Source organism: Peromyscus leucopus, chromosome 7 (assembly GCF_004664715.2).
Source record: "Peromyscus leucopus breed LL Stock chromosome 7, UCI_PerLeu_2.1, whole genome shotgun sequence".
In the NCBI taxonomy this organism is placed as follows: domain Eukaryota; kingdom Metazoa; phylum Chordata; class Mammalia; order Rodentia; family Cricetidae; genus Peromyscus; species Peromyscus leucopus.
The window spans coordinates 40,034,554-40,307,246 of NC_051069.1; the positions used below are offsets into that span (position 1 = coordinate 40,034,554).

General features: G+C 46.8%; 3 protein-coding genes and 3 long non-coding RNA genes across 10 annotated transcripts; 4 read left to right on the forward strand and 2 right to left on the reverse strand.

The window, feature by feature from the left end:
* The first annotated feature begins 395 nt into the window (after window positions 1–395).
* On the forward strand, window positions 396–122,671 carry Fli1 (Fli-1 proto-oncogene, ETS transcription factor). 3 transcript variants are annotated; one of them, XM_037207650.1, is made up of 10 exons: window positions 1,667–2,003; window positions 27,096–27,417; window positions 66,840–67,051; window positions 76,789–76,943; window positions 81,048–81,251; window positions 89,295–89,360; window positions 112,080–112,145; window positions 114,503–114,562; window positions 116,480–116,527; window positions 120,703–122,671. In XM_037207650.1, the coding sequence occupies exons 3-10, from the start codon at window positions 66,921–66,923 to the stop codon at window positions 121,230–121,232; spliced, it is 1,260 nt and encodes a 419-aa protein (XP_037063545.1). In that variant the 5' UTR covers window positions 1,667–2,003; window positions 27,096–27,417; window positions 66,840–66,920; the 3' UTR covers window positions 121,233–122,671. The 3 variants fall into 3 exon arrangements, with proteins under 3 accessions (XP_037063546.1, XP_028734906.1, XP_037063545.1); XM_037207651.1 differs by lacking the exons at window positions 1,667–2,003; window positions 27,096–27,417 and adding an exon at window positions 396–417; XM_028879073.2 differs by lacking the exon at window positions 27,096–27,417 and having other exon boundaries at window positions 1,666–2,003.
* An 11,115-nt stretch (window positions 122,672–133,786) lies between these two features.
* Window positions 133,787–152,663, forward strand: LOC119088337. Its single transcript, XR_005091985.1, has 3 exons — window positions 133,787–134,584; window positions 148,788–150,268; window positions 152,403–152,663. It is a non-coding gene; the product is annotated as an uncharacterized LOC119088337 (long non-coding RNA).
* On the reverse strand, window positions 147,343–170,497 carry Kcnj1 (potassium inwardly rectifying channel subfamily J member 1). 3 transcript variants are annotated; one of them, XM_037207653.1, is made up of 3 exons: window positions 170,294–170,497; window positions 160,108–160,237; window positions 147,343–150,325 (listed from the first exon to the last, which is right to left on the reverse strand). In XM_037207653.1, exon 3 carries the CDS (start codon window positions 150,302–150,304, stop codon window positions 149,186–149,188), a length of 1,119 nt encoding a protein of 372 aa, XP_037063548.1. In that variant the 5' UTR covers window positions 150,305–150,325; window positions 160,108–160,237; window positions 170,294–170,497; the 3' UTR covers window positions 147,343–149,185. The 3 variants fall into 3 exon arrangements, with proteins under 3 accessions (XP_037063548.1, XP_028734863.1, XP_037063547.1); XM_028879030.2 differs by lacking the exon at window positions 160,108–160,237; XM_037207652.1 differs by lacking the exons at window positions 160,108–160,237; window positions 170,294–170,497 and adding an exon at window positions 152,462–152,693.
* LOC119088338 lies at window positions 155,808–190,747 on the forward strand. The gene is made up of 3 exons (XR_005091986.1): window positions 155,808–156,020; window positions 189,251–189,518; window positions 190,160–190,747. It is a non-coding gene; the product is annotated as an uncharacterized LOC119088338 (long non-coding RNA).
* On the reverse strand, window positions 182,124–191,717 carry LOC114699782. Its single transcript, XR_003735581.1, has 2 exons — window positions 191,678–191,717; window positions 182,124–182,891 (listed from the first exon to the last, which is right to left on the reverse strand). It is a non-coding gene; the product is annotated as an uncharacterized LOC114699782 (long non-coding RNA).
* A 4,992-nt stretch (window positions 191,718–196,709) lies between these two features.
* Kcnj5 (potassium inwardly rectifying channel subfamily J member 5) lies at window positions 196,710–225,680 on the forward strand. Its single transcript, XM_028879074.2, has 3 exons — window positions 196,710–196,948; window positions 218,675–219,613; window positions 224,022–225,680. Exons 2-3 carry the CDS (start codon window positions 218,677–218,679, stop codon window positions 224,342–224,344), a joined length of 1,260 nt encoding a protein of 419 aa, XP_028734907.1. The 5' UTR covers window positions 196,710–196,948; window positions 218,675–218,676; the 3' UTR covers window positions 224,345–225,680.
* The last annotated feature ends 47,013 nt before the right edge of the window (window positions 225,681–272,693 follow it).

Here is a 272,693-nt window from a genome sequence, read left to right on the forward strand (position 1 = left end):
TCAGGGGAGCCCCGGAGCAGACCCCTGGATTGAGAAGCAGACAGGAGGAGGGGGAGTGGGCCCGGCCCCCACCCCACCCCCCACAGTAAACCGAGTCTCAATTGCTGGCAGGCTGCACCGCCACTCCAGGTCTGGTCACGTTCAGACCCATGTCTGTATTCGAACCCCAAATTGGAGCTGAATTGATGAGACTAATTTGGATAGGGGGAGGGGGAGGGAGGGAGACGAGCGAGAGCAATTGCTCCTGAAGAAATAAAGAATTAATAAGTCACCTTTTTTGCCGCCGTCGACACCCATTTGAATTTTTTTTTCCAATTTATTCGGATCTGCTCTGGATTTTTCCCCCTCTCTTTTCCCGGGAGGACTCTTAAATAAAAGTGAGAAAGTCCACAGCGTGGTCTGAAGAGCGTGGATAAGGTAACCTGTTTTGGAGTTCGGGGAGAAGGGAGTCAGGCCGCGCTGGTACCCGAGAGGCAGCCTTAACTAGAGCGCTCCTGGGTCCAGCAGGGGAGGCGGGAGATCTCCGAGAGGGCCGGGGCGGGGGGGGGGGGGGGGGGGTGTGTAAAACGGGCCACACCGCTGTGTGGGGATGACAGTCCCATCTCAGACCCTCGGACCCCCAGTCTCATCTGAGAAGATTGGGTCAGTGTTGAGCCGCGGGGTGCCGCGCTCCCTGGTCCCGCTGAGTAGTGTGGAGAGCATGCTTGCCCCAATGTCTGTTCCTTGGGGACTGCGATGGTATTGAAGGGCAGAACTGGATGCTGAGCTGAGGCTTAGCGGTGGGGTCTACACAAGTTAGAGGATTTAACACCAAAAGGCGTGGATAAGTGGTCTAGGGTGCGCCTGGTCCACCTCTTAGCAGGCATGGGGAGCCCGGAGTAGAGGCGCGCCAAAGCATGGGCGCCTCTCTCTCCTAACAATGCTTGAGGTGTTGAGTCACACCCTTGACAGGTCAGGTCCGCGGGACCCAGATTCAGGCGCGAGCCGCTCCGGAATCCAGTGCACGATGCTAAAAGTTCTTTCGGGTGCTTTTCCTTCCTTCCTTCCTTCCTTCCTTCCTTCCTTCCTTCCTTCCTTCCTTCCTTCCTTCCTTCCTTCCTTCCTTCCTTCCTTCTTTCCTTCCTTCCTTCTTTCTTTTTCTTTCTTTCTTTCTTCCTTTCAAAAATAGTCGGGTTGCCTTGATCTGTGTCCGAATCTCCTCTGGCGGTCGGCGCCAGGTTATCCCGTTTCCTAGCAAACTCTCCCGCCTTCTTCCTCCCGTCCCCGAAAAGTTTGAGTCCGGCTGGAAAAAGCATTAATGAATGTATCTGTGGGAAGAAACGGAAAGTGAGTGAGTCAGGAGGGCCACCTTCGGCCAAAGGCCCAGGGGAAAGGAAAGCGGCCAGAGGCGTTTGGCTTTGGATTTGGGGGGGAAGGTGGTGGGGGAGTTGCAGACTGCAGGAATCAGGGCGCGGACACTGGGCGTAGACCCCGTCATTGTTCCTGGCCCACTCTTATCTCCCAGGAGCAAGTATCCTGTGTGCGCAGTGCATGAATGTATCTGGGCATCACCGCGTATATTTATATAGCGAGTGATGCAAAAAGCAGGGCTAGGGGAGGAGAGGAAGAGGGGGTGTGGGGGAGGGAAGACAAGAGAGAGCAGAGAAGAGAGGAGAGGGCGAGGAGAGAGAGAGAGAGAGAGAGAGAGAGAGAGAGAGAGAGAGAGAGAGAGAGAGAGAGATAGGACTTCCTCCCCGATCGCAAAGTGAAGTCACTTCCCAAAATTAGCTGAAAAAAAGTTTCATCCGGTTAACTGTCTCTTTTTCGATCCGCTACAACAACAAACGTGCACAGGGGAGCGAGGGCAGGGCGCTCGCAGGGGGCACTCAGGGAGGGCCCAGGGCGCCGGAGAGGCCGCACCGTGCTAATCTGAAGGGGCTACGAGGTCAGGCTGTAACCGGGTCAATGTGTGGAATATTGGGGGGCTCGGCTGCAGACTTGGCCAAATGGACGGGACTATTAAGGTAAGCAGCGGGGCAGTGGGCTCGGGGCTAGGGCCAACCGGGGCTACGGGAGGGCTGGGCGCCGGGGTCCCGGAAGACGTGGCCGCTCACCCTTCCTTCCGTGCCCCGGCTTGCGCCGTCTCCTCCGGGTGGCTGGTCCCCCCTTTCCGAGGAGGCCAGCCAGCCTTCCCGCCGAGGGCGAGCTGCCCCTCACTCCTTGCTCTACAGAGGAGTCCCGCAGGCTCCTACCGCGCCGCGCACGCAGGCCTGCAAGACCCGGCAGCTGAAACCTGGGGGGCCGGGGCGCGGACCGGAGTTTAGGGCGGGAGAGCGCCCGGTCGCCTCACACCCGGCACCCGGGCGCCCTGGCCCCGGCGCCGGGCACTCGTCTGGCCGCCAGCTTCCTCTTGCCAGAGGCCGAGAGCAGCTCCGGCTGGGGCAGCGTTCCCCGCCGGCTGGGGTCTCCCGATCCTTGGGGCCAGTTAAGGATTCGCTGCGGGCGGGGAGGGGTGTAAGGGAGTGTGTCTGAGGAGCCCGCGGAGTCGGCGGGTCCCAATGGAAGCCCCTGTTTACATGTCAGCCAGACTGGTTTCTCTTCCCCTTACATTGCTGCTGCCCCGCGCTCTGCCGACGCCGGCTGCCCAGAGCTAACGGCCCGCCTAGCTGCTTCAAGGGCTGGGAATCTCCTGGCTCCGCCGCTCCCCTGCACCCCAGATCTCTCACGCTGTGCATGCGCCAGCTCCAGAGTAAGGGTTCCAGGAGCTGTCCTCTCAGTAAGAATTAAACTCCTTCACAGCCATCCGCCCGCGGTGGCTGGTTCTGAGCCCGTGGCCTGGGGCTGTCTTGCCGATTCCACCCCCAATCTGCGCTGCCCAGCCTGGGTCTAGGTTGCAAAGTGCAGCCCAGGAGACCCGTGAGTCTGGGTTCCCTGTCACGCTTCAGAACGGCTGACTGCTCCCTCTGAAAGGGGGAAGTAGGGCCAGGAGCAGAGAGGAGGGACACCCCCTTACGTGACTAGCCTTAGAGGACTTAGGAGAATGAATGAGACCAGACGTTTAGCTTCAAGGCTGCCATACAACACCAAGCAGGAGTTGGTCTGGAAAAACTATCAGGCTGGTGAGGCAGGGACTGGCAGAGCCCGCCATTCCCCAAAACCTGGAGGAATCGGAATCGACTTCATACCCGCGGCTTGACTAAGAGGAGGCTAAGGTGTTGGGCTTAGAGAATTCAACAGATTCTTATCTTCTGGGTGGGGTCAAAGTGTTTTTATTTTCTAAGTGTTCTCTCTCTCTCTCTCTCTCTCTCTCTCTCTCTCTCTCTCTCTCTCTCTCATGAAACATGCTGACTTAGGTAAAAGGCACCAACTGGAAGATCTTGAAAACAGAGATGAGATAACTAATTGTAATGGGTTTTTAAGACAAGCTAATAGTCGCGGGTTTATCAAGTTTGACTTGAGTGGGTGGGTGACAGGACAGCTCTAGAGACCTGAGAGTGGAGGTCACTGTTTTCAACCGTTCCCCTGTTTCCTGTTGGTGAGTTCATGCAAGTGCCTACATCCCCAGGTTCCATAGCCAGATGGTCCTCACAGAAGGTTCACATCCCCATCCAGCACGATTGCTGCTCTCCCCCCAAGACTCCCCTTGCATCCACAAGGGTGGCAACATGGCTCCAGAGGCTTGGTGTGGACACTCTGAAGAGAAGTGAAGCAATGTCTGTGCAGTGTTCAGACCTCTAAGCGCAGGCCCTGAGTCTTGGAGGAAGCTGTGGTCTTTGTACCCAAGATGTGTTAACCTGGCTTTATGCACACATTGGGATGGGCATGGCAGCACAGAGCAGCATTAGACCAGGAGCTTGGCACTTTGTACCAAAGATGGGAGTAAGGGCTCTTTTAGGATGAGTGACGGGAGCCCATGAGCCCCTCCAAAGCCTCCCAAGGAGCATCTTAGTCTCTCACCTGGGTGACTTGACTCCACAGCCACCACAGGTCAGTCTCGTTCCTTTCAAACTCTTCTGTATGTCAAGGTTCTGGAAGATTGGGTTTTTAGTGTAGCCTATGGCATTTAGCTATATAGATTCCGTGGGCTCCTGTTGACATGCAACCTTTGGATTTGGGGGATCGCAAGCTCAACTTACACAATGGTTTAATGCTAAGCTTGGTATAAATACTGAAAGAGATACTGAATTGAAAGAAAGGCCAACCAACTTGCTGTACAAATTCACAGCTATTTAACCTCTTTGAGCTTTATAAACTTCATAAAAATCCCATGGGACTGCCTTACACTAGTGTTTCCAACTACTGGTACACTAGACAACTATCCTGCCCTATACTGACAGAGATCAGAAGACACTAGAGATCTGATCTAATCTGTAGACACAAACTCAGGGCGTTGAGTTGCCAGTTTGAATAGCTTGGAAAAAATCAGCTTAGAGTGATTCTATGATGCGATTTGTACACCTGCATGCCACTTCCTCAGTCACAAAATTCGAAAATGCCTGTGGGTCTTGGTGGCCAGGATGTACATGGTTCAGGATACCAGGGAAACCTGGCTTTCTTTTCAGTAGGCCTCAGTTTTGTTCAGCACTCACAGAGCCCTTTGGGGCTAGAAACTCCCGCTCACATTGCCCTTCCAAATTATGTTCTCTACTTATCCAAGAATGGCTCTTGGGAGAGCTCATATGGAGAGCCTCATAATCTGGTTTGCTCTTCTTTAGCTATAGACAAGTTAACCTGCCACGCTAAACAACACCCTACCCCACCCCTACTCCCCACAGTGATATTATCAGTGTTGGAAAGCACGTGATACTGCTTGCTGCTTGAAGAAATGACCTGGTTTCAAAACCCCATCTTAGTTCTAGGCAGGCTTCCTTTGATCAGATTGATGCCATCTGTACAAGTATGAATGTAAAGTGCACCATCAAAGATTGGGAATCAACCAGAGAAGAGTTAGACATGTACATAAAATTGGGAAATAAGGAAAGGAAGGGAAGAAGGACTCAGAGAAAGCCTAGGTTCATCCTCATTTCTACTACTTACTGTGCGTGTTCTAGCCAAGTTCTTAGCTCCTGGGTCTCAGTTTTCTCATCTGCAAAGTAGGTCTACAGCAACTTCTTTAGATAAGTCGCAGTAAGGATGAGATAAAATCTGGTACTTTAGGTGGATGCACATTCATTGAACTTCATCTTGGGTTAGAACCTGTAGAGATTTGTTGGTCACAACAGTAGAACATAGGTCTGAATGTATCATTACCCATATTTCATGACTTCGATTTGTATTTGTAATGTACTTCTCATGTCGGAGGCTCTACTTTATGTCTTTGGATAAACAGCAATTGCATGTCTCTAGGGAAGGTGATAGACGCACGTAGAAACTGATGTGATTAGGGCTAGCCTGTGATGGTGCTGCACCAGGCAGGAGGGCCAGGGAGAACACTGCTAATAAAGAGCAGAGGTAGCCCTTCTACACAACCACTAAATGATGGTAGGGGAAAGAGTGAAGGTGGACTTACAGCTGTGGACCAGAGAAGAGCCATATGCCGCACAGAGGGCAGGCTGCTGCTCTCAGGGCAGAGAAACTCGGGAAGGAGCCCTAGGAAGAGGCAGTCAAGAGAGGAGCACATCAAAGAGGGACAACTTTGGCTTCTGCCCTCCATGTGGGCATCTCACTCTCCCACCACTCTGCCTCAGTGTCACCTAGATTCACAAGGATGCCAGGCAAACTAGATGGTCATGTTGTCTTTGCCCATGACCACATGATTGCTCTCTGAGGTGACTACCAAGTAAAGGATTGCCACTAAAAAACTTTCTTCTCTTACTGTGCAAATTCATAGGTTTGCAACTTGAAAGCTTTGGAGGACATTCATCCTGACACTCTCAGCTCTACCTTTAGGAAAACCAAGGTCTGGGACACTAAGAGAAAAGTCCACCATGACAGGGAACAAAGTGAGAACTCGGGGTTCCTAAGAAACAGGGCAGTGCTCTCACCACTGTACCATGACAATATCACTTGTTACATCAGTTAAAATGATACAACACTGCAGAAAGAGAGCTTTGAAAAGAGAAATCATGAAATACTGGCACCTTAAACTAATGACACTCCAGTAATTTAGTGACAGATACATTCCTCCTATCTTGAATTTCTATTTCATCTGCACACACACACACACACACACACACACACACACACACACACACACACACAGCACCACTACCACCACCACCAACAACAACAACAAAAAGCTACAATGTCCAAATTTTTCAATAGGTTTAGAAAACACAACTATTTTCCAAAATGAATCTGCTTTGACTATAGGCAACACAAACTAAGTTTCCATTATCAAGAAACTACCCAAAATCTACCATTACTTAAATAACCAACAGGTCCCTCTACTGATGGTGAGCAGGTATAAAAAATTAATTTTTGCCTCTTTAAATAAAACACTCTCAGATGTATTAAGACATACCTAATAGGTCTATTTTCTAAACAGTGAAGCAAACGGTCTTTAGTAACAACTCCATTAAATACAATTTAAATTTTCAGTGTCTTCTTTAGTTTGAGGTTGAACAGTTAAGTTCGTATTGGGTTTAAAAACTGTTTGGCTGAAATCACCACCCAGCCTAGAAATGTAGCATTAACCCAATTCCTTCCCAGTAAAAACAAAGGACAAAATCTTGGCAAAATGCTCACATTAATAAACTCCCCTTTATTCTACTTTAAACCTCAGAAAAATATTCATAAACTAAAGTTTCATTCACCTTAAAGGTTAATATGCCGGCTTTTAGTTTAGACCATTTATCTTTCTGGACTGCTTTATTTCATTTAGATGATTGGCTGAATAATGTTGGCACAGGATATTTTTGTTTTGAATAATATGAATTTTTGAAGACTGAATTTAAAACCCTGTCTATCTTTTCCCCCCCACTGTTGTTCTTGTGTGTGTGTGTGTGTGTGTGTGCGTGTGTGTGTGTGTGTACGTGTACATGTGTGTATGAGCATGGGCACTCACATGGAGACAATGGGATGACCCAGAGCATTGGTGCTCACCTCCCACCTTGTTTGAGATAGGGTCTCCTTGCTGTTAGCTGCTGTGTACAGCAGTCCAGCAGGCTCAGGGTCTTCCAAAGAAGCTCCTGTTCACATCTCTCGTCTCCCAATAGAGTCACTGGAAGTAGAGACGTGTTACTTCTGCCTGGCTTTATGTAACTCTGGGCATTCAAACTCAGGTCTTCAGAGTTGTGTGGCAAGCACTTTACCCACCAGCCCATCTCCCCAGCATGCTTTGGTTTGTTTGGGGAAGTCTGTGTATCCTTGGCTGACCTCAAACTCACCATGTACTTGAGGATGATGCTGAACTTCTGAGCCTTCTGCTTGCACCTCTGGGTGCTGGGATTCCAGGAATGCACCATCATGTCTGGCTCTAATACATTTTATTAGTCACCTCAAAGTTCCACAGGTGTTTTTCTCTGCAGATGACTACACCCTGTTTCATTTTCTGTTTCTTTCGTATCTGCCATGTTCATGCCATTCATATATCACTTCATTAGTGGATGGTATTACTAAATGATGCCACTTAGTAATGCATTTTGGTTGTTTCTCCAGAGGAAATAAAAGGAATCACCATCCATTCCTCTTTCCGTCACCCCCTTGGCCTAGCATCTTTGACATGAAGCAATCTCTAGAATAACAGTTTTCTGTGGGAAGTGGACACGGTATGCTGACCAACCATATCAATGCAACAACAGCAGGACTGGTGACCTGCCTGCGATCCTCAATTAGAAGATGAGCTGTGTGTGCCAATGGGATTGTCGGGTGTCATGGCAGCCTGTGCAAGGAAAGAACAACCCGAACTGCACACACACACACACACACACACACACACACACACACACACACGAAGATGCGATGAAAACGGTTACATGTGCAGTTAGTTTATTAGTCCTGGCAAAGCACTTTCACATGCTCCCTTGGCATCCATCCTCACTGCACCCCTGCGGGAGCTTATACCATCATAGCTACATTTCACACAGAACAAATGGAAGGCAGGTCAGAGAGGCGAAGCTACTTGCCCAAGATTACAGCTAATATGTGACAGAGCTGGGATTTTTCAAGCCCAGCCTTTCAGATTGCAGAATGCCTGCTTCTTCTGCACACACCAGCCATGCTACTTCTTGGCATAAATGAATGTGGAAGGTGGCCTTGAGGTATGACTAGACTTGTGTGTGGTAATATAGTCAAAGCCTTTGGAGAGGAAATACACTGGGTAGGAGGTGGAAAGATTAAATAAAAGTAGAATATGGAATGCTGTAAATATTGTGATAAAGAATTTGGGTCTTATAAAATATAAGAAACAATCATTTTTAAAAAACACTTTATGATAGTCTACACAGCTGTACAAATCCCTTAGTGACTGTGATCTTCCTGCTGTCATCCTTTTTCTGAGTGGATGGGGATGACAGTGGCTTGTTAGAAATTCTACTAGAAGCTTCTAGTAAGTCCTCAGGACTAGACTGCAAGTGATGAGTTTGAGGCAACAGGAAAGTCTGTGAGATGCTGCCGGCCAAGCAGGCACGGAAGGAGAGAGGGGAAGAGGGACAATTCCATTTCTTTGGGTCAGATAAACAAGAGTGAGGCATTACACATTCCTGCACTCTCAAAACTTAGAATGTAGAGACAGGAGCCCACCAAGTGCAAGGAGAGCCTAGCACACATAGTGATTTCACAGTCAGACTGAGCTACATGCCAAGACCCAATTTCAAAGAGCCAAGGGCTGTGAATTTGGTTCAGTGGTTAAGCATGTGCCAAGTATGCAAGTATGCACAGGATTCAAATGGATCCCCAAAACTATGAAAAAAATGTTTTAAAACATTGATTGTCGCATTTGCTCCCACAAATATGACTTTTTGCCCAGAGTTCTGGGGAATCTCGCCGTGAGCTATCTTTTTAATTGGGAGGTCTATCCTAGGTGACAACTTCAGCTCTTTTTAAGAATGAGTCAGCAGATGGTAACAGAGACCATGAAAGAGGGAAGGTTGTTTCCCTGAGACTTAAATCAAACTTCTGTGGAAATTCAGAGAAGTGTGACAATCTCTCATGAGGAGGTCTGGCCCATTGCCTCTGTTAGTAGCACTGACATTTCATCTAATCAAACTAAGATTCAAAGAGTTGTGTCCCTTATCCCAGTAGGATCTGAGACAGGAGGTAGAGTGTACTTTCAGTACTTCAGACCAACTTTATAAGAGCTTCAAAATTCCTCATGCCTGAAGTCTGTAAGATATTCCTATCTTCAGGGAACAACATACCTGCCATTTACTTTATGATCAAAATCTCATTGTATGAAAGTTTTCAAATCCTCAAGGAAGACACAGACTTGAGTCCTGTGGAATTATTTCCCAAGAGCAGACCCATTTACTCAGTCCGAGCTTTGCATCCAAGGTCATGAAAGACCTTATGCCACATTTCAGTGCACACATGCAAGAGGCCTGAATTATGGGTGCCAAGGGAGCTTTAACCTTGATTTTCTAGACATGTGTGGCTTTCACATCTACTAGAATCTATCACTCCAGATACAGATTTGTTCATTCTGAATATGCAAGTGTTCACTGATTTTATGTGGAAAGGAGCCCAGTCTGAAAGCGAACAATTGTACACTACCATTCTTGCAGCAAAAAGGTGAAAACAAATAGGTTAATATTAAAAATTATTCAGCTTCTAACTTGTCTTTATGTTGATTGTTATAATTCACACAGAATCATATATTTGGATTGAAATGTATATGTCTATAGAGCCATTTTGCATTTAGACATTTATCATTTAATTTGTACTCAATCATTTATTCATTCACCCAAGTTGAATTGTACTAGAAGCCTCAGTAGTCTAGAGATGATCTGCCTCCATCAGTGAAAACAAGAAGTCTCCACTACTTCAGATCTCTAGAGAGTAGAAGTTTCTCTATTTCCTTATTTTGAGTTCTGATAATCCATGATTCCAAAGAAGGCTATGCCCACTCGGGGGTACTATTTATGCATAGCTTAATGCTATGGGGACGTTAGGCACAGTGTCCCTAGGCAACAAGAGTGTAGAGCTCCACAGCTCCTCCATCCCAGTTGATACTAGTCCTTTATGTAGACACTTTTGGAAATCCAGAGCTTGAGCCAAAGAAATCCCTCCTCTCTTTTTCCAGGTCTCCAATCTATATATTAATATGGAGACAAACACAACAATTAAGTAAAAAGATAGGACTGCTTTGTGGCTCAGTGACAGAGCAGCATGGCCCACGTGCTGTTTGTTCACACATACCACCAAACAAACAAGCAAACTGAAAAGATAAACGAGAACTCTCAAAGACCGTTTCTCATACTTAATATCAGATGCAATGACTACTTACAGATCAATTTAAAAAAAAAAAGGACTACTTGATGGGAAATGGACAAAGACCCTAGAAGAAGAAACACAAATGAACAATTAACTTAGAATCTCAAGCCTGTGCCTTCATAAAGATCTTTACATGAAAAGAGTGGGATTCTTACGATTATGACCTAAGTGGACAATAAAGATAAAGAGAAAGTAATAATGTGCCATGTTATAAAGGGTGACTGCCTTGCCCTTATCTATATTCATTCAGATACAAAAGATGTATACACAAGATGTTTATAGCAGCATCTTTATAATGGCAAAAATGAAAACTTATTGGTTTATTATCAATAAAGTACTAGGTAAATAATTAGGGAAGATATATACAAGAGGATGTCATGCCAATATTAAATGAAATAAAATAATTCTTATAGACACTGATTTAGAAAGCTCTCAATGGAATGTTGTCACATATAAAAATAAAAATTATAAACTGCATGGCCCATTTATGAAAGAAATTTTAGCAAATGTATGTATGATCTTATTATGTCCAAATAATTTCTAGAAGTATATGCAAGTTACAACCAGGTACCTTTGAATATGGAAGAGTAGATGTCTGTCTTTCACATCATAAATTCAGGGAGCATCTTATTCTGTAATAATTAGTATAAATTATTTTTACAATTTAAAATAAGCAAAAATGAAAATGGTCTGTTAGAAATAGATTTATTGAAACCATTCTGACCAAAATGCATGGGTTCCGGAGACTGGAGACCACTTTTTGTGAAATAGTGTGGCTGAAGATTCGCACATAGCGTTTCTAGCCCTGGCTGTACCTCGAAGCGCCTATTGCATCTTGGGCAAGTTCCCCAGCTTCTGTTACTCACATGGCATTTCTTTCTCTGATCTTTTCACATGTAAACTGAGCTGCAGTGGCAGCATTCTCTTCCGATCCCAAGTCCATTCTGTCCAGGTTATGTACGCCTGTGTCTGATTTTGGAATGTAGGTGGCTGAACTCTTTGACCTTCTTTCTGGTCCAGTCTGGCTGCTCTAAAAATCTCAAGATTAAGTTGTGCTTGCTACCAGGTGACGCTCAAGACCAGCCACCGCTGAGCTATTACAAGATGCTTTGTGAGTTTCTGGGAGTCCAGTTGTCTTCACTGGCAATTCATGGTGCAATGGTGTTGAGCCTTGTGTGTTGACACCATCCAAGAATAGGGCCCCACTCTGCACTGGGTCTTAGACTACCAAAACTTCAGTCCTGTTTGAAACCCCAAAACATATTTGGTTCCAAAAGCCTTTACTCTAGACTTCTTTTAAAAAAAAAAAAAATCCTTTTTAATTGAAGGGAAATTGAATTTGTCTGGTTTTTATTCATTTACACTTAACTCTTAAAAAAACAATATTTTTGAGGACTTATTTGATGTCTAAGAAGAATGTTGAGCCTCTTAATGAGTTTTTTTGGAAGGCTTTTAGGTTTTTTTTCTGCTTCTTAAAACAGGAAGTGGTGCCGTGCTATGGGCAAACATAGTCTGCCCAGAAGGCCCCAATTTGGTGTGAAGTAGTATCACCGGCCATGTGTGTGGACCCAGTGTCCCAACTAAGGCCTCTTTTCTGCTAGTCCTTACCTCAGATTGGATTCATTATTTATTTATTTTCCATCAAAGAGTCATAAGAAAAAAATCTATTTATTAACCCGCCTTTAGGCACTAATTTCTGGCTTTTAAGATATACTTATGTTGGTCCTTGTACCAATCCCGTGATGCACATATAGTTTCCTTTTTGGAACAATTGAGTAGCTTATTCAAGGTCATCTATTCAGGTAGAAAGGGGGAGCAATTTTGTGCTCCCAATCCTGATTGCCTCCAAAGCTTCTGGAGCCTAGTCATTGTGAAAAATCACCGGACTGACAGATTCGCCTCCATGTAGTTTGGGATTCAAAGTCTGACTCTGCTTCCTTCTTTGTTTCGCCTCCTGGTATTGGAGGTTGAATCCCAGGCTCAGCACCTGCTCTAGGCAAATGCTTTGCCATTGAACTACAGTCAATGGTTTGTCGTTGTTTATTTACTATTTGTTTTTAGCCAGGGTTTTGCTAAATTGTTCAGGTTTAGAACTCGCTCGCTAGCCTAGATAAGCCTAGAATTTGCAATCCTCCTGCCTGCAGGTTCAGCTCTAACCTACCTTGTGAGGAATGCATAGGTTTTGCTCTTTCTATTCACCATGACTCCTGAGCACAGCCCACGCTAGTCGGAGTCATTAAATTGCTCATACTCCACCACCAATTATGCATGAAGACTTAAGCCCCATGTATCCAGGAAAAGGCCGGCCCAGCTTTGTGAGCAGGTGTACTGGCAGGCGGGCAAGAGACGGACTGTGAAATTGCTAGGCTCTATTTTCCCATAATGAGCAACAGAGGTGAATCAAGGTAGGTTCTCTACCTAGCAGAAAATAGGCAGGTGCTGGGACTTGACAAGGCTTCGTCTTCTGCCTCCCTGGTGGCTCTTTCGTCCTCCTCCTCCTCCCCTAACTCCCGCTCTCCTCTTCATCCTCCTTCACTCCCATGCTCACAAAACTACGCACAAACTTGAAATAAAAGGACGGATTTGGGCAGTTATGAGAAACACAAAGAGGGGAGTGTTCTGCGATGCTAAAGGAAACGGCCGAGCAAGGCCGACTTCAGGCTCCAGTTTCTCTTGAACAGCATTTCTTGTTATTTCAAGGCAGATTGACTTATAACTGCATCCAAAGCCGCTGCACATCAGTTCCTTTTATCAGCCCAAGTGAGACTTCCTGTGGACGGGCCCAGCTTCCTGATGTATTTCCTTTTTCCTTTGGCAGAACAAAGAAAACCATAGCTCTAAGGATCCTTGGGAGCAAACATAATTTAGCACTGAGGGCTCTATTATTTTAAAGTTTCATTCTCCATGCGTAAGGCTAAATGCCCACCTTTACATTTCCCCCCCCACAGCGTTCTGTTAGCATGTGAGGAGACCCGTGTGAGATTATCAGGACTCAGTGACCCACCTGAACATATCCTCCTCGTAGTTTTTGGTTTCGTTTTTTTAAAAAAGGGAAAATTAAGACAACGGTTTGTGTGCCTGTCGTGCCTCTCAAGGCAACTGTCACATAGAGTCCATTTAACATGCCTCTCTTCCGGACTCTTGCAGAGTAAGAGAGCATTGGATAGAAAAGACAGACTAGGTTTCAAGATTCAGTGCCCTGGAAGGTGAGAAGTGGGCAAGTATACCATCAGCATCGATGAAGGATCTGGATCCCTCAAAGGATGCATCCCATAATAAATGTGTTTCCCAGAGTGAAGGCACCAGGGCTTCACTGAACTCACGAGGACTTTGAGGCTCGATTCAGTTCCTTTCCTGCCCATTGTCATACTCCAGCTAGGGAACTGAGAAGGACGGATTCTGTAGGTGCCACTTGAGCAGCTAAACAATCACGTTACTGTGGTGGGCTCTTTGTTTGTGATGACCCCTGCGTTCTCTTATAAAACTCCCTTTAGCCCTGACACACCGATTTAGAATAGGAAAATAATAACACTGGCATCTACTCTTTGGCATGGGCATCTCTAAAAGAGCAATTCATTGTGGTTAAGTGATACTGAATTCTTTTAGCCCAGTTCTTTATGTTAGCAGCTCTAGAAAGAAATGGGTTAAAGAATGTTCTTCAAAGAACAAAATAATTCAGATACTACCTGGAAAGAGTATGGGCAAAGGTGTGCATCTGTGCTTGGGTAGCCAATGTTCGTGGTGCCAAGGGGAAGGAATAGACTAGAGTCATCAGTATGTATTATTGGTTTCCAGACACTGTAGTCTGCCTCCAGCTTTTCACCCAGGTCTGTTCCTGTCAGGCATTCTAGAAAAAAGACCCTTGCATTCTCTTACAAAATTCCCTTTATCCCTGACACACTGTCTGTCGATAAAGACCTACTTAGATATGGCTTTGTCTTCCTCCATAACAGGGACCACAGATTTCGTGATGAAGTCTCTTTCAAAGAGAATCTTTAGGACACCACTATAGAGTCCAAGGCTTTATGGACATCTGTGCTTCCTTTTTTTCCAGAAGAAAATATAAGAGGAGCAGCTGGCTCCTCTGCTTCAGGGAAAGGGCATGCAGAGCATCTTTCCCAGAGTGCTTTGGGAATGGACCCTGTGGTTTGGGTTTGCTGCTCTGGGCTGCTAAGCTGTTCCTTCTGGAGAGTAACAAATCTGTATAGATTTTCCAGGTCCGTACTGCAGTGAAGGAATCACCACAGCGTGTCCTGTCCCGCACCCAATCTCCCTGTCCTTGTCCCCAGGCATTCACAGGCAGTGAGGCCCGCTTGAGTTCTTTGCAATTAATCTCTTTCTTCCCATCAGTGTGGACTGGGTTTGACCCAGACTCTTCTCTTCCCAGAGCACCCTCTAAATTTTTTTTAAAACCCTATGTGTATTTCATGGGAAATTTCACACGCCTGTTTCTGATTCATTTTCAATTAAAGGCTCAAAATACTGGTTTTGTAAGAGTCCTTTGATGATTCTGATTTTTGTTGGCTCATTCTTTCTTTCCTCCTAAATGTCCATAGAAGTTTATTAAATGTTGCTCCCATATTTGCATGCTTAATTGTTACAAAATAATTGGAAACAGGAGAGGCTGTTTTATTACTGTGCGCAACACAAGAGCATTTATGGAGTGTGGAGAGAGAACTGTCTCAGAGATGAACTGGAAAAATAAGGGAAGGGCAGAGGTGGATGCCCAACAATAAGGTCTAGTGGAGTCTCAGAGCTCAGACTTTTCTGGAAGGGAGTGTTGGAAGACACATGAGTGTCTCCTACTTCATTGTGCTGGAGTCTATGAACACTCATTTAGGTAGGCAACCTCATCTGAGAGAGAGTAGGTAGACTGGCTATTTTGAGATATTAATTTTTAATTCATTTTTAAAATTCCTTCTGATTAGAGGGAATTAGAGGTCTATAATCACCACAAAGCCTCATTCTCTATCTCCTTCTTGGTCATTAGAAACATTGATGGCAAGCCTGTCTAGGTACACCTCTGTACTAGCTCTCTAGCTCCCATAGAAGTTTCCAGAGTTTATGTGTCTTTCCTTTAAAAAACTTAAGTGAGTCCAGGTTTGAGTCATCCGAGTTATATGCCTGGTCTTGCTTAGGCTGGCTGGGTGGCACTGGGCATGCTATTCTGTCTTTCTTAACCTCATCTTTTCTGTCCACACAAAAGAATTGAGACTAGCAGTACGTGCTTCTTACCCTGTAGATTTGGTAACAGTCTGGAGTACTGAGATGCTCTGGGTTTCTTGAAGAAAAGCATTAATTAATAACTCCAGTTTGAATTAACTACTGGGTCACTGATTTGGGGATTATTCATGTTACCCGTGGTAAGCCAGGAGACATTGGAGCCTCAGTTGAACTCAGAAAGAGAGAGAGAAAGAACCTGCCTACTTCTCATTATTGTGAGGAACTCCCTACGAATATTCTGTCAGTTGAAGTTTGAAAATGTAACTTCGTGTTCATACCACGCAATGCGAAAACAATGCTGTGTGCGGTTGAGTTACCTCTTGCCTAAGAAAGATGATGCAAATTCTTAGTGAAGTTGGTAGACTGTGGTGATACTGCATTCCCCAATATATTGTGCACCCTAATAAATTTATCTGGGGTCAGAGAACAGAACAGCCACTAGACAGACAAAGAGGCCAGAAAATGGTGGCACACACACCTTTAATCTGTCTGTATCTCTGTGAGTTCAAGGCTACACTGGAAACAGCCAGGGTGGTAACAAGAGCCTTTAATCCCAGGAAGTGATGGCAGAAAGGTATATAAAGCATGAAAACCAGGAACTAGAGCTGGTTAAGCTTTTAGGCTTTTAGCAGCAGTTCAGCTGAGATTCATTCAGATGAGGACACAGAGGCTTCCAGTTTGAGGAAACAGGATCAGCCGAGGAATTGTTAAGGTAGCTGTGGCTTGTTCTGCTTCTCTGATCTTCCAGCATTCACCCCAATACTTGGCTTCAGGTTTGATTTTATTAATAAGACCTATTAAGATTCGTGCTACAGTAGAGGGTTGTGGTAGTGTTTTACCAGATACCATGGTGGCGGCAAAAGGATTTTTTGAAAGTTTGAAGTCTGAGGCTGGGAGATGAGTCAGTGAATAAAGTGTTTGCCATCCAAACATGAGGACCGGAATTCAAATCCTCAGATTCCGTATAAAGCTGCCTGCAAGAGCACACGTCAGTAATCTCAGCATTCCTGTAGTGATGTGGGAGACTGAGACATGAGAGCAAGTCTCCAGAAGCTCAGAGCCAGCTAGTCTGTCACACACAGGAGCAAACAACAGGAGACCCTGTCTAAAGGAAGGTGGAAGGCAAGGACCAACATCTGAGCTTGTTCTCTGACCTACACAATCATTCCATGTCATGAACACATCTACACACACACACACACACACACACAGAAAGAGATTTTTTTTAAGTTTTGAACTTGAATACCTAAATTCAATTCCACTCATTTTTAGTTGTGTAATCACAGTCTGGATACTAACTTTTCTCTCTTCTCCTAGCTGCAAAATAAGAATGACAATGATAATGATAAATAATATCATAATAGTGCTTTCTACCTGCCTTATTACGTGTCAGACGCAAAAGAGACATGAAGTAAAGGTACTTTGTAATTGTTGATCATGGTAGTATACACCTTTAATCCCAGGACTGAGGAGACTGAGGCAGGAGAACTAACTATGTTCCAGGCCAGGATGAGCTACATAGCAAGCCCTTGTGTTCAATAAGATAAAATAAAATAAAACAACGAAAAAGCACTTTATAAATGTAAAGGATCATGCAAGGTATACCATTTTTGTTTATTCTCCTTCTGGTCAGTGTTTAAATGTAACAGATAACAAACGTTGCTTTTTTTTTTTTTTTCTTTCTGGCACTAAGATTTCCAAAAATGGTTGCATTTGCCAATTTGCTGCTTATTCATATCTCTTTGCTCACACAGACTCCATCTCTAGCCATGCACCCCACAGATCAAATGTCCCTTATTCCTCTTCTCCCTCCCTTGTATCCGGCTATTGTTTTGGTCGTGAAACTCCCAACTCCATCAATGGGGTTTTTACGTAAAAAGCATAAAGAGATGGCAGGATGTGACTGTGGTCTCAGGAATTCCAGGCTTGTGATGTTGATAAAGAGACTCATGTCAAACAAACAAAAGAGTGAAGACCATTAGAGAAACTGTCCGTCCGACCTGCACTAAGCAGGTCCATTGTTTCAGGTTTATGTCCGCCTTTATAGAGCCAGCACATCCTCACCTATAAAACTCATGACCTTTCCACAGCATTCTCTGGTCATAGTTGTTGAAATTCCCATGTGGCTGGCCAGATGCTTTCTGGGTGCCTCGCCTCATTCACCTAGGGTATCTCCTCTTCTGCTCTTTCTTCAGTGTTTCCCCAGCCCTATTTTTTTCTTTCTTTTTTTTTTTTTTGTCTTTTTCTATGGCCTGGGGCAGATGTTGGTCAATTTACGAGGAACCTAACCCGTCTGCTGTGGGCTTTGCCTTTCTCTTCTGGAGAGAAGAGTGTCTGCTGCAGCAGGGACTCCCTTGGGCAGAAGATGTGAACATGAACTAGGTTGACATGGTCTGTCTTCAACTCTGATGCTATCGATAGGCACAGTGAGGAAGGGAACACCGAACAAAAGAAGCAATCCACCATGAAAATGGCCGTCTGTTGGGGTTAATGTCGGGAATCGCGGTGGCTCTCGCCCAATGAGCCCAAGGAGGGCTTCTTTACTCTCACAGCCTTCTCAGTACTTTAAGAAGGTTGCATCTGTCTTGGGGTTGCTCTAAGCCACCAAATATGAGGATGTAATCAGAGTTGGTGTGAAGAAGGAGAAAATTTGCTCCTGTCCTACCTGCACTGTGCGTGTATTTAGGATTGAGATGAAGAACTCCTTGGGTCCTCTTTCTGGGTAGGTTCAATTAGGACATGCTTTGCTTTTATCCCTGACCAACTGAAATGGCATTGTAAAGTCCACGTAGCGGGATATTGCGTGGTTCAGACACTGTGCCCTTTAATTGTTAGAGACGACGAAGATTATAGCAAGATCAGGCCTGCTGCCTCTCTCCAGAAAACAAAAGTGATTCTCCAAATCTATGTGCTTCATTGAATGAGTATTCTTCATTTTCTCCTAAAACCTGAGAGCAAAGGGAAAGAGATTACTAAATATCACAATTCACACACACACACACACACCCATACACACACACATACATACACACAGCACACTCGCGTGCACACAGACACACACACACACACTTCAAATTGTAAAACTGTAAAAGTCACATCACCCAATGGAAGCAAAGGCAGACTTTCAGAATTCATCTGTTTCTTGGTATCAACTGTTCTGTAAGACTTGATTGTAGACAGTTTCTGGACAAACACAATGTCCTATTTCTTTACCATGGCCCATGTTGTGCCCAGACATTTATAAATGTTCAAATAGTTACATATTGCTTTCTGGTCTTTCAGGAACTCTGTTCTTGGGTTATATTTGTTAGTTCTTTGTTGTGGTGGTCAAATACTTGATAGAACAGACTTATAGGGGCAAAGAATTCTTTGGCTCACAGATTAAGAGAGTCTCATTCCATCCTGGGGGAGAAACATGGTAGAGTTCTTGTCATTGGAAATGTGTGGTGATACCTATTTGCTTCACAGTGGACCAGGAAACCAAGAGCATTCTACAGTCAGGAATGGGGCTTTGGCTTTTGAAGACCTGTCCCTGTGACCTACTTCCTTGAGCCATCATTCACCTTCCAAAATTTCCATATCTTCCCCAAACATCACAACCAGCTGGGGAAAAAGTGCACTCAAAACACATGTCCACAAGGACAGTCAGCAGTCAGCTTACAACAAAGAGCAATATTCTTTTGGAGGTGCTGTAGAAAAACCAAACACATTTCTATTTTAAGTTATTCATGGTTGAGAAATTTCCCTAGAGATATGGCTGCTGGATACATCTTTTGGGGAAGGGAAGGTGAATAGAGCTAAGGTCTTACTTGTTGCCCTGGATGACTTGGAACTTGCTATATAGACCAGGCTGTACCTCAAACTCACAGATATCCAACTACCTGCTGAGCTTGGGGATTAAAGGGACTAAATACATTTTAAAAGAAGAGATTTGAAAAACTTCATCAGTAATTCTGAGCCTTCTTGCCCTATCACAGAGGCCAAGGCAAGTGGAAGATTAAGACAATTGTCTTTATCATAGTTGTCCTTCTGCTAGAAAGAAAATGTTCTGTTCTTCACTGGTCAATATGACAGTGAGAGTGGCTATATTGAGATGTGAGATGTCCCTAGTGCAAAGAAGGATTTTTTTTTTGAGACAGAAGTAATTTTTTGCCACAGAGCCCGGGATAGCCTTGAACTGTTGGTTATCTCTTGCCTCAGCCTGTCCAGTGTTGAAATTGCAGGCGTATGCCACCACACTCAACTTGAGTAAGCACTTTTGAATCCAATTTAATTTAATTTTATATAATACCAATAAAACTATTGTCCAAACCAACATCTTAAACTCTGGGTTGAGTCGGAAGGATCTACTTACATGTGTTCTTTTTATGAGCAGTGGGTTTGTTGTGTACATGGAGACCAGGGCTTCCATTAATCCTTTAGTTACTGCTGTCTTTGTTTGGTTTGCTTTCTGAGACAGTCTCCTGTAGCCAGACTGGCCCCAACCACACTATGTAGTAACACTGACCTTGACATCTTGGTTCTTTCATCTGTCTCCCATTACAGTCATGAGCCACCATGCCCAACTATCTCCATTAATTACTCTATGGTGAATTTTAAAGTCAGGTGAAAGGCAGTTGATGTTCATTGTTGCCAAGTTACCATTCATGCTGACCTGACTTCAACAGCCAAATCTGTGCTGACCACTAAGATTGTAATACTTACATTTTTTCCCTTCTATGATAAGGGAGGCAATAGAAATTTACCAAAAGGATATTTACAAGCCATGATTGAATGTGTACCAGATTTGTTAAAGAACAATATGGGCCATGATATATATATATCCTCTGGTTGGAAAAATAAGGTTGACCAAAGAGGAGCCCTTATACAACATGGTGACTTAGGTTTCCACTTTTGGAAATACTGGCATGGACCCAAATTCTTCTTAAGGTTGTTTTCAGCTCAAATGCTTTCTGCTTTCTGCCACCATGAAAACATGATTTCCTATTAGGTAGGGCTCCGGATTCTTAGCAGATGGTTTGTTCCTTTAGTCCCCACATCTCTGTGACTCTTTGTAAGAGAGTGTCTCCTTAACTATAAATGTCAACAAAGTAACTTAATTTGGCAAATAACTAGCTGGATGGTCCAGGAAAGTCAATTTCCCTCCATAGCATGCTTTCTGAACCTGTTTTGTTTTGTGGTGCCTCAGTTCCACAGATGTGTATTCTTAGTATCCCAAGAGGTTAAGCAACTTATCTACTGCCTTCCTGTCCTGTCCTGTGGCTAATGGCATTATAGATGACATGCTGTACCAACCATAGCTTTGGAATCATTGTCAGAATAAGTATTCCATCCTTCTCCTGGGAACATCTGGCCTCATTATTAAATTCTCTCCCATGATGAGACCTATGGTAGCTTTTGGGTTGTACATCTTCAGGACCACGTCATTGTGGAGGTCAGTTCTGTGTCTGTCACTGAATCGCTAGCATGAACTTGTGATTTGGGTTGTTTAAAACGGAAATGGACAGACTCTTCCAAGAAAATGAGGTCGAGTTCCCCAGAGGTCTAACTACCTAACAGTTTTTAGGGTGGTAGACTGCTGTGGTCCTGATTCATACTAAAACCAACCTCCAGGAAGAATAAAACTCACACCTGCCCACAGGCCACAGTAAGTGCCCAGTGTTCAGTGGTCTCATCCTGGTTAACTGTAGAATTAATAGTGATCCTATAGCTGTGCATTTTCACAACAACATCTCCAGCCTTGAAATGCTTTCCCTCTGTCCTTTTCAGATCACACGTGACATAAGGTGAAGGCGCTGCCTTGTTTTCAGGGTCTGAATAGTGCTTTGTAAGACTTGCTCTGAGCTCTGTGAGGGCCTGGGCTTGGCCAGTTTTCCTTTGTGTCATAAGCACATGGCATATCTTTATGTATTAACTGAATAGTTTCCATGTGCCAGGGACCAAGGTACAGTAGTAAAAAAGATAGCTGTGTTTCCTGCTTTGGCAGAAATTATGCTCAAGCTGAGCAAGCAGGTATTTAGTCCAAAGGGTTCTGTGTGAAAGGGGAACTGTGGCGTGCCTCTGAGAGTCTGACATGGGGACCTAACCTAGTCTCAGAGGTCAAAGGCTTCCCTAAGGAAGTAACATTTGTGCTGAACCCTGAATGATAAGCGGGAATAAGTATGAAAGAGAACAGGCTTTTGATAAGTCTTTGCGAATGTGCGAATAGATGAAATGCCTGGTTCTCTCTATGGCTACTCCAAGTCCTGCTAAATTAGGCCTCAGAAGCTTAGTCATTCTACCCATGGTCCTTCTAGGCACTATCTGTGTGGCCACAAGTCATTCTCTTGGCTACTTTCATATTTGATAAAGGAAAGTAGAGAGTGATGAAGAATATTATGAAAAGACAATTATCCTTGAAGGTGTTATCATACTGGTGTTTTACGAAAGTAAATGTTTAGACCCTTCTAATTTGACCAGTTGATACCCCTCTAATATGCAGTCCATTGGGAAACTTCAAGTATAGGATGGCTCTGGAAAACTGACTTCTACCTTGGAAGATGCCAGTCGTGTTTTAAGCTTGCTGTAACTCGCCACTGGTAAAGTCAGGATTTTCCTGGGCGGTCAGAATTCTAGAACATTCACTCACTGGCTTTGACAAGAGCCACTCTGTGATGGGGCCTGGATCTCCCCTGCCTTAGGCTTCCTCAACTGCAGATCATGGAGATTCTGCCAATGATAATTTACCTCAAAGTGATGTTGTAATGCAGATGGCAGTAAAAGAATTTTGCAAGATCAAAAAAAGAAAAAAAAAAGCCTTCTAAGTAAGCATGAAGCATGCTATCTCTATATGGTATTTTCTAGAATTTCAGAGGAAGCTCTCTGACCTGAAATCTAAAGAAGCACAAGATGGCCTTGGCTTTCGAGATCTTTCTAGAATTTCTGTGCCCTTTACCTCAGTATTATTTAAAACAACATTGGCAGAAAGACTCAGCAATGCTGTGGCTGATGCTGCTGGTGATGGTGTGGTGCTGATGTTGTGTGGAACTGATGTTGGTGTGGTGCTGATGTTATGTGGAGCTGATGTTGATGTGGTACTGGTATTGGTGTGCAGCTGATGTTGTGTGGAGCTGATATTGGTGTGGTGCTGATGTTGTGTGGTGCTGATATTGGTGTGGTGCTGATATTGGTAGTGCTGATGTTGGTGTGGAGCTGATGTTGGTGTGGTGCTGATGGTAGAGTGGTGAGCACACAGAAGCCTTCTTGCACTACCTTCTCATCAAGGCCGTATGGATTCCATCTATGATATCCACTTTCCCAAGGAGAGGAGCTGAGGTTCACGAAACTCAAGTGACTGACCAAGGAGTTTGCAGCTAGTAGGGTCTATCCAATCCAAAAATCTTTGCTCACAACATGTGTGAAACAGTTTGAGCTTTTCAGAATAAGAGCTCAGAGTTGCTAAGTGGCGAAACATATACTATTAATTATTCCTGCCTTGGAATACATGACTGTTAACATTAGTGGGAGTTTATTTTTGCAATTCCTCTGGCCTTCTGGTGTTTCCACATTCCTTCACCCCTTTTCCTAACTGTATTGCTCTCCTGGTGTTTAAAGTAAGGAGGAAAAACTATTTTCATAACTGTTCAAGTAGAAAATGACTTACACTAAAAGTAGTGAACGCCACTGAGAAGGACTGGAGTTGAGTTGTGACATTTGCTGAAAGGTTGCTGTGGAAGCCTCATGAGTGCCAGGCCCCTGGTCATGTTTTATGAACAGTATCTTAAGCAACCTCGAGGGTCTCTTTACCTCCCCTCTCCCCCATCCCACCTCCTTCTGCTGCCTGGTCTAGTGAGCAAACAGCACTTCTGCCTCCTTGCTGGGGAAACAATAGGTTTGGCCGGTGCCACTTTCATTTCCCCACTAGGGAATCTGAGAGATGACCTGATTGAATTCCACCCGTAAAGGTCATGCTTTGACTTCAAGGCTGGGGGCACAAAGTGAAGAAAACATTTTGCACTGATATCCCATGTGTCCTGAGCACACCGGGGCCTCCCCTGGCTGCGCTGTGGTCTGCTGATAAGGACAGCGCGGATGGCAAGTGGCACATTTCCAGGACAAAGGAAACTCTCCAGTTTATTGTTAAAAAGAACCCACTGTCCACACGGGCGGGCGCAGGGCTGGGGAATAAGCTCTGGAGGAGAGACAAGGCAAGGTTGGCTGGGGGTAGAGTGGGACAAGAAAGGACCAGCAGACTGCTTGGGAATGCCATCTGGGGAGCATTTGCATGGTTGGAAGGTAGAAAAAGGTCACTGTAGTTGATGGTGTACGGAGGGCTTGAGAGGCAGTCTGTTAGAAATGGAGGCTCATACTTGGTCGACCAGCAAACCTGATTGGCACAATGCAGCCCATTTAGGACTCAGAGCAAAAGCTCCGGGAGGTTTAGAGAAGTTGATCTGGTTTTGACTTTAAATTCAGGACCTCTTCTCGCCCCGCCCCCTCCAAGCCAAAAATGTCAGAAAGGGCCTGGTTTCCCTTTATGGAGTGCAAAATAAACAGATCCTCAGCGGCAGGAGAGGGGCCCATTTCCCCAGCCCATCATGCCAGAGCTGGAGGTGGGGGGCATGAGGAGCAGCAGTTCATCTTCTGTCTGGTTAGGATTTGGCATTGATTTTCATTTTCTCCAACCTCTGTTTTCTAGAAGCCTGCCTGTGCGGAAGCACGGGAATAAGGGAGATCTTGGGCCTTTCTTGCCAGACTTCAAAGGGTGTGGAGTTTTCAGTCTTGAGGGTTTAGGAAGGCAATTCCAGGACTAAGCACTGAAGGGTGGGGGTTGAACCCACCCTCTGGGCCAGGATGGCAAACTCCAGCCTCCCAGCTCAGCTCTCCCAGCCCAGGAGGATGTCCAGCCCTGGGCATCTCTGGGTCAGCTGTGGTTAGCCTGGCCACAGGGCCCTGCATTCCTTCTGGTCTTAGTTGGGTTTGGGGTGGGTGTGACCAAGGGTTTACTCTGGAGAAAACGGAGACAAAGCGTCTAAATTGGGCAGGATCTTGAATCTAATGACTTGTTTACCATCGCGTGTGCTTTTTCCAGGGCAGGGAGGAGAAAGAGGACAGGGTGAGGGCTCGCTGTGGGCATGGGCTCACTGTGGGCACGGCCACACTGTTGTTTTTCATTCTGAGGGGGTAGGACAGGCAGCTCCAGTGCAGCAGCTAGGCACCCTTCTGGAAGGCATCGGCCAAGCAAAGAGGTGCACCGTGTAATTTTCCAAGGTGGGAAGAAGCATCGAGGCTTCTGCTTCTATCCATGGCTTGGCTTCCGGGAAGCAAACAGCTCCTCGAGGAAGGCCCAGGTCCACCACATGAAAGGCCCTGTTTCCTCCCACTTCAGCTTCGAGCCACCCAAGAGACTAGCCTCTTCACCCCTGCTCCAAGTGTACCCCAAACCCAAAGACCCAGTCAGGAATGAACACCTGTGATGTGGCTAAGGAACAGGTCCCTGGACCTGGAAATGGTCAGAAGAGGGTTTGGCAGATCAACGGTGGTCTGGTTCCCCCGACCCCAACCCCCAGTTACCAATTTTTTTTTTTTTCCTTAGTGTTTGCTTAGTGAAAAACAGTCTAAAAAAAAAGTGTACCTCACAGTTAGGGAACTTGTTCTTCCTAACTCTGGAAGTTCTCTTAGGTTTCTTAGGTATGTAACTTCCAGGACACTTAGATTAAAGCCACTGGAGTTTACCCCCAAGGGAAGAGCGAGGCAGGGGAGAGCAATGGGCTATGCTGGGCAGCTGAGGAAGATTCCTTTTGCTTCTTCAGCTGGTCTTTGAGGGGCTTCTTACCATGATTGCTTTCTGATGCTGAAGCTGGGGCTTGGAGAGGTTAAATGTTTGACTCAAGGCCTTTCGGCTGCTATCTGTGTCATGTCCCATCCCCTCTGCCCTCCATCTGAACAGGTTGACAAAGTGAGACAGAAGTAACCAATGTGGGCCTCACCTCCTCAAGCTGACAAGAGGGTGCCCTAGGATGCGGTCTATTGCCTCTCCTGAGTGGTTTCAACTGGGTGTGGCTGATTAGAAATTGAGCTTCAAAAGAATGAGGTCTAGCTCATGAGTAGAGGAGCCCAGCTAGCTGCACCTGCTTGTTGTCCAAAAGTCCTCCAGATGTTCCTATAGACTTCTAAAGTGGTGCTGGAGATTCAAGAGCAGTGTACATGGGAGCCTTGGGGTTTTCTTGCCTGGGAGACTTCTCAGACAAGGTCCCCAGAAAACTCTGTATTTGCAATGGAGAAAGATCCAGTTAAACATTGCACCAGCCACGGTGAAATACATAAACTCCAAATAGCTAATGTGTACTTTGAGAGTTCTTTCGTGTCTATGGATGCATCTAGATGCTGAGATGCTGTGACTGGACAAGGGAGGCCACCTGATGGGATGGACTTGCGTCGCTATTCTAGCTCCTGCCATGCATGGATTGTGCAGCCTAAGCAGATCCTTCACCTTCCACAGTTGCTCAAGCCGTGGGCAAGGAGGTGCAGAAATTATTCTCTAGACTATTCCGAGGCAGCCACAAAAGCTGACATCTCCAGCCCACTGGAATACCATGTCCTTCCCTTTCCCTCTGCTGCCAGAATATGACTAGCGGGAGACCAGGTCTGTGCGGGAAGAAGGGGGTGGCACGATTCCCACTCATTTCCTGCACCTGGAGGCAAGAACAGAGGCCATTCTTCTGATGACTTATTGTTTAGCGCTTTTGTTTGCTTTGTTTTGCCCTTCTGAAAAGAAACTTCCATATTTTTCAGATTTGCATTGTTTCTCTCTCGGTTGTTAGTCCAGCTTACTACCTTGCAACCGGCCACTAGCTGGGTGCATGTCAGTGAATGGCAACAGACCGTATTTATTTATCCATACCCAGCTCCTCCGTAGCGGCGACTCAGAGCGGAGCAGCTGAGGGTAGACTCAGTGGAAAATCCAGAAGCGCAGATGTGGATCCAAATCGGGCTGAAAAACCTCATGAGATCAGGCTTTCTTGAACTTCCTGCTTTTAGCTTAACCAGTGTGTTCAACATAAACGAACTTTCGGTATTTTGAAACTTCCGTTTCTGATCGCAGAACCTGGAAGTAGAGAGCTGTTGAGAACATTTCCACAAATTTTGTCATGGTTATTCTGGAAACCGAGTTGAACCCAGTAATTATGGCGCTTTTGAGCTCACTCCTACCACAGCAGCCTGCCTGCGTTGCTGGTGTAGGGGGAATGGTTCTCTGCTTTGAAGAGGCTGGGCTTGGAGACCTTCGGGACAGCGTTGAGATGCTGGTTCTGTCACTTCTAGCATGTGACTTAATATCTCAGAGTGTTGGTTCTTCATCAGTTAGGGGAAGAACATATCCTGGCTCATGGCATTATAAAGACCAAGTGTTGTGTGTGCTTTATTTTCTCGTGTATGTGCATATGTACATATGTGCAAGTATACACACATTTCTATACATGCTATTATATGTGCATATATTAAATATTTGTTAGTTTATCTGTAGCTTGAATATGTTCCCTTAGGAATCACTGGCTGCCAGTCTCTGATACTGTGGCCTTTAGAAGCTGCTGAAATCTAAACGGTGGTATGGCCTCCCTCTGTACTGAGTGACAATCAAGACTTACATAAACTTTGTTGAATCACATCTGCACTGGCCTTTGTTCCTGGGGAATAACGCTGGGCTGACAGGAGAGCTAGAAAGCCAGTTTGCTTTAACAGAGTCCCAACAGTCACCATCTGAAATGAGCAAGGCTTCGAGGAGCGAGGAAGAGGGAAGAGGCGAAGGCAGACCCAGGGAAAGAAGGTGAAATTTCCTCAGCTCAAGCTGCTCAGAACAGTCCTTAAGTAAGTTCACTCTGGGTATGCTGGGCCCAGAGTGTCTTGGCTTACTTAAAAACAAATAAACCAACCCATTAATTGTGTTGTTTATTTTAAAGAAGTTTTTAAAAAATAATTACTTCCAAAATACAATCTTGCTGATTGCATAAAATGTTGTCTACAATTTGAAAAGCAAACAAAACCACAGCAGAAAAATGTAAAAAAAAAAAAAAAACCAAAAAACAGATAACAATCTATTAATATTTTGGTATATTTCCTTCCTATCTCCTTAATGCAAATATATACATACATGTCTAATTTTAATATATTCAGAACCAACTACTTTGAAATCTCATGTTTTCTTATTATTAAATTATGGACATTTTTCCTGTATCACTGTATATTATACCATGTCACTACATCTGATAGTTTTACCCTTAAACTATTAAGTTAATAGATAAAAGTTCTGAGGTTTTGTTTTGTTTTTCTTTTGTATTGCCTGGGGAACCCAGACCTTTTGCATACTAGGCAATCACTCCATGAGAAGCTACATTTCAGTGGACTTTTGAGTGGCATGTGTTGTCTCGGCTATTCTGGCTTCTGGACCTAAGACAGTATGGTGCAACCAGGCTAGGCATCTCGACATTTTGTTTTAATATTCAGTGTAGGCTCTAAAAACCAGCCTGGTGAACTGCCGAAAAGGTAATGTTATAGAAGTCACAAAGTCCCCCTTGAGTCATAAAACCAGAAACCCTGGAAGAGGCAGACTGGGCCTTAGTTCACCTCCTTGTGCCTCTTAATGCAGCCCAGATGGAAGCTGGGCTGAGGGCAGATTGCAGGCCAGTCTGCTGGACTTGATCTGATAGCATAAAGACCCAGCATCTCTAAACCGCCTGCTACCAGGAGGCCTCTTCGCACAGGCTGCTTGATCAACACAAGCCTACAGAGAGCAACTCCTAACTGCAGAAGACTTGATCTTTGCTTGTCCTTGTCAGGCTCACAATCCGAGTACAGCGACTCCTGCAAAACTCTCAACTCAGGGCTGCTGTCTGCTGCTCTTCTGCCCCTCCCACCAACCGGGTCAGCAGGCTCCTTGTCAGAGAGAGGCCAGGCCTCTCCGCCTTCTCTGTGTGTGGCAAGGCTTGGAAGGTAGCTTTCTGAGGGCTCTTTGTCTGGTGAACCGGCCAGCAAGACCTCTGTGCAGCAGAAGCCCCCTCAGGTTCCCCAGCCCTTCCCCCTCCACCATGGAAGGCAGCCCCAAATTCTCTTCCAGCCTGGTCTAACCTGCAGTGCCCAATTGCCCCAGAGAGGCTGGAACAGCTCCTACCAACCCCTGCAGAATCTGGATTCCCAGTGAACCAGGTCCGAGGTTGGGCATAGAATTCTCTGAGAGTTCCTTAAGGCTGACAATGCTTTGTGCTTACCCTGCAGGAAGGCTGATGAGCCCGGGGGGGGGGGGGGGGCTCTGAAGCTGCCCTTGTTGCCATCCTCTACTCTACCCTTTAACTCTTCATCAGGGCTTCCATTCATTCCCCTGATTCTCACTCAGGGCTGCCTGTTCTTCACTCTGTACTAGAACATGAGGATGGAATGGAGGCTAAGACAGACACGGTTTACATTTCTGCTTCCGTGGGAGATAAAAAGAATGAAGAGAAAAGCAACTCAGAATGGAAGAATCTATAATGGTTCATAGGGGAAATGCCTGCCAAGTTATCAAAGACGCTTGACACCCTTTGCTTTATGTCTCAGATTACTACCAGAAAGGTTCAGGCTGGTGGTTCAGCTGCCAAGCTGGAGTGAGAGCCACTCCATATAACAAGATCAGTTATGGGCGGCCGAGCATGCCTAGCCCCAGTACTCAGCTCCCTAGACTCTTGTGGTCAGGGAGTTCCTAAAGGAACTCAAACCTTTTGGGGCTGGGATCTGTTTACTCTCAGCACACTGGGATTTCCTGTTTCTAAGAAAATGGGGTTAGATGCTCAGCTGCATTAACCAAACATGTTGATGGAAATGAATCTGAAACTCACAGGCCCCTGGCTCTCTGGAAGCTTGTGTTTGGGAAGAAGGGCATTTGGGTGACTTTCTTTTCAAATAAATGTGTGTGAGTGTGTGAGTGTGTGAGTGTGAGTGTGTGTGTGTGTGTGTGTGTGTCTGTCTGTCTGTCTGTCTGTCTGTGTCTGGGTGAGTGCTGGCAAGGCCAGAAGAGGGTGACAGATCCTCTGGATCTGGAGTTACAAACAGTTGTGACCACTTGATGTGGATGCTAGACTAGAACTTGGTCCTCTGGAAGATACGCACATGCTCTTAACTGATGAGCCATCTCTCTTACTCCCATTTGGGTGACTTTCTAAATGTTGAACTTTAAACCAGTTGTCTCAAGCCAAACATTACCCACTGAAGGGCCCATTATCTGTCTTTGCCTTCCTGTCTCAGGAATAGGTCCCCCGAAGTAATGAAAGCCCTACTAAGGGGGTCTAGAGTCAGAGTCCCTATCCTACTGTGTTTGATGTAAATATGCCAGGTAGAATAAGATGCCCTGAAAGACCCATTGCCCAGAGTCCATCACCAGCTCCCATCTGCCTGAAACCACACCATGGGCTCCTTCCTTTGAGCATGCAGGAGACTCAAGTTATCCCTGGCAGGACTGCATGATATTTGACAGACAGCATTATGACATTTAATATCTGCTCTTCACCTAGCAAGACTCTGTGGCACATGTTGGCATGGTATGGAAGAGCAGAGGAGGAAAACACGGAGGAAGATGCTGACCTGGTCAAAGAGTGTGCCTCTGAGACATCTGAGCCAGAGAAGGGAAGGAGCAGGAGAGAGGTGCTCAGGTGGGCAGCCAGACAGTACGGTGACCTCATACCAAAGACACCTCGCTCCCACAGCAGGGCTTATACAGCCAGCATGCCAGCAAACTCCAAGGGGAGCTGTTTGCTTAGATTCTAGGGAATATAGCTCTGCCTTCCAAAGAGAAATTGGTCATTTTTTTTTAACAGTTTTTGAGCCAAGAGATTTGCATGGCTTCCACAGGGAAGTGTAACTCTGTGGTCAAAAATGTGTAAATTATCAGAGATTTACTTCATAACAAGAATTGTAGGGGCTGGGAAACATCTCAGCAGTTAAGTGGGTTTGTTGCTCTTGCAGAGGACCTGGTTTCAGTTTGCAGCACCTTCATGGTGGCTTACATCCATCTGCAACTCCAGTTCCAGGAAGTCGAACACCCTCTTCTGACCTCCTCAGGCACCAGGCACATATGGGGTGTACATACCTACATGCAGACAAAACACGCATACACATAAAAATAAATAAACAGATCCGTAAAAGAATTTTTTAGAAAGCATTGTAATCTTTGAGATGGTAACTCGTATTGTTAGCAAAGGAGCTACATGTCAGCTGAGGGACAGGTCGCTAGGAAAAACCCATAGCTGGAAGATGAGGGCTGAATGGCTCCATGCAGAAAGGCAGTCATAGGGATGTCTAACACAATCACTGACTTTGTATTCTTCTTCCATACAAACCGCTAGAAACCATGGAGAGGAGAGATTTCTGAAGAATCAGGAGGAGAACTATCCATGTCTTAGTCTAGGTTGCTATAACAAAGCATCCTAGATCGAGTGGCTTAGAAACAACGAACATTGTTTCTCCCAGTTCTGGAGGCTGGGAGTCTACAATCAGGGTGCCAGCAGTGTCAGGTTCTGGTGAAACCCACCTCTCCCTGACTGTAGACTACTGGTGCCCCTGTACCTTCGCATAATGCAAATAAGGCACACTACCTAAGATTCCTTTTAGCCCTCATTCTGTTAATGAGGGTCTTCTTCCCACCAAATAATCCTTTCAAAATCTCCCCTCCTAATACCATAACATCAAGGGTTAGGATTTAGCATAAATTTGGAGGGGGACACAATCGTTTAGTCCAGACCACCAAGGCATCTGTCTACAAATCCAAAATCACAGTGGAACGGTGGGAAAGAACAGAGCAAGTGAGGTTCGGGAAGTGAAATCAGGGCCACTGAAAATAATTCAGAAGGAAAGGAAAATCCCCAAAGGCTTCGATTCGTGTGAGAGGGCTTTGTGGAGGAGGGCACAGGCGCCAGCCACATCTGCAGGTCATGAACTGAGGCCTTTGCCAACCTGGCTGCCCAGGAACAGGAATGTATGGAACACGGGGTAGAGACCTTTCAGAAATGGAAAAAATTTTAAATGCTTTCCTGGTGCCATAAATATGCTGTGCCATAGGAGGTGGCCATGTGGTCCAGAGTGGGAAAGAAAGTTCAGACATTCCCTTCTTGAGACCTGGAATAGGTAGCAGAGTGCATCCTTCAGTACTTTCGTCATTAAATGTTGATGGAAGCCCTGCTATTTCTAGGAAGTGGGCAACACTGGCAATGTCAGTTGAGTGTGAGTCTTTCTCCTGGCCTTTGACGGATTCGATTCTTGCAGAAAATGGGCAACAGTCACGCTGAGAACAGCAAGTGTGTTCATAATAGTGTGGGGAAGCATCACAAGAGGCCATCAAAGGAATGGACGCCTATCCAGGGAGGGGCCGGGGGTGAGGATCGTCTCCAGAAGAAGCACCCATGGAACTGGTGTTGTAAATGACCTAGGATGTGCGGGACAGTCGGCACGAAGGAGAGGAATCAGCAAACATGGAAGCAGGAACAAGGGAAGGGCAGTCCATGTCAGTGAGAGTGACCTAAGTATGGAACACTTGGTGGGGAGGTGGGGTAATAGGTTGTAGCCTGACCCGAAGAGCCTTTGGCATAGGCCATAGAGAATTTGCATCTCTGATGTGTGACAGGAAAATTAGTGCGTGTTTTGATAATAGGAAACCAACCTCATGTGTGTTTTGATAATAGGAAAGCAACCTCATGTTCAGTTCAGATAAATAAGCACCGAAGGGCACCTACTGTGTACAGAGCGTTCACTGTGTCAGGTAGCTATGAGGTTGGAGCACACAAAGAAAAACCTATCTCAAGCCCTCAGGGGCCTCCAGTAAACTTGGGAGAGATGGGTGGTGAGTAATGGGGAGGGGAAACACAAGCATGGATAGGTGACGGGGGATTGGAATGGGGGTGGTGATTCTAGGGGACACACAAGGGAAGTAGAGATGGTTTGGCTCCACCCACCCTCGCAGGCCCAATTGGAGGGCCCGCCTTCTCTGTTCTCCTTTCCTTTCCCTGGAAACATCACCAATCTCACCAACGGCAAAGTGCTGTTTCCAGGTACAGACAACTATTGGTTCAAGTCAGAATGCCAGAAAATAAATGCACACCAATGCCACCCTGCATATGCCTCCGGTGTGATACCAGGCTCGAGCTCTGAGTGTTCTCATGGCTCATATAAAAACTACAATGAATGGCCACAAATGTAGGCAACGTGGGAGGGGGAGGGGAGACCTGAATACGAATTGGGTCTTTTTTTCTGCATTCGGTTTGTTTCTGGTTTCTGTTCTTACCTCAAGTCTGTGTTCAGCTAACTACTCATGGTTGTATATGCAAATGACTCACTAGTCAGGCTCCAACAGGATCTCTGTGTCATGCGCAAAATCAGTCAGGGTCTTCCGGGGGCACCCCTTCCCTTCTCCTGTCCCATGAACACACACGTGGCTTATACCCTCCCATACACGCACATTCGATGGGACCTGGAAGCTGTGGGACACTTCAGACCAGAAAGGAAGGACCTGGCTTTTTATATATCACCTGTTACCTTCAGGCAGCTACTTAGGCAAGTGAAACTCCATTCATTGAAGACACTCTGATCTTAAGTGTGCTCAGGAGCCTCTCACCATCTGAGGCCTGGCAGAGAGGTAGGGCACCATCATCAAGTGTGGCATCTCACCTTCCCGAGCTAGGCTGCTGCAGAGACCTTCGGGATGGAAGAAATGCTGCTTAGAAAGACATCTTATCATCCCCATTATTCGTTCACTCTTTCTCTCTTCCCCTCCCTCCTTCTCTCTCTTTGACTGAATTGCCTCAGGGCTGGTGGTTTCAAAACTAGCAGCTGCAAACTTATGAAGGAAAAAAACCTGAAACCACAAACTCTGTCTTGTGAAAACCGTGTGCCAGTCTAAAAGTGGCAGTCCACAGGGCGGGGAGGGGTGCCTGCTAACGTTCAGGACATAGAAGGAGGCAACGTGGTCTCTAAGTTGGCTCTTTAGGTGGAGAGGAATTATTCCACAGTCTAGGCATGGGTAAGTAGGGTACCCAGGGCAAGGCTGGGAAGAGGAGGAGGAGGTCTGGCCAGGAGATTAGACTCTTAGTGGTGCCTCTGGCACAGGCTGAGCCCCTGAAACAGTTGGCTCCTCCGATGCAAAACAAAACAGCTGTAACTATCACATTGCTGCTGGCTTCACCCAGAAGATCCGAAGCCTGGCCTCCCCACCTAAATCACCTGGGGCTTCTGAACCATGCCCGATGGAGATAACTGCCACCTCACTCCTGGGTCAGACCTCTCCTCTCCCCCACCAATGCCCACTGTACTCACCTACACATTTATCCTTCTAAAACACCTTCAATTAGACTTAAAGGTGTCTCCCCAGACCCCATCCCAAACTGCCACCCCATCATGCATTTCAACTCACAAATCAGTCCGAGGGAGCAGGGAGCAGGAAATGCATTGGGGAAGACCCTCTTAGAAAGAACAGATCTTATGTGTACCCAAAGTGGACCAAAGAAGTCCTGGGGGTTTTCTTCTAATATGAAGGCTGGAGATGCCTGGGCCTGGGCCATTTTTCCTTCTGTTTACTCTTTGTGCTAGGAGCATCTTTAGCAAGAACAAAACAGATATTTGAGTCATCTAAGCAGGTCAAGAACTCCCCTGCTCTGAATAGGAAGCCTACAGACAGATACAGCCCTAGTCAGGTGACTTTGTACACAGATCTTGCAAGACTTTAGTAGGAGGTACAGATTAAGGAAGATCAAAATGCACTCCAACGGTAAAAACAAGATAAAAGCAATCTGGCGTGAATTTGTATTTAAGTATTAGGATAAAAGCAAAGTGAGTGAATTGATCAACCCTGGGTGGGGTTAATGAGAGAAAGCTTCAAGGAGGAAGTAAGTTTTGAGTAGAGGTTGAAGGAGGGGAGGGACCATGGCTAGGGCAGAGGGAAGAGGAAGTGTGTACTGTGGGGGAGGTGGGATGTCTTTGGGAAGGGTGCTGTGGCTACATGGTAGCCCTGGGAGTTGTGCCCCACTGGACAGTCCTGTTCAGCATTAGTATCAACGGGCTGGGGTAGATTTTCAAGGGAGAGTCTTGTTCCATATTGACAGAAGAAGGATGGTACGGGGGCAAGACCACAGGCTTTGGACAGAGCACACCCTAGAGTGAGTCAAGTCCAAGTTCATCTCTGAGCTGTGCCACTTATAATCTGGTCAACCTCACAGGCCTCACCTCCCTGAACTGTAAAATGAGGAAATTATTTCATAACACTCTGGTGAGGATGTAATTGGAGGAGATAACTGATGCAAAGCATTTAGTTCCTTGCCTGACGAAGAGCAGCTCTTGAATGTGTGGTGGCTGGGATGATAGATCTTATAGGTCAGGGACTAGACAGACAGCTTCAGGCCCTCAAAAGGAAGAGTGTGTGGCTCCGGCAAGCCTAGATATTGAGTTCAGCACATCAGTTCCCATCTCAATGTGTTCCTACGATGTAGTCCGCAAAGATCTGCACACAGCTCAAAGGCTGGGTCTAACTCATGTTCATCTCTAGAGGTAAATATCAGCCTCAGAGGCTAGCCAGCTCCCGACTGAGCCCATGCTACCTAGGTTCAGAGAATGGCCCCACACTGGGCGTAATTAACAAGAAGCAGGAATTTCCAGCCACAGGTGCTTATAAATGCTTACCGGCCCACTGTCTGGATTGGTGTAATGTTCACCTATTTCCATGGTGCAAATGGTTCCTCTGTGGCTGATGTCAGGCTACTGGTATGCTGTCCTTCGGTGTGGAGCTGGGAAGAGATGCTCTCTGGGTTCTCTTGGCTCACATGCACCCCTGCATCGCATCCCTGCGCCAAGTGGTTCCTATCCCTGAAGCTGGCTGCGACTCACCCCAGAGCAGGTTGGGCTCCTGCTCTCTCAGCCCAGGCTTCCTTGGCTTTGTTAGTGTAACAGGACAAGGAGGGGAAGGGGGAAGGGAGGTGAGGCATTCCTACTTTCTCCTCTGTCCTGTGCTGGGCAGAAGTAAAGCTTCCCTCCCAGGACCCACTTCCTCTCGGTCCAGTTCCAGACTGATGAGCAAGTTCATTTTCCTTATGAGCTAAAACAAAACAAGACAAAACAAAAAGTGGTACTCGAATAAGCCCTCCGCAGAGCTCAGTTTGAAGAAGAAGAAGAAGGGCAGGCCGGAATGAGTGCGATGGAGTCTTAGGGTTTACCAACACCCTTCTCCACATACATAGCGTTGCTCCTCTCCCACTTGCCCCTGCAAAGGAGGCAGCTATGACTCAGCCCCACCTGGGCACAGGTGAGATGTCCAGGCATCCCACTTCCTACTTCCCTTTACTGCTTTAGCAGAAAGAGTACGGCTTCAATTCAGTTCAATTCAATTACAACTCTTCATTCAGTTATGGAAGAGTAGAATGCCGGAGGTCTTAGCAGTTTTCTGTGCTCCCTTGCTGTACAGGTGAAGGTGTTGGGGCCAGAGGGCAAGATGAGATGACTCTCTCTGCGCTCTCTCTCTCTCTCTCTCTCTCTCTCTCTCTCTCTCTCTCTCTCTCCTGCTGCTGCTGTGCAGTGCTCTGGGTGTTCACACTGACATTTTGCTGCTGTGGCTTCTGTGGGAATAAAGGCCTCCCCACCCCCAGCATGTACTGCACCTCCTCTTTCTTGTTCAGAGTCCTGGGCACACTGGTGGACCAGCTGATGATCCAGTTCTGCTCCAGCTCAGCAGTAAAGGAAGTGATAGGAAAAGCAGAGTTGGGGTAAACACCCAGGCAGTTCTGTGCCGGGATATCTTCCTTCAAGCACAGGAGAGCACGAGTCCTCACTGACCCTTTACACCAACAGGCGTCACCAGCTTTACCAAGTTAGCCTGCATGGCCTACCTTATGACAGGGATATGACAAGCCACACAAACGGACCACCTTCTGTTAGTCTCCTAATAGTCACCCAGAGCTCGCCTGCTGGAGTAGCTGGCCACCAAGCCCCAGGGATAAAGGAAATGATAGGAACCTACAACTTCCCACAACCTCTTCTCCGACCACCAGAGAACACACCCTTCAGCATCATGGACTTCCCTTAGTGCTTGAGAGCCCCTGGGGGACCATGCATGAGGACATGGCTGCCTGTGAACCTCCGGGCTCATGGACAGTGGAAAGGAGCTCTGCTAAATCCTCCTAGACAGTAGAATGAGTCTCCTCCACAGGGAACCTTATCTGCCAGCACATTAGGACCCCGACCCAGCTCTGCCAAGACACGGTTGTGCTCTACAGTTCAAAGAAAGAAAAAAATAAAAAGGTAGGCGAGAGGTTGACTAGCCTAAGGACCGGAAAGGCGCTTGTTCTATGTATAAACAATGAGCCCATGTTCCTGGCAGGTCAGGTGTCCCGATCTGTCTCCCAGGTGGCAGGGACGAACTGCTGGCTGCGCTCCCCTCATAGCCCTGAGTTCAGGAACAGGATTTCCTCTGCACATTGTCAGAGAACAGATAAAATCTTAATCTCAGGCACACACAGCCACAGGCCTTGGGCCTTGCCACTGTGTGCTCAACTTTCAGAAATAAGACTGAACAATGACTTAGGAGTCAGTACATGAGTGGGAGGGGGGAGAAAAAGATCAGGGTGGAGGCCAATGCAAGGTGTGGGCTTCCCGTGGAAGATGCAAGGCCATCCAGAGTTCCAAAATGGGGCTCAGAAAAACCTGGGTCTCCATTTATTGCCTTTGGCTTTCTCGTACCAAGTATAAGGTGCACTGGATAGAAGTCTTTATCTAGTATCCCTTTTGTTTTCGTTTTCTTTGTACATGTGTATCTGTGTGGTGTTTGCACATGTGTGCAGGTGCTAACCAGAGGTTAGCATCTGGAATCTTACCTGTGTCATCCTCCACCTCAGTTTTTTAGACACGCTTTCTCACTGAACCTGGAGCTTGGCTATATTGTACCTGGCTACCCAGAGCCACAGATCTGCCTGATTCGACACAGGCAATCACTGCCACTCCTGGCTTTCACATGGGTACCAGGGTTTGAATTCAGTCCTCATATTTACAAAGGAAGCACTTTATCCTCTGAGCCATCTGCCTCCTACCACCACCCCACCCTGTTTCTTAAAGTGTTCAAACAGAGACATTCAGCTTTTCAAAATGGGTTCTTGGGAAGCGTTTGGCATTGGACGGCAGAACTTAGAAGGTAGGAAATGTTTCAATCTTGTTCTCCAGGATGTTTGTGCTAAGAGCTTGCCTGTTTTTCCAAAATGCATCCTATGTCTTTTCAGAGTAGGAAAAGGAAAGAATTTTAGAAGCCCCATTTATTAATTGGAGCACTATCAGAGAGTACTCTGCACAGAATTTCACCAACCCAACACCTAGCCAAAGGAGTCCGCCAACCAAGTTAGCATGAGAAATTTTAGGGTGTATACAAGTTGAAATCCAGACGCATTCTCCACAGGACCCCTTCATCTCTAACTCCAACACGATGAACACGCAGTGAGTACATGCTGTGTGAGCACTGCGCTGCCTAATGGTCTCTGCCCACAGTCTCTCACTTCATCCTCACAATCCCATAGTCCTGGGAAAAAGCAAATCTCAGAGGATTCTCAAATTGTCTGGTTGCCCAGTGTGCATGTAGTGCTGACCAAATCTTGGATGTCCACCTACATGGGCACCATTCCTAAGACTTGTTTCTGAGCTTATTGAGTAGAGTGGAGGGCTGGATAAAGAGCAAACCAGCTTAGCTGAAGCCATGTGCCAATATAGAGGACACGCATCAGATTGGAGGGTGCTGACGGAGTCATTGGCTTCCACAGCGGCAAAGAGGGGCTCTGCCCTTGAGACAGATCTGACTGAGAGGACACAGGTTTTCCTTTCCTTCTGGTGGTGCCCTTGAGAACGAAGGAAGTGTAAGGTTCTGGGCCACTGAGGTCTCAATTCCCATGGATTTTCTGTTACCTCTGTCTATGATAGGATCTTGGAGCAGCCAGACCAAGGGTTGTATAGCAGATACACCATGAAGGGGAGCATAAATAATTTGTCAGGGGAATGCAGCAGGGAAAAGTAAAAATCTAATTAATGCTTTGGGTGTGTGTGGGGGGGGGACTCAGTTTGTGGAATGAATGGTTTTTCCAGGTGTGCTGTGTTGAGAGGCTCATCCTGCCTTTTCGTATTGCTGTTCCCTTCCCCTGTGAACCTCTGCTGAGTGTATCCAGAAATCCCTTGCAGACGAAAGTTCACAAGTCCTGTCACATGAAAACAAAGAAGCCAAGGGGGTGCAGTGACCCTCTTCCTTCTTGAGGGGTGGAATTCATTTTACAAGTGTTTCTGGGGAACGAGGTCTTTGTGGGGGGTGGGAGGAGGATGCCATGTCCTTTCCAATGTAAGACGCGCATCATAATCTGTGCAAAACAGCACCTTTGGATAAACACAATGTGGCTATATATACCCCTGGCCATTTCCTGTTGCTCTTGCAGCTTGTGCAGGCTTGAAGGTAGGGTTAGACTGTGACCATAAGCCACATGGTGACATGCACATTAGCCCGTGCCCTCTGCTTCCTGTACTGCACACAACTGATGCTTGTGCTTCCCTGGAGGGGAGGGAGTCCTGAGAGCTAATTGTGAGGGTCGCAAGTGTGTCAACCCCTTCCCTGGGCACAAATTGCCTGACTGCAGATAGATATGGAAGGGGGCCAGCATGCGCGCCTCAACAGTCTGCTTGTGTAAAGTTTCCGCCACAAAACAAAAGGTCAAGTAGGAAAGTGTAGTTAACAAAGCGAACAGTTGTCTTTATTTTGTATTAAAAGGGCAGGCTCAAGAGACAGCTCCCACGGTGAAGTTATGTGAAAAATCGCTTGGCAAAACTGAAGTTCACAGACATGTGCTAGAAACCCATCATGCTAGAAATAGCAACTGTGTTTTTTTTTTTTTTTACTTCAGTATCTCCTCTCATCTTGGGATTTCAAAATGTTTCAGTAGACATCTCACAGTGTAATTTTGGAGCAGAAAAGGGTAGGTGGCAAGTGGGACTTCCACTTACTGAACATAGAGACACTAACTAATACAGGGGCCTGTCCAGAAGCCAAGCAATGAGATGAAGACAGTCAGCTCCAGGCCCTCCTTTCTCCTTCTCAGCCAGCCACGAGCACAGTATTCCTGACCTCCCCTCTTTCTCATTTAGAAGATCTGAGATGTCAGGTAGAAGAATACGGACATTTGTTTTTCTCCAACACTGAGTATAGAACTCAGGGCCTTGAGTAGCCTAGGCAAGCACTCTACCACTGAGCTTTATGCCCAACCAGAACCATGCATTCTGAACAAGCTTTTCAGGAAATCCTGATGCCCAAACAGAATCATTGTCTACATCATGTCAACTCATTTTTCAGTCAGGAAAGTGCTTGCCTCGCAAGCACAAGGACTTGGGATCCATATCCATAACTGTCACAAAGAAGTCAAGTATGTGAGTGTGATACAAGTATGGTGGCATGTGAGTGTCAGCGAGGCAGAGACAGATAAATGTCTGGGACCTACAAGATGAGAGACCCTGTCTCAAGAATGTGGACAGCACCTGAGGATTGACAACATAAACACTGTGTGATTCATCCATAGGATAAAGAGCTACAGAGTGCTGACTATTGGCTAGGTATGATCCCAGGAATGGTTCTGCCTTCATAGAGTTCAATCTAATGAGAGAGAGACACAGAAATACATATTTCTAAATGTGATATGCATTAGGAAGTCAAAGAAGGAGCAGCAGGCTGGGTGTAATTTAGGTTGGAGGTTTCAGAAAAGTCCCTCTGAAGACAAGACATTCACACATAGATGTTTTAGATGAAGGGAGGAGTATGCTTCATCGCTTCCAACACATAACCAAAGCAAGTTATGATTCTAAGAATCGATTAACCAGAAAAAAGGAAAATCCAGTGATCTCCTGGGTTTGTGATGTCGGTTTGGCAGACCACACTTCCTATTCCTAATAGTTAGAGAGATTTAGGACAAGCAAAGAGATTAAAAATGAGACCTGGGCAGGTAGAGTTCATTAATGACTTGTCACAACGGTTTCTGAGAAACTCTGGTGTTGCTTCCAAATGTGACTGAGGACATTTGAAAGACTTATATGAAAAGGGGGCTTCTGTGGATTCTATCGAAGAATAGCTCTCTTTACGTTGGCCTTTATAGAATGCATGACTAGGCTAATGCGTGTGTTGTTATTGCTCAAAGAGAAGACAGGTGACCACATGGTCAGCAGCATCTTCCGAATCGGTTTGATCGCTTTTCCACTGAGCTCTACCACTTACCCAGTAGCTCTGAAACTTCCACCTGCACAACTGATTTGGGAGCAAAAAGGTTTTGATTTCTTCTTCTCCTGGACCCAAGTGTCTAAGTCACTCAATCTGTAATAGTCCAGAATTTTGCATTGGAAGACAATACCTTAAGTGACTTCGATGCTGTCAGCCTAGGGAACAGGCTTTGGGATGCTGGTGGGACAATGGTGACACATGTTGTCTCAGTAGTTCTGCGTGGTTCTATCATTTGAGGGCTTTGTTGTTTTGGGGCTTTCTCTTGTTCCTTTAATTTTTCTTATCCTGACTGAACATGGCCAAGTTATTGATCCAGACTAGATGAAGAATCATGGTAATAATAATCAGTGATTCAGATCTGAATTTATTGGGTGTCACAAGGCAAACTACAAAGATAACCTTTGGATATAGCTGGCGGGAAGATGGTGGTGGTATAAGATGCTATGCACTGAAAATCCCCAGAGTTATGCAAATCCAAGATCAATAGGCTTTTTGTCTGATGCCCTTATCTATGTTTGTCTAAATTTCTTTTGTCCACCTCCTTTTCTTTCAAAGGGAAGGGAAGAAAGGTGCCCAGAAAAACATTCAAGATCTCTCCTCTCTCTCTGTGTGTGTGTGTGTGTGTGTGCGTGCGTGCGTGCGTGCGTGCGTGCGTGCTGTGTGTGTGTGTGTGTGTGTGTGTGTGTTCATATACCTCCCTGTCCCTCTCTTTCTCATCGTGATCTATCATCAGACTGAACAAAGGCTAAAAATGAAGTGGCTCTTTCCAGAGACTAGTCAGCTCCCACATGCTTCTTCTATCTGGCCTTCCATCAGCACACTGAGAAGGGTGACAGAGCACATGACAGTGACTGGGGTTGGCTGCTTGAGATGCAAGAAGCCTTTTCAAAGTACACCAAAACCACCTCTGCAGCCACACATGGAGAAAACTCTTAAAACCATGGCCAGAGATTTGACTTGGTTTAAAGACAGTCATACGGCCAGGCATGGCTGGGGTAGAAGAGAGACAGAACAAGATAACTGTGAGAAGAGCTGTGTTCTGCTGCACATTAAAGAGCCCTGCCTCAGAGGAAGAGCATCTAGCCAAGTGATTAGAATTGGTCCGGCTTGTGCAGATGCAAGGACCCTGGTTAGAGCAAAAGGCGTGGCTTCGGTTGAATATTGTGCACAATTAAATCTGCTTAAGAGTGCCGGAAGGTTTTGATGGAGCCAGGATGAGGAGCAGGGCTGGATCATTTCTTCAAAGATAGCTGCAAATGAGATGCGCTCTTCCTTGTGACCTAGGCTGCCGACACCATGTTTTGCTTGGTTTGCACCAATGCCCTGGCTTGTGGTCACTTGCTCTTGGTGGCCAGTTTCGTTTCCTGGTTTTGAGAAAATGGCAGTGAGGCCCATTGCTTTGGCACGCTGTCACTGAAGGAAGTGTGCAGTTTGAAAATGTCAAAGCCAGCAGGCTCATGTCCACTGCATGCCATCAATCAGCAAAAGTCTCTGGACCCCTAATGAGCCCGCTACAAGTTCAAACAGCAAGTAACGGGAAGATAAAGATCTTGCCTTAAAACTGCCTACCCTAACCAAAGTGGTAAGATCAAAAGAGAAAGAAAAGTAACAACCATGTGAAAGCTTTACTGTATTCATGGCCTCTGGTGGACCAAGAATGCATCGAATGTCTGGCCCTCATGGAAAAAGGCTGATATCTGGAGTCCAGAGAGCTATAGTTCTCCTATTCCATTACCAGCTCTTGACCTTGAATGAGATCCTTAGCCTGTCAAAACCTTTGTTTCTTCACTGGCAAGTAGGGGGGGGAATATACCTATCCACATCTCTGGTTTACTAGAGTGGTTATGTTTATAGGTGCAGGGAGGCTCCTATTAAGGTCAGTCTTGAAGACTGAAGTAGCTCACCGATTTCACTTGTTATTACTGCTATCAGAGCAGGGTAGAAAGAAGTAAATATAGAGACTACATCTTCTGCCGTTGCCATTAAAAGAGAGAGAGGCTGAGACCACAAGCAGGAGTCACACAGGCCAGACTCATTCTGGTTCCTCCCTGGGTAACTAACTTCCTCTACAGTGACACACAGGTAATGGTGACTAGCCTTAGCATTGAAAGATTCAAGGCGAACACATCAGTTTAAAGACGGGAGACATCTGAGAAAGCACTAGACTTCCTGGGATAGCATTCACCTCAAATTTTTAGAAAGCGGACTCTCAACTCAGAAGAACTTTGAGACTATGGAGTTTGTGGAATTTCTTAAAGGTTCATTCAGCTCAATGTTAGAGAAATAGTCATCACAATTAACTAGGTTGCCGGGCAGCTTGGCAAGGAGGCAAACACACAAGAAAACTTTAATACTCTTTGTGACCTGGACTCCTGGTCGCTAAATGACTAGGGTGAGCATTTAGAGAGGATGTGTAATTTTTGGTTTTGTTTTTTTTTTAATAAATCCCCCAGATCTTTTTGATGATTCTTTCACCTTAGACAGCAAGCCCTCTGGGATGTTCAAATTTCTGAGACAAAATTGTCTTAAGAATGAGAAGTTTTTCACATGACCCTTCAAGAGTCTCAGGCTCTGGGAAGTAGTTTCATTTGATTTTGAAGGAGGACGAGGGCAAACTTGAAGCATGCACCTGGAATTTGGAGTGGTTGGTCCTGTATCCTGATGCTCAACGCTCCTTGTGGGATCCAGATATCAAATGTGGCCAGAGGTTCCCTGAACATCATCACTGAGGCTGGCTGTCCAGGGTGGCAGTGAGTCTTTCCTGTTTAAACTTTTCACCTAACCCCACTAAACAGGAAATGCAAGCTACTAGAGCAGAACACACAACCACTCCCTGGGTCCCCAGCTCCCTGCCCCACATAGTCAGGCACATTGTATTTTGTTTTTCTTTCTGATGAGTTGTACATGCTCATTGAAAAATACACGTGGTAGTCAGAATTCATTAGAAATAGAGCCTGCAGTAATCCTTGCTCTGGAACCTTGCACAGCTTCTCCTGGATGGGAAATGTATACTAGTGAGCTACAGCTTTGAGTGCTAGTAGGAGCAATGTGGCTTTGGGATGCCTAGAGGTCATAAACAAAAAGTGTACAACAGTGGGCTTCTTACACCTGCAATTGTACCTGGGGACTTGATAGCCCAAGTCAGTGTTTGTCACTTGGGCAACACTGGTTGAGAATATAGGAACTTGGAAAGATTTCTGGACTCATACCCAGTGCAGACTTGCCAGACACATGCCAAGGATAGATAAAAATGTTCCCAATTGAAAAAAAAAAAAAAGAATCTCAAACCAGAAATAGCTACAGGATGCCGGTAAACTCTGTTGTTTATTAGCTTCCCAGGACAAGTACTCTGTACATGTTGTTTATGCGATAGATCAATGGGAAACTGGGTCTCAAATGCTAGAAGGGTAGATGGCTGTTGTCTTGTCTGTGTGCATACTTTCTGTTATAAGAACATTTGCATAAGTTGAATATTTATAGCACAGTTTTTGGTAGCTTTCAAAATACACTGTTATTTGTATCTGTGTTTGCAAGTGGGGACTCATAAACAAGAGGACTCCCCATCCCTCTACACTCCCCTGCAGCTGGTGCCCCAAAGGAAGCATACTTACCAAGCCCAGGACAAGGCTATCTTCCTATCTAGACAGTCTCTAAAAGTCTAGGTTTATGTAAGTAGAGGAGGCTGGTTACCTTTTGAAACTCAAGAGACATATTTTTGCATTAGATTTAATTCTTAAGGGGACTTGATCTCATAAAATCTCTTTCCAGACTGAGTTTGTTGTATCCACAAAGCTACTCAGAGATGGTGGTATGTGGGCTGGGTTGGGGTCTGGGGAAAGACAGCTAACACAGAATAGAGGGAGACAAGGGGCCTGAAGTTCTGCTCACATTGTGGATTGTTTGTCTAGCTGGCATGAAGCTTTGGGTTCCATTTCGGGCACTGCACAAAAACCAGCTGTGGTGGTTCAAGCCTGTAATTGCAGCACTCAGGAGGTAGAGGCAGAAGGCAAGGAGATCTGAAATTCAAGGTCATTCTTGACTATGTAGTGAGCCTGGGGCCAGTCTGGTCTACATGAGATCCTACAGAGCATGGTGGAGTTTGAGAGGTTGAGAGAAGAGGCCTGGGTGCCTGCTGGACTCCACCCTCTCCTCTGCGAAATGTTCACATTCTTTGCCCCCCTGAAAAAATGAACACAACCACCTTCACTGGCCGCTGATAAAGTATGGAGCCCAAAGGAAGGCTTTACGAAAGAACTGGTTTTGCCTTTCTCCATAGATGACCACCCCCAGACCAGAGTACACACTTTGGGCAGCATGATGTTTTTCTCTTCTGTCAAATTTTGAGAAGTTCAGTGAGCCAGATGTGGTAGCACACACCTGTAGCCCCAGTCAGTTGGGGGGCTTCAGTGGGAAGATGACTTGAGCATGTGAGTTGGATCAACCTGAGCAATACAGGGAGACCCTTCTTAAGAAAACAGAAACAAACAGGAAAGCAAGGAAACCGGCCAAAAGTACCTAAAGTAAAGCAAACACCAAGGGCTGAGGATGTAGCTCACTGGTGTAGTACAAATGAAGTTCCAGATTTGATGCCAAACACCGTTGGAAAGAAATACAGGAACTTAAATAATCCATTCGCGAGAACTTAATCCTTCTTCCCAAAGCAGGAACATATCAATGAGCATTCCTGTTATCCATCTTTTATTTATTTATTTTTTAATTTGTGTGTGTGCATGTGCGGGCACGCATATGTGCACACTCGCACATACATGCGTGTTGCGCCTGAGTGTGCGTATGCAGTGTTGGATGCATCTCACACATATGTGTGCATGGGGAGGCTGGAGGTCAATGTCCAGTGTCTTACTTACTTGATTGTACTATACCTTATCTTTTGAGAGAGTGTCTCTCACTGAATGTAGCACTCAGTGATTGGCCAGTGACCTCTGGGGACCCATCTGTCTCTGCCCCCTTGCCCCTGACCTAGGGTAACAGATGTACATGACCATGTCCAACTCATAATGACTTCTGTGGGTTTAAACTCAGAATCCTAAGCTTGAGTGACTGGGTGAGCCATCTCTTCACCCATAAAATTAATTTAAAAAAAATAGGGAACACATAAATATATTCCTGTAAAAGATTCAGAGAGAGTGAGGGAAAGCCTTGTTGACTCATCCTGAGTCCCATCTTTTCCGTGCTGCTACAGGCCTCTGCCAAGGGTATATCGAGGAGCTTAAGATGACTCCCTTGAACCATAAATCACATTCTTGCCTCCAGAAACTTTCTTTCAGGCCAGTCCCAGGCCCTTTTGGCTGCCATGCTGGTTGAAGTTTACCGTCTACTCTATCCAAATGCAATGGGCTCCTGAAGCTTATTTTATATACGATTGGGAACTCAGCCATTGGGATCTTTCTGCTTCATCAAAACTGGCCTGGAAATCACCTATCATCTTTATGGATCTATAGAGCCCACAGTGCTTCTTTGAGTCAGGCTCCCACATCAGCACCACTGGAGCTGGGAGGGATGGGCGAGGATACCCAAGCCCTACCACTGGGCTTCTCATCTTAGTCTTCAATCGTGCCCCTTTACATGAAGCTTAATGTTATCGTAGCTCAATTTTCAGAGGATTCATTCAGAAATTCTCTCACAGGGGATCAGACTCTCTTTCCCTTTCCTCCCTTTTCCAACCATTCTCCTGCCTAGATTACATAGCTCTCATTACAGAAAGAAAAACGTGAAATTCTGAGAAATGATGCTTGTTCAAGAACCCATCATTGATTGGAAGGCAAAGCTACAGACTCGGTGCTCTCTCCACCAGTACAGACCTCTTCAGCGTCTGCTTCTTACTAATAGCCACCCCCAAGAAATAACATGGAGCTAGTGCATTGAAATACAGGGCAGCTGAAGTTCATTACTGAAGGATGCAAAGCTCAGAGAGACTCCATCCACTGCCGCCGAGGCTTCCCAAGTGCTTCCAGGTGGTCCACTGAAGTTCAAGGCCACTCTCGCTTCTAGTAATCTGATTGCCGAGCCCCTGCCTGAGAGAGAATGAGCAGAACCCATCTTGATAGCAGGGAAAGGTCTGGTTTGTACTCCTGGCACCCCGCTTCAAGATGTAGAGCATTGAGGATGTTATACATCCTAACTCAGACGCTTGTAAACCATCTGTCCGGCCTGCATTAGAGAGTTGTCCTGAGGGTCAGATAATGCCAAGACTGGAAAAGCACTTTGAACAACAACATTGACATAATTGTTATCAATGTTTGGCTCTTTTATTCTTTTTTATGTCCAGGATTTAAAAGATTTCATCCACTGATGTCTATACCAAAACAAAAAAATTTACAAAACAAAACAACAACAATAAAAAAAAATAAGCAAAGCCTTGGCAGTAACCTGCTTTCAAGTCCTGTATGACAGCATCTGTGCTGGGCTCTGCAGTGTGCAAACTGAAACAAAACAAAAGAAAAAGGCAGCAGCCGGTGCCGCTGGGTTTTGTATTTTTCCTGATGTTTTCTGATTAGAGTCTCCCCTGCCTGCAAGTGCAGAGAGAACCTCAAAAGATTGTGTTTGTTGCGGATAAGCACCAACTCAACGCTTATCAGCGTTTATCTCCTGCAAACTCACTCTCTAGAGGCTTCAAAGGCGGGGGAGAGCTCACAGCCTGGCTCTGAGAGATGCACCAGCTCGTGCTGGGTTTCCAGCTACAGGTGTAGCCCAAGAGCCCTGGCCCCACTTCTCCCCAGCCAGGTTCCCAACTCGGGTCACGCGCTCCCTTCCAGGGAAAAGAAAGATGCGGAAGCTTGGCTTTATGTTTGGGGATGGGCGGAGGAAGCAAACTCCGAAAGGCTAAGAAAGGAGGTAAAGTAGGGGAGGGAAAGGCAAACTGCCTACCCACTCTGTGCCCCCACCCCTACTTCTTACATACCCCCACCACACACACACACACACACACACACACACACACACACACACACACACACACAGTCTCGCCCTTAGAAATCCTAGTCCTCAACCTGAAGTTCCCTCCACTCCCTGCTCACATTGCCCTGTCTCCCTGGCTCGCCCACTCCTCTCTAGTCCCAGGATTGCTGCCAGAGTGGGACAGGGGATGGGAGGGGGAAGGGGAGGATGGGGGAAGGGGAGCCAGCATTTTATTAGGCTGTTGAATTTGATTTATTAGGGGGGAAAAATCCTTCGCTTTCTTGCCACACAGGTTACTCTCCAAGTGAAAACTCTATTTTACTTTGAAAAAAAAATGGTGAAAGTGCCTCCAGTTATGAATGGAGCTCTTTGTTACCTTCCAGATCGACAAGACAGACTGTTTGGTTCCTGTCTGTGGGCCCGCAAAGGAGTGCAGGGGCCTGGGAGACAGATGTGGCCTTAATTGCATGGGAATATTAGAAGATCGTTAAGCCATTCTGACAGGATTTTCCTCTTGCTGCAGAACAGAGGGCCTTGGTTGAACCACAGCCAGCCACTCTGGCTGGGCCTCTCACCCCTACCTATAAGGGAACAGGAGTCTTGACTCTCTTGCCCTGATATTATAAAGGACCAGATGTCTCCTTGTCACCAACTTTGACTCCTGGTCTGTATCCTATACATGCAGGGACCAACCTTCCAAGACCTGTGTGTAGTAGAGAAGAAAAGCCAGCTCTCGTGTGGCTTTCTGGTAGCTATGGCTCCCTGCTGCTGTCAGCATCTTTAGAGAGGAGTGCACCCCAAACCCCTAGCCCTGGAAAAGATCAAAACTCAGAGTATGTTTTCCACTGAATGTGCGTGGATTTCATAATACCGGAAAGTAGAAAACCCAAGTGGGGAACCCTTCTGTTTAGGAATGTACACATGTGAATGAGTGGACAGAGAGTGATCACATTTTCTGGCTCCAGAATGCAAGGGGTATTCCATAGAGCTTGGGAGCACCCCGGTGGGACTGAGTGTGATTCTCCTACAGCACAGCAAACAGTGGCACCCAGAGACAGCATCTGAGCTAACTATGTGCTCTTCCTTTCATTTATTTGTTTGTTTGCTTTATTTTTAATTTCTTTCTTTTGTTTTTTTTTTTTTTTTTGTTTTGTTTTGTTTTTTGGTGATTGCAAAAGTCAGAGCCCGTGGAAATCCACACATTAGATCAGAGAAGTCCTTGGTCACTGTTGGTCCATTAAAGAGCATAAACATGCTCAGCCTCATCTTCTAGAACATCCTGCTCTAGTTTCCCTCACACTTTAAACCCTCTTCTTCTCTCACTTAACCCACATCATTCTCTACATGAATATCAAAGGCAGATACTTAAACATTCGCTTAAATTTAAAGCATTGAGCGTGGGCTAATCTGGCACTAGAGGGAGGGGGAAGCCCCCACCCCCCTCTAGTACCCGGGACTCTGGTCCAGTCATCCCTTTGAGTTCCAGGAGAAGATCGATTTTTTAGATCGATCTTTTCCCTGTTAAATCAGTGTTGATGGCTGGATCTTGGGGGTTAGTAGTACATAGTCTTCTTTCCAGAGGGTCAGGGCAGCCTGGAGCATCCTGCAGGTCGGAGGCACTTGCTAGAGCTGGGCACGTGTGGGGTGGTTACCTAGGTGATGTTTGGGCAACATCCAAAGATGGAGTCAGATGAGGTCACCGAAAAGGACAGCAGGTGAAGACGGAGGGGGAGAGGATGTGCAGCAGCACAGATCCTGTTTTCTAGCAAGCATTGTTAACCCAAAAGGAGAAAGGAAGTGCCACCAGACACGGCCTGCCAGTCCCCAAGCCGAACAAGTCAAAGCTGCTGCCTTGCTTAAGGCTTCACCTTTGAGAAGCACCAGTCATGTGTTACACTACCTACAGCCCCGAGCCACGGTCTCTAGTGTCAACTCTATTTATTCAGATGACTAAGACTCCAGCTTTAGGGCTCCAGTCTCCAGCCCATCAGAACCCAATGCCACATGATTGTAGGGCCTTACCTTCTAAAGCCCTTGATCCCAGAACCACAGCACTTTATTTCATAGAAGTGCCTTAGAGATAAGCCTTGGCCCGTCTTAGTCCATGGTCTGTTGCTATAACAAGAGGACACAGAAAATAATTTATAAAGAAGAAATGTTTGTCTCTTATAAATCTGTGGGTTGGTAAATCTAAGAGCCTTGCACTGACATCTGGGAAAAGCCACCTTGATGCATCACAGCATGGAGGAGGGCATCACATGGGGAGCCAGAAAGTGCGCTGAGGTGGGTCTCTCTCCTTTTTCTCGTAAAGTCACTGGTGCACTCATGGGTGCTCTGTTCTCCTGAACCCATCTTGATCACTCCGCAAAAGATTGTCCTCCAGATACCATCAGGTACGAATTGGGGTCGCAGGTTGTCAATACATGAACTTTGGGGAGAAATGGTCAAGCCATAATGATCCGACTCTCCCTGCCATGTGTGTTGTAGAGGGTGAGATGACCTCCTCACCCAAGGCCCTTGTTGGCTGTTTGTGACCAGGAAAGTCCCTTGATCGGTGAAGTGTTCACATTCACATTCCTGCTCGGCTTGTTGCTCTCTTGTCCTCTGGAATCCCCCTCCTTGGTAGTCCCTTTACCTCATACCTTGCCACCTTCTCCTGAGGCTAGGGGTCAACTATCGCATTGTGCTCTGAGATGCCATATCTGCTTGAACGGCTGGAGAAGTCTTGATAACATCTAAAACATGATACAGATTCTGGGAAAGATCAACAAATATAATCTCCAGAAAACCCAGAGCTAATAAACAGAGGTTTATTCAACCTTGCTTGGCTCAGAATTAGAGGGAACAAGAACACATAGTACCCCATGGGGAGTTTGCTCCCATCTTTGAGAAAATTGCTGCCATTGACTGGCCTTCTCTGAGAAATCAGCAAGAGCATCTGAAGTATGGGAGATGGCAAGCATGTAGAAACGAAGCAGCAGTGGCAATATGAGAATATGATAGCCTTTGACATCGGGAGCCAAATGTAATGGAAGTCTGAGCAGGACAAAAGACTAAGAAACTTTTAACGAGGTTTGGTCACCTCATCTTCATCTTGTAATTAATTTCCTGTTCGCTATAAAACTTTGGAATGTGAAGCGTTGAGAGCCTCACTGCTACCATAACACCTGTCCTTGAGACTGACAGACAGGTATGGCTTCTGCTGGGCAAGGCTGCTAACTCTAGAAGTTTCCAAGAGGAGAACACTCAGTGCCTTCTGTGGAGTAACTAGACCAGGCCCTAGTCCCTAGGACCCATCAGCGGGTTTCAACTGGAGTAGCCGTTCAAATAGCTTTATTGAAGCTGACAAAAATGGTCCCTCCACGAAATCCTACTTCGGTGTTTTCATTGGCGAGCCATGGCAGGGCCTGTTCACAAAATATCTGCTTTTCCTATAGATGGATGCCGAGAGACAGGCGGCCCTGGTGCCAGACTGAATAGGTTTGGCACTTGAGTAAAACAAGGACGAAGGCCAACTCAGTGGGTGACAGCTTTGAGGGTGGCTGCCAGCTGAGAGACCAGCTGTGCACCGGAGATGATGTCTGAGCCCCATGATGAGAGGACACTTGGCTTCTCTTGTACACACCAGGCTGTCCTCAGTTCCCCTTACCTTCCCTCTGGGGGAGAGAGCAAGCATGGCCGCTGATGCACCCACAGAGCCGACACACACAGAAATAACCACGGTTGCAAGCAGACTGGATGGCGATATACTGTGTCATCTCAATTGGTGTAATGTTGGGAGTTAAAGGGGGGCGATACGAAGCATTTTCGAGAGCAGCAGTCTTGAAGTGGAATGCTCCAAGCAAAATGGGTTGTAGGATCACGACACCAACAGACTTTAGGTTCAAAACCCCGGGAGTAAGTTTGAAAACCATCCACCTTGGTCCTTTAATGTTATAGGTCAAGAAGTGAACCCAGACAGATGAGGTGTTTTTCCCATAGCAGGACTCATAAATCATAGTAAGATTGTGTTAGGGAGTGCTTATAGTGTGACAGACAAGAGTTAGGAAACTATTATTAGATATTACTCTTTGGTAACATACTAAACAAATTTTACCAAAAAGGAAACCGAGGCACAGACAGATTAAAGAATTGCGTACGGTCACAGAATTTTCATCCAGTAGGTGCAGAATTCAGATTCTGACTGTCTGGCCCTGAGGGGAACATTTGAGATGACAATTGGGTTGTCTACTCTAGCAGCCAGGACAGCAAGGACCCTTTAGACACGTTAACTCAAGGCAGTCCTTTAGATGATCTCCTATCATTGTGCCCATTTTATGGATGAGAGAGCACGGCACCTAGGTAGTAAGTAGTAATGATGTTGATTAGAAAAGCGTAAACAAAATCTATCCCTGGAGCACTTTCGATCTAGATAGTGAGGTAGAATGGAAATGTGTATAAAATGACAATGAAAAACACAACTTGGAGATTAAAACAAAAAAAGAAAAAAGTGTGTCATGCAGGGATAAAGCACCAAATTGTTGGTGGAAGTCTAGCACGTGGCAGCCCTCAGGCCACGTGAGAGGTTAGTACAGTGGCATGTCATGGGCAGGGAAGCTTTTGAGAGGAGATGAGCAGTTTGTGAGGGGTGGACTCTGAGTAGGCAGAGGGGATGGAGAAGGCAACCGTACGAGGGGAAAGCTGGATCAACCTTGGTACTCACAAATACCCAAGAGCAAACAGCGTTTCAGACGTTCACCTAAAAGTGACAAGTGACAGCAAAGGGGCAGGGAGGTCTGGCCTGTGAGCAGAGAGAGTCTCAAACTGGACATCAGGATGCAAAAGAATCAGGAGAGGAGGAAGGGAGCACAGGGCAGGAGCGGAGGCAGATGGGAGAAGGCACAGAGGATGCTAACAAGGACCAGGACAAACAACACAGGAGACGAGCAGAGGCACTGAGCTGCTCAGCCAGTCCAGAAAATGGCCCTCCTCAGACACCACCTCCTTCCATTCCTCCCATCCGCAAGGTTTTGGCCACATGTTGCCGTAACAATATGGTAACCATATGCCCCGGGACCACAGAAAAACTAAACACCTTGGATAGAATGGTTCATCCAGATGTGCTAGCTAGAAATACTGCACCCTCAGGACTCAAGGCTGAGCTGCCTCCCCACTTGATGGGCATGAGGTCACCAAGCCTGCCTCCCAGCCGTGAATCATAGAAAGGAAACTGCCATGAAGACCTGGGAAGTGGATTCAGGGATCTCTCATCTCCACACCTCAGGAGGAAATGAAGTAACATGGAGTCTCTGGTGTTAGGCCTGCTCTGCCCATCAAGTTGAAATGGCAGTCTCCTAGAACAGTACCAGCTGAGCCTATTGGCTTGGACCTCCCTATAAGTTAATGTGAGCAGGAGGCCTTGCGTCATGGGGCTGCCTCTGCCTTTGTCCTCCTTCTAGATCAGTGGTTCTCAGCCTTCCTAACGTTGTGACCCTTTAATACAGTTATGCTACCCCTGAGGGGGTTGAGACCAACAGGTTGAGAATTGCTGTTGTAGGTGGTTCCTCAAGGGTTGGTGGAGGGATGGGAGCAGAGGGACCCCTTCTGTGTGTTTCTCCTCCAGGGCTTCTGGTGATTCTGCGGACTCTGTTTGCCATGGTAACTGTCACATGGGAAAACTGGAGGATCAGGTTGTGGCTTCTAAGAAAAAGACAAATTGTTGTTTGGCGAGAGCACTCAGTGGCTTTGCATTAGGAACAGCCACAGGATGTGGCTGGATTTGAAAGAGAGGACCAGGCAGGGATGGAGAGTCAAGGCTTCCTGAAACATGCTTAAAGCACAGAAGGCAAGACATCAGTCTATGAGAGAAGTGTTGGGTAAGCAAGAACGTGTCTCTGCCCTTCCCATCATGCTCTGTGGTTTTTATTCATCAGAATAATAGGTTGTATATCCACTAGATGCTGGGAAGTATTCAAGCAACTGAGGGAGGAGCAGAAGAGGGAGGCTGGCACTGCCCTTCTCTTCGGGGAGCTGATAGTATCAGAGTCAGTATATGAGAAAAAAAAAAAAAAAAAAAAAGCTCCCATAACTGACTTTTCCTCTCCCCAATGCTTAGGCAAACTGGCAGAAAGAACGTCACTTCCCTGAAGACAAGCATCTGACTGCCCCTGGGGAGGGAGCAGGCTTTCAGATTTTCATGGCCTTCTCATCTCCTTTCATTCAGGGTCTTCAGTTATCTCTTCAGGCCTTGATTGAGGTCCTGGTCCAGTTTCCAGGTAAAACTTTTACCAACTAAACCTCAGGGTGACTTCTTAGAGGCCTGACTCTCAAGGAAAAGGGCAGAAAAGCTCAGGACCTCTGTCCTGGCTCCAGGCTGCTCTGTCGTCTCTGAAGTCAGAGGCATTCAAATTCTATGATATGAGAAGTTCTGCAGTCTCTCTTCTGAGTTTCAGCTTTGTGTGGTCAGGGAAATTGGAGCATTTGACATCATGGAAATACATGAAGATAGCTCACAGTGTCCAGAAACCAAGAGAACAGGTAACCTGCCCAAAGCCCCTCAGCCAATACAGTTCTACACTGACCCAGCTGGTAGCTGGTACCTTTTGTTAGAATACATTTTAAAAACAACAGTCAACAAAACCAGGAGAGGAATATGGAACATTCTTCCTTGCTCCTTCTTCTTAACCTTGACGATAGCAACCATGGACAGGGCTGCTATGCAGGAGATAAGCTGCTCCTGGTTCACCTTCCCCATCCTCAGCCTATCTCTGGTGTCAGAAGACTGTTCTCCAGGTCAGGGACACATTCACATCTATGATGCCCACTTGACACAAGCACCAAAACACTGCACTTGGTTTTGGAGCAAGGTTCTAGAAGATTCTCAGTTCTCTGGCATGGCACTGAGAGAGGAGGGGCTCAACTGGGGGGAAAGTGTCTTAGTCTGTTTTCCACAGCTATGGACTAAAAACCGGGACTGGCTGGTATATAAATAATAGAGGTTTACTTTCCTCATGGTGCTGGAGGCTTTTATACCCAAGAGCATGCTATCAGCATCCACTGGAATCTGGCTAGAATCTTCTTGCTGGTGGGAATTCTGTTGGTGTGTGCATCCAATGAGACAGAGCAAGCTTCCTAACTTGAGTCTCTCTTCCTCTACGGATAAAAATCATTAACCCAATCACAACGGCCCCACCTCAAGACCTCATGTACTCCAGACTGTTCCTCAGAACCCTTGCCTCCAAAGACGATTCAAATACACCTCTGCGGTCAAGTTTCAACATGAGTTTGGATGGTGACAACCAGTACTCCAGTGTTTCATGTGACTGGTACTGCCACCTGCAGAAATCAGGCAGAATAGAGTCTCAGAGCAAAATAGAAACCATGGCTTCTGCTGTGTCTCAGTAGCCTCCCAAGGGCAGCTCACCTGAGCTAGACTGACCTGTGGCCCCTGGTTCTGCTCTTGACTGAGCATTCTCTTTTACCACCGGCTCCTCCTGTGGCACTCAGAGTTTTTTAACCCTATCAGATCGGGCAGAACAGGGAAGACCTTCAAAGCTCTTAACTGCACTCAGTCAACAGCCTACCTCCACTCTCCCCAGTCCTGTGGCAACATGGGGTTCACTTTAGGTCACCTCCACTTTGTTATCTCAAGAGACTGTCCCCAGATGGTCAGATGGGAGGCTATTAGCTCCACATCTTTACCAAGAACCCTGTCTCCACTGTCCTCGAGAAACAGCAGATTTCTATATGGTCAGAGTCATTGGGATGAAAGAGAAAGCAGGGTCTAGGAAGACAGCTTAGTCAATACCAGATTGCTTTGCCAGCAAGAGGACCCAAGTTCAGTTCGCCAGCACCCACATAAAAACCAGATGAGGAAGCACATGGTCTAGAGCCCTAAGTCTGGAGAGAAAGAGGAGGATTCCTGGAGCTCACTAGCTATCCAGTCTTTCCACATTGGTGAGTGCCAGATCAAAAAGCTGGGGGGAGAAGATGATTAAAATATTTTACATGAAATAAATATTTTAAAAAATGAAGATGAACAAGGATGACACCTGATAGCAACCTCTGACCTCCACATATGTACACACATCAACACATATACATACAACGGGGAGAGAGGGGGAGGGAGAGGGAGGGAGAGACAGAGAGACAGAGAGAGACAGACAGAGTGGAGGGGAACAGAAAGTAAAACCATAGTGTAAAATAGTCTCTTCTTGGAACACAGAAAAGCCTTGTCTCCCCCTTCCTGTGAGTTTCCACATTCAGCACTTTTTTCTTTTCAGCAATATTATCTCCTCTGTGGGAGGAAAGCTCAACTTTGATCTTTAGAAATGCCCTTTAAATGTGGTTACAGTCAAAAAAGTGACGGTGAAAAGGCAAAGTGAACAGGCAAAGGCACACACCCACCATGACAGACCTGGAGAAGCATCTAATGGGAGGCACAGTTAGTCGACGGCCTGGGCTCTGGATCCTATTGTGTGGCATGCTCTGAGAGGTCTCAGAGATCCTGTCCTCCTAACCCACTTAGGTTCATCTTTATTTGTTTGTTTGTTTGTTTGTTTGTTTGTTTAGTTGGTTTTTCAAGACAGGGTTTCTCTGTGTAGCTTTGCACCTTTCCTGGAACTCGCTTTGTAGACCAGGCTGGCCTCGAACTCACAGAGATCCGCCTGGCTCTGCCTCCGGAGTGCTGAGATTAAAGGCGTGTGCCACCACTGCCCAGCTTGGCCCATCTTAATCTATTAATCCCAATAATCCTTTCATCTACAAGGAATCTCACTGTCACTGGAGTCTCAGGGGACCAGCTTTCTCTGGGCCATCCACTGCAGAAGTAGCGATCTGAGACAGGGAGGGTGTCTTTTGTGTTTGTGCTGTTCTAGCATAACACCACAAGTTGGCGATTCTAATAAAAAGATCTTTATTTGGCTCATGGGTTCTGCAAATTGGAGGATATAATATATCACCTCATATCTGGCGAGGGCTTCTTGTACTGTTCTCACATGGTGAGAGACAGAAAGGAAAAAAAATGAGAGGGCAGAGAACAGGAGTAGAAGACAAAAAAGAGAGAGGCAGAGAAAGAAGTACTTGTGAGGAAGAGGGACCTGAACTGGGTGCCCTTGTGACGAATCTACTTCTGTGATAGTGACGATAGTGACGGTGATCCATTCCTGCCGGCAAGAACTACAGGAGACCCATTCAAACCATGGCAGAAGAGAGAGGTCTCAGAAGCAGGGGAGGGGGAGCAGGAAGGTCACTCAAGGCAAGCCAGGCTTCCTGAGGCTCTGAGAAGGGCCTGTGTGTGTGCAGCCTGGGATAAGAGAGGGCACACTGGAAATGGCTGAAGAGCCTATGATCCCTAGGGTCTGGCAACAAGAGCAGGAATTCCAGAGTTGAGGAACCTCAGACAAGTCTTGTGTCTCCTTAAGCCTTGATTTCCTTTTCCTTGGGTGCCTTGAGAATCCCAAGTCACATCTTAAATGGCCGTGGTTGCAAAAGTCTCTTGGAAACATAATCAAATAATACTTATTCTAGTTTTACTTTTTAAAGACAGATCTCACTAAGTAACCTAGGCTGGCTCCTCGAATTCTGGGTCCTACTAACCTTAGGGTCCAAGTGTCGAGATGCGGGTGCAAGCCACCACGCCTCGCTCTTTAACCTATCTAGTCTAAAGATGTGGTCCTTGTCTTTTTGGTGCTTTGCTTCACGGTATCGGAGATAAACCTAGGGCTGCACCACTTTATGTGAGCACTGGGCAACGGCCACCGCTGCTTCCTACCTGATGGAGAGCAGCTCTACACACAGTCATGGGGGAGCTTATCCCAACATAGATTCCCTTTCACTGTGTGAACCTGGAATGGTTATTCTCTGTGCCTCAGTTTCTCCATCCTGTCAGTCATGGTGCTGATTTCTGCTGTGTCAAAAGCCACAGTAAAAAGATACTCAATCACCCCCTATATTCTTTGAGTGTGGTTTATCTTGGCACCCATTAGCTGTAGAATATTTCCAATCAATACGGCTGCATAAAAAAATGAGTACCAAATCAGCTACAGTGCTCAGGAGCTCCACAGACTCGATTTAATGGCTCATTGTCACTTACAATCTGGAGGTCCTTTCTGGCTGGTGGCTGGTGGCCTCAACTCCTCCCTGTTTGGATATGCAGTCCTTTCCCTCGGATTCTTGAACTGCTTTGGCTGTCCTTGTAGCATGGTGATAACTCCTGAGGACTAATACAAAGGGGGTGGAAGTATTATTGCTGTTTATCATCTGGTGTCTGAGGTCAAGCAAGACCACTTCAATGACACCACAAAGTTCCTTCTATCTCCAAGGGTGTAATGGTTAATCTTCATTGTCGTGTCATTTGGTTGATTTGGAGTCTCCATGGAAACGTGTCTCTTGGTCTGTCCGTGAGGATGTTTCCAGAAAGGTTTAACTGATAAAGGAAGATCTACTTGAATACGGGTGGCACCATCCCATGGGCTGGGGTCCCAGAGGACCAAGCAACCTGAACATTAGCATTGGTCTTTCTCTGCATCCTGACCAGGAGTGCCGTGTGACCAGCCACCTCATTTTTCAGCCACCTTTTACTTCCCCACCATGACGAATGGGTTCACCTCAAACTCTAAGTCAGAATAAACCTTTTCCCTGTTAATTTGCTTCTTGTCAGCTATTTTGGTTACAGAAATGAGAAAAGTAGCTAATAGACTACTAATAGAAGAGGAAAAAGTAGACTCTGGCTCTTAATGGAAGAGACAAGGCTGTAAACACTGATATGGCCATTTTGGGGTAAAATACAGCTGAGGCACACTAGCATGGGTGTGGGTGACTGACAGGTGTTTCCCACTTCTTCCTTACTCCACCTCCCATTAAATTATCTTTTCATTCCCTCCCCTTTGGGCCTCTAGGGAGGGAAATAATGGGCAAGGAGTGGGCACGTGGCTGGTAACTAATGAGGAAAAGGAAACAGAAGGCTTGCCCTAGAACACAGCAGTCCCCCTCTTGGAACTTCATTGTGTTTTGGAGAGTTCCACTGCAGGCTGGTGTTTCTCCTGCTGCAGAACAGTTCCCAAAGCAAAGAAAGGCAGCTCTGCTCCTAAGAGAGTTGTCAGCATTTTGCATGCCCTCAGGTTGACAAGAGAAGGAAATTCATGTCATTATGCAAAGAATGCAATAAAATGCCAAACCTCCTGTGTTCCCCCACCATGACCCTGAGTATCGGATATGCCAGAGATTAGCTTTGCAGAGCACCAGTCGGGGATCAGCTCTGTGGACCCACTGAACAGGGGTAGCAACAGGGAATCTGACATTCCTTTTCCCCTTCACCTCCAGCAAAGTTCATCAGCCACTGAAATCTCCCTTACAAGATCCAAAGTGGGACACAGCGAAAGGAGAGGGATGAGTTGGTGGGAAATTGCTGCCTCTTTGCCCCATGTCTTGTGCCCCTTTCTCCGTTAGAAATGGAAACTCAGCTTAACGTAGTGAAAATGTGAAAGGCATCTGGAATTTTTCTTCTATCACGGTGACCCGTGAATCTTATTTTAATCCTCCTGTTCATAGGAGAATGTGTAATGAAAATTTCTTTGGAATGTTCCTGAATAGAGTGTGGAGACCTCCAGGCACTTTGGGTATCTTCCTTTGCCTCTGTAAAGCCTTTTCTGTGTCTTCTTTAAGTAAGCTGTTTGGGGATGGACTTGTTGGCTCATCATTCATCCTATGACAACATTCAGTCCATGACCTCCATCATTCAACTGACATAGAAAGCAACTGGTAACTTAACTAGGGAAAACAAAAGTTAGAAGGTATATTTGTGAATGTAAGAGGAATAAATGTGTGTATGTATACATAGTTGAGCACATGTATATGAATATATGAGACAAATTCCAAAATAAGTGAAATTTTATTAGTGAATTGAGTCCCTGCATGGCTTCTTCTGGTATTCAATGAGTCTGTGCTGTGTAAACTTGTGTGAGTGCAAGCATGTGCTAGCACTACCATCTCTGTTACTTTAGCCATGGATACCACCTCTCTTGGTTGTGAAGCTATTGAAAGAGCCTTGTCTCTGTCACCCAGAGGCCTGACCTCAAGCTGGAGAGATCGAGAACCTTCTCAGGAACAACACCCTTCACTTGGAAGGAGAAATGGAAATGCAGATTAGTGAAACAAACTCTTTAGAAGTGCAGCCTATGCTTGTTTCAGACTCAACAATTATCGCCAACCTGCCACATCTTTAACCTTTGAAACAGGACCTTTTGTTTTATGTCAGTTTAAAGACAAACAAACAAACAGGGTGCCAGTCCTTATTTCCAATGGCTCCAGAGCATGCAAGACTTAGTGAGAGTTCCGCAAACATCTGTGATGGGGTTCATAGGGTGCATTCTCCTTCTCCTTTGCCTCAGCCAGGGCCAAAGCAGAGTTTTCCAGGAGCTTCCTGGTCAGCATTGTGAGAGGTGGCGCATGAAAATGGGTGGGGCCGAGCCAGTCGGAAAGAGACAAGGGATAGAGACAGAGATAGAGACAGACAAATAGAAACAGACACACAGAGAGAGGGCACTATTCAGAGGGCAGGTGCTATTAGAGAAGCAAAAGACCACCATGGATAGAAGGAGAGAAAGATTTTTTTTTTAAAGTTTTATTTATTTATTATGTATACAGCATGTCTGTCTGCAGGCCAGAAGAGGGCACCAGATCTCATTACAGGTGGTTGTGAGCCACCATGTGGTTGCTGGGAATTGAACTCAGGACCTCTGGAAGAGCAGTCAGTGCTCTTAACCTCTGAACCATCTCTCCAGCCCCTCTGAACCATCTCTCCAGCCTGAGAAAGATTTTTTTAAAAGTAGACCTTTAGATGACCAAGTCCTTTACTCCAGAGAGTACCAATGAGGCAGGAAGAGGACAAACCAGAGGTCCACAACCCATCCCAAATGACCACCTGATTTCTTCATGTAAGTTTTCTTTTAAGGGATGTAAATGATAGCATAAGAATTGTGGATGGTACGTGGAAAATGGCCATTCATAGTCAAGGAGTTACATAAGGTTTGGATTTAGCTGCTTGCCTCACAAACAGGCTGCTGAGCTTTCCTCAAATACCTACTACTGAGTACACTCATCCAACAAGCATGCGTTGAATTTTTAACATGCTGGGCCCTGTCAGGATTCTGAGGCCACCCTGGTAACCAGACAAAATGTGCATGCTCTCGTGGCACTCCCATCCTAATTCCTATATGGAGTAGGAACAATTTAATAGGTGCAAAGTTAAATGAAAGTTGGTCAATAATAGTCAAATGATTTCTCCTTCATCCGTCCTCTCTCTCTCTGACTCATTCAGAGACATTTACTTAGTACCAGATGCCACTCTAGGCACAGAAGGGGAGATGTGAATGGGACATTGTCATGTCATCCACGGGTTTAAATGTAATAATCAGAAAATAAATAAGCTCATGAGCCCATGGGCTGTGATGGTTCATGACTGTAGCAGTCTGGTGTGAAGTGCCTATGGGGATGCAGGATGACAGCAGCTGCATAGGGGGACTGTTGTAATAGAGGAATCCTGGGAAGGAAATGGTTTGTTCCCCCTGAAAGTGTCAGAGAATGCTTCTCCCAGTGGGGACATAATGCCCAGTACTGAAGGATACATTGAGGGCTAACGTAGGTTTCAGACAGACTGTGGTCAAAGAAAAACAGAAGGGATTTTGAGGTTATATGGGGAGTATATCGGTGAATATATAAAATACCACCTATTTCCTGGAATAGGTGTCAGCATCTCCAAGGCCTGGCTCCAAGGTCTGCATTCTTTGGGGAGGAATTCTGCCTGGCACTCTGGGGCCAGCTGTCCAACTGAATTAGGATTTCCAGAGAAACAGGACCAATAGAAGAGATGAATTGAAGGGTAGATTACAGATAGGCTTATTGGGAGAATGATCTCACATGGTCATGGAGGCTTGGCACTTTCAAAATGCCCCATCTGCAAGCTGGAGAACCAGGGGAGCGAGTGCTGTGGCTGATCCTAGAAGCCCAGGTGCGGCTATTGCAAGCCCTGTGTCCCAAGGCCACATCCAGGACTCTGATGTTGAAGGTCAGAAAAAGAATGGTTGTCCAAGACTTAAAAAAAAAGAGAGACACCAAGCAAATTGGCCTCTCTCTTTGAGCTATCCCCCTTTTGAGAAAACACATAGGGGAGAAGGAGGCATTGCTCAGGCTCCATCTGCCTACCCTCATCTCCACTGCAAACATCCTCTGGCCATCTCTTGGTACCAGCTTTAAATCAAATGTGTAAGCATTTACTATGTTCCAAGAACATTGAAGAAACAATTAGGCAGTTTACTCAGATTATGTAATTTTGTTTTCATTTACAACCTACAGGGTTAGAGCTTGTTGACACCCCCAAGCTACCAGGTGAGAAAACAAGGTTCCTACAGTATAAAGACATGCCACTGAGAACTCAAGGAACAGCATTGGTGCTTGTATTGGTATTTAGACCTTCTCTGGCTTCAAAGACTGAAGTTATAAAGGTCACTTCAGAGGTCCAGTTGTCTAACTGGACAAACAAAGGTTCTCACCAAGGAACCAGGGAGTGGTAGTGCTTATGTGTCCAAGCAGAAGGCCTGGGTTGAAATCCCACATCATCCTCAGAAGTCACTTCACTTCTCTGAATATCCACTTTATCACCTGAAAAAAAAATGAGGTTAAAATAGCTACAGCTCTCATTATATTGCTGAGAGGGCTGAATTAGGTGTTTCATGTAAACATAATTTTGCAATTAGTAAGAGCTTCACTCATTGTCTTCTGTTTCTATTTATTTTTATAATTTAAGACTAGGTTTATTAGAAGTCATATAGGAACTTACCTTATCCATACTAGGTAAGGAAGGCAGTCTTCATCAGAGCATATGTATCAGTCATTGGTGGCACACATCTGCTGGCTCCCTGAACCAAGGCATTGGGGGAAGGGAGTTTCTCTGGGCAAAAGCAGGCTATCTGCTACTCCACTGCTTTGGCTCAGAGCTCAGCCCACTACCTCAAGTAGCTCCTCTGAGAGAACTCTAGGGGAAGGGGACACCACAAGGTTTCAATATTCTAGAGCACTTAGCAGCTTGGAGCAGGGAACAGATGCCACCTTCTGGGTCTACGGCTCTGGAGCTGAGGTACCAGCCCATCCTGACTATAGAACGCAAAATTGCGTCTAAGGAACCAACTCCTGAGCCTGTCCAGCTTCCTTCTACTGACCACTATTGGGGTGATAAGAAATCTTAGAGCTCAGCATCACACAAGGTAGAGAACCCATTTTTAAGTAACATGAACCCAACAAGTCTTTCCAAGAAAACATTCTTTTCTGAATGTAATCGTAATTGTCCGAAGTCCATAGGAGAAGCAAACTCATTAGAAACCAAGAATGATGGAGAACTCCTCCACTGATGCTCTTCTTATATCCAGTCTACTGCACTGAAGACAGGGGTTCCCAGCATCTCACCACAGCGTGATGCTTATTCCTATAAAGAGTTTGAAGTACACGTAAGAGTTTTGAGTTTAAACATTAAACGCTTTAAATTCAACTAAAGATCTTCCTAGAGCACACACACAGTAAGTAGCATCTGCTGATGAGGCAGGCCTACAAGGGAGAGGGCAAGTGCCCTGGCACCGTACTCTTACCTGCTTGCTGCAGCTGCACCTTGGTACCCGCTCCCACATCTCACTACCCATGGTGACTCCTGTCAGTCTCCAGTGGCAACACAAAGGTCTGCCACCGTCACCCAGCACCAGTTCCTTTCTTTGCACTCTCCCTGTCTCCCGTCTCCATCACTGATGCCCATTATCTCCAAAGCAGTAGAGGGCTCCTCACTGTCACTGTTCCTCACGGAAGTGGCGGGGCGCCACGGGCATGGTCTCTGGCTTGAGTGACAAAGGGATGCTGTTTCCTTGCAGACATGGCAAGCATGTCCTACACAACTGTAATTTTTCATGTGGGCCCTGAATCAGGTTGTTTGGCAATTCATCTTCCCAAATATTTTACTGTATTGCTGTTGGCAACTTTCAGATTTCCAGATTCAGTCCAAAAGCCAGGCAGGAAACAACCCTTTTTCCTTCGCTTCTCTCTTTCTAACCTCATTCATCTACAGAGTCTGTTCTCCATACTGCTATGGGGAGAAAACTCTTTGTCTGTCAATGACTGTAAATAGAATCAGTCCTCCAACTGTGTGTGTGCACATGGACATGTGGAGTGTCTGTGTGTCTGTGTTTCTGTGTGTCTGTCTGTGTGTTCGGTGTATGTTAAAAGCTCAGAGACTCAGGATATTTTCAGGAAGGTTTGCATTGAGTACAAAGGGCCCCAGTGAAAGCCGTTGGAACTACAGAGGCTGTAGTGAAAAATCACAAATGGTATGACAGACAGGGCAAGGCTGAGTTCTTGAAAAGTAAGAGACTGAGCATAGATTGTCCATGGTAGAAATACAGCGAGTTCTTGGAGGAAGACTGTCTGGGGACAAGCCCTATTCACAGCCTTTGGGAGGAACTGGATCTAGTCTGAGAATAGGTGCTAGGGACTGGGGGAGGGGAGAGGGTAAAAGCACTGTGAAAGAAGACAGATCTATGTGCATGTACCTGGCTGGGTACAAGGGTCAGAAGGATGGGACATTTGGGGGTGAATCAGGGCACTCACTCTCTTCCTGTGACATGGCCTCTTGACTAAAGTCACCTTTGATTGGAGCTGTAAACTTTTAAAGGAAAGTTTTATTCTAAAATGAATTCAAACTGGTTCTGTGCCGTTCTGCTCTTGCACCCTGCCTTCTGATGTGGGGATGTGTGTCTTCTTCCTGCATACCTCACTTTCTTAAGAAGTGTCTGAAAGTCTCGCCTACCAAGCCGTGGCTCCCCCATTGGTTCCCTGGTGCAACCTCTTGGCTATGTGTCCTGGTTGCACCATCTGTGCTTCCGTCCCCTTGGACTCAGCAATCCTGCCTTTTCCTGGTTTTGACCTCCCTGTTTTTATGGCAGTAATGACAGGGACCGTCTGCTCTTCACCTCAGCATCCCCATGTCAGCTCTTGCCTCCAAGATCTCCAGGATTCTGCTGGAACTCCCAAGACTAAGTAGTGATTGACCAAGGGGTGTAGACTGCTCTCCACAGCAGACACCTGCTTAGATGGCATCTCTCCCTACAACAAATCTGGGGCATAGTCTGCATTTTTGTTGTCAAAAGGAGACTGAGGCATCTTGGGTGCTACCCAAGTCATGTCAAAGATCCATGCTCAGCCCTCTGAAAGGCTATAACTTCACTATTTTTTTTTTCTTCAATTTGGAGCTATGCCCTAGGTGCCCAGGTTGAAGTTTAAATTTGTTTGGGACACGAAGCCAGAGCAGATCCTTAACTGAAGTGAAGAGAGGATCTAGTAACCAAAATACAAATGGTCTCCAGAGCCACAGCCTTCACCTGAACATTACAGAGGGGTGGCAGGTGGAACACAAGAGTCCCAGCATACATTAGGTCTGTACCAAGGACAACCAGACATACCAAGGGTATTTGTCTTAGAGAACACCTTCCAGGCAGAGATATGAATTATGTGGGGAAAGTGGGCAAATCTGAAGCCTTAAAAAGGTCTCATCATCTATTATTCTGTTCTTAAGTAAAGGGAGGGTTGCCATAGCAACCCACAGCAAGCTGAGTGGCTTGAACAACATAAATGTATTTGCTCACAGTTCTGAAAACTGGAAATTCAAGGTCAGAGTGGTAGCAGGGCTGGCTTCCTCTGAGGCTTCTCGCTCTGCTTTGCAGATGATCATTTCCCCTGCATCCCTTGTGTGGTCAGTCCTCGGCACACAACCTTCCCTGGGGTCTTCGTGTGTCCAAATTTCTTACCATGAGAGAGTCCATTGGGTTTAGAGCCCACCTTTACATTCTCTTTTTGACTTTATCATATCCTTAAGGGCCTTATGCCCAAGTAGAATTATAATCTAAGGGGGTTGGTTAGGGCTTTGACATGTGAACTTGAGAGGGAGAAGAATTTATCATGGAACAAGAATCCAACAGAACCTTTATCTGAATACTAATGGTCATCATTGCTGGTATCTCTGGAGTATTGCTCTGTGCTTGATGCTGCTATAACTATTTCCCATATATTATTCTATCTTTCTTTCACAACTGGATCGCATGTAAAAGTATGTATGGATGATGAGGCAATTATAGATGGCTACCATTTCTTCTGGAACATAATCAGCTTTTGTTTGTGCCTTACTTGGCTCTGGTGAATGTTGTACTCCAGACCATGGCCTTGCATCCCTGTGGCTAAACGTGATTTGGAGTAATGGGGGATCATATCCCCATGCTTTGATCAGCATGCAGTCTCTGGGAAGAGTGAGGTTGCCTCAACCCACTACCAAAAGCCTCACCTGAATCAGGAGATGGGACAGTGTGAACTGGAAGAGCATACTCTCTTACAGAGACCTCACACTGGCTGCCTCTTCTATATATCTGAGCTTCCTCCTGAGTTATTGGCTGAACCATCAACACTAAGATCCTGCGGGACATGCTCACACCTGATAGTCAGCCCTCAGCATACCACTGTGTTCTTTCAGGAAAAAAGCTATTCTCACTTATCTATGCAAACATTGAAATTGACCTAGCTGAAGCTTCCCTGATTCCTTTGTGTGGCACAGATCTAGACAACCTCTCTGGTGACGCTCCACGGCCTCATTCATGAAAAAAAAAAAAAAATGCTCATTTTCATCTCCACTAGCAGCTTGACTAACCCAACACAGCTAGTAAAATGTGCTGCTGTCTGTGTCTGGAATCAGAACCAACACTTGGGCCAAATGTTCCACCACTGTGTTCAGCCTCCCCATCTCCACCCTCCTTTAGGAGACTCCTAGTCTGCACACTCAGCAAGTGCACCCGTTTCTAGGGCTCTTCCATTGCACTGCTCAGACGCCTGTCTTCCCAGGGTCACCTAGGATGAATTCCTTAAATTTACACAAGGGTAAGCCTGCCCCTGACACTGTGAATCGATTAAACACGGACAATTGCAACTTCATGACCGGGCAGCCCCATATCACTGTGACATCTTAAAGTAGGGGTGCCCTTAGCCTGAGTGACAAGTGTCACTGAACTTTGTCTCTTCTCCATGCCCGCAGGAGGCTCTGTCGGTGGTGAGTGACGACCAATCCCTCTTCGATTCAGCATACGGAGCGGCAGCCCATCTCCCCAAGGCAGACATGACTGCTTCGGGGAGTCCTGACTACGGGCAGCCCCACAAAATCAACCCCCTGCCACCGCAGCAGGAGTGGATCAACCAGCCAGTGAGGGTCAACGTCAAGCGGGAGTATGACCACATGAATGGATCGAGGTAAGCCTGCCGGAGCTGATCTGTATGAGGCCGGGGAACCCCCACCCCCCCAACACAATTCTTCCCAGGGCTACCCTGGCAGACAGATCTCCACAAAGTGGCAGATGGCACTCTGGGCTGACCTGGGAGTGCATGTCAGTCCCTAGTCCGTTGTGGGAAGTGAGGTCTACAGAACGGAAGGCTGTGAGCAGAATAGGATGAGGAAGCCCACCTGGCGCTCGGGGTCCAAGCGTAGCCCACAGAAGCCAAGTTGGGGTCAGTCCCCAAGACCCCATTGCAGATACTCAGGAATGCGTGTTTGGTGTCAGACTCTGGCCCAGGTCCAGCCCCTCTGGAGAAATCACTGAGCAGTAAGGTGGCACCCTTCCTGTGCCACTGAGGATGCTTAACCTCCCTGAGTGGGACTCACCAGAGCAAAGATGACCCAACCATTCTTCAAGTAAAAGAGGAGACATGGTGAGAAAGACGGACAGTCCGCAGGAAGCGAGCCTCGTATGTGGGAAGTGTGTGGGAAGGGCCTTGGGAAAGGTGTTTGGGCCAGGCACAGCCTCACGTGTGGAACTGGGGAGGAGAATCTAGGGATAGAGAGAATTCTATAGTGAGACCCAAAACCATGCACATGGAGCCCAGGCTTCAGGGCCTGCCTCCACATTTTGGCTAAGTTATCTAAATCCATCTGAGTACCAGCTTCATCTCGTCTAAACAAGAGCCAGAACACCTACTTCTTAGCAGGTTCATTGAGTGTGCTGCCTTAGGGAAAGGACCCAGGACAGTGTCTGTGACTCCAAAGTGCCCAACCGTGTCAGTGACCTCTACACACAGAGACCCAAAAGGGAACACTTTAGCCTTGTTCATTACCTGATAATTCCCGATGGATTCCCAGGTAATCCGCTCAACCTGAAGCAAAAGGATGTGAAAATTAAAAAAAAAAAAAAAAAGATAGGACCTTGGTTGATAGGGTAAGAAAGGAGCCTATTCCATAGGCTGAGGCTGACCTTCAGCACTGACAGGACACCGAACAGCACCGGAGCCATGAGTCAAGGCTGATGAGGTGACAATCACTGTCTGCAAGGACTGGGCACAGGAGAGGCAGAAAGATAAGAGGCTACTAAAATAGGCCAGATTAGAAATCAAAGTTCTGGGGTAGGTGACAGCAATGATTATGGAAATCTAGGAGAGACGCATACAGGGCATATCACAGGGGCAATTACAAGAGCTGGGGCTTAATTAAAACCGAAGCAAAGCAGGCAAGAGAAAAGAACTAGGGGCTGCTCAGTCCAAACGTTTGAAAGGTGGATGTAGTTAGTAGCCACAGCAGGCGGGAGAGACACTGCCTTGGGGAGGGATGTCACTGTGTCCTTTAGAATCCTCTGTGAACGAGTGGTACTACCTCGAGATTAAAATGTCTCCTGGGTTTTGGAAGGCAAAGCCCAATAGGATTTGGGGCTGGAATTGGGGCTTAGGTATCATCTCCAGGAGGCTTAACTGTGAAAGTGAGTCATGGAGAAGGCTGGTTCTGAGAGGGAGGAGGGAGGGCCAGGGCTGGCGGGGCTGCTGGGAGGGAGTTCCTCCTTGCAGCTGCCTCTGAGTTGCCTTCCAGAACCCTCAATCCTGCCACACTTCCATCCCATTAACTAAAACCAGGAAGTGGAACCTTGGCCACCCGTCCAGGGTCTAGAGTTAAGGAAGCTCAGAGGTTCTGAACCTTGAGCCCCTCCATGGCGGTTCTCTTCTCAGGATGATGATCACACTGTGATTCTTGTAAGTCCAGTCTCAGTAGAGTTTATCAAATACCTTTATCCACAGTCTCTATCACTTGCTCTCTGCCACTCTCCTAGGTAGCCAATATTCTAACCTTGTTATTATGCAGAAAGGAAGCCAAGAGAGGCCACACTGGCACCAGCTGAGGCTTTGTAGTTCCTCAGGCATCTTCCTGTACCCCCTCTCTGCCTGTGCATTGTGGTTCTACACCATGATCTCATTCTGCCAGCACCCTTTGGTGATGAAGCCAGTTCAGAAATGTCTCCACAATTGCCTAGATCACAGGGCGCTCCTGCTCCTTATTGAAAATCCAGATCCTGATGTTGGAGAGTCTATGGTCTTGTTACCTATATCAAGCTATCAGTGCCTGCCAAGCCCATAGTGTCTCTCCAAGCTGCTGCAGAAGCACCCCATGCTTTGCCCTTACCTTCCCAAGGTCTATTCTTCTGATAGGCAACAGTGAGGGACAGCTTTTCACAAGAGGAATCTTCTTGCTCAAACTCTTTAGCATCTTATAACAGAACCTAAAGCCCTTAGCCGAGTCCCACTGCCCATCCCACATTCTCCCTGGCTCCCTTCCTCCCTTCCTCTATCCCATCAGGCAAGACTCTAGCTGCTCCTGGATACCCTAGCACATCACTACCTCAGCTTATCTTCCCCAAGTTCCTTCTTTCTAGAACATTCCTACTCCATTTATTCATATGGTTCTCTCAGGTCTTTGCCGGTATATCACCTCTTCAAAGTCTTTCCCTGACAGCCCCCCAATCTAAAACAGAACAGAGTTCTTGTCTCGGCCCTCACTAGCATGTGAGTGGAGCTTCTGCATAGAGGATGATTAGGACCACAAGCCTGAGTGCAGGTGTCTGAGATGGTCTGCACTTGGCTGTGCTGTGGGATGGTCTGTATGTCAAGTTGCTCTGATTGGTCAATAAATAAAACCTGATTGGCCAGTGGCTAGGCAGGAAGTATAGGTGGGACTAACATAGAGGAGAAATAAAAGAACAGGAAGGCAGAAGGAGTCACTGCCAGCTGCCACCCTGACAAGCAGCATGAAATAATGCCAGTAAGCCATGAGCCACATGGCAAGGTATAGATTTATGGAAATGGATTAATTTAAGATATTGGAACAGTTAGCAAGAAGCCTGCCATGGCCATACAGTTTGTAAGCAATATAAGTCTCTGTGTTTACTTGGTTGGGTCTGAGCAGCTGTGGGACTGGCAGGTGACAAAGATTTGTCCTGACTGTGGGCCAGGCAGGAAAACTCTAGCTACAGCTGATGTATGTTTGTGATTTTAATAGCTATGTTGTATCTGTGTGTGAGCATTTTACGGCACTCCTCCCCATCCCTCGGCTCTTCATCCCTTCTTCTCAGTGTTCTGTATGCTTGAGGGTGGGATATGTGACTGAGATGTCTCACTTAAAGCTGAGAGCTCAGCAGTAACTTATTCTCAGCATTTGATGAGGTATGAGTCTCTGCACTAACTGTCACTCTCTGTAAAAAGCTTTTCTGCTCTAGATTGAGAATAACACTAGTCTATGGAAACAAACATAAATGTTTAAATTTGACAACATGTCCATGTGGGGAAGCAGCAGTCTCATGTCCTTTTTTTTTTTTTTTTTTTTTTTTTTTTTTTTTTTTTGGTTTTTCAAGACAGAGTCTCTCTGTGTAGCTTTGTGCCTTTCCTGGAACTCACTCGGTAGCCCAGGCTGGCCTCAAACTCACAGAGATCTGCCTGGCTCTGCCTCCCGAGTGCTGGGATTAAAGGCGTGTGCCACCACTGCCCGACTACTCTTATGTTCTTATTGGCTTCATGATCCTAGCAGCCACAGGCTTTTGACCAGGTTTATGGTACCAGAAGGGATGCAGTAGGCTTCCAATCATAGAGTGGCTGGTTACCCACCATACAGTCATGCCACACTTGTATCAGTGGGTATATAGTGCCTGACAGGTCAGTATTTTATAGCAAGCATGACTTATAGCAGGAGAGCACTGATACATGTTCTCCCCCAAGAGCCTGCGTAGCGCCGCAAATACCAGCCAGTAGGGAAGAAATTCCCAATTCAGTTCTGGCTCTATTTCTTTGTGTCCTGTGACCAGAACATGTGGCATGTTTAGCATTGGGGTCATGCCTTCTATTTCTGGTGTGTACCAAGACTTGTATACAATTTGATAATTTTCACAAAGTCGGCTTATCGTAATACAAACCGCGGGGGAAGGCCAGTGGGATTGTTTAGTGGGTAAAAGTACCTGCCACCATGCCTGAAGACCTGAGTTCTACCTCCCAGAACATACATGGCAGAATGAGAGACCCAACTCCTTCCAGTTGTCCTCTGATTTCCGTACCCAGGCCATGGCACATATATGTCCACACATGTGTGTATACATGCACTGGCACACAAAGTAAGTTTTTAAATGTAGAGGAGGATGTAGAAATTCTTCTAAATTTCAAACAAGGAAACAAAGCAGGCCAGACTACTTGGGGGTTCTTGGCTTGTGTCCCCCAGTGCTCTCATGCAGTAGCCACTAACTAGCCCCCTGCTGCTGAGAGCTGGCACTGTGGCTAAACTGTGGCTGAGATGTGCTGTGACGTAATGACACACAAGGGATTTCAAAGTCTCAGTGTGATAAAATGCAGAGCATCTAGGTGACTATTGATTCCTCTGAAACAAACATCTGTGGCTATATTAATATAACAATGCATTTACTCTATTATTCCAATTCATTTAATCTTCTTAGATTCATTTATTTATTTATGTGTGTGGGTGTTTGCATTTGTGTATGTGCACCATGTGCATGCCTGGTGCCTGTGGAAGTCAGAAGAGGGCATCAGATCCCCTGGAACTGGAGGTATAGATGGTTGTGAGTCACCACATGGTCCTCTGCAAGAACAGGGGCTCTTAACGGCTGAGCCATCTCTCCAGCCTCTCACTTCTTTTCTTTTCTTTTAATTTTAAAAACTCAGCTACCTGTAAGGTGAAAATGATCCACGTGGCTCAAACATGCAACTCACAATCTACTTGGATTGAACTGCTGGGGCAGAATGTTTTGCCCAGTGATTCACAGGGCATCCCTACCATGGTCTTTGAGAAGTGTGGGTTTCTGGGTTACTTCTTCATGCTTATTGGAAGCTCTGTAGATGTTTGTGTCTTTGGGAGGAAGGGGGTACTCAGTGTCTCTCAAACTGCAATACCCTCTTGCCTTTCATCAGAGCTGCAAGCCGTCTGGACCAGGGTCAAATGGTCACGCAGAGGGGCTGAGATGTGAGGCATCAGAGATCGTCTGGGTTGCCTGAGTTGTGGGAGGCTTACCCTGTCTCCCTTCCCATCTTCCTGTTGTGGTTGAATCTGGTTCTCTGGTTGCCCTCCAAACAGCCCAGCCCATAGGTTCTGTGTTAGATATAAACTTCAGAAACTTGATCCAAGCTGTGGTCTGCAAATAACTCTCAGCTGTATCCCGTCTCAACCATGGGAATCGGAGAAAACAGTGCCTGAAGGAAACACTATCAGTTTGAAAGGGAGAAAAACCTAACAACTAGTTTTAAGTACCCGGCATTCAGGATCAGAACTCAGCATCACTTGCTCTGAGATATCCTGGACTGGCCAGCATCATCAGGAGGCACTGAACACCCCAAGAATCCTGTTTCACACCCCAAAAAATGAGCCTCCTCCTCTCTCTCACTTGCGTCTCCCTGACACCTTCCTACATTTCTAAATTCTAAACCTTGCATGGGGAAATAGGTAGGACCCACACACCACCTGTGTGCCGTGTTTCCTTTGTTTACTTCTCTTGAAATTACACTTCCTTACCAAAGGCAATGGATCACACATGGATCTCACAGAAACCCTAAAGGCAGGCCAGATTCCTCAGGTGTGCAATGTGCATGCTACATGAAAGACACAGGGAGAGACTCTAATGCAACCATGTGGCCAGGGAGCCCTGTGAGCCCTGTGGGCTTTGGATGCCCCTTGACTGTCAGCAGATCTGTGATCTGACGGATGCACCAGGTGTCCAGGAGCTCTGAGTGAAATGGCAAGTCCGTGATCCCTTCCCTCCTCTGAGGATTTCACACCTTGTTTTATACTGCTTAAGAGGCTGAAGGCGCTTTTGTGAACCACTGGCAGTCTTTTTAAAGCAGTGTTCAATAAACGCACAGGAATTGAAGCTTCTGCCTCGGATGGTTATGTCGTACTGCTGTGGCCTGCTGTCTGTGGCCCTCCCCAGGCCTGAGGTGGAGATGCTCAGAGTTACACTCTCAAGCCATCTCTTCCTCCCTGCTCTATTGTGGCAGCCTCGAGCCCTCTTGTCACCTGCTCCAGTACAGTCAGCTGCCCGTGGGCCCCAACCCCTAGCTTGCTCTAAGTACAGGTCTCAATACAAATTAGCAGCAGCCGTATGGGCAAAATGAATGGCCAGACCTCTTCCCCCGTCCGGGGCTCCCCGCCTCCCCTCTCTCTTGTTTTCCTCAAGCCCTCTTCACAGGCGCCAGCTGCCTCATTAAAGTGCAGCCTTTATGCTAGGCTTCACCTGGACAGGCAGTGGTCACCAAGCCCATGGCTGTGCCGTCCGGCTGAGGCACAGAGGATGGAGGCGAATCTGGCAGGCAAGTGCACAAGCCCGCGAGGTATGGTTCCCTTCTTTCTCACCCTGAACCAGTGTAGGACGGCCAGCTCTGCAGAGGGCAAAGGACTTGGGTGCGTGTCCGGCCTTTTTTCTAAGGAAGGCCTTTTGCAGGCCTTGATGGCAACTCTCTGGGACCAAGAAAGGGGCCTTTTTCCAAAGAAGGCAAGGGAGGGGCAGCCAGGCAGGTAACGGGCCCTAGGGTACAGCCGGAAGAAGGCTGGAGGAGGGGCGGCAGCTAGGATTTCTGTGAGCTAGCGAATGGAGTGCCACTCACTGGTCAGCTAGACTAGATGCTGCCGATCCCAGGGGAGCCCTGCTCTTCTGCACCTGCTTCCTGTCCATGCCCAGGGCACCCTCGTCATTGGTCACTCTCAGGCAAGCTTTGTTTTGTGTCTCATCTTTTTTTTTACTCTGCAGCGTGGGGACAACCTTGTCACCCATGCACCACTGTGCACAGCTCCAAACCATAAGGGCCACTAATGTGGACACTTCTGAGGTTCTAACCTCTGCCTGGCAAGAAGCCAGTTTTAAAAGCAGAAATCCCAAGGCTCGACTCCTGTGAAAAAGAACATTTTGAAATTCTTCCCCCCACACACACCCTCACCCCCCCCCCCCCCCACCCCACCCCCTACCCACCCCCACCCCCACCCCGTCATCATAAGATTGCTAAAGGAAGGCCTTGAAATAGGCATCTCTTCTGCTACCACTGAATCTGGCTGTCTGGCTCTGGGCGCCCTGCATAGGAGGTGCGTGCGTGTGTGTGTGTGTGTGTGTGTGTGTGTGTGTGTGCTGTCCCCCATCCCCAACCCTACCCCTGCCAGCCCATGAAAATCCCACTGTGTTGGTTACAGGCCAACTTAATTCTCCAAGCTTCTCTGGCATTTGGATGATTTTTCATCTGATAAGAATCTGGGGAAGACAACAAGATTGTGGTGGTGTGAGCTCCTGCGTGTGCTTGTGCTTGTGCGTGTGTGTGTGTGTGTGTGTGTGTGTGTGTGTGTGTGTATGTATGTATGTATATGTGTCAGCATATACCTACATATCTGTGATGAAGGGTGTTCACTTATCATAACCATATGTGTGTGATAACCTATGAGTGTGTGCATGTATATATTATATACATAATAGAGTATATACATGTGTTTTATATGACAGAATATGTATGGCTGTATGAATGTGTGTATGGAGTACATATGTATACATTTGTATTGTGTGTAGAGGTATATGATGGGCCATGGATATGGGTATATGTATGTGTGCATGTACTGTGTGAAGTAGCATGTGTGTGTACATATGTATGCACATGAATATATGTGGTGAAGTATGTGGATATATACACGTGTGTTAGCATTGTGTATGTGATGTATGTAGTAAAATGTGTAGAGTGTAGCAAATTGTTTGTGTGTGTACATATGTAGTAAAGTTAGAGTCTGAATATTTTCATTATGTATATGTGTGCTGTGTGTGATGAAATGGATGCGTGAGTGTGTATGCACACACATGCATAGTTTTCCTGGGGGGTGGGGCAGAGTGCTCGGGCCAGTGCAGCTCAGACACAGGCACCCGGGACTGACTGGGGCTGCTTCATCTCAAGCCAAGTCCTTCAACAGCAGAAGCCAAAGGGCCGAGCACTGGTGAAAAGTCCCGACATGCTACCGCCTCCCCTCCGACTGCCATGGGGACATTAAACCTTCAACAATCTGGGACTCTGACGGCTGGTTCTTGGTTCTCTGCCTGGAAAAACAGTAGGCAAATAGTAAAACCTTAAATTCTAACATGTGTAAGTTATACATCTTATTTTCATTTTCAGCCCATGTTCTCCTCGGTAAGACATCAGGAAAAAATTACCGTCTGACTTCTAATATCTCAGTGGAGCATTTATCTCCCGGCCATGATAAGTGATCTGCAATATTTTTTTCCTTTCAGATTAAGAAACAAATTCATTTAATTTTCTTTATTGAATGTGCTCAGGCCTCCCCACTCTGCCTGACTCTCAGGAGTCCTGGACTGTTCCCCCTCCTCCTGGGCTGGTGACTGCTCTCCTGGTTGTGGGAATGGGCGGCTCCCCAGCACTCCTTCAGGGCTCTCAATCTGTTCGTGCCCATTGCGGAAGACAGACAGCAGAGTGACTGGAGACAGCAGTTAGGCCAGGGAGCTAGGGAGAGGTTAGCATGCCGAGCTGGCAGACTGTAATCTAGACCTTGTCTGATCTCCTTGGTTTGAAGGCCGGGTTCCGCACTCTCATGAGAACTGGCCATCTCTCCCAGGCTGCCCGGATGATGCTTGCTGCCTGGCGTTACCATACCACAGCCCCCACTGCACCTTCTAGGAGTCTGCTCTGGTTCTGCTTCTTGGAAGGACTGAGTAAAAGCTGGGCGAGGCAGGATGGCACCTCTCCTGGCATGCTGAGAGCGCCATGATGTTATGCTGATGGTCACTGGGGATGGGTAGAGTATTCTGTGTGTAGTCAGCTGCCTCAGCTGACCACAGGGGGTGCGTCAGTCAACCTCCTCAGCCCAGTGCCCAGTGCCAGATGCTGCAAACATCAGATGCTAACTGGGCTGTGCTCTTTGAGTCCAAGATGGACGATGTGCTTTCTCCTTTGCACATGTCCATACTGTGAACTTCTGTGAGCTTACTGTTCAGGGCCACAAGAGTCATTGCAGATCAGGATGGCCATCCTGCGTGCTATTCCTCTTCCTTGCATCGCCCAGCTCTTCAGTATGTGAACTTTGAAAAGCTCAACGATGGGGAACTGAGTCCTGTATCCACCTTTACTAACTATGCGGTTCTGCCAGTCAGCACATCTTTCCATTCTGGTAACATAAAGGGGAGGTAGTAACTTACCCTTGCTCCACAGATCTGGAAGGGTTGCTGGGAAATTCAGATAAAGCAAACAGTGTATGAAAAATGCACTAACATGGTACGTGTGCGGTAGAAATAGCTGGACCAGCGAGTGATGACACTATCTCAAGAAACGTCAGTGACAGGCCACATCGCACGCTGTGATCAGACCTATAACAGAGGAAGACACAACGTGCTATAGGACTATGGCAAAGGCCTGTCTAAGAAAATGACTAGTAAACGTGGAAAGGGTTGGTCCCTGGCAATCTGGTTGAAATTGGACCCTGCAGACAGACTGGGAGGGCTGCAGGCCACTGAAATGCATTCAGCCAGGAGGCACAGTGCTTATGACAGAGTCAGGCTGGGTTCTTCATGGAAGGTGGCAGTAAGAGCCCATCATCACTGTCATCACTCTCCCCTGGGTGTCTAAGGGACTGGCCAGCCCTGCTGAAGCTGGAGTGAGATGTCCCCACAGCGATGATGTTTTATCTTTGTCTCCTCTCGCTCCAGGGAGTCTCCTGTGGACTGCAGTGTCAGCAAATGCAACAAGCTGGTGGGCGGAGGTGAAACCAACCCCATGAACTATAACAGCTACATGGACGAGAAGAATGGCCCCCCTCCTCCCAACATGACCACCAACGAACGGAGAGTCATTGTGCCTGCAGGTACCTTGGAAACCAGCTGCCTGGCCAGTGCCCACATTTCCATTATCCGGGGGGGTCTGTAGTGGAAGGGTAGGCCTGTCCCTTGGAACATGGAAACCCTACCCAGCTCCCTAGTCTTCAGGGAATGCAAACCAGGGAAAGTTGCACATCCTCCCCGACTCCCTAGCTACCATCCAAGGCAGGATCTCAAATGTCACCAGAACCCTGGCATGCAGATTCCAGAAGCCCCTCTCTCAAGCACAGGACAAGGCAGATTTTCCATGAGTGGCCTGGTACTCCAGGATGAAACCTGCTCAGAGAGCGGAGGCAAGGCTGCCTCACACCGCCATTCCTTCCTGTAAGAAGTGCAGCTCCCCGTGTCCACCCTTCCCTCAGGCATGTGCTTCCTGGCCTCCGCTAGGTTCCACCTTCCCAAAATTACAGCCAGCTCTTTCAGTTTTAAAATAGAAATAACTATATTTAACAAACGGAACGCCTCCACGTGTGTTGCCACGAGTTATGTCATTATGTAGAAATAGCCTCTCTTTGTCCTAGGTATTGGTGCTGTTGGTTACAGGGGCGGGGGTCCATTGTTAAGTCCGCCGGTCTGTTGGATGGATGCTACCTGGGCCAACCCCAGTATACTCTGTTGCCTGGACATGGAGGGAATCCGAAAACTGCCACTTTAGGGTGGGTGCCAGGTGGAAGGGGCAGAACGTCCAGAGCTTGAACAAACTGAATTACAAGGCAAGGGCTCAAACAAATCTAACCAAAATAACTTCACCAGCGAGGCTGGCTCCCTCCATCTGAAAACCTGTAGACACAATTGTATCTTAGAAGGATTAGCTGTTTCCAAGGGAGTTTGGAGGGATTTGTCTATTGGTCTGAAGGATGATTTTTGGGATAGGCATATCCTTCCTCTGCCTTGGGTGATTGTTTCTATAGGAAGCTGTGTCTATTCTCCTAGAGTGACAGCTACATTTCTGAGTTCTAGGCTAAATTCCACATAGCAGAGGGTTTAGACGATGCTGGAATAGAGGCAGAGGAGGAAGGGCACCTGGGTGGTGTTCTGCAGTTGACAGAATTAAAAGTGCTTGGGCAGAATCTTCTTCAAACATAGGGACTGTTTGCAAGGAGAGCGTCACCTGTTTTATTTGTTTGTTTGTTTGTTTGGGTTGCTGGAGACAGGAGTTCACTGTTGTAGCACAGGCTATCCTAGAACTCACTGTGTGAACCAGACAGGACCTTGCTGCAATCCTTCTCCTGCCTCCCGAGACCTGGGACTAACTACAGGTGTGTGCCACCTGTGCCTGGCCAGAAGTGCTTCAGTTAGCAGGGTACCACAGGTGCCAGTATAATGCCAATAGCTTTCTCTGCGGCATTATCATATCATCCAATTGCTTTGTCACCGCCCCCAGTGACAGCTGGTGATGGCTAGCCCAGGAGGTCTTCTCCCTACTTTCAGACCGTAAAATCATATTGAAACAGGCCTTTGCTATCAAAATCTCCTGCTCCAACCTCCTAACACAGGAAGGAACTCTTGAGAGAATGAACCATCAGGAGCTTGGCCATTACCTCAGAACCAGGCTATTGTAACCGTCTTGCTTTGGTTGTCATAAGGAAGGGCATTGTGGGAAGAGGGAAAAGGGGCCAGACTGCTTGGCTGACTCTCTTTAAATTGTGTTGAAACGCTTTCAAGGGGATTGGCAAAAGGTTGGTCTTCAGTGGACTGATTTAACCATGGCAGTAAAAAAAAGAAAAATGGCATAAATTCTTATCAAGCTGTTTCAAAGCATTTGGCATAATGAATTCATGAGCCCAGACCTGCTCAGTTCTCCCACTGGCTAGATCTGTAAGCATTACCCTTACACAGTCTGCCTTCCTCCAGGTCAGCATCCTGGACGCAAGGGAAAGTCTCCTCTGGGCAAGTCCACAAATCAAGGCAATAAAACATTAGTGGAAGAACCGATTGAATTTATGATGGGAATTTAAGACAAGTATAAATGAAGGCCCTAGTTAATCACCATTTCCACATCGAGAAGGGAAGGAGCAAGGGCTAAATCGTCCAGGAAATACATTTGGAAGAGTTTAGCGTGATTGTGAGTGGAAGATTTATAATTCATGGTGCTGGAGAAGGAGAGAATTAACATTGTGATAGAGCCCAAAGCAAAGAGAGGAAATAATAAAATAAATAAAATATGGAGCATAAAATTGAATATGCAGTCTCGGATTCTACAAGTAAGGAATTAGGAGAAGCTACGGATGAAATAATATGCTACATAATCCAACTCCCTCTGGGATAGCTTTCTTTAGAATTCTGAGATTTCCATTTGTCCACAGGCCTTGCTTGATTTGAAAAGTAAAGGGATAAAAACTAAACCAGAAGTTTATCTGAAGAAGGCAAATACACACACACCCAAGGAGGCTGGTGACAGAGAAATTCTGGGTTCTGGCCCAAGGTTTTGCAGTTCCAAATGAGTTAAGGCAGGACCCTGATGAAACAGGACTGAGGGGACCTCAGGGGACCTGCTTCTCCAACTATGTGACATCTTTTGAAGGCTTCTATAGGAACCCCAGCAGTAGTTCCTGAGGTAAAACCTCCATGACTCCCTATCCATCTATAAAATGGGTATAACAAAACTCATTTTGTAGATTCTCTTGATAGAAAAAATGGGACAGATAGAGAGTTGGCCTGTGGTGGGATCTCACAGTTGGGCCATCACTAGGTAGGTACATCCTGGATTCTTGGCATGACATGCAGGAACTGTGGCATGTGACTTCCCAGCTTTTTTCTGTGCTCCCTTTCAACCTCTCAAGGGTTTCTTTTATAACCCCTAGAGATCACAGCACCTGGCTTCCTCCCTACTGCCGTGCTGACCATTTGGATCCTGCTCCTCCTGTGCCTAGAGCTTTTGCAGGCTCTAGAAGGAGAGGAATGTGAGTTGGTTAGAAAGGAGCACAAGTTTCCCTGCTAAATAAGCATGCTAAATGAAACAGACCAAGCAGAAAAGCAGCAGTCGGGAGCGACCAGCTGCCCTGCAATAAAATACCATCTCTTCTCCAGCAAGCCTCTCAGGACTCTCCAAATCCACCCCAGCCCCTTGTTCAAGGAGTTCAAGGCTCCTTGAACTACCATCATGAACTCATTTCTTACTTATTGCTTTGATGCCTACATTTTCATAGTGATAGATCTGGGGGGAGGGGAGAGAGAGAGAGAGAGAGAGAGAGAGAGAGAGAGAGAGAGAGAGAGAGAGAGAGAGAGAGAACAGAGGCCTTGTTCCTGTGTTGTTCTCGCACACTCACAGTTAAAGAAGTTTCTGTCTATAGCACCATTTATCATCTTTAAGTATTTAAATTTCCCCAAAATATTTAGGGATGGCCTGCTAGAAATCTTCACACAGCTCTGCCCTGAAAGGAGGAAACTCAGATTAGGTTTATGTCAAATAGTAACATCACTGGGTTTTCCAGCTGTCCAGACAGAATTGCAGGAAAAGCACAAGTGTATATATTTCCTCTTCTATAGGCATCTGAAGAATCAGTGTGCCTGCCTCCTTGCACTCATTAATATTCTTAAAATACAAATGGCTCCCCTTTCAGAAACATTGCTCACTGGGCCTGTGGGATCGTTTATTCTCATTTTGATGCCACTGTTTCTCGGGCCAAGGTTTCAATTGCCCTCTCAAAACTTTAAATAGCATCCCATCAGGGTATATGTTGAGGCAGCTAAGAACCTTTCCCAGCGCTAAATGGTTCAGGCATTGCCAGATGCCATGGAGCCAGATGGGGTGTTCTGTGGGGGACCATCTGGAAGGGAGGCGAGGGAGGGGGAGAAAAGAGAGAGGTATAAGAAGAGAAGACAAGGGGAGAGATAAAGATACAGTGACTAGGGAGAGAGAGAGAAGGAAAAACAGACAAGGAAAAGGGAGGAAGAAGGCAAGAGGGGAGCTAGCAGAGAGAGAGAGAGAGAAGAGAAGGAGAGAGAGAGGAAGAGGAAAGAGAGGTCCAGGGAGAGAGAGAGGACATAGGAGGGAGGCAGACAGGAGATGATGGAGAAGGGAGGGTAAAGGGTAGCCTCGGCTGCTGGAGGCAGCATTTGTGCTGACCATTTGCATCTCTCCTCCGCAGACCCGACACTGTGGACAGAGGAGCACGTTCGACAGTGGCTGGAATGGGCCATAAAGGAGTACGGCTTGATGGAGATCGACACCTCCTTCTTCCAGCACATGGATGGCAAGGAGCTGTGTAAGATGAACAAGGAGGACTTCCTCCGAGCCACCTCCCTCTACAACACGGAAGTACTGCTGTCGCACCTCAGTTACCTCAGGGAAAGTAAGTGGACCATGTGCTCACAGGGCATGGGGGAGCTCCTGCCAGATCCCTAAGAGCCAACCCAGGGGCAGGAGGTGGGTACATTGTACCAGTCACAGGGACACGTGACAAGGAGCAGCATCCTTACGACTGGAACCTTGACAAGGTCACATGGGTTCCTACAAACCTCACAAGGAAAGACCCAATCCAGGAGTGTCAAGGGAAGCAAAGCAAAAACAGAAAAAAACCACAGTGAGCTTGGACTCGGGGAGGATAACACCAGAGACTAGGTAGGCTCTGGGAAGATCTCGCTTCCAGAACCTTTTGCTACTTAAAACTGCAGAGACAGAGGCTCTGGTTGGAGGTTTTCTAAGGAAATATTTGGAGTGCTTCCTGGAAATTCTGAACATAGATATGGAGTCTAAGATTGTGGGAGCTAACATATTACTCCTCCTACCCTATCAGTCATTCTGATACCCATCCCTACCCTACAGGGCTGTTTCCCCCACCGTCACAAAACAAGGAAGTAGCTGGTGGCAAGGGTTGGTTAGGAGACGCTGGAAGCTTTCCCAGAACCGCCTGGACAGTAAAGAGAACGTTGGGGAGGGAAATCTTAATAAGGAAAGAGTTACCCAATAGAAGGTCCCCTAGTGCCGAGCACCTGCCGGTTCCATGTGAATTTTGATGGAGATGGGGTGGAATTCCTTTGGACCTGCTAGTGACCTCAGCCCTAACTCTCCATCAGCAGTCCATGCCAGGTGCTATTCCCATGCTATCTTCAAGTGCTGACAGTATGCTCAGTGGTCTGCAAAGATGAGCTGAAGCCACAGGAAGGCACATTCTGCATGAAGGCATTCCTATGGAGAGCCATGTCCAAGAGAGGCTGCACAGACCAAGATGTACTGTCCTCTATGAACAGCCTAGTTTGCCAGGGGTATTGCAAGAGTTACGCTTTGGGAAGGTCTGGTGGTGTTGAGGCCCCTTTGAATGCTGAGACCCGGGACAAGACTGTGGGGCTGCTTTTCCTGGGCTCATAGGCTCTGGGCTGGTCTACCCTTTGTTGGTCTCCAATGCATGCTTAGCGGCTATCGTTGCAATCCATGGTCTCGGTGTAAGAGAGCACTGTGGAGAGCAGGGACAACACACGCTGCCTGGAAAACTCAAAATAAAAATAAATGCATTTGGAAGTTTCCACTGGTGCCTCTGCGCTATCCAGCCACCTCTCAAAGGCAGCTGGTAATGCTGAGAGGGGGTATGCTAGCTCCACAGCCATGACCTCATGTCTGAGTTGCTGCAACATGAGGTCAGTCCAAGAAACAACAATTTTAAAAGGGGGCCGTTCTCTACCTAGTCTTCTCTGACTTTTGGATGACTAGTTTAATAATGATCTGTATTCCTCAGCCTTTAAATGCTTGATGAAAGGGAACAAAAACAAAAACAAAGGCTCTTTGAACAGAGTTCTGCCATGATCCACACGGAGCAGGGGAGACGGGAGACAGAGCATGCGCACAGGAAGCAGAGGCCAGCAGCGCAGAGCACAGCCAATCCTGACTCCTAAGCTCCTCCAGCATCCACTGTGAAGGAGGTTGAGTGATCCTCAAGGAAGAAGACATGACAGAGGCCTCAGGGAGCGCCACACAGAAGACCCAATAATATTGGTTTTCATGGTGGAACATGCCTGTGAGGAACATGTTCAAAAACATTTGGACTCTGCGAGAGGGAAGCGCATTCAGACCATGTGACCTCCAGGCCTGGATTTCTGACCCACCCATAAACAGCCCACTTCTTCTTTCTGTCACCAAAGAAGCTGAGCCACAAATACTGACATGAGACAGATAACTGCTGCTCAGAAGGTCCAGGAATACAATGAATCAGTCAGTGCTCGCCATCACCCATGGGAGGCCGCTTACTGGACTCGAAGAGGTGAGCAGCTGGAGAGGAAGCAGGGAGCAGAGTCTGGTGTTTGGAGGAGAGGACATGGCAAGAAAAACTGCGGCTTCTCTCCTCCTAAGAATACATGTCAACGTCGTGGAAGACGCCATACAACAAGTTCTGGAGAGGGAACTGCTGTAAGAGGGTTTCAGGGTTGAGAAAAGGTGGAAAGCCTTTGAAAGCACAGGGCAAATTTCTTGGATCTAGAGGATGGTGATAAGAGTAGGAGGTCTACAGGGAGAGCTTTTCTAGTACTAAAATGGTTATTGTGGTAAAACATGAGATGTGCTTGTAACACAGAGTTCAGTGGGAAACCATGTCTGTGGACCAAAACAAAAATTATAATAGCTGTATTAAATTTAAATTTTCCTGAAACATAACAGCGATTGTAATAATCGTCTGAGGCATTTAGATGGAAAATGATCTACATGGAAATTTTCTGATGTGTTTTTCTTTTCTTTTTTTAAAATCTACCTTCTCCCTTGAGGTTCCAGCCTCTAGAACCCCCTGGTTATCGGCACTAGTTGTCTGCGTAGACCATGTAGGAGGCCATTTATCAGACACAGTCACCTCTCTGGTGGCTGAAAACTTTTTCCTGCTGGACAACATGCCTACAAACCTTTATGGTTTTCCCAGACTGATTTGCAAGGGCTGTTTCATGTATAAGAGAAGCCATGGCTTGGCCCACGGTTGGGGTAAGGAGAGTGTGTGCTGATTCTCAGCATCATCATGTCGGGGAGCAGTTGGGGCCCAAACATTTCCCCTTTCGGCAGGTGGAAGGAAAAGAGCTGAGACCCTCGCCACAAGTGGAGGACACAGAATAGAGGGATGTCAATACAGGGGAACCTGGGAGGAACCAAAGCACAGACTGGTGGAAGCCAGGCCAGTGAGATGGTTCAATGGGGAAAGACATGTTTGTAGGGTTAGACGGTGTGGCCTCAAATTCACTTTCACAAGAAACAGTTCACTATTCTTGATGTCTAGGAAGAAAGTTATACCTTAAGTTTTCAAAGCTTAGTTATAAATTAAAGAGGAGTTCCCCATGATAATGAAGAAATAATGGTATCCTGAGCCCCTCTGCACCTGCCGGATGGATGAGCTCTGCCTAAAACAGAACCACCTCTTCACTGGGCATTTCAGCTGATCCAGAGGGAGCCCCTGTGTGACATCAGGAGGAAGATGGAGGGCCTGGCACTGACTAGGGAACCCACAATTATTGGAGTCAAGCCGAAATGTCCGAGGGAACACTGGCTCAGACAGGCACCAGCTCAAGTGTCATTCACTACACATAGAAAGGACACCCCCTTGTGGACACCATGGACACACTATGATCCCTGTTTCATGGCCAAAGCAACTGAGGCAGGCCAGCTTCAGGAGTCCATCCAAAGGCATCTGGCTTATGCAAAGCCCCTATCCTGACCTCTGAGATTTTGACCGCCGAAGCTCTCAGCCTGAGCTAAGGTCACTGCTGTAGAGGACCTGCCAACTTTGGGGCAAGATGATTGACCACGTATGAATTAGGATGTGGACACAGGCAAACCTGCACTTCATTTGTCTCCCTTCTCATCTCCCAGGCTAATCTCATCTCTGGCCTCTGCCTTGAGGGCCAAACCAACGTCCCCACAAAGCTTTCCATTTGTCAATGTACCAACAGATATAGATGCTTTCCAAACCTCTGCGAAGCCTCCTGGAACGACGCCCATTAAACTAAACCCATCCTCTCTCACCCTGACCTCCTCTCTTCTCCAAACTCTGGGTGTGATGGACAGCTCCGCCAGAATCTTCCAGACATGCCCACTGGGCAGAGACACTGTTTAACAGCCAAGAATGTGGCCAGTGAGATCTGTCTCCTCCCAGGCCAAGAGCAATGAGACTGACCTTGGGGAAGGAGGGCCGGCTGTCCCCAACTGACAGTTCAGCCACAGGGCCACTGGGGGGAGTTTGGGGATGTCGAGGAGGCCAAAAGCTCTTGGGCTGAAGAGCCAGAAGCAGAAGAAAGGGGGTTTTGCGGTTGATCCTTTTCGTTCTCAAAAGAACTGGGTGGAATGACCATCTGGGTCTGACCTGGGAAACACACTAAGAAACCGCATTTTCAAACAGTGGCAGCCCCAGAGGATGAAATACATCAGGTGACAGGGACACCCCAGAAAAGGTATCAATCTTGATTCCCACTTTTAATTTAAACGTAATGGAAAACACATTTTTGCATTCTGTGGTATTCGCACCTGCAACCTCAGATGGCGAGCAAAGGTGACGGCCCAGTCATTAAGTTGAGGAAGTGTTAAGCCTTCCGGGCGGGGTCTGGCCAGGAAAGGAAGGCAGGACTCCAACAAGATAAAGGGCCAGTGGCCTCAGACTCACTAGTAGCTGGCCTGTTGTTCAATGTATAGAAGCCAACTCCCCTCCTCTGTCCTCCCAGTGTTCATTCAGGGCTGCTGCTGCCTGAGGTACAGAGAAAGGAAGCTAGGGATCTGCTGGATGGCTGGGCTTGGGGAGGTCGATGCTGCTGGGTCCGTGGTAACACTGAAGGAGGCAGAGACAAAGGACCTGCACCGGGTCCCTGGCCTCTACTGCTCCAGGTGTCCCGATGAAAAGCAAGTTAGAGAGGCCACAGAGCTGAAGGAAGCTCAGAGCCTCAGGCCTACAAAGCCCCTTCCCATCTTCCCCTACCTGCCTCCTTTCAGCTCTCAGAAGTCCAGTTTAGAATGGACTCGAATGGAAAACGCCCTTGTTGGGCTGAGGACGTGGCTTAGGTGGTACAGTGTTTACCTGGTGTGCAGGACACTCTGGGTTCAATCCTGTGCACCCTATAAACTGGGTGTGGCAGCCAGTGTCTGTCATCTCCAGCACTTGGGAGGTGGAAGCCAGAGGATCAGAAATTTAAGATTATTATGAGCTATATAACAAATGTCAAGCCAGCCTGGGATACATGAGAACCTGTATCAATAAAGAAAAAAGAGGAGGACGAAGAGGAGGAGAAAAAACAGTAGGAAAGGAGGGGGGAGGAAAGAAGAGGAAAAAACAAAATTAGTCTTGTCCTCAAGCTCTTGCCTTGGAAGGCCACTTCACTCCCAGCAGCTCTAGCTTCATGCAGTTTAGAACAAATGTGTCTCAAATCAACAGCTACATATATATGCATATGTGTGTGTCCTGTCACACAGACAGAAATACCTGAGTTTAAATGAAAGCATAGCATGCAGGGAGTTATGAAAATTGCAATGTACAACTAGCCCCAAGGCACCTGCATCTACCTTCCAGTACCGTTTCTCTCCCTCCTCCCTCCCTCCCTCCTTTCCCCTCTCTCTCCCTCCCTCCCTCCTTCCCTCCCTCCCTCCTTCCCTCCCTCCTTCCTTCTCTCCCTTCTTCCCTCCTTCCATCTTTACTACCTTCATTTCTCAATTTATTTTGTTGGTTGATTGACTGATTGATTGATATCTTTCTGAAACAGAGTCCCTCTCTATGAATCTCAGCTGCTGGCACTTTCAGTGATCCTCTTGTCTTAGCCTCTGGAGGGCTGGAATAAACACACATACTTTCTTGCCCATCTTAGCTGTGCTGATTCAACCTAAAGGCTGCTTCAGCTTCTGGACTGAGGGCCGGTCTTATAGGGCAGCCAGTCAGTTCATCCCATCTCCTGTGCCTCTGGTTGTGTGACCATAAGTGTCTAGCTTGACTTCTCCAGATGCTGATCCCAGCAGTGGAAGGAGACTATGCCTGGCTTTGCAAGGCTGCTACAGGGACTAAGTGGTGGTGTGTGGGAGAATGTGGAGATGGCTTGATGGAGACAGTGTCTGCCATGCTAGCCCAAAGACCTGATTGCGATCCCAGAACCCATGTAGAAAAGCCAGTGATGGCAGCATACCCTTGTTGGCCCAGCTCTGGAGAAATGGAGACAGGTGGATGTCTCCACCCTCCCCCCATGCCCTTGCTGGCCAGCCAGCCTGGCCTACCTAGTCAGCTGACCACAGGTCCCAGTGATACATTCTGTATCACAACACACACACACACACACACACACACACACACACACACACACACACAGTCTGGCAGTGCAGATGTGGTTCAGGAGTGCTGCCCTGTCTAGCCATTGACTAGGGCTCTTGGTACTGGGGAAAATCTGCAGGACTCAGCAGCATTAAGACTGCTTGCTCAGATCCTCAAAGCAGGAAGAAGAAACCCAAAGCCACCAAACTGGAGGCCAGACTCCAGGAAGGACTTTCCAGCAACTGGACAAATTGCCTTAAAAAAAAAAAAAAAAAAAAAAAAAGTATGCAGGGTGCCTCCTTGGTAGCCTGAGGACCTGGTAAAAATAAAAACCAGTGAAAAGAAAACTTGTACCCCTGGGGAGAGGCCAGCCCCTCCCCCATGGAGGTTTCCTCTCCTCCAGTGAAACTTGAACCAAGACAGTCTTGGGGCAAAATCTCTCCCCTAGGTTACCATGAAATATGTATTTCATGCAGGCTTTGTGGAGGTCAGGCAACCCTTTCTCTTGGCATTCTGGGAGTTTCCTGTGGCTTCACGTGTGCTCAGAGAGGAACTCTGACCGTGGGGAAATTTAATAAACGTGGTTTATCTGAGTCCCGTCTCTGGCCTAACTTCGCACTAATGACTCGCCGCTCAGAGACCATCATTTTTCTTTATTTGCCGTAGCAGCGAGTTTCTGCCCGAGGGAGAAAATGCCTGGGACAGAGGTACAGACATTCTTGGTCTTACCCCTGAGAGGTTTTGGGTATTCTCTTGGAACGTTTGGTTCCATTTCTGAAGCTCTGTCCAGTCACGGAGGATTATTTCTCATTGCGGCAGAACCCATTCCTAGCTGGAATTCCAGACGGCAAGGCCAGTGCCCGCAAGCTCTTGTGTAAAGGGTTTCCATTCTCTGTAACTAAAAGCAGTCATGATAACTGCTAGCTTCGACTGAACGCTGAAAACAAGTGAGGGTCTGTGCTGCACACCGTCCAGGCTTGGTTTTATAGAAGCCATCCCCATTCAGGAGGTGTAACTTTTCGCCCAGCACAGATGAGGACCACATGACCCAGAGGAGCTATGCTGATGGACCGATACTCAGATGAACTTGTCACTTTGAAGTATGATCGCTTAAACTAAAATGAATCTGTTGCTTGTTCACTGGTATTCTTGAAAACTGAATGTTGCATCTGCATTGGGGCAGATGTGTCACTTAGAAAAAAATGCTATCCATATAGCTGCACTTCAGCATATAGTAACCTCTAAATGTCACCCATCTATCTCCTTCTGATTTTCATCTGGGAACTACTACAGAGCTAGAAAGGATAGGTACCTAAGCCAGGAGTCTTATGTCCCAGGAGGAGTCCTTGGTTGCCCTGGTAGGACCCGTATTTTCTCTGGATGCTCAACCAGAACACTCATTCATAGCAGGGGGCCGGGGGGAGACACACACCACTCTATTTCTGAGCCCTTCCTTGACTGAAGACTAAGAAGAGACCGACTGACAAACCATCAAACCATTCCCAGCCCGGCCTCCCGTCAGTCCCCTTAGCCACATGCCCCAGGGACAAGAGTTGTTTTAGAAAGGCTTTCTTAGCCTCAAACACATGTGTTAAGCTCATGGTGTCCTTTGTAAAAGCAGATCCCAGCCCTAGTTTTGATGGCTTTTCAAAATGTCCCCAGGAGAATCATGAGAAGAATCCCAAAAATGCCTCCATTTTACAAAATAAAAACTCATGGGTTCACTTTAAACAAAGGGACAAATCTAGTTTTGGAAAAGAAGGGAGCATGTGTTTTACATGCAATGACAACCAAAAACCAATTATCCCTCCTGAATGGCTTCACTGGTGCCTGATGCAGAGATGTTTACACCAGAGCTTCATGTTAGAAGACCGTACATCAGCGCTCTAAGATGCCTGGAGAGTCAATGCGCCACTCTGTGTGCCTTGAGTTCTGCTTTCCTTGACACTGGGGGAAAGATCCTGTTACAGCATCACCACCTCAGAGGTGGGGTCCCACTCAAAGGATCAGTAGGCCTCCTACTATATCTCTAAAGTTTCCTCTACTTAATACCAACATGCTGGGAACCCTGGCTTTAACACACAGGCCTTTGGGGAACTTTCTAGATCTAAACTGAAGCATGACATTTAGTTTTTGCTTTTATTTCAGGTTCACTGCTGGCCTACAATACAACCTCCCACACAGACCAGTCCTCACGACTGAGTGTCAAGGAAGGTAAGTCCACCCCCTCATATGCCCAGACTCCCTCTACTACCAGACACAGTACAGCTTCATACTGTTCAGACAGGTGGGAAATGCCAGGTCTGGACACCAATTTCTTGCTCAGGAAACTATTTTTCTAGTACACAAAACTAAAAAAAAAAAAAATTCTAAAAGATGTTTTGCCTCCTTCTGCCACTAGTTTCAAAACTACAAGAGAAGCTTTGAAGTTTCTCATAAAAACACCACAAGGATATAATTTAAAGACATCACCCCTGGAAGAAAAGGGTGTTCCCTCTTGGGGGCTCTCCTGTTGAAGATAATAGATTTTTTGTTGTGTGTGTGTGTGTGTGTGTGTGTGTGTGTGTGTGTGTGTGTGTGTGTGTGTGTCTATCTCGTAAAGTTTCGTTTTGAGGGTTTTCTTCTGAAAAACTTTTAGCTTTGTCAATTCATGTTTAAAATGGTAGTTTGAAGATTTGGTCTAGTATAGGCTGGTCTGGTCTAGTTTGGGTTGGTTTCATCAAACTATTCATTTGATTTCATCTAGTTTTGGTCAGAAAGAAAGAAAACTGTCTTTAAAAAATGGTTTTAGTGAGCATTAAAGTAGCATTTCATAGTCAACAGGGGCTGGAGCTCATGCTAGTTGGTAAAATGCTTGTTCAGAATGTGTGAAGCCTTGGGTTTGATCCAGCATCACATACACGGGGGGGGGGGGGGGGGGCCGGGGGGCGCGACACTCATTTATTTATGACATTATAATATTGTAGAATTGGACCAGATACTGTCTGATTTTAGCATGTAAATGGATGAATAGGTCATGATATCTGCTTAATTAATGGAGAAAATAATTATTAGAAACCAAAGAAAGAGTGAAAACCAGTCTTCCCATGGCAGTGGAGGAGGAGGCAGTCCACAGATGAAATCTTTGGAGTAGGGTTGGCGGGACAATAGGAGTTTGACAGGCATCTCTCTTCCTGGACACTCTCCAGTCCTAGTCTTTCTTGACCTACTCCGTTACAAAATTGGACAGAGACAAAAGGGTTCAGCACCGCTGCAGGTTCTTCTCTGGAAAGACAACTTTCGGTTCCAAATTCTCATGGAGTATGAAGGGAACAGAGACCCAAACATCCCCACATGTCTCACTCCAGATCACACCTTCAGTCACACAGGACTGTTTCCTGCTAACAGTGTATGACTTGATAATGACCAGGACCTTTAATGGTAGGATTATACAACATAATGATTCTACTTTTAGGTGTTTTTCTTGTTCTTTCCTTCCTGCTCTATTACCCAACCTAGTCTTGTTTTGGCCACTGATTCTCCAAATCAGGTGCTTGGTTGTCCTGAGAGGTGACGCTCTGCCCACTCCGTCTACAAGCCTGGCGACCTCCTGTAACATCATTGTCACACATGTCTGTAGCAGAGAATATTTATTTTCATGACAAATCCACTGAGGTCCAGTCACTTGGCTTCATCACATCCAGGTCCTCAGAGTTCTAAGGAGGGTCAAGGGCTGACTCTGGAGCTCTCAGCTTCTGAGATGGCTGAGGATGGAGGCCCAGCTTGCAGGTTTGGAAAGAAAGAAGGGCAGGTAGCACTGAAGAGAGGGAGAAAGAGAAGGACAGCAAGGAGGAACGACCAAGGAGGGGGACTGAAGGAGAGGAGAGGAAGAAACGAGAGGGAAGAACGCGAGGGAAGGAGATGGAAGGGAAGGCCAGCTTTTGAACTGCTGAATTAGGATTTAGTGTACAGCCTGCTGGTACCATCAGAATAAACCAATGAGACTTTGGACTGGATAAAAACCAATGGGCTATTTGTTCATACTGAGTTAAAATACAGGTTTAGAGGGAAAAACTGGTTTAGTGACATTGAAATGTGTCGCTAACCAACTCCGTCCTGCTGAGAAGTCCTGCGCAGCCCCCAGCCCTGGCTCGCTCTCTACCTGCCAGCCGGAGCCCCTCCTCCGCTGGCCCTTTTGTGTGGAGAGTGCATTTGTCTCGCTGCTGCCTCATTCAGGCTGCTTGCAGGAGCCGCCAGCTCCCACTGGGTAGCAACCCTCTTCTGACATGAATTGACTGTAGCATCCAGGCAAACGCACCGGCTGCCCCATTCAGGTGGTGCGGGGCATTTATCTCCCAGCCTCCCTCCGCCCTGGCCTCTAGAGACGATTAAGCCTGTGCCTTGCAGGTGCGTCTTTTGTCCCCAGGAAAGCTCTCCACTTAAGCGGCTGCCTTCGCCTTTCGAGGTAGTCTGGCTGAACAACCCAGCCTGCCACAAAACAAAGTACATTAGCAATACAAAGCTAACAAACTCCCCCCCCCCCCCCGCCGCCCCTTTCACCCTCTTCCCACCTCCCTGCCCCTCTCCTTCCCTAATAGCTATCTTTATTTTTTAATATTAAATGGAAAAAGAAGTAGAAGACATCAATGCCACCTTGACTCCGTCTTTTTTTTTTTTTTTTTTTTTTTTGAATAAGAGGCACACACAGCATTCAATTCAGAGCTGGGCTTGTGCCCATGGGTGCCTCTGCTCCGCAAAGGGCAGGTGCTGGCTGGCATCAGGCACAAAGGAAAGAGGAGATGATGTCTATCAGTGTGTCTTCGTGGTACTTAGCAGCCATAACGCTGTTTTAGTTCAGAACGGCATGATCATCCTTTTAGCCCATCTCCTGGAAAACCTGACTGCAGATATCGAAGAGTTGTTTTATGCAGAAAGTAAGGTAACATTTCAAAAATTGATTTCCACAGATCTTTAGGTCTTGAAACCTGTTGAGAGTCTCGGTTGAACCCAGATGGAACTGTTGAGCGGTCTCTGCCTTTAGCTGCCAAATTTAATGTACTTAAAAAATAAACGAGGACAAAAAGTTATGGTGACCCACTTCCGCAGCGTCCATAGCTGTCCCTTGGCCAGGATTTTGGAGTGTACCAGGCACGTGCACATACTTTGCTTTTGAGCTCTGCACCTTTCTGTGAATCGGCTGTGATTGTTTCCACTCTGTAAAGAAAGGTGGGACACAAGGAAAGTGGCTCCCTCAATGGCTTGGTAGCTCCTTGGTGTATGCAAAGGAAAGTCCCTAAGTCTCTGTCACAGGAGAGAGATGTGGTTGTTCCTAGAGTCTGGGAAGGACGAGAGTGGAATGGTTGCAGGGAGGGAGTGGCCGGTGGAGACAGTGGTGTGGTCAGAACCCAGGGAAAGCTTCTAGAGCAGAGTAGGAAAACCATAGTTGACATCAACTGATTCACTATTTCCAAACAGCCAGTAGGAGGGTTTTGGATATCACCAATTAAAAACAATTGTATGCGTGTGACTGCATGTTTGAGGGCGTGTGCATGTGTGCGTGTGGATGCATGTACACATCTGTACACACGCATGTGGGGGCTAGAGGCTGACATCAGGTGTTTCCCTTGGTTGCTTCGCACTCTAATTTTTGGAGACAGAGTCTCTCACTGAACCGGGAACTCATCCATTGAGCTCTGCTGGCTGTCCAGTAAACTCCAGAATTCCCCCACCTCTACCTCCTCAGCTTTGGGATCACAGACCCACAGTGCAGCAGGCTAATAATGGGTGCCAGGGATCCAAATTTGGATTTCCATGCTTGATCCACAGGCACCTTACCAAGTGAGCCATCTCCCTAGCCCCAGGGATTAAATTTATGAAGTGAAGGATACGCCAGTGTGTTTGACTTGGTTGTCATACATTGCATATATCCTTGGTAATATCACTCTGAGTTCCCAGAGTATGTACATAAACATTATGTATTTGTAAAATATGTATAATTTAATGGCACTCATTGCCAAAGTTCCTCCTCAAAAATACAGTCTTTTCCTTCTGGCTATCTTTTCCAAAATGTAATTTGGTGCAGAAATTCGAATTTTTGCAACATTTCTCTCTGTCCCTGTAGGTTTTCACTACTGCCTCCAGCTACATCCCTCTTCCCTTTCCAGAAATGAGTTCATACACAACGTCCCCTTGGCCAGACCCCCTGGTCCTGCATGCACAGGCAGCCCCTTGTGGAGTCTGTAAAACACCGATGTCCTGGGCCAGGTCCTCTATGACTTGCCTCCCCTCTCTGGAGCCCTGGCACTCACTGGACGGAATGAGGACTGGCCCCCAGAGACTGCAGCCAGGGAGAAGGACTTGGGTTGACTGAAGGGAGAAAGAGCACTAGAGACAGAAGCTGGTGACAGCCTCACTGCCTTTGGGTGTGCAAAGTCCCCCTGAGTTACACACTTAGAAGTGGTTCAAGTGGCAATGTTTATTCAAAAAATGTAAGTGCAAAAATAAAAACAAACACTGATGCCCAGGCCCAAACACAGTGGACTCATTCTAAATCTCTACCGGGTGCCTAGAGGGCCCAAGAATTTTTTTTCCCTTAAGTTCTCCAGGCTTCTCTTAACCTGCTACCCAGTTTGACAAGCCCTGCTTCAGAGTACAGAAGGAGAGTAACCAGCACAACATCTCAGGGCCACTCCAGGTCTCTCTGGCTCCTTCTGACCTTGCCTGTCCCCAGGTCATCCCGGACAAAGACCTGTAGATATATTGATTGTAAGCATCGGTGAGTGAAAGGACTCTCGCCATTATTACTGTTGCTGACACCTGGGTGTGAGTACAGCATTTCACATCCCGGAAGCTCCCTGCTTCTGTGTCCTCATTCGGCCCTCTAAGGGAAGATCGGGTGTTGCTAACTTGAGTTTATGGGAGAACAATGAAGATTTAGAAGCTAAGCGGCCTTTCCACGCAAGCATCCTAGAGCCAAGCTTGTCTCCTCTCTCCTCTTCCCTGTCCTGCATGCTGCATTCCGGAGTGGGACTGCAGATCCTGGGTTGTAGGTCCAAGGTCCCGGCTCCTCTTTGTTTTTCTGGGCAGTTCCAGCTGGGCAGTTCCACACCCCCCCACCCCACCCCCCGTGTCCCCAGTGGCCTCACCACAGGCAAGAGTGAGCCACCATCTTCAAGCCCCTCAGCATGCCTAAGTCCTCATTTCCTTGACCCTTATCCTGCATCTGCCTAAATACCTCTAGTTCTCCAAAAGGCAGAGGATATTGAGCTCCTTGTTCCCTAACTCCTGAAACTCATAGCTGCCGAGGGCTGGTGAAGTGCTGAGCTTCTAGCCCCCACCTGGAACCTTTGAGACCTGATGCCCAATGTGTAAACTGAAAACCACCAACCACCCCGGCTGCCAAGGGTGGATGGTCTGCAGAAGGCTCCATCACTGGCAGTTACCTTGACTGATGGATTAAAAAGTCTGTCTTCTTACTTGCCAAGGATTGAGAAGAGAGGGACTAAATCACCTCTGTGTCCCATATGCAGAATGCTCAACTAATATTTATGGACCATGCTTAAGAGAGTGTCTCCTCTCAAGAATGTCAAGGACAAGGGCCCAGCATGGAAGAGCAATCCTTCTCTGTAGCCTTTTAGTGTTTACCAAACGTTTTCACATCCGTTGTCCATTTGTGCCTCACACCATTGCTATGAGACCGCAGGTCTGTTACCTTTTGTCCCCATTCTGCAGATAAGGGCAATAAGGCCAAGAGCTCACAGCTTTCCTTAGATGGCAGCCCTGTTTGGGGACAGAATGGGACTCAACCCAGCATAGGTTTTCTGTGCTGCCTTGGGGGCTGCTTTCCACATTTTAATCTCAGCATCTTAAACATTCGTTGAGGGATGTTTTCTGTTCACCTGAGGTAGACGCCCACCTCCTATCCAGGTGTCACACTGATGGGACTGCAGTGTGACCATCGGCAAGGGTTTGCTTTTTACTGTCTCACTGTGGTATTTGGGTTGTTGTCACAAAAACCCAGCAGAAGCAACTCCACAGGGAAACTTAGAAACGTTGTGGTTTGAGAGAGGCTTCCGTGCATCGCGGTGAAGAAAGTGTGGGCTGAGGCATGTGTGATGACGACGACGAGGAGAACATGTGGTAGCAGGCACTCACATGGTGGTGGACCAGGCGGCCGGGAGGCCAAGAGCTAGGCGGGGATGGAGTATGAAGCTATACCCTTCAGTGGTCTACCCCGAGGGATCCACTTCCTCCAGCCAGTATCTCTCTTAAAGATTTCCACGAAATCATACCACCCACTGGGGAGCAAGCATCCAAAACATGAGCCTGTGGGAGACATTTCCGATTAAACCACAACACTCCATTTCCTCATGTATAAAATGAGGATAATTGTCATGCCCTCGTAAGCCAACATGATGTCTGACGTGCCAAAAATGCTTGATAAAATTATATTAATAACAGTACATTATTATGATTTATGAGAAAAATTATAATAGTAATTAACATTATTGTTGGGGAAATATTCCAATATATTTGAGGGCTACCAGCTGCTAACGATGTGAAGACATTGTACTCTAGAGGGGTGTGCAGCACAGGACAAGCTTACCGTAGCCAAGACAGTCAAGTTGCTCAAAAACTTCCTAGGGAGGGACCCCTATGAAACGCCAAGAAATGTCATAAAACCACACCCACAAATGCAAAGTCACGTGTCACGTTCAAGATCTCTGAGGGTAAGAAAGGAATCAAAAGTTAAGAAGTACTACAACTGAGAATCCACTGGATACCTTTTATATGGCAAGAAACCAGAGGCCATAAAAAGGTGTGGGCCCAGCCAAAGTCACACACTGACCTAAAAAGTCCATGATCCGAAACACCTCTGACCACAGCATTTTGTATGAGAGATTCAACCTGTATAGGGTTATTTTTTTTTTAATTTTTAATGTTTTAATTATGTTAATTTACTTTGTGTATGGTAGGGTTGTTTACATGTGCTATAGCTTGAAGGTAGAGGTCAGAGACAACCCAATAGAGTTAGTTCCTTCTACCATGTAAGTTCTAGGATTTGAACTCAGATCTTCAGGCTTAGCAGCAAGTGCCTTTACCCAGCGAGCCATCTTGCTGACCCTGTATATTCATGCAAATGATGTAGATGGTCAGTACCTTAATGAGGAGTAGACTCAAATTCTGTGATTCCTTCTCTCCTCTCCCAGTCATTCATTGACCCCTTCACTTTTGGAGGGTTTGTTGCATACAGTATACCTTCCTGAATGCTGGGAATATGATAGCCAAGAGATGCCATTCAAACACCAACCAAATATGAGAGATAAGCAGTATGGCCTCAGAAAGTCTTCCTGCTGCCCCCTGCACACAGCCTGCCTACCCCATAGGAGTTCTGGATGCTATCATTTGAGAGGTTTTGGTGAAATATGGAGGCCTCTGGAAGAGCTGGAGCTGGCTATAGAAATGGTGGAGTTATGAGTCTAGTCTAGGGTATTTGTGTCAGCACTGTCCCATGGGGCCCTGGGTGTTCTAGGTGGTATTTTTTAAAAAGATAAATCCCTAAACCAATGAACAAAGTGTCAGTGGGTGACATGTGTGAAGGAGGAATCCTTGGGTGGATCTCTAGCAGTGGCTTCCACAGACCTGGGAGACAGTGCACTTAGGCATTTCATGGTGAGACCGGAAGGTCAGGTATGGAGTCAGAAGCAGGAGCCAGGAGTTTGCCTCACAATTCTCAGGCCCAGGGGTAGTGTGGTAGAGCTGAACTGAGATAGACCATGGATTCATAATTGTTCAGGTAGAGTAATTGGGGCAGGCTTCATTAGACTTTTCTCTTTTACATATCTTAGAAATTTTCCATGACTTTAAAGATGCAGATAAGTTTTGTAAGGATGGGGAAAATCTAAATGAGTAGTCTTTGTTTGCCACACACGTACAGTGGATGAGGGTGATATGCTATTAGACTCACACTCTGGGAGGCCCAGCATTCAAATTGTGAGTTTATGGGTAGGGAGGGTAAGTGAGCATAGAAACCATGGACATGAGCTCTGTGTGTGTGTGTGTGTGTGTGTGTGTGTGTGTGTGTGTGTGTGTGTGTGTGTGTGTGTGAGAGAGAGAGAGAGAGAGAGAGAGAGAGAGAGAGACATAGACAGAGACAGACAGACAGACAGAGACACAGAGAGACAGACAGACAGAGACAGAGGATTCATGGGGGAGGGTGCAGATGTGTATTTCCTAGCTATTTTTGTGGTCCAGAGGCAAGGTTTGTGATATGGATATTATGGATAAACAGTAGCTTTCTCTCTCCAGTTTTTTTTTTAACTGTTTTCTTTGAAATTCCAGAGTTGGTGTTTTGTCTGTTTCCTATCTGACCCTCTTTCAGAGATGCGTTGGCTTTTTTATTTTTGTTTTTATTTGTTTATTTTTGAGAGACGGAGAGGAGAGGAGAGGAGAGGAGAGGAGAGAGAGAGAGAGAGAGAGAGAGAGAGAGAGAGAGAGAGAGAGAGAGAGAGAGAGACTGGAAACAAAGAATCCTTGTCTCTAAGCCCTAGCAGGCAGGAAACCCCAATCTCAGGGGAGTTCAGCCAGCCAGCCCGGCCCTGGAGTCAGACTCCAACTCTCTGAATTCAGTTTGACAGCCTGTCTGGGACACTTTCTAAGTAACCATTATCCTTCCTTTCTCTAAGTAAAAGAACTGTTATTCCCTTCCATGGGCGTGCTGCGTGCTCTGTTATTGCACACGTGTGGCCATACAGTGAGGAGCACACAGCTTCTCAAAATTGCTGGAAATAGTTTGTATGTTTCCTAAGACAAGTGTAAATTTGTTCCAGGCTAATGAGCAAAAAAATCTAAAGTATCCACCCCCCCAAGAGAAGTAGGTTCACTTGGGCTGGTGAGGCAGGGGGTGGCTTTGTCCTGGAATTGAGTATGTACATATTATTCTTTTTTTTTTTTTTTTAGTTTTTATATGCATTGGTGTTTGACCTGCATGTCTTTGTAAGGGAGGCAGATCCACTAGAACTTGAATTACAGACAGCTGTGAGATGCCATGTGGTTGCTGGGAATTGAACCCAGGTCCTCTGGAAGAGCAGCCAGTGCTCTTACCTGCTGAACCATCTCTCCTGCCCCCCAATACACATTATTCTTACGCGGATTTCTTTGTAACACACGTACAACTCTCCCCCACTGACCCTGGTCCTCAGCATAAATTAGAGTGTCTCACTACTCTGCTCACTAAGGAAGGGACTCACATGCACATTCATGTCAACCTTGAGCCGCAGGCTGGCATGTGAGAGGTGACTGCTTAGAGTTCAGAGGAACTCTGCAGTCCCTGGAAGCAAGGCCACGCTGGGTCCTTCGGAATGCTGACATTTATTATGAGGAACTGCACAGCAGTCACCCACCCGTCCAGTGTGTTCGTATTTGAAATCCAGATTCATCACTGTGGGACCCATGCAGCTTTACATGCCAGCACCTCTGGACAGCTGTGGAGCTCAGAGGTGGAACACCTTTGCCACTGAGAACAGGTTTTCTCACTTGGGTCTGAATGGATTTCTACCTAGTATGTCTTTAATCAAGATTTGAATTGCTTTCCCAGCCTACTCCACCCGCACCCCACTTGTACCTTCAGAGGCTGGGCCCCACGACTTTACCTGGTTCTAGTCTCCTCTGCCCCCTTTTCCAGGTGTTTTATTTGTATCCACTGTTTTTCCAACTTAGTATTCGACAGATTCCAGAGGATGTTTTTCCTCTCTGGTGACTAAAGCATGCTAGAGATAGGAACCATTGGATAGGCAGGTGAAAAGTAGGCCTTCACCACTCCCCTAAGGATCATTGGCAGCCAGTTGTTTGGCTTTGTCTCCTGTGGAAACTGAAGGGTGTACCCTCTCCCCTCCTCTCCCCTCCTGTCCCTTCCTCTGTTCTCCCCTCCCCTCCTCTCCTCTCCTCCCTCCTCTCTCCTCCCCTCCTCTCTCCTCCCTCCCCTCCTCTCCTTTCCCCTCCCCTCTCCTCCCCCTCCCTTCCCTCTCCACTCCTCTCCTCTCCACCCCTCCTCTCCTCTCCTCTCCACCCCTCTCCTCTCTCCTCCCTTCCCTCTCCCCTTCCCTCCTCTCCTCTCCTCCCTCCTCTCTCCTCCCCTCCCTTCTCTCCTTTCCCCTCCCCTCTCCTCCCCTCCCCTTCCCTCTCCACTCCTCTCCTCTCCACCCCCTCCTCTCCTCTCCACCCCTTCTCTCCTCTCCCCTCCCCTCCCCTCTCCTCTCCCCTCCTCTCCTCTTCTCTCCTCTTCTCCCCTCCCCTCTCCTCACTTCTCACCCTCCCCTCCCTCCCCTCCCCTCCTCTCCTCTCCTGGGGAATGTGAGGACAGATCTGCCTCCCTTCAAATGAGCATGGTGATCTGGGCTTCTCATATATAAAATGGGAGCAATGATAGTACTAAGTTAATAAGGTTTTATGGCACAGATAGAAAAATTGCTGCACAGAAGGTATTTAATAAATCTATGTTACAATTGTTACAAAAGGGAGAGTGTAAAAAAATAGAAACAGGAAAGTTGAGGGGAAGAAGAAAAGCATTTCTCCTGGAGGCCTGCTCTTTTCTTGGCTCCCTTCTGAGGGGCTGTGCTTGGAGGGGGGTTAGCTGATCAAATAGCATGTGGCATCTGGGCCCAAAGGACCCACTAGTCCTTCAGCAGGACATTTGCACGTTGAGATTTCCTCCCTTTTTGCTGTGGAATGGGACTGATCACAGCTTCAGAGTGGACCACATGAAGTGAAGTCAAGGTTATGTGAGAGGAGAAGAGAGGAGGGGGGGGGAGGGGAGGGGAGGGGTGAGAAGTGAGGAGAGGGGAGGAGAGAAGAGGAGAGGAGAGGGAGAGGAGAGGGGAGGGGAGGGGAGAGGAGAGGAAGGGGAGAGGAGAGGGAGGAGAGAAGAGGAGAGGAGAGGGAGAGGAGAGGGGAGGGGAGGGGAGAGGAGAGGGGTGGAGAGGGAAGGGGAGGGGGGAGGAGAGGAGAGGAGGGAAAGAGGAGTGGGGAGGGGAAAGGAGAGAAGGGGAGGGGAGGGGAGGAGAGGAGAGGAGGAGAGGAGAGGAGAGGAGGGGAGGGAGAACAGAGGAAGGGACAGGAGGGGAGAGGAGGGGAGAGGGTACACCCTGCAGTTTCCACAGGAGACAAAGCCAAACAACTGGCTGCCAATGATCCTTAGGGGAGTGGTGAAGGCCTACTATATTAGTCCTGCCATCTCTACCTAATTTCTCTTTGACTTAGAGATCTGTCTCACTCCACACAATGAAGCTAAAAGTCAGCACGAAATTGATCTTAGTTGATCAACACCTTGACCATGTGGTCTGGTTTGTGATGGAAACCATTGGCTGTTTGAAGGAGAGAGGTCAAGAAAAGGAAGACTGTCCACAAATGGTTTTGATGCCCACTGGTGGCAGCCTCAACACAGAGGAGCCAGAGGCACTTGGGTCGTTCAATATACTGATTTAGATATTCCAGGACAGGGGATTTGTTTAGGGGCAGTGGCCACCAGAAAGTGCAGCTAGCCTTTCACATCCAGGGCTTTGACACTGGCAGCTTCAACCAACTGTTGATGGATCAAAGTGCAACCTACTGAACAAGCGAGCTTACCGACACTCCCTAAACAACACAGGATAGCAATGATTTACACTGGGTTAGATATTATAAGTGATCTTAGATACTCCTCCGGTGGTACAATGAGTTATTGCACTTTACTTATACAGCGGTTTGCATGAGTGGAGGTGGTACCCAAGTTGTGAGGCAGTGTAAGTGATCCAGGAACTGGCAATCTATGGGAGGAAAAGTGTGGGTTCTATTATAGTATTGCATCATTTTATAAAGAATTTGAGAGGTGGAGAGATGGATCAGTCATTAAAGGCTAGGCTCATAACCAAAATAAAGAATTTGAGCATCTGTGGGTCTTGGTGTTTGATAGAGACTCTGAAACCAGTCACCCTCAAGTACAAAGGAAAGACTATACTTACAAAAACTAATTGTTTGCATGATTCTTTCTGTCTAATATCTGTCTGTCTATTATCTATTTATCTATCTACACACAGAAAGGAATAGATCTGTCTTTTTCTCTATATGAAGAGGAAAAAGAGAAATAGAAACAGAGTCCTAGAAGGTCCTCTTGAGCAAGATGAAAAAAAAAATCCATCTTCTGGCTAACAAGCGCTCTAAGTAGCATAGTTTGTTATTTTCATATGAAAACCTTTCCTGAGCATGTTTATAGATGTAACAGCTTCCTCTCTTCAGAGAAGCCTCCATTTAAGAACACAAAGCTCATTTCTCCTGAAGGATCCCCATGGAAAAAGAAGATAAAGTCTCTGAGGAAGAAACTCTGGAGCTGGAATAGGAGTGTGAGGAGCTTTTCCTCTCTCTCGGGAATCAGTAGATCCCACGAGTGAAGACTGAGAGGCTTCTTCTGTCTCTTCAGTGCTGTTTGAATTCCTGTCAGGCATAAGCTAAAGAGAGAATAATAACATTAAGTAGGATAATTACTTATATGTCAAAATCCAACAAACCTTCAAAGCCCAAATCAATCATACCTGGCTCAGAGTGTGTTTACCTTACCTCTACAAACTGAGTCTGTTCCCTGAGCCCCATATCCACAAGCTATTTCTGGACCTAATTACAGATTACCTTGTCATCTTTAATTGTGAGTTTTGCCCAGTATTCTTTCCTCCCACCCTGTAGATTTTCAGTAAATAACATTGACAATTGATGGATTCACTGGGAAAGAAAAGCTAATCTTTTTCAATTGAGTTAAATATTTACTCAGTCTTCCTCCACTAAAGAAAGAACCAGAAGAAATTAGCTTGTTTAACACCTGAATTAGCTATGAATAACACCTGAAGGGGGGTGGGGATGGCTCCCTGGGTAACGTGCTGCACAAATATGAGGACCTGAGTTCAGGTCCCATTACTCACATTCAAAAAAAGAAACACAGGCAAAGTGGCAGGCTTCTGTCATCCCAGCCTGGGAATAAAGACAGCTGGGACTGGGGGCTCACTGGCCAGCCAGTCACCGGCCAAAACGGTGAACTTCAGATTCTGTGAACAGGCCTCCCATTCCGTGATAGAGTAGGACCATATTCTGCTACCAAAACTGGGACCATTTTCTCAAAAACTCAGAGGTAAGATTCCAGGTTTGACATGGCCTACTCACCTGCCAGGCCAGAGCAAAGCAATGTAGTTTCCTTTAGTTTGACCTCACCTGTCCATGTCCCCCATGATGACACCAAAGATGTCCTTCCCTGGAAACCACTTCAGCTCTTTAGCTGTCTGTCAAAAGGCCAGTGAAGGACCTTCTCTCAAAACAGTAACACTCATACTACTGACTGCTAATAGTAATGTGGAGAACAATAGAGGCACATACTCAAAGCCCACCTCTGGCCTCCACATGTACACACCAAGGTGAGCGAACTAGCACATACTCATGCGTATGTATGCATACATGAAAACACTAACTGGAACATAATGAACTAGAATTCGGTAGGACACTTTGGAGTGTATGTAGCCTTTTTGTATTTATGATCTCTTCTATTCTCCAAAGATCTTTGTGAGGATTAAATATACTGTTAGCTCTTAGGAAGCCTGAAATTTACAACTAATTGGTTGTTTTCCACAAGAATATACCTCTCATGAACTGAGGTCAGAGAGGTGAAGTCACTTGCCAAGGTTCACACAGCACATAACTGATGAGAAGGGAATTGGAATACAGAGTGGGAACCTTCAAACCATGAGTTCTTTCCTTTGCAGTCAATGGTTTCACTGTTTGGAAACAGTGAGATTGTTTCCCCAAAAATATCTTTAAAGCATTAAATGACACCCCAACACAGTCAAGTGCTTGGTAAGATTCCATTATCCAAAGATATTAGTTATTCCAAAGAGACAAAAAACTGTTCCTGGTATAATTTTGAAAAATCTGCAAACCTAAAAAGCTTTGGCTTGCTCACATCATTATTCACCGGTCCTGCCCAATAGCCTAGATCAGTTTAAAGAAAGTCAGTTCCGATACTCTGAGTCATATTTTCAATTTCTATTAAAATTCTTACGTGCTCACATATGCTGTCTCCCAGCTTTGAACCTTGAGTCCTATACTCATTTGCATGTCTGGCTTAGATCATGTCTGGGGTCCCTCGAAGTCTGAAACAGGGCCTCCCATTCTGTGATAGAATTGGGACCGTATTCTGGTACCAAAACTGGGACCATTTTCTCAGAAACTGAGAGGTAAGATTCCAGGTTCGACATGGCCTACTCACCTGCCAGGCCAGAGCAAAGCAATGTAGTTTCCTTTAGTCTGACCTCACCTGTCCACGTCCCCCATGATGACTCCAAAGATATGTCCTTCCCTGGAAATCACTTCAGCTTTTCAGCTGTCTGTCAAAAGGCCAGTCTCGGGAAATGTTGAATGGCCGGCCTGTCTTAAGTCACAGATTGGGGGATGGGCCCGAGTCTGAATAAGCAGAAATCAGCTGGCTGTTTAACTACTGGGCCTGCTCACCCTTTGCTGACCCTCATCCAAACAGTGGAAAGACCCTGTACAGCTTTTAGATCTTACTGTCCTCCAGCATCAAGCAGCTCCCACTAGATGTGAACCGACAAAAAGGAGCCGAAAGTCTTTGCTCTTAACCCAGGACAATCCAAGTGCTTGTCAGAGGGAGACGATGGTACCACAGAGAGCTCCATCTGAATCAGTTAGACGGTCCAAATCTTTGCTCAAACTATATGTTTCCAGGGAGGCCCTCGTACCCAGCCCTGCCTACTCCCTCTCCGGGCTTGCTTTGCTCCATCCCATTCAGCACCTTCTAATCTACTGCACAGTTTACTATTTGTTTTGAATTAACTTCCACAGAGGAAGGGTGTTTGCCTAGCCAATGTTGTATTCTAGGCACATAAATGTGTCTGGCAACAGAGCAGGCATTCAATAAAACTTCGTTGAATGAATGACTATGCCGTGGGATGTGTCCGCTCAACCCAACAAGCTAGTACAGGGGTGGGGCAGGCGGGGACAAAGGACTAAGATCCAGTCCCTCTGCTGCAGAGAAGATCACCTAGCCAGCAAGGTGTCATACTTAAGAATGACATTGGACAGCTGAGCACGCAAGAACAGTAAACATGAAACAAGTGACCAGTGAGTCGTGACCTGAAGGACTTGGAAGAAAGGTATGCGAAAGTTGAACTGTGAGGCAGATGGGCAGATGTAGGATTCAATGCCCATGGCAAAGGAGGGCATCTTGTGGGCAAAGTGGGCTCTCGTCTGCAGGGCCAGGGGGCCAAACATAAACAACGCTGCTTTACCTAAGTGAGCGTTATGTTTTCCTTTTTCCTAGCTGGAATGCTCTTAATCCTGAGGTCCATCGGACCAAAGTAGTATGAATTTAGTTGTGTCTCCACAACCCAGTGTGCAAGGGAATTTTGGCAAACACCCAATTCATCTAGTCAACCTGAATTCCTTTTCCACATGTGCCCCCAAACCCCACCTTGAGGCCTCATCAAAATAAATAGTCCATTCAGACATCTGTGCCATTTGGAGAGAAAGCCCACAGGGCAGACAGAGAGAAGGACCCAGACTCTGTAGGGTGCCTTGTGGGATGGTGGCAAGGCTGTGCCCAGACCCGGCTCACTCTTTGTCAAACTTTTCATATTTCAAAGCCACCCTTTTTTTTCCAGCATTTTCCTCATGTGTCTTCTTTTCCTTCTGCACAGAGACTACCTTAAACACTGTCTCCATTGTGCTAGGCAGTGGGGCTGGTCCTGAGGCTGAGGGGCTGTTTGGATTCCAGGACAATATCTTTGAGAAAAGGAAATGTGACCCAGGATGTTTTCTCTTGCATCTATGGGTTCCAAGCTAAAGCAAAGACTTCCCTTTTCAACTCCCCCCTCCTGCAGTTTTGGGGGGTGCCAAGATCCTCTGTAGCTCCGTGTAACAAAAATGCCACTGGAGGAAAGGCTGGGTGAGCCTTAGAGAATGTATTAAATGATGTGGGGACGCATCCTGAGCCTCAGGACCAGTTAAACAGGAACCTGAGCAGTCCACAGTCATGGAAGCAAAAAAAGCTGGCCATGCCTAGCCACTGCCCCTCTCTGTCTTCTGAGACCATGTTTCTTAAACCAGGGGTCCAGCTGATCCATCTCCTCCTTTGCAAGAAACTCACATCTTAGAATCACTGTCCAAGAGCACCAGAGTAGAACTGGCCCTTTGGGATTTTTGAGCTCCTGTTCCTTCTCAAGGTCTTCCTGGTTTTTTTGTTTGTTTGTTTGTTTGTTTTGTTTTGTTTTTCAAGACAGGGTTTCTCTGTGTAGCTTTGCGCCTTTCCTGGAACTCGTTTTGGAAACCAGACTGGCCTCAAACTCACAGAGATCTGCCTGCCTCTGCCTCCCGAGTGCTGGGACTAAAGGCATGCGCCACCCCTGCCCGGCATCTCAAGGTCTTACTGAATGAGTTTTGTAACCTCCTTTTACTGTAGAGGTAAAGGCAGGATGGAACAGACTATGTGTATATCATGTACATTTTAAAATTCCTGTTTATGGAAAACACAGTTGATCCTCATAGCAAGTTTGTAAGGCATTTGTTATCTTGATTCCCTGACCATCACCACTACCAGACAAGGGTTCTCTGTGTAGCCCTGGCTGTCCTAAAACTCATTCTATGGATCAGAGATTCCCCTGCCTCTGCCTCCTGAGTGCTCTAATCAAAGGTGTGTGCCACCATCGCCAGGCCAGTTATTCTGCTTTTTAGAGAAGCAAAAGTTGAAGTTCAAAAAGACAGAATAACATGACCAAAGGACTAAGAGGAACGAAGACAGAGTTGGGGTTAGACTCTACTTGATCCCAGGGTCATGTGTAGCCACTGAAATCACCATGAGACTCTAGCAAGAAAGGGCATCACCGGGACAAAGCCCCAAACTCTGCTTAGACTGCCCATTGTCTGGGTTAGTAACTTTTGCCCTGTATTTAAAGTAGGATTCAGGCCAGTAGGTCAGACAAGAGCAAGTCATGGCTGATGTAAACAGGGGCATCATAGAAATGACTGCAGATGAGATGCTGGTCCTGAGTTGTGAACTAGGGATTCAGGAAGCAGAGTTGGCTTTTGCAGAAGGGGTTCAGCCCAAAGGAGAGCCCAAAGCAGAGAAGCCCAGTCAGGTCAGTGGTCAGAAAAGCCACCTCTACAGAGATAGAACCTACTAGAAGCACAGGACCTCAAACAGAAAATCAGCTGAGAAAGTCACAAAGACACATGCCCTAATACACCTGACTGTCCCCAAACAAAGACCAAGCTTTACCTATTGGGTTCACTGAGTACCCTGAAAGATTGGCAAACAGACCTAGGTTTTCCAAGTACAAACAGCACAGAGACTGCCAGCCTGCCCAACAAAAAAATAACCCAGAAATTCAATGAGAAGTTTCAAGGAAAGTGCATCTTTTTCCACCAAGTCATGGCGAGCAGGGCCCAGGGTAGTAAGGGACCAAAAGAGAGACTTCTGTGTGCTGCTGACGGCTGAGGGATGATGTCACGACAAAGTCAAGAGCTGTGTAAAGGCTGATGCACCTGGGCCTCAGACAGTTGACTGAAGGCATCAGAGTAGAAAACAAGGTCTTTCCAGAGGTGAATGCCATATTTCCAGGACTGATTTAACACTGGTGTGTCTATGCCATGGTCACAGCCAGCAAAAGCCTTCCCCTTCCAGCAGGGCTCGCAGCTCATATTACTCTACCCTGGGAGGCTGTCTTGGAATCTAAGAGGCCATTTAGTGTCGCATTCAGCCACACTGAGCATTGCATAATGGAGAAACTGTTCAGGGCGCCATAGATGGGAAGCTAAATTATCCACAATGGCTGGCAAAGTCCAGAACCCCCGGCATGAGGCCCAGGTCTCTTTGCTTTGGCAAAAACTGACCTCAGGACTGCCTGAAACCAGAAACCGTAGGCAAAGCCCACTGGTGGTTGCTCAGCAAAGGGATCACAATAGGATTTGTCATCTTAGTACTCCTTAAAGCCAGGGGGTGTCAGCCTTCCCCGAAGTAGAAAGAGAGTTTGTCAGAATCAGGGCATAATTTTCTGCTGATAAAGCCATCTGCCACCACAGAGAAGGCCTGAGAGTGTCACCTTGGGCGCTGGCCTGAACTGTCACATTTTTGACACTGAGTTTTTGGCCACCCCAAACTTTTCTTCTCCAAAGCAAGCTGTCAAGAGGCAGACGCCATGCACCATGTGTGGGGTGTCTGTGTGTGTGCACCCAGCTGCTGGGAGTCACCACAGCCTGTAGGTCGAGCACGGGCTGACACTGGCTACCACCGGGCAGCATCAGGCTCTGGAGCCAGGGTGTTTGCAGGAATTTGTGCAGCAGGCTTGCCCCTGCTCCAGCTTTTTCACGTTGGTGGCAGATATGTCTGTCCATGTGTCTGGCACTAGAGCTGACCACATTGCCAAATTTTCACTTGGGGCACATTTAGTAGGAGAAAAAGCAATCCCTCATTTTAGTGATGACATTATCCTGTTGAACAATGGGACCAGTTCTGATAAATGCCATTTTGGGTTATTTTTATACCCATATAAACATCAGAATGTACTTTGGTGGTGATGGCATCACAAGATGATGTAACCTTATGGGACCACCATCCTATGTGCTATCTCCTAATGATCCAGGCACATAAATGAGTGGTACCCAGCTCCTGACCTTCCTGAAGGGTCATGCTTTCAGCTTCCACTTCAAAATAGGTGGACTGCTGCCCAGACAGTGTTAACATAGTGTATAATCCCACACCACAAGCCTAAAGTAGCTAGAGACCTAGTTCAGGAGGGTAAGAGTCTTGGATTCTTTTCTGCTAGTAGACGACAACAGGGATTGTGTGTATTTAACAAGGAGAAGACATTGTCTATTCAGTCGTGTGTTCCACATGTATTTTTTGTGTGCTCACCATATGCAAGCACTGTTCTCAGTGTTGCCACATACTCCAAACCATAAAAGCAGTCGCCTGTGAGGACCTGATGGTCCTGTGTGGATAACAAGCATGAATTAATGAATGATGAGGTGATAGGTAAGAAAATGGGAAAGGAGGATAAGAAGGATGGAGAGAAGCCGGGGGGGCGGGGGTGTGTGCAATTGACAAATTGGTTGGCATGTTTCTGCTCCGAGTACTTTTCATGTGTGGCAATGGTGCAGGTCTTAGGACTGGTGACATTTCTTTAATGTGGGTCATGCTGGTCCCTGTGCTGCTCCACAATCAGCCTGTGCAGTGTTCTCATTCTGAAGTTCACAGAGCAATAAATGGCCAATGCCATCAGCAGGCATCTTCAGCCAACGTGTGGCCCATTCAGTGGAATCAGACATGAAAAACACGGACTTCCCTCCTATCAGTCTTCTTGTTCCTCTCTACATATGTGGAAGACTTGAACGTTTCACTTCAGCTCCAAGGCTTTCTAGTCTTCAAACATCCAAGGCAGATCGACACTCTTGGCCTTGGCCTTTCCCGTCTTGGTACTTCATTCTCAATTATGGGTTTTAATTCAGTCTTATGTGACAAAGATGTCTTCTGCATCCCAGCCCCTTCGTGGTGCATTCACTAGATTGTACAGTAAATGAGCATTGGCTGGGCTTTACAGGCTTAGCGGCCAGAGAAAGGATTTCCACATATGTAGAGAGGAACAAGAAGACTGATAAGAGGGAAGTCCATGTTTTCCATGTCTGATTCCACTGAATGGGCCACATGTTGGCTGAAGATGCCTGCTGATGGTATTGGCCATTTATTGCTCTGTGAACTTGAGAATGAGAACACTGCACAGGCTGACTGTGGAGCAGCCTCTCTGTCTAAAACACTTCTGTTTTCACCCATGGGAGGGCTGAATGGTTGGCTGAACTGCTAGCCTTTGACACAAGATATGCTTGTGGGAGCATCTGCCTATGAAGCTCAGCATCCCCCGCCCCCGGGGTCTGCTGAATCTTAGAAAAGATGGACTATCACACTCTTCCTCAAGCTTCAACTTCAAAACATTTAGTTACCAAAGAATCTGGTGACTACCCAGGAAATTCATTCCTACCTTCTGGAACTTTCATACACCTGCTCTGTCCTGAGAGCCAGAATAAAATAATAGAAGAAAAGGCAACAAGAAGTCAAAGGTAACTGTAGTCATAGTCCTGAGTGGACTTAGAAGCAATTATTCAGAACAATTATAGAAGTGCTTTCTGAGACAAGTGTAGGTTGGGAAGTTTAAGACATCTTAGGGGTGCTTCAGACTTCAGATGTCATACACCAATTCCTGTAATTTAATGGGGTTCCCTCCTTTTTACTTACTGTACTGGCTAGTTTTATGTCAACTTGACACAAGCTAGAGTCATCTGAAAGAAGGCACTCTGGGTTGAGAAAATGCCTATGTAAGACCCAGCTGTAAGGTATTTTCTTAATTAGTGATCCATGAGGGAGGGTCCAGCCACTGTGGGTGATGCCACCCCTGGGCTGGTGGTCCTGGGTTCTATAAGAAAGCAGGCTGAGCAAGCCATGTTGAGCAAGCCAGTAAGCAGCACCCCTTCATAGCCTCTGCATCAGCTCCTGCCTCCAGGTTCCGCCCTGTCTGAGTTCCTGTCATGACTTCCCTCAGTGATGGACTGTTACCTGGAAGTGTAAGCTGAAACAAATCCTTTCCTCCCCAGGTTGTTTTGGTCATGGTGTTTCATTTGGTCATGGTGTTTCAGCAGTAGCAACCCTAAAACAGGCATTTGCATTCATCACTTTCAATTCTACTTTCTGTTCTGTCCCTCTAGAATGGCTTCTACCCCCTTAGGTCTTCTGTGCTTTCCCCACAGCACCTGGGATGCATGAGTCCTTCACACTTGGCCTTCTTGGAGTCACTACACACGGAACCTCCTTTGACCCTATTGTCTGAATCACGAAGGCCACAAAGATGCTAGCTTAGCTCCCACAAGGTCTTGAATGGCCACTCAACCCTCTCTTCCTGGTCCTTTTCTTCTCTCCCTCTACATCCCTATATGCCAGCATGGCCACAGCACCACACCACCCATCTCTGTTCCTGGCTGCATGGCTCACTCTCTACCCTCCAGTTAGGTCCCACTCAAGTCCCGCAGGCCCCCAATGCTACTTACCTTTTCCTCCTTAGTCTCCAGTAAGCCAGTGACATCTCAACCATGTCTTTGGCACACGACGACAATTCCTGACTATCTTGGGGATTGTGTCATGTCTAAATGTAAGGACCTTGTTTTGTACGGCACTTCATGTACACAGCCAGTAGAGAAAGTTGGTCCCAAATCAGTGACCCAGTGACAGGAGGACAAACTGGCAACCTGTTCCTGACCAAAGAAAAACTTAGCGGACTCTCCCCTTGCCTGTGGCTTATCTTAAAGCTACATGCACTCCTGTGGAGCTCCACAGAACCCTTCAGAAAGTGTCCATAAAGTCATCAGCCCCATTCCAAGCTCATAACCATTGCTTCTTGGCTTACCATTTGCTTGTTTTTAAGCAAGAAGAGTCTGTTTTCAGGAAACAAAGGGAAAATAGGTCAAAAATAAAAACACACAACTTAAAGTTGAGTTGTGACTCCTTGTCCTGTTCCCCATCTCCCTCTCCAGCCATGCCCCCTCCCGCCCCGTGCTCTGTTTTACTTTTTGTGCCAATTGCTAAAGACTATAATTTTAAAAACTGAACTGACTTTTCCAGAGCCATGAGGAATGTGCCTGTGCACATGGATTTTTCCACAAGGACACTTCCTGTCTTTTGGTTTATCTTAGCCAGTAATAGTGAAGCCAGGCAATCAGATGCACGCATACATGTATGCATCCATCCATCCGTTCAGCCCTCCATCCATCCATCCTCCCGGCCCTTATTCTAATTTGTTTGAGAGGCTCAGGACAGCCCAATGGGGATGGTTTCTGCTGCACCCCTAGAGACAGTTATTTGATGAGGTTTGTGTTCCGTCTATTGAGATGGTTTTTATGGTTCCTTTGTTGTTCAGGGAAAGACTTTGAGTCATAATTCTGTATCTTTACCGTTCTGGTGGGTCTGTACCATGTCTCAATGGGATTCGCACAATGCGAAAGGAAATGAGGACTGTTTTAGGCAGTTACTTAAGCAGTTTCTGAACATGATTGTAGAAACAGAAAAGTTGAGTACCACAAAGTTCAGAGTCCATATAGTACCAGCCTGCCTAGCTGGAACATCTCTGTCTGCTCATTCTTGCTCAGTCTTAGTTCCAACCATCCCTCTGGCCTTTCCTCTTCCTGTGTGGTTATCAGATTAAGCTCTTTCCTGCCTATAGAAATGTCTAAGAGGCCTTGGACAGCCTACAGTGTGGGCACACCTCTGACTGCCATTCCACAGCACTGGTACCATGAGCTGATGCTGGAGTTGGCCTTGCAGGAGTATCATAGAACTGGACTTTGAGATGCTCTGCCCAGGGGACCTTTCATCCAGACACCACTCCTCAGCTCTTCAGAGCTGACCAAGACCCTTGCTAGTCATCTTTGAATAGGTGTTTTCCCCTTACTTTATGGTCATTGGTACTTTTAGGAAACCTTACAAGGTAGCTCACAGGTATTCTCGCTTGATCATTAGCATAACCCCATAAAGTAGACAATGCATACAAAAATTTTATTCTATAAAGACAAGGATCAGGGAAGTAAGTCTTATGATCCAGCCCACATCTCACAACAAATAGTGACAGTGATAGATTTTGAGCCAATCCTCCAACTTCAAGTTCAGGATCCTTCCTATTGCTTCAGTTCCCAGATGAGACAATCCCAAAATTAGAGTTAATGTATTTCCATCACCCTACCCCACAGTCCTCAGGGAAGAGTAAACTTCAGAAATTTAGTGGTGCTTAGCTAACTATTGATGAAATAAATTTAACCTCCTCTGATCACCAAGAGAGCATCTTCATATTGCCAAACAAACCTAATGTGCCCCCATTTGTTATTTCTCAACAGACCCTTCTTATGACTCAGTCAGGAGAGGAGGATGGAGCAATAACATGAACTCTGGCCTCAACAAAAGTAAGTAAATAGCAAACCATTCTCTGGGACAGAAATATTTTCTGGGAGCCGGAAGTTGGGAGGTGGGAATAGGGTTGTGAGATACACACTAGGAACAAGCATTTGTCCCCATGCTGTCTGATGAGATATCAATATGAATTTGTAGGGGCTGCTCATACTTTTGAGGTTTGTTTTGCTGCACTTGGCTTGGTTTTAGAACTTACAAAGTTTGAAGGTTTCTTGGGACAAGTTGATTCATAAAAGAAAAATGACTGGTCCAGATTTTGTTATTTCAGACAGGAAAGCGAATCTCTAGGACTTGGATTCTCCACTTGACAGGGCTTAGTCATGCCAATGTCCCTAGTCCCAGTTAGAGAGACTGGCACGAAGGATAACATATGAGGAGATGGTGTGTGTCATAAACACTAATTTGTCCTACAGTGATGAGGTGATGGTTTGTTGAAACCCACCCAGTATCTTCCATCAAGGGGTGATGAGAGAGAATGATTCACTCCTCGACCAATGTGTCCATATTACTGTCTCCAAAAAGTAAAACTGCTGGGAAATGGAAGGGAGGTGAAGCAAGTTATTTTAAGAATGAGGCTGCAATTGTACAAGCGATAACCAGGGTCTATCTCAGTTATGAGTGTGTATTATTTGTTCATTCTGCATACAGCATTTCGATGAGCCAGGCACAGACTAGAGAGTTAGGCAGGAGAGAGAAATCGGGTACACAAGCAACATTTTAAATCTACACAAGGAATGCCTGTGCACCTGCTACCATTTGAGTTAGTGCTACAAGGACAGGCCAGGTTTAGGTCTAGGGAGCGAGAGAAGATAGGTGAGCCTGGAGAGGTGGAGGTCAGAGAAGACCATGGTGGCCATGTCTGCCAGTGAGAACTTCAGACTCCTGGAGTTTAGGATGTGTGCTGGACAAAAGGTAAGAAAGGGATTGTGAATGGTCCTGTGAAAATAGACCTTAAATCTTCATCGAAAGGAGTCACTGAAATGCTCAACAGAATAATGGGTCAGTGAGAAGAGAGAGCCGGGTGGGGAAGCCAGTCACACCCAGCCACACCCAGCCACAGACCACACAAAAAGCAGCAGACATTCAAAATGAGGAAGCCAGAAAGGAATGGAGAGGGCATGTGTGAGATACCATGAATGGGCCCTCACAAAACGCAGAATCATAGGAAACAGGTCATCTTTGCCCAAATGTCACTTCCTCAGGAGAGATGCCTATAAAGATCCTGTTGTTGTTTTTTTTTTTTTAACTTATCTGTTTGCATGGAGAGACACATGTGTGTGCATTGGGCAGGGGGAGCACATGTGTGGGCACATTCCCGTGCATGCACATGGAGACCAAAGGAAGGCATTGGTCCATCACTCTGTCTTGTCCCCTGACACAGCCTGGAGCTCCCTGTTTCTCAGCAATCCTCTTGTCTCTGCTAGCTCCACCCACTTCCTGGGACCCGAGTTACAGATGTGTGCAGCCACACCACACTTTTTTTACGTGGATGCTCAGGATCTGGACTCATGTCCCCATGCTTCTCCAGCAAACAATTTTACCCACTCTCCCAGTTGAGGTCCCACTTTTCAAATGAACTCTACAACCCTGTATCAGCAGGCATTGTTTCATGTTGTCTCTCCTGTTAAAACATATAAGTTCATTGCTCAATTTTCTGCCTGGAGACCAGTACCAGCATGGCAACATGGTAAGTATTCACAATAAAATGAACTCATGAGTCAATGAGAAACTGGGTAGACAGCAGTTATGTATGGTGATATTTTATTTGTACTGAAATGTGATTTTATTTGTATGTTAATAAAGTTGCCTGGGGAGTCAGAGCTAATAGCAAGCCATAGCAGAAGCTGGGCAGTGGTAGCACACACCTTTAATCCTAGCATTCCAGAGGCAGAAATCCATCTGGATCTCTGTGTGTTCAAGGATACAGCCAAGCATGGTGACTCACGCCTTTAATCCCAGAAAGTGAGCCTTTAATCCCAGGGAGTGATGACAGAAAGCAGAAACATATAAGGCGTGAAGACCAGAAACTAGAAGCATTTTGGCTGGTTAAGCTTTCAGGCTTTCGAGCAGCAGTTCAGCTGAGATTCATTCTGGATGAGAACTCAGAGGCATCCAGTCTGAGGAAACAGGATCAGCTGAGGAATTGGCAAGGCGAGGTAGCTGTGGCTTGTTCTGCTTCTCTGATCTTCCAGCATTCACCCCAATAACTGACCTCAGGTTTGATTTTATTAATAAGACCTTCTAAGATTCATGCAACAGTTATGTGCCCTCCTTCTGGGGGATATAAGACAAGAACATTTCCTGCCCATGAGGAACAGTCCACTCATCACCTTGGCTTTCTTCTCCACAGGTCCTCCCCTCGGAGGAGCACAGACTATGGGCAAGAATGCTGAGCAACGGCCCCAGCCAGGTACCTGCCTCCGATGTGTAGCCTCTCCCTTGTGTGGTATGCAACTGTGGATTCCACAGTCAAATGGAGGAGTGGGACAGTGGACCGTGGACCCTCCACATCTATGGGCTCTGTGTCTAGGAATCTAACCAACCGCAGACAGATTGATAACACTCAGGGAAGGATCTGCATCTGTACTGAATGGATACAGACTTGTGGTCTTTCATTATTCCTTCAACAATGCAATACAGCCCTTTGCATAGCATTTGTATCCTATAGGTAATCATGGGATGATTTAAAGAACATGGATGGATGTGCATAGATTATATCCAAATGCCCCGTTGTCTGTAAAGAACTTTACAGATTTTAACAGCCTCGTTGGGACTTAGGACCAATCCCCTATGTACACCAAGGGGCAACTCTGCTTCCCACATTGTCTCTTCTTTCTAAGAGAGTATCTGGAATGAAGTAGCAAGTACTGGACTCAGGAAACGATTAGTTAAATATCAGACAGAAAAGGGACTTCAAGCTGAAATGGCCCGATGCCTTATTTTGTAGAAGAAGGGAGCAGAGGCCCAGGTGGGCAAAAGGAATTCTTAAAAGACAAGTGCAGCTGGAGCTCCGGAGCCCTCTTCCCGTCCAAGCCTTTTACACGTCACTAAACCCTACTTTGGAGATGCCCTTGCCTAGGGATGGATCTTTTTAGCAGTTAAGGCAGAGGAATTCTGAAGCCATGAACCTAGAGACTCTTACTGCTGAGATGATGTAGAGAGTGCAATCTATAATACCCTCTCCAGCATGACCTCCTGTGACATGCCATCCCCACCCCTGTGCTTACAGCGAACAGGAAGTTGACAACCCTACCTTTGGCTCAATTCTTTTCTGAGCCAGCATCCTCTGTTCAGCTTCCCCTCTGGCCACTTTGTCTTCTTGGGAAAGGTCCACACGAAGGCCTTTCACAGATCTGAAGACAGCCGTGGTTCTCAGCACCACTGTCTTTCAGACATGATGGAGCTGAATTCAGAGCTGAACAAGCCATTAGCTTTGGGAGGGGAAAATATTCCACCCCAAATACAGAGAGTGAATAAAAGGTGAAATTCAAGTTAAAACCAAGTCAGGTGGAGCAAATTTTTAAAAAGTTCTGGGGGTGGGGGGCAGGAAATCTAATATCATCTGCCCAAACTATTTCAGTGTCGTTTAAATAAATATTAAAAGTTAATAAAAAAGAAGGGGAACTAAAAAACTTTAAGAACGTTTGAGTTAATTCAAAGTTTTAAGAAGAAGCTGCATTAACTTGTTAATAATTACAATTATAACTGGAAAAACAGTTATTTCAGAGATAAAATATGAATTCTGGTTAGGGCTGACATTTCCAAGCTTAAAATCCCAGTATTTTGGTGGAAGGGAAGTGTGGCCAGGATCCCAACCCACCCTTCTTAGCTGAGGAAACTGATACCCAGAGGTTGTCCAAACCATGATTCTGTTCATGACATAGCTGGGACTAGAACCCAGGCTGCCGGGTGGCTTTTATGGTCCATCAGAAAACTCAGATGTGTGTGATGTCTTCAGCATTAGGAAGAGTATTCCCGGCTCGTCATCACCTTGGGACTCCTTAAGCCCGTTTAATAAGCAATCCTTCAGTTTATTCACTCTGTGACAAAATGTTAGCCAGCTCCTTTGCAAATCTGTGGGAGATTTGGGGCCGGGGAGGGGTGGGGATAACAATGGCATAATCTAAAAGTTTAGAAACCAAATGTGAAGAGATGGTGCTGTTTCTATTTCGTGTTGACTGGGCCGGAACTGTGACCAAGGTCTTTGATCAAGCTTTCCTCTGACCCTGAGATAAAGTGGGAACCATTGAGGTTTCTTCACCATGATGCTGCTGTCAATTTGTTCAATGAGGAGTGAAGCAAACTTCTTCTCTTGTTGTTTCCTTAGATCCTTATCAGATCCTGGGCCCAACCAGCAGCCGCCTAGCCAACCCTGGTGAGTTAACCTTGGCTGGCAAGCCTTTCTTTCCAGAATGGTCTCTGTATCCGTAAGGTCACAGCAACCTTAGTCCTGAGTCCAAACCTGTCTGGGGAGCTGTCTGTGCTTCCTTAGTCAAACAAAGTTCAGTTATGCACAGCAGCAGTCCTGCACTGACTGCAGGTGCTTCTGGAGAACAAAGGTATTCACACTGCACCACTGCACAGATGTTTATGTTCGTGGTCAACGACCCAAGGAGATGTTGCACTGAGGGCAGATGCTCTCAGTTACTCTTCATACGGGGCTCATGAGTAAATGTCCCCAAGTGTTTTGGCTTGAGTATTATAGTTATCTGGTCTTTTCAAAAGAAATGTGTCCCTAACGAGTCGCATATCAAGTGAACTCGACATTGTGTTAAAGATTTGCTATTAAAAGTAACTCTCAAATGTGTTCTTCTAAACACATTGGGAGTTGGAGGCATCAACCTCCAGGCCTATATGCCTACTGCCCCTGCCACACTCCAGGAAACACAAGCTGTGGACAGGCCTCTTCCCTGTTCTTTAGAACCAGACCATTCTTGTCCAGAAGATAAAGACTGTACCCAGCATGCCCTCCTGTTATTTTTACCTCTGTCCACATTCTTCTGTGCAGAACTTAGCACTAAAAGCCACTCACTAGAACTCTGCTGAAGGACAGTCCACTTAGTGAACCCTTAAGTCCACGAGGTACCCTCTCCCTGCGACTCCCCACAGCCACATCTGTAGCTGGAGGGCTTCTCTCCAGGTTCCCCAAGCCCCGCAGTCCCACAATCCACTTATAAAATAATCACTCAGACGCTTATATCACTTATAAACTGTATGGCCGTGGCAGGCTTCTTGCTAACTGTTCTTTTATCTTAAATTAACCCATTTCTATAAATCTATACCTTGCCACGTGGCTGGTGGCTTACCAGAGTCTCTACATGCTGCTTCTCCTGGCGGTGGCTGCAGTGTCTCTCCCCCAGCCTTCCGCTTCCCAGAATTCTCCTCTCTCCTTGTCCCACCTACCTCCTGCCTGGTCATTGGCCATCAGTGTTTTATTTATATAGAGTGATATCCACAGCACTTCCCCTTTCTTCTTTTTTTAAAAAGGAAGGTTTTAACTTTAACATGGTAAAATTACATATAACAAAACAATTACCGAGCAAGAATTATAGTTACAATATTAAAGAAGATGTCTTATCTATCTTATATTTGTGAGTTTAAGGTTTTATAGCTAACTTATCTTTTATCATAACTGAGGAAATTACGACTATCTAGTCTTCAACCACATCAAAGACCTGAGAAGGAACATAATGGTACCTGAGAAATGGTAGATGGATGCAAGCAACTTTCGGGAATCTTGCAAGAGTAGACCAAGACAGCTGGCAGCCTGGACAGTCACCTAATGTTTCTCAGCATTGTTGGTGCATTCAAATTGGCTACAGGCCTAGAGTATCTGACAGACCATTTTTAGAAGCAGGAATTTTAAGAGACCATCTTACCCTGTCTTGGCAGAGTACAGTAGTCGCTTTTCTTGTGTCCCGCTTGTCCAGAAAGGACAGCATTGCATTTGTACTGTCAGCCATCAAGGCAAGGGCAATTCTTTGCCCAGTAGGCCATTTTGTGCCAAAAAGACAAACTTCCAAATGGAAATGTCTTAGAAGCCCAACATTCTCTCGGGATCAATTGGTGCAGCCAGGAGCAATTGTGTCTCACGTCAACAGAATTCTAAGTTATTTAAATGCCATATTCTCCAGGTCTATGAAGTGTTTGAAGATTACCTATCTATCTGAAATATATCTATGTATACCTAGAAGACTTAACTAACATGGCTACATATATGATTATCATAGATGACTAATTATTAATCTATTTTTTAATTATCCATTACAATTTTAAATGAGTTATATAAACACAATACCTCAAACAAGAATAGAAACATATATATATATATATATATATATATATATATATATATATATATATACAGTATAACAAAATCAACCTCAAGTCTGTATCAATGAACCAAAATCTATACCAATGTAAAACATTTTAAGCATAAACTAAAATCTATACCAATGTAAAACATTTTAAACAAGTTGTTCTTTAAAAGTAGGTTCATTAATCTACCCTTTTATCTTATCATCTCCATATCCTCCTATATATCATATCCCCTTTTCTTTTTCAGAAAGAGATCACATTTATAATCAACCTGTTTTAAATAAAAATATTGGTTTTTCTCTGTCCCACACCAGAGGGCTCTTCTGATTTGGGACACAAGAATCACTTAACCATTTTTTTTTTTTAAAGCAATATGTCTGGGTTTAGAGGGGGAGTGAGCCAATTCCACCTCTAAAGCCAGTTTGGTATATTTGGGAATTTGGGCGTAGCATCTCTTACTACTTCCTGCTGGAGGGGGGCGCTGTATCTTATGAGGACGCAAAGAAAATTTTAGACCTATGGGGTAGTCCGTGAGGCTGTATTGTGTGAACCAGTTGCCTTGAAACCGCTCTGGATGTTGGATCATCTGGGCCATGGTGTCATCGGAGTCCTTTCAGGGGGTCTTGGCTGGTGAAACCTGATGTATCTTAATCTGGAACAAGTCCACAGCCTCTGGCTTTCTGTGGAAACAAAAGCAGAACCTCTTTTCCAAAGTAACATATCCTTATATCCAAATTTTGAAGCCAAGGTACCTTTAAAATATAAATTTTGGCATAACTCAACAGCTTTTGTAATCAAATGTTTTTGTTTAGTTATGAATATCAAAGAGAACATAATCCAGATTCTCTGTGTGGTAGCCATCTTTATGTGCTTATGTTTTATATTACCTTGAGCCTTGAGCCTATTGCTTTAAACTGCACATTGTAAGCCTGAAACGGTGCTGTGGCTGCTGGCTCCGCCCACTTCAGCTTCCCAACATGGCAGTGGTACGTTTTCCGCCAGCTCTGGGAGTCATCAAGTCTCAGAAATAGTGGGTCTAAGCTTTTATCAAAGCAGCATGTAGCCCAGAAACCTTTTTTTAAAAAAATACTAGTAAAGACTAAATCTACTACACAGCATAATGTGCCTCTGCAGACCCTCATTCCCGCCATACTGCCGGTCAAACGCACTCGCCAGGAACCCGCCAGTGTTCAAACCTGCGTTTTGCGGCGTCTAGCTGCTCATATGAGACAAGAAGCAGGAACCTGGTTTTGGCTCTGTTTTAGAATTGGTTATTAAATATTCTCAGGTTTAAGGTGGAAACTCAAGCCGTTGGGCGCCATTTGTAGCTGAAGGGCTTCTCTCCAGGTTCCCCAAGCCCCGCAGTCCCACAATCCACTTATAAAATAATCACTCAGACGCTTATATCACTTATAAACTGTATGGCCGTGGCAGGCTTCTTGCTAACTGTTCTTTTATCTTAAATTAACCCATTTCTATAAATCTATACCTTGCCACGTGGCTGGTGGCTTACCAGAGTCTCTACATGCTGCTTCTCCTGGCGGTGGCTGCAGTGTCTCTCCCCCAGCCTTCCGCTTCCCAGAATTCTCCTCTCTCCTTGTCCCACCTACCTCCTGCCTGGTCATTGGCCATCAGTGTTTTATTTATATAGAGTGATATCCACAGCACACATCCAAGAGGTTCTGAGATGCTTGACACTCCTTAAGGCTGACAGGAAGTGGCTTGAGGGACTTCGGTACTAAGTAGATATTAGATAGTGACCCTGGGCTAGGTAGAAGGAAAGAGTCAAAAATCTTAACCAAAGGATGTGGGGACTTGGCTTCCCTGAGATCATAACAGCTTACTCAGACAGGCAAAGCCAACACTTCATTATCAACCTTTGCGCCCATTTGTCTTAAGATCTAACCTTGCTTAATAAGCTAATCCCAGTGGCAAGCAGTAGAGTTAACAGTATTTATTGTACCTTTCAAACTAGCTGGATAAGAGGATCTTTAATGATGATCCAGCATTTGAAGTGATGGGCATGCTAATTACCACACTTTGATCATCAGTCACCCTAGGCTCTGTAAAACGTACCGTTCTTATGTGTCTATTTCTGCTTTCTAAAGGACAGGGTTGTCCCCATGATTCTGACATAAGAGGAAATAAAAGGTTTCTTAGGAAGGATGAAAATTGCCATGTTTAAGCATCAGGACTGAGACCGTTCTCTTCTGTGTCCTCACTGCCTTGCAGGAAGTGGGCAGATCCAGCTGTGGCAGTTCCTCCTGGAGCTACTATCTGACAGTGCCAATGCCAGCTGTATCACCTGGGAGGGGACCAACGGAGAGTTCAAAATGACGGACCCCGATGAGGTGGCCCGGCGCTGGGGAGAGCGGAAGAGCAAGCCCAACATGAATTACGACAAGCTGAGCCGGGCGCTCCGATATTACTATGATAAAAACATTATGACCAAAGTGCATGGCAAAAGGTATGCCTACAAATTTGACTTCCATGGCATTGCCCAGGCCCTGCAGCCACATCCAACTGAGTCGTCCATGTACAAGTACCCTTCTGATATCTCCTACATGCCCTCCTACCACGCCCATCAACAGAAGGTGAACTTTGTCCCTCCCCACCCATCCTCCATGCCTGTCACCTCCTCCAGCTTCTTCGGAGCAGCGTCACAATACTGGACCTCCCCCACTGCCGGGATCTACCCCAACCCCAGTGTCCCCCGCCATCCTAACACCCATGTGCCTTCACACTTAGGCAGCTACTACTAGAACTTAACACCAGCAACCTTCTGGCTGCAGTTCAAGCCCTCACTTTTCCTGGATGCTCTGGACTCTAAAGGACATAAGTGGCCCTGAACAGACAAGAAAACTGGACATTCTTTCTTTTGGATGAAATTTTTGCATTTGTTCTTTTAAATGATTATTTTTATGTCAAAAACTTTTGCTTCCTCTACCTGAAAAAAAAAAAAAATGAATCATTCCATGGGCCAGTACACCAGTTTGGATTCTCAACCTCCTATCATCTAATGAGTTAAATATTTAGGTTACTGGAATGGTTATACCATGGTTCTGAGAAAGAAGTATAAATTTTCTTTATATTTTTTATGACCAAAGCATTTTCTTATGAACACACGGGTCTCATTGTAGGTTCCATAGGAATCATGGACTTGACCAGTAACGGTCTAGTTTGAGACTTAGTGAAAATCAAGTCAGGATGTTTATAATCTTATCTTAGGATGACTTAATTCAGCAGATGGCAACTGGAACACTGGCTTTGAGGCCAGTGAAGTTTTCGCCCAACTGGAATTTAAAAGAAAGATATGTGTGTATGTGTGTATTTAAGAAGCCATGGGTATCACAAAAATCCTTCTCAATGGGCAATATGCACTTGGCTAAACATTCTCTCCAGAAAGAGTCAGAATGTGAACTGAGAGCGTTTAACACAAACACAGACACTCCTGAAGGACAGAGGACTAAATAACTATTTTTTTTATGACAGTGGGTCCCAGAACTTTGAGAAGTCATAGGGATTTCTAAACTCAGACAGATTCGCAAGCGCTGTGCGTTTGTCAGACCACCAGACCACGGTCAACCAATCAGAAGGCAACTTACTGTATAAATTATGCAGAGTTATTTTCCTATATCTCACAGTATTAAAAATGAATAATTAAAAATTAAAAAGAGTAAATAAACGAGTTGACCTCGGTCACAAATGCAGTTTTACTATCAAATCAATCATTGTTATTTTTTTAAATATAATTTGTACATCTTTTGTCAATCTGTACATTTGGGCTATTTGTACGTTTTTATAGCTGGTTTTTTTTTTTTAAATAAGCATAATGTGACTATTAATGAACAGAAACAGGGCGTCTCAAGTCACCGTGTCCTTAGAAGAAAAGCCGTGGCACAGTTATTTAACAGGAGTGCCCGAGCTAAAGAAAAGATGGGTTTAGATCTGCAGTGCTTTAGAAATGTTTGTAAATAACAGAGACGCAATGACCCGAAAGGAACAAACTCTGCCTCGTGGACACGAGGGCTTCTCCTACTCCATATATGCAATATATTTTTAGATGAAAAAGTATATATAATTTTGCAAGTAATCGTGACTTTTTAAACTATATTAAGTGTTAAGCTGACAACTGTCCAATGAAGACTTTGTTGTAAAATAATTTGACTGAAATAAATTGTGCCTTCTTCTTCTCTCAGAACTGAAGACATTGTTTTCTTATTTACTGCCAGATCAAAGGTTTTCCCACAGGGAAATTATCTTTATTACTGGTGTGTGTGTGTGTGTGTGTGTGTGTGTGTGTGTGTGTGTGTGTGTGTGTGTGTATGCTATCACACAGGTGTAGAGGTCAGAGGACAACTTTCATGAGTTGAGTCTCTCCTTCCACCTTGTTTCTTTAAGGCAGAATGCTTCTTCATATTTGTACCACCCGTGGACTTCCTGTCAGCTGACCCACAAGCTTCCCCACAGCTATGTTAGGTGCACACCTCCATGTCAGGTTTTTTTCCATGCTTTCTAGGAATCAAACTCAGATCATTGGGCTTGCACATCGCACTTTTATCCACTGTGATACTTCATTGACCCCAAGGAAAAACTTCCTACTTGTTTCTTGTACCATCAATAAATTTCCAAACACACTGCAGTACAGTGGAAGGCACAGTATCAGCGAGGTTTGAAACTGTTACTGATGATGTTTTTAACATTTTCTAAAACATTTGTAAGCAAGAGACAAGGTCATGGGTAAACTGCATCCAAGGACCTACAGCCTCAGCCCTCTCCAGGACCTTGCCTGGTATACTTGGCTCTCTTCTACCCAAAGAAGGTGGCCTGATGCTGCAATGGAGAACAAGGGTCTGGCTTCATTCTAGCCCCACAGGATAGTTTTATGTAGACTTTCCAGCTCTATTTTTTGCCCGATAGAGAAGCTTGCTTCGGGTGGCTTCACTGTTAGAAAGCTTGTTCCTCTGTTTTATAATGAAGATGAATAAGACTAGAAAAAGCCTTTGTTATTGCAAGGACTCTCACAGAATTAGTAACTCTAGTACTCCTTAAAGGAGCTTGGCACCTATGGTCTTCACTGAGCTGAACAGAGTAACTTCTAGACCAGGTAGGTCTACCTGAAGAAAGCGAGATGAGTTCTGAACACTAATTTCCAACTTTTTATACTTGCATCATACATTATAAAATACATTAAGTATAGATTCTCAATATATAGATATATGTATATATATATATGCTGATTTGCATGCTGCATAGACAAACTGTTACACCATAGATATACATTTGTAGATTCCTCCAACCATAACTGAAAATATTCAGAAACTGTTTTAAATTGTAGGGTGGAGACACTGCCAGAGGTTAAGAGCAATTGCTGTTCCTGTAGAGGACCCAGGTTGGGTGCCCAGCACTCATTTTGGAGGACTCACAACTGCCTATAATTCCAGCTCCCAGGAATCTGATGCCCTTTTCTGACATCTTCAGACACCTGCACACACATAGAGCACACTTACACAGACACACACACACACATCCATACACATAAATAAAAATAAATAATTGTCTCTTTCCTCAACATAGATGGACACTTTTACTGTCATTTTTACCTAATAATGTAATATAACAACGAATTACATAGTGTTTACCCTTGCATTTGGTATTACATACTATCTAGATATGATTTAAAGGATATTAAGAGGATATGCACATAAATGCTGTGTTCTTTAAATAAGGGATTTGGGTGTCCATGGATTTTTAATGTCTTCAAATGGTCCTATAATCTGTCTCCCATGCTATCCAGGAAAAAATAAGAGTAATTATTTGTTATGAATAAAAAGACAAAATTTTAGAAGGTGATGTAAAAATTCATGAAAGCTGATGTTCTGTTTTCTTTTTTACTTTACATCACCCCTGCTATCAGCATTCAAAACAGAAACAGTGACCATTAGTGAAATAAGTACATATGTTTATATACATATATGAATTTCCTGGTGCCTTCTAACAGAAAAGAGTGAAGATTTGGCATTAATGGCCCAGGCATAGAAAAAGAAATGAGAAAAACTAGTTGTGTTTATAAATAATCAACTAGAAAGTTCTCACATCAGTTTGCAAATATACAAAGTACTATTAGGAAAAACAAGGAGGCATACATGCCTGCCCAACTTCTGTAAGAACGGGATGCTCACACTGTTCATTCACCCCTTTGGAAAAAAATTATTTTATGTGTATGTGTGTATATACTTATATGTATGTATATGTATCAAATGTGTGCTAATACCCAGAGATGTCAGAAGAGGGAATAGGTCCCCCTGAAACTCAAGTTAAAGGCAGTTATGAGCTGACTGCCGTGTGATCTGCCTGACATGTATGCACCTGTGTCTTCTGTGAGAGCAAGTGCTTTGAACTCCTAAGCCATTTCTCTAGCCCCTAGTTAGCCCTCTAAAGAGATTTGTTTCCCATACAAAGCTCCAACACTTTAGCTCAGTCTTGTGCCCTGAGTATCTCACACAGTAGTTCATTGCACATTCCAAAAGCTGGTCCAGAGCTCTTTTGTCCTTACAAGCATTCGCTGGAAGAGGACTGGCATTTAATTCCTGCAATGCCCAGATTTAAAGTTCTCAGCTAGCTCACAGACATTCAGCTAAGTTGTGACCCACAACAAACAGATACTTTTGTCATCCTGGCTGCTGATCCAGTGTGTCCACTGGTCTGCATCTGTGCCATGAGCAACTGTAACACTAACATCTGATCAGTGGTGCCAACAAAGCAGAGAGAGCACAGCAACCCTGTGAGGGGTTCTGATGGAAGCGGATCCTCCTCACTTCCCTCTCAGTTACCAACCTGTCCACAGCCCTTCAGAGCAGGTGGATGTCTTAGTCCACTTGAAAAGCTACAACAAATTGCAGGCTGGGTGACTTACAAACAGAAACACAGTATTCACAGTTCTAGAGGCCAGAAGTCCAATACCAAAGTGCATTAGATTTGGTGTCAGGGAGAACTCACTGTCCGTTCCTGATTCACAGGGGGGCACCTTCTCACTGTGCTCTCACACACATGGTTCCAGGCACCAAACAGATCTCTAGGGTCTTTTTTATATGGAGTATTACTTCTTTTCATGAGAGCTCCTCATTATGACTTAGTTACCTCCCAAAAGGCCCACTTCCAAATAGCCACACATTAGGGATTAAGGTTTCAACATACGAATTATAGGGCGAAGGTGGTCATAAATTTTCAATGTATAGCAGAAGTTTTAATGTTTTAGTCCCAAAATATTGTTGATACCAAAAGGAAATTGTATTTCTGATATCTGTTGCTGTGAAACATTTTCAGTGTTCGAAAACCACCAGAAATGTAAGAACATTTAAAGTGATCACTGCTGTATCTAAACTATATCTGCATGTAGTTAGGGAGTGTGTGTAACATGTTTGATTAGTTCATGGGTAATACATGAAGTGTCATTCCACAGACAGAATATTTGTAGTTCAAGTGAGAGAGAAGGATCCAGAATGCCAAGGAAGAAAGAAATATCCATTTATCCCAAGCAAAGTCACTGCCAGAGCAAGGTATCATTTGTGATGATTTTTTTTCCAGACAGAGTTTCTCTGTGTAGCTTTAGAGCCTGTCCTGGAACTTGCTCTGTAGCCCAGGTTGGCCTCGAACTCACAGAGATCCGCCTTCCTCTGCTTCCCGAGTGCTGGGATTAAATGCATGCACCAACACCGCCCGGCTTTTGTGATGATTTTTCAAACCACTGCAATCAAAAATAGGCTTTCAAAGCTACATCTGAACTCAACATGTACAGACATTTTCTTGTTGTTATTCCCTAAGCAACACACTATAACGATTGCTTGAACCATCTTTATATTGCGTTAAGCAGTAAAAGTAATCTAGAGGCAACTTAAATATATAGGAAGATATGCCTAAATTATATGCAATCACCACATATATAAGGGACTTGAGAATCCAGGGATTTGGGTATCTCTGGGTCGTTCTGAAACCATTACTCCTCAAATTCCAAGGTACAGCTGGCTTGTTCATCTGTTTTAATTGTTTTAGATTTATTTTTCTTTTTTGTTTTGTTTTATTTTGTTTTTCTAGACAAAGTTTCTCTGTGTAGTTTTGGTGCCTGTTTGGAGCTCGGTCTGTAGATCAGGCTGGCCTCGAACTCACAGAGATCTGCCTGGCTCTGCCTCTCGATTGCTGGGATTAAAGGTGTGCGCCACCACCACCCGGCCTAGATTTATTTATTTTATTTTATGTATGTGGGTGTTTTACATGCATATGTGTATGTGTACCACGTGACTCCCTGATGCCCATGGAGGTCGGAAGAGGGAAATTAGATCCCTGTTATTGGAGTTACAGCTGGTTATGAGTCATCATGTAGGTGCTGGGAACTGAACCCTGGTCCTCTGCAGGAGCAGGAAGTGCCCTTAACAGTTGAGCTGCCATCTCTCCAGCCTGTTTTCTATGAGAAGTTCTGGACTCTGAGGTCTTGCTGTCGCATACTACTTTCTTTCATGTTTGTTTATTAATAACCATGATGCGAACATGTTGCTTTGAAAACTGCTGGAAGAAGCACCCTTTGGAAGAATGTGCTTAGGGAGCCAGCCTGTGGGCACGGTCTCTCCTGTCCAGCCAGCATCCGTACCTTGTGTGGTCTGCCTCTTTACAGAGGTTCCTCTACCTTAGCAGCAGCGGGGGCGGGGCTTGTGTCTCTAACGCAGAGCAGCAAAGTGGAGTATCTGTGGAGACTAGGGGAGGGGAGGTGCGGGCCGGGGAGGGGAGGTGTGGAGGTGTGGACTGGGGAGGGGAGGTGCGGACAGGGGAGAGGAGGTGTGGACTCTGGGGAGAGGCTGGAGTAGGGTTCTGGTGAACACACAGAGGCTTTGCTTTTATTCAAGAAGGAATTTGTGATTTGTGCAAACACACACGGAGCATTTCATCACTGGAAAGCTCCTGAAACTGATACTGCATGCCTTCAGTCACAGTCCCTTTAAGGATTATGAAAGGTCAGCTGATTTGAAGACTACAAATCCCAGGCTCCCTCAGAGGATGGCCACTTCTGAGAGGAAGTGGTTCAGCCAGGCAAACCTCTAGGGCTTCAGCCAAATGAGAACGAGTATGAAGGGAAGCTTTTGAAAGGAATGTGGGCTCATGCCTGGGGTCTGTCTCCCTCTCTCACTCTTACTTGGCCTCCTGTCTAATTGTTTCAGTCTGTCTGAGCTGGTAAATTCCTAAGCACATAGTCAATGTACACTTAGCTTAAAAGCTCTAGGGGAAAACAAAGTTTCCAGTGAGAGCACTCACTTACCTACAATGGCTAGATTAACCTTCGGGATTTCAGCTGAGCTAATGCATGTGTTTTCTTAGTAGTAGGAGAGAGGTAATTTGGGGAGTTAAATGAGTGTGGCCCTTTTCCCTAGTAGGCAAATTATCGATATCTACTGATTAGGGAGCTGAGGAACATCTCCTGCCGTGACCCTGTGAGGCATCAGAAAACAACCTGGAAGTCCAGTACAAAGCGCTGAGAAGGAAGCGTGAGTGAGTGAGTGAGTGTGTGTGTGTGTGTGTGTGTGTGTGTGTGTGTGTGTTGTGTATGTGGTCAATGTCACCTGTTAGGCTTTTCAAGGGCAGTTATTAAGTAGCTGGAGGCCACTCCGTCTGGAAACTCAGTACAGTACAGATTTTTATTTTGCGGTCAGAAAAGACCTTTTCCAAATGACTGAAAAGTGGGAGTAGATTGGATTTTCCAGAAGGCATTTACATTTTCGCCATCCTCAGCCTCACGGTGCCCTACGTGGGTGCTCGTCCTTCCTTGGTTCTGTGTGTTCACCTCAAGTCAGCAGAGCATGCAAGAAGCTACAGACGCTGCAAAGAAAGGAGCTTGATCTAAAGGGATGCTAAAGCACACACTCTGTCAGAAATATCAGATGGGACTGTAAAATTGGCTAAAGTGGAAGTTGGTAGCTGGGATTTTATGCCTCGGTAAGTTGGGGCCCGACATTTTCACAGACCTAAAGCCCTCAGAGGCTTGATGGAAGGTGGAACATACATCTGTGTTGTCTGCCACCATGGTGGCAGTGGCTCACAGCAACTGGTCACTAAGCATATGGGGAGTGAAGCAAGAACAGGTCCACAGTCAGAAAGACCGAGTCATGGATCCCTTCCGTGCCGGCCTGTGTTATGATCCTGTCTATGAGATTGACTTCCTCCTCTGTAAAATGAGGACCGCTGCAGTACCATCCAAAGACATCAAAGAAGTAAGAACATGTAATAAAAACGTTCTCTGTTCAAAAGAACTACAGAAATGCTAAAATATCACACTGTGTCAAAACTTTAAACGTGGCTGGTTCTGGTCCCTCTAATATAATGAGCTAAATCAGGAGCTGAGATGTTGGTTCAGTGGGTAAAGTACTTTCTGGGCACATGGGAGGACGTGCGTTCTAATCCCTAGAACCCACCTACGCCAAGCTTGATAAATGTATCCATAACTTTAGCAATGGTAGAGCTGAGAGAGGCAGATCTCTGGAGCTCTCTGGCTAGTCAGTGAGCTTGTAGCTCAATGAAGAGACCCGGTCTCAAAAACTTATACAATAAGGGAGAAAGACATGACATCAACCTCCCCCTCTCTGAGTTAAACAGAACTATGCTATATTATTGCACATTGTAACTATCTTTAGATTTAAAAAATTAGGGGCAGGAGAGATGGTTTGGTAGGTAAGACCATGTGCCAGGGTGAGAGGACCTGAGTTGGGATCTCAGCTGTGTATACATCTGTAATCAACATTATGCGGTGGGGGAGCCAACAGGATCCCTGTGGCTTGCTGGCTGCAAGCCTAGCTCCAGATTCAATAGGAGACCTTGTCTTGAGATGGTGAGCAACAGAACAGGACACCTGCTAACCTTCTTTGTCCTTGAGAATATGTGCACTAGCCTGCTCCTGCATACACAAGTTTATGTACACCACCCTCACCAGGATATATAGCACTCATATACACAAAAGCAAAAATTATAAATCTTGCGGTCACCACAAACTTACAAAACAGTTACTACAATACAAATAAACATCTTTTCTTAAGCTGTTTGAAAGAACATTGCTGGGGCTGGAGAGGAAGTCCGGGGTTAAGAGCACTGGCTGTTCTTCCAGAGGACCTAAGTTCAGTTCCCAGCACCCACATGTTGGCTCACAACCATCTGTATTGAGATCTGGTGCCCTCTTCTGGCCTGCAGGGACATATGCAGGCAGAACACTATACATAATAAATAAATAAATAAATAAATAAATAAATAAATAAATAAATAAATAAATAAATAAATTCTAAAAAAAAGAAAGGAAGGAAGGAAGGAAGGAAGGAAGGAAGGAAGGAAGGAAGGAAGGAAGGAAGGACATTGCTGACTAATGCTCCATCAGCTCTGGATATCGGAGTGTGTATTTCTGCCAAGCGTCAGTCTCCACCTACAGAGTCTACTACAAGTCAGAGAACCAGAAAATTAACCTGGACAGGTTCCTTCCATGTCTCTCAGGCAGCGCTCACTTTTCTGTCTACCTCTGTTTTTGTTTTTGTTTTTTTTTTTTTCTTTTCTGAATCTTGGAACTGAAACGAAGCAACTATGTCTCATGCCCTCTAGGCAAGCTCTCTACTCTGGGCCATCTTCAAACCACTGCTTTACTTTCCCAGGCAAGGCTTCATCTAGTTGCCCAGGCGGGTCTTAAACTCACTTTGTAGCCAAGTTAGTCCTTATGATCCTCCTGCCTCAGTTTCCATAGTAACAGGAATTAGCAGACCTGTGGCACCAGGCCAGCCCATTATCATCTGTTGTCACAGAAGAAAGGACCACTCAGAATCATGGGTGGCATTTGGAATGCCCAGTCTTCCTCTGACTTTCAGACCTTGACAATTTTAGAATATCTTGAGCTGGTTATGTTGGAGAATGACCCCGGGGTTTGGTTTTCTGGTGTGTGCTCATGGTTTGATTTAGGCCTGGCTTCCCTGTGAGCCATATCACAGAAGTCATTACTAGGCTCTTCCCCTGGCAGCCTATTGGGACGCACACACTCTCAGTGTATTCACTATTGCTGGGGTTCACTTAATTGGTTTGTGAAGAGATGGTGTTTTCCAGGCTTTTCTGAAAATTTATACTTTTTCCTTTTGCAATTAGCGTTTTGTGCAGATATTCCCCATGGAATTATGGGAATATCTCTACACCATCAAATTCTAATGCATTCATTCATTCACGTGTGTGTATTTTAATGTGTTTCAAAAGATATGACTCTAAAGACTAATGTTTTCCAATTCTATTGTGAGACTGGGGTATGTTCTTTTCATTAGTTTGATGATCATTTTGTCCCAATAGGAAGCCACTCAGGTAGGTTTCAATTTTGACTGACACACACCCATCAGTCTTTGCTGACGTCCTTACTTCTTCCTTCAAAATACATTTAGGCTTCCAGTCCCTAAGCCCGAGATTCTTGGATCATTTTAGTGGGAAAGGATTTTTCAAAGCCAGTACCTGGGTACTAAGTGTGCCCACTGTTAAACAGTGACCCTATCTCCAGGCCTTCCCAGTGGACAGCACCAGGCATTATATGCACATGCATACATACTTACTCTCTGTGTATATATATTCCCATATGCTTATGAATGTACATTCATATACAAATATGTATACACTCCATAATTATCTCTGCCAATATTGAAAATCTTGAGTTCATTTAAATGCACACATTTCCAATGCAGCACCACAGGATTCCTCTAGGTTCTTCCTTCCCATATTTGTAATGAGAATGGTGATTTTCGATAAGCATATTGAGTATACTTCCTTACCAGTGCCCTGCCAATGACCAATCTTTCCTCTCTGGACCCTCCCTACCCACATGTGGCAGGTTCCTCTCCTGTTGAGGTCCACTTCACAAACCTCCTCTTGTCCTATCCCAGGGCATGGGTGCCATCTTCATCCAGTTCAAGTTTAGCACCCTATGCTGGATTACCTCTCCACAAGGACATGTTTTCACCCTGCCTTGATGGAACCCTGACTCCCATACACACCACAATATCACAGCTCTTCTCACTGTGCTGAGCACTAAAACTCACGCCAGCCCAGCTCTATGCCACTGCAAGCTGATACTTGTCCTGCTCAGCCACACCTACAGCTTCAGGAGGCAAAGGGATTGAAGAGGCAAGGTAAATAACAAGATGTATTTATCAGTGGCTTTTATCTGCCTCTATTTACACACATTTGGGTGCAATTTCTGAGCTAGGAAATACTGGGAATGGAGGAAACTAGGGGAAATAGTAATTATAAATTGGTTTTCTCCTAATGATCTTATATTCCATTATATTTTTTTTCTAGATGACAAATTTTTACATTTCTCTCTCCAGGAGTGAAAAGGGGGAAACAGGAGGAGGGGGTAGGGCTGGGGAATGTGGAAAAGCAATGTTCTGAGTTCTGACGCTGCTGTCTTGGATAGAGACTGGAGTAGGGGATACATGGCTTTTGAATCACTTTTGGTTGTTGAGCGATACAAGGACCGAGCACCGTGGAAGCCTGAGTTCTTTGTGTTGGAAAGCTTACGTCCTCCGCTGGACAATAAGGGGGGAAGGGGCAGGGACTTCGTCTGGCTGCGTGCCTGGCTTACGGAAGGCCCTATTCGTGTCTGTTGTTTATCAAATTGCACCTGCCAGGCAGAAAGGGTCCGAGGCCCAGCTGAGAGATGAAATGGAGTGTCGGTTCTGTTCCGTTCCTGCTAACACTAAAGATGTGCCGAGGAATAAAACAATACGGCCAAAGCATTAGACTAGACCACTGTTGTAATTTGTTACCAAACTCTTCCTTGGTGCTAACTGTTTTCCCCAGTAGATGCAGTATTTCTTTCCCCACTGATTATTATACTGCCCAGAGCCCCTGGTTTCTAGAAATGTTTAATCAAGCATCACATATATCCTCGCAATACATCCCAGACACCTCCGCTTCTCCTGACAGTTTCACCTTCCTCTGCTCTTCCTCTGTCTTTTTTTCCCCCACAACGTAAACTTATCACACTACTTTCTGCATAATGTAAAGGTTTGTCATTTAGAAGAATAGCATAATAGAACATACAGCCATCGGGAAACCAATTTATGTCATGCATTCCTCCGAGAACTCTGAGCTGTGGGGAATGCAGGATAGCCATAGGGATAGTGCACAGAGAAGCAATGTGGACTTGTCACTAGTTTCTGCATAGCTAGATTCATTGGACAGTAGCTTAAACCTGCCCCCCAAAGAGTATTTCTAGAAGATTCTCAGCCAGTTCTTTCACCAGATCTTTACAAAGTAATGATTCTCATCTAGAATTCAGGATGCCAAACTGAATCCAATTTTTCAGAGGCTCAGATGAGCAATTGCTGTAGTATCAATTGTGGCCAAAACCCTCATAGGTAAATGAAACAAATAAAGAAGAGAGTAAGCCAGGTGTTTGCATCCCCACAATGAGCTACATTGCCAAAGACACAGTGGTCCCCACAGGCTGCCCTATACAGATCTTCATTTCCTCAAGATCTAGTCCCCTTTCCTCTGTGGAAGAGAAGCCTGGTTAATTCCAGATAGGATCTATTGAGCATCTGTAGTTTCCCAAAAATTCTAGTATGCTGTAAAAATCCTATTTGCATACATGCATGTGTAGGTTAAATCTTGCTCTACAAAAAGTACCTAGTCTTCAAGAGATCAGTTACCCAGGCGATTGGTAGCTAATTATGAGTGGCATGGATCCAAACACAATGGAGAGAAAATGAATTAAAGCCACCACCTTGCAACATATGCAAGAGGTCCCTGGGGAGAAGGGGCTATTCCACTTTCAGCATTTTGTGTAATCAGAACAGATGGACAAGTGTCCTTTACACGTGAGGGTCTGTTCATTGTCCAGGGGAAATATATAGCCTAGAGATGAAGGAATTGAACTGAAGTCTCACTAAATCCTTACCACCCAGATCTCTGAGAAAAATAGAAAGATTGGCCTAACTGGAATTTCCTGGTCTTGGTAGATTTATAACCAAAGGATGACCCAAGTCATAACTGCTGGCTGCACAGCAAATTTAATTACCCCAAATTCCAACACACCATCCTGCTTCCTGTCTGTCCCCCTTTCTTATCGTGATCTTTTGGGGGCCATGAACCCCCACTGTGTCAGCTGCACCCATGTTTAATCTTCCTACTGATGCCGCGCTGAGAAGCAATCCTTCGGACATCTCACCAGAGGGAGAGCACTGCCTACTTGATGAAGCACGGTGACACAGAGTCAGCCCCAGCCTGGCCTAAGCCGCACAAACAGTAAGTAAATCAGCCCGTCCCCTTTCCGGCCATCTCGGAGGATACAGAGCAGCATGGAGGTGTGGATTACAGGATAAGGCGGGGGGCAGTCTAGAATTAGTTTTATCCGCTGAGTTCTTAACCACTGCTGTGCAAAGTCCATGCCTCTCGTTGACTATCTCCCACCCGGCCAACCTGACCACATAGGGACAAAGAACATCTGTTACCAGACATCTGTTACCAGACATCTCAGGCTTTGTGGAGAACTGAGAATGGGTTGGAAACCTTCCTTTGTATGGCGGGAGAGAGAGCTCGGTAGTAAAATGCTGGCTGTGCAAGCCTGAGGCGCTGACTTTGGTCCCCAGCACACACTCATAAAAGATGGGCATGATAGCTCACACTTGTAATCCAAAAACTGGGGAGAAGAAGAAGAAGAAGAAGAAGAAGAAGAAGAAGAAGAAGAAGAAGAAGAAGAAGAAGAAGAAGAAGAAGAAGAAGAAGACAGGACGATCTCTGGAGCTCAGTGGTTAGTTAGTCCTGCCCATGTGAGTACCAGACCAAATGGGAGAACCTACTTCAAGAAACAAGACGGCAGCTCCTAGGGAATGACGTCTGAGGTTGACCTCTGGCTTACACACACACACACACACACACACACACACACACACACACACACACACACACACCATCCTTGGTAGACAGGAACCTTGAAAGAATAGCCAGGGTTTCTCCCCAAATGGAGCTGTGGATATGGCAAGCATCCTGACCACCAGCCTGCACATTGGATGGAATGACCCAGTACAACATCTCTCATGAGTATCCCAGCTTCTGAAAGGTATTTGGTCTCTACGCTTCACTCCAAAATAGTAAATTAAGTTTTGGAAAGTCTACAGATGTCATCTTTTACAAAACAACTACACATCACCACCAGGTCTAGAGTACAATTGTGCCATTTGGAGGGTGGAGGAGAGCAATGTGCTGTTGATTTTCATTTAATCCTTAAAACAACCCGTAAGGTAGTGTTTTCATAGCTGAAGGCCCCAAAGCTCTGAGAGGACATGAGTGGGTGGACTTGGCCTGCAGCTGCACCCTCTGGGATATTTGAGCTGAGCGGCCCTTTCTGCCCCGCTCTACCTGGGAGCACCTCCTTTGCCGTCTGCTCTACAGAAAACAAGTACCCAGAAGGGAGCTGTTCTCACCCACAGTACTTCACAGTTTTCAAAGCAGGGTCACACACTAGGATTTTACCCCCTCAGTCTGAGCTCCACAGGAGCTGGGTGTTGTCTGTTCTCTTTCCTTCTGCAGCCCAATATGCTGGCCCACTGTAATTGTGGATAAGCATTCTTTGTTAACCTTGTTCTTGTTTTGAGAGAGGTCTTGCTAGTCTTGAACTCTGCCTTGAAAGTTTCCTTCAGTCTCAACCTCCAAATTAATGGCTCTATAATAGGGGAAGCCCCATAGCTCCTAGACGAGACTCCTGGGTAGCTCAGTTCTTCCTCGGGGAGCGCAGATGCTGTTTTGGAGAACAGAAATGGCTGCTTTGGATTTTTCTAGAAGCTACCTTTGCAGCAACATTTGGTCTGCCAAAACAAAGGCTTCCAGTTGTTTCTTTTGTAAAAGGTTCCTGGAAGGCCGCAGCCCCTCCATCAAGCAGCACCCCCTTGAGGTCGGAGCCGCCCCACCTGACGGTCCTGACCACCCAGGTCCCGACTCCCTGCCGCCCCTACCCGGGTCCCTGCTGCAGCCCTCTGTGAATCCAGCCCATTTAAAATGCCCTTTTAAAAGGGCTCTGTTTGGGTGAGTTCTTGGGCTCTCCTAGAGAGCAGCAGATTATCTGAAAATAGGTGTTATTGATTACAACCAGGTGGTCTTTGTGGAAAGGGGGCCACTCGAACCAAAATAAATATTTGCCAGCACAAAGAACAAGCCGGCCCCTGTTGCGGGCGGGGGCGGGGCTGCGGCCGTCGGCACTGCCCTGTCGGCCCGCGGGTCGGCGGCCGGGGATTGTGTTTCTTCAATTAGGAGTGAGGAGCGGGGGCAGGAGCACAAAGGCCCCCCAGCCTCCCACGCCCGGCCCCGAAGCCCGCGCCATTGTATTTGTTTTGGCTTCCTGGCGCACTCCTTAGTATTTATTTCTTTTCCCTCTGTTTTATTTTTATTTTCAAATTGCCGGCCGGGCTGGATGCCGTCCATTCACCCCGCTGCCTTGGAGCGCGGCGCGCAGACTGTCGGAGCCGGCTCGCTGGACCCAGCGGCCCGGCCGCCTCCTCTACCCCGGGTCAGGGCGCTGCCCGGGGCGCGGGGACTTCGGGGACGACGGCACAGGGACAGCTAGGGGGTGCAGCCCGGGGCTGCGGTGGGGGTGGGGCAAGGCCCGTGAAGGAGACCCGGGGGTGTGGGGTTGGCCGGCTTGGGCCACAGGAACCTTGCTTTGGAGTGAGTCCCACGCGAGCTGGCAGTGATGATGGAGTTTTCTCGAAAGGATGTTAATTCGGGGTGAGATTTGGAGGTCAGTTCAGGAGACAGCTGAAACCTCCCTGAGGTCCTATCTGCATTTCCCCTGCCTTCTGCCTAGGGCAGAGCCGACATCACTGTCTGAGGGCCGCTCCCCAAGCTCTGAGAACTCTTTTACCTGACTCCAAGAGCGCAGCCGGTGTCATTGGGGTCAGGACAGGGAAGTGGGAGGGGGGGCGGGGAGGCGGGTATGGGGCCATCATCAAGCTGCAGGAAAGGTTCTGGGAGCCCCCATCTGGCAGCCAGAGAGAGTTGTCTGGCCAAGGCTGCAAGGCTGAAGGCTGCAAGGGTGTGTGATAAAGAGAGCCAGAGGAGGTCTGATTCTGAGAGATTCTGGGAGTAGAGAGGCAACCCAAGAGATGGTGTGAACCACAGGTGTCGAGGTGAGGGGTGGGAGCAGAGGTGTTGGAAGTTGGAGAGGCAGGGTGAGAGGACTCCATAGCTTCTGTGGCTTTGTGTTACAGGCTTGGTGCCTCCTTGCTCTCTCGTCTACAAGTTACAAACCTCTTCTTCCCTCCAGGAATGCCATTGCTTGGCTGAAGAACACATTCCTGGCAGAGCAGTTCTTGGTAGCACCCCCACCTCTGACCTGAGTTGATCTCTGTCCCGTCACCCCTTGCAGTTTTCCTGATGGTTGTACCACTATTGGAAATCCTCAATAATAATGACAATTGAGAAACATACGATTGATAGCCTTCTGTGGTCATCTTCTAGGAAGTACGTCCCTGAACATGGGGCTTATGATTGCTTTCTTCATAGCTGTCTTCCTCTAGCTTTAGCTGTTCCCAGAACCAACGGCTCCCAAAACACAATGTGTGAATGAATGAGTGAGCAAGCAAATGAATGAGTTTGTTGCTACTTCAGAGTCATACTTCATACAAATACATTTATTTGTAGATATACATATCCATAAGCAAGCTATACTCCGTTATACTCCCCAAATATTCCAAATGTCATATAAAACAGAAGTAAAAGGTTTATAATTTTTAGTTTCTATTTCTTTCATTTGACATTTTGAAGACATCGTATAAAATCACTCCTTTTTGTATTTTTTTTTTTTTTTTTTTTTTTTTTTTTTTTTTTTTTTTTTGGTTTTTCGAGACAGGGTTTCTCTGTGTAGCTTTGCGCCTTTCCTGGAACTCACTTGGTAGCCCAGGCTGGCCTCGAACTCACAGAGATCCGCCTGCCTCTGCCTCCTGAGTGCTGGGATTAAAGGCGTGCGCCACCACCGCCGGCTCCTTTTTGTATTTTTAATGAAGGTCTTACTATAATGTCCAGGTTGGTCTTGAACACCTAGGTTCACGTGCTCCTCCTTTTTGGGCCTTCTAAGTGGCCAGGCCATCAGCTTTTTGTATCCACAAGGTTTTAAAACACGGCTTGTGGTACGCTGTAGTCTCACATTCTGGACTTTGCACGTGTCTTCTTTTCTGGAACACCTCGCTCTCTTGATCCTTGACTTCATCTCCTCCTGTTTCCCATCACTTACCCACCTCCCACCTGTATCTCAGGCTTCCTCGTCACATCTCCCCAGGAGGTTCTCTCTCCTCAGGGCAGCCACCCTCCAACTCACTCCACCTCTGAGAAGCATGTTGCCATCAGCTGGCCTGGTCTATGAATTCTCATTGTGTTTGTTTTCTGTGTCTCTAGAACTTTGCTCAGTATCCAAATATGTATGGAAAATGGGTAGCATTTCACCCTGTTTGGGTGTGTGCTGCATTCCTTGCATCCTGGCTGTGGTACAGTTGGGTCCTCATTGCTACAGGTACTGCTGCAAGAAACATCGTTATGTGAATGAAGTTGTTATGTGTCTGTGGTAATGATAATTCCACACCGCAGACTCTCACTGTATAATTAGCACTGTTTTCACAGATGTTTTTCCAATGTTCCCACAACTGTGTGTGGCTCTTTTTATTATCATCATCTTGCTGATGAAAGATCTCCAGCCTCAAGAAGATCAGTGACTCACCAAATTCATATGGAAGCCACTGGATGCCAGGGTTCGAATGCAAGCACCCAGGCAGTGGGGATTGCCTGCTGCCTAGGAAGGAAAGCCCTTGGGTTTTAACATAGGCTGCCTGTGCTCGTACCTGAGGGGTTGTTCTGTCTAATCTTACAGTTGTTACAAGGGATTAAATGAGAAAATATTTGCAAAACAGTATCTACCAATAATAAACCCCACATAAATGTTTCACACATAGACATACCTGCCTTGACATACCTGGATTGTGAATTTGTTGGTATTTTTACCCCTCTGAGCCTCCGTTTCCCACTTGTAAAATGGGTGGTAGTAATAGTAGTATTTTAGCCTTGTAAGGCAGCATGTGAAGCATACAGAATCTCTGATACCCTTAGTAGATTGCAGCATTTCTACATTTACACCACAAGCTAGTTTTGTGACATTTTTCATTTTGTTAGCCCAACCATGATAGGCCTCACATATGTGTGTCTCCCTATTAAATACTGTAATCGTTAAGATGGCTATGAAAGAGCTTTCTGGGTATGGCTGCAACTTCAACCAGGACAGGCTTACATTTGGGATCTGGAAGTACATAGCACCACCTGCTGGCCATTGAGCACACTTCACGGAGAGCGCCAACTTGCTTGTGCTTGCTTCCTGGTGGGCTCCCTTCCTTCCTTTTCCCTTCCCCTTCACTTGGCTCAATAATTTTCCTGTCCTTACTCCCCAGGCACCTGGGCAATGTCTGGAGCGCAGGGCCAGTCAGCAGAAAAGCTTTTACTGGGGTCCTTGGTTTCCCCATCTGTAAATTAACAGGGCAAGATGAGGGTGTGTTCTGCTCTCATTCACTGCTGAGCTTCTGGGTTTCCAGTGCCAAGAGCAGCGATGAAGCGGCCATGGGAGGGAGGTGAGCATTGGGAGCAGAGGAGATGAAATTTACGGCAGGGAAGAGGGCTCAGGTCGGGGGGTGGGGTCAGGAGCCTGGTGTGGGGTATGTGCTTTGGGGCGCTTCCTTCAAAGCTCCTGAGTTTCAGCAGGGCAGTGGTGGCGCATGCCTTTAATACCCGCACACACACACGCAGGCAGAGGCAGAGGCAGTCAGATCTCTGTGAGTTCAAGGCCAGTCTGAGTTACAGAGTGAGTTCCAGGAAAGGCGCCAAAGCTACACAGAGAAACTCTGTCTTGAAAAACAAAACAAAACAACAAAGCCCCCGAGTTCCACACACTATTTCCTGTCCCCTGTCCCCGTCCCCCGTCCACCTCCACCCCACCCCCCCACCCCCGATCCCATTACAGTATGTCCTTCAACACTATCACAGGTTCTGGAGGCACCTGGCTGATGATGTGGGCGTCAGAGAGCACACAGGAATAAATGTGTTTTCTTAGAGTACAACTTTCAGGTCATCTAAATACAGCTTTGCTGGTGGCCCCAGCCTTGCAGCCGTAGTAAATCCCTCCTGGCCCGCATCGAGGAAGACAGCACCTTAGCTATGCAGACCAGCGCCTCATGTGGGGTGAGATTCCAGGCTCCTTACATTCAATGATGTGAGCAGATGCCTCTTGCCTCTGGGACCCGAGGAACCAGTTCAAGGGTGTGATACATCTCCATTCCCCAGACTTGCTTTCCTCTCGTCTTCTTGATATCCCCTTCCAAGTGCGTTTCCCTTGAGAAGCAATGATCCCATGCATGAAATTTGTGAAGTAACCCCAAGAAAGTCAGGTATGTAAGTGCCTGGAACTCCAGAAGGCAGAAGCCCTAGGCTCCAACTCCAACTGCCTTCTCCGCAGCTTTGGCATCCAGGTGATAATAGCCTCCAAGCCTTACTTTTTCCCCCTGAAAACCTAGAATGGCAGAACTTGCCCTATCATGCAAACCTGTCCATCCTTTCCCGGAACCTCATGTCAGTTGTTAGTCCGAGGCATGTGCCCACCTGGTGATGCAACTCTACCCCTCATGCTATGGGATAATGCTTTTGTACACCGGTTTAATAAAATGTTGATTGGCCAGTAGCAGGGCAGGAAGTATAGGTGGGGTAAGCAGACAAGAAGAATTCTGGGAAGAGGAAGGCTGAGTCAGGAGATGCCAGCCTGCCGTCCAGGGAGCAGCATGTAATGGCACACAGGTAAAGCCATGGAAAACATGTGACATATAGATTAACAGAAATGAGTTGAGTTTAAGTATAAGAGCTAGTCAGTAGTAAGCCTGAGCTAATGACCAAGCAGTTTTAACTACTATAAGCTTCTGTATGTTTACTTGGGTCTGTGTGGCTGCAGACCAGGCAGGACATAGAAAAGCTTTCGACTACACCTCACTGTGGTGGTATTGTGTTCCGCAAAATATTGTGCACCCTAATAAACTTATCTGGGGTCAGAGACAGAACAGCCACTAGATACAGAGGCTAGAAAATGGTGGCACTCACACCTTTAATCCTAGCATTCCAGAGGTAGAAATCCCTCTAGATCTCTGTGAGTTCAAGGCCACATTGGAAACAGCCAGGCATGGTGATACATGCCTTTAATCCCAGAAAGCCAGCCTTTAATCCCAGGGAGTGGTGGTAGAAAGCAGACAGGTATACAAAGCATGAGGACCAGAAACTAGAAGCATTTGGCTGGTTAAGCATTTGGCTGGTTAAGCATTCAGGCTTTTGAGCAGTACAGTTCAGCTGAGAGCCATTCGGATATGAGGACACAGAGGCTTCCAGGCTGAGGAAACAAGATCAGCTGAGAAGTTGGCCAGGTGAGGTTAGCTGTGGCTGGTTCTGCTTCCCAGCATTCACCCCATAACTGGCCACAGGTTTGATCTTATTAATAAGAACTTTTAAGATGCATGCTACACCTCACCTTTCCTTATTTCAAGTTTTACCCCTCCTAGCAAGTCCAGATAAGCTGCCCAGAAGCCTGCATTTCCACCACCTCACTCAGCATTTTTGGGGGTGGGGGGACAGAGCAAAACAAGATACAATACAACAAGGCAAAAGCCCTCATCCTGAGGCCGGACACAGCAACCCAATAGGAGGAAGAATCTCAAGAGCAGGCCAAAGGGTCAGAGACATACCTGCTCCCACTGTTGGGAGCCTCACAAGAACACCAGGCTAACAGCCATAACATATGTGCAAAGAACCTGGTGCAGACCCATGAGGCCCCGAGCTTGCCCCCTCAGTCTCTCTGAGTCCACGTGTGCCCTGCTTAATTGATTCAGTGGGCCAGGTCCTCCTGGTGTCCTCCATCCCCTCTGACTCCTACAATCTCTCCTCCCTCTCTTCCTCAGGGTTTCCCATCTCCAAGAAGAGGAACCCAATGGAGACCTCCAATTTATACTCTCTCTGCATAATGTCTGGCCTGTGGGTCTCTGCACCCGCTCTCGTCTGCTGACAAGGCACTAGTCTATGAGTGTAGCAGAATAGCATTGGGAATCATTTCATTGTTTTTGGGGGTGTTTTCTTTAGTTTTCTTTTGTTTCCAGTTGTGTTTGGTTCTACCCTAGGTCTCTGGGCTATTCAGTCTCTGCTTCCTGGCCATCCAGGCAGTGTAGGGCATGGGCTCCTTCCCATGGCCTGGGCCTCCAATTAAACCAGACGTTGGTTGGCCCTCCCACAAGTTCTGGGCCACCATTGCCCCAGCACATCTTGCAGGCAGGACAGATTCTAGGTGGAGGGTTCTGTGGCAGGGTTGGTGTCCAGGTTTCTTTTTCCTTCTCTCACTGAAAAGACTACACTGTAGGGTGAAGGCTCAAGCCGGCCCCAGCTCAACCTCTCTACGTTCAGTGAGTTGCGTGGAAGTTGTTCTTAGCAATGGGGCCCTGCTGTCGGTTTTCAGAAAGTGACCTTCTGTCCTCGCATCAGCCTGAGTTGTTTAGGGATCTCCACAGGAGCTTCTTGGTCAACAACTCAATCGAGTATAACCCAGCACCGGAAGACTTGTCTGGCTACAAGAGATGGCCAGTTCAGACTCCATATCCTCCATTACTAGGAGTCCTCACTAGGGTCACCCTCATAGATTCCAGGAAGTTTCTACTGCGCTAGGTTTCCACACTGTGGTTACCCCCCAAATGGCCCCCAGTTCCAACGGTCTCTCATGCACTTTCTCCCTCCGTTCCCCCACCATCACCTGATCCCTTCCCCTCCTGTCTCTACCAGGTCCCAGTCCACCCTCAGAATCTATTCTATTTCCTCTTCCCAGGGAGAAATGCTCACTGAGCATTTTCTTATACTTCATTTTTAACATTTATTCATTTCACCAGTTTCATTGATTTTAATTGTAATGTACTCATGCATGAAATTTTACAGTAGTAGACGCCCTAAACACTTTATGGACCTAATCAAAAGGTAGTTACCAAAAGTACCTTGGAAATTGAATCCCCCTCTCCCAGGCCATGCCTGTACAGGAGTGTCCTAACTTTCCAACCAGTCCAGATTTGAACCTTGAAAGGCTGCTAGTCCCAGATAGATTATTTCACACTGGCGAACTCAGAACACCAATTCTAAGAGTCCAACTTCATCTTAGGGCGGGTGGGTAGAGTAAGCCTTGCAGCCACCCTGCAAAAGGAACAGGCTTTCAGAGACACAGGCAGCCACGTTCACAGTCTCTTAGGTCCACAACAGAAGGGCCAGGTCCTAGCAGCTACTGAAAAGTGGCATGAAGAAACATCAGAGGGAGGTCCCACAGATGTTGGTACTCTCAGCAAGTATTTCTATATAGTGACCTTAAGAAAGTACTGTTAAGTGACTGAAGGACGGGGTTCTTATAACGCTGCCCACTGTGAAAGAAGTGGCGGGTAAAAGCATATGTATTGCTTACATTTCCCAAAAGGAAACCACGTAGTGACCTGCTTCCCAGCATGGTGACTTCCAAGAATGGCACGCTTCACATTACAAGGTATTTAAAACAGAGAATTGGAAAGGTTCTCATCACAAATACATCGTACTACTGAGCTCGTTGTGATGGCAAATGCCTTAATCCCAGAACTCAGAGGCAGAAGCACACAGATCTCTGTGAATCCAAAGCCAGCCTGGTCTACATAGTAAGTTTCAGGATAGACAGGAATACATAGACTCTGTAAAAAAAAAAAAGGGGGGGGGAGGGTAGAAAAGAAAAAAAAAGAAAGAAATGATAAATATTGGAGATGATGGCTGTTCAGTGTGTAGCTTGATTTGATCATTCCACAGTATTCACAGGCATCAAAATATCACATTGTTTCCCCATAAATGTATACAATTATTGTTTATCAGTTACACATAAGACTTTCCAACAATGAAGGGCAGCAAGTTAAAAGTATTAGCAGTGGTTAGCTTTACAGAAGAAGGAGAGGACTGAGCACAGGGCAGGAGGGTGCAAATGTGTTTCTAAGTCCTGCTCCGTGACACCAGAATCATATGAATTCCTTAGATAATCATTCAAAGAAAAGAAAAGTCAGGGCTGGGATGTAGTTCAGTATTTGAGTCCCAGTACAGAAAAAAAAACAGACAAATGCAAACACCAATTATTGAATTCAACAAGAAAAGTAAGAAATTCAATAGGTCAAGCTGTTGAAGAATAACATTGAGGGAAAAATAAGTGACCTTAAGGCAACTTACTGACTTTGTATCCCTCGAAGGATGGAGGGTAGATAATATAGAAGATCTTTGGTCAGATTATTGTTAACACATGACCTGCATCATTTTTTTTAACTGTTGCATATTGAATGTGACAAAAGCAAAAAACATTTTAGCCAGTATTAGCAATTCTGCAATTCACCAGTGGCCCTCCAAGGCTGGCTAAGCCCTGGACCCTTGGTCAACATGAGCAAGATCCCAGCTTTCCCATTATGGCACCCCAGTTCCTGGCTCACAATGAGCTCCACCTAAACATCTGTAGGTTTAAAATAAAAAGTCAGGGCCCAGTGTCCTGATTCCCATTCCTGTGTAGTATCAGTGTGAGGGCTGAGCCATGCATGACCAGTGTCCCTTCCTATGGCCCTTGGAGTTCAACTCTATCATTCCTGCCCCATGTTGGCAGGTTAATCACTGTTCTTTCTACAAAGGAAATTTTCATCTATTATTTTCTTCAGCCCTTCCCCAACCCTATTTCAAAGAAGAAGAAGAAGAAGAAGAAGAAGAAGAAGAAGAAGAAGAAGAAGAAGAAGAAGAAGAAGAAGAACTAATGACCCTGAGGTTCATGAGTTAAGCTGTTTGTCAAGGCCCCTCCTCTAATAGATGGTATAGTTTGAACAAAAATTTGTTGATGACCAAATTCACTTAGCCATGCTAACCCTTAATTCATTAAAAAAAAAAAATTATTGGGGGTTGGGGATTTAGCACAGTGGTAGCACTGGGTTCAGTCCTCAGCTCTGGGAAAAAAATTATAGATGGTATACAGGACTATATTAGTGCTAGAAATACAGAACATAGACCCTGATCTCTAAACATAACCAAGACTTCTTCTCTCTATTGGTTAGAATGGGAATAGTATCTGTCTCTGCCTTGGAGAATGGAATAAAATGCTACATAGTTTTTAATTATATGTGTCTATAGCATAAGTGTAAGACCTAGCCCTTGCAGTGTGGTATGTATTCAGTGCACATAAGTGTTAAATATATGTGTGTGTGTGTGTGTGTGTGTGTGTGTGTGTATACATACATATATATATATATATATATACACACACACACACACACATATATATGCAATTGGTTGCACAATGTGCACTGGTAAGCTAGACCAATCTACAGGACACCTTCAGTAGTTCTGAAGTTCCACTCAGCATAGTACCCAGAGCCCCAGAAGAAAACAAACCATAAACTAGGAATACGTGTTAAGCCTGGTCAGTGGCTCTCTCATATGCTAACCTGGAGTCACTTCTCCCAAAGTGTGCAACCAGGCTAAGGTCACGCACCCACTGTGGGCCCCAGGTCCATACCTGATGGCCCTGTGAGTTTTCTCAGAGGGCAGTAGATCTATCTCAGAATTCAGAGGGGATGAATTAATAAACTTATGGGCTGTCCCGGTAGATGGACTGGGTCTGACTCTCACTTCTCTTTGTTAGCTATTGATACTGGGCAAGATCCTTATTTCAACTGCCTCACGTGAAATATAAGCATAATAATAGTCCTCACCTCACAGGGTTGTTGTGAAAGTTAAAAGGGGGAGATGTGTTTATTAACACTTAAAGCAGAACCTAAGGCACTTAAACACTTGGAAATTGTCCCTATGCTGGGTTTCTCCCTGCCTAAAGGGTGCTTGTGTCTAGAAGGTCCTGAGCTTTCAAAGGTAGGATGGTTGGAGGCACATGCTCGTTCCTAGCCCAGTGTGTGTACAAATCCCCTTGTGCAGGGCTCCTCTCCAAGAGTCCAGCTGTGTGCATCTGGCTGAAGAGATTAAATTATTTTTGAATTCCTAACCGAATGTTCTTTTAATGGAAACTTAATGACAGACATTGAAATAGATTTCCTCCCAGAGCCCTCCTCCTGAATGCCCCCCACATGACTCTGTGTTGCGCAGTTCCCGATAACCTTTATTCCTTACCCCTGGACTTTTATCTCCACAGTGACATGCAGCCCTTGCTGGACAGAAAGAGGAAATTCCAGTCATTGTTCTTAAACTTCTGGCTTCCAAAATAAAATGTTCTATCTCCCCTGTCAGGCTTTGATTGACACACACTTCCTGTAATGGCAGACAGCAACGGCCCAGGGGCGGGGCCTAGGGTTCATTTACATCCTTGCCTTTAGAACTTTTCCTATTGTTTGTTCTAGAAAGGGACTCCATACCAGTCACAGAAGCATTGTTGAAGACTCATGTTTGAGTTTAAGGAAAACCTCCGTAAAGGATGCAGCCCAAGCCTTCCTGCTGAGAACCCAGCAAGTTTATTCTTAATATCCTTAGTGGTGGAGATGACACTCTGATCATCTCATTATGACTGGAGGAGGGGGGAGCTTTTCTTTCTGCCCTTTAACCTCCCAAACTTTCACTCTAAATATTGACTAGGAAGGTTCATCTGGGATCCAACTCTCCATGTCGATATCCCTATAGCAACAGAGATTAAAGAAATATAGCACTTCTTTTGAAATGGATGAACAGTAAATATAGTAAGACCACATACTAATCAGCAATAGCAGTTCCACGGTGCTCAGGTAGGTCCTGTTGGGAAAGGGCTTTCTGTGCTGTGCTGGAACACAGAGCTGTCCTTTCATTCTGGCGTTCACCTACAACCAGGAGGCCTTCCAGTGCCTTCGGCTGCCCACTCTTTCTTTCCTCACTGATCTTTGTGCCCTTGTTACCACTCTTCCTCCAGTGCCCAAGGTTTTGAGTTCCAAGCACCCCTGAGAACTCTCAAGAGTTGCCTGCCCCAGGTCCCTACTTCCTAAGAGCTTTATGGGATGTATGTAAAGGGTCTAATGATTTTGTATTATTAAAAAGGAGACTCCAAGTGCAGAGTTTAGAAGCAGTGCAGAAACATACCAATCGGGAAGAGTCACATTGCTCAACTCCCTTCCCACTCAAAGGGATGGGCTTGCTCCTAAGCACTTTCAGCGGTCCCAAAGCACACTACCAGGGAGCGGAAGAGAGCAGCATGCTCTGAGTGTATGACCTTGATGAATACCATTCTTGCTGGTTTACATGGAGCTGCAGAGTGACAAGGTCTCCTGTCCATGGGCTAGCAGAGAATTCCGGCTCCCGTTGGGTTTGTGATATCTAATTTCTTTTAGTTTGGTCAGCAAATCATGTTGTGGATTCAAAGATTGACAAGCACAGGGCAGCCTTCAGTGTGGGCCAGATGTATTCCCCACTGTGGCCACTGACAAGGTATGCAACCTTAACCCCATCAGTTTCCACTGGTCAGGACCATGACAAGTATGTGTGTGTGGATCTGTACAAACTCAACCCCTAACCTAGAAAAACAAAGCTATCCCTATTGACAAGGGTTTGTTACTGTCTTTCTCTGTGCCAAGATTCATGCTGGAGAGACGTGCTGTAGCTGGACCAGGAGGGGTGTGTCTGCCGCCTAGCTCATTTCCTACTAGGAAGTCTAGACAACAAATGCTCGCAGTTTGCCTCCTGCCTGCCTGTCCCACCCACTCCAGGAGAAAGTCTACCTTGGCAAGAAGATTGTCCTCAATCATCCTATCCCAGTTAATGCATAGGTGACACTTTTTGCTCACGCAGTTTCAGAAATTTATTAATCACATACTGAAAAAATATTCTGATTTTTGAACAGCTTTGAATTCCACTTTCTTTTTCGAAGTGCATTCAAAATAATACAGGCAGGGAAATGGACAGACAAGACATTCACATTAGAACCTCCCTCCGATGTAAATTCTCCTGCTAAATTGTTCCCTTTGGCAGGTGTAGGGATGGCCCTCGGGGACAAGAGAGCATCCTGGCTGTGAGGTCATGTCTCAATCCCTCCTCCTTCGTACCTAGAGTTTCAGTTCAAGCACTGGGCAGAGAAACACAAGAACTGTTCAGTGTTAGCAATGCACCCCTTTCTGGACTGATTGCTTTCACAGTCCTCAGTACCATCTTGAAAAAGCAAGGAATAAAAACTCTTTAACAGACCTGTAGCCCCATAACCCATCCATTGAATATTAAAGGAGATATCACCACAGATCTCTCTCTCTCTCTCTCTCTCTCTCTCTCTCTCTCTCTCTCTCTCTCTCTCTCTGTGTGTGTGTGTGTGTGTGTGTGTGTGTGTGTGTGTGTGTGTGTAAATCAGTAGGTCAGAAGTTGATGTTGACATAATGTTTCCTTCCTCAGTCATTCTCCACCTCATTTTTAAAAATTGTATATGTGTAGTGTCTTGCTTACATGTTGGTCTGTGCACCCGGTGCTCATGGAGGCCAGAAAAGAGCATCTAGATGCCCTGAAATTAGAGTTGCAGACAGTTGTAAAACATGCTGGGTGCCAGGAATCAAGCCTGGGTTCTCAGGAAGAGCAGACATGGTCCTTTCGCCACTGAGCCTTCTCTCCAGCCCCCTCACATTCTTTGTTTAAACGGCCTCATTGAACCTGGACCTCACCCATTCAGCCGGCCCACAAGCTCCAGACATCCTCCTCCCATATCCACCTCCCCAGGACTATGGGGCCATGCTACCAAGTCGGGCTTTCTGTGTGGTCATTGGAGATCCAAACCTAGGTCTTCATGTGTGTACAGCAAGCATCTTACAAACTGAGTCATCTCTCCAGTCTCATAACCAACATGGTCAACTTCAATGTTCTCCTTCACAGGAGGACGTTCATTTAGCGTCCAGAGAATGGACTTGGCCATGGTTTAATGTACCACAGGAGATCATTCAGGCCAAATTCTACACGAGCCCCAGCATCTGGTTAAGTCACAAAGCTTGTTCCTCTTTACCTTGGGGTCAGAGAGGTGCAGGGTCACTGGATGACACTTCACCCTTCTGAAACATGTGACCCGGACTCAGATGAAGGCTTCAAACACAAGAGCTTAACAAGGTTAGAGTCTTAGTCATTCTTTGTATGACAATCTCATATTGTCAGTGATTGGTTGGCTCACTTCCCCCAACTCAGGGGACAGATTTTTCCATTAATAAAAGTCTATTTTAAGATGAAAGTGGCATCTTTCTAATCCACAGAATCAAATGGGAAGTATGGCTGGTTCCCGAAGCTATATAAAGCTCCTAACTTCTTCCAGGAGTCTTCTAGAAGTATCTCCATTGCTTGTCCATGTGACCTTGGATGATTTTGCTCCCATCAATACTTCATGAGTTCACACGGTTATAGTGAAGATTCCAAGTGAGTTCCTATGGCTTCCACATGCCAGCTTCTGACATATTTGTCCATCATATGTTTTCTACTGCAGCCTTGTAGAGCTATGAGTGTTGTAGAGTCATAGCCATGGGGTTCAGGGGTGACTATGCTGGCAGACTTTGCAGTTTCTCATGCTGCTTTTACACCCCCAACTGTTGCTTGCTTCAGAACACTGCTGGCCATTCGGTTCACGGAAGGCTTTTCTCAGGTGAAAAAGCCACTGCTACATTTGGGTGTCATCTGTTTCGTCGACTTCTGACAAGACAAAGTTAGGGTTATCATAGCCTCTCTTCATCCTGGCCCTGACATCCTTCTCATTATAAAGGCACATGGCACAGTGAGGGGTCTCCACTTCCACCGTCTTACCGAAGTTATGGAAATCCACACGGTACTTCCCTTCCTTGGTCTTGGATACTATGGGGACAAAACGGTAGCCCCAAAGCACCTCCTCTGGGACGTATGATGTGCGGACCTGACAGGTTGCACTGGTGGATTCCACCGTGCCATCTAAAAAGACAACTAATTCAAAGTCCTGCTGGGGAAGTGTTTCTGCTGCCATATGGAAGAAAGGACTGTTGTGGTCAATGACATGGTAGATTGTCAGCGGGGAGATAAAGAACAAATTCTCATTGCCAGCATCGACTACGAAGTTGATATTGGTCTGGTCCAAAATAATGGTTTCTCCTTCAGGAGTGATGGTAGTCTTCAGAAGCTTGCCGTATATGTGACTGCCAATCAGAAGGCTCTTCCTAAGATTAGCCACTCGGATGAGGAGGCAGAGCTTCCCACCACGCTTGCTGATCACCGCATTCTTGCTGAATGTAATGGTCTTAGCACGTTTCTTGGGTCTAGAGATCTTGGCTAAGATGGCACCGCACATGAATGAATTGATGATCACTCCAAGAATGGATTGGAAGATAAGCAGGAAAATGGCAGTGGCGCACTGTTCCGTCACAAACCTGAATCCATAGCCTATGGTCACTTGAGTCTCCAGAGAAAACAGAAAAGCTGAGGTCATGCCATTAATGTTCTCCACACAAGGAGTACGATTGTCAGGAGGGTAGAACTCTGGGAGGTCCTTATGAACATAGGCTACCACATACCACAGGAGACCAAATAGGAACCAGCTCCCCAAAAAAGCAGTGATGAACACAGTCATTTTGTACCTCCATTTGAGGTCAAGCACAGTTGTCCAGATGTCCACAAAGAATATAAACCGTGACTGCGCATCTACATTGCCAAACTCTATGTTACACCTTCCATCTTTGGAGACCAGCCTTGCTCGTTGCCGAGACCGCCCAAAAACGTGAGTGACAAACCATTTCCGAAGATGTTTGAACATCCTTTCAGTTAGTGCCCTGGTCTGAAAACACAGCAGAGGGGCAGGTAAGATTATAGTGTAGCAGTGGTAATCACGTATAGTCTAGGTGACTCACATACAGACTCAGCCATCTCTGAGAAAAACATATCATCAGGCTTGCTAACCATTTGCACAAACCCACTAGTTCGGGGTGCCATTGTAAACCATATACAGCCATTATGTCACATAGAATGTGGAGAAGACACCAAGTGGAAAGTTACTAATAACTAATACATTCAAGTATTTCCTGACCTCAGTCAGTCCCACAGGGCCTTAAAAACGGGGTGACCCATTATCATCTGCACTTTTACTTATTGGATATTATTGTGCAAATAATCATCTCCTCTGTGTTGAAATCTAACCTGTTGCTATACAATAATTTTTGCAAAATCATAAGCCCAGAGCACTATTCATATTTTTTGTGATATATAAAATAAGTAACTGAAGAAAGGAAAGTCATCAAAATATCAATATGTCCCCTAAATTGTCTTGTCTGCTCTACCAATACATCAAGAGACATCCTGACCCATTTCGGTTCCTTCCTTTATTAAATGAAGGAACTAAGATGGAAAAAATTTAGATGACTTCTCCAAAGTCATACTCCTAACCCATGGCCAGATAGAAGTGGCCCTCCAGCTCACTGCTTCCTTCTGGGACACCTCCAGTCATGCTTGGGCTCATTTGTCAAATACTCTATCCTAAAGTTGTGCTTCCCAGGAACCCTTGAAGACAGGACCGGTTAAATTCCTTTTGACTTTGTAGCAGTGCTCACAGCCCAGCAGGTGATCTCACAGGCTCTGCCATGGTTTCCCACAGAAATAGAGTGAGGGTGGCCATTGACATTCTGCTCCCCTCCACTGGGCTCATTCCTCTATCTCACCTGCCAGTTCATACTGAGTGCTTAGTACTCTCTCCATCAGCATAAATGGGGTAATACAGTAACTAGCTGAGGCCCTTCAGAACAATGTCTGCTCACTGGTTTCTTATCAAGGACAGGTGTTGGGGGGAGGATAGGAGAGAGAGAGAGAGAGAGAGAGAGAGAGAGAGAGAGAGAGAGAGAGAGGAGGGAGGGAGGGAGGGGGGAGGGAGGGGGGGGGGGAGGGGGGGGGAGGGAGGGAGGAGAGAGAGAGAGAGAGAGAGAGAGAGAGAGAGAGAGAGAGAGAGAGAGAGAGAGAGATTTCCAGCCAAACAGAGATGGGGATTTCCCTTAAACAGCCAACAGCAGTGAAACTCAAGGGTCTTAAGCCTAGAATACCTCTTCCTCTTCCCCCCACAAAAAAAATCAAGGTGTGCCCAATGTGGTTAGCACTGTCTTTGTGGTATTTTTTTATTAAATGCAAAATTTTTAAAAATAGATCTCAAAATCCCCCTTGAAAAATGTGTTTGCTCATCAGAACTAGGAAGCGAAACCAGCCTAAAGACAGATTTTAAACAAAAGCGATATTCCTCAGTGCCTTGTTCCCAGCCTTAACCCAGGTGGAATACAAGTTGCTGCTCAGTAGAAGCAGTGGGAAATACTACACAGCCATAGTGCTGTTTGGAAATACAAAGACCAGGCTCTAAAAATAAGAACAGTAAGAGTTACCAAGAGAGCCGCATAAGCTCTGCACACACTCAGAGAGCTCTATCCATCCCTCCTTGACCTCAAGTCCCCAAGAATCAGACTAGAGGATGGCCCCAGGTGGGGCACACACAGGGCAAAGGCTTCTTCTCTGGTTACTCCCTCCCAATGCCATTCACCTAGGTGTAGCCTGGCCCATACTTTCTGGTGACAGATGCTCCTGCTCAGGTTTGTGGAAGCTCATACTTCCTCACAGATTGGTTCTCAATTATTACCAGTTCTAAGACCAACATTACCCATGGAACCCACATATTCTTCGCCACACATTATCATTCATGATGACTTCTGAAAAATCACCTCCCAAGCTTTTCGTCCCCTCCACCACTCCCCAACCTTTATAAAATGTGCTTCACTTTGAAGGTGAAGGGTATCTCTATAAAGTGAAGACATATCCCCAATACATTTGGGTTTTCCATGACTGCGCCAGCCAAATAAAACATCCACTCTCTGGCCTTACAGGTGGTAAAACGGGAGCAGCCAGCGGCCCACGGTGCTTCCCCCAGACTGTCTGCACTTACCAGCACTCTGAACACACTCCGATCTGAAGCATCCATGGTGGGCAAAGCAAGGCAGTGGTGCTGTTGGGGGTTGTCCGGCTTCTTTTAGACCCACACTAATGATTCTTAAGCTTCTGACTGATGCATGTTTGGATTAACTTTCAACAGTTAATGAGTGGAGTCGTGTGGTTTAAACTAACACAAATAAATGGTTGTACTCAGACCAAGCCTGGAGCTAGGTGTATATATATATTTCAAACCTCACATGGCTTGAATACCGTCATGCTAAGACATGACAAACCAGCAGCTGAGGTCCTGGGCAGCAGACGTGGATTGGATATCAGCATGGCCCCCCTCTCCTTTGCTACGCTCTATGGCTCTCCTGCTGTTCTCCTAAGTCGTGCCAAATAACTTTTGGCCAGAAACAATTAGTTATCATCAATCTCCCAGTCAGTTTTCTGAAACATACCGAATACTAACCTTTCCAAGTGGTCAAAGATACAGGTGGAGGGAGAGACATAGAGGGGACATGTTGGCAAGACAAGAGTAAGATCATACCAGGAAGAAACAAGGCACCACATTAATCTCTATACAACAGCCATGGTTACGTAAGAAACTGAGATATTATTGTGGGGTTTCATCTGGAAAAACTGGACTTTACTGGAGGTGCGCTTTACACATACTGGATTAGTGATGATGTTGATTTGTTTGTTGAAAGAATGGAGGAGAACTAAGGAAGCAAGTAAATCCATCCACTAACCAAACCCATCAGTCACACGGTAGATCTGCTGTCATGCAGATCCCACTTTGCCATTTAATCTAACCACAGACAGAGCCGATGTGCATTTATGAGCCACTAGGCAATTAGAGATTAGCGCCGGTGTCTCAGGTTATATAATGCACCCCAGCTTTTAGGTTGCTTTCTATTGAAATCAGTAAATCTTAATAGCAAGCAAAGGGCTGCACATTAGCTAATATTTATCCAGGTATCCCTGGTGGCTGGCAAAACAAGTGGATTGCATTATTGCCACTTGCTCTTTATGCCCAAGCATTCTTGTTCCGTAAATAGGACGTTTGGAGAAAGCAAGACTTTCCCCAACACTTCCTGTTCATTGCCTGTCTGCTTATTCCTTAGGATCTGAAAGACAAACAGAACTCTTCCTGTTCTCAAGGGGCTCACAGTCAGATGGGTAGGTGGGCTGAGTATGTTGGAACTCAGTACGGTTTATGTAACCCTAGAAGTACATTTCTATAAGATTTTCCATTAACTATGGATTTACTCTCTGAGGATGCGTTTTGACCAACTGCAAACACCTTTCTGTATGTATTAAACGTATTCATCTATAGTCCATAGGGAGATGCTGACACTATGTATCAGCCACTGTGCTAGACATCACAGAAATAATGGCTGATGGTCCTTGTCAACATGCATCTCCCAGGTGGCCTAAGGGAGAGGACGGATGAGTCCATGAGCAAACAGACAGAGAGGGCTGTCACTGTGATATGAAACAGCAAGTACCCTCCAGGGAACGCCTATTGAGAACAGAACGGTGACACAGATACCAACCCCTTGAAGATGTGTTAGAGCCACAGGTAGCAAGAACTCCACAGACAACTGCTGAGTTGTGACAAATAAATAGGTGGATGTGTTTGTAAATGTTGAGAACCGATGGTTACCCATACTGCTCAGTCACCATCAGCTCCTCCTCCAGGAGAGCTTTTTTTTTAGTCCCTTGTAAGATGTGTAACAGTGACTACCCTGCATTTAATTTTTGGGGGTGGGGGCAGGCAGGAACAACAGAAGAAAAGCAAGGGCATGGGAGAAGAAAGAAGATCCAGGGTAACGCATACTAGCATGCTAAACGGGTTGCTGCAGCCTAGGGCTGGAAAGTCAGGCAGGCGCCAGTCACCCAGTGCTGGGTAGCCATTTCTGTCTTTGCTGCAGACCCACAGGGTGAGCTGGTTCTGAAATGACCACCCGTCCTATCGGAGCTACAGAGACAATCCACGCTTCTAAGTCAGCCTGAAACACCTCTGCCTAAGGGTCCTTGAAAGCAAATGCATCTTCCTCCAGAGCCAGCTTGTCATCACCGTAAAAGCATACTCATTTGCATGCAGCATCCGCTCCAGCGAAACTGGCTCTTCTTGCTCATAAGATCCTACACGCGGAGGTTGTTTTGGGGGCATCTGCCCAATAAGCCTCTGTGTTGGAGCGGGAGATTCTTAGAGCACTTATCACTCTGCCCCTTTCCCAGCCCTGGCTGGCTGCTCAGTGGCTGCTGTGTAAGAGAGACGAGGGTCAATGCTTGTATCCCCTGAGTTCAAGTTACAGGGGCTATTGCGCCTTTTAACTAGACTCTTCACAGCTCCTATACAAGCTCAGCTAACTCTAGGGTATTTCTGGAGTCAATTTTTTATCTTGGAGTAGGAAATGTGAACTAGGTGGTCCAAAAGCAGATGTCAAGTGATTTTCTCTAGTCCCCTGGTAACTCTAATGCAAAAGAACTTCAAGTTGCTACGAAATTGGTCGGCCTTGTCTCAGACCAAGAATCAATTGATGTCTACCAGTGTCTCCAGATCTTCCGCAGTAATGCATCCCTGGGACTCAGGCGTCCCCTTTGCTGTCTTAATCAATAAGCACGTGTTCCACCTATTGACCACCTACTAAGTACCAGGTGCCATGATAGGAACAAAGAAGGAAGGGCCCTTTGCAGCTGTTCCCAGAGAAGTCACTCAGTAATTGTCATGCATTGAACTAGAATGGTACCCATGAGGCTCTGTGTCAAGCATGGCCTCTTGAGCACATCTTTGCTAAAAAGAGCCAAAAAAACAAACATGTAATTGCTTCTGTAGAGGACTTCCTCTTTTCTGTGGAAATCATCTCAGGATGGCTGAGAACAGCCTCCCAGGTGGATCTGCAAACCTACAGAGCCCGTGGACCCTCAAATCACATGACTTTCTGGGCTGCCTCTCATCTGTCTAGAGCCCACGGAGTGGGAGGCCTTTGTTTGGGCATGTCAGAACTTAACCTCTGACATCCTTGGCATAAGTGAGCATCTAGTTAATTTAGGGTAGAACTCAGAGAGATCAGTTGGCCTCAGTCCTTCCCAGCCTTACATCCTAGGTGTGTGACTAGGCATCTGAGCCCCATGCTTTTGCCAGGCTAGACTAGGTAATGCATGGGAAAATATGTCACTGTTGAGGAGTAAGTGTGCTTTGTGATCTCTCCACCAGGAAACTGGAGTAGCCTGTCTGGTGTGTGAATGTAGCATTGGCCTTCCAGGGTCCCTCTCTCCTTCCAGAAGGGAGTTTGGGAACAAGTCAGAGGGAACCACATGGTCTAGTGGTATCAGTGCCTTCACAGGCATGCTCTGGGGGTGTCTCAGGGTCATGTAGTTGCAGTCCCATTATCTGAATGACTTGGTGTGTTTTGCCTGGGAAGTTATAGGAAGATAGGAGACTTGGGCCAAGAATGTTCCCAGAACAGGCAACGACCAGAAGCAGCTTGGCAAAGGAGAATTGTTCCAGCTTGTGTCCACAGGCCTGAACTTGAACTCCAGCTGTGCCACTCAGTGACCAGGTGAGCTGAGCAAGTCACCCTGCTTTTCTGAGCCTCAGTTTCCTCCTCTGTATGATGGCCCTGATACTATCCTTCCAAATGTCATGGAGCAGAATACACAATGTCCCTAGAGCTTATGACAAACAGTGGCAATATTTATTGATGGCTCCCAAGCGGAAACCAGCACAGCAGTTTAGCCACGTGTCACTGACTCTCACCACCACGGACTGCCACATGGTCAAACTGTAACTGCACCAAAGGAGGAAAGGCTCCTAAAAGGTAGGGAAAGGCTCTGGCCATGTGCTGCAGCTCTGGATGCTGCTGGCTTCAGAGCCCACTTCCCGATAGGAGGAGTAGGCCTAGGAAAAGCAACGGTGATTCATGAAGGATTTGTCAATAACAAAGGCAGAGCCTTTTCTTAGCAAGGCTGCTCAGAGGCCTGGTACCTAGGCACGATGCTGATCTTGCTGCCATAGCAACTAACTAGAGTGTGACCAGCATCACTGCTACATACACTTTTTCTCTGAAAAGGCAGTCTCCTTGCCTGGTATCCACAGTCAGGTTTGGGTGGGCAAACAGTGTCCCAGACATCATCGACAAAAGCGCTCTGTTCACCCTAGGTCTGAGGAGTAAGAGTGCTTGTTTATGCCAGTGTAAGGACCTGAGTTCAAATCCCTCCCACCCATGTAAAAAAGCCAGTTGAGTAACTCAACAACCAGAAGATTTTAGGGCAGAGACTGGCAGATACCTGGAGCTCAGTGACTAAACTGTGAGGTACAAATGGTGAAAACTGACACTATTGGCTGCGTGCTTGCAGAAAGTCACGTGTGCATACACCACTCTGCATGGCTCTGCTTTGCTATGAAGATGTGGAGAATCATGAAAGCTACTAAATGGTACACAAAAGGCCATTGCAACGATTTAAAGTCTGCAAGTTCAGGTTTCAGATGCTGTCTAGCTAACTTCTTGATGGGGTCACTGTGCATCCTGAGACAATCACCAAAGATCTCTGCTTCTGGCCCCACTGGGAGGCTCTAGGAACTCTGTCAATCCTTTTCATGAGCCAGGCTGGGAACAGACAAAGCTGCACTCGGGGAAGATGTCTGTGAGGTATTACCAGTCTTTGGTGTCAGGACGTGCTTGCTGTGGTAGATGGCAGTGGTTTGGATGCTGGGAACTTCTCCTGTGTGGCTTCCCAGCAGATTTCCTAGTGCAGCTGTGTCTTAATGTCCTTTGGACATGGTGGCATGCACAGCCTTGCGAAGAAGGACACTTGGTCTCCTCTTTGTCTAGAGTTTTTAAAAGGAGCACTTCCCCAGGGTCTATGAAGATGGCAGCAGAGAATAGACCTCCCCCACTAGGGGGGTTGGGGGACATGAAACTGGCAAGCACACAGTGGAAGCTCCCAGTTCTGCCAGGAATTTTCTTAGCAATCTTCACATCTAGGCCCAAGAGCACAGTGCTCTACGAAGGGAAAGCTTTGCCTTATTATTGTCTGTGAGCAGACTGAGCCTGAGTTGACAGGGGAAGAAAGTTAAAAATGGAGACTCTTGTCCTAAAATGCATGAAGATAAAACCCCCCAACCCCTCCCCCAGCCTTAAAAAGTGAGAATGTGGGAAGAGTGACCAAAAAAGCGCCCCCTCCCCCAGGAGGCTTCTCTATCCAGCAGATTGCTCCAGAAGACACTGCAGCATGCTGTGTGTACAGCACCCCCTGGAGCACAAGAGAGGTACTACTTAGTGACATCTTGGGACCCCAAAAGCCAAACACAGACACAGAAGTCGCTTACTTGTATCAGCTGCATTTGGACTTCATAATAGTTCATAGTAGAGCCTGAGAACTGAGGTCCAGAGATGTTATGCAAGTCGCTCAAGGTCACAAAGCAGAAGAACAAGCAAAAAGATTAGAAGGAGCTTTGTGTTTAAGCCCCATAACACACTCAGAACAGCCGTAAATAGCTAGAGAAGGCAAACACGCTTTCAACACCTGCTCACTCTGTGCAGGAAGGGCAGCTTGGTGCATGTTTCCTTGCTTTGTGTAAGAAATCACTCAAATGGTTGGAGCTAGTAAGAGAGCAAGACAAGAGATCTGATTTGTGGGGAGAGAATAAGTTTTGGGGTCGAGGAAGAGCCTATGCAAAGGCACCAAGAGGAGACTGGAAGGATATGAGGGGGTAGTCAATGGAGAGGGCACAGGGCACATTGGATTGAATCTGAGGGTCACTGGTGTGACTAGATGTGCCATTCAATGTCCTGGACAGCAGCTCAGAAATGGTCAAAATGCTGGTGGAACTAAGAGGTAACTGTGGGTGCAGGTAAAGATGTGATACCATCCAAAGCTCTGCTTTGCCCAGTGGTGGGTGGCACACCTCTTTAATCCCAGCACTCAGGAGGGAGAAGCAGGCAGGTCTCTGCGAGTCTGAGGTTAGCCAGCCTGGTCTACTACAGAGAGTTTCAGGACAGCCACGGCTACACAGAGAAACTCTTGTCTCTGAAAGAAAGAAAGGAAGAAAGAAAGAAAGAAAGAAAGAAAGAAAGAAAGAAAGAAAGAAAGAAAGAAAGAAAGAAAGAAAGAAAGAAAGGAAGGAAAGGAGGGAGGGAGGGAGGGAGGGAGAGAGAGAGAGAGAGAGAGAGAGAGAGAGAGAGAGAGAGAGAGAGAGAAGAAAAGCAAGCTCTGCTTCCTTCTACAGGTTAGATGGCTTAAGCCAGCATAGACAATGGCCTGCAGCTGGAGATGCCAGTAGATGTCTAAAGGCTTTCTGTGCCCTCTTCAGGCAGCAGTTTATTCTGATGGTGAGGAAGAGACCCAGGACTGCCCAACACACAAGGCCACTATCTAAAGAGATGGGACAGCTCCCTCCAGAATCCTGGGTACAATCCCAGGCAGATAGACCAGGCCAGACTCTTCCACATAGTGAGAGAGCCAGAAGGACCTGCTCTGCCTCTCATGAAATCAACTTTGACTCAAGTTATCAGACTTGGTCTCGGTCCAGGCCTTCCTGAGAGTACCTGTTCTACCAGTAAATTCTGGTTCCTAATAAATTTAGGATTGAAATTTCAATTAACACCATGATCCAGAGGCTTTCCTGGTCTCATGGCCTTTCGATTCTTATTTCTATGGTGCAGAGAACATCTACACCGGAGGTGTCTGGGTGTATAACCTTACACTGAAACCAGTATATGTTCTCAGCAGGCAGCGTAGGGGCAGAAACTGTGGCGAAGTCATATTACACACACAGGAGGATATTAGATATTTAATGGAATCCTAGAGTGGATTATTTTATAGAGTGAAGAACAATTTTTTGCAAATCAAATAATCACCAACCACTCGTGTATCTCGTAACAGTGCGTGTTTGGGTGGAGGCTGTTATTCTGGCAACTGGACACATCTAGAATGACACTATTCTTAAATTTCACATGTCAAGCCACCCACCTCAAATGGCAGGGCAATTTCATGAAAGAATTTAAATGTTTATAAAAACTCGTATTTATTATGTGCACACAAACCCTGTTATTAGCCTGACCCTTCTAGTTCTCTGTGGTTTGGGTTGCTATTACATCAACTCACTCCTTTCAGCCCAGAAATAAATGAATTCCATGTGAACGAGAGCCCCAAACACTGTCTGCAACAAGACCGTCTGCTCTGATTTAAAGAAGGTATACTCACTTCCCAGCCTTGGCATTACCGAGAATGATAGCACTCCACTAAGGCTTGAGAGGAGGAACATGGAAACCAGTTTCTATGTTCTACATCCACAGGCAATGGCTGTCTCAGCTCAGCTTGATGCACATATAAAGTTGGAGGCCTTCGGTGTCAGCCCCTGTGTTTGGAGGGGTGTGTGGGATGCCTTCCTGTCCCATATTCTGACTGATGTATATTTTCCTGTCCTGGTCCCATCAAGTCACCAGAGCAGAATGTGACAAGTAGGTTTGAGGATTGGAATCTAAAGGTCGTCATTTATTTGCTTGAACACTGGGTATTGGCTATATAATCACTTAGTGAGTCAACTTCCTCAGCTGTAAAACGGGGACATTCAGATGTACCTGACAGACAGGCAGATGAGCTTCAACAGCCCTGGGGATAGGAAGCAGTGGAGCCTAAACTTACCTTACAATGTCCTGCCACTCCTGAAGGAACAAAAGGAACAGGAGGAACAGACCCAGGGACACCATTGTCTGTGCAGCCTTTTACTCTGGGCTCCTGTGACCCATGTCAGGGGTACACTGCATGGGACTTCCTGAAGGGTAAAGAGAAGGACAGAGCTTGAGATGGCCCATGGAATAGCTGGAGACCAGTCTCTCTGCATCTTCTATTACTGTGCCCCAGGGAACTTTCAAAGGTCAATTATTAGCCATTTGGGCTTGAGCTCTGCCAAGCCATCAGAGTTACATTAATGGGAAGGCACGTCATCTACCTTTCCACATTAATGTGCTTTCTGAGAACACCCTGAGGCCAGAAGGAAGCCAGCTGGTAGTCCCTGTATGACTCTGTAGTTCTGTGCACCAACCATCCTCTCTGCACATGCCCAGTTCCCATCTTCAAGGCTGCTCTGCTTTGGGGTAGTTGGAATGGCCTCCTCCTTGTGACAGGAAGAACCCACACAGAGTGATTCTCTTAGGATGGGGACACCATCACAGAGCCTACCCACCCATTCCCTCCAGAACTACAAAACATTTCATTCATCCTTGTATGAAAAAACATGACCTACTCTTGCGTCTGTCATGGAAATGAGAAAGACAAGCACAGAGGACATCCTTCCAGGATTCATGACCAAACCAGGGTTGGCAAACAGCCCGCTGCAGCCCCAGCTCCTGAGAGAGCAGTGGAGCCTACAGCAAGCTCTAGCTGACGCAAATTCACCCATGCCTTTCCTCCCTCTCTGGGTACAATGACCCGGAAAGGGTGAAGAAAACTCTGCTTCCTTCCCTCCTGTTTGTCCTTGTCCTTCTATCCCAATCAAAATGAAGAGAGAAAGGCTCCTCGGCTTCAGACCTCATTAGGCTGCAAATTTGTGCAAGTTGGCTTTGTTATAAGAAGGATTAAAGTAAATACAGCCATGTCCTGCACAAACGCTTGCCCCAGAGGTTTATAGCAGCTTTGTTCATTATAGCTTAAAAGAGGAAGCAACCCTACATGACTTCACTCATCAGTAAATAAGAAGTGGCATGCCTGTAGAATGGAATATTGTTTATCCCTAGGAAGGAATGATAGTCTGATGTAAGCTTCACCATGAGCGAAACTTGATGGAATTATACTACACTAAGGAGGCCAGATAGTCTATGGTCCTTTGCCAGAGATGTTTGGAATAGTCAAATCTACACGGAAAGAAAATTAGACAAGTGGCTGTCCAGATACTGGAATGACTGCTAATAGTTCTTTGGAGGTGGAAAAATGGTTTTGATATTGATTGTGGTTGTAAATGTATTATTTAAAAAAAAAATTACTGAAGGACACTTCTGATGGTGGGATTGTATAACGGGAGTTATATCCTGCTAAAGCGGAAATTGCACACTAAAATGCCTGCAACACAGTAGAGATGCAGCAAACTCCCCGCCCCCTCACCTAGCTTCCGTTCCTGCAGACACCTGATGGAACCTCAGGTGACCCTTACTCACCACCGTCACCGCCACCCGTTGGTTACTTGATCCCGGAACACGGAAAGCGTTGTTCTGGGCACCATCCTGTCTACGCTTCCTGGCTAGATGCATTTGCTCTCTTATCTGTGTTCTCCCAACCATGAGGGGAAAGGGTGTCAGGTGCAACAGGAGAAGTAGAGTCCTGGGTCCCCATCAGGCTACACTGCATGGATTATGATCTAGAATTTCAACTCCAGGCTGCTACTCCCCAACACCTCCAGGGCTGTTAGCTGGGGCTTCAGCTCCCACTAATGTACCAGGCAAGCTTCATGGGGCCCTGAACAGCCCATAGTAGATGGGAGAATGTTCTCAGGACCTTGGCCTGGCCACCGCACCACATGTCAGACCCTGCCGTATACGTCATCATCTCTGGTTCTTTCTCTTTGTCTTTTGTTCTTTGTCCTTTAACACTTCTACTGTGTCTAGCATTTTCTTCTTTGCCCACAGATCTTGTATTCTGGAGTCAGCATCATTAATCTTCCATTCCCATGGAAGCCAGAGTCAATGCCAACTCAAAGACAACCCCAGAGTCCACAGGACCACTTAAAACCCTTCCTTGAGACTAGAGAGATGGCTCAGCAGTTAGGAGCCTGATTGCTCTTCCAGAGGACCCAATTTTGATCTCCAGCACCCATGTGGAAGCTCAAAACCATCTGTAATTCCAGTCCCTGGGCATTCATCACCTTCTTCTGGTCTCCAAGGCACATATGCATAAGCAAAACACTCATACACACAAAATAATAAAATAATTTTTACAAAATTAAAAAGATAAGAACATAAATCTGAAATGTCACCTAGTTCCATCACTCCATCCCCTTCTCTGCTGCCCACCCCCAGCCCACAGGACCCCAGGAGAGAAAAGGACTAGAGAATGGGACCTTGCTGCTCCAGAGAGTAAGGACCAGCACAAAGATGGCATGGAGTCCAGGCTTGGGATCTAGTCAGAGGATGAGGGATCAGTCCAATAGAGTTTGGCCCTTGATGTTCTTGTCTGCTTCCTGAGGAGTGTCAAGATCAAGAGTCAGCAGTAATGCACTGGGCTACCACTCTGTGTTCAGTTTTCAACCTTTAAAAAGAGAATCCTTGGGCGGGGCATGATGGCACATGCCTTTAATCCCAGCACTCAGGATGTAGAAGCAGGAGGAACTCCGGGAGTTCAAGAACAGCCTGGTCTACATTAGTGAGTTCTAGGACCGCCAGGACTACATAAAGAGACCCAATCTCAAAAACGAACAGACAAACAAACAAAACAAAACCAGAATCTTCATCTGGATTAAGACAAATCATAATGACCTAGTTGATGACACCTGGTCAAACCTAGGTCCCCCAGTGACATGAACGTGTGATGGTTTGGGGGAGAAACTGAAAGACAGCCTATGGCAAGCTGAGCCCTAATTCCCTTGGGGAAACTACCTCAGTCCACCTGCTGAGCAAGTGCTCAAGTCTGGCTTGAATTCCATCCAGCTCTGCTGTTCTCTGGGGCATGACCAAGCAGCCTGCCTGGAAGTTCCCAGGGCTCATTTCCCCCATCTAACCCATAAGGGAAGGGAGGGGAGGGGACCACTAGGCTGTTGTGCATCCTCTCTCTCCCTCCCTCACCCCCTCCCGCCTGTACTAATGTTTCATGATTCCTCATTCAGGCATTTAGCAACAGCAGACTAAGCTCTGACATGTCCCACCTGGTTAAGGCTCCCCCGAGAAGCAAGAAGTCCTCTAGGAATAGTGAAGAAATAGACAGTTGTGCTCAACTGGAACTAAATCCCTGGCTCTCTGGCTCCTGAAGGTTACGAGGCCCAAGGTGTGATCAGCATTAAGACTGAGGCAGTACCCACTGTCTACAGATGCTTCTTAAGGGAGCAGCAGTCAATGACAGTCAGTGGACTGGGGTGCCTTGTGTGCAAGGTCTTGCATACTGTCACTGTTTTGTACCCAGCACCACCCACGAGACCTCAGTGGTCTCTCTAACACAGAGACCCCGGGGGAAAAAAGCTGCTCTGGTTGCTCAGCTAACTAGCTACCCAGCAAAATATCTAGGCCAGTAGGAAAACCACATGTTTTGAATTCAGGAAATGCTGAGGAGGACATGGCAGGCAGGCAGGAGCATCAGTTCTCCCAGACACATTGGATGCACTTTTGAGCATTCCTTCATCTTCTTAAGCTAAGCTTACATTTGATGACATGTAGGTGCTTGACATCTGTGGCACAGACATTTCACACGTATTGAAGTCATACATGAGCCTCTGTTTCCATTACCAAAGACCTGCTCGTTTTTAACGTTTGTAAATTTATCAAGGGTTTAAAGGTTTTAAAAAGAACAAAGCCATGCCTTTCATGTCAGCATTTGAGAGGCAGAGGCAGGCAAATCTCTGTGAGTTCAAGGCCTAGTTGGTCTACAGGGAACGTAAAAGTTTTGCACACTGTGCAAAAATATAGGCCTCCTTTCTTCTAGATCAATCCTGATATTTAAAGAAGGGAAATTAGAGCCATATCTGAAAGAGGAAATCATATCTTCATTATCTTTTACATTCCCTTTAGAACCTAGTAAAATATAGTAAGAAATATTAGGTATAAATGTCCCAGAACCAGAGGACCCCACCGTGGAGGTCTGGTATTACATTACAGAAAACACACTGACCTTATCAGCTGGTAATAGAAACAGCCACAAAACATTGAATAGGTACAGTATTGACTCTGCTTTTTGATAAAAAAGACACCTGAGTTAGATTAGCATGGAGATAGCATGAGATGAGGTACATTTGAAACAAGAACTAATGACCCGGGGTGTGTCAGATCGTCGGAAAACAGGAAAGAGCCTGTAGCCGGACACAGAAGTGCACACATAGAAGGGAGCTGTTGACAGGAAGAGGTCTGTGGCCTCTACTCAAGAGAGGGGAGTCCAAGCCTTACCCCAAGGAGATGAGGAAAATCCAATGTAACTGGGTAGAAGCTCCAAGAGATCTCCCTAGGGTCTCATTCTGCTCCATCTGGCTCCCCATCCATCCATTCTTCATCAGATGGATTTGAAAGAGACCCAAGTGCAGTGTATAGAACACAGACTTTATTTCAGGTGATGGTGAAGAAAAGAGAGTTTAATCAAGTGAAGCAAGCTCCCCCAAGGGAGAGAGTGGGCCATAACTGAAGGGGCCACTGCTCAGATATACACTAGAAAGTAGCCTGGGCAGCTTCCTGTGGGGGCGGACTTTTCTAAGTGATTGACAGGAAAGAGACAAAAGCACATAATGTTTTGAGGAAAGATTAAAATGTCACACCTGAACCCTAGGTAGAGGTTAGAGCTCAGATTCCATTCTTTGAACCAGCAGTCAGTTTTGTTCGTAAGCTTCAACAAAACCTTGAAGCTCCAGCTTTTCATACAGTAGTTTGAATCTTTAGAGGATAATTGTGATGCTTCTATTTCAAGTGTTACCAGGGAAACAGGGGGGATGAGTCCACCCTCAATGTCTTCCAAGTGTGTGAAGATCTAGCTGGCTACCTAGCATTGGAGCCCTCATGCCTGACACCGATTTGTGTTTCCAAGAGACGCAAAGTCCTGCAGAACAGAACTGTCTTCACACATTGCACAGGCCAGCAGGGCTTCCTGGGGGTCTTTTAGCATGATCCTGTGACATTGCCTGCACCTTATCTCTAAACACAATTTAAACTCTATACTCCATGCATAACTATCAGTAGCTCAACCCCCTAATAACATCATAATTAAAAGGTTGACTGTGCCTAAAAGCACAAGGCCAGACCTCTAATCTCTCTGAATATCTCATCTTTGGACTCGACTCCATGGGTCCAAATTTTATGCACATTTCTTTCCATGAGACACTAATAGCAGTCACTCACATTTGCCAAGTTCACTCTTCAAGGACAAATGACTGATCTGGAAAGAGCCAGAAAACTCCTAAGAATTTAATCAAGGGCTACAAACCACGAGACTTCCCTTAGGGGCAGTCACCTGAGAGAGCTTTGCTCGCCCTAATTCTGCAGAAAAACACCATATTAACCTGTTGCTTTCAAATAGTGTTCAGTGCACATGTAAATCATCTCCCTGGGGATATGGTGGTATACTGATATACACCGGTAAACACAATTCCTGAATCTGAGCCAAAAACACAGTGTTTGTGCAATTGGAGGAGAGGGAGAGGAAGACGTATTTGGAAAATTCTAAGTGGAAAGTCTTGGCCTCTAAGAGAACTGAACTTGAATCTTCTCTCAGAAGCAGAGGTGGTCCCCGTGAATCTAAGTAGTGTGCAGGGTTTGCAAGCATCCTACATGCAGAACACAGGACAGGGCAGACAGGCGTGCCTTGATGCACTCCATTCCTTCCTGGGGCAGTGAGGAAGGTAATACGATCTTCTGAGTGAAGAACTTATTGATCTAACGCTTTGCTGGGAGAACTCAGATTCTGTCTTTCTTGAAGCCTGTGAGCAAGTTCACCATACTGTGAACCTTCAGGCTCTTCTTTGATGCAGTGGATAAGCTGGGCTCAAAGATTTAAGGCAGCGCTTTGGAGCCGTTTGTGGCAGGCTGCAGCTAGAGCCCTTACAGGAGTTCTGAGGAACAATCAAATGAAGTGCAGCATTTTGGGGTTATCGGTTCTTCTGAGGTTGCCTGTCACTTACTTGCATGATCCTTTGGCTCTTGCTGCTGTTTCTAAGATTTATTTTATTTTTAATTACTTGTGCCTGCGTTTGTGTGTGTCTGTCTGTGTGTAGGTCTGTCTATACGAGTCCAGATGCTTCTGGAGGCCAAGAGGCAGCAAAATACCCCTAGGACTGAACTTACAAGCAGTCGTGAGCCAATCAAACTCAATCTCTACAAAAGCGTACAGTACGTGCTCTCACCAATGAGCCATCCCTCCAGCTCATTGGTGCTACTTCTTTACAAAGCTCCTGGAGTTCTGTGGAGCAGCATTGCTCCTCTTTGAATGTGCTGGAAGATCCTAACAAGGCAATGGGAGGACTGGACAGTAGCCACAGTAAGGAGGGCTCGGGCTCTGCAAAGCTGTAGCGTGGAATGCGCGCCAGGACTCCTGCGCCCTAAATCAACTTGCAAATACTGTTGACTTTTCCAAGAGTCTTCCACGCCGATTGTTCCCTCTGCTTGTTTCCTTTGAAGATGTTGCTTGTTCGTATTCAGTTTTGTTTTTCCAGTGTCCACACCCTGCTTTTCCGCTTTCAAAGGACATTACCCAGAAAGCCATTCTCTGCCCTTTCAGAGGAAAGCTAACATTCGTGAATCACACATGTTCCAGGAGAAAGTGTAGATGGGGGAGATCCTCTCTTCACTTGTGGCTTTGGCCTGTGTCGCTACAGTCTGCCCTGCCTTTTCCCCACCCACCAGGAGGGGATGATCTTATTTGGAAAGACAGATCCAGACCTTGATGTGAGAGTTGAGGAGAAGCAGGAAAGGACTATCGACCTTCACTTGAAGGCCTGAGTTTGCCCTTTCGTGGACAGTACAAAAGCTAAGCTGGGATCATTTGGGTTTGCTGCCGGGACCTTGAGGGTCAATTCAGCTCTAGGGACCAAGGTCCTGAGGTAGTCGTCTTTACAGTGGCTGTCCTAAAGTAGGCCAGGAGTTAGAGCCAAGAACACTGAATCTACAGACATTCTGCACTGTGGGGTCTCACCAGGCATTTCAAAGCCTAAGACCCCACCTGAAAAGGGAGAGGAGAAGGGATGAATGGGGGTCCTGAGGTCCCATGGAACTCAGATGTGCATCCCAGCTCTGTACACACCAGGGCTTGGCCCAGTGTTCCCAAACAGGGGACTCTGAAGGGTGTCCTGGGTCTCAGATCTTGATCTCTGTGACTCCAAAGGTCAGTGAGGTGAGGACCTGAGGTAGCAGGCTCAACATCCTCATCCCCATACACAGCAAACCCTACAAACACCACCAAGCTCCATGAAGCCAAGCAGGAAAACCTCAGGAAACATTGGCTCAACTTCATTTTACCTCACTGCTGAGGGGACCCAAGAAGCATCGTTCTTGGGAGAAATGGCGCCCTGGAACGCTTGCCTGTGGTAACTCAGGCAAGGGAGGGTAACGGTAGGAACAAAGAGCCTTTAGCATTTGACTATGCCTTGTCTCAACCTTACACTGACGCATTAAGTCATTCCTATGTCCTACAGGGCCACTGAGGGTTTAGTACTCAGAAACCAAACTGACTCTAGGTCCAACACAATGCCCCACTTAAGGCCCAAGCACCCAAGGGTAAAGAAACACTCACTGCACCTTTTCCCACAGACAATCTTGCATTTCAGTGAAGTGGACTAGACAGAGGCCCCTGCAGAGCGGGAACACTGCCCAACATGTCCCACACTCCAGCTTTCTGAAGCTGCAGCCCAGATGGAGGGACGAAGGTTAAGTGTAAGGAAAATGCTCGCTCCTCAGGTGACCTTTGGGGACCTTGCCAGGTCTCAGGCTTTACTTCATTCTTCTCTGCATTCTCCCCTCCCCCACGCTAAAGCCCACCAGCAGCTAGATCTCAAGGATTCTGCCTCTCAGTGACCTCCTGCCTGGTTTCCCAGCCCACTTTGCACTGAGAAGTCTCCTTTCCACTATGAGACTAAGCTCTTACTTGGCATCCCGTGGCCTTCCAGACATGCTGAGCCCCGCATCATCTCCTGTGAGGCTTTCTGTCCCATGCACCCTTGGTTTCTCTTGTCTTACATTACCCGTTCACTCTCACCCCCAACACTGCTATACTGGCTTAATGTCCCCTGCGTGTGTCATGCCTTTATGTTTTTGTGAACACTATTTCCTTATTCCAGAATGTTCTTTCTCTTGCCCCCATCAGGCACCATCCTATCTGCCTCAGGCTTTTAGGATCGTGCTGTTTTGAAGTCTCCTCTTGACAATGTACAGTCCACTGCATGTGCGCTCAGCCAGGATTCCATGACTGCCCTGCTGTACAGACCACCAGGGTATTTCTGCCACACACTCCACACATGCAACCTAGGCTGCAAGTGGCATATCCCCACAGCAACGCTGCCAGTTACAAGCATGCGTCTTGCCATGCAGTGTTGTCCCAGGACCCTGGCACAATCCCCAGAACATTCTAAGTTTGCTTTTTGTACACTTACGGAAACACATACGAAGATTTAAAAGACAGCAGGCATGGTATTAATATTAACGAGCACAAGAACGAAGAAAAGACAAGCGTCACCGAAGGCATGTTTGACGATAGAGGGAGAGAAGTCAAATGTGGGTTCAGTGGGGATCAAAAGTGCTGGAGCATGTCGTCATGCTGGAGAAAGTGCTGTGAGAAAAGTTGGGGAGCCACCTGTCCATAAAAACCCGGGGGCCGAGAAAAAGGCAAAACACGTGAGTCACAGCTGGATCTTCGGGAAATCACAAAGATTTGTAACCTCGTACTGAAAACACCTGGCAGAGAAAGGGAAGAGACATGCATGGGGGATTCTGATTCTCAGCTCCCCGGAGCAGAGCATGTGTGGGCATCGGAAGCGCCCTATGTTGGGATTGCCCTAAAGAATCAGTCCGAGCAAACCCAAGACCACCCACAGCACAAAGGAGGAAGACTTTGTCATGAGCGACCTGTGCCCCCTGCTTTACAAGTTCGGTCTTCGGCCTGAGAGAACTTGGTCTCTTCCTTGTGCAGAGGAAATCCATCTCCATGAGTCAAGTGCCAAAGAAGAGAGAATGGGGAAAGGAGCTTGAAAGGACTGATATTTTCCCGGATAATCCTGTCCCATTGTGACTACAGTCACACAGTTGATTGACTGTGTGGGAACACATTCACACAAACTAGAGCATCGGACAAAGCGAACTCAGAGAATGGCCGATGAGGAACCCCAGAACCTCAGTACTGGGCCTCTCCTCCAGCACAGGAGTGTCTGAGGAGCCTATGTCTGTCTGCCATCGCTTCCTCCCACACTCACTGTGTTCTGCTCCAAGAGTTGTAGATTGCCCTTCCTAAATGTTGATTACAAAAGACCACCTTCTTTTGAGTACTTATGAACAGAACCCACAGAGACAGATACTTGGAGAAAGAGTCCATGCCTGCCAGAGTATAGGGAACCAATAGTGGTATTGGTCCTCAATACCACTCTCCAGAACATTTGTCAGAGCAATATTTAGGGAGCTGCAATAATAATGCAAGATCTAAATGCCTGCACTTAAAGGGGCACAAAATCCACAAAGTGTTATGTAGGAAAATGCAGCAAAAGCGTTTGCCCGAAGCAAAATGTCATATAACTTGTAACTTGCCTTCTCTACTCTAGACCTCAATGGCCCCTTTCTCCTCTGCCTGCAAGACAGAGAATGTCCGAAGGAAGCAACTACTACTAAGCAAAGTGCTGCTGAAAGGATGCCCCCAGATGCAGAGGCCCTGCGCTCATCTCTGCTTCATCCGAGGGAAGAAGACGGTGTGCTCAGGAGTGATGCAATCAGAGGCAGCCTTCCAGCCTCGGAGCTGTGAAGTGGCCGAGGGAAGGCAGGATGTGTAATCCCACTGCTAATCCATCTGTAAGCAGCAGATCAAAGAGGACCAGTGATTTAAAACCACACTCTTATCCTCTGGGCGTGGAGGGGCAAATCTGGCTGGATTACTGGTAGGGGCAAAGAGGGTAAATTTCCATGAGAATTAGCTATTTTTCTTCTACAAAGAGACAATGAGAAGGTTCTCTTCTTACCTCATGGACCGCTGGGGTAAATATGGAGACGAAGATTCATTTTCTTGGTCCCCAAGAAAGCAGCCAGGTGGCTGATGTGAGCAAGTCCCTTGCACCTTCGATTCGAGAGTTTGGATGTCCCAGCTGAAGGTCCTCAGTGCCTTGGTTTTTATGTCTGTGGGTTAGCTGAGACCGGCTACTGACTCATCTATATGCAGCAGTTCTCAAAGAACATGGTTTACTTTATAACCGGATCCAACAAGAGTAGGCGTGGCATTAAATGAGTGAGATACACCAAAGGTGTTGAGCTGCCAAGATAATTAAGAGAGACTGGTTTTGGGAGCCAGGGCTTGGAACCAGAAGGAAGGCCTACTTGTGTGACAGTGTCCACATCACATAAGCGAGTACACAAGGACCAGGGTGCTGCAAAGAGAGAATTTGGGGTCCTCAAGGAGCCCCTCCAAAGTGACCTGCCTGGTAACTCCCTCAGCTATCCTATAAGGTTAGGCCAACCTGCCCTTCTAATGGTCCGTCTTCATCACTATAGTTATACAGCAATGTTGGCCTTTCTTTCATGGACTCTTGAGGAACCAAGCAGGGGTGAGACCCTGATCTACCAACTTCTCCCTGAGACAAGTTGCCTAGCTTCTTGCCTGCCCTCAGAAGCCTGTTCTGTGAAATGAGTGAGATCATGTAGGAAATGCATTGGCACAAGTGTCTTCCATCCTCTATAGTCACCCCTACATCAGGTCCTGGATTCCTTCCTAGTTGTTCTTCCCGGTGCCCCTTTAGGGTGCAGTGCCCTCTCTGAACACCCACGTCACCACTAGTCCCCACCAGAAGCGTGGAAAGGCTGTCATGGTGCAGCAGAAATAACGGCCGTCTAAACACAGTTTCGCTCTGGCAACACGGAGATCCAGCCACAGCTCCAGAGTGGGAGCCGTGAAGGAAGCAGAAGGTCTAAACGCACCTCAGCTGGAGACGCTGTGCCAATGGCTCTGACACCACAGCGTCCGTACAGCCATTTCTTCCACACTCCACCGGGTGGGCGGTGGTGGCGCCCACCTTTAATCCTAGTGCCTGGGAGGCAGAAGCAGGCAGATCTCTGTGAGTTAGAGGCCAGCCTGGTCCACAGAGTAAGTTCCAGGAGAGCCAAGGCTACACAAAGAGACCCTGTCTTGAGAGGAAAAAAGAAAAGACAAGACACATTCCACCTAGGAAGAGAACGGAGGCTCGCAAAGCTCACAAGAAAATTGCAAGTCCCAGAGGGTCCCTCCTCAGAACTGGGCAGACAGAAAGCAACTACGAGTGGAGAGGAGGAGGCCCTTCGGGGATTCGGCTTTCATGAGCTGTCAGTCACGCTGGAGCAGACATTTTGGTAATGCAGCTACCCGGGTCACTCGTCCTTCTCTAAGTAAGCCTCATTTAGCCTCCTGTAAATAACCCCGGTGACTCCATTGAGTCATCAAGTTCGATTTGGGTAAAACTGTTTTCTTCTGTCTGTCGGTGTCTTTTCAGGGTGGAGCAGACTTCTGTCCATGTTGGCCCCCGGAAAAATCATGCAGAAACTACCTTCCAGAGTAGAACTGCCACACAAGGATGTTTGCAACAAGGATGAAATGGAAAGCAATGCAGAATTGCATGGGTGAAAGACACCAGCTGGGTATTGCAGAGAGGGGAAAAGAATGCAGTAGGTTTCTGTTATCCTACATGTTGAAACAGAATTGACAATGTGATTGTCTTAAAGGGTGGAGCCTGTAGAGGATGGTTAAGTCGTGAGGGCAAGGTCCTTAAGGATGCTCTCCTGACCTTCGTAGAAGGGCTTGATGGAGTGGGAACATTCTCTTCTGCTGTAGGACACAGCATCCATTTACTTCCTGCCTTTCTGCCTTCCACGGTGTTGAAGGTGCCATCCTGAACATGTAAATTGGTCATTCAGAAGATGCGGAATCTACCATTACTCCAATCTTGGGCTTTCCAGCCTTTAAGAATGAATATCTGCTGTGAATAACCCAGTCTCGTGTATTCTGTTATAGAAATCCAAGAAGACACAGCTTTAAGTAAAATCCCTTTTGGCAGCATTTCCCATGTCAGGTTCATAGGAGACTTTTCCCAGGGAGCAATCATATGACACAGGGAAGAACAAGAGCAGAGACTCAAAGCTTCCGCTAAGTGTGACCTTGCCTTCCAGACAAGCTTTCCCATGGACACTCTAATCCCCAGCTGCATGGCTCTGTTCTTACCTTCATTCCTTCTCCTTGCTCCATCCTTCATTGTGTGACTCTCTTCTGATTTTTTATATCTCCCCAACCAATGAAATATTCCCAAAGCCGAGGCTGACCCCCAACCCAACCCCAAGCAGTCTAACCTCCTCCCAGTCTAACTAGGAATAGAGTCCCCTGAGAACAAGCCCTGAAGACCCCCAAATGAAAGGAGAGCTATGCTTGGGCCCATGCCATTGACCCAGTACAGCACGATGCTAAAGAGAACCCCTTCCTGGCCATATGAATCTCCTTCAGTCTGTACGGTGGTCAAGGACACTGTCACCAGCCTGCCTTTCCCCTCTTCTTCATTCAGTCAGCCTTGACCCAGTCCTTGATTACTTCTGGCTTCCTCCCAGTTTTCTCTCACCTGGCCCTATCCCCTAATAAATCCATCCCACCACTAATCTCATCTTATGGGCTGTTTCTTGGAGGATTCGGAAAGGCACTGTGGGTTGTTCAGACAAGATGGGAACCATCCCAGAGCTTGACCGGAGAGACATTGGGGTCCCACAGAACATTGTAGGGAAGGAGCTTCACAAGCCATCACCCCAAGCAGCCCCTTCATGAGCTCACATTCTGCCTGCCTGCCCCTGTGAACTGTGGCTCTGCCTTTCCATCCTCCCAGACAGCCAGCAGATGACTGTGGCAAGACAAACATGTATACAAACACTAAGAGCTCAAAGATAAACAGTGCTTAGCAAACGTGAAGAATAAACCCCAAATGAGGAAAAGAAATGTTTTCTTAACTGCCTCATTTATTTGAGAGGCAGGTGCCTCTTGCACAACAGCACCAGGTTGTCTCATTATTATGCTGACCAGGTAGTGACCTTAACTTTGTCCACCGCCCTCTTGTCCTCTACCTTCAAAACTGGGCCCCTTTGCACCTGCAGGGAATGAAAAAGAAACCTGTCGCTAAGCAACAGAGGAGGGCAGGGCTGATGCATTCTCTCAGTTGCACAAATCTTGGTGCTAATGAGTAAGTGAAGCCGGCTGACCTGATAGATGCTGCGCCTTCTGTGAAACCCAGGTGGCTGTTCCGTCCATCCTTCCTCCTACCCCACTGTCTGCTCCAGCTCCAACACACATCTGCTGCTTTACCTCTTTCTACAGTTAGGGGGAAAGCCTAGGTCTCTATTCTATAGCACTTGAGGCAGAGTGAAGAGTCTACCTCCCCCCCCCACCCCCCACCTCTGCCACCCCATCTCCTATCCTTCTGTGTATCTAACGGTGCTGGCTTTGCTGACAGTGAAGGAATTCTTATGCATCCTCACCCAAGCACCTGAATGCGATCAAAGTTAGTAAATTTAGAATATTTAAAAAATATATTGTTCTATTGCCACTGAATATCCGACCAGAAGTTGTTTGGAGAAGCCATTTTTAGGGGTATCTATGTGCTTTAGGAAAAACCAGACCATTCTACTCCTACAACAAAGGTGCAGTGAGATTTCCAGGGGCAAGACCTCTGGAGGTGGGAACAGGCAGGGAAAGCAGAGATGATCTTGCAAACCAGAGCCAAAAACTGGGCTGGAGGAATAGGAGGCGCATGGAAGACAGCCAAGGCAGAGCTGCCCAGCCCAGCAAGACAGTCAAGGGGACTTCTGCTTGGTCAAAACGAGGCTGTTCACTGTTCACTGGGCTGTTCAAGGACTCTGCACACAGCATCACAGTTCATCGTTTGGGGACCCTTGACTTTTACTAATACATAAACAGAGAGGTACTTGCTTCTGGGTACATTCAGTTTGTGAATAAGCTGCAATTCAAATGCAGGCCTACCAGTGGTGAGGAAGCACTCCCAACGGCTGATTCGTGGAAGGAATGATCTGTGGAGCAGACACAATGTTCCCCAGTGAGGGGACAGAGTCTGTCCCTCCTCTGATCTAATTCACTAAAAATCACCTGTAGCTGTAGACTTTATGGTTCCATAAACATTCTATGCAGAACTCTGAACTCACCTTTTGGATAATCAGGGAGGAAATCTGGCAGAATCTTAATATAAAAATACAATAGATTAAATGAGTGCTGTTGTTTTAAAAACAAATGGAGTAAAGAATTCCAAAGGCAAAAAGCAAGGAAGAGAATACAAGTAGTCAAGAGATTTTGGAAAGTTTTGTTGTTGTTGTTGTTGTTGTTGTTGTTGTTTTTAATTTTTTGAGACAGGGTTTCTCTGTGTAGTTTTGTGCCTTTCTTGGAACTCACTTGGTAGCCCAAGCTGGCCTCGAACTCACAGAGATCCGCCTGGCTCTGCCTCCCGAGTGCTGGGATTAACGACATGCCACCACCGCCTGGCAAGATTGTATCAAGTTTAAGAAGCTGGAAAACAACTGGAGAGAACACCACTGCCAAAGCTAAGCTTGGGACCATCGGAGAGCAAGCACAAGTTCCCCAAGCCCAAAGCAGAGGAGCAAGGATGGCCAGATACTCTGAACAAGGCTCATATCAGGAGCTATACACGGAATACCGGTTAAAGTCCTTCTAGGACTGGGAATGGTGGCACACACCTTTAATTCCAGCACTTGGGAAGTAGAGAGAGGTGACTCTCTATGAGTTCAAGCCAGCCTGATCTACATAGAAGTTCCAAGAGGGTCACAGCTACTTAGAGAAGACCCTGTTGAAGAAGTAAGAGCACTGTGCAGAAGCTGAACATGTAAGAAATTGAGAGATGTGAAGAGGAGGAGAAGGAGGAGGAGGAGGAGGAGGAGGAGGAGGAGGAGGAGGAGGAGGAGGAAAGGACTTGGAGGAAACAGATTTCCCAGCCCATGATTTGAGGTTCACTCTAGAAAACATAGCTTCTTTAGTCACAGCTCAGGGTGGGCACAAGGCACTCTACAGTATAGATTTGGTGCTTTGGTCAAATCTGAATTTCCTAATAAGAGGCCCACACCTCCTTCCCCTACTCTGGGCTCAAGTGCTGGATCCCAGCCATTAGGAGAAGTCCTAATAAGGAAGCTATGGGCTGAAGAAAAAGACCCTGTCTCTGTGCTGACATCTTGAGGTCCCTCCACCTGGCAGGATCAAATGCAGCCTCTTCCTCGCTATTTCAATAAGTGACCATTCTCTTCAACGCTGGGCGGCCAAGGGTCATCAGACATCTGAGGAAAGGCTCTAACATGAAAGAGACTCTAACAAACGTGTGTACAAAAGCCAGAATAAAGGGAGGCAAAGCAAAGGGCAAAATAAACAGAGATGACACTACAGAGAAGTACAAGTACAGGAAACGGGGGTGGGGAGAGATGCACCTGGAAACATAAATTCTTACAGCAGGAAAAAGATATAAAACATGGCTTAGAAAACTCAGGATAGAAAAGAACAGGTTCGATGCAGGAGATGTGGCATCTGTGTGATGACAAAATGTGGCAGCCATGACACTGTACATGGCCACCTGCAGATGCACATAAATAAATCTCATCACAGCCTCCACTCCAAGACCATGGTTCTGTTCTCAGCCATTATGTGATGCAGGGGCATCAAGGTAGGCCAGTTCCTAGAAGGACTGAGACTCCAACAAGGGAATTTGGGTCAAGAATGGCAGACCGTAAGTGTTACCCTCTCCAACTTTTCTTCCCTCGCTCCTTCACAGAGGATGTCAAGCTGTCCACCTCATCCCTCGGGGTTTCCAGACTCCTCCTCATATTTTCTCATAGGAATGGCCCTGAACAAAATCTTTCTGCTATCTGATTTTTGTTGGCCTAGTTTGGGTTTGGTTTCTTAGAATCTCACTATGCAGACTCAACTGGCCTAGAACACTCAATGTAGAGTAGTCTTGAATTCACAGAAACTCACCTACCTTGAGATTAAAGTTATGTATCACCATAACATCTACTTCACAGAGAACCTGGACAGTATCTAGAAATTCTAGGAAGAATTGGGAAACAAATAGGAGAAATGTGTTACTTAGTTACCCCATGACCAAAGAAACATAAAAGAAAGCATTTATTTGGAGCTTACAGTTCCTGAGGGGTAGAGTCCATGAGCATCATAACAAGGATCATGGCAGCAGGCAGACAGACATGGTGCTGCAGCAGTAGCTGGGAGCTCATACCTTGATCCACAAGTGCAAGGCAGAGAAAACTGCCTGGGAATGGTGGCACCTCCTGAAGCCTCATGCCCAATGACACACCTCTAACAAGGCTACACCTCCTAGTCCTTCCCAAACTGTTCCATCAACTAGGGACCAAGCATTCACGTATATAAGCCTATGAAGGCCATTCTCCTTCAAATCACCACACAGAGTTAAAGTACAAGAGCTCTAAACAGAAAGGGTCCACTCAGAAACCAGAACCAAGGAGTTCTAACACTTACAGCAAGGTAATTTTATGAAAGCATTTTCTTTTTTTTCTTCCTTTCTTTCTTTTTTCTTTTGCTTTATTTTCTCTTTTAATATTTTGTTGTTGTTGCTGTTGTTTGCTTTGTTTTGTTTTTCGAGACAGGTTTTCTCTGTGTGACAGTCCTGGCTGTGCTGGAACTCATTTTTTAGATCAGGGTGGTCTTGAACTCACAGAGATCTGATTGCCTCATATGCTACCATGGCCCAACATCTTTCTTTCTTTTTTCTTTAATATGTGATTCCTGGTGAGAGATGTGGGGTTTTTTTTTTAATTGAAAAAAAATTTCAGACAATACTTTCTGAACATAGTTTCCCCTCCCCCACCTCCTCCCAGATCCTCTCCACCTCCTCCCCACCCAACTCTGCAACTTTTCTTTCTCTCTTTCTTTATAAAACAACCAAGCAAAAACCCAAACAAAGAAAAAAGACACAAGGAACACACAGACACACACACACACACACATAAAGACAAAACCCATAAAAACACAAAATGAGAAACCATAATGTACAAGCAAAAGGCCAGTAAGAAAAGGAAAAAAAAAAAAAAAAGCCCAAACAAAGCCATATGAGACAAAAAGTCTGCAAAAATAGCTTTGAGTTCATTCTGTCTCGGTCATCTACTGCTAGGCACAGGGCCGACCCTGAAGTGTGATTAATATACCTAACGAGATTACACTGGAGAAAACTAGTTTTTCATATGCAAGCTGCTGCCTCCTCTTCCACATAGCTCCCTGAGCCCTGGCGGGGGGCGAGTTTGATGGAGACACCCCAAATTCTTTCCCTCTCCATACATTGTTGAGTTGTGGGTCTCTGTGTTAGTTCCCAACTATGGCAAAAGGAAGCGTCTCTGATGATGGCCGAGTGAGACACTGATCTATGGATACAGCCAAATGTCATTAGGAGTCATCTTATTGTTATGTTCCTTTACCAGAAGAATAGTATTTGGTTTTCCCCAGGCCCATGGCCTACCCAGTCTCAGATTCTTAGCCACCTGCGCGGTGTCAGGCATGGGCTCCTTCTCAGGGTGTGACTCTTAAATCCAGGCAGAGTGATTGGTTACTCCCGCTACATCTTTGCCACAGTCCACCAGCATATCGTGCAGGCAAGTCACCGCTGTAGGTCACAGGGGTTGTGGCTGGGTTGGTGGTTACATCTCTCTTCTGATACTGTGCTAACTAGTCTTATACCAACTCAGCACAGCTAGAGTTATCGGAAGGGAGGGAACCTCAATTGAGAAAATGCCTCCATAAGATCCTCCCCAAGTTGCTTTGGTCATGGTATCATCACAGCAATAGTAACCCTAACTAAGACAGGTATTGTACAGAATACCTTCCAGTACCATGAACAGTAGTCAGTAGGGGTGAAGGCTCTATGTCACCAGCTCGACTTATGAAACCATTTTAAAAACATTAGAAATAAAACAAAAGATATTCTTTAAATAAATAAACATGTTCAGGAGAAATCACCAGAACTCCCAGTAGCCATACTGGACAGAAGCCCCCCCCCCCACACACACACACACACACACACAAAAAAAAAAACAGCAGAGCAGGTCTACATCAAAATTACAGGGAGAAGAAAGCAGTTCTCACATATTCTGATGCCTCAAGTGAATTGCAGGTGAGTTGAAGAATATTGCAGATGCACAGGGTTCAAATGGTAGTGCTCCAGACCATTCCCTCTGAGATGACTGGAGGATGCATCTGCCAAAGAGACAGAAGACACCCAGAAAATGGGATAGAAGTGAACCCAGGCATAGAAGCCCAGCACAGGTGAGAAGTGAGGAGCCTTGCTTGGGTGATGGTGAAGAGCTGCCTCAGAGAACACCTGCCTGGCTGACTGTGAGGACAGCCAGTACATAGGGATGACTGTCTCTCTGGGAAAATGGGGTATATGGAGCTGTCAATACTGATGTTAAAAGGAGTTTTATGGTTCTGATGATTTTCCAGATGAATTAATGACAGATATATAGAGAACTAGGTAAGTAAAGAATGAGAAAATTATTGATGCTATTAAATGCAAATATCTATAAATGAAAGAAAACAAATTCATTATACACTTATTAACACAGACAAAGCAGGTAATAGTATTAATTAAGAAACAAGAACAGGAAACTAAAAACAAAAAAAAGAAAGAAAGAAAGAAAAAGAAAGAAAGAAAGAAAGAAAGAAAGAAAGAAAGAAAGAAAGAAAGAAAGAAAGAAAGAAAGAAAGCTGGGTGGTGGTGGCACATGCCTTTAATCCCAGCACTCGGGAGGCAAAGGCAGGTGAATCTCTGTGAGTTCAAGACCAGTCTGGTCTACAGAGCAAGATCCAGGACAGGCACCAAAACTACACAGAGAAAACCTGCCTCAGGGGAAAAAAAGACAAAAAGCAAAAAGAACAGGAAACTAGATAAAAGGATGCAACAACAACAACAACAAAAAGCAGTGTGAGCTAGATTTAGAGTTGTAATCATTCAAAAGTTAAATATTGATCTGCTAAGAAGTTTGATATAACTATATGGGAAGGACCGAAGAACCGGATCTGCAGTGAGACACTGAGAGCCTTCCAAAACTTTGCCTATATTGACATATTAGTATGTCAAGAATAGACCAAAAAGGAACAGCTCCTTTCTTCTTTGTGGTACTGTGAACTCAGGACCTTGCACATGCCAGGCAAGCACTCTGCTAACTGAGCTAAATCCCCAGTCCACACAGTCCATTTTTATTATTGTTATCATTGAAGAGTTTACAGTGAAATTCCGCATGCTAGAGCAAGTAGAGCAGTGGGCTCTGTTCCTTTCAGATGGAGCCTCTGATCTCCCTTGAACCACAGTTGCCAGGGCCCTGGAAATTGCTGGCATCCTTCTGCCTGTGGAAATGGTGCTGTGACTCACTCTGGGTGACTTGAGGTATTTTTACCCAGCATGTACTTTTGGTGGGGAAGGTGGCTAAGTCCCCCATGGACAGCTAGCAACAGTCACAGCTCCTCCAGACATTTGCCTGAGGGCAGGGCCCTTTTCAGAAACTCAGCTCCAGCCTGACTCTCAGTATTGAGATGACGTGACTGTGAGTCTTCTCCTGGTGGGCAGTATTTCCCTTTCCTTAAGTCTGTCACTGAGAGATGAGACCTTTTTTCCTGGTAGAAAACATGCATGGCACTCATATTTGTCTGATAGACAGAAAGAGCCAAACAGTGCCCAGTGTGCACTGGTGAGGTGTATTGGTACATGACTATATACCACAGTCTCCCACATCTTACAAAGCAAGCTTACAAGCTGGTCTTTTCATGTAGCTGCAAACCGACAATCTATGAGTGACTTGATAGGCCCCATCTGGGTAGGCCCAACCTCAACAAGTATTTCAAATACAGTGAGACCAAGTTGAAGTCTTTTTGTCTAGCTGCAAAGCTAGTCTGTCTCTCAATTTCATTTAAGGAACCCTGACCTCCGCCATCTACAGGTGAGTGTTCTTCTTTGATTTAAGAAGGATGGCAATGAAGATGCTGCCATTGGAAAAATCTACCATCCATAGGCCTCTCCGCTTCTGAAGGGGCAGAACAAAGGGGCTTCACTGAATTTTTATCTTTTAATTTATATTCGTTCCTTGACAATTTCATACTATATCAGGTCCCTTCTGATTACCATAATCCCCATGCTCTCTAATCTTCCTCCCTCCCCTACTGACCCCCTTCCTATGATTGCCTTTTAAACATCCATATCTTTCTTTCTTTGCTTGTTTCTTTCTTTCCTTCCCTCCTTCCTTATTTATTTATTTATTTATTTGTTTGTTTGTTTGTTTGTTTGTTTTTGACACCTACTAAGTCTAACTAGGATTGTCTCTGTGACCATGCATTTGGAACTATCCACTGGAGCCTGGTAGGTTCCTCAGTGGATATACAACTGAAGACCTACTGCCCCTCCTTTGAATCCATCAGAAGACAATACTTGATCATGAAGAGACCTAATGGACCCTTCTCCAACCCATGAATGACTCGATAATCCCAGTCTGTGTAAGCCCATTGCAGCTGTGGTTGCTTTGAGGTCATGACTACATTGGCTCTGCCTTGACCAGAAGACAGGATTTCACAGCCCTTCTCCCTGTCTTCTGGTTCTTTGTATTCTTTCTGCTCTCTTTTCGGCAATGATCCCTGAACTTGGAGATGGTGACATAAATGTTTTGCTTACTGCTAAGCACTCAACAATCTCTTGCTCTTGGCAACTTAAAAAGCCATGGGTCTCTGCATTCACTACCATTATTTGCAAAGAGAAACTTCTCTGATTAAGGCTGCAAGTAACATTTGTTTATGGGCATAAACATAAATATTTAGAAGCCCCTTGGCACTGTGACTATTAAACTACACAACAGTAGTAAGTTCCTCCCTAGGGCCTGAGACCTTTTCCACCATTATTTTTTTGACAGATTTACAGCACTAGGCATGGATTTTTTGTGTGTGCAGTAGGATTTAAATCCATGAGAAAGCAGTTGGTTACCCCTATAACAGTTGTGCCACTATTGTGCAGGTAGACATCTTGCCTGCAGACAGGTTCTTTTATCTTTGAGGCTTGATTTTCTTATGGTCTTTGTCAGGCAGGAAGAATATGTTTGCTATAGAGAACTAAAGAGCCCATCGAGGTGAGACTAAGTAAAGATCAATGTTATCTCTGTTTCAAGCTGAAAGGTTTTAAGAAAGCCATATATGAGAAATGTAACAAAGCATTCGGAGAGAGAGAGAGAGAGAGAGAGAGAGAGAGAGAGAGAGAGAGAGAGAGAATTAAATGGAGGAGTTTTCACGATTTTGTCCACAGCTTGTTAAGGGGCCCACTAAATAAAAGGCACCGTCCTAATGACTTAGAGGATCACAAGATGATAAAACACGGCCCCTGTATTTCTGGAGTGCAACATTTTGTGAGGCTAAGACAATGATGAGCACAGAAAAGCATCAATGCCCAGGAAGTGATAGGGATGCACAGAAGAGAGGTTGCTTCCAGCTGGAAATGTTGGGAAGGGTTCTCACCCAGTCATGTTGACATGGCACAGTAAGAAAGGAAAATTATGGCAGATGGCTTGGAAAAGGGAGAACTGATGAGTGATGCTGCTGGGCAGTGTCAGAGTCCTCACAGGAAAAAACACTCGTTTAGAGACAGGATGATGGTGGGTGGGCAGGGCAGAGTTAAGTAGGGACAAGATGGCTGAAGAACACGATGTCATGCCATTGGGATTTTGACTTCTGAGTGTTGTGTCTCTCTAGAGGGTGACAAGTACTCAGAATGCAAAAGCATGGATGCTCACTTCTCCTTAGTCTTTATTTCCCATCTTCAATTTTGTCATGTTATTACCAGAATTTTATATTTACAGATACATTTCCTATTCCGGCATCTCCAGTATGTTTTTGACAGATTTGAAATTCTCCTCCTGGGCAGTGGGTGCATCCAGTAAGCCATGCTGTCATGTACACAACATGCTATTTGCAGAGCTCAGTGACTCACACCAGTCATAAAGCACTGGTTCCAGCTGGCTGCAGACTGGCTGGCCTCCTTCCCCTGGACCAGACTTTGCAGAAAAAGAAAAAAAAATCTGTCCATCAGCAGAGCTCTGGAGGCCTTCTGTCTCAGATATGCTTGAGTCTGGGTGGGCTATGGTCAGTCCCCTCAAGCAATTGTTCATCTATCCTAAGCAGCAATGGTATCTCCAGCTCCTGTCCCTTGAGTAGGACCTCACTGCTGACTATCCTCTTTGTGAAGACTGTGTGTAATGACCGTAGCTGAGGTTGATGGCCCTCTCCTCAGAGTGAGCTAGCCCAGGGGGCTGTGCACTTGACAACCCCAAGGACTTTAGAATGCTTGCTGGTTGAGGGAAATCATTCTCATTAGAGTTGGATAAAGTGGCATTAGGACTCCTAGGTTCCCATCCACCTGCTCTGGGAAGCTTTACTCATGAGAAGGGCACATTGAGACATGGAGGCGAGGTCCTTAAATGAAGATGACCAGCTGTTTTCCATCCTGAAGTTCCCAAACACCCTAAAGTTACTCTGCTGTTGGTGTCTTCTCCCTGGAAAGGAAGCAGAGAGTGATTTCTAAATCATCATCATAGCAATTAAGAAACAGGTTTAGTAGGATTCACTTTAGAAGGATTGCAAACTCTTCCAAAACAGTGGTAGTACTGACCAACTTTACACAAAATCTGTGACCTTGACCACTGCAGTATTTTTTGACCGCTGGATAACATATCAGGATTTGGGGGAGCTCTGGACCTCCCTACGCTCACCCCATGTCTCCAGGCAGGTGCCTCCTTACGATGCAAACAAGGTTCAGATTCACCAACTTCACACATTTAGAAGTTACCAGTCACCTCTGGCTTGCCCACGTTTCCTACATTTTCTCCCCCAGACTCCCAAACACTCTAGCCTGCCTAGAGTCTTCTTTAAAATCTGGCCTTTGGGGCTCACTACAGCTAGCCCCAACAGGACAGGGCTATCACCTCCTCTGTTCTGGATATCATGTTCCTATTAGCACTTACACACACACACACACACACACACACACACACACACACACACACACTCATTGGGTGATATACATGGAACTACAGGTGCTTTGCTTACAGATGTTACAAAATCCATGTACCTCTCAGCCATCTCTTGCATAACCTACTGGCTAGTTCAAGGAGACAGCTTCCTTCTCTAAGTCTGCATTCACCAACAGAGGATGACTGTTATCATTGCTTTCAAAAGTCACCGGCATATATCTTGCAAAGGTCTTGCATACACTCAAGATCAAGGCAGGAATCTTGCAATTTCTCATTTTCCTGACACGCTGGCCTGAGCGATGACACTATAGCCACTGAGACCATTGCACCATAGGGGCTGTCGTGACACATGTGGTCTCTAAATTCCTGTTCCTTGCTATTCCATGAGAAGTGGTTTCAGAACCTCCCGCAAACACCAGTATCTCTGTGTGCAAAATGGTGTGGTGTTTGTGTATGAGCTATACATTTCTCCAAGATTCTAAATGATCTCTAGATGACTTAGAATACCTAATGTAATGTAAATACAATGGAAATATTTGTTAGGCTGTGCTGTTAGGGGATTAGTGGCAAGTGGGAGGAGCCTTGTATTTAGTATGGTTGCCATTTTAAAAGCTATTTTCCACGAATTGTTTGGATAGAGATGGCCAGTGGCTCTGTGTAATCTATGGCAAATGGCAGAGGAAGTGCTTTCTACATGGGGGTTCTGTTTGCTGGAGAGTTACCAGGTGGGCTTCCTGTAACTGAGACAGGTATCAGAGGGAACTAGGCTGAGGAACAAGCTGAGTGGCCTCATTGCTGAGGCCTCTATTCAAATGCCTTCAATTAGGAAAGAGGTTCAGGATGCAACAGAATCCCAGGGAAGGATTTTGCAAAGTTCCCAAACAGACTCAAGAACAAGTCTTCATTTTGCACAGCGGGATTGCTGGACTGTGGCCTCTTGCTCAGTCTTTCCCTTCTAATCTCTACACTGGTTTCAGATTCTCAGTTGTCTGGCATATGTCCCTTTACTATCAGAAGATAAGACAAAGGACATTCCCAGATGTTCACCCCATGGTCTCACTGAAGTTCCAGGAGGCAGGAGATGCAGCAGGAGCTGGCAGGTGCATAGGCTGCTTTGGCAGGACCCTGCGCCCAGGCTAGCCTGTTCACCAGGCTCTGTTTCCTGATTCCAGCACCCAGCCCTGGCACTGGACATCACTGACATTTGCATAATAAGCACAGGCACTCTGGCCAGTCCAGTGACCTTGCAGGCGACATCCTTCTGGCCACTTAGCTGATGTGAACAGCTCTCCTCGTTCCTGTGGCCTATCCCATACAGCACTAGATTACTCCTGGATGCCTACTCCCATGTCATGGGACAGTCTTGGTCCACAGGACCAGCCACAAAGTCCAGGTCCTTCTCCATGTTCTCTAAGAGAACATGGCCTCCCAGTCCACCCTTACCCCAGCACTGGCATTCTGGGCCTATAGGCCCTGAGGGTTAGGTCATGAGGATTTGATGTCAAGGGCGGGAAACGTGTTAGAATAAGGGCCCCAGATGAGCCTCAGGGAGCTTGGGTGATAGGAAAAACACTGAGTCTAAATCCTGGGCTTGAGGTCTGACTTTGGCATGCCATAACTATATGACCTTGGGGTAATTAAATAACTTTCCTGAGTCTCACCTTCCGTTCCAAAGTGGGCAAACTGTGCGTGCCTTGTGTGCCTTACGTGACTGCGTAGAAATGCCTAGTAACAGCTAACCACGGCTTGCCATCACTTTCTCTCATTATTCGGAACACTAACGCCAAGCACAGCCAGGAACTGAAAGTCCTCAGCTTCACCTTGAGTCTTCCGGGCCGTGTACAGTGGAGGCCACCCTTGGTCCTCCGCTGTAGCACTGAGGCAGAAAAATCTGTCCCAGTGGCTCTGGGGACAGTTGGAGCTGGGAAATGGGGGTTTGGGGTGATGGGATGCTCTATGGAGCCCGGAGAAGACAAACGGGGCCTGGTTTAGGCAGGGGCCCCAGGCCATGGGAGCCTTGCTGTCACAGGATCTGGCAGAACTCCTAAGGCGATCATTACAGCAGCTTTCCTCGGGCTGGCCCTCACACAGCATGTCAGTGTCAGTATGTGACTAGCTGAGGAAGGAAAAGCAATGGCAGAGAGGGATGAGGACTGAGCCTGGTAGCATGGCCCCGTGGCCCCACGGCCCCATGGCGCTCAGTCAGGTCTGTCCCTCTCCCCCCAGCTACACTGATATCATGGAACAGGAGTGATCTAGGGCATATCCAATCCTCCTACACCAACACTTCTCCCTTGTGCAGCCCACACAGGGCCTTATCCTCCCTGGCTCCATGTACAGAAGGTATGGGCACCAGAATGTGCCCCCCTGGCCTTGCAGAGACACTCTTAGCAGAGGAGGACGATATCCAGACCCTCTCTCACCAACACCCCTAGCTCTTGGTCTCTTCCTTGAAGGAGCACTGGTGGTTGCCAGGTCCAAGGGGAAGGGATTTGCTGACAACAGGAAGGCAGGAGGGTCTCTTTCTGTGACTCTCTCTCATGACCTGAGCCTTCTTATAATTCTCCAATCCACAACAGAGGCAGAGAACTCTCACTCCACGAAGCAACAGTATCCTCTCTCTCAATCCAATCAGCCCGGGCCAGAGTCTCAAGCAGGCCATTGCAGCCGAGGGTGGGGATTTGGGTAAACGCAGTCTCAAGAACTTCCCTTTAAGCAGGGTATGGTGGTGCAGAGGCAGAAACAGGCGGATCTCTGTGAGGCCAGCATGGTCTACAAAGCAAGTTCCAGGATAGCCAGGGCGGTGTAGTGATGAACCCTGTCTCAGGAAAAAAAAAAAAAAAAAAAACCTTTTAGAAAAATCCAACCCTTTTGTGTCTTCATGTTGAGCTTTTACATTAAGAGGGAAAAAAAAGAGGAAGAGGAGGGGAGGGAAGAGCAGGGCAGAGCAGAGCAAACAGGAACCCACTGCTCTACTAGGCTCTTTCCAGGAAAAGGCTGCCTCATTCAACAGCTCCAGCTTTACCTCCCACTGAGCACTGCCTTCCTCCTTGCTCAATAGCCCAAACCAAAAGCACTCAGTCCAGCCCACCGTGACAGATTCCAGGTTCAGCCAGCAGGGCTGACTCTCCAGGCAGCTCACTCCTGCCGAGAGCCATGTGCGGACCGAGCTGTCCTGTGTGTTTTCGTTCCTACCATGATTAGGGCCTCACTGACTATGAGTTAAGGAATTAGCCTTCCCATCCAGGCAGCAGGAAGCTTGATGGCAATTAGTGAGATGGGTGTTCTTGGGGGGAGGTGGCTGTGCAGGAAAGCCAGTGTCTGGACCTGCAAGGGACCCTCAACACCATGTCACTTGTTGGAATATTATGGAAAACAGCCTATCTGACCTCCATGGAGAGTCCCAATCCTCTCAATTAGCTGCATTTCTGCTCTAAATATATTTACCTAACAATTTATTCACCTGCCACGTGTTTAACGATCTCCTGTGGGGCAGAGAACACAGCTTTATTCAGCACACATCTAAATCCAACTCAGGTCCATTTCTGAGATAAGGGCCAACAAGTAGTTACAGAGTGAATGATTCCACTGAACGAGCGACCAGTATGAAGATTGCAAGGTATGGAAATGCTTGTACTTTGGCTCTCCTCTGTCAGCCCAGTACAAGGCAGCTCTGGAAAAGGCATAAAACTTTAAGAGTAAGAACATCTGAGGATAACAACTCTGGTGTTTCCAAAATCCAGAAAGCACCTGCATTCTACCCTATGCCATGTGTCAGTCTTTCAAGTGCTATAACAAACGCCTGAGTTCATAAACACATAAAAAAAGAAAGGTGTGTCTGAGCTTGTTGGGGAATATTATTTTAAGGTGTGTTACTTTTGTTTATGTTGCATTTGTTTAGCTCTGTGAAACTGTGTTACTGTGCCTGTCTAAACACCTGATGGTCTAATAAAAAAAAAAATGAGCAGCCAACATCGAGGCAGGAGAAAAGATAGGCCGGGCTGGAAGAGAGAGAGAATATATAGGAGAAATCTGGGAGGAAAAAAGGAGTAGCAGAGAAGGAGGAGGACTCCAGGGGCCAGGCACCCAGCTACACAGCAAGCCACGGAGTAAGAGTAAGATTTACAGAAGTAAGAGAATGGGAAAAGCCCAGAGGCAAAAGACAGATGAGCTCATTTAAGTTTAGGAAAGCTGGCAAGAAACAAGCCAAGCTAAGGCCAGGCATTCATAAGAAATAATAAGCTTCCCTGTGTGATTTATTTGGGAGCTGGGCAGCGGGCCCCCCAAAAGAGTCAAAACAAACAACAGCATGGGCTCACAGTTCTGTAGGTTCCAGTCTGGTTGGCCTATGGCAAGGCAGCATGTCTTGGTGGGCACATCCTCATGGAAGCATATAGAAAAGAAAGCTGTCCACCTCCTGGCTAGGAGGCAGAAGAGAGAGGAAGAAAGAGCCAGAGTCCAACTGTCTGTTCCAAGGGTAGGTCTCCAATGACCTGAAGACTCCTCAAGAGGTTCCATGTCTAAAAGAGTGCACCACTTCCCAATAGCACCAAGCTGGGGGACACAGTTTTAATGCATGGTCCTTTGAGGATATCTCAGATGCAAACTCTTTTAATCATTCAGGAAAAAAAAAAAACACAGCTGACACTTCAGATCCTGAAAGATATAGATATCTGTGGCACTTCCTGTGATAGATGAGGGAGAGAAGCTGTGTAAAAGAAGTTGGTGGGCTGAGGGTCCACATAGAGATCATCAGGAAGCCTCCAGATCCCCTCCTTGACCCTACCCAAACAAAAAGTCCCCTAGCCCTTGGAGAAAGGTGATGATTACATCTCTAAAGAATAGACAACACAAGGTCCTGAACTGAGAGACACAAAGCACCATTAAGGATGGCTTTTTTACCCCAGAGATGATTAGGTGATTATATCCACACTCCATATTAGGGTTCTGTGGTCAGGGTTCTGGTGGACAGGGTTCTAGTGGTTAGGGATATGGAGGACATGATTCTGTGGTCAGAGTTCTGGTGGTCAGGGTTCTGGTATCGGGGTTCTGGTGATAAGGGTTCTGGTGGTCTGGGTTCTGGTGATCAGGTTTCTGTGGTTAGGGTTCTGGTAGTCAGGATTCTGGTGGTCTGGGTTCTGGTACACAGGGTTCTGTGGTCAGGGTCTGGTGGTCAGTGTTCTGGTAAACTGGGTTCTGATAGTCAGAGTTCTGGTAGTCAGGGTTCTGGTGGACATGGTTCTGATGGACAGGGTTCTAGTGGTCAGGTTCCTGGTAGTCAGGGTTCTGATGGTCAGAGCTCTGTAGTCAGGGTTCTGGTGGTCTGTGTTCTGGTGGTCAGGGTTCTGGTGCACAGGGTTCTGGTGGTCACAGTCCTGGTGGTCAGGATTCTTGTGGTCAGGGTTCTGATAGTCAGGGTTCTGTGGTCAGGATTATTGTGGTCAGGGTTCTGATAGTCAAGGTTCTGTGGTCAGGGTTCTGGTAGTCAGTGTTCTGTTGTTAGGGTTCTGTGGTCAGAGCTCTGGTGGTCAGGGTTCTGTGGTCAGGGTTCTGGTGGTCAGGGTTCTATTGTTAGTGTTCTGTGGTCAGGGTTCTGGTGGTCAGGGTTCTATTGTTAGTGTTCTGTTGTTAAGGTTCTGTGGTCAGGGTTCTGTTGTTAGGGTTCTGGTGGTTCGGGTTCTGTGGTCGTCACGGTTCTGGTGGTCAGGGTTCCACCCTCCACACAAGAGATGAAAGTGTGCCCAGGGAGTTTAACTACCTCAAAAGCAACTTGTAGGCTTCGAGTTCTGCAGTGAAATGACTCAACCAGAGAATCCTCCAGGGAGCCGGACAGGTACCAATTCCTAACTGTGGGCTATGGTTTTTTCTTGCCACGTTACCAGATATTTGAGGAGAACCAGACATGAAAACACGTGTTTTAGAAAACAGTTCGACAAGAAGAAGAAAACTTCGAACAGAAAAGACACTGCCAGTAACATGATCGTGCAGAAAAATCACAACGAGGCCCCTGGAAAAAAGGACAGCGCTGAGAGACACCGCTGAGTCACAAAGCAAAAGTAGCTGGGAACGATTTGCTCTATGGATCAGCTATGACTAGAATTGTAACACCCACGTTGTCCAGCTGGCATGGTGGCCTAGCTCCACTTCTGGGTAAGAAATGGGGAGAGGCCAAGCATGAGGTGGGGATGACAGGGATGGAAAGAAAGCCGGTCTCCATCCTCAGTGGTGTCCATTTAGAAGCGTTAACTGTGGTAGAATTATTACCGCAGGAATGTCACTTGGGATAGACAGCAGTGTCCAGAGAAGCGGAAGGGTGGCTTCTGCAAACTGTGAGATGGAGGAAGAAGAGGACAAATTTTTTATCGTGTCAAACTGCAGCCATGTCATGCTTCAAGTGCGCGCACATATAACTTTAGTCAAGACAAACTACATAGGAAAATGAACCGAGGAAACAGTTCTACTTAAGGTAGAATCTTTTTCAACCACGAGATGGCGCCATTGGCACCTTGTGGAAACAAGAGAACCAGGCATTTTTTTTTCCCTCCAGGACAGAATTGAAGGGTTATGTTCTTTGTTTTGTTTTGTTTTGTTTTTTATCAATAAAGCTAGGAAAGAAGTGAATCATAAGATTCTTCCTTCCAGGGCATTTGTGTTATCCCCTCCTGACAGCACCGGTTCCAACCTGCCAGTGTTCTCCAGGCCTCTGAACCCTAGACTATGCAGTATGGTTACCACCTCAAAGCCTGTTTTAATCAAAGCTAACTCATAATTTAACTCTATTTTGTATTCAGGGGCACATTTGACATATGCAGTGGACACACGTGCTATCTCAAACAGAAAAAGTACAGATAACATTCTTTGCCGAGTTCTACAGGGCGGCGCCTCCAGGTAATGTCTGTCCCTCCTGAAGTGACTCTTTCCAGAACAAATCGTACAGTTTTGGTCCTCCCCAGAGTCTAAGCTCCACAAAGTCCAGCCCCGAGTTGTCTTGCCATTCCTTCCATTTCTAGAACCTGGTCCACATCCGTTCTTCCATGGGACAGTGTTTGCTGGTTGACCAGCGTGCACCAGGTGCTGTTAGCCCCAGGAGCAAGCGGTGTTCAGGGAGAAGCCAGACTTCCGTGGCTCCTGTAATCACAGAAGTCACAAAAGAGGTCCTCTGCAATTATTCATGGGAAAGAAGAAATAAATGAATCGCCCCTGCGGAGCCCTTCACGGTGACTTTCATAGTTCTCCCCGTCCAGAAATCTAAAGCACTGGCTTCCAGCCTGCAGAGTTAAGTTCCAAACCCATAGCCTGGGACACAGGCTGTGCTGGCTAATTTTGCATCAACCTGACACAAGCCGGAGTCATTTGGGAAAGGGAACTTCAACTGAGAAAATGTCTCCATGAGATAGGCCCATGGGCAAGCCTGTGGTACATTTTCTAGATTGATGATTTATGTGGGAGGGCTAGGCCCACTGTGGGTAGTGCCGCCTCCAGTCTTGTGGTCCTGGATCCCATAAGAAAGCAGGTTGGTCCAGCCTGGGGAGCAAGGCAGTAAGCAAAGTCATTCTGTGGTTTCTGCTTCAGTTCCTGCCTCCAGGCTCCTCCCCCGGCTTCCCTCGGGGATGGACTTACATGCTGTAAGATAAAATAAACCCTTTCCTCCCCAAGTTGCTTTCTGGTCCTGGTTTTATCACAGCAATAGAAACTCTAACGCACAGGCCCTCCCAGTATTTGGTTACCAGACTTCCATAACCAAATACCGGGCCAAAGGCTAGACACTTAAGAGAATTTTCTCTCACACAGTTCCAGAAGCTTTGAGACCAGTGTCAAGGCCTGGTTTCTCATGAGCCCTCTCCGCACCCCCCACCCCAGCTTGTATACAACTGTCTTCTCCTTGTGTCCTCCTATGGACTTTCTTGTGTGCCGAACAATTCCTGGTCTCTCTCTCTGTGTCCACATGTCCTCTCTCTACAAGAACATAAGCCAAATTGGATTAGAGCTCACCACAGTATCCTCATACTGATTTAATTAATTCTTTAAAGGCCCTGTCTCCAAACACAGCCACTCACCAAGGTACTGAGGGCTAGGATTTCAGCTTAAGTATTTGGTAGGGACACAGGTCAGTCCGTCACAATTAGAAATACTATTCTAGAATCTAAGGAAAGTGGCTTCTGCTAAGAGCTCCGAGACACTGCTGATGACCGCACCTGTTGGGCCCTGACCCCCGTTCCTTGGGCGGCTGTTGCCTTGCTTGCTGACCTTGATCAGATGTCCTCCCTGTGCTAATACCCTGCAGGTTCCCTTCCTCCCGAATGGCTTACCTGAGGTTCCTTGTTTGTGTATCCTGCATTTGGTGTAAAGAGCTAGGATGCGAGAACGTAAAACATCTGTAGCGAACTTCTGCCCTCCAGGGTTCTCCCACTGTGCTGCAAGCCTGTATTTAAGGTTTCCTCCCTCCTTCAATAAAAGGCATTCGGCATTCTGTTGAGACGAATGACCTGCTGTCTTGTCTCTGTTTTTAATCCTCAGCCCCTCGCTCCGACATGGTGAACGGGTGGTAGCACGGGCCACTGCACGCGCCAGCCGGAAGGACACTTTCTCCCTTGAGTCTGCTCCTCCAAGGCTGTTGAGGAAATGACAGACAGTGGCTTACAGGAAGCACCCAGCTGACTTGAGAGCATAGTAGGCACTCAGCTGATTACAGTCTGCCACATCAGTGCTCTCCCCAAATTCCTGTAGCGCCTCCCTCCCGACACCACACACTTCCAGTCCCTGAACCCAGGGAGCTCACCTGGCCATTTCAGCTCCTATCCACCCTCCTGTGAAAATCCTGGTCTCCTTTCCAGGCTTGTTCTCTGCGGTAGCCTGGCAGCCAGGAGTCAGCCCCAGTTGATTGCTGGATTGCTCTCTCTGGGCTTCATTAACATTCTTATCAGTTCCACGCCACCAGCCAAGTATCCAGGAGGAATTAAAAGCCACGTTGTGAGTCTGACTTTCTCTGTACACCTGCTGACCTTCCCGATTTTATAGGAGGTGTTTTGGGTCCAGGTCCATTATGCTTGTTACCTTCTCCTACAGTATCTATCCAAGTGTCTCAAACACTGCAAGCCTGCTGCTGCATGTGAAATGACTCACAATCCCCTAACCTCTGCCTGTCTCCAGATCCCCAGCCAGACCTGAACACTTGCTGCTCCCCTACACGTATGGAAGGCCTCTCCAACCAAAGCAAGTGCAGACCATCCAGTTCAACCACCTCGTGCCACAACAAAGCTAGCACAAATTTCTTTTCCCCTTCTCTGAAACTCCACAGACAGAAGTTTCATTTTTCACTATTAAAACTGTAGCAACCTTGGGCAAATGAAAATTCTTCCTTCTCAAGTTGGGAACTGTCACGGTTGGTTTTACTGAAAGGAATCATCTTACAGCTCTGGGGTCTGTGCGGCCTAGGTTACGACACTGCTGCTTCAGAGATATTATTAAGGAAGGTAGGAACAACTTGATACTAACGTTTGTTACCAAGTTCATGCCCAGGGAGTGGTCTCTCAGACAGTGTAGACACTCTGTGCCTTGATGGGACAGAGTGAGGTGGTGTAAGATTTTCACCATGCTCCTCAGAATGGCATGCAGTTTAAAATTTATAAATTGAGTATTTCTGAATTTTTCCATTTGATTTATTCAGACCACAGCTGACTGCTGGCAACTGAATCCAGAGAAAGTGTAACAGTGAACGAGGAGGGACTGGTCAGTGTTCACTGATTGGATAGCGCTCTCTCTCTCTCTCTCTCTCTCTCTCTCTCTCTCTCTGTGTGTGTGTGTTGTGTGTGTGTGTGTGTGTGTGTGTGTGTCTGTCTGTTTGTCTCTGTCTGTGTGTGTGTGCATGCACGCACATGCAATTTTAGTATAAAGAAACGTTAAGAACAGAAAAACCCAATTCAGGTTGCTAATTCTTGAGGGAAAGGCAGGTACTACCATAGTGGGTTCAGTAGCAAACTGCATGGATGCCATCTGACTGTTAGTTAAATATTTGGAAATAGTTCATTGATGGATATCTACTGTTCCTCTGTTCCTGGAGAGCTCGTTAACATACACAGTAATGTATGAGAGATTCTCCTAGCATGAGAAAAAAGTACTAAAATATTTGTCTTAGAAGAGATTTAGTTAGGATTTCAGAGTATAACTCAACAAATTCTTTTAATTAATATTTTATCTGGCAGGAAATATTTATGAGACATTACCAGCCTCATAAATGCAAATGCAATTTCTATAAATAGGAGAAAAACTAATTTCCTGTAAGTGTCATATTCTAAAGAGGAAGACGTTAGCTGTGAATTCAGCTCCTGCTCATGGAAGAGGGGAAGAGAGGTACAGAGAAGACACAGAGGAGGTGGTCTGCACGCTAATTAACCGTGAGAACACACACCAGTTCTGCTGCTTTCTTGTGCCTCTCTCTCATTTGCAGACAATGAAAGAGGCACTTAGCACCTTCCAAGCTCTCTAAGTAGTGCTGCCGCCTGTCCTCAGATGCCATCTGGGCAGAAAAGTCCAGAAAAGTCTGCAAATTTGTGAACACTGGTCAGGACTAGAATCCCACCCACCACTTCTCATTTTTCAGGCCCAGGTTAAAAACCGGACATGGATGTTTCTGTCTCTGGCTTATGGTCCCAACATTCAGGAGAATATTGTCAAAGCAGTACTGCCCAGACCATCCTGTTGTGTTACAAATTCTGCCATGTTCCGTCAAGAGGCAGACAGAACACCATGTTCTCTATACTAATCCAAAGAACACCGTGTTCTCTACACCAACCCAAAGGCCACTGCTGCTACAGGATGGAACATGGAGCCAAGCTTAGCAAATGCTTCAAGTGGGCATGAGCTGGATCTCAGAGCAGCACAGCTTCTCATGATAACTAGAAAATCAAAGAGTTAAACACTCCTACGGAGTGTTAAGCCAGCACATACTGGTCATTCTGGCTACTTTTGTGTCAACTTGACATAAGCTAGAGTCATCTGAAAGGAGGGAACCTCAATTGAGAAAATTCCTCCATAAGATCTGACTGTAGGACATTTTCTTAATTAGTGATTGATGAGAGAGAGCCCAGCCTGTTGTGAGTGGTGCCATCCTGTGCTGGTGGTCCTGGGTTCTATAAGTCAGAAAGCAGGCTAAGCAAGCCATGATGAGCAAGCCAGGAAGCAGCACTCCTCCATGGCTTCCTCATCAGCTCCTGCCTCCAGTTCCTGCCCTGTTTGAGTTCCTGTCCTCACTTCCTTTGGTGATAGACTATGATGTGAAAGCTTAAACCGCATTCTTCCCAACTTGCTTTTGGTCACAGTGTCACATCATAGCAATAGTGACCCTAACTAGGGACAATGAGATGAGCACAAAGACAAAGTCCCTTGAGGGACAGATAGATGATTTCTTGGGTAACAGAGTAGGCCACAGTGAGTAACCAGGGGCACTGGTTGGCACTTAGCTCTGTTCCTGGGTGGGCTAGGACAGTGGCTTTTTGGTGCTGCTTTCCGGCAAGACTGTATAGTTGCACATCAGGCCCAGTGACAGGCATATTTCTCCTTGTCATTGACTAAGCCAGCTTCCTCTTCATGGCCACCATTCATATGATAAATATTCTCCCAAACACAGGAGCTAGGGCCTGAGGATACACAAGCACAGTCAGGCTGTGTTCACTTGGGGGGCCAAAGACAGCTTACTCTCACCCTAGCATTTGGGGTATTGAACCCCAAAGGCTGGGTAACAGACAGAGAGGGGCTAGAGTTAACTCCACTGAGTTTGATAGGCTCCCCTGAAGGCACCAGCAGACAGTCACCCACTGCCTCTCCCCAGACAGCAGCCCTCCCTGTGTAGAGCGACATTTCTGTCTTTCCTACAGTTCACAGGAATCGAAGAAGAGAGTTCTCGTTGCTCAAGGCCGGGAGTCCACACAAGAGGGGGAGCGGGAGTTTCAGACAGCAAGAACGATCTGGGCTGCATAGAGACAAACAATGGATCCCGGAAGGATGTTCAGCCTCCAGAGCGGCAGCCAATGGAGCACATATATGGAGAATGTCGAACAGAAAATGAAACAGAATCGGGAGATCTGATGAGATGCAGAGAACGTGGATACAGAATAATGTTCAAGCAGAGGACTGGAAGGTGGGTGGGTTTGCGCTCAGTGGAACACGGGGATTCAGGAGTGCGCCATTAATACCGTTATTGTACAGCTTTCTGTTTAGTATGCTTAATAATACAACAACGTACACAGGACTTCATTTCAGAAATGACATTGTATTTTTAATATTTTATATAAAAAGCCTTTGGGAAGAGACAAAGAGGGAAGTGGAGCAGTGGGGGTTAAGGCCAACCATCTTCCCCGGAGACAGTTCAGGTCTCACTTGTCCTTCCATGAAAGGCCACTTCCCTGCCATTCCCACCTCGCTATAGGTTGCTTAGGAGGTGGGGCCTAAGGAGAATGCCCCAACAACATACACCCATTCCCTTCTCTCTTCTCTAGACTTTCACCTCCAGCCAGAGGTTCAGACCTTCAGAAGACGGTCCAGCTACAGGAGCCAAACTCATCGGCGTGGTTAGCGTCGGGATATAGCTTGAGGTGGCACCAGGACTAGGACTCCTGACTTCCCTAGGAAGGAAGGTCCCCACCTGCTGCATTGGCTCTCTGGAAAGGGAAGGAAGTTCGGTCAACACCCCCTTCAACGCGCCCCAGAGTGACTGCGCAGTCCCTGCAAGGCTCTGAGCCTGCATTTTCTGCCCTAAGAGTTTCTCCTGTCTGCACCTCCACACCCTCTAAACGTAGGCACGAGGGGTGCTCACACAGTCGCGGGGGCGCTTACACACGCGCGATCACACACACACACACACACACACACACACACACACACAGGTACACGCGAGCCTTTCCACATATCCAAGGGAGGCTCTCACACACTCACATCCACCGGTGCAGGTCTCGGACTCTCACCTCCGAGTAGCTAGAAGCAAAGGATCATCACCCGGGAGGTCCAGGAGGGAGGTGGCGAACCAGGGGAGAAGCGGAGAGCAGGGGACAAGAGAGTAAGGTGGAGGCTGCAAGCTCTCTCCGATCAGCCTCCAGCACCCGACCCCTTTCCAAGTGACTGCGACCCCGGGCACCAACAGCCCCCACCCATCTCCACTATCTACCCCATTGTGCATGCATTTCCCCCATTACTGCCTTTCCTTGTTATTCTCCTTTGCCTGTGGCCCTTTAAATCGCGTTCTTATCCAGAGATTCAATTGTAGGGGGACAGAGGGAGGAGAACCCAGGGGGACGGGAGGGGATGGGGCGGGAGAAGAGAGAAGGGCGGGGAGGAGAGGGACAGCAGTGAGCCTCCTGCTGCTCTCTCTAGCTGGAAGGGCGAGGCAGACCCGTGAAGGGGCGGGAGGTTTAGACGCCTCTGCCCGCAGGACTCGCGACTCCAGAGTAGCTCAGGGCAGCTGCCAGGAGGTCGGCAATGCCTGAGGCTAGGGAATCCCCGGGAGAGCCCTGAGCGCCACCTGCACCGCCTAGGAAGGACCGCCTGAAGTTAGCCCCAGGGGTTCAGAGAAGCTCCCTTCTCGACAAGTAAGTTGTCTCCTTTTCCCTTGCATCCCTCCCCAGCCCAGCGACTCCCCAAGCCGGACTGGCGCCGGGGATCCTTTGGTTCTGAAAGCAAGCTCACACCCACCCGAGAGCCTGCTAGGTTGAGACGGGATGGGAACAAGATCCCGAGGTCCAAAGTTCAGCAAACCGGAGCTGGCCTTAGCCGCTCACAGCTCAGAGATGAGGAGTCCAGCCTCCGAGGACTGTAAACGCCCCCGCTCCCGGCGCCAGACCCGGATACCTGGGCGCCCAAACCTTCCATCTTAGGCTTGCCCGGCGGGGCTGTAGGAGGAGATAAAGAGAACCTTGCTCCCATTAGCAGCTCTACCTTCAAGTAGGGGCCGAGATGGCCCGGTGAGGCGACCCCCTGAACCTTAGACTCTCAGCTGGCTTCAGCAGCTTGCTTTCTGATCAAATTGGGAAGCCTCTCTTGTGGTGCTAGCCCTCCTCTCTGCACTGGCTGCTACCTACATGCTTTCTTTCTTTTTAAAACATCTTTGCCATTATTTAAAAAAAAAAAAAAAAGGATGAAGATAAAAGCTGGAGGAGGGTGAGCCCACTGTCACAGTACTTTTTGTTTTTATTTTTTATTGATGAATGTCTCTCCTTGTAGTCCCTGGTTCTGTCAGGGCTTCCCTCAAATGCAAGGGCAGGCCACTGGGAGTGGGGCTCTTCTGTTCTGGGGCTGTGGAACAGACTTGGATTAGTGCTGGCTCCACAGGATACCCCCAAGAGAGAGTGGAAGCTCTAGCCTGCCCAGTCAGTGTCTGTGCTAAGAAATGGAGACCCTTTCAAATACAAGATGATCCGCGGGAACATGCATGTTTACCAAGAACTCTTTGATCCCTCTCCGTTAAGCTGGGACTTCCAATCCTATCCTGCAGGTTAGAAATGTAGCCCAGGGAGGATGAGTAACTTGCTTGTAGCACACAGTGTATAACAGGAGATTCTCATCTCTATCTGTCTCCAAACCGTACATACCTATTCTTTGACACAAGCAAGCTGCCTAGTTAACAGAGCACATCCCCCCCCCCCCGTGGGAAAGTCGGGGAAAGCAGCTAATATTTATGGGACCGGGATGTTGAGCTGAGACAGGGTCTTATGACTTAACCTGGACACAGGTCCTGTAAGGCGGAGCTTGGTTTTCCTGTTTCTCGAAGGAACTAAAGCAAAAGGAACTCTGGGCCCTCAAGGGTGCTCCTAATCTTCTCTGTCCATGCCTTTGCCTAGGTACAGTCTCCTCTGCCCCCATCATTATTTTGTTCTGAGAGATGCGGTACCACTATATAGCTGCTGCTTGCTCACTGTGTAGACCAGGCTGGCCTTGAATTCAGAGATCAGCTCACCTCTGCCTCTGGAGTGCTGGGATTAGAGGCATGACCTGCGGTGCCTGTTTTAGGTGAATGTAGTCTTAAATCCCATCCCAGGGTTTCCTAGGCTGTGGTAGGTGAACAGAACAGAATGATGCTGTGGGATTTAGAAGAGGATTGAATTAGGTTCCAACATAAAAGGGTTGGCTAGACTCCTTGGGATTGTAGACTACTGAACAGGTCTTACAGGGCAAGGGTCTGCTTCCATAGGTAGTTCTAGGGCTCAGGGTGTGCTTGGGAGCACAACTGAATCAGGTCACCACCGAAAGAGGAACTATCACAGAAATAATTTCATCCTCCAACAACACCCAGCCATCTTCCCCAGACTTACTACCTAGCTTTCCAACAGAAAAAGGGCCCAGCACTCTGGCATTGCCTCTCCAAGACAGCTACCAACTGCTGGCTACTCAGAAGAAGCATTTCTTGCTTTGGAGCATGTCTGTTTTAAGCATAAAATGAGTGCGTTCTATGCTCCATCTAGCAAGCAGGTCAGCTGTGGGAGGAGGGAAGACGGGAGGGAGGGCAGGAGATGGACGGGGCTGGTCATCCCCTCTGCCCAGAGCTGTCTGCCTCTGTCCAGAGCTGTCCTGAAGCTGAAATACTTACTCTGTATAAAGTCAGGTCTCAACAGGATTCCCCAGTAAAGATTCCCCTGAGGCTGCCTTCCACATCCTGGGCATGCAGAACACCTCTCTGTAGGTCCCATGGATATGTCAATGTGTCCCTGTGTTTATATCTCATTGGCCTTGCTTCCTCTGGTACATGATGCACAGACTGCAAAGTCTTTCTAGCGTCCTCTGCAACTGTGTAACTGGGTTTCTGGTCCATCAGTTGAGGAGCCTTCTAAGGCTGCTGTAGTCATTTGTGATGAAGTTTACTCCATAGCAGGGGGCCCAGTCTTCAGTTTCTACTCACTTTTAAGGTGCTAGGGATTCTGCATGCCTTCTGGGGCCAAGCCACTGGAATGTATGCTGGAAGTTCATATACCTGAACACTCCATCCACTTCTGAATGTTATTTAAAATCGGTTCAGCAGTCAGTTGATTTCCTAGCATACGTCAGGAATAGATAATTTTTGGAGTATTTTGAATGTAATCAAAGCAGGGTTATTTTCCATTAAGGACATTAGCTAAAGCTTGCCTGTATTTTCCAAGCCTATATTGACCAGACTTTTAGGCAGGGAGCAGAGGACAACGGAAGGAAATTGAGTGGGGGCAGGAATCCGTGGTGGCTCAGTGGATCCGTTTTTAGACCAAGCTTTTCACTGTGTGAACTGGTCGCTGAGAGGCAGTGTTTCTGAAGGGGCCGATTGTCCACTGTCTGCTGAGACACTTGTCGGCTATAAAGAACAGTTTCCTTCTTTCTTTCTTCCTCTTCTTCCCCTATAGAGACAGGAGAATGAGAGTTCCGATACAAAGAATTACAGGGAGAAATTTGAACAAAATTACCTAAGTGTATTTTTTTTTTCTTCAAAGCAGCTTAGGAAGCGGCTTTCTCTGACATTGTTTTTAAAGCGAGGAGAGGAACCCAACGGAAGGGACTGGGTGGCTGTCCTGGGCATCTAGTTCCTCCTACCTCGACTTTCTGATAAGGGAGCTATTCCTGTCCACAGAGCCCAGGGTGACAGCAACCTTTGCCAAGAGCTGGGTTAAAACTAAATGTCAGAAACAAACCTTCAACACACGACCCTGGAGATCCTGGCTGGAACTTAAATGTTAAGTCCTGCTGTCATTCGGGACCAGAGCAGGCTGGGAGCAAAGGTCAGGGTTAATCTGATCGGTTAGCAGGTAGCAACAGCACTTCCTGGTCACCAAGGACAAACCCATAGGCTGACCAGAGTCTGGGCAAGATGATGAAGGGGAAGGAGTCAGGTTGGGTTTGGCGGGCGCGTCTTCATGGCCCTGACTTGGCTCTTGGGGCTGGGAATGCTCTCTCTCTCTCTCTCTCTCTCTCTCTCTCTCTCTCTCTCTCTCTCTCTCTTCTCTCTCAGCTTCTCTCACATTCCAGGCTCCCGATATCACAAGCAGGGAGACCAGAGTGCAATTACCTTCCATCGCCTCTTCTGGTCAGAAGAGAGGGGGAAAGCAAGAACAGAGGACTCTGAGATTTGGGGCCAAGCCTCTGTTCTAAGATTCTGTCCCTCGTCCATCTTGACCCAGCTCTGGCCTCTAAGAATTTGATAATTTGAACGTGGTGGGGAATGGGTCAGAAGAGCAACCTACATGTGGTACTGCCTCTGTGCCAAGAAGGTGGCTGTCTTTAGTGAAGCAGAAGCCATGGGCATCCCTAGGGTCCTTCCATAGGAAGCTGTCGTGACAACCAGCTGACTTTCACAGCAGCACAGGACCCCACTGGCCGTCAGAGTGCCAAGGTCTTTCCTGCCCTGGTCAGACAGGCTTGGTTGTTTTGTTAACCAGTCTTCATGACATGAACTAAAAAAAAAAAATCACTCACATCCCTTCAAAATACAAGCGAAGCCCCTGCCTTGTGCAAGCCCCTGAGATAGAAGGTGGGCTCATTTACACACTTGCCTGCCCTACCCAGGGAGGGGGTATAAATTAGAGCCCAGTTGGGAAGTGACAAGAAGACACAGGCAGAAAGTCCTTACAAGGACAGCCTCAACTAAGGGATGCAGGGAAGGCTTCCATGGAGCCTGGCAAAAATAGGTCTTCTGGTGGCAGGTGAGTGGCTTGGAGAGTGGCCTGTAGACACAGGACAGTAAGGGAGCAGGATGGAAGAGCGGGGGCTGAGAACTGGAGCCTGGGGCTGGCTGGGCATGGGCTCCCGATGGTCCTCGGGTCCGGCACTGACTCAAGTATGGCTCTCCCTCCACTTCTCATAAACACTCACACCAACACCATTTTATTTCCCCCTCCTTCCCCCTCCCCCTCCCTCCCTCCCTCCCTCCTCAACCTGGATCTTTCATCCTGTCTGCTCTGACTGTTTTCTTACTCTTTTCTGACTACATCTGCCCTTTGGCTTTCATAACCGGGTTGCTTTTTTTTTTTTTCTTTCTTTTCTCCTTTTTTCCACTACATCCGTCACTCTCTCATTCCCTTTATTCATTTTTTATTTACTCTTTAGATCACTGTAGACTCGTGGTGCACAGTGTAAGAGATGACCAACGGGGGCTGGAGAGATGGTTCAGCGGTTAAGAGCACTGGCTGTTCTTCCAGAGGTCCTGAGTTCAATTCCCAGCAACCACAAGGTGGCTCACAACCATCCATAATGAGATCTGGTGCCCTCTTCTGACCTGCAAGCATGCATGCAGACATTACACTGTATATATAATAAATAAATAAATCTTTTTTTTAAAAAAGAGATGACCATCAGAGCACTGTTCCACATCTTCACCCACTGTCTCTCAGCAGTAACATCTGGCAAAACTGACCAAATGGTCGCCAATAAACTCTGCTTATATACATATGGACCTGTTGTGTGTTGCCTCATTCTCACCACACAGGTTCTGAACCACCCTGCCCTCTCCTCAGCCCCGGCAGCCACTCTTCTGCCCTCTGTTTCAATCTTTTTATTTTTAATATCAAGAATATAATAGAAGTAGGATGATACTTTTGGGTTTGACTGTTTTCTCTCAATACAATTACCTAGAAATTTGTATTCTTCTGTGTATGTGTGTTTGTATGTATATATGTATGTATGTACGTGTATGTGTATGTTGTTGGTGAGAGTCCATTATATGAAAATATGACCGTTTATTTAACCACCCACCCATTAAAAGACATCTGAGTTTGTCCCAGTTCAGAACTATTATACAGTGCTTTTATTAATATTGATGAACTGGCTTTATGTGAACATGTTTTCAATTCTCCACAATAAATGCCCAGAAATACAATTTCTGGGTCATATGGTAGTGGTATGTTTAGTTAAAATTTTTCAAAAGTCAAGAAGGATAGACAGCTTAGTGGTTAAGAACTCATATTGGCTGGGAGGTGATGGGCACATCCTTTAATCCTAGCACTCAGGAGGCAGAAGTAGGCGGATCTCTGTGAATTCAAGGCCAGTCTGGTCTACAGAGTGAATTCCAGGACAACCAGCACTACACAGAAAAACCTTGTCTCAAAAAACCAATCAAACAAACAAACAAACAAACAAGCAAACAAAACACACACACACACACACACACACACACACACACAAAAACAAACCCAAAACTCATATTGCTCTTTGGGTAGGCTGAAGTTTGGTTCTCAGCACCCATATCTGGTAGCTCACAACCACCTGTAACTCATGTACGTGCACACACATCAACGAATAACAAAATAGACCTTTTTTTTTTTTTTAATGTAAACCGTTTTCCACGATGACTCTATCATTTTACATTTCTACCAGCCGTGACGAGCGGCCCAGCTTCTCTGCATCCTCGCTGACACTTGCTGTCACCCCCGTACTTCGGCCTTTCTGACAGGTGTGTACAGTAGCTTACTGTGGTGTGCTTGCATTTTCCCCACAGACAACAAGCTAGCCCCTTCCAGGGTGCTCATTCGCTCTTGCATATGCCACCAATGTCTTCGGCCTGTTTTCCAGCTGCCTTCTCTCTGAGTCTCTGTTCGGTTCGGGAGTTCTTTATGTAGTGTGTGCATTAGTCCTCTGTCAAATATACACTCTGCAAGTATCTCTCCTCCTCGTCATCTGTCCTCTCAGCTCCTTAGAAAGTCTTTTTCCAAAGCAGATGTTTTCAGTTTAGATGAACAGTGTCAGCTTTGTGTTTTATGGATTCTGCTTTTGATGTCAAGTGTAAAAACTCTGCCTGGCTGCCCTAGATCCTGAAGCATTTTCCATATGCTCTTTCCTACTCTTACAACTAAGATCCATATTGAGGGTTTCTCTCTCTCTCTCTCTCTCTCTCTCTCTTCTTTCTCTTTCCTTCCTTCCTTTTTTATTTTTTCTTGTTTTTATAAAGCCAGACTTCAGTTCACCCCCCCCATAGATGTCAGATCACTCCTTCCTCATTTGTTGAAAAGGTTATCTTTTCTCCATTGAATTTCTTTTGCACTTTTGTTGAAAATAAATGAGCCAAGAATGTTGAGCGTCTTTGTGAAGGTCTCTTTGGCTTTCTGTTCCTTTGCTCTCTATGTGTCTCCATCTCACACCACATTCTTGTTTACTGTAGCTGTGTCGTAAGTCTTGAAACTAGGTAGATTGATCCCTTCTGTTTTATTATTGTTTTTTTTCAAAGTTATTTTATCTAAGCTAAACTGTTTGTCTCTCTAATAGATCTTAGCAAAATCTTATCTATATGTGAAAAAAAACACTTGGGATGAACTTTGTGTCAGTCTGGGAAAGTGCCCCTCTTTGTCACACTTATTCTTTCAATCCACAGACCTGGTGCTCTCCTCCGTTCATTTAGCTCTCCTTTGATTTCCTGCATATCATCAGCAGTTCTTTCCCCCTCTGCCAGCCGTTCATTGTGTGTCCCTGAGAGTGATTTGATTTCTCAGTTCACTTCCTGGAAAACAGGTCAGACTGCACCCATCTTGAAACGGCATAGAAAAGATGGAAGATGGCGGATGGCAGGAGTCTCACAGGAAGTACGCAGTGACACATGACACATGACCCCATGACACATGACCCCTTGACACATGACCCCTTGACACATGACACATGACCCCTTGACAGGTCTTTGTAGTTCTCCTGCTTCCTTTTCTCTTTGCTTCTCAACTCTTTTTTGTTTGTTTGCTTGTTTGTTTTGGGATTTTGGGGTTTTTTTGTTTTGTTTGTTTTGTTTTTTGAGACAGGATTTCTCTGTGCAGCCCTGGCTCTCCTGGAACTCGCACTGTAGACCAGGCTGGCCTCGAAGTCACAGAGATCCACCTGCCTCCGCCTCCCCAGTGCTGGGATTGAAGGTGTATACCACTGCCCGGCTGCTTCTGAACTCTTGTCTCCAGTCCTCTGCCTTCTATTTTTCTCCCAGTCTTCCTGCCTCTCCCTTTTTCACTCATTCTCCCAAGACATTTATATCCTCCCTGTGTACGGGATCTGAGGCCATTCTCTCCCTTGTGTTCCTGATGCTGAGGAAGACTCTAAGGTGGCCAGCCTGGGTTTTAAACTTAGAACAACAACTTGGTGCTTTGGATGCAGTTCCCACACCCTGTGCCTGTTTCCTGGACCAGACACGGGAAAGTACTACCAACTCCACATCTTTTCTGAAGGGACTAAATAAACAGTACACACAAAGTGTTCCGAATGAGTGTGTCCTGCCCTCCTGTACCCAGTAGGTTTCGGCTGTAATTCTGGGGGCCATACCTACTGTACCCTGGTTCCCATCTGCCCCCTCACCCCCTACCCTTTCACCTTTACATAAACATCTGGATTTTCACCTCATGTGCTTTCTTGATGTTGTCTTCTCTGTACTTCTGTGTGATACTCTCTAATCATCCCTGACAAATTGGCACCAGCCCAGGAAATCTGTTCCCCAGGCCTTGGAGAGGAAACAAGTAGTTTTTCATTTTGACTTAATTATTAATCCCCTTCATTATCTAATGCAGAATTCATACAGTGCGGGGTTACAGTGACGAAATGTATTAGAATTACGGTAGTTGCTTTCATAGAGATGGCAGGCTTGAATAGAAAAAAAATAGACAGATACAAATGTGGGGAAAATGTGAAAGGAATTAATTTGATTTTCATGCCTTTTTGTTGGTGATTTTTCATGCATCTTCTGCAGAGGACTGGCAGGGTACCTGAGCACTGTACAAGTATACCACAGCCAAGCATCAAAGTGATCGGATGTGAGCAGCAGTGGGCAACCCCCATCCTCCCCACAGGTCTTCGGGGTGAGCCATGAAACATTCCAGTTTAAGGAAGTTAGCGGTCCACTCCACAGGTGTACTCAAATCGTTTTTCTAACAGTCTCTGCATTTTCTCCAAGTGAAGTCCCTAAGCAGAATGCTAGGTTTCTCTCTTCTGGTCTCACATAAGATAGCTGTGTCCCTAGAAAGCCCACAAACTCTGTCTAGTCCCCTCTCTGCTTTTATCTCAATCACAACTCTCGGTGTTTTTGCTTCTTTGATGACAAGATAGCCAGGGGATTGGTCCACAGCTCCTCTAATTGAGCACTTATTTCTCCCCAGACCCCAGTAGCCTATGTAGGAAGCTTTATGACTTCCTTAGACAGGTGATAGAGAATCCGCCAAGGATGCTGTTTGAGCCAGCAGCCAATCACCGCCTTCATCTGGGCAGCTTGAGGTTCCGAGGGCCCCAAGCTCACCTTCTGGTGCACCGTCAGCGGGCCCCTTGGTTGTGCAGCTAGAAGTCAGGGCCCCCTGTGAGGCCTGCTGTGAAATCACTCCACATCCCTATTACAGCCTCAGCGTTCTGTTGGCGGCTTCCTAGGAATGAGGGGCAGGACGGGTGCTTTCTTGCGTACCTCTACTTTGCAACTCTAAAATGGGACTAAAGCTATGGGAGTCTCATGAGCCAGAGAAAGAGCTTTGGAAGAACCCCACAGAACTGCAGACACCATTGCTATCCCATGATCATAATTCTGTACAGTAGTTGGGCCAGTAGTATTTCACACCACACCTGCCCTTAATGCCAATTCAAGTGAAGGGGGCCCGGGACCTTACACTGGAATTTGGCAGGCTCAGATGGCAAATAGTTTCTTCAGCATGATGATTCCCACGGGCAGCTTTCATTCTTATGGGAAAGAAAAAGGGTGGAGATCAATTGGGTAAATGTGGTCCAGGGAACAGGTGTGGCCAGGAAAGGCAGGATTATAATCAATAGCCAAGACCATTGGATTCTGATGGACAAGTAGGAGCTTGGATAGCGTGGGTCTGGTGCTGGCTCTGCTTCTTCTTGTCATGTGGCCTTGGGCAAGTTCCCCTCCTGCTCTGAATCACAGTCTCTATCTGCACAATGGGTGCATAATATTTACTACATAATATTGTCAAGTTAACATAGGTAAAGCCCCCAGTTCAGAGTTGTCAGTGTGTCACACACACACACACACACACACACACACACACACACACACACACGTCACTTTCAGAGCTTTTCTACAAAGAAGTCAGTATAACCTGCTTCAAGAGTTGCACTGAACACATGCTTAAAGTGAAGCTAGCAGAGTTCGAAGCTGTGGGAACACAGCACAGACCCCTTTCTGTGCATATTGCTCTGGCCTTGATACATGAATCCAAATGTGGCACAGCTGAGAGACTCAGCTGCAACTTCAGGCCGCTGTCTTCCTCCCCTGCTCGACTGGGCAGTAATTGGACCTGTGCTGAAGGGCCATTTTCAGGACTCTCCTCTGAGGAGCAGAGGCAGCTGGGATGCAGGCCAGGGGCATCCCGAGCAAAGGAGCCTGCGAGTTTGTGACAGATCCCCAGGGATGGAGTCTGCGCAAGGCTGATGGCTTCCGCTTACAGCTCCCTTTGGTGGAGCTCTTCTCAGCCCACGGCCCAGCCACCAGAGCATCGTGCAGAGATACAGCCCCGAAGCGATGAAGTGTCCCTTCTGACACCATCTATTCCTAGAGTCACATTGTCCCTGGCTCTACACTCCACTAAGTGCCCCTTGCCCTGCTCCTGGAGCATGGCCTATGCTCGTCACTCCCCCTAAAGCCACAAGAGATCTTATTACTGTGGCTATGGGAGGGCCTCTTTCTAGGGCCTTCTACTTATGGCTGAACCATGCATTCCCCAAGCCCTTTAGAGTCCCCTGAGAATTAGCAACAGCCTGGGTGTAAGCAACTGGCACCCGCATTCAGCTCTACTTACGTGGCAGAGCTCCACAGTCCCGCTATGCCGCCATGACTGACAGCTGGTGATGGGCATCCATTGCATCTGAGACAGAAGGCAGCAGAGAGGTGACCTGCTCTCCTCCCTTGTCCTTACAGCCTCCCTGAAGGACTTGCAGTCAGAACTCTCTGCCCATTGAGAATCTCGCCACCACCATTAGTGAAATGGAGGACCATGGCCCACGGCCCAGTGCGCTGCTCTCTCTCCGCAGCCCTCTAGAAGGGGGAGCTTGCTCATGAGGAGAAGGTGTGCTCTGTCGGGTGCAGGGTGCCCTGGCAAGCCATCTGCATGACAGAGGGGCTGGGAGGACAAGGCTGTAGGAAGTAGCCAGGGCTTGTGGGAACAGAGGAGACAGCCTTGGACCCCTCTCTGTTGGGGAGTGTGCCCAGATTGAAGGCCCTGCCTCCTTCTGTCCTGAGGACTGACAGTGCTTGTGTGTTAATGAAAAGAGAAAAGCTTGTAGGAAAAGTGTGGCTTTATCTGGACCCTTAGTGCCAGGATCACCATACTCAAAGTACAGTCTACCTCATTCAGGGAGGAGGTCCTCTTCCCTCAGCAGCCCAGAAACAGCAGATGCTGAGCCAGGTTCACAGACGCCTTTTTCTTTACCTTGAACAGTGTCTCCAAAATGGAATCCATTATCATCATACAAAATGGAATTTTGTGTCGTCCCCCCCCCCACTTTCTTTTAATATTGAGACAAAGCCTCATTGTGTAGCCTCGTAGGCTCTGAAGCTTGTTATGTAGCCAAGGCTGCTCACACATTTGCAATCCTCCGGCTTCATCCACCCCAGTGCTGAGGTTATAGCCACACGCCACCACGCCCAGCTCCATCTCCAAATCTTTCTCTAGACTTTCTAGAAGAAAAGCAGTGGGTCCACAGCATCACCCCCACACCGTGCCATCCTGGCACAGTCCTTCAGGAAGTGCAGGTGGACAGGGCTTGCTACAGACCCCACTGTGCGTTCCCGAGTTCCCCAAGCTCAGAACAATTTTGTTTACATTTACCATCGGCTTGGATAACTGCTTTTCCTAGACTGAATAGAAAGAAGTATTTCAAGTCTTTTTAAAAAAAAAAAACCACCCAATGCAAACCAGGTTTAGAGGCTCACGCTTACAATCCCAACACTCCAGAGGTGGAGACAGGGGAGGATCAGAATTTCAAGGTCATCCTTGGCTCAAGGACAGCTTGGGATGGTGGAACCCCATTTAAAAAAAAAAAAAAGTGGGATGAGGTGTGAGAACGCCTATTATCTGCATAGGACTGATAAGCAACTGTGCAGGGCTGGCCTAGAGAGAGCCCAGAGCAGCCTTACCCACTGGCCTCTCTGACTTGCTTTTGTAGGCAGCAGAGGTCAGTGTACATCTTGGATTCTGTCTGCTACCAGTACATACACTGGGTTAGGCACAGTATTTAGGAGTGAAGTATTTGCCTCCGCTCCTGGCAGAAGCAGACTCCCTCAGATGAAGAGTAACCCTGTGGTGAGTGGTAAGAATGGAACCAGGGGCTGCCGCCCAGCCCATGGTCTTCTCTGTAGGGTCCACTCCAAGCAGATGCTTCTGAGACGGAAGGAAGGAGGGCAGCATTGTGATTCTGCCGGAAGGGTTGATGTTCCCTGGACCACAGGGGGTCTCCATCTCTTTGGAACAATGAGGGACACTTGGGAGCAGGGGATGCTGCCTTATGGCTCAGGGGTATCAGGAGGGAAGTAGGGGAACACAGGGAGAAGACAGCCCCGGTGAGAGCAGAGAAGCAGTCATGCTCCTGGCAGCCTGGGGGCACAGCAGTCAATATTAATCGGCTTCCTGGCACAGATCAGGTGTCTGTCAGTCTGGCTGCAAGCTGGGTCAGGTTTCTTGAAGTCACAGGAGCATGGAGCGACTTGGCCAGACACTGAGAGCCGATGGGGAGCAGCCGGCACTCAGAGCATGTGAAGTCAAGAGGAACCTGGCCCTGCCACTCAGGCACAGCAGGCTTAAGCAAGCAACTAACGGGTCATGCTTTTGTGATTTGCAAAATGAAGCCATTACAAGGGACTTCCCAGCTGTGTGTGAGAGGATGCAGGGCATAGACGCCCAGCGCCCAGATTGGCCTGGCATCGGAAGCATTATTCCTGCTCGGTCCCTGTCCTCACGACAAGGACAGGGACCCCTCTGCTCCGCTCTGTAGGCACTGTGTGCTACAGCTCTGCTGGCCCTCCCTGACCTCCTCAGCCACACCCAGTTAAGAAGTGTGCCTTGGATTTCATATCATTCTCCATGGAGCTGACCTGTCGGCCATTATGTGAACTGCCTGCCATCCTGTGAGCTGGCTGAAGTCAGGGAATAGACCTGTGGTCTTCACTCACTTGCCCACTAGAGCCTTCTAGAACCACAGAGCTGGTTGCCCTGTGCACTCAGGGAGGGGCAGCCTTGCCACCCAGGAAGGTACCGAGAGCCATGAGCAATGATGTCACTGGGACACCTCGGGAAACATGGAGATTCAAGGAACCCCAGACTCGGTTAAGTCAGAACTTGCATTTCAGCAATAGCTCCATGAATGGAAGTCACAATAATGCTAATATGGCGAGCTCCTAGGTTCCTCTATCCCCAGGGCCCAGGCAAACGCAAGTGTTCAGTGGGAATTCATTAGCTGACTAATTGGCTGGCTGGTTGGTTAAAGCCTTGCTTCTCATCCCCTGGGGCTTTCACACTTAGTACCTTCCGTGCTATGACCCAGACTGACCTAGGTGGGCCAGCAAAGAATTCAAGATTAGATCCCACCTAGGCTGGTAGACCAAATACGACGAGGTTTCTCGGGAACTCCCCGATGGGTTTTTTAAAGATTTATCTCTGCTGGTCTCTGTGCCACGAAGCCTCAGAGTGCTCTAAAAAGGGTTTTTGCTTTAAGAATGATAGTTTTGAAGCCGTGGGAAATCAAGATTGGCCCCTGGGGAAAAGCCAACTTTTAGTGTGGTTTGCCCACAGGCTCTTGGGGGAGGGAGGGCATACACTGGCCCCTCCTTGAGAAAGTGACCCACAAGGTGAGGAGACTGGGCCTTGCCCATTACTGAATCATACCAACTCTCCCTCACCCAGAGCCCCGAGGCCAGCTGTTCCCACTCTTCCTGGGAAGTCCATAAGTATCTGGGGCTTTTCCCCAGACAGCTGGATGGCCTCCCGTGGACTAGAGGGCAGAAAAGTGATGAGAAAAGCATGGAGTGTTCTGTCCCAGAAGGGATGCTGTCCTAAACTGCTGGGAGGATGATAAAAACTTCAGAGTCACGTTCTGCAAGGCCAGCCTGAGAGCCTCGGGTCTCAGGGTTCCTGGGTTACCATTACATCCTGAAGCCTCAGGTCTCGAGGCCCTCAAATGCCCTGCTCAGGGATCCCATTCTCATACTCACTCACAGCTCAGAGCTGCCATCCCCACGAGGCTTTCCTGGTCCCACTGTGCATGGGGGCCTCTTCCTCCCCCAAACCTTTCTACACTTTGCTTCCCTGATCTGGGGCAGCATCCCAGGAGCAGTAAGCAAGTTGTTAAGAACTGTGCAGGCCAGCCCCAGAGGAACTGCTCACAGCCCCTGCCCCAGCTCTGCCTAGGGTAGGCCAGCAAGAAGGAAGTGTTCTTAGAGAGTCCCCAGACACGGCTTCTGGGGAAGATAAGCCGAGGAGGAGTTCCTAATCATGGTATGGAAAATAGAGAAATTCAAATCTACAAACAGTGTGTGTGTGGGGTGGGGGGAGTATAAAACAACACACCATGCATCCTTGGGAAGATTTAGAAGTTCCTGTTTTCCCCTTTTGTAAAACAAAGACAAAAATTCCCCTCAAAGTGGAGGAGATGGAGCCACAGGTTCAGGAGGCTCTCAATCCGCTGGCGCACCTTCCTTGACTAGTGGAGCACTGTCTGGGAACTAAGGAGATCTGGCAGCCGGCAGATCCTCTACTGAGCATCCAGGTCTGCACTGTTTCCATTTCCACCACAGGAGATGGCCACAAACCTGACTAATATCGCAAAACAGTCTCCACTTAGCATCAGAGGTATAGCCACTGTGTGATCACAACCCTGCTCAGTTCTTATACGGAACCTGAGCTCCTCTTCTGGGGATGTGAGAAATCCAGTCTTTGCCCTTGGAGGACTGTGGCTGCCTCGCCAGCCATCACTGGCTACTGTCTGTTCCCAGAGGCAGCCACTTTACTTGCTGTGTGTAGACCTTTCCATCTTTAAAGAAAAGAAGAAACTGACTGACTACTGACTACTGACTCCTGCTCCAGGAAAGTCACTCAGAGGGTGACTATCAGTAGACCAGGTTGATATCACCTTCAAACTGCACCAACCATGAGAGCAGGGTACCTAAGTCCTGGGATTTCACGGAGTGTGTTTAGGGATAGGGATCATGGAGGCATCTCAGAATTCTTCCTGGTTAAATGTGCCTTCTCTGTGCAGGATATAGATGTGATTTCTTATGCCTTTAACTCTCTGCATGCACATTACCAGTTGTGAGTCTCTGTCTTAATTCCCATCTACTGCAAGAAGAAGCTTCTCTAATAAGGGTTGAGTGATGCTCTGATCTATGAGTTCAGCAATATGTCATTAGGAGTCATTTTATTGCTATATTCCTTTAACAGAATAATGGTAGCAGGTTTTACCCCCAGGCTCATGATCTATCTAGTCTCAAGTTCTTGGCCTCTTTAGCAATATCAAGTATGAATTTCTCTCATACAGTCAGTGGGCATTAAATCCACTTTTTTATTTATTAAATCTGATTTTTAAAAAGTGGTTGGTCATTCCCATAACATTTGTACCGCTATTGCCTATGTTGCAGGCAGATCTCTGTAGTTGGTTGCAGGGTTTGTAACTGAGTGATACTGATGATTACTTATCTTCTCTGATAGCATGCGAGGTACCTTCTAGCAGCATGAATGCTAGTCAATAGGGGTGAGGCTTCTAGTTGGGCACCAGCTCGTTGGGCACCAGCTCGGTTTCTTCGTGTTTGGCGTAAGTGTTATCTTCAGCAATAGGCCTTACCACCAGGCTGTGGAAAGTAACCAATAGTCTGTGAACTTGGGAGAGGAATCGATGGAGCTCCTTTGGCCACTGACTCAACATTAACTTTTTGTTGTTGGTTTGTTTTTTGCTTTTTGAGACAGGGCCACTTTACATAGTCCTGGCAGTTATGTAATTCACTGTATAGACCAGGTTGTCCTAAAACTCACAGAAAGCTGCCTTCCTCTGCTTCCCAAGAGCTGGGATTAAAGGCATGTGCTACCACACCCAGCTTCAACATTAACTCTTAAAAGAGGAGCTAATAGTATATAATGTTCTGATGTTTACTGCAGATCTAGATTACTGGTGGACTTCAGATTTTTTTTTTTTTAACTAGAAGGAAGTTGTTGTCCAGTAATGGGCTTCAGTAAAGCTCTGAAACATCCACCCTTTCTTCTGGTATTTTAAATCTAAACGGATACAAGGCTGATGCTTTCCTTGCCTCCATCAATGGTCTCCAATGCTGTCAAACCTCATCTAAATACCTAGCACACTCATCACATTTATCCAGAATAGTATCCAGATAGCTCCACAGGCACATGTGCATGTCCTCCTCTGTGTCCCTCCCTCGAATGTCCTTCATCACATGTCCCAAATTTCAGAGTATCCAGCTGGCACATGGGAAAGAAAGAAAGGAGTAACCCAGGAAGAGGCTTGTGATTCCCATTTTCATAATTGGAATAACTTAGACTCCCAGCCCGGTGCTCTGTCCAGGAGGTACCACCAAGACTGAGTATTGCTCTTATCAGACTGCCATCCAGGGATTCCTGGAACCCTAGCATCTTAGACCTCCCCACATTCCAGAGATTTCTGCACTGTGCTGGGTGTCTGGGAGGATCCTGTGCACCAAGGTCTAGTTAATGAATGTCAGTTGCATCCATACGCCATCTCAAATCCAGCTCCCTTGATGTGGCTTCTTTTGAGTCTCTCCACTTGTGTTTGGTATCAAAGGAACAAACCCTCTTTGCTGCCCTTGAAGCTGTCTTTGCAGAGACCTTTCATCATGCTCTAGTAATTCTTCCCATGCACAGGCAAAGGGGCAGCCAGAAGATAAGAGCAGTAACAAGGTGGCCAGATGTAATGGGGTTTGCTCCAGTTGGAGCCCTGAAGAGAGCAGCTGGGATGCTCAACTTGACTCTAGCACGCTTGTGCCTTTCTTCCTGCCTCTCTGCTACACACAGTTCTGTACATACTTGGGCTACCAAGAGACAGTGCTAAGAGGTAAAGCACAGGTAGGGTGGGCCTACATTTTACCTTCTTCACTGCTCTGTGTCCAGCGCCCAGTTCAGGGGCTGGACTATAGCAGTTCCTCAATTAATACCCACTGGATGGATACATAATTAGTTGAACGGATCCTAGAATGTGATTTTAAAAGTCTACTTATATTGTGCCTGAAAATCTGTTTGAGTTGATGGGCACACAGGCATTGGAGGCCAGGATTTTCCAAGATGAGTCTGCTCTTAACTTTTAAAGAAATCTGGGTAGTAATGACTCCATGATCAAGGAGCTTAATACCCACACTGCAAACACCACTGAGGTTTTTATGGCTTGATTTTTTAGATGTTTTTTCTCTGTGTGTGTTTTTAAAATTTAGGAAAAATGAGTACCACACTGCATTTAAATTCAAGGAATGAGAGATTATAAATATAGATAGCACCCAGCTTAATGACAGGAGTACAGTCTGAAGAAAATGCACCATTAGGTGATTTTGTAGAGCTTGTTTATACAAATTTAGATGGCTGAGTACAGGCTGTATTACTACTTGACATTGTCCTGGGGGACCAGTGTTATTTATATATGCAGTCTGTCATTAGTCATAGCACTATTATGTGGCATGGGACCACATTTTATTTATATTTGTATCATTGTAGCCTTTGTAGGGTTCCCCACGTGGCCCCCAGGCTAGAAGACAGAGAATAGTAGCTGAGATATACAGCATAGGAAACTGAGGCTGATACAGATAGCACTGTTTTTCTGTGGCCTACAGAGTAAGTTCGCTGCATATTGAACTCAACCCCAAGTCCTAGCCTGCATACTGGTAGCTGAGATCAAACACTTGACAGGAAGCAGCTTGAAGGAGGAGAGGTTAGTGTTAGTTATTTAGCTGCGTTGTGTTCTTACCCTGCAAGGAAATGTCACGAAACACGACAGAATCCGCTTATAGAGTTTATTAGAGTTAAAGGGACAGAGTGCGCAGGCCTGTGGGAGAGACACGTGCGTGAAGAAGAAGAAAACTGGGAAACATGGCGCTCCACTTTAAAACCGGCTGGGGGCATGGCCAGGTCATGTCACTACTCCACGCATGTGCGTAGATCACATGGTCACGTTGCGCTTACGTAGCCATGTAACGTCACGGATTCTGGTCATGCGAGATGCCTTGGCCGGAACTTGCTAGGCGGAGGTGTCCGGGTATCCTGGTTACGAGACGCTTTGACCCGGAAATGGCTATCCTGACTGGAATTGGCTAGGCGGAAGTGTCCGCCTGGTGAATGCAACCGTGGTGGGGGGCGTGTTGTGAACCCTTCAGTTAGTTTGGCTCAGGGCTTGAAAGGACAGCCCATCACAGTGGAGAAGGCACGCTGCACAGCAGCTGGAAGCACAGGCAGTGAGAGCTAGCTCACATCTGGACAGACCAGGAATCAGGGGAAGGGGCGGGACTTCCGTGGCTCATGTGCTTTCTCCTTCTCCTTTATGACTCAACCTGGAGCTCCAGGCCATGGGGCACTGCTGCCCACACTCAGGACGAGTCTTCCCTCTTCAGGTTTACCCCTCTCTGAAGACACTCTCACAGACAAGCCCGAAGTTGGGTCTCATTAATGACCTACGGGATTCTTAACCCCACCAAGCTGAGTACAGAACTTTGTCATCACACACTGGGTGATACAAGGACTATTTTAGGCATAGGCATAGCTCTTAAATCAGAAATATGCAGTCTTTTTCTCCTTCTCCTAGCGCACAACTTTTTCAGACCTGGGCAGAGGTGTCCTAAAAAAAAAAAATCTTCCTTCTAAGACATCACAGGGCCCTCTCCTATAAGAAGGCATAAAGTGTATTTAAAAATAGGAAGGAAACAGTGCAGAAAATCAGCAGAGCCAAGGGCAGGACACACTTTCTCAAGTGCCCTGAACAGGACTCATTCTCATGGCCCTGCCTTAGCCCTGCTCAGCATGTGTGGCTGGGAAAGCTCATTAAAACACCCAGCTGGAAGCCAGTGTGGGTGGCCACAACTGAGTCCCCAGGAGTGCAGGGCTTCAGGGCTACCAGCACAGTTCACCAGCTCTAGGAATCTCTGGTCAGGTTTTTGGTACAAAGACTCACCCAAGGGGCAGAACAAAATCCCATACTCTATAAAGATGGTCCAAGCATTTCCCTTTTTATTTCGTTTATCTTTGTAACTACCACATGTGAAAGCAGGGAGCAGGTGGCTGTGCGCAGAGTGGGAAATGACCAATGGATGTCTGAGACAAATGGCCCTTCAAATGGATGACTCTTCAATATGACATTTTAAAGGTTACCTTGCAATTGCTGCAGCCGCCCAGGTAGCAAAGGAAAAGGGTGCGAGAGTCCTAAGATTTCTCAAAATGGCCAAAATTACCTTGATTGGCCAATGGAACAGGTGGTTCAGTGGTCCATGTCACTGGTATTTTGCTCTTGTCCCCACTCATCTCCATAGTCTTGTGATCTCTGTCAAAAGAATTCAGAGAAGACGTAGAGAATATAGTTAGAAGACATAGTTTATCAGAGTAACATGGGACACCCTCAAGGGGTGAGAATGAGCCATGACCACAGAGAACCTTGTGTTGATTTACATTTTAGCTAGACCACACTCTTTCTAGTGGCCCTGAAGTAGACAGCTGCTCTGGCTTCATCTCTTTTGCTTTGATAAAATACCCTGACCAAGAGTAACCTGTGAGGGGAAAGGGTTCATTTGGTTTCTATCTCCGAGGTCACCTTCCATCATTGAGGGAAGTCAGGACAGGAACTCAGGGCAGGAACCTGAAGCAAAAGAATTTGGATTGCTATCTCACTCTCTGACTGGCTCCCTGGCTCGTGTTCATCTAGCTTTCTTCTACAGCTCAGACTCACCTGCCTAGGGATAGTACTGCTCACAGTGGGCTATGCTCTGCCATATCAATCATCAGTTAAGACAATCTCTCACAGACATGGCCACAAGCCAATCTGATGTAGGCAATCTCTTGAGACCTGTCCTCAGGTGACATTAGACTGTGTCAGGTTGACAGATGAAGCTAACTAGGACAACAGCTTCCCCAAGGGGTATTTTCCTGTCCAGATGATTGATAGCCAATTTGACTGAAACTTACAGGAGTTGGCATTGGTATGTATGGAATGCATACTGCTGACCTGGAACCAGCTTTAAATAGTTATAAACGAATGTCCTCAGGCAGTTGAGGATGTCCCATGGAAGAACCAGATTTGACTCAGGTCCCTTTCCTCCAACCCATAACTAGAGTCGTGGGCTCCACAGGATGTTGATTATAAAGAACGGGTCCAGCCCTCATGTCTACCAGGCCTGCTAATTTCTGACTGGCTACCTAACAGCTTCATGACCACTTATCAGAATGGTTCCCAGGAGTTCCATAAAGTCCCAAAAACTAGTGTTAGGGAACTTCCCACAAGGGACTGCTTCCAACTGGATTCCAAAGACAGACAGACATACCAAACTCCAGGTGAACAATCCACAGTGTGTGCTTAGATTCACGCCTGCAAGAGAACAATTTTCCTGGACCGGATCACAGAGTGGTCAACACACTTTGTTTCTCAGCCAGTACAACAAAGAAAATGGAGGCCGAGGAGAATTATACATTGGGAAAGGGTGTTCTTGTGAAACCCAGGAAAGTTGCTTTATGAAGAATGACCTAAGATGACATATGCCAGGGTCAGAGCTCAAAGAAAATTCTCGAAATAGCAGTCTGTTAGCCAAAGCTTGAGCCATAGGACATCACCAAGTCGTCAGGGTTAAGCCTCTGGGGTACAGCAAGCTAAAATCAGATTCCAAACCCAAACTGGCCACATGCTGCTTCAAGCATCATTTCCTCAACTGAAAAATAAAAAGATGAGCTCAGCACAGTGGCACACCCCAGCAACACCAGCACCACAGCCTCAACAGGAAGACCAGGGTTCGAGGCCAGTCTGAGCTACATAGTAGCTTCCCTACCAATCTGAGACTGTCTGAAAAACAAAGTATAAGCAAACAAAAACCTTAGCAACAACAAAAGAAAAATGGACAGATTATATATAACCATCTAATCACTTGTGATAGGATTAAACAAGCAAATGGAGGAACATTTCTTAGCTCAACTTCTCCCCCTGAGTAAGCTGTTCTCAGTAGTCAGAGGGGTTCACAGTCTCTCCTATCTTTATCAGAGTCTCAAAGCATCTTAAATGAGCTTGAGCAGAATGTCAGGAAGGCAACAGATGGAATCTTCCAGGTGTCCACGTGTCTCTTTGAAGTGTGCCGTGCCCTCTAAAAGCAGTCCTTTTGAAAGCCTCGGGGCACGAACATCTCATCCATCTCAATTTCTCCAGGACTAACTAGATCAGATTTTTCAAGGGTGCATCTACACAGTGGTTTGTCATTTTAATAAGTGCTCAGACGGCCGGCCAGACTCCCCATACAGACAGCATGAGTGACCACTCAGTGAAGCAGACATATGCTGCCTTTCCCATTCCATCAGCTGCCAAAGGCTCCCCATGGAAAAAGAGGACGGGAGGCAGGGGCCTTTAAAGGACAGCACAGGCTTGGGGCCAGGTGAGTAGGAATCCAGACAGCGGCCTTCACGTTCTCTTCTGCTTTCTTATTTCTCTTTCCATTCTCTATGCAGCAGTGCTTTTGAACCAGTGTGTATCAGGCGATCCATCCTGTTTTTGTGTTTGGAATGCAGCAAGGAACAAATAGACACAAAACCTGCACGTGAGGACCTTGTATCCTAACAAAATATGAGATCCACGTGAGGGGATGGAGAAGCGGCTCAGTGGTTATAAGAGTACTTGCTGCACTTGCAGAGGGCCTGAGTTTAGTTCCACTACTCACATGGCAGCACACAATTGTCTGTAACTCCATTCCCAGAGGATCTGATGCCTTTTCTGACTCTATAGGCACCAGGCATGCACACGGTGCACATACACACACAGGCAAAACATGCATACATGTTTTTTTTTAAACGAAATCTTTTTTAAAAGAAAGAAATGCACCCTATACACAGTATATAATGGGGATTGCAGTCACTAACTCCAACAGGCTATTGCATTAATCATAAGTGACAATCCATGAATCATAACAGGCATTTCATAAACGGTGGCAATTATTTTGTTTCAAATTGCTCTCAGGTTTCTTCAAATATCATGTGTAATTGACCCCCAGTTTTATTCATTCAGTAAACCCCTGAGCATGGGTCATATATTATATTCTTCAGTGGCACCAGGGATACAAAGAAATCCCCAGAAGGGAGCAGCCTCCAGTCCCAGGTCTGTACTAATCAGAACAGGGCACATCACTAATGATGCTGTCATTTTAATCCATTGTGTCTCAGCTATGGCTGGCAATTCCAGGAACGCTATGAGCAAAGACATGGAGATAGGAGTCACTTTCCAGGACCACAAGAAGATTCCCAAGCAGGCACGGGATTACACACCGATCGCCACAGACCGCACTCGCCTGCTGGCAGAAGGCAAAAAGCCACGTCAGCGCTACATGGAGAAGAGTGGCAAGTGCAACGTGCATCACGGCAATGTCCAGGAAACCTACCGCTACCTAAGTGACCTCTTCACCACCCTGGTGGACCTCAAGTGGCGCTTCAACCTCCTGGTCTTCACCATGGTCTACACTATCACATGGCTGTTCTTTGGCTTCATCTGGTGGCTCATTGCTTATGTCCGAGGTGATCTGGACCATGTGGGTGACCAAGAGTGGATTCCTTGTGTTGAAAACCTCAGTGGCTTTGTGTCTGCTTTCCTGTTCTCCATTGAGACAGAAACAACCATTGGCTATGGCTTCAGAGTCATCACTGAGAAGTGTCCGGAGGGGATCATACTCCTCCTGGTGCAGGCCATTCTGGGCTCTATCGTTAATGCCTTCATGGTGGGTTGCATGTTTGTGAAGATCAGCCAGCCAAAGAAGAGAGCAGAGACCCTCATGTTTTCCAACAATGCTGTCATCTCCATGCGGGATGAGAAGCTGTGCCTCATGTTCCGGGTAGGTGACCTCCGAAACTCCCACATCGTGGAGGCCTCCATCCGTGCCAAGCTAATCAAATCCCGGCAGACCAAAGAAGGGGAGTTCATCCCCTTGAACCAGACAGACATTAATGTGGGCTTTGACACTGGTGATGACCGTCTCTTCCTGGTGTCCCCGCTCATCATCTCCCATGAGATCAATGAGAAGAGCCCTTTCTGGGAGATGTCGCGTGCTCAGCTGGAACAGGAAGAGTTTGAAGTTGTGGTCATCTTAGAAGGAATGGTAGAAGCAACAGGTAAGACATTTTGCCCTCCTCAGCTACCTCATCCTCTTCTGCTCCCTGGAGCTTAGACCACTGTGGCTCTAGAATGTACACATTTGTGTGTAAGAATCCCAAAATGACAGCGAGGACACCCTGTTCCATCCCCAGTGTGACTCGAGGGGCAGTTACCCAAGATAGAGCACTAACCATCGCTAACACGGGCTGGACTCTCCAATTCCTAGGTGTGATTCTAGACTTTAAACATACTACAGCCCCGGGGTCCTCCCACACCTCCACAGGGAGAATTCAGGGTTTAGAAACAGAAGCACAGATGTGAGCAAGCACTGCCAAGCCATCAGGACCCCAGAACCAGCCCTTACACCAACAGGTCAAGGTGCTTCCTGCCTAAGACAGGCATGGGGTGACTGCGAAGCCTGGGCTGACTAAAAGAGTTGATATTTTAGAGTGAAACTTCACGGCCCTGTTAGTGGTCCTCAACCTTCCTAATGCTGTGACCCTTTAGTACAGTTCCCCATGGTGTGGTGACCCAAACCATAAAGTATTTTGTTGCTACTTCACACCTGTATGCTTGTTGCTCTTACGCATCAAAATGCAAATATCTGATATGCAGGATATCTGATGTGTGACCACTGTAGGGGTCACAATCTACAGGATGAGAACCACTGCTATACATGTTGTGGGCCTCATCATTAGGAGAAGATGGTGTTGTTTTCAGTTTCTGTGACAGAAAATAGAGTATCACCTAGAATACAACCTAAAGCAACTTGGAAAGGAAAAGGTTTGCGCATCTTTTAGGTCTCGGTCCATCATGGAGGGAACTCAGGACAGGACCTCCAGCAGGGGGGAAATTAAAGCAGAAACCATGAAGGAAGGCTGCTTACTGGTTTGCTCCCTCTTGCTTGCTCAACTTGCTTTCTTATATACAGCACAGGCCCACCTGCCTAGGGATAGTATCACCCATGGTGGGCTGGATCCACGCAACAATCAATCAAAATACACCCCGGGGACATTCCTGATGGAGGCAATTGAGAGTCCCTCTTCCCAGGTGACTCTGGTTTGTGTTGACAATAAAGATTCACCAGGGTAGATGGTACCCAGCATGCAGCCTTTCCTGAGTTCACGGGTATCCCAGCACAACCCATTTTTAAAGAGCACCTACGCTCCAGATATGGGAGAGATGCTGTCCTAGCCGTCCTCTCTCAGGAGCAACCTGTCCCCTAGCTGTCCTTCTGCTGCGGCAGATCTCTCTGAGGTGACTCAGGGAACTCAAGGTCTAAGAGGACCTGAGCTCTAGTTCAGAACCACAGGCACCAGCTTCATGGTTGGACCTCCTGCTTCTTGGGAATGAGGGGCCACTGGTCAAATGCTGTGACTGTCTTCCTTGACCTTCCTTCTCTTTAATTCACCATTAGACTGAGCAGCAGGCTAACCCTAGTGACGATTTGTTCAAAACTCCCCCATGCTCAGAATAACACATCTTCTTCAAAACCTTACAAATAGTGTGTATGTGCTTCTCACCCCCTTTGCAGATATGGTGGCTGAACCTCAAAAGTGCCAGGCAGACATTAAGTGTTCATACTTGGGGCTTTCATTTACAAGTCTCCAGCCTTTTCTGCACACCACACTGGTCCCTAAGATGTTAGAGGCTTGTTAAAGGTGACCAGACATACCTATCAGCCCTTGAGAATCTGGCTACTGGCTGGGAGACTCAGACAGCTCCTCCACAAGGCTTCCCAATTCCACGTCGGAGGCAGGCAGGATGATGGTGGGCCCTAGAGACTGTGCCTAAGGCTGCCTGGCCATCTGCTGGGGGCCGGAGCCTAGCCAGGAAGCATATGGTGGCAGCTGGAGGAGCCCCTGGGGCTGAGGCCAGTCAGGAAGCAGGAAGCGCATTCGTGTAGATGGGGACTCTAGGGTCACTGTGTCCTTGGTAACGGGGTCACGATAGAACACAGGATCACTTTCTGGGGAAGGAGCTCCTCTCTGAGGTCCTGGAGGAGGGATGGGGCAGAGACAAGTCTCATCTTGATGTTCTCACTGCCACAGTGTGCAGCAGGAGAGCACCCCCAGACCACCCAGCCGAGGGGGTGGGTGCTGATCCCATTTGCAGGCTCCTCCTTCCATATTTCCCTGAAAGCCTTGGCCTATACTGTCCTGTCCTAACTGCTTGGCTTCCTCGCCCAGAACCTGTGCTAGCTAATCTTTGCTCTCTGTCTGTGGAACCATGTGGGAGACCGAGACCACCTACTCACAAATGGCGTGAGTTGTTTCATTGTTACGCTCCGGGAACCTTGGTCTGAACTCAGGCCTAGCTTGAGTTGAGCGGCATAGTTCTTCCACACCCTTCCGATGTGAATCTGGGCACGTTGCTTGACTTGTCTGCAAATGAGGAGAGTCAGTCTCATGTGCTGGTGGGAACACAAAAGGACCACGTGGAACGCCACAGGTGCAGCACACAGCTGATCCGTGCCTTGAAAGGTAACAGGTGCAAGCAGCCAGCGTCCTGGCTACAGGATAGCCAGGACCATTTCCCTAGAGGACGAACAGGAAAAACGAGGCAGAGAGTCCCATGGGACTTCTGCAGGCACTCTTACGGGAGTCCTGTGCCAGGGTCTTTTCAGAGTCCCTGGGGGCCTGCAGGCACTGGGCCTGGGCTAGCCTGGTCAGTATCCAGTTCGGGTGTTTCTACCTCTACTGGGCTGTTGAGTGAGGCCTGATTGGAAAGACCTGGCTGGGGCGGGCATCACCCTGAGCGCAGAGTGGGCTATACAAGCCCACCCACCGTGGATGGGATGCTTTGGGGAGCCCAGACTGCTTGTTGACAAGGCCTGGAGTGGGAGCTGGAGAAGGCTCTCCTTCAGTGCCCAGAGAGCACAAGCTAGTACTTCCTTGAGCAGAGATTAAACAAAAATTTGCTTTTCTGTGACCCTAAGCACAGAGGCTTCCTCATCCATAAACAAAACTGCCCTCCCTCTCTGGAGAGAAAGCAACACCTAAAAATAACACAGTGGCGGCGGCAGGGCTGCACAGACGGATGGGAGACTTCAGAGCATCCTCCTCAATCAGGAGCCGGGCTGGGCGTCAGGCTGCTTCTCCTTCCTGTGCATGTTTGTATATGGAGACATGTACATGTATGTCAGCATGTATGTGTCCATGAGTGTACAGACTTGTTTGTATGTTCACTCAGAACCATTTCCCTATGTTCTGAACGCCTGTCAGCAGCTCCCTGATTCGTCACTCCGAACTTACCTTGTTCAAAGCCTTGGCCTGCCTCCTTCCCAGTCTCAGCCTTCTAAATGCTGTTCTCAAGAACTGTGTCCTTGTCTCCAACTGTTTCGTGTCCCCCTTTAGCATCTAGAAATGTACTCCAGCATCTCGCCAGGGCATTTGTCTTTTTCTTCCCTATTGTGGTTTGAGCTCCTCCACAACAAGGACCATCTTACAGTCAGCTTTATCTTCCAGATCAGTGGCACAAAGTAGATGTTCAAGAGGCACTTGAAAAAAAAATGATTGGATGAGCAGATGGTTGGATAGATGGATAATTGGAGGAATGGAATGGTGTCTTAGTTACTTTTCTCTTGCTGTGAAGACACACCATGACCAAGGCAACTCATAAAGGAAGGCATTTCATTGGATTGCTTGCTTGCAGCTTCAAAGGGTTAGTCCATTTCCATCATGGCAGGGAGCATGGCGGCAGCAGGCAGGCAGGCTGGAGCAGTAGCTGAAAACTCACATCTTATCCACAGGCAGAAGGCAGGGGTTGGGAGGGAGAGAGACAGGGAGACAGAGACAGAGACACAGACACACACACACACACACACACACACACACACACACACACACACACACACACACACACACACACAAACAGAGAGAAAGAGACTGGTGCTTGATACATGATACAGGCTTTTGAAACCTCAATTCCAACCCCCAGAAACACAACCTTCCAACAAGGCCACACCTCCTAATCCTTTCTAAACAGACTACCAACAAGGAGCCAAACATTCAAATATATGAGCTTATGGGGGCCATTCTCATTGAAGGCACCACAGATGAACAGATGATTTAATGGCTGGAGATGGGTGTGATTGAGTGGATGGACAGACAGATAATGAATGGATAGTTACATGAATAGATGACTAGACGGATAGATGGATGTGGAGGTGAGTGGGTAGGTGGATGGATGGATGGATGGATGGATGGACGGACAGATGGATGGATCAATAAATGGTTGCATCTTTTTTTTTTTTTTTTTTTTTTTTTCGAGACTTTTCTGTGTAGTTTGTGTTTCCTGGACTCACTGGTAGCCAGGCTGGTCGAATCAGAGATCGCTGCTCTGCTCCCGAGTGCTGATTAGGGTGCGCCACCACCGCCCGGCTAAATGGTTGCATCTTAATGCATGTGGTTTCTGTTTCCCTAGGCATGACTTGCCAAGCACGAAGCTCTTACATGGACACAGAGGTGCTCTGGGGCCACCGATTCACACCAGTCCTCACCTTGGAAAAAGGCTTTTATGAGGTGGACTACAACACCTTCCACGACACCTATGAAACCAACACACCCAGCTGCTGTGCCAAGGAGCTGGCAGAAATGAAGCGGAATGGGCGGCTCCTGCAGTACCTTCCCAGCCCTCCCTTGCTTGGGGGGTGTGCTGAGGCTGGGAGAGATGCTGAGGCTGAGCAGGATGAAGGGGATGAACCCAATGGACTGAGTGTGTCCCGGGCGACCAGGGGCTCAATGTGAGGTCTGCGTTCTACCCAGAGCCTCTTCTTACCAGACACCGAGGAGCCTGGGCAGCCAGAGAAACCAATTAGTTGAGCAAGCTTTGTGGGGCCCCAGGAGCATGGGAGCTCTATGGGGAGGAACAGCGGGCTGAGCCCTCACGTCTCCTCTTTGGGGCCTCTGAGCAAGGGCCTTGCCTAGCCTTCACAGACAGTGCTTTCTAGGCCTCGGTGAGTGGGAGCATTAGCTAAGGCTGTAGCCAGGGTGGGATTCCCAGAGAGGGAGTTTTAGGGTTCCATCTACCCTCTCTCTGATTACCGGCACCTGTTCACTTCCCTCCCGGATTTTGTCTCCTCTAGGGACCGACAACATCACCCCTGATTCTTACCACTGAGGCCTGTAGATTGAGGGAGCGCAATTCTGTCCATGGACGCTCAGGCCCATAGCTGGGGATGAGTTCACAGAGGCCTCCTCCCAGGCCAAAGCTACCCAAGTCAGGGACAATGCCTTTTAGTCTGAGGCCACAGCCACTCACTAATAACTTCTTTGCAAGGCCCCTTGTTCACCTCTTTTACTTCCTAGTGCGTGCGTGTGTTTTCCTCTTCTCTATTGTGTGGACACTACGGCTTACAGGGTAATTGAGTTCATTAGTGTGACCCGGGGACACTGACAATGGACCTAGGAGCATGCACACGCTGTCCTCACAACTGCCTGGGACTCCTAGTCATACTGTGCCTTGCACTTCAAAGCGGGGAATCCCAGCAGTTGTGCTTCTGGTAGGACTTTGTGGTCCAAGAACTTCAAAGAACCTGTGAAGTGGTCCTGAACATGTGAATTTCAGAGAGCCAGATGAACTCATTGGTACCAACCCAGGGCAGCAGCAGGGAAAGGAAGCGAGGAATGTTTTAATATAGGAATTTGGAGCCTGGTGGACTGATGTATCCTAGCACTTGGCAGGCGGAGGCAGAATTGTGAAGCTGAGGCCAGCCTGGGCTATATACCCGTCTCCAAAAGGCAAGAGAGAAAAACTAACAAAGAAGGAAACGTCTGCCTCAGCTGTTGCTTGGGGGCTCCCAGGAGGAAAGTGGACTACGACACAGAGGTGACAGGTGGCCAAGGGTGGACCAGAGTCTTAGATTGGTACCCAGAGGCCTCTGGACCTCCCTCCTACAGAACAGCTCCAACATGGTGGCGGGACCCAGAAGGTAGTCCCTGAGAACAGGAGGTGAGAAAGTCGGCAGGAGAACCAGGAAAAGAAGAGCCCAAGAGCAGAGAAGAGCCTTGAGGTCAACAGCCTTGGAATCTTTTCCCTTCCAGCCTGGAGGACTGATTGATGGTCAGGTCAAAGAATCTTAAGTAAGAAAAATAAGCTGGGCCCAGTCTTGGAGAGATGTTGACACACTCTCCCACACCTCTAACACAGCCCACCCCGAGTCCATAGTTCTCAACCAGCCTTTGAAAAGAGAAGCACTTTCCTGCCAGGTCCTGGAGCATTTTCCCTGGGATCTACAAGGAGAAGCTAAGGGAGCCAAGGGAACAGCTTCTGGACCTCAGGCCTTTTCCCCCTCAGACTGGGTTCCCAGGTCCCTGGGCTGATGAGGAGAAAGTGGCCTGAGATGAACAGTTATACTTGTTAGCAGCCCCCACATAGAAGAGGGGATTCTTTACCTGGCACCTGAACTAAATCTTGAGAAATGGTTTAGGCAGTGAGGTGTGTGTGTGTGTGTGTGTGTGTGTGTGTGTGTATGTGTGTGTGTGTGTGTGTGTACACATGTGTGGTATGTGATTTGTGGTATGTGTGTATATGTGTGATATGTGTGCACGTGTGTGAGTGTGTGTGTGTGTGTGTGTGTGTGTGTGTGTGTGTGTGTGTGTGGTGGTCTGGTCCCACAGTGATAAGGTACCAGTTATGGTCTCAAGCATCTTTCTGTGTGAAGCAGGTCTAGCAGGGCATGAGAAAAGAGATGCCATCCCCACTCAGGAAAGAAACCCAGCAGGTTCGCAGCACCCAGTAGGTAAGCTGCAATCAGGAATCTAGGGAGGGAGCCTGCTGTTAGGCCTGGATGTCTGGGGTAACAGGAAATGCAGCAACTGTCATGAGAGACAGGCACTTGGCCTGGCTTTCCACACCCCAGGCCTTCACAGGCAGGACCAGCTCTTCTCCTGGGCAGGCCTTGAATCCTGTCTTGGTCAGGACCCACAGTGAGTCGAATAGGTAAGGATAAGAGGCAGCAGGAAATGATTGTCTCAGGACTCGGCGGTGGGCTGGCTCCTGTTGCACACTTGCCTTATTTGTGTTTCTGAAACACCCCCCAACTGGCCAGGAGAGACCAGTGGTCTGGGGGAGTCAGGGCACTGCTGTGCCAATGAGAAGCTGTAGAAGGTATCAAAGAGTGGGCACACTGCTTAAGATCCCCTCAAGCCAGAGCTGATCTGCACTGGAATTAGGTAGATACTAACCTCATTCAGGTTTCTATCATAGTGACCTAAATGTGAGGGGACTGCCCTTCACATCTCAAGGACATCTCCTTCTCCACGGACAGTTGATTTCACTAAAGTTCACCAAATTCTTCAAATCATTTTCTGGAAGTTCTTGACTAATAAATTTAAAACATGGGTTTATAATTTAATGCCAAGTCTGATGCTGGCCAATGTGTCCATGGGTCACTCACTACTCGTACATATGAACCACATTAGTCATGGTCCTTACTGTATGACTCTGAGCTCATTCCATCCCTGATGGCCCACAAAGAAGTGAGGCAGGGCTGAAGAAGAGGTCAACAATAATTCCCAGAGATCTCTGTTCCTTGAGTTTAGGAAGCTGACTGCCTGCCTTAACTACCATGTCCTTCCTCTCTGGAAAAATCCCTTGCTCCATGTGCTGGCAGACATTTCCCAAAGACAAGTTCTTGCCAGTTTTTTTTTCCTTCCCACCAATCTGACACCTGCTAGGTTCTGCCAACACGACCACAAGATCCTGTTCCCAGGACTCTCTCCTTCAGATACGGCTCCCCCTGGCCTCCTATACAATCAAGGAACCCACTTGCCCCATTTCGCTTGGCCGCTTTGAGATCTGAGCTGAAGCGGTTAGCATTGATGGGGAAGAGCCCCCTCTATCGGGGAAACATGTGCCTGCATTCACACCTCTTATCCCATGGCCTGCCTTCCAGCTGGCCTCAGCCACGTGACTCCTGTGGAGCAAGGGCCACAGAAGCAGAAACAGCTCACCCTGGGGCTGCATGTTGACTTCTAAGACACATCTTTGCAGCTATCATGTGTGGGACTGTGGTGAGATGCCCCTCGCAGATCCCTGGACTTGACTCTCCAAACACTGCAGTGAAGGTATCTGAAGCTCGTTGCTACCCCAGAGGAGAGGCATGGCACCTCTCAGGCAAACACGGTGGGGTCACCATCCTGCACAGACACCCTTAGGGGTCAGCGCCCAGGCTGAGGCACAGGCAGGGGCCCAGCCCTCACTGTGGTGCTCTCAGGCTCCCATGCTGTGCTGCAGAGCAGCATTCCCTTCATCCTGTAGCAGGATAATTAGGAAACACCTTTCTCTGACTCCCAGAGAGCTAACAAGCCTTGGAAAAAGAGATTCTGTGGGAAAGAATGGGTTCTCCCGAGAGTCTACTTAAACCGCCGGGCTTGGGTTCTCCAGCAGTATCCTAAACTATTGTGTCAAGTTTGCCCTCCTGGGAGTGTGATTTCATCTTATGAAAAAGAACATCATGACACCACTAAAAGGTCACCCAACAAGACAGCCTGGCCTTGGACAGCTCTTCCTCATTTAAAATAGATCGTTCCTAAGTTCCCGGAATTCAGGTGCATTCCCACTTGGAGCAAACTCACTTTTGGTTTTTTTGTTAATCTAAACCTGCCATGATCGGTATGTGGCATTTAGGATGGTGTTGGGGTGGGAGGGTCAGGCCTAGAGAGACAGTAACAGGGTTCAGTCTCCACAGGGAAAGTGCACTTCAAGATGGCAGCCAAGACAGACTGCCAGGGATTCACACTGCTCATCTGTCCACAGACAACTTTCACCTTTTAGTGAATGTTAGATATTCAGAACCTACCTTTAAGTCATGAGTCATTTGGAATAATTTTGAAAATACCCACGTTAGGGAGTCCCTGGGCTGTCAGTCTGCAGGCAAGGCCTAAGGAATGACTGTTATCAGGGGACTCTGGGGAAAGACAGGGAGGCCACAGGAGTCACAAATAGCAAGCAAGCCCTCAAATGAGACGTAAGCTCCACGGAGCATGTCATTGGCAAGGGAGTTGACAGGAGGTGTGCTCCTGTTCTGGTCATCAACTGGCAATGTCAAAATCTCACAGAGACATGGTGGCTAACTAGATATTCCTCACTCAGACTCCGCTGTAAAGATAACACAGTGAGCCAGGACATCGATTCATCTTGAGAGGTGGCATGAGAAGCCGAGCTGGGACAGTGCAGCTACCACATACTGGACATCCTTTGTCTTGACCTAGCACCCAACCCCAGGGTAACGAGAGGGAAGGAAGTCAACAGATGTGCCGGCAGACAGCAGCCACACAGGCTCCTCCCACCAGCAGTCAGCAGCCAGGAAGAGCCCCCGGTGACAGTGAGCGCAAGGACTGCCCAATCAATGATGGTAGAAAACACAGACACAGCCATGGGCCAGGAAGCTCCGGGAAGGCCAGCAGCTTCTCACTGGGGATACCCCTGCCTGGGGGCGCCACGATGAATCCTGTGCCGATGTCTAAAGCAAGGCTATGGGAAAAGGAATCCCTAACGGGCATGCTTGCCACTCAAGCCCAGGCTGTGAATTGAGGAAGGAGCAGTAGCTACGTGAATCTGGTAGCAGAGCCCCAGAAAACCCACCCCCAGGTACACATAACAGGTACCTCTTTAGATCCTAGTAGAGTCCAGCAACAAGCTGGGTCAACCTGTTTGTGGTACACAAATGTCTAGGGAAGAGTTTGGGAAATAGAAATGTTGGCTGAGGTTTTTTTTTTCCCCTCTAAGGGACTATTTGCTTTTATTCAAAAGCTGCTATTCAAATAACCTTGGCTTCCGTGTGCTGGAGGCAAGCTTTCTAAACCACAGGGGAGAAATCGGTGAGAACTCAGTGTGTTAGCCAGCCAGACACTGAACGTCATTCTTCTCAAACGGTAAAAGTGTAAGCACAGAGGACCAGGGTCATTCAGGGTGAGCTGCCGTGCAAAGAAAGTAGCTGGTACATCTGTCTGTGCACTCAGCGTCCCCCTGCGTGCACCTGCTAAATGTTGCTGTCACTTTCTGAATCACCTCTGAAATCAGCACGTTCATGGAAGAGACTGCAGCCAGCCCTGTGTGATCGGAAACTTCCAGGCTCTCCTGGCTGTGCTCTCCACCTGGAGCAGTGAGCAGCTGCAGCCATTCAGGAATTCACGGGCCATCTGTTGTCCTCACAGAGTGGAGCTCACTGGGTCTGGTCCATGGAGAAAACTGGAAGAGAGGGAAGCATGTTCATCGAATTGACTGTGCTCAAGAGGGTAGGAAGAGCCATAGGGCTGTCATGGCTGCACTAAGAGGGCCTTCCCCTCTCTACTCTCAGGCTAGAATTCTCCCTATGAAGACAACCTATCCTTTGGGGGCCCAAACCACCTCTTTATGTATAAGGATGCCCTTGTCTGTATGTCTCCCAGAACTCCCACAGCAGGAAAACCCGGGCATCAATCCAGCAGCTTTTCATTCTGATCATTCCCTCTGGGCCTGGTAGGCCTTTGCTAGCTACATCAACACCAGTCTCATGGTGAAGGCTGAAAAACCGTGCATCAGGAAACAGAAGTCCAGTCTGGGATATATCTCAGTGAAAGATATCCTGCAAGGGTGTGGGCCTAATTCCCAGCAGAGAGAGAGACAGAGAGAAACAAGAAAGCAGAGGGTTCGATCACAAAATGTCCAGAGGGGCTGGGCGGTGGCGGTGGTGGTGCACGTCTTTAATCCCAGCACTCGGGAGGCAGAGCCAGGCAGATCTCTGTGAGTTCGAGGCCAGCTTGGGCTACCAAGTGAGTTCCAGGAAAGGCGCAAAGCTACACAGAGAAACCCTGTCTCAAAAAAACAAACAAACAAAAAAATGTCCAAAGGGCCTCTGAATTCTCATTACTTCAGCTTTCCTACACATACCATCATATTTACTGGAGATGCACTATGTTCCAGAAGCAGGAAAAGACATTGTGGATTCAGTAGTGATCAAGTATGTCTTAGCCTATTCTAGCTGCTATAGCACCAATGCATCAGACTGGATAATGCAGAAACAATGGGGATGTACTGCTAACAGTCTACAAGCTGATACATCAAGACGCGCATGAGCACATTTGCTACCTAGTAAGGGCCATTCCTCATGAACGATAACTTCTATGCATTCTCACACCACAGAAGGGGCAGGCTTGCTCTCCACAGGCCTCCCATATAATTAAGAAAATCCCATTCATGAGGGCTCCACCCTCATAATCCTCTTCTAAAGTCTACTTTCTAATACTAATACCTGGGGGGTTAGGTTTCAACATACAAACTTGGGGGTGAAATAAACATTCAAACCCTAACAAAGACAATGAGATATTGTCTCCATGGAATTTGCTGCCAGAACACATAAGTCACACAAATAAGAGAATGGTGGGTACCAATAAAACCCAGGAACAAAGTGGAATGCTGACCCGGGGTTGACTCTGATGGGCTTGCCCTCGTTGCTGAGACTAGACTAAAGGAAGGACACATGAATTGACCAAACAAAGCAGACAGTTCCAGTCATTTGGGGCAGAAGGACAAAGGGGCAGGGAGGTGGAGTGTATGTAAAGTCCTGAGGTGAAGAACTGCCACAAGCCGCAGGAAAATGTAATAGAGCCCAGCTACTATCACAAAAACTACTAAGCAAAAAAAGCCCTTGACTTTTCCAAAGGTCAAGCCACGGCTTAAGAAGTCTTGATGATAATTCAGCTTTTGTATATATTTTAGCTGGTTCCTAAAATGATTTTCTTGTGTGCTTTCAAGAACTCCTAACAGTGTATTTATCTAAAATACCTATCAAATATCCAAGGCCAACTGATCTCCTGAACTAAAGTAACACCCTTGTGGAAATGATGCCTGTTTCCTAGGTCAGAAGGATAGCTTTATTTCTTGTGCAATCTGAGACCCTCCTTTTCTATTACTAACATTATAGACTCCTAACTTCTTACCTAACCACTTCTAGGTATGTAGACTGAGCACATAAATCCCCTTCTTGATTTACTAGCTGATCATTAGCTTTCAATTGACCTCCTCCTTTAACCATTCAATTTTCAGGTTGTAAAAGAAAGCCTGATGGTCACTGCCTGAGGAAAGTTCTTACCTGTCTTTATGACCCCATAAGAATTCAAGCCTGGTGACTTGCTCTGGCAGAGGATCACTATTGCTTGAGCTTTTATCTGAATACCCTAGAGAACTTGAGAGAAGAACTGGAGTATAAGGAGGATTTTGACCAGAGAGAACAGGAGGATGAGATGAGGAAGAGCCAGACAGGGAAGTACTAGATGGGTAAGAATAAGATGAGAAGAACCTAGATGAGGCAGAATTAAGATGAGGCAGAATTAAGATAGAACTTAGAAGGAACAGCAGATAAAGGTAGAGAGAAATCAGGCAAGAAAGGAGCTAGGCGCGAGAACAGAACTGAAGCTGTTTAGATAGGATTTTATCACAGAGGGATAAAGTAGACAGACAAAGAGCATGGTGTACTTAGATTCATTTCCCAAAAATAATTCTCACCATTTGGAGTTTCTTTTCTGGGTCCCTGGGAAGAATATTATTAAGGCTGGTCTTTTAATAATATACAAGAGAGGACACAGGGAGGATCTGTAGAACTGAGTGAAGACCCAAGAACAGGGACACCCAGCCCATGCCTGACTGGGGAGGGCTTGGATGTCACTCCAAGGAGAGTTTATCAAAGTGTGGCCCAATGTGATTCTACTTTGATATGGAATATATATGTGTGGTGCTATCTCCAGCAGGCTGGAATCGCAGGTGGACGTTACCCTACCTAAATAAAAGTACTTATTTAAGAGAACAAGAAGAATGAAACCAGAAACCACTGTGAACAAGGGGCTGAGGAACGATTCAGTGGGTAAAGTGCTTGAGTGTAAGCGTGAGGACCTGATTCAGAGCCCAGGCACCCACGCAGAAGCTGCACATAATGACAGCTACTTGCAATCCCAGCACCGGAGGCAGGGTCAGGAGGGTCCCAGGGGTCACTGGCCAGCTAGTGTAGCCAGATGATGAGCTTCAGCTTCAGTGAAAGACCCTGTTTCAAAAAATAAAGTGGAAAGAAAAAGACAAAGACACCCAAACTGACCTCTGGGCTCCACATTTGCATGAATAGTTATGCGCGCGCGCGCACACACACACACACACACACACACACACACACACACACACACACACGAACAAATTATTTTTAGTGTAGGAGGGGGATTGGGGACTGGTTCCTCACTAGTGAAATGAGGTTGTCTCTGATGCTTTTCCAAGCTGTCCATCTAGGCCAGACTAACAAAACATCTACTGTACATCCTGTAGACATTCATTGAACTTCTCTGGGTTCCGAGCATCCTGAGAAGACCTGGGGAAACAAAATGGAGAAAGACTCCATTTCTTTCTGTTGGGAGCTTCTGCTAAGCCCCACAGAGGGCTTCATGCTGACTGCTCTGATGCATTTCATTGACTGTTTTGTTTTCATTTTAACACATTTTTATAAAGACAATTGTCTATAAAGTGCATAAATGTACTCGTGACCAATTATTTTTTAAAAAGACCTAGCACTTAGGGTTTTTTCCTCTAAACTCAATCAGCAATTTGCCAAGCAACCAATATTAAGGATGTTTACACTCACCACCAAAAGGCAAGACCACATCCAGACAAGTCCTCCACCTGTTCCAAGTCTGCCATTGAAGCATTATTCTAATTAGTCTTAACAATAAAAAAAAAAACTGGAGTCAGATAGTAAGGTGAAAGTTGAAAGGTCAGAGAAGTAGAGCAGCCAGCCACCAGAGAGACTTATCTCTAGGAATCCTCAGACCAAATGGTGGGCATCCTGTCTGTCTCTATGAATCCTCAGATTGAATGGGAGTCGAAGGAGGGGGGGGCTAGATCCTGTCCCATCTCCCAATTGTGCTGTGATGAAAGGTGTGAGCCTCTGAAGGGTTGGAATCAAAGGCATGAGATCTCAAATGCTGAGGTCAAAGGTGTGAGCCACCACCCCCTGGCCCTATTTCTCTTTTAGACTGATTCAATCTCCTGTAGCCTAGGGTGGCCCTGAACTCCTGATCTTCCTACTTCCTCCTCCCAAGTGCTGGGATTAAAGGTGTGTGCCACCACAACCTTGCCTCTATGGTTAACCAGTGGCTAGCTTCACTCTCTGATCTCCAGGCAAGCTTTATTTGTCAGAACACAAACAAAATATCATACAAGTCCTTGTAGAGCATGGCTGTGCCACGGTTCTCATGGTGACCCTGGTGAATAGCTTTGGCCAGGGTGTCCTGTCAAAGGTGCTCTCAAAGACAGAGCCACCATCTATGGAGAGTTAGCCCATCTCCTGCGGGCGGGGGTTCTGAGTTTCTCCTGGGTGAAGCATAAGCATCAACAGGTCTCTGTGTCTCTCTTTCTGACCTTACATCTTTGGACACAGTTCCCAGGATGTTTCCATATTCCATGTTTAAAAAGAACAAAAGAAACCATGACCTACAAATCTGGAGGGAGACACCAGCCATCCTGGCTCCTCCTGATTCCAGTCTCTCTCCCTCTACTTGACCACATGATCCAAAGCAAACAGCAGGAGACATTTCTCAGCTGGAAGCTCCTAGCCCAGGAATAGGATTTCTACAAACTGGGAAGTTCAGTCTTCATTTATTTATCATTCACTGAACAGTCCTTCCTACTGTTCTCAGGCCAGGAGTAAGGACATGAGGACCAAGTTCTGTGATCAGGATGGGAGATCTAACCAGGATCCAAAGAAACCTGATAACCCCATAGAGGAGTCAGGGATAAAGCCAATGAGCTCATCAGTGTTTGGGCCGCCTTTGGCGCATCCAATGAGTCAAATGTATACATGCACAGACATGTATACAGTCCTATAGCAATGACTATATGAAGTGTGTGTAGCAGCAATCTTGCCTAAGCCACAGAAGCAGCGTTTGAACTGAGATCTGAAGGATGAGCAAAGCTGATGGGTGGGGATGATGTACAGGGGAGATCATAGAAGAAGATGTGTGGTTGGTTGTTTTTGCTCTTTTGAGGGGCCTATCCACCTAGGTCCCAAATAAATCACACATGGAGACTTATTCTCAATTATAAATGCCCGGCAGTAGCTTAGCTTGTTTCTCGACAGCTTTTCTTAACTTTAAATTATCCCATCTACCTTTTGTCTCTGGGCTTTTCCTTTTCTTACTTCTGTAATCTTATTTTCACTCTTACTCCATGGCTGGCTGGGTGGCTGGGTGGCTGGGTGGCTGGGTAGCAGGCCCCTTCTTTTCTCACTCCTTGATTTCTCTTGCTCTTTCTTCTTCTCCCAGATTTCTCCTTTTATTTATTTTCTCCATCTGCCAACCCCACCTATTTTTTTTCCTGCCCTGATATTGGCTGTTCAACTCTTTATTAGACCATCAGGTGTTTAAGGCAGGCAAAGTAACACAGCTTCCCAGAGTTAAACAAATGCAACATAAAAGAATGCAGCACATGCCAGGTGGTGATGGTGCACCCAGCACTTGGGAGGCAGAGGCAGGTGGATCTCTGTGAGTTCAAGGCCAGCCTGGTCTATAGAGAGAGTTCCAGGACAGCCAGGACTACTTCACAGAGAAACCCTGTCTCAAAAAACAAAAAACAAAAAAAAAAAAAAAAAAAAAAAAAAAAAAAAAAAAAGAGAGAGAGAGAGAGAGAGAGAGAGAGAGAGAGAGAGAGAATGCAATACGTCTTTGCATCATTAAACAAATGCAACACAGCTTAAAATAATATTCTACAACAAAGATGTCCCTTGCCTAGGTGGTCAATGCACAGGGAGGGCTGGGTGGAGCACCCAGTGGGACTGAAGAGAAAGTGCTGAGCGTAGCTAGAAGACAGCAGCCTAGGTTACTAGGAGCCAGTTTTGATTGTCACCTTCAGAACAATGGACTCCTCCGAGAGATCACTGTTCTCCAGTGACTAACCCGCTTAAGCATGGAGATGGATTGAAAATGGCAAACAGTGATGGTGAGCTGAACTAAAGGCATCAGAGCCAAGAAGACGGATGTGGGTTTTAGAAACTATATGAAGAATAATTTGCAGAATTGTCAGGTGTGGGGTGGAGGAGAGTGACAGCGATACACCCATGCACCTGGGCTCCCAGATTACCTGGTTTAGCTGCCCTGGAACAGAATCTATTTGAGGTAGGGAAGCGTATGAGTTCAGTTTCAGATTAAAGCAGGCCTTTGCAAACATCTATCCAGAGCTACATAAATGAGAGTCCTGGGATCGGGAGTCATCAGGGTATAAGTGGGATTGAAATTGAATTCCCAGAGGAGATTGTCCTAGAAGAAAGTGGAGTATGGGTCTAGATGTCCCTAAGCAGCTGAGGTATGACCCTAAGACAGCTCCTGCAGAGATGACATCAGCTAGAGAGAAAATGGGTCTGTGGAGTAAACAGAAGAAGAAATTCTGCATACTATACATCACCTTCTAGAACTCTCCAAGACGTTCAGATGGAAAGACCTTTAGGCACCACCAAGAGAACTGCTGCTGCTAAGCCCTCTGTGATTCCAAATGACACTGAACAAGGAGCCCTTGGAAGTATGGTTAGGAGTAAGCATCCAAGGGCACATGACTTCAGGTAGTTCTGCCCTCCTGAGTAGACCATCACCTTTCAAAGCTCCCATTCAGCTCCACTTCCCAGGCACCTCTTGGTCATGGGCTCCCCAGTGAACCCACCCCGACCCCCCAGGCTCCAATCCGATACCCACTCTTCCCTTCTGCAAATAGCCTTGCTTCTCTCTGTGAGTCACATCTGAGCTGTTCTGACTTCTCCTAATTAGCTCTTTTTACATGGTAGCTCTGCGATTCCTTTCCATTTCCACTGCCCATTTAAAAGCCTTATTTTCATTTCTGAAGCATCCCTTTAAACTCCCTGTCACCTCTTTGGTTTCCATTGTGAAGCTGACATGTCGCTAGCTTAAAAGAGTACATTTCCATATTCTCCTTACAGATTTGCATTTCCATTTCATCTAGAGAGAAAACAGCGGAGACTCCTCAGAAAAGTGCTGGTGGGCAGAGGGTGTATCATCCAACGGAGTGACTGGCTCCTTCGCAATATGAGATCTCAGAGGAAAATTTAGGAAACTAACCACAGACAGAAAACTTTGAATAATAGGCGTTGGTATAAAATTGGATTCCTACCTCACTGCCCCAGATCTGCCCCATCCTCCTAATTTATATTGACTATGCCCAGAAGGGCTTATTGAGAAGTCTGTTCAGAAGCACTTTTGGTTATAGTTGGTGTCCCAAATAGTTCCATTGTGTTTACTTCATCTGCTAAAGAGTGAGCTTTGTCTCATGAGAGCATTCTTCCTGTCCTCGGAACCGACACTACCCCGCCCTTTCCCTACTTAGGAAAGCTAAGACGCTTGTGCTTAAGGTTCCGCAGTAAAACATTCAACCAGGCTTCACAGAGGTGTCCACAGATGGCAACATTCTCAGCCCTGCAACAGAGATGGCAAGTCACACTCTCCTCTGGGACTCACAGCAGCCATTACTTCACAATTCTGCAGCTCATTCGGCCTTGCTGACCTTTGAGATGATTGCGATCATCCTTACCTTGCTCACCAATTTCCCCTACGAGGTATAAATGGAGCCCCAGGCACAGGCACCGACACCCCACACTACCTTTAGCATGGCTTGTCTAGCTTCGCACTACTCCCCCAGCAGGGTCTCCTCTGCGCATGTGTTCACTCTGTCTCAGACGGAGAAAGACCCTTTCAGTCCTTCAGACTGGATTTGGCTTCTGAGTGTCTTTCTCTACTGTGGACCAGTGAGAACTACCTCTTGGAATGCCAAAGAACTCAAAGAGCCTCTTGGGAAGGAAGGGTCTCTTTTGATGGTCTGTAAATACAAGCTTCGCTCTCTTTACCTCAGAGACCATGGACACAAAGGGGCAACGTGTCTCTCCACCTCCATCACTGGCCGGCAACTAATGATGTTCATGCTCTCCTGTCTGCTCTCCCTTGTCCTCTTCTCATTCACTTCATCATTTATCTCAGAATGGCTGTCCGAGAACATCTTGGGTCCAGAGTCAGACATCTTTCCACTGTTGGAAGCTGTTCCATGTGCCCCTGAGAGAGGCCCCGTGGCTCTGCCATGGTGCTTCTTTCTCTGTACACTGTACCTGGCTGTGTCTCTCAGACTCCCCATCCCCGAGACAGTTAGCTTTAAAAAAAAAAAAAAATCAGCTTAAAAAAACAAAACACATGCCTCAAGGACACGCCCCCAGTAACCTGTGGTTTCCTGCTAGGCCCTTCCTTCTAAAATATCCAGAACCTTCCAAAATATGCAACCAGCTGCGATCCAACAAAGCCTTTATTAATAACAAGTCGGGGAGGGTGGCATTTCCTATTTAAACCATCGTCGCCATCTTTTCAGCCTTCACTCACTCTGCAGTCAGTTACTAAGCATGTCCTGTGTTGTGGTTAGTTCTGTGTCCAGTGCCATGCCATGTCCTTGTTCAAGGGAGTATGGAAGGCATTGACTAAAGCCCATTGCGCTTTGCATACACCATGGTCAGGACGCTGAGGCGGGGCTGCCTAGCTCTCAGCTCTCTTGCACTCGGGACAGACAAGAATCCTTATGGAAGAGTAAGTAGCAGCCTGCCTCCCTCCCCGCACCCTCCCCTTCAGTTTGTGAGACACAGGGGAGGTTTTCAGAGCTCATGGTAACAGGACCAACAGAGGCCTTTGGAAAGGACTTGAGGGCTAGCAAGATGGCTCAGTGGGCAAAGGCACTTGCCACCCAGTCTGGGGACCTGAGTTCAGTCACTGGGCCCCGCATGGCAGAAGGAGAGAAGCAACTCCCACAGGCTGTCCTCGGATCCCCATAAAAACATTTTTGTTTGAAAAGAAAGGGCGCTGGGTCCTCACATGGGCAGCCAGTGGAACCATTCCCTCACAAATTAGATGGCTATTTTGCATGCTAAACACGTTTTTCGGACATAAGGGAGACACGTGGACATTAGCCACAATAGAAGGCTATAATAAATTAATCTACAGCAGACTAGCCCCCAGAAAATCGTTTGCCATGGTTATTGAACAAAATGATGACCTCAGCCCCAGACTGTCACGAGCCCTGCAGACATGCACACTGAACAGCTGGTGTTAGATCTCCGTTGCGGAACCCGCTGTGCAGAAAACCAGCAACCCTGCACAGCTCTGCCCAGGAAGAGGATAAGCAAGACTATGTGTGAATATGAGGTTGTGGATTGACTATCTAGACCCCCACTACCAACACCTGCATTCCTTCTCCTCCCCACCCTGCCCAGTGCCATGTCAGAGTGACAGCAGTGACCAGGAGAGGCTGTTGGCTCTCGGCCCTGTTTTAGCTTCTCTACTGGGCTTCTTCCTGGTATTTGCTTCCCTATAATATTTCATTTTCTCTTCCTCTCTTCCTCCCCTTCCAGTTACATGTTTCATTATTTGGTTTTGCCTTCTGATGTACAACAGATGAAGTTCACACACACACACATACATACAAAATGCATGTGCGCACACACACACACACACACACACACACACACACACACACACCAATTCACAGCTGGTGCTAATGTTAATAGTATTTGGAGATGAGGTTGTGGGGAGACAGTGTCTCATGACACCATGAGGTGAGGTCCTCACCTTGAGATTAGCATCCTCATAAAGAATGATAGATAGAAGCTCCATTCCCTCCACTTTATGAGGATGTTTAAAACAAAACAAAACAAAAAACAAAAAAAAAAAAACAAAAACAAAAAAAACACGCCATCTGCAAACTAGGACCTGGTCCTAACCATACTCAGGATCCACTGGCACCTTGACCTTGAACCTCCTACCTTCCAGAACAATGAGAAATAAATTACTGCTTAGGCTGCCCAGTCTACGGTATCTATAAGATTATCCCAGGTTGACCTGGATTTTTTCCAAGGCCAGTATCAAGATCAGCACAGCAAGGATTAGGCCAAACACTTTGTTGGGGGGTGAGGCATTAACTTCACATTTAGCAAGTAAAATTATAGGATTCCCAGTTAATTTAAGTTTACTTAATTGTATAATGTGAGTATATCCATGTGAGTAATCCATGGAATGTACTTACGCTAAGATTTTTTGTTTGTTTGTTTGTTTTTGCTTTTTTCATATCTGAAATTCAGATGGAACTAGGCATGTTGTGTTTTCACTAAATCTGGGACCTACTCCAGCACACAGCCTTGGTGGGAGTAGTCATGGTGGCTTGGGTTCTTTGCTGTCCCTATGATGGGGAAGTAACAGGTAAAACTGGTACCCAAACTTGTTGATGCAAAGGCTCCTTTGTGGCAGAGAATTAATCAGGTCCCTCATCACTACAACAAAATGCCGGATGGAAGCAGTTTAAGGGAATGAGGCTTCTTCCGGCTCATGGCTTCGGGGAACACGGCCCACTGTAGTGAGGTGGCCATGGTAAGTGGCTCCCTGGAGTGGCAGGAGCCGGCAGCTTCTCCTTCTCACGTCTTAGCAGGTCACGAAGCAGAAAACAGGCTGGAAGTGAGACCAGGTATAATCCTCAAGGCTCACTCCCAGTGGCTTATGTCTGCCAGCTGAGTTCTACAGCCCAACATTTTCACCACCTCCCAAAACAGTGCCACTGGCTGGGCATCAAGTGTTCTGATACATGAGTTTGCTGGGAACACTTCAGATTCAAAGCAAACATCTGGTAATGAGAAAAATCAGTCTGGGGGATCCCATTACACCTCAGGCACTCAGCAGCTTTGCCTCTGAAAACAGGAGGCTGTAACTAGATAATCCATCAACAGCCTGTTAGTGCTGACCGTCTGAGCCTCCTCACAGAGCTATAACCATATTCTGTATGCATGAGAGTGCTGTTTTTCCGTTGGCTCAGCGGCTGCCCCTGAATCTACTGAGCTTTTAACTACCGTCTGCAACTCTCTAGGGCCCGCAGTCAGTGCCCTGCCACTCAGGCCACAGCCTGGCAGGATTTCCTGTCCGGTCAGCACTGGTCTGCCGCTGCCGCCAAATGTAGTTTTTAAACTAAATCTTTGTTCTACTTGCCAATAAAGACTCAGGAGTCAGGGTGTAACCCTGCTTGCTCAGAGAGGTGGAGAAGCAGCCAGCTGACCTTCAGTTTTGGCCAGAGACTGGGCAAGAGAGCATCTCTCTACAGCTGCCCAAACCAAAAAAAACCTAGAAACTCCAAGTCCCTCCCTCCTCCTTCCTGTGTGTCTCTCTATTGGTCTTCCTGACTCTTCTGTACTCACCATGGCTAATTCCTGCCAATTAGTTGCTGGCTCCGCCCACTGGTCCACGGTTGATTTTATTAACACAGTCTCAGATGTCACAGCATGATCAAAATCCCGCAACATGAGAGTCACTTGAAGAACACACTGAATGAAAGTGACCAACCTGGTCTTGAAAATTCCAACCTCAGAGGACTGTGTTCTCATCACCATCAAGAGTCGGGATTCTTATCGGGTTGTAGTGGCCCAATCCCAGATTTTGGGAGGCAAAAGCAGGCAGATCTCTGTGAGTTCGAGGCCAGCCTGGCCTACAGAGTGAATTCCAGGACAGCAAGAGCTATAGATGGAAACACTGTCTTGGGGGTGGGGGGAAAAAAGGGAATCAAGAATCTTGAGTGTTGGCACTGTCCCAGGCAGAGCCGAGACTTCAAGTACACCTTCATTTCTGTCACCAACAAGTGGCCGGCCTCATTGCTCGGCGTGTCTGACAGAGCATCACTTCCCCAAGGCTTCACAGGTTGGTGATAAGCGTGTGTCCTGGAGCCCGATGACCTATTGCAACTTATTTAACCCCCCTGCAAACTAGAGATAAGCTCTTCTTCTGTGACACCAATATCGCTAAGAAATGAAGTTAGCTCACAGCCTCCAGGTGTGGACACCTTCAGACCAAGTCTGCTTGCTTAGTAGACAGCACCAGCCATGACTGGACATGGTGGGCTCCTATATGAGCTTTCTTGGACTAGAGATTTCCACTTGTCTCACTGAGTTTTCTGAGCTCCCTACCATCTGAGGATCCTCCTGTCTGGCCCTTTCTCCTCCCCCCTCACCTCCCATAGACAGCTGACGTCAATAGTGACCAGAGTAAGTCTCCATCCACCCACTTTTTCTTAGCTCATCGCCACTTCATTCACAGGCATTCTCCTCGGCACATGTCCTCGGTGTCCATGTGTGCTATATTCTTCCTGGAGGATCTAGCTGATGAGTCATGCCATGCTTTGGGGTGCTAGCTTTTCCTATCAAGGTCCTTATGACACAGTCTAGGGGTCTTGATCTGGTTCCTTTTCTCTGGCAGTTAAAGAATTCAAAGGCAGAAAACTGCAGTACATCAGACAGCAGCAGAAACGCCTTGAGCGCCGCCACCACAGACAGGAGCAACAGTTGAAAGGTGTTTATTGGAGGTGAGGAAACACACACATGCAGCAAACACCCAGAGAAAACGACCCTCTGCAAAGCAGAGCGGCGACGCAAAAACTGAAAATCCCATTCTCTTCTTGAAGGCTGGGTTCTGGGTTTTTTGTTTGTTTGTTTGTTTGTTTGTTTGCTTGGTTGGTTGTTGTTGGTTGGTTTATTTAAGTCTCTGGAGAAGTTTCCTCCCCTAATTTAAAGTTGGTCAGTTTGAAGAAAGAGAGGATGACTGATTGGCTAATGATTGTGTGTGACATGTCCTGATCTGGCCTTGAACTTGTTGAGCCAGTCCATTAGCAGGTGGCCTGCTGGTAGGAGACAAAAGCCTACAAGGCCTTTGTTTTATGCTGTCAGGCTTTTGTCTCAAGCCAGGATTGTGAGGAAGGTGGCAGCCATCTTGGAACTTTGCCACTTTTATTATCTGGCCCTGGACTCCCTCTCTCCCTGTCTGTCTGCCTACCAGGCAGTCTGTTTAACTCCTAGTCTCTCATTAACTTTAGCATGAAGAACTTACCAGCCTATGCATTTGGTCTTTCAGACAGCAGAGATCAAACTAATCTTGACTTCATTTCAGCACAGCAGGAGAAGGACCTCTGAACACTGAACAGTGAACCTCTGAACACTGAACCTCTGAACAGAGACCTGCTGGCCTCAAGTCACATCCTCTGCTGGATGGTTTTATGTCAACTTGACACAAACTAGAATTATTTGGGAAGAGAGAACCTCAACTGAGAAAATGTCTCTAACTGATTGGCCTGTCAGTAAGCCTGAGGGACATTTTCTTGATGGATACTTAATGTGAGAGGGCCCAGCTCACTGTGGGTGGTACCACCCCTGGGTTGGTGGTCCTGGGTGCTAGAAGCAAGCCAGTGAGCAAGCACTCTGCTGTGGGATGGTCTGTATGTCAAATTACTCTGATTGGTCAATAAATAAAACACTTGATTGGTCAGTGGCTAGGCAGGAAGTATAGGCGGGACTAACAGAGAGTAGAAAAGAAAAAAAACAGAAAGGAAGGTGTCACTGCCAGCTGCCGCCAGGACAAGCAGCGATATGAAGATGCCAGTAAGCCATGAGCCACGTGACAAGGTATAGATTTATGGAAATGGATTAATTTAAGCTATAAGAACAGTTAGCAAGAAGCCTGCCTTGGCCATACAGTTTGTAAGCAATATAAGTCTCATATGTTTACTTGGTTGGGTCTGAGCGGCTGTGGGACTGGCTTGTGACAAAGATTTGTCCTGACTGTGGGCAAGACAGGAAAACTCTAGCTACAGCACTCCTCCATGGCCTCTGCATTATCTGTTGCCTCTAGGTTCATACCTAAGTTCCTGCCCTGACTTCCCTGGATTATGAACTATAAACTGTAAAATTAAATAAACCCTTTCTTCCCCAACATTGATTTTGGTCATGGTTGATGGTAATCGGTGCTGGTTGTTGGCACTGGTTACCGGCGAAAAAGTCACCAGCCACGGCAGAACCCAATGTTAGTTTTTAGAGCTTTATTGGGAGGGAAAGGGAAAGAGGGGAGAGAGATACAGACCTGGGGGGAGGGGGCAGATCAGGTCCAAAGAGAGAGCAGAGAGAAAACACAGCATCCAGCTTTTTAAGGTGGGTACATAGTCACCCACTCCAGCTGATGACGTAAGACACCAGACCCCCGAGGAATGAGAGCAGAATCCTAACAATGGTGTTTCATTACAGCAATAGAAACCTTAACTAATACAGGCCCTAGGTTCATAGTTGGTGGGCTTGAGTGTGGGTTCTCCACTGCCAAGAACACAACTGGCATCTCCATAGCCACTGCCTTGCCTCCATGCCTTCCATGTGCTAGAGTGTTGCCTGATCACTGGGATTCTCGTTATTTATACTTAATTTCAAGTCACTGTGGACCACTGAGATCAGACACACTGGGGATCCTACCTAGCATCCATTTAGACTAGGGTTAGACTTATCCAACCAAAGGCAATGAGGGCCTTTGTCACCAATTAGCTCCCCATGCTGGTTGACAGGTTGATAGTTGCCCTGAGGGCTTTAGAGTCCCAGTATTATTATTATTATTATTATTATCATTATTATTATTATTATTATTACTATTACTATTTGTGTGTATTATTATTATGCGTGTGTATGTGCACGCAGGTGTGTGCACATGTGCACATGCATGTTGAAGCCAGAGTTTGATACTGGGTATCTTCTTCTATAATTCATCCTCCATTTTTTTCGTTAAAGACAGGGTCTCTCAGGCAGCCCAGAGTTCAGCGATTCAGTGGCCCCAGCCAGCTTGAGGGATCCTCCTATCTCTGCCTGTCTAGCACTAGAACTAGCAGCTCCTGTCACCATGCGCTGCTTTGTCCGTGGTGGCTGGAGAACTGAAGTCCAGCCCTCATGTCTGCACTATACTGACTAAGCCGTCCCTCCTGACCCCAAATTCCCATCGACTTTTAAGGTGGACAGTCTGCACACCGAAGGGGCTCTTGCTGCAGCTGAAGAAGAAGTCCTTAGGCCGGCAAGCAAACAGGCAGGGGCTCAAGGCAAGACTTGTTAGCAGTAGGGAATTTACTGGAAAGGTGGTGCGTCTCCTTCATCCGAAACTCAGGAGCCTGAGGCAGAAAGACTGTGGCTGCAAAGGAAACCTGGACTACATATCAAGACTCTCTCTAAAACAAACTTGGACACCAAACCAAACCAACAAAAGGCCAGCGAGGAATGGAAATGCCTGCCCGCGGGAACTGTGCAAACTGAAGAGCCTAAGCTAGGCCATCACAGCATCTGCCCCAAGCGGCAACACTCCATACTACTCCTCATCTCAGCTGCTCAGTCCTCATGGGTCACGGCCAGGGCCAGCCCCCAGCATCAGGGCAATGCGGTGAGCACTGACTTTCCTGTTAGAGTTTCATGGTGACATATATAATCTTTATTTTTTAGAAGGTGCTATAATAGACTGTAATGTAAATGTCACGTGAATTTTCAAAACCAAGTGTAAATTTCCCCAGACCCTCATGATTGGCACTAGCTGCTTTGGGTGGACCATCTAGAGCGCCTTTCAGCCAAGTGGAAAAGACTGACAAGCAGAGCTGAGGGTCTTTCCGGCCACCCAGCATTATCATGTGAGAGACCGCAAGGATCGGGTTTCTGGGTTTGAGGACGATGCTGCCAGCAGCGAGTCCCAGAGAGTACATGAGCCTCGGGCACAGTGGAGACAGCACAAGGGTTGACATTCTTATTTCCGGGCTGGGACAACACCCAAAAAGTCATTCTGCAATTAGCTCTGAGTTAGCATTTGGAGGTCCCCTCTGAACAGTGTGGCAGAGGGAATATATGACAGAATAGGCTAATCCTGGCTGAGCAGTCCCTGAACAGTTCTGAAAGGAAATGACACTGGATGTGAGCTCTGAAGAGAAGCAGGGATAAATTGAGAAAGGGGCATGGAAGAAAAAAAAAAAGCCTCAGATATAGGAGACAGCTTGTGCCAAGGCCAGGGAGGAGAAAGTACTCCTGGAGTGAAAGACTTGGCCATGAACCAGGAAGAGAAGAGAGGCCACAGAGGATGGGTCTGGTCTCCAGAGGCATTCCAGGCTGCCAGGGGATGCTGGAGATTCTGCGGCCGAAGCAGGTCTGCAGAGAGAGGGCTCCTGTCGGCTTTTAAATAAGACTTGCAGCCCTGAAACAGGCCATGTAGTCACAGTGCAGAGAGACATAAGGAAGGACAATGTGGCTGTTCAGCAGTCAATGAGGGGGCAGAAGTGTCAGCCTAGGAAGGAGATGCTCATAGCGTGGCGGGGGGTGGGGGTGGAGGGTGGGGGGTGGGGTTGGGTGGGAGGGTGGGGAGGTGCGGGTGTTGGTGGGGTGGGGGTGGGGGACAGAAACAACCAGCAAATGCAGAAGGAAGCAGACAGCTTCCAGGGAGAGGTAAGAAGTAGAGATGGTGAGCAGGGAAGGAATCAGAAGAGAGGCTAGAACCAGGATGATCTCCCTGGATTTGTGCCTGAACAGCTGGTGTGTCTGTGAGCCTCTGTTACTCTACAAACACCCATAGTAAATCACCTTGTGAAGAAGAGTGGCTTGCGTTAGCTCACGGTGTGGGAGAGTTCCATCCATCACAGCTTGGTCCCATTCTTTGGAGCCTGTGGTGACACCTCGTTAATGCAAGAAATGCCGATTTATCTTGGAGAGTTTGTCCTGGAGCCAAATATGATTGCCTACAGCTCGGGAAGACAGATTCAGGTGATCCCAAATTCCATGTCCTGATGTAGCATCAGTTTCATGAAGTTTTCATAGCAGAACAAAAAAAAAAAAGATAAATGAACATGCATTTCAAACACTGATGACTACATCAGGTTGGTGTGTTCCACTGCACGCTGCTAGCAACCGATGGCCTGGTTCATCCACTGAAAGCTTCACCCACCACCAACTGCCCTGATCATCAGTGTGGCACCTCCTTCCTTCTGTGCAAGTCTATCAGCACTTAGTCCTGTTCAGAGACAGACAGACAGACAGACAGCTGCTAATGAGATCCACAGTTCTTACCTGGGGATGGAGGGATGAACGTTGGGTAACTAAGAAACCTCAGCACGAAGCAGGGTGCAGGATGGCAGAGCAGGGCAAGCTTGGGCTGTTGCCAGCGTGGCTGCTTCCTGTCCTCCTCTGCTCATCAAACCTGTGTCAACAAAGATGGGCAGTGATCTCAGAAACCATTGCAAGGCATCGAGAACAGATGACGTGTGAGTGGCACAGCAGAGCGGGCATGTCCACCTAGAGCAAGCATTCACCACCTGCTCAGTAAAAATATCAGGGAAGAAGATTGGAGGGTTGGAGAGAGAGAGAGCACAGCACTGTTTGGAGCCCTCCTGGGGGGTCTGTGCCCAGGCAAGGTTGATGACAGGCACTGCACACCTTCAAATGACTTCAAGTGACTTATCACATCTGTCTCAGCATGGGCACAGGGCAGGGGAGAGAGGCTGTGGAGTTAACCAGAGAGCTGATGTTTCTAAGGCACTTAGGACAATGCCTGCATCACAGTTAAGCACGCGTGCTAGATATGATGATAAAACAATAGCAGCAACAGTAATGATTGTCCTTCAAAAGCAGGAGTTAGAGACGGGTAAGCCCAGCTGAATCGTGCACTGACTGCTTTCCCAGGGCTCTCTACTGGTTAGTCATGTGAACTCTGGCCTCTGTTTCTTTTCCTTTTGCTACTTATGGTGCAGAGTGGCTGTAGGGGAATAGTGGAAGGCACCAGTGTCCTTTTAGCAAATGCCAGGAGTAGTCTCCTCAGGCAAGGCTGGTCTTCAGCTAAGGTGACATCTTCCCTTTGGAAATGTTCCCTAAGATGCTGTGGTGGTTTTACGTCATCTTATCTGGGACAAGGAGCTGAGATGTGTGATCAAGAACTGTTCTGGATTCTTCTGGCAAGGGAAAGCTGGGCTCTGTGGTCAGGGCTTAGGCATGCAAAGAAGCTGGGGTCTGTGAAGGCAATTGTCAGATGAGGTGGGAGCCTAAGTCAGTAAATGTTGGGTAAAACATGTCACCTTCCCTCATGCAGGTGAGCATCATCTAGCCAGGGAAAGACCTAAAGAGAACAGAGCTCTGACTTTTCCTGAGTCAGAAGGATTCTCCAGCACACTGTCTGACAGGAACTGCGTCATCAGCTCCTTGCTGGGTCACCAGCCTACTTCCAATGGTTTGGACTTGCTGGCTTCCAGAATCTTCTAGGCCAGCTCTGTAATTTCTATATATGCACATTCTACCAGTTCTGTTTTTTCTGGAGAGTCCTGATGAATACTCGGGCAAATTCAAACGGCTGGGTGAATACAGAATGAGGAAATCTGATCACCAACCTAGTCTAACACCCAAAAAACAAAATCACAGCCTGTCTGACAACAGGATCTTTTACTAGCTTGTACTTCCACTCTGATCATGACCAAGTGCCCACTGATGACCAGCATGGCGTGGAGCCTGAGGAGTCACAGGCCCAGAGAGAGCATGCTTTGGATCTTACTTGAACAGGAAGAATTACCTCCTTCTAACAAGCACGGAGTCCCTGTTACTATCCAGCCATAGTTCTAGCCTTTGGCGAGAACGGTAACAACATAATGGGTTCCATGGCTCGACAGCACAGTCTGCCGGGGCACAGCATTATCCTGTGTATACACAAGATAGCAAAAGAGTCCTGAAGTCTCACAGATGTAAAAATAGGAAGAATATACCCCATAATGAATAAAATGTGAGAACGGCGACAGTAGAACAGGTAGGCCTTGCTTTGTTCAGGTGCCAGCCTCAGCACTTTGTGTATGTCGACTCATTGAGTGCACACAGCACAGCCTTGAGACAAAATCTATTGTCACCCTACTTTATGAATGAGAATTGTGATTTATGCAGACCTGGTACAAAAGCTGCCTAAGAACAGGGCTAGGATTTGAACCCAGAGCCTGAGGTTTCTCAATGAACGCAGAGGGAATATAGGAACTGCTTATTCCAAGCCTGTCCATTTTTCAGTGTTCTGCTCAACAGTCCGTGGCCCATTCTCGAAAGTTCAGTGGCTGTCAGTCAGCCTGGCTGTGTCTACTCTCAAATGTATCATTTGCATTTTTTTTTTTGAGAAATTAAAATGAAATACATCTATAGCAGTTTAGGGCTGAGCCATGATGTCACTTCATCAAATGGCAAACGCAGTGAGAAGCCACAACACAAAGATCTATGCTACTAACTGGATGTATTGAGAAAGCATCGGGTTCCTTATGTTTTATCAGAGCCCAGCCCTCACCCATGAGTTCACTCAATAAGCAATTATCACACACCAGGAACAGGCAGCCGATGAGTAGTGAAGATTCAAGGAACAAGGAGAGCGCCTATATCACCGGCCCCTCCCCCAGGCTAAATCCAAGTGAGGACAGAAAATCTGGACTCCTGTAACTTGAGAGGAAGTGGCAGGGCACTGAGGAAATGCCCTGCAGTGCAATCTTTTAGACCGGCTCCTCTCTGGTGATAGTACTCAAGACATCCTGGGGCATTTCACCTCAGCAAAGTGATCACGTTGCCATCCAGTTCCCATGGAAACCAAACTGGGACAGGAAGAGCAGCAGCCTCTCAAGGTTATCAGCACCAAGGACAGTAGTCACTCCGTGGTCCTGGATCCCAGCACCAAGGATGCTAGACAAAGAGCTCCATCACCCCAGTGGTCCTGGACCCCAGCACGCCTCCCCGCTGTGTGAGTGTTGAGAGGAGGAGTGTGTGCCTTGCAGAAGCAGGCTTCTGCTCCCCCGCTGCCTTCTGGCCTGGCCTGGCATCTGGTTCCGGAATGGACAAGCCCCATGTTGTGTCTCACCCTCCTCCTCCCTCCCTGAGAGCCACCAAGGTTCCAAGTGAGTCATCTTCATTATCGGCTTCAGGAAATGACTTCCGGGAGTCAGGGACTGCTGCCTGGAAGACCATCTGAACCAAAGCTGTCTCCTCGGGATGCAGAGCAGGTGGCAACTGCCTGCCCCAGGTGAACCCATGGCCCATGCCTGTCCCCTACCACATGCTCCCCCTCCATGCTGCTGTCCCTCGGCCTGCACAGCGGCTCCCTTTAGCTCTTCTTAGCACACTTTCTCTCCTATAACCCTGGCTATTTCTCTAGCTAAGATTCTTCTGTTCTTCCAGACACCCAGAATTCTGAGGAGGAGGAGGATTACCCAATCCTCAAAGCTGTTTCGTCAGACCTGTTGATCTCTGCTCTATCCAGTCCCTAGTGCTTGAAACAAATGCCTTCAGATCACGGTGAGTCTGGGAATCCAGGTTCAGAACTTTGTCAGCCTTGGTATGAGGAGAATCCTTCCTGAGTAGCTGGCATCAGGCACATCTACTCCTTCTAGTCTTGATTGTAAATAGTAGTCTTGATTGTAAATAGGATCCAACTTGTAATCGCTGGCCTGGCAGAACACAACCCACCTGGAGCATCACAGGAACTCCGCCGTTCTCCCAGTCTCCGCCCTATGAACTCCATTCCTGGAGCTTCAGCCCATCTAAGGCTCGGAGCTGCAGGAGACTGTCAGCAGAAAAGGAAAAAGGGGAAAGATCGCTTGCTTTTGTTGTTAGGACCATCCCTTAAGTTTTAAACAAAAATAGGTGCTGGGAGGCCCGCTCAGTGAAGTGCTCGCCGTGCAGACACAAGGGTCTGAATTTGATCTTCAAATCCACAGGGGGAAATATAAGGATCAGGATGTTCCCTTGTAATCCCAGTGCTTGGAGGAGGGGGGGATATAGGTGGGTCTTGGGGACTCTCTGACCAGCCAGTCTAGCCAAATCAGTGAGTTCCAGACACGTTTGTGGGATCTTGTCTCAAATAAACAAGGTGGACACCACCTAAGAAATGGCAACAAAGGTTGACCTCTGACCTACACACACCACACACACACACACACACACACACACACACACACACACACACACAAAGGGAGAGGGAGAAAGACTGACCAAGGGAATAAAGAGGTGGTGGTCATGTGACGGCTACATGGGGCGGCGGTGGTGTGTGTGTGTGTGTGTGTGTGTGTGTGTGTGTGTGTGATAATGACTGTGTACTAGCTCCCTGAGTTCCTAATTCAGTGTGACTTATATCACAGAGGGAAAGGTCTGTCTGTCCAGCTTGAAATAATAGGACTATAATCCACCCCCTCAGAAGACGTGTTTCAAAACTCAAACCAGAGCCTTCGAGGTGGTCCAGGGAGTAAAGGGTGTCTGCCACCAGCCTTCACACCCTGAGTTCAACCCGGCCACCCTTGTGGTAGAAGGAGGAACCGATTCCTGCAAGCTGTCCTCCACACGGGCACCATGGCACAGCACATTGCACACACACACACACACACAACACACACACACAGACACACACACACACAGACACACACACACACACACACACACACACACACACACACACAGGAGAGAGAGAGCACCCACAAAACAAAGAGTGTTAAAAAGAAGTTCGATTTCTAAGTAAATACTCAAACAAGAGGCACTGGTACTGAATTTGGGGAAAGGAAGCTGGACGGTAGGTTGGGATCAGGATCGTCTTTAGCCATGGGGCATTAGGGAAGGTGGCAATCCTTCTCTGTTCACAACTATACAATGTGAACTACACAGCTTCCAACTGTGTTAACGGTTAATTATCATTCACAGGGCCAGGCTATGAGGAAGACTGCCCATAGGAAGCCTGCCCCTCTCCCTGTGGCAGAAGAAAGTTAGTGGAGGTGGGGTGAAGGGAACAGAAGCCACAGGTCAGGGTCACTGAGCCAAGTCTTTGCTAGCATTGAGCACCTGTCCCTCTGTTAATCTACATAAGAAACTGCAATGTAGGTATCACCAGCATCTCATTTGCAAGTAGAAACCCTAACGAGGCTTCGAGAATGATGAGACGTGGCCAGACTCACAGCTGGGAACTACAGGGACAAGACTGTCATCCACAATGAGAAAGCCAATACTCTCAAGAGGGAGTCAACCTAAGATGTGTCCCAACCCAGAGAATCCTGGAGGAAGCTCACCTTGTTACCAGCTGTTGTCCCTGCTGGAAATGACCTTCCAACAGGGTGATAAGGGGACTTGACACAAGAGCTGTTTGCACACGTGTGGACTGGGTTGATGGGAGACTCTGGGCATGGTGCAGCCTCCGGAACTTGGGGAAAGGTGACCAACCGCAACACTGGTATGCACACATTTGAATAAAGAAGTCTTTTTCCCACCCCCAGACCCCAAAGCCTCTGCAGAGGAACACAGGACCCCACAGGGAAACAGATCCCATTAACTCATTTGCCTCTCCACTCTTGGTCACCTGCAGATTCTTCCATGGGCATCAGTCATATCTCTAGGGGCCCAGGAAGCAGAACAAGAAAGATGGGAGGGTCTGAATAACAGACAGACGTGTCACATAGGCATGCCCCTCCCTTGGGAGCTCTGGGCTTTCCCCTCACAGGATGCACACACCATCCAAAGTCACCAGGTAGCCATCAGCACACCCCAATTTCCAATGTCCCTCTGGAATAGGAAGGTCCCTAGTACTCTGCGTCATCTTCAGAACGAGGTAGTGTGGAAATGGTGGGGGCTGAGGGTCCCTCTTCTGGGAACTTGATGGAGGCCAACAAACACTGGCGAGGACAACAGCTAACAGCAATTCAATCACCAAACCCACAAATAAGAACACTCTATGATGGGCCAGACAGAGCCAAGGATAATGGAGGCCCTCTTCAGCATCCCATCTTCCCTGTTTCTGCCTCAGAGGTTTTCTTGTTCTGAATCACGGTGCTGCCATCCATCTTCTTCTCTGCTCTCCTGGATGTCACAGCTCTCTGTCCATGTCTCCCATGCCCTCTGTACTCCAGGCTCCTGTGGACATTTTCACCATGGGGACTGCTTAGTAATTCCCTGTGCCTGTTTTCTTCTGGAGAAGGATTTTGTTCCAGAATTCCCACAACCTTTCCCAGAGAGAGCGGCAGCTCACCAGTGTTGCAGAACTTCATTCTGGATGGTTAGTGAGACTCAGTGTGCAATACTTCCAGGGGCTCCCCCACAGCACCTGGATCACCCACAGAGATCACCCACAGAGTGGCATGAGGAAGCCACTCTCCATACAGAGGCACTGAGAGGAAAGAACCTTTAGGAGTTCCCTTGGTCCCCTGGGGAAGTAGACAGAAGCCACAGGGGGGGTGTACATTACAGGCAGGAGGCTCAAGCCAATAGGATCACAGCTCAGGCCAAAAAGTACAGGAAGGCCATCATTTTTAGCCCTCCCCTCAGACATTTGACAATTCATTCATCTTGGTGGACACTAGCATGTGCCTGTAGCTCGGCTGAATACTGTTCATGTATCACTTCTTACCATCCTTCCTCCATTCATAAGTTCTTTCTCCTCCATCAAAGAGTAAGCTTGTGCAGAGGTCAGTGGAGCAAGGGCTCGGTGCAGGCTGGAGGCCAAAGGCCTCTTTCCCCACCTGCTTCTGGGCAAGAACCTCAGCAAGCCCCAGCAAGACTCCGAAGAACCATCCCAGGCCCAGCAGTGCGCGTCAGTGGGTAAGGGCGCTTGTTGCCATCCTGATGACTTGAGTTCAATACCTAGGCAGTGGGAGAGAACTGACTTCTGTAACTTGCCCTTGTAGAGGGGCCCCAAAACAGCTGGATCACACAGCTGCTGTGACAGGCTTAGAGGCCCAGACCCAGCTTCTGTGACACGCTTACTGGGAGGCAACACTCAGACCCAGGAAAAGCCATAAGCTGACCCCACCCAGGGAGGGCCTGTGTCTAAGGGGAAGGAACTGATACCCCAAACATTCCAACCATTAGATAAGGTGGCTATGATAAAAACTACCCCTACCTGAGCTCAGGGCTCTCTGCTCTCACCACTGCATCAAACAGAGAGACCAAGCTCAGAGCTTGAAGATAATAAAGGCTCCGTGTGGTCTTTTGGGGGTCTCCACCATCTGGGCATAACACCCTCTGACCTTCACTTTAGCACTGTGGCAGGCATACACACACACACACACACACATACACACACACACATACACACACACACACACACACATTCACCAATGTAAAAAAAAAATTTTGAGAAGATGTCCCAGAACAACTGTACAGGCAGCTTACGGCTGAGGTGTACTCGGCTGTCTCCTTATGGAATCAACCCACAGGTCCCCATTTGGTTCATAACTGTCTTAGTTAGTTACGGTTTCTATTGCTATGAATAGACACCATGGCCATGGCGATTCTTATAAAGAAAAACATTGGGGCCAACTTACAGTTCAGAGGTTTCGTCCATTATCATCATCGTTGGAAGCAGGGCAGGGAGCAGGCAGACATGGTGCTGGAGAAGGAGTCAAGAGTTCTACATCTGGATCGGCAGGCAGCAGGAAGAGAGAAGAGACAGCGGGCCTGGTTTGAGCATCTGAAACCTCAAAGGCCACCCCCAGTGACACATTTCCTCCAGTAAGGCTACACCTATCCAAAAAGGCCACACCTCCTTTAGTGCCACTCAATATGAGCCTATGGGGGCCATTTTCATTCAAACTACCACAATGGCCATCTACAGGGTAGAAAGCTGAGTAATACTGATGCTTCCATCTTCCTTTTCCTGGAAGCATATAAGGGCTGAAAACACGAATCTTCAGTCTTGAAGTTTTTGATGAACATTAAATCAGCAGTAGTCATGCAACAACTGAGCTGAGGGGTAAGGCTGAGGGGGTCTCCTCAGTCTGCCAACTGGGTGCAGGGCACTCATTTTCCAGCCCTAAGTAGCTCATGCTACACCCTGAGGGACTATGGCCCAGAAAACTTGGGTGAACTTTCCAGAAACATGATGCCTCCAGGCAATGAAAAGGCAGATTTGTCTTTGAAGATCTGGGCTATTTCTGCCTACTGTTGGCTGCCATGGGTGGTGTTTCCGACTCACACTCTAGCATAAAAGTCAGTTTTCAGATAGAAACACTCTTTATCCTCCTCCTAAAAAATGCATGTAGGAAGGGTCCTGCCTGACTTCATAAAGCACCTCAAACTATGTGTGTTTCAAAGCAGGTGTTATCCAAGGCCCAATTGCAACAAGAGGTCTCCCTTTCTGCAAGATGTCTTCATTGCTCTGGCCCTATCTGCCCCATCCTTGCTAACAACGCCTTGGGTGGCCACTCCAAACATCTAGAAGCCAAACAAGAGATAGAGTGGTCGCCTCTGGTTTGTTATGGTGGAACCCCATAGCTTCCTGGAGGGGAGCCCACTTAGATGACACAGTGGCCCCAGTCTTATTTAAGACACTGAACTGATGTTGAAGGAGAGATGGCAAGCCTCTCTCTTCAGCCATGATGAGAGAGAGCTAAACACTTTTGGACCCATCTCTGATGCAGTCCTCAGCAGAAGTAGCCTTGAATGATGCTTTAGTTTGACTGTGTCCCCTCCAGAACTCAGAGTTTCTGATGTGCTAGCATCAGGAGACGGTGCTCTTTAGATTTTAGATTAGGTCACACAAGGAATCATGGATGGATGGATTGTTCCTCTCCCATGGGCTCAATGAGCCATCTTGGAAGCAGAGAATGGGCCCCCATCACACACTGAAACTACCAGCACATTCCTTGAACTATTTGGCTCCAGAATTGAGAGAAAATCAGTTTCCGTTCTTAATAAATGAAGGCCTAATGTGATGGTCAGTCACTGCTTAGAAATTCCAGCACTTTTATTAAACTTCCTAGGACACCCTACTCTGAGTAACAGTCTCATTTGTTTTATTACAAATTCTTTTTGGGTAGGAAGATGGCTCAGCAGGTAAAGGCTCTTGCCACCCAGTCCTGATGGCCTTCATCCAATCCCCAGAACTCATGCGAAGGGGGAAGGCGAGCATTGATTCCATAGTATCCCATGACCCCCACCTGCAGTATGGCGCGCGCGCGCGTGCGTGCGCACACACACACACACACACACACACACACACACACACACCATGCATACCACATTTACATACACAAATTAAAAATTCAATTGCATTCTTTGAAAGGCTTACCTCATATTTCCTGGTCTTACCCCCCAGTCAACAATATACATTTTGCTAAGAATAGTTTTTGTTTAAATGTGTCTTCCTCTGTGTATTGCAAGGAGTCTGGATGGCATGGAGTAAAGAGATCTATTCAGGGTGGTTCCAATGCCATTGCTTATCCAGTGACCAGGGAACAAATGTTGGGGAAGCAAGAGCCTTCTCCCCAGGGGAGTAAGGAGCAGGAACAGCAGCCTCTCCCAAGACTCCTGTGATGTTCTCCAAAGCAGAAAAAGGTCAAGCACACATTGCTAGAAAGGGTACTTCTGTAGGCTCTGCACTCTGTGTAGTAAGTACCCCCAAAAGGCCTCTGCCTCGTAGAATTGGCCATCTTCATCTAGCCTCACATCTCCAGCCCCTGGGGCTATATCAGTTGTTTGTACTTGGCCTGTTCCACCTGTTGACCCAGGCGAGCTACCTTGCTTCCTGTCCATTGTCCTTTGCTAATTCACACAGCATTGAACCACAAAACTCAAAAGCACTTGGCATCATCTCAGCTATCCATAAATGTTACTTTTCATACTATTGTCTGTCATAGAATAAGGACTAGTGCTCCTTCAACTAGATCATCAAAGGAAAAATGGATGACTCAAACTGCAAACTTTCCTGAGTCATTAGCCTGACACCATTCTAGCCACTGACTTTGAATGCTGGACTTAGGGATAGAAGGAGAGGGTAAACAGTGACAAAGTTAGAGAGGAAGATAAAGTTCAGAAATTACCATCTAAGTTGTCTGGGGGGACTGAATTATCTGGTAGACGTACTTCTTAGAATAAAGCCCCCAGACCATCTGCCTCAGTATGACTCGGGTATTTCAAATGTTGGTTCTAGAGTTCCATCCCAAATCAGTCAATCTCTGTTGGTGAGCCCAGGAACCTGCATGTTGACATTTGAGGAGATCGGTGTGCATGCACACTTTCAGTTAGGACACTGGCACCATTGACATGGTTGGCCACTTTAGGTGCATTTGATTTAAATGGTAAGGATAGAAAAGAGATTATTAAAAGACTCCTGCTGAGAAATGACAAGGCTATGAACTAAGTCATTAGTGGGATAGGGGTATGAGGAAGTCAACCCAACAATTTGGGGTTTGAATGACTGAGTAAATAAGGAACAATTAGAGCACTCAGAAGGAGGAAAAGCATTAACAGACTTGGCCATTTTGGCTATCCAGACTCAGGAGGCATGAGGGGAAGTTGACAGGTCTGGAGCCTAATATAAGTTCTAAGTTCTAAGACATCGATCCAAATGTGTGGGAAAGACATATCCTGAGCAATTTTCCAGGAAGAATATGAGAGCAGAGAAAGAAGACTGACGGCAGAATCTTCTGGATCATCAACATCAAAGGGACAGGCAGAGGAAAGGAGCTTTGTCTGCTGAATGGTGCTAATTATGTGTGAACATTTAGGTGCATGCATATGTCTCCATTTTAGAGAATCCATATTTTAAGATGACAGAATGCCCAGGTGAGTACACCCTGATCAACATGACTGTGAAGTATAAGCCCATTATAAGTATAAGTAAATACTTAATGAATTTAGTCAATAATCTCAATGAGATATGAAGTAGCCAGAGAGAAAAGCTCTAGTTTGGGGCCAGCGCAATGGCTCAGGGAGTAAAAATGCTTCCGGCACACAAGCTTGATGACCCGAGTTTGATCTCCTGATTCCACAATGGAAGGAGAGAACTGACCTCTGAAAGTTGTCCTCTGACTTCCACACACGTGCCAGGCATGCATACATGAGTATGGCTGCACTCATACATGAATAATAATAATAATAATAATAATAATAATAATAATAATAATAAATAAAATTTGGGGAACTTGAGAGATGGCTCAGCAGCTGACTCAGCAGCTAAGAGCAATCACTGCTCGTCCAGAGGACCTGGGTTTGGTTCCTAGTGCCAACACCATGTGGTTCACTACCACCTAGAACTGCAGTTGCAGACAATCTTTTGGCCTTTCCCACCCCACCACTTGAAAGCACATAGTGCACATAAACTCGCAAAGGCACAACATGCATACATATAAATAAATAAAAATTAACAAATCTTTAAAAGTGAATTTAAAAATTCAAAGCCCTAGTTTGGACAGGGAGGTGAGGAGAGGGTTGAGTAGATTAGCTAGTTCTAGTTCAAATGACAAGGATATAATTTGACCCTATGCAAGGGCTCAAGTCCCTGCATGTTGAGAAAGTCAAATTCTTCCAGCCATTTTGCCTCCAGTAAGAAATGGTACTAGCTGACCTTTTCAGGTGAGAGTATGAGGAAAACCAAAAGGCCACTTGGAAAGACAAACTGCTTCTTTCCTTCACATTTGAATCAGCCAGAAAGGGTATCTATTGTAAATGTCCCTCAGCTGAGAATAAAATGAATTTTTCTCCTTTCCCTGTTTATGTGTATATTGTTGGTAATAATTCACAAGTATTTCCCCATTTATGCAGTATTTTACTTCCCCCAATAAATATTTAACTGTGACTGTGCCTTGAAAGAAAACAGGAATTTACATGTAACTTTGCAGTGTGCCAGAGCTCACACTAAGTGCATTACTATATGGGTCCACTGGCTCCACACAACCATGTTATAAAATAGGTATTTTAGCCTTGTTTATAGAAGAATAAACATAGGGGTTGGAGGTAAAATAATTACCAAGGTCCCCATCTAGTCATCCCAACCAGTTGGCTTCTGTGCTTGCTCTCATGTCTTTGTATCCTGCTCATATCACATGACCCACTGGTTATTAATAATTGGAACAGTTCAGATTATACAGGTACTTCTGACTTTCTCAGAGGAAGTCAAATATAGCTAACACCTCTGAACTAACATGAGGGCTCATGGTAAATAAACTATCAGTGAGACAGAATGATTCATGAATGTTCTTCCTTGATAGCAGGTGATTTGGACCTTGTAATGTATGTACATGTCATTAAAGAGCATTATGCATATTTATCACTTTAGATGGCTTTTACCTCTCTGGTTTTAACTAGATTATACATTTCAGAGGTGAGGAAGTGCACGCTCCCAATATTTGGAGTTACTGTGCAGGAAACCAGTGAAAGGCCAGTGACGCATTTTTAATGAATGCGTCAGATATTGGAGGGGAGCTCAGAGAGCCGCTTTTAGCTCACAAAAATATTGCCAGTTATTTCCCAAAATTGTCTGAGTTTGTGAATCTAAACCTAATGTATATTTTAGGGCTTGATGTTTATCTCTCTTTTAGAATATTTAAATATATTTTTTTCTAACTTCCAGGGAAATGTAGGCATAATTTCTCTTGAAATCCCCACAGAATTAACAGCATTTCTTTCTGCTAATGTATAAAGAAACGAACTTTAAAAAAAAATCTGAGCAAATCTTTGAAGCAAAGAGAGCCACCTAGAGGGTGGCTACAGTCCAAAGTCACCCCAGAACCTCGTACTCTCCTGCCAGCACCCCAAACACCCATGCGTCTCCTCTCCCTTGCACCTGCATGCTCTCAGCCACTTCCAAACACAAGCTCTTGCCTACTACATAATGCTTTGCACTGAGTTGAAAGGGTAAATGCTCGAGCTCAAAGTGGCCAGAGTTCTTCTGTTGAGCATCCTAGCAGGATGGCATTCCTGACGGTGGGGAACTCAGTCATTGAAAATAGCCCCCAAGCTGAGGACACATTTTAAGATGTCTCTTGGAGCTGGAGACATGGCTCAGCAGTTAAGAGCACTGGCTGCTCTTCCAGAGGACCCAGGTTCAAGACCCAGCACCCACCTGTCTGTAACTCCAGACCTGAAACTTCCCATGGCAAAACATTAATACGCATAAAATAAAAAAAGTCTCTTAAAGGCTTCATTATCTATTGTTAATGAGGTAAGAACGTCTCTGTTTAGAATTTATTCCTTATCTTTTGTGTGTATATGATGAGGGTATTTGAGTGGGGGACGTGATGTGGTATGCACACGGAGGTCAGGAGGCAGCCTTGGGTGAGGGTCCTTGCCTTCCGCCTTATGTGAGGCGGGGTTTACTGTTGCCACTGTCCATCAGGCTCAATGGCTCTTCAACTTTCTGGGATTCTCCCATCCTGCACCGGAGCCCTGGGACTGCAGGGGAGCCCTACCGTGTCTGGCTGTACGTGGACGTTGGGGGTCCTCAGACTTGTACAGCCAGCACTTTCCCCACGGTGCCATCTCAGCAGCCCGTGTTACCAAAGCTTGACAAATTTCTGGAGAAGATCCAAGAGGGGCCAGAGGCCCAGCCAAGTCCTTCCAGTAGCTGAGCGGATTTCTCTCTGAGGACAGGATCAGTTCTGAAGGAGCTGGCTGAAGAGCTGAGAAGCCGTATGCAAGGCTTCCTGTACCTAGGGCTGAATATGCAGCTCACTGTAGGCATGAGACAGAGTGGGCTGATGAACCCGTTTTCTTTGGTGGGATCACTAAAAGGCTGTGTAAGACTGTGCATAGGGCCTGGTGGCGGTGGCGCACACCTTTAATCCCAGCACTCGGGAGGCAGAGCCAGGCAGATCTCTGTGAGTTCGAGGCCAGCCTGGTCTATGGAGCGAGATCCAGGACAAGCACCAAAACTACATGGAGAAACCCTGTCCCCCCCACACACACACCAAAAAAAAAGAAGACTGTGCATAGGAGCAAACTGAACGCCGATGAAGTAGACAGGACATATGGAGAGAGGGAATGGCTGGGAGCCCACAGTACAGCTAGGAAATATCAAACCATACACACAGGAGGTTCCACTACTCCCAGCTAGACATTAAGAAGTACTGGTAAAATACACATTAAATTTAAGGCTTTGTTCTGAAACAAACACATAGGCAAAGAACATTAAGGGAGGAAATGATCAGCCACAGAGTGGGTGAAAATTCAATACATTAAATGAATAAAAGGGTCCTGTTCTTTTCATATGGAGGCAGGGCAATGTGATAGGAAAGACTCTGGGGACATGGGAAGAGAGAGGAGTTCCTCGCTTAGGATGGCTGTCACAGCTGTGATAAGCAAGCAGAGAGATACGTTAGCAACCCGGAACTTACTTAGCCTAAACCACACACACCCCTTTCCAGAAATGCACCTGCAGCCTGGGACCCACACCTGCAGTAAGTTACTCACACCCCTTTCCTAGAAATGCACCTGCAGCCTGGGACCCACACCTGCATTGATTACACACACCCCTTTCCTAGAAATGCACCTGCAGCCTGGGACCCACACCTACATTGATTACACACACCCCTTTCCTAGAAATGCACCTGCAGCCTGAGACCCACACTTGCACTAAGTTACACACACCCCTTTCCTAGAAATGCACCTGCAGCCTGGGATCCACACCTGCATTGATTACACACACCCCTTTCCTAGAATGCACCTGCAGCCTTGGACCCACACCTGCAGTAAGTTACTCACACCCCTTTCCTAGCAATGCACCTGCAGCCTCCTCACCTGTGTTGAGTTGCATTTATATCTCGCTTCAAATAAGAGACTTAACTACTCTTCCTTGACAACCTATGTCAATGCCCCATTTCCATTCAAACATGTCTCCAAACATGTCCAGGAACAGGAGACATGGGGCCAAGCCAACCTGACTGGTTTGGGGTGCATGCAGAATAAGGTAAACTGTGTCCTATAAGTGACTCTGAGGGAAAACTCCTACTTACCATCCTATGCCTATTCATAATTGAGAATGCTATATATGATTAAAATAGGATGGATGGGGAAGGATATGTGCAAAGAAAGACTGACATAACCCAAGTCTATCAATCAAAACAGAAGACCACCTGCACCTTGGCAACCACCCCCTCCTCTTCCTGGGCCCAATAAAAGGAGGCCCAGGCAATGACCAGGGCTCTGGACCCCTGCAGCTAAAGCAGCCTGCTGCTCTCTTGCAGTGTAACCTGTACCGTTTCTATAAACCACACTCGCTGCTTTTAGCAGTTGTGTGCACTTTTTCAGTTCTTTGAAGAAGATGCCAAGATCCTGGGAAGTCCTGGTCCAGATGAGAACACCAACAGCCAAGCCTCTCCCTGGCTGAAACCCAAGAATCTCAACCATGGGGCTGGAGAGAGGGCTCAGTGGTTAGGAACACTGGTTACACCATGTGTAATTCCAGTTACAGGGGATACAAAGTCCTTTTTGACCTTTTCTGTGGGTATCAGCATGTACATGGTACACAGACATACATGCAGGTAAAATAGTCATACACATAAAAGAAAATAAGCCGTGTGGTCACGCTTAATCCAGCATTAGCAGACATATCTCTGTGATTCGAGCAGCCTGTTAAATGAGTAGAAAGCAAAGCTACACAGAAAACCCTGCTCCAAAAAAAAAAAAAAAAGAAAAAAGAAAAAAGTTTTAAAAATTAACAATTGTTGTGAAGTTATAGAGAAATTTCTTTAAAAAAAATAGAGATGTGTCAAATAAGAACATTAAAATAGTAATGAATCATGCTTAAGGCCTAATTATCAAAGTCCTTCTTTCTCGGTGATTATCTTACCGCATTTGAGGTATCACACCAGAAACTCTATTTATAGTAACAGGAAATGTTCCAGCCCCTGTGTGCAAACCTAGCCTCTTGGTATTCGCTTATCAGATTGTTCCCATCTAAGGCACTTCCAGGACCATCCTACAATGGCAATTTTTTGAGAGGTAATTTGAGAGTCATCAGAATGGTGTACATGCCTGCTGCGGTCTTAGCTTTGTTTCCTGTTGGGGAGATAAAATACCATAACCCGAGCAATATAGGGCAAGAAGGATTTACTTTATTAACAGTTCTTACAGTCCACCATTGTGGGGACCTCAAGGCAGCAGGAACCAGAAGCAGCCAGTCACATCCACAGGCAAGGGCAGAGAGAACATAGTCACGCATGACCACCTTGCAATTAGCTCATTCTCCTGCTCTTACTCAGCTCAGGACCCAAAGCCCAGGCAACTGCACCATCCACATTTAGGATAGGTCGTCTCACCTGAACTAACGTGATTTTAAAATCTCTCATAGACATGTCTACAAACCAACTCAAACTTGACCATTCATTCCCTCCCTGAATGACTCTTCCCAGGTGATTTGAGATTATGTCAAGTTGACAATGAAAACTAATCATACCGCCACCAAGACACCCAACTGTAGCTCTTATTTGGGAAGCACACGCCGCAGGGGTGCCCTGTGGTCTCCCCAAGTGCCTTTCAGTGTCTAACAAACTCTGACTCTTGCAACACCCTGGCTTTTTCTAACGCTCCTTCCAGTGCACGGCCAAGGGCTATGCACAGTGGACGTGTCTGAGAATCAACTGTTCCAGCTGCTCTAGGAACAGCACAGGAGCTGGGCATCTGCGTCTGCTGCCACCACAATGTGATTATACAAAACACTTATGAAAAGAAAAAAGACAAACAAAAACTCCAAGGTAAAGGCAGACCGTGGGAGAGAGGCTGTTGACGGCCCGCAGGCTTTCTGGGTACTGACCACGCTTCTGTTCCCCTCAATGGGGGCCACCTGGCTTTTCACTTTGGAGCAAACCTTACTTGGCACTTTCCCAACGTGTTCTATTTCATATCACAGAAGACTTTTGGTTTTTGTTTTTAAATAAAACTATGAGAACCAGTGAGATGGCTCAGTGGATAAGGGCATTTGCCGCCAAGCCTGACAACTTGAACACAATTCTCAGAGTCCACAAGGTGGAAGAAGTTGTTCTCTGACCTGTACACATGTGCTACGACATGCCCCTCCCACTTATGTGCATATACACACAAAAACAAACAAACAAACAAAAAATGTGAAACTGAAAATAAATGACTGACGCCTGGTGGTGGGTGTGGAGTTGGTGCCGTGGATTCTTACAAATAAACATAGAGAGCACCAGCTGTTATCAATGTTCTTTCTGTAACTGATTAATAAGCTCAGAACATCCAGTGACTTTTGCCTCATGTTTTAAAGACGTTTGAAAATGTTCATGGCTTTCTAGGTGGAAAACAGTTTTAAAAGATAAAATACGTTATGCACATATTTACGTACCATCACCAATAAGCATGATTCATGATGGGAAAACCCTACACTCTGTTCTCCAGGCCAAACCTTAAAGAGTGCAGGAAGTCTGCTGGTAACGGAGCAGTCCTTTCCCCCCCCCTTTGGTTTTCTAAAACAGGTTTTCTCTGTGTAGCCCTGGCTGTCCTGGAACTCACTCTGTAGACCAGGCTGGCCTCGAACTCAGAGACTGACTTGGATCTGCCACCTGCATGCTAGGATTAAAGGCATGTGCCCCACCCAGCCAGAGCAGAGTCTTGTGACTCAGTCTCCACATTCCAAACTAAGTAACAGACAGGGAACTGCAGGATGTGGATTCTTTCTTCACCTGTAAGCTACAGCAAGACTGAGGCCAGCTGTGCAAGCTATTGGCGGAAGCAGCCAGGGGTCTCAGGATTAGAACAGGTCTTCCTTGTTTCTTGCCCATCACACTGGTGGTCCCACCCTGCCCGTGCACTTGTCCCATGGCTGCAGCAGCACACACAGCGGTTGGAAGATCCCTTGTCCTTGTCTTGCAGTCCCGACCTCACAAGTGCAGCCTGAGTGAAGCCCATGGGTTAGAATCAAGCTGTCAGCTTGGCTGTTGGTTCCGGGCCGTCTAAGAGACAACTGACTTTCCTGCCTTTCCAGTTTCCAGATGCTGCCCACATTCCTGGCGCATGCAACCTTCCTCCGTTCTTCAAGTCAGTGAGATGAGTCCTTCTCCATCATTTCTCTAGGACCAGCTGCCACTCCATGTCCCTTCTTCCCTCCTCCACTTTGAATGACACTCATGAGTAGACACTGAGCCCACAGATGAGCTCCCTGTTTTAGATGGAGTGCCTTGCAACTTGACTTGCCCTCTGTCCCATAACCTACGTACTTAAAAGGTTCTGGGGATTACAGTATACACGTCTTTGGAGGAACACTGGTCTCACTACCACAACACTCATTAGCTACTTAATCTTGCCTTTATCATGCCTTCCAGTCAGCACATGTGCAACACAAATTGCTAAATGGTCTTATTAATAAAACAAAACAAACAAAACAAAAACAAAAAAACGCCGAGCCAGATATTGGGGTGAAAGCTGAGAGATCAGAGGAATAGAACAAGCCAGCTACACGTTCTTACCACTAGAAAATCCTCATCCCAAGAGAGAGCTGCTTCCTGTATACTCACGCCTATATACCTTTCTGTGCCCTGCCATCTCACTTCCTCTCTCTGCCAGGCTACATCACTTCCTCTCTCCGCCCTGCTCTATCACTTCCTATCTGTGTGTACAGACCTCCAGACCTCCATGGTTAACTAGTGCTGGGATTAAAGGTGTGTGCCACCACGCCTGGATCTGTTCCCAGTGTGGCCTTGAACTCACAGAGATCCAGATGAATCTCTGCTTCCTAAATGCTAAGATTATAGGCATGTGCTACCACTGCCTGACCTCTTTATTTAATACAGTGGCTGGCTTTTTCCTCTGATCCCAGGCAAGCTTTATTTGTTAGAACACAAATAAAATATCACCATATACACATGTGTGCTTCTGTGTGCACACAAACATTTTATTCAAATTTAAATGACCAACCACGACAGGTGTGTGAGGAAAGGTCTAGCATAAAGACAGGGGGGAAACAGACATAGATAAAGAGACTGGATAGTGGCTCAGGAGTTAGAAGTGCCTGTCGTTCCTGAAGAAGGCCTGGGTTTGCTTCCCAGCAGCCTTCTAACTCCAGTTCCATGGTCTCTGAGCCCCACTTCTGATCCCAGTGGGCCCCGGGCACCCACATGGTGCCCAGACATACATGCAGGCAAAAAACACTCCCACCTGTAAAGTAAAATCAGTAAATAAAACACACAGAGGGAAAGAAACGAAAGGGAAGGTAACAAAACAGAACTAGTAACACTGGGACCATCTTATGCGCAGCAGTAAGTTCTCTTGAGTCCATAGCAAACAGAAAGACATGGGAACATAAAGAAGGAAACAAGTTCTGGGTGAGGTGGGACTTCTCATCCTGGCATGAGGAGGGATGCAGGAGGATTGTTTAGCTCCATGCCAGCCAGCCAGTCTTCAATAAAACAACAACTAGGGAAAAAAAAGAAAGAAAGGAACATTCAAAGAATGAGAAGTAATCCTTAGACATTCAAAATATAAAGAAGAAAAGACGAGGTGCATGGATTTTTTTTTTTTTTTTATGAGAAAATGAGAAAGTAAACAAAACGTCAAAGGAGAATGAGTGGAGAGAAAAGAGTGAGAATCAACTTCAAATGATAGGTGTTGACAGAGGTTCCTTTTTCATTGAGAAGAAAACACCAAATGAAGAATGTTCCCGCCCCCAGAGCTGGAAAGCCATGGTTGCAGACTGGAAGGACCACTGGGTGCCTGCAGATGAGTGCAGAGTAACTCACAGCATGATGCACCAGCATCCACATTCACAGCTCCATGAAGAAAGGAGTCGGGCATCCTCCCAGAGAAGTTTTACACAAGGATCAGGAAACCAGACAGCATCAGACTTAACATCTGCCTTGGGAGACAAAGGCAGTGCCATCAGAACTCTGAGGGAAACTGGCTTTCACTTCGAATTCTAAAGGAAGCCAAACTTCCAGAAGTGTAAGAGTCGGAAAAAATATCTTCAGACACACACGGCTGCAGCTCTACTTCCTCAGCACCTTTTCCACTAGAAAGAGGGGGTGACCTGACACAGGGGAGAGCATGTCAAGGAAGCAAGGGCTTGCAGCCTGCCACTACAGGGCTCAGTGAAGCAAGCGTGGAGGGCTTCAGGCTGGATCCGAGCCACGGGACAGGCAGGCATGGCTCTCCAGCTCTCCATCAGTGGCCGTTGAAGAGAGGAGCAGGAAGAAATGAGAACGGATAATACTGAGAGGAAATGTACCATGGCAGAGTTGCTGAGGGCGAGGCCATAGGCACACAGGAAACCTGGAACGCTGATTAAAGGGTTTGTACAGTGCCATGAATAGGAAAACAGAGATGGGAAAGTCAGATGTTGGGCTGCGTGTGGGGTGTGTGGTGTGTGTGTGTGTGTGTGTGTGTGTGTGTGTGTGTGTGTGACACTTTGGATCTGCAGTGTCCCGGACCCAAGGCCCACATGTTACAGGTTGGGCCCCTTGTTTGGTGCTTTGGGGAGGCTGTAGGGAATTAAACTGTGAGACTCCTGCTTCTCACTTTCCCAGCTTTAGTTCAGCCATCAGGTAGAGGCCAGTGCCTCCCATCACAGACCCTCACTGTGATGTGCTGCCTCTAAATAGGTTCAGGGCAACAGAGCAAAGCAGTCCTGAATTGATGCAGATGGAGATCTGATCCTGTGCTCTAAAACACGACTGTCCTCTCCATAATTTGATTGGCTCCAGAAGTCCGTTAGAGGGACAGAAGCTGGTCAACACAGTGACTGTGTATGGCTGGGCCCTGACTTGGTGCCAGCGGAGTATCAGATTCATGTCCCTTACCAGAGACTCATCAAATATCTAAATGGGAAAGTTCAGAACCAGCAGTGTTTAGAAATGGGTTGTAAACACCAGGAACAGTGCCCAGAAGAAAAAAGCCCACCCCAGGCAGCAGACGCCGGGTTAATGAATGGGTGCTGCTGTTTTACTATGAGACTTGTGATCTGATTTGACTTTTAAAACGGATTATCTATGGTACAGGGAAATTGCATTGCCCATGGATGCTGTCCCTGTTTGGAAATGCCTAGTTCTATGGAGCTAATAGTCCAATTTTCACGTCCACTGGACACACCTTTCACTTAGATGGTCTATGGTTTGAGTACAGATTACCTTAACAAAATTCAAGTTGAGGCCTGGTGCCCAGTGTACACATGGAGGTGTCGGAGCCTGCCAAGAGGAGCAGGAAAAATCCACCCTCCTGAGGAATCACTGAGATCTCTGGGAGATTGCTCAGTTCCTTGGGGGACTGGATTCCTGACAGGGTGGGTTGTTATAAAGCAAGGCTCTCTCTTCCATTTCTTCTCTTCAGGACACACCCACCTACCTTTCTGCTTTCCAACATGGGCTGAGCCCTCATGGCACATTTCTAGTTTCCCAAGAGAGCAAACAAATTTCTGTTCTTCCTAAAGCACCCAGTCTCTGGTGTTGCATTACAGTAACGGAACAGACTGAGGCGACATCCTACCTTTTTCAGAGTCTCTTCTCCCAGGTCCCTTCCTTTGTTCCTGGGTGGCTCTGAGGCATTATGGCTGCAGGTCAGCTTTCCTCTTTACAGAAACAACCATGGAAGCTGTAGAAAGGGGTGAGTTTTCTGTCATGGGGTCAGCTCCCTCAAGTTTAATGTGGAGTTGAATAGTATAACTAGTCACACGATTATGAATAAGGAGTGTGGCTAAAAGCAAAGTTTCCTGACATCCAGTCTAGATTCTTTGTGACTAGAAAGCCTTCCCAGAAATGTATTCTGGGGAAACAGCCTACGGACCAAGTGTTCTGTGATCCAATAGGATGAGCAAACTCACTTGCTTAATCTATGATCATGCCCATGCCATCTTCTGGAGGACTGGGGACACTCACAGGGATAATAAAGTTCTTTGAAACGAAGTTTGGGTAATGCTGTACAAAACGTAGGCTTGTAAAGTCCAGGCCTGGAAGATATTAAAAGGGAGCCTTGGGGGAAAGATTTTCTCCAGGAAAACGGCTCCTAAGTTATGGGGGGAAAGAATTCCCTAGGGGGCCCTATTAGTAATGCAGCCTCTGTGGTCCATGAAGAGACTAGTTCAGCAGAGCAAGCACAGACATTAGCCTTTTAACAATCCCTGCAAGGATTCTTGTGTGCATCCAGGTTTGCAAATGTTGCTGAGGCTTTAAGAGCCCGTCTGAAAGAGCATATAAAATCGAAGAAGCTGAAGTCTGGATGTTTTATGCAATTTTATAAAATGTAGCAGTAAAGGACACTTAGGAACTTAAATACATGAACGGGTCCTTGGAACTCACAGGGTCCCTCATTGCAGTTTTAGGGCTAGTTCCAAAACAGCGCTTATCAGCAATCATTTCTCATCTTCCAGTATTTTCTGCAGGGCCATTGCTTTTAAAAATCGCTCTTGTAAAAGTGGAGTAAAGATGAGGACCCAGAAAATCAGCCATTGAATCACCTGTTCAATCATAAGCTACACAACTCCAGTAATCAGGCCCTTCTGAATAAAAAGTATGCTGACAGCACCCTCTAGTGGGCTCCTAATAGTATTACTCCCTATGCAGTAAGCGCATTTGAACAGGCTGGTAATTTGTGACCAAGGGCATTTTACTTTGTGTCAAGCTCCCATAGAGCTTACAAAGAAATAGACACAATCATTAGCTCAGTAAATAACTTCTGTGACTCGGTATTAAGAGAATTAATGAGAATTAAGAAGGCTATGGGATCAGATGGACACCTCAAATTCGGTAATCCATGGAGGCTCTCTGGTGGTATCACTTCTCTGTGAAGGGGCAGCCTCCCACAGCTTGTACCAGGAATTTGAAAGAGGAGATGAACCAGAGGCAGATCCTATGGGCCAGACTGAAGAGCTTGGATTTAGTGTGTGTGTCAGGGGCTGAACTAAGGAGGAAGAATTCTCCAGGAGGGGCACAGTGCATTCATTCACAGTGTAGCAGGCAGTTAGCTCCCAAACAACCTTCAGGAGACACTGCTGTATGTCTCGCTACAGAGCGAGATCCAGGACAGGCACCAAAACTACACAGAGAAACCCTGTCTTGAAAAAACAAAAACAAAACAAACAAAAAAAAAAAAAAAGAAACTCTGTCTCAAAAAACAAAACAAAACAAAACAATTTGCTTCATTTACCCAAGTCTCTCCTACCACACTCTTGCCAGATGCACAGCTACTTCTGTGGCCCGTGTGTGCTCCTGGTAAGGGGAGGGGGCACCGAGCAGCAGCCGCAGTTTGAACAGTCACTTCTGACTGCGTCTACCACTTAGGGTCCCTCACAAGCAGGCAGAATCCTTTTGTTCTGCGAGCTATAGACACACGGTGAGTGGCTCTTATGCTTATCCCACCATCTCGGGTCTCCTGCTTTTTTCCTGTGGTGGGGGACACAGGGGAGCTGGGTGTGTTGCTAAGAATTGAGGAGGTGTGAGGGTGGGTGACAGGAAAACTTCTGACTATAGTCAGTCATGTTCTCTAAGATTAAGTGGGAATCATCCCAGGGAGCCAAGATAACCTTTAAATGGTGGCATCAGTGACTGTCCTGGATCACTCATTTGTGGTTAGTCTAATAAAATACTTTGAGCCCAACACTGGAAGCTTTTTCCTGGCCTCACAGAAGATACTCCTCATTTGTTTAGCTCTTCAGAAGGTTCATAAAAGCCAAAGAGTTATATATCTTTCAGCCTCCTAATAGTTATAAATATTGATAGAAGAGAATGACTTCCCACCATAATTACAGTAAAATTAAGCAGCATCAAGAGGACCTTGCTAGCAGGGTCCAGATAACTATGAAACTTGGTCAGGACAGTTGCTTTCAGAAATTCCTCGTGGGTCTTGGGATCAGAGAACAAGAGGTCTTTGGGTCCCAGGAAGTTTATGTCATAAGGGTCTGTATAGCACCAGTGGCATTCCTTCTGAAATTCATGGAGTTCTGTTAAAGTAAATCAACCAGGCTGGGCAGTGGTGGCCCATTGGAGGTAGAGGCAGGTGGATCTCTGAGTTTGAGGCCAGCCTGGTCTACAGAGTGTGTTCCAAGGGTTACACAGAGACCTTGTCTCAAACAAACAAACAACACAAAGTAGATCAGGCAGGAGCTAGTTAATTCTTATTTTTCCTAAATGTTATTATTTCTTGGTGCATGGGTTTTAGGTTTGCTAAAAGTATCTAAGCCTTGTTTTTTCTCCACTCATAGTTTCTACGCCTGAAGAAAAGAGCTTGATCTTCAGTATCTACATGCAGAGATGATGTGTAGGGAGGGTATTGGGAGGTCTTTCTCACCTCCAAGAAACTCCTCTTCCCAACTTTCCAGACACTTCATTAGGCTTTATGAGTAGCTCTACCAGTGTTGGGTGACTCTGGAGGTTAGACTGCAGATAATCCCTTCTGGAACCACCAACACCATTAGTCCCAATGTGCTGATAACATGTGAAAACAAAACAAAAAATGAGATAGTCATTCTCTCTATCAAAAATGATCTGCTGTGTTCCAGCTGCCAGTGTGAAGGGCTCTGAGCATCTTCTTCCTAATGCATCGCAAGGGGCCCATTCATTCTCCCAATAGCTGCAGAGGCATTAGCATGGAATAGTAAAAGAAACACGAGACAGAACCCTCCCTCAGAAGAGTCCACATCCCAGACGAATAAGATAGTACATAAAATGAGACAATAGCCAGGTAAGGGTTTGACAGTGTAGTAGAGCACATTAGACGGGGTGATTGAGGAAGCCACCTCTAAGGTGGTGAACTTTGAACAACGATGACGTGAAAGAGCAATCTGAGCATCTAGGAGTGAGCCAGGGCAAAGGCTAAGCGGAAGTGAACTTGACATGCTTCCGGAAGAGCAAAGGGCCCGTGAGACTGCAGAGACAGGTCAGAGGGAAGGTGGTCAGACGTGGCTCTCAGACTGACCCGCAGGAAAGATTGGTCTTTCCTCCATTTTTGCAGGGCTGGAGCAAGACACCGTCTTCATTTCCGAAGGCTCCCCTTTCATCTACTCTATGGTCAGAAACTTGTAGATACACAGCTAACATCCACACACATTGAAAAAAAATGTTTTTAAAAAAGATGTTTCACCTGCATATACATTTGTACCACATTTGTATGAAGTGCTCGAGGAAGCCAGAGACTGTTGGATGCCCTTGTACCTGTTAGGGAAGTTTGTTGTGAGCTGCTATAGCAGTGCTAGGATCTGAACTCAGGTCCCCTGGAAGAGCAGCCAGGATTCTTAACTGCAGAGGCATCTCTCCAGCCCTCAGAAACTGGGTTTGAGCCAGAGCAAAAGCTTTTTAGCAAGAGACAAAAAAAAAAAAAAAAAAAAAAAAAAAAAAAAAAAAAAAATCACCAAGAACTACAGTGGCCAAATACACTGCTATCCGTAACCTATGCCGCCCTCGGTGTCTCTGGCTCGGGCCTTATTGCTCCTGCAGCCTTGCCATCGCTCTCTGCCAGCAGGATGTCAAAGCAGTTCTGCATGCTGTTGCGTTTCCAGCTACAGAGGTCAGTGGGGGAATGTGGTGAGTAGAATGGGATGAGAGGTGGCAGTGCCATGTGCTGCTCCAAGCTCATGCTCCGGTGCTCTGACCTTGTGCCTCCCGTGACGAAGCAAGCTCTCAGAGCACATTCCCAAAGAACAAGCGTAAGAATGACTTACCTTACTGTGCTTCTGGAATGCACCCGTGCATTTGTGTGCTCACAATTGTAACACAACATGCTTGCGAAGGTCAGAGGACAATCTCAGGTGCTGATTTTCCACTTCCACCTTGTTTACGACAAGGTCTGTGTTGTTTGCAGTTGCATATACTGGGCTAGCTGGCCCCTGGCCTTCTGGGTATTCTTCTAGACCATAGGAGCTCTGGGATTCCAGATGTGCACTATACGGGTTCTAAGGACTCAAACTTAAGTTCTCACACTTGCATGGCAACCACTTTACCACTGAGCTATCTCCCCAGCCCTGAGCTGCATTTTAATGACTCACACCATATTCTCGAGCATCCAGCTCCCTTAAATGCTGGCTTAAGAATTCTGCTTCCAGTGCTTATCCAGACTTGGGCAGCAGTGTTCCCAGTAAATGCCATCCATCTCAGTCATCCAGCTACCCCTCTATCAGGGCTTTCTGGTCTTCGAAAACATATTTTGGATCAGAAGTGAAACGTATAAAAGCCGCAGGCTCTGGACTCCAACAGCTGGGCTTGGCTCCCATTGAGTGTCAGTGGGATGGACTCAGGTGTATTATACACCATCTGTGCTGAGCCTCAGATCACAGTGCTGAAGAACTCTAGCTCACATAACTCTTGGGTCAGAAAGACCAATGAGTTAATACTAATATATGGAAAATAATTAGGATAGCCTTGTACATAGTAATCAATCAATCAACTGTTAGTGCTATTAGCTACTCTCAATACTATCACTGCATGTTGTTTTTTGGACAAACGTTTTGTGTTAATCCTTGTTAAATCTAGAAGAACGTATCTATATTTAAGGGTAATGGGAAAGACCCTTATTATTCACCAGATTTTATTAACTTAGAATGGAGAGGATGGCAA

Coding starts and splice junctions, on each gene's coding strand:
- Fli1 (XM_028879073.2), top strand. Junction 76,944..81,047: donor GAGAGTCATTGTGCCTGCAG/GTACCTTGGAAA, acceptor TCTCCTCCGCAG/ACCCGACACTGTGGACAGAG. Junction 112,146..114,502: donor GAACTCTGGCCTCAACAAAA/GTAAGTAAATAG, acceptor TCTTCTCCACAG/GTCCTCCCCTCGGAGGAGCA.
- Kcnj1 (XM_037207652.1), bottom strand. CDS start 152,497: ATGGATGCTTCAGATCGGAGTGTGTTCAGAGTGCTG. Junction 150,326..152,461: donor GGAGTGTGTTCAGAGTGCTG/GTAAGTGCAGAC, acceptor CTGTGTTTTCAG/ACCAGGGCACTAACTGAAAG.
- Kcnj5 (XM_028879074.2), top strand. CDS start 218,677: ATGGCTGGCAATTCCAGGAACGCTATGAGCAAAGACATGGAGATAGGA. Junction 219,614..224,021: donor AGGAATGGTAGAAGCAACAG/GTAAGACATTTT, acceptor CTGTTTCCCTAG/GCATGACTTGCCAAGCACGA.